The sequence below is a fragment of the Ursus arctos genome, unplaced genomic scaffold, assembly GCF_023065955.2.
Source record: "Ursus arctos isolate Adak ecotype North America unplaced genomic scaffold, UrsArc2.0 scaffold_31, whole genome shotgun sequence".
In the NCBI taxonomy this organism is placed as follows: domain Eukaryota; kingdom Metazoa; phylum Chordata; class Mammalia; order Carnivora; family Ursidae; genus Ursus; species Ursus arctos.
The window spans coordinates 12,152,405-12,440,762 of NW_026622997.1; the positions used below are offsets into that span (position 1 = coordinate 12,152,405).

A 288,358-nucleotide genomic window follows, 5' to 3' on the forward strand; every position below is an offset into this window, starting at 1 on the left:
TAAAGAGGATTTTTTTAGAGGCTGTGGATGAGGAGTTGGGGAATAGCAGGAGGGAAGGAAAAGAAAATTTAGCTGAAGGGGGAGTGAAGAAGAGGCCTTGGGATGGACAGGGACAGATTAAGGCTAATACAAGTTGGATGAGGTTGTGTCTGTTGCTTGGCGATGTAGTCTTTTTTTTCATTTCACAAAACCCACAAGAAAATCTTGCTAATGATTTTTTAAAAAAGATTTTATTTATTTATTTGACAGAGAGACAGCCAGCGAGAGAGGGAACACAAGCAGGGGGAGTGGGAGAGGAAGAAGCAGGCTCCCAGCGGAGGAGCCTGATGTGGGGCTCGATCCCAGAACGCGGGGATCACGCCCTGAGCTGAAGGCAGACGCTTAACGACTGCACTACCCAGGCGCCCCTTGCTAATGATTTTTGCTACTGTTTCAATGTGATGAGTGGTGGGTCAACTTCAAGGTTGCTGGATGAGTAGAGGCCACATAAACGGTCCAGCCACACATGAGTTACACTGATAGAAGGTTCTCCATGATATTTTCTCGCCAAATGTTATTGCCAGGAAACAGGAGGTCTTGCCAAATACAAGCGTATGCCTCCTTCTGCCTAATGAGGACTATATGATTCATCAGCTGCTTATTTGTTTAGCTTTGGCTAAACAAGGTTAGAACACGATTCAGGGCTGTACTGTATAATGTCACTAGTTTCCAGTGCATTGCTTTGTCTTTCTCTCTCTCTAATTCCTGAGCTCTCTTTTCTACATTTGTTTTAATTGTAGATCTTGTAGGTTTTAAAGGTATCTCAAATTAGTGTGTTTTAAGACACCCCAAATCATTTGTGGAAGCCTAGGAGGGTCTAAAGCAACACCATCCAACATAATGTTGTGCAATGACAGAAATGTTCTATATCTGTACTGAACCCCAGTGGTAGCCATTGGCCACATGTGGCTCTGGAGCATTTGAAATGTGGCTAGTGCAACTGAGGAACTGAATTTTTAATTTTATGTAATTTAAATTAACTCAAATTGAAGTTTAAGTGGCCACCTGTGGCTAGGAGCTGCCATACTGGACAGCACAAGCCTAACCATTTATAAATAAACAAATGCTTCCGAACATTTGAAAGGGGTCCTTCTCAAAATTAAATGTTCTTTTTTTGCATGGTGGATTAACTTGGAAAAATCTTTCTGTATAATAAGGAAAAAGTATTGCATTGTATTTGTATAGTATGGAATCATAAGGAAGTTTAAACCCCATTGATTTATAAAAATAACAAAATTAACCAAGTACTTTCTATTTCCTGGAGCTTTGGTACTTCCACTAATAATTTATATCCTACTTTTTAATAAATGACCGAATGTGATTGCCTAACTGTCAGAACTAACTGATAATTCTTATTTTAAATAGGAAGTTTGTGGGAGACAACTTAAAAAAATAAATTTCAGTCCCATTTCTTGACCTGGGTGGTGTTTACCCAGGGATTCCCTTCATAACTGTTTAAATGTTCTTACATATGTTATGCGCTTTTCTGTATCTATGTTAATTTTGGCAATAAAATTTTAAAAAATGAAGGTTGGTATCTTTCATGTTTAAAGGCATAATGTGATGAAATTGTACAAGTGTCCATTTCATACACCAATTAAGGAAAAACCACGGAGAGTCTAGAAATAAACTCAACAACAAATGGGAATTTATTATACGAGAAAAGTAGCATTTCAATTCAGTGGAGGGCAACTATGAATTGCTTAACAAATGGTAATGGGACTATTCTTATATATTTAGGATAAACTATGAGTTTGAATTTACATTTACTGGGATCAAACTATTGCATTGGAATCCACATTTTTCCCAATGGGGTTTTTATAATGAATGGTGTTGGGTCTACTATTTAGCTACTCCACGAGATCAGATTGTGTCCTTTAAATTTGCATTTATATTCCAAATATTTAATTAAAGAGCAGACCTCAATGCCACATTTCCCCAAGAAGTCCTGTTACGTTCAATTTTAAATAAAGCTGAAGAAAGTAAAAATCTCAAAAGTTTATAAAGCTGGAATGTGGCAGCAAATGAAAGTGACTAAAAAACCCTACATTAAAAAAAATTATTTTGGAAAAGAAGTTTATTAATCTTAAGAAAAATTTTTCCGCCTTTTACCTGACGATTTTAATTTCTTTTCCTTAATTTTAATCTCAGTAGGTTGAGATCGTTTCCTTAGTCATTCCCCCGAATTAATTCCAGGTAAGATCAATGTTTACACAGAAGAAAATGAAGTAAAAGAAAAAAAAATAGAAAACATTGATGAGAAGTTTTTATAATTTTTGAGTGGAATAGGGCTTTCTAATTATAATACCAAACTCAGGAAACACAAAGAAAAATAATCATAAATTTGACTATAAATTTAAGAAAATCTCTAGCAACTTCATGAAGTAAAAGCACCAACTTATTAGCAACATAATGGCAATCGACAGTCTGATTTCCATAAAACACAAAGAGCTCTTTCTTTCTTTCTTTTTTAAGATTTATTTATTTATTTTTGAGACAGAGAGTGAGTGCACAGGAGTGTGCCGGCTCAGGGCCAGGGGTGGGGCAAGGGAGAGAGGGAATCAAGCAGACTCCCCACTGAGCTCAGAGCCTGCCTCGGAGTTGAGGACCCCGACTCTGAGATCATGACCTGAGCCAAAATCAAGAGTTAGATGCTTAACCGACTGAGCCACCCAGCTACCCCACAAAGAGCTCTTTCAAGTTAGTTTTTAAAATACTAATAGAAAAGGAGCAAAGTATCTAAACAGGCAATTCACATAGAAAGGAACACAAATGGCCAGTGAATATAACCTAGTCAATATCAATTATTAAAGAGATTCAGATTGAAAAGAAAGTTCATCATTTTAAAGGAAGTAGAATCCTTTCCATCAGCCTGCAGAACTATATTGATGTATATATTTCTTCCTTAATTTTAAGCTTACTATGTGTACCATTAGCAGAACCTGGGGCAAATGTTCTCTGCAAACCCGACCTCTTCATCAATGAGAATGGCTTTTTAAAAAAGAGAGAATATTAAGTGCTTACAAGGACGTGGGGCAATTAGAATTCTTGGTCATTGCTGATGGGAATGAAATGTACAGCCACTCTGGAAAAAAAGTTGGCAGTTGTTTTTTTTTTTTTTTTTAATAAAGTTAAACACGTACCAACCATATAATCCAGCAACCCAACCCCTAGGTTTTTACCCAAGAGGACTGGAAACTTTTGTTCACATAAAAACTTGTACACAAATGCCAAAAACTGGAATCGATGCAAATGTCCTGCAACTGGTGAATGGATAAACTATAGCACATCCAGATACTGGGAGCTATTCAGAATGAAATAAAAGGGAACAAATTACTGGTTCGTGTAACAACATGGATGAATCTCAAATGTCTTGTGCAAAGTGAAAGAAGCCAGCCTCAAAGGACTACATTTTGTATGATTCTAATTATATGACATTCTGGAAAATGCAAGATTATAGGAACAGATCCGCGGTTGCTAGGGGTGAATGTGGGGGGGGGGGGGTCAACAGCAAAGGGGCAGCTCAAGGAAATCTCTGGGGATGAGAGCTCTGTTCTGTATCTTCCTAATGGTGGCCCGATTGCATGCATTTGTCTGACTCACAGAGGAAGGCACCCAAAACTGTGAATTTGACTGTATGTAAATGTAAAAGGTGAATGAAAAGCTAATGGGTTTCTAAATTAAATGTTGGATTGAGAAAAAAAATGACATCTTTTTTTTTTTTTTTTTTACTTAGATTTGGTTATCTATGCTCTTTGTGGGGGAAGTAAACTTCTAGATTGATGTATAACATACATATAAAAGTGCACAGATTATAGGGGCACCTAGGTGGCTCAGTCAGTTAAGCGTCTGCCTTCGGCTCAGGTCATGATCCCAAGGTCCTGGAATCGAGCCCCACATCAGGCTCCCTGCTCAGTGGGGAGCCTGCTTCTCCGTCTGCCTGCTGCTCCCCCTGCTTATACTCTCTCTCTCTGTGTCAAATAAATAAAAATCTTTAAAAAAGAAAGTGCACAGATTATAAATGTAAGCTTGATTATAAATGTCACAACTATCATCACGAAACTAACCATCACCTGGATCAAGAGATAAAACTTCACCAGAGACCCCTCCGCTATCTCCTTCCTCCTTCCCAGAAGGAGCCAATATTCTGATTTCTAACACCATAGACTAGTTTTGCCTGTTTTGGAATTTCATGTAAATAAAATCATATGGTGTTGAATACTGCACTCTTACTAGGCTTAGTTATATTTCAAACTAGTTTTCTATATAACTAAGTATAGATATGCCTAGTAACAATGAGGAGACGGGACTGGGTTATCACTATGATTTCTTCTAGTTCTCAAACCTGGAGTCTGTGAGTGGAGAACATTGTGAAATATTTTTTGTTTGAAATATGTTTTTGGCCAACCAAACAAACCATCTTTTTTTTTTTTTTTAAGCTAATCTAAAGGCATTTGGAAAATGCACACCATACTGTTTCTTTTCAATCTCCAGAATTATATTTTTCTTCAGTATTATATTCCCTAGTAGGGGTAGACGTCAGTCTTAAAATTGGCCTGATACACTGATCCTGTCATGTGATACATCCTTGGTACTTCACCAAATGATGATCTATGAACTTTTCCTGCTTTGTTCTTTTGAGATCATGCTTGACTTTCGCTCAGCTATATTTAAAGCTGTGGGGAGAAGAGACTTCTTGAAAACATGGTACTGAAGTCAGCTCTAAACTTGAATATTTGGAAACCTCCAGTAAAAGTAAACCCATATGGCGGGTCTAGTCCCAGCTTGATTCCTGCATGATTGGGTCCAAGATCCTTTATGAATTGGTGTGAGTGTGTGTGTGTGTGTGTGTGAGCAATCTTGTAGGTGCCCTTTGTGGTGTAAGTCAATTATGCTGGTCTTTGTTTTTGTTATTCTTTCCAGTGAGAGAACCTGGAGTATCAGTTCTGACTTTCTGGGTTGGGACGGGTTTTATTTTCTTAGCAGGAACCAAGCCACAAAAGGGAAAAACAAAACAATCTCTGACAATTAAAAAATGTCTTGAAAAATAATATCAATAACAAATACTAACTTTTAAGGGTTCAACGTGTTCTCTAACTAACTCAAAGCCTAAGTTAAATATTACATGCTTAGATCCTCTTTCACAAAGCCTGATGGACCAGCTGCTCTTTCCATTGTTGGAGTCAACCACAAGCACATAGCTCAAGTGAAGGGTGACCCCTGGCTGGGTGTGACCAGCAGGGCTACCAAAACCATGGATTCTTTGGTCATTATAACTCAAAAGTGCTCCAAGGACTGGCTTTTGTGAACAGTCCTGACCAGAGTCTTCAGTTGTGTTCCCTCGTTTCCCCTCTCCCACCTCTCTGTGTTAGAATTCTAACCCTGGGTTTCTTGCCTCACAGAGTTTTAATGCATATAAAATGTTTTGTTGTCGTTGTTGTTATTTTTGGAGTTCAAGAACATGGCGGAGTTCACATATATAATTATAAACTACCCCATAGGACTCAATAAAAGTTGGAGCTAAGGGTTGACAGTTACAATTAGGGAATGTTGGTGTTGGAAGTCTGGTTCTTTTCATTCAGCATATGAGTTGTTGGGCTCAAGAAGGTTCCTGGCTTGCCGAAGTCCCATTGCTAATTAGTGGCAGAGGAGGGGTAGTACCTAGGAAGTCTTTGAGTTTCTAGACAAGCACTCTTTTCTTATTTTACTTTTTATTCTCAAGAATATACATGTAGGATGGGATTACTGCTATGGACACGTGTACATTGGAGTAGTGTCTTGGAATTTTAGTTAAGATATTTGAAGGGATTTACTGGACCACGTAACTGGATAGTCTGAGAGAGGGTGGACTTTATTTTTTTTTTTTTAAAGATTTTATTCATTTATTTGACAGAGCTAGAGACAGCCAGCGAGAGAGGGAACACAAGCAGGGGGAGTGGGAGAGGAAGAAGCAGGCTCATAGCTGAAGAGCCTGATGTGGGGCTCGATCCCATAATGCCAGGATCACACCCTGAGCCGAAGGCAGGCACTTAACCGCTGTGCGACCCAGGCGCCCCTCGAGGGTGGACTTTAGAAATGGTTTAATTGCACAGCTCAATGATGTCTTCCAAGATGAGGCATTTCCCCCGTTTTTCCATTTTCCCATGTAGCCTTCCATGGTGTCATCTCTTTATGGTCATAAGATGGTTGCCATCAGCTCTTTGGTGTTCATGCCTCTTCATCAGGATCCAAGGTGTGAGTGACGGGTCATTCTGGAAGCTCCCAGGAGACCTCGTCAAACTGCTCCTCACATCCTGAACCTGCAGCTGTGGTCAGGGGACCAGGTTATGGTGACTAACTGAACCCCACGTCAGACGTATTGTTCTGAAATTACATTCCTCTAAAGCATGGCGTATGGCCGTGGTGGAAATGTGGACAACAGAATCGAGGTAGCTGCCCAGAAAGGGGAACTGCGGATAAGGAGGCAGCCCCAATGCTTACTAAGGTTGTAAATATCAGAAATTAACCTGAGCTAGCTTAAGTACAGGCTGGGAAGGAATTACACAGACACAGGTGTTCTACGGAACCCGAGGACGGGAAGAGTGTGGTTGGGGGAAGGGTCTGGAGTTCTCAGGTCTGGAGTACAGAGAAAGAAACACTGAGCAGGGTGGGGGAAAGTGCAGATGGCATGGGTGAGATGGGAGACTCCTGGCTTCCGAATAATTTCAGAAATCTGAGGAAATTAGACTTTGCCACCATAAATCCGAAAAGAGATATTTGCTGAATCACTGGCAAACTGTTCCAGTGTTTGAAGCTACCAACTGGCCGTGTGGATGACCGCTCGTCCACAGTGATCTTTTTCAAACCCCAGATCTCCGCAAGGCTGATCTCTGGGGGAGCCCGGCAGCTTCCTCCCCAGATAGTGCCTTCCCGGGGTTCTCAGACTTAGGTGTCCTGTTCTGTTTGCTTTCAGCAGCCCCACCCTTTCCTCCGGGAGGGTGAGTCACCAGGTGGGGTGGCGGTGTCTGAAGTCGGAGAGCAGAGTCAGATGTACCTCTTGTGGGGGCTTAAAACTATCAATTGCAGTGGGGGGTCGTTTTGACCTTACCGTGGAGGAGAAAGCTATCAGAGAGGGTTTGGTATTTTTTTTTTTCTGTTCTGTTTTACTGTTTTACAACTTCCTCCTAAACCTAGAACAAGAGCCTTATAAAAGGGCAGGAAATCTGATGTGTGTCTACTGCAGGGAAGGGGAAGTAAACAGACTGGTTGGTGCCTTTTACGTTATCTCATTGAATAAGGTCAGATGGCGGGGGGAGGGGGACTCAGGTTAGCTAAAGCCTAAGGGGTTAAGAACACAAAGAAACTCCAAGGTAGACCTCTTTAAGGAAGGAATGCTAAAAGCCAAAGGAGGGTGTCAGCGAAGGAGGAAAAAGATGGGAGGGGTGACCTGAAACAGGAGAGAAGGAGGAGATCCACCGCGCCATTGTGAAGCCTCAATGGTGAATTGATTGCTTTGGATACTTGTGACCCATAACACGAGCTGGCAGTGATCTTTTTTTTTTTTTTTAGTAGCACCTTGGACTTTACAAAGCTCTTTTTTTTTTTTTTTAACTTTCACAATATCATTTCATCCCAAAGCTACATTCTGTGGTAGCCATTGTCCCATTTTGTGAATGAAGAATGTGAGCCTCGGTAGTGTCCTGCCCACACACTTTGCAGCCGGGATAGATTGAGGTCTTCTGATGCATGACGCTGTCTGTCTTGGTATTCTCTCACTCCTTAGGTCTTTATTGTCTCCCTTAATTCTCACAGAGGCCCCGGGGAGCACAGATATATTCATTCCTATTGTGCAAATGAAGAGACTCAGGAGCGCTGACCTAATATCTGACATGTGCGGATTCCATGTTGTGTGGCTCTCCACTACGTTCCCCACACTGTTATGCTCCTTGACATTTACCCCAATTCCGGGACCCTCCATTTTTAAAGTGGGGAAGCCGAGGCTTGGAGAGGCAAGGAAACATGCCCAAAGCCCCACTGCCGGGAGGTGCTGCGGCCTGAGTTCCCACGCCGGCAGACCAACTCCGACCCTGCCTCCTTCAGCAATTTGACAAGGACTTCCACGCAGGGTCACGGCCGGGCCTCGAATGCAGGCCTACCGGCCTTCCAAGCCCAGCAAGTACAGCTGCATGACCTTCTCCACCACGCCCAGAGCCGGCTCATTCAATTTACTCAATTCACAAACACGTAGGGCATGCTAGGCACTTCACAAAGCGATAAGGAAGAAAACTTGCCCCAAATCTGCTTCTGTGCTCACAGAACTCAGGGACCAACAGGGACGTGGGACAGCGATTTTCACGCTAGGGTCAGTGCTGTGACAAGTGTGGACATGGGATCACCTGCACACACAGCCTGGGAAGCATTAATGTGTATGAAGGTATTTCTTGCCAAGCCACTGGGCATGGTGGGCTCAGGGCTGAGAGCCTACCATACTTTTAGGAGTTCATGAAAGTATCTGAATTTTTTTTAAGTCAAAAAAAAAATAACTTTCAGGTTGAAGATTTCGGCTTAATATATAACATTTGTCTTTAGACCAATGCAGTTTATATACATGTAATATATAATATAAATAATGGTCGTCTGTAAATATATATAGAATGGAGAAGGGACTAGATGGGTGGTGCCCATGAGTTACAACGTGTCCCTGCTTAGGCGAATTCGTGGTAAGGCAAAGCCCTTGCCTGGGTTTTGTACCAGGTTCCAGTATGAACTATGTGACATGTGACGTGTGCTCCTTCAGTCCAACTTCCAGGTCTGCTAAGAGCATTCTATTCATTATCTATTGAGGGCCTGCTCAGTGTTGTGTGGTTAGCTAGTTTCCATGGCTGAATTGGGCTACTCGGCAGGGACTGGCTGACATGTGCGAGGGGCCTGGGGAGTGAGGCCTTGCTGACACATTATCATCCTATCCTCCTCGTTCTTGAAAATATTTTTAGAAATCTTAAAAAGCACTTTTTCCCTTGTAAGAACTTTGCTTACAGTTTTTTTTCTCTTGATGCAGGATGTCTTAAGGGTAGAATCTAGTTAGGCCTTCACTAGGAGGAAGTAGGCAAGAAAGAGGAAGGCACTGGAAAGCTGACTTCCAAGGTGTGAGATGTGCAGTGGGGTGCTTGTGGGGGTCCCAGAGGAAGCCCACCTGGGAAGGTAGGACTTAGAGGTGCACCACAGTGGGACTGCTCTTCAGCTTTACAAAATCCGAGGCTCTCTTTCACACAAAGAAAACCAGAACACAGAAACACCTTCTGGAAGGATCACGCCAGCTAACGCTCTACCATCCTGATAAGCAGTCATCGCTTGGCCTCTTGAGATTCGCCCCTTGCCTTATTCGATGTTCTCTTTGGAGATACCCAGGACTGAGGCTACTTGGATTCACTGGCCTAGTGAGGGCATTGGACCCGTCTTACCAGAGTACCTCCCAGTGTTTTGAAAACAGGTGAGCTGGGTTAGCCAAAACTGACATGACTAATGGCAAAGGTTACCAGGGTTTGGGTCAACTTTCTATGACCATGAAGAGAAGAATCGTTGTCTGTCCTTGCTGGGAAACTGGTGTGTGCCAAGTTTATCCTTAATATGCGTTGCTAGGGGTATTCCTAACAATGATTAATAATTAAAGCAATAATTCATTTTTGGATCTCCTGGAGTTTTGTTTTTTTCTTTTACTCAACCATTTGCTTGCGTGACAAGAATAAAATTGAAATCTGACTAAGTCACCCACTACTTACTCATTATTACACCTTAATGGCTTCCTGCTGTTCTGGGGAGAAAGACTAAAATGTTTATTTAGTGGCTACAAGCCCCTTCATGGTCTCTGTGCTACCCAGCTCACTAGCCTCCTCCCTGACCCTCCAAGTCCCTCTGGGGCTCTGTCGTGCCCTCGGGTGACCCAGATCTGCTTCTAGTCCTTCAGATGCAGGGGCTTTGCACCAGGAAGCAGCATTCCACCTGGATGGCTCTTCGTTCACTCTTTACTTCCAGTGGACTCTGTCTCACCCTTTCGATATTGCTCAGCTACTGCTTACTTCAAGATGCCTTTTTTAAAAATTAATTAATTAACTTAGAGAGAGAATGCACGAGCATGAGTGGGGGGAGGGGCAGAGGGAGAGGGAATCTTAAGCTGACTCCACGCTGAGCATGGAGCTGGGGGCGGAACTCGATCTCACAACCCTGAGATCATGACCTGAGCCAAATCCACCGGCTATGCCACCAGGTGTCCCATTGCCTCGAGATGCCTTTCTTGACCTCTGTGATGAGATCCAACCCTCTCGACGTCGTGGTCTACCAAATGCGATGTTCTTCTGAGGAGTCCTTATCAGGCTTGCTTTGCCAAACTAGCTTGGTGATTCACATCAGTCTTTCCTACCAGATTCCCCACCCCAAGGGCTGATGCCCCTCACCTTTGTTATCTCGATGCCTGGAGCACAGTAGGTAATTAATGAATCTATATTGAATGAATGACAAAGATGAATACAGAAGAGATCAGGGCAAAACAAACCCTCCCTGAGAGATTCCAAAACAAAACATTACTATACAAATCATTTCTTTAAAGGAGAATAGACTTATCACCGGGATACCTACATTATTCATATAGCACACAGGTTTTTTGGCTTTTTTTTTTTTATTTTTTTAGAATCCCCTAACTAAACCTCACATACAAAATGATAGATGGCTATTATGTATTTTTTCCCTTTCTGTATTTTTCTTAATGGAAGCAAATGGAACTTTCCAAATATCACTGTATGATTGGAAAAAGTGAAGCAGTGTGTAGTGCCATGTTGAGGGGAGGAGGGGAAAGAAGGGGAAAAGGTCCTGAAAAGGGCTTATGTTTTCTAATCAAAGTCAGATGTAGAGCTGATTTTATGTTGCTTGAGTAACAAGCTTCATTTTCTCCGTTAGTGGTCTGGTCCAGCATAGGATGTTCAGAGGAAGATAGGTGTGTTCTTTTCATGCTGTAGATTTTATGCCCGAGCAGTCTGCTCACTCTGGCTCTCAGCAGAGCAGAAACAAACACTTTGGGCAGACCTCGGACAACTTTGAATAAGAACCTGCTTGAGAAAGATTTCCCTTACAAGCTAAATGTTACATTTCCACTCCACAGAAAGGTACTGCTGTGTGGCCATAAAAAGCTGGCCCAAACCCTGTAACCTTTGCAGCTAGCCATGTTATTTTTGGTTCATGCCAACAGGGATCACAGCAGTGACTCAACAGAGCCGCTGAAGCAAGAATTCAAAGAGTTTAAAGAACAGCAAACTCGAAAATGACTTTTTTCTCTTCTGGTGTCATTATGCAACATTTCTAGTAGTTTACCTTTTCAAATTTACCAACTCCATACAGATGAGCTCAGTTGTTGTTTGGCACATGAGATCCTGAGTTGCGTCAGCACACTTCCCCAAATCCCACTGCAGACTGGGGATGATGAAGCTTTCCTTTCTGGGGTGTTTGTTTTACGTAAGTAGTGACTTACTTTTCGGAGGTAAAAAAAAAAAAAAAAAAAAATCTGTGTTGATGTATTTCTGCCTCAAATAAACCAAAAATAGGATTGGGGTTTGATTTAAATGTTTGTAATTCCCTTTTGGAAGAGGACAGAGAGCCCCTATCAACGGGTCGTGTTTGGGGTTTTTCCTCAATCTGTATGAACTAAATGAAGCCATGAGCTCGGAGCTGGAAAGCAGGCGTGAACTCAGTAGACGATGCATTAGTATGTTTATCAATGTTCTGTAGAGTTTGAGCTTCGTTTTGTTAATTACTCCTCAAACTTGAAGCATATCCCAGTTCTCCCCTTCGAGAGCGTGTAGGAAGGGGGAACACAGAAGAAATGATGAAACTTGTCCCTTATCTACTAACTACAATTTTTTAAGCTTTGTGCTTAGACTTAAGCATTCTAAGGACTAAAGGAAATACTGAGGTGGTGTTATTTTTTGTTGTTATTTGCTAAATTAGGTCATTAATCAAATGTTTCATAGAGCCGAGGAAAAAGACAACACCTCTGATCACTTTTCTCTTGGGGAAAATAGATCCGGATCTGTGTTGTATGGTTAGGCTCGTTGCTTAGTCTCGCCACTTAGAAAATGCTGCCTGGGGTGCCTCGGTGGCTCAGTCAGTTGAACATCTGCCTTCAGCTCAGGTCATGGTCCTGGGGTCCTGGGATCGAGTCCCGCGTTAAGCTCCACGAGGAGTCTGCTTCTCCCTCTCCCTCTGCCCCTCCTCCCCGCTCATGCTCTCCCTCTCTCTCAAGTAAATAAATAAAATCTGAAAGAAAGAAAGAAGAAAGAAAGAAAGAAAGAAAGAAAGAAAGAAAGAAAGAAAGAAAGAAAGAAAGGAGAAAGAAAGAAAATGCTGTCTGTAGCAAATGCTGCCACTGAGACCAGATTCAGCTCTTCATGTGGGCAGTTAAATGTAAGTTTAAAATGTGGAGACACAATTTTGGAGCTTTCCTTCCAATAGCAGGGGCGTTTGCCTAAAAGGAATTACATTTCTGTGCTACCTACATTTTGGATGTGTCCACAAGGCAAGTATATGAACCCCCTCAGGCACTGTCTTTAGGGACCCTCCAGGCTCTGTATGGGGAAAACAGAAGATGTTCTAGTGAGTGAATGTCTCATCTTGGATGGTCCAGGACCAGTTCAGTACGTGGCAGCTGCTAGTCCTCTTTAAGTCAAACCAATGGAGCTTCTGCTTCCTTTGGCCTGGTTCTCTTGTTTCTAGCACGTTCTTGCCTACACTTGGAAACTAGAAAAATTCAACTGGTTTGGGGAATAGGCTTTATTTCTTACAAAGATTAATGGATTTTTGAGCTGGGAAAGACTACAGAAATCATGTAGTTTTACCACCTTATTTATAGACAGAAAGTAGCTCAGAGAGGTTGAGAAACTTGCCTAAAGTGCCACAGCTAATATGTGGCAAAATTGGGATTTGCAGCCCTGGTTCAGTGTGTCCTTGAGTCGTACCACCTGCTTTAGAGAACAAATTTGTCCAAGGAACTGACTGCTTCAAAGAATTTGGATTTAAAAATCTTATGACAAAATAAATTGTTGTATCACAAATGTCATGAAAGAAAACACTGATTATTGAGTAAACATTGAGACTGTTAAGTTGTGGCTATTTAAAGAAAAATAAAGTGTTGCCTGTATCCTTATGTGTATAATGATTTTTAAATTATTTTTTCAGTTGAATTCAGTTTGGCAAAGCAATTAGCTTTGACAGATGTGTTGGTAAACTAAAGTTTCATTTACTGACTATCTATAAACAAGCAAACCCTGAAACATTATTGCTAGAAATGAAGATTCATTGGTTCCTGGCAGACATTAGGAGGTCGACAAATATGTATTGAATGATCGATCGGTTAAGAACTACAGTGTTGTGGCCGTTGGCATTTGACTGTAGACACATGAATAAGGTGTATAGAGCACGGTGTTGAACAGAACAAGGCAGACACAAATCAGGACACTGCCTGATTGCATTTAGATGAAGGGTAAAAATAAGCAAAATTACTTAGACTGTCAGAAGTCAGGATGGTGGTTATCCTCGGGAAGAGTAGTTGCTGATAGGGGTCCGAAGGGCTGGGCACGTTTCTTTGACCTGGGTGCTGGTAATATACATGTGATCGGTTTGTAAAAATTCACCGAGTTGTGTGTTACGACATAAGCACCTTTCTGAATGTATGTTTTCTGAGTGTATATGCACTTTTCTGCATGTAGTGTATGTCTATAGGAATATGTATTCAATAAAAAGTTTAAAAATAAGCGTAGCATCTCATCTTAGAAACAGAGCAGCTTAATAAATGCTTAGCGCTTGGGAGAAATCCCCATAGCATGAGTTAAAAAAACACACAGAAGTTGGGGTGAGGGTTTTACTTTCCGTAATGCTGTAAAATTTGCAACTCTTACACTGTCACAGAAGAAATAGAACCTTGACTTTGCTTTCAAAATGTAGGCAGCTGCCTCCATGTGCTCTTGACAGTTTTATCACATTTGGGGCAGTTACAAAGCACGTTTTAGACATCAGGATGATGTCTAAGCTTGCAGATACTTGCAATACTTGCAGATATTGGTCGGGCTTATATATCCATGACCTTGTAAAACGGAAGAAATTTGCAGCAAACATAAAGCACTGTGCTGGTCTACTGAATTATTTTGTCAGCTTTATGAGAAAGCACTTTTAACATAATTGACTAACTACAGAGTGTTGAAGGATGATCTTTCTAAATTAATAAATCAGTGTTTGAAAAGTTCCATTTAAATAAATGCCACGTTAAGAAAGGCTGTGTTAAACATATTAATGTGTATCGAATGGAATTTTTAAAAGAAACAGTTGATGCCCCTCAAAGTTGACATGAGAGTAGAAATCTCAGTTTTGGCTTCCAAATGCCCCCCTTTGGTTCGAGCAAGAATGTCCTGTGAGGCATTGATGGGAAAGGAAGCAGGGATCATGGGTAAAGGTTGTGCATGACTGTCACATGGGAAACTTTCTTGGGGTTGTCAGTGGCTGAACTAAAAAAAATTACTTTTTTAAGGGTTTTTACACGCTCTTTTCCAAGAAAGGCTGATGTGTATCTATGCATCCATCTTTTAGCATGAAGACGTATACAGTGTCAAGACTCCTGCAAGGACACAGCCCTTCCTCTTTCCCCAACACACTGCACTTTGAGCTACATAGTCTTTCAGTTTGGCCATAACAGAAGAATCCTTTTGTTTAAGATGTTTGTTCCTTCAACTTTGAATGGCCCAGTTCCTTTCATTTATCAACGTATGTTACATTGTAGATGACTTGTCATTCCAACGTGTTGGTTTCAATATAGCTTTCTTTTCTTTTTTCTTTTCTTTTCTTTTCTTTTCTTTTCTTTCTTTCTTTCTTTCTCTTTCTTTCTTTCTTTCTTTCTTTCTCTTTCTTTCTTTCTTTCTTTCTCTTTCTTTCTCTCTCTCTCTCTCTCTTTCTTTTCTTTCTTTCTTTCTTTCTTTCTTTCTTTCTTTCTTTCTTTCTTTCTTTCTTTCTTTCTTTCTTTCTTTCTAAATAGAGACTTCCCACGATTTCTCCCTAACAGCAGGTACAGGTGTATTTCTGGTGAATTGAAAAATAAGTGCGAGCTAGATCCAGGGGACAGGTCTACATTTTTGTAATACTTAAGCAACTAATTGCCCTGTTTGTAAGGAAAATGAATAAGGAAATGTCTTCTCAAGCGAAGTAAATCTGGCAGCAGCAGCATATTAATAACTATGTTTATTTAGCACTTTGCAGTTTACAAAACACTTTTCCTATCTTTTTCCTTTATTCAATCCTCGCGATAATTCTATCAATACTAGTTAGGTATGATTTTACCCCTATTTTACAAATGAGAAAAATATGAGGGCAGAGCCAGAGCTGTCTCCGTGTCCCCAGCTGGGTTACATCCTTTCCACAGCACCGTACCATCTTGTGACCGGAGAGGGGAGGAATTGTTTTCTAATTTTTTTGTGTGTGTGCAAATGATATGTTATCATTGGTATACTGAGAATGTAATTTTCAAATTGTACAAAGTTATTTCAACATAGTAGTTTATTTTATTCAATAGATATTCATTGAGCATCTCCTGGGAGTCATAACAATGCTGGCTTCTGGGAGGAAAAGAAACATAGGCCCTGATCTCCTAGAGGTGATAGAGTTGTTGGTAAGACATGCATTAAGCAATGGGGCACAAATAGATAAATAGCTAAAACTAGGATAAATAGTACAAAGAAAATCTAAAGAGGGCTATGAGAGATTATTATAGGGAGCTAAATATAGACTGTGAAGGCCTCTGAGAAAGTGACATTTAAGCAATGAAGTAGGATTCACCTACGTGAAGAGTTGGGGTGAGGGAAAAAGAATATTCCAGACGGAGGTAACAAAATGTGACAAGATCCTGAGGCAGGAGATACAGCCATGTTCTTGGAAATGGAAGAAATGGTGACAGGAGGGCCATGAGCATTGGAGGGAGGGGCACGGTTTTGAGGCTGGAGAGCTCAGCAGCATTTTTGGAGGCCTTTGGGAGATTTGAGCAGGGGTACAGTTTACATTGAAGACCGTCATGGCTGTAGGAGAAGGGACTGGAGGAAGGGAAAAGACAAAGCCAAGAGAGGAGGGTTTCATAAAAACCAAGAGATGAAAGTATCTCAAGAATAAGGGAGAGATCAAGCTAATGGCGTTGAGACACTTCCAAAGTTGCTCTTGCCTTTGACAATGCAGAGACAGGTAGTGACCCTCCCTGCATAGTGGGGGTGGAAGCCAGATTGGGGTGCCTGAAGTGGAGGCAGCATCATCAAACCCCACTTTATAGGAACTTAGCCATCGAGGGAAGGGGAAAGATGGTGAGAGAACTAAAGATGGGGGCTGGGTGTCGGCTGGGAACTGAAAGGAAGGCCTAGCATGTGGAAGATACTAAAGCATTTGGGCCCAATAAGGAAAGTCATCTACCATGGAGGGGGAGATTGATGGTGATGAGGGTGTTTGGAAGAAGGAGAGGATGTCAGACAGACACATGCTGGTGGCTAGACAAAGGAGTGAAGTTTTTGGAAAGTCACAAGGGGACGTGACCACGTGCACGTGGTGCATTCTGCTCTATTTCACACCGCTCTTGGACTAAGAGGAGAGCCCCCTCCTTCACTGTGACAACGAAGGAAGAAGTAGAAGATGGGTTTAAGGATTTGATGTGGGAAGGTGACGACATTTTTTTTCCCATAGGTTCCACCCCCACCCTCTGGAAGGTGGGAAGCAAGGTCACAGTGAAGAGTGAAAGGGGCGCTGGGCTCACAGCGGGCTGAGCAGGTGTCACCCTCGGTTGCGTGGAGCTGGAGGGAAGGCTCCGTAGGCAGCGTCTGGGGGAACCACTGCGCATGATCCTGATGGCCAGTCCCCACATTGGGGCTTTTTCTCGAGCAGTGTTGGGGCTCATCCAGGTTTGGAGGATATTGGAGGAGTTATTGGTTGCCTCAGATGACTGATCATTTAGTTCACTATGCTTTCAAAGATGCTCGTGGTGTCTATCAAGAGGCCAGATGTGAATATTACACTGCAAGAGTAACTGAATTCACAGGTGTTCGGTGACACTGGCGTAGGATTCCTGGTTTCTATATTTCTTTTGTTGGGAGGAAAAGCAGAGATTTAAGCATAATTGAAATAAATAAATAAATAAATAAATAAATAAATAAATAAATAAATTTATTTTCACCTAATTCACCCATCCCCCACCCCACCTCCCCACTGGTCACCATCAGTTTGTTCTCCGTAGTTAAAAGTCTGTTTTTTTGTTTATCTTTTTCTTCTTTGTTCATTTGTTTTGTTTCTTAGATTCCACATATGACTGAAATCATATGGTAGTTGTCTTTCTCTGACTGACTTATTTCACTTAGCATTATACTCTCTTGTTCCATCCATGTCATTGCAAATGGCAAGATCTCATTTTTTTTTTTTTTTTGCCGAGTAATATTCTCGATGGACACTGGGGCTGTTTCCATAATTTGGCTAATGTAAAAAATGGAAATTTAGATGTTGGAAATTTGTGGCTACTAAATTCTACTGAAATAGTATACATTTCGTGAGACAAGTAAGTAAAATTTAGCAAGTTGCAGGCTAGTTTAAAAGTACGCACCTCCAGAATTCACCGTCATCTCAGCATGTGGAACTGTAAGAAGCCCCCAATGCCACTCTCCTGCCCATTCTCTGAATTAAAGTGGAACCCCCAGCACACACTCTTGCCCACACGCACCATCCTCTCTTGACTCCGCGTCCTCCTCCAGCTTTTATTGTCTCTTTCTCTTTTTTCCTTTCCGGTAGACCTTCTTCTCCTTCTGCCCTCTCTACTTCTTCACCTCCCATTAACTCTTCAGTGCCTTCCACACCAGCTTCCACCCCTCTGGTCTTCACTCCCCAAGATGTCAAATGACATTCTGGTGGTTGCATTCAGTGGAAACTCTGCAAATGCCATCTTACTTGACCTCTCCTATGGCATTTTCACTATGTAATCTCTTCCTTAGGGAATTCTATGGCACTAGTCTCTCCTACTTTCCCACCTACCTCAGGGGTAAATTCTTAGTGTGGTGTGTATGTGCATGTGTGTGTGTGTGTGTGTGTGTGTGTGTGTGTAGTTTCCTCCTCCTCTTTCCACTCCTAAGATGTCAGTGGTCCCTTGAACTCTATCCCAAGTCCTCTTATCACTCTATACTTACCCCACTCACGCTCATGCTCCAACTTCCAAATCAACATCTCCAGCCAGGCTGACACTGAGGGACATTCCTGCACATCTGACTAAGCAGGTCCACGTGAATGTCCCATGAAGACCCCAAACTCAGTATGTCCAAAGTAGAACTTACCGTCTTCTGCAGAGCTCTCTGTCTTTGCGAATATCATCCACCAGCTTCCTCAATTCAGAAACCAATGGACGACGGTAAATGTCCCCTCCTCCTTCTTCCCATGCATCTAATTACTCACAAAGATCTGTCTGGTGTATGTACCACATGTCTTTCACCTCCGTTCATGCTGCACATCACAGCCACAAATGCAAGCTCTCTCCCCTTTCCCTTGAGACAGGTTGTCCTGTTTCTAGATGCATTCCAGTAATCTCCCTGACACACTGCCACGGAGCCACCTTCCTAACATGCAAATTGGTCTTGTCAATTCTTCTGCAAAACGTTCTTCAGTGACTCTGTATCACTTCTATTACATAAGTTTTTCTCTTTAGAAAGACACATAAGTCTCGTCACAATTGGCTTTCTTTCTGGGCCTTCAGCCTCATCTTTTGACTCAGGTCTCAAAGTCCTTGCGAATCAATCATTTGGATCCGCTTCTCTGTACCCGTGGTCTTTCGTGCTATTGAAAGGCCTCTTGGCTTTTGTATATGCTATTCTCTTTCCCCAGAATATCCTCCAATGATTGTTTGCCACACAAAGTGAGACATTTACTATTTTCCTGGCTCAGGAGCTGGGGTTCCAAAGTAGAGGATAGAGAAGCAGTAAGTGCCAGCAGCTGCCCACATTTAGAGCCAGACACTCCGTCATGGATTATTAAGGAGGTTACAGAAGCTTCCCTACAATCCTCAGCCATGATTCTTATCCTGTCCCCATATTCCTAAGCAGGGCAGAGAGGGTGAATCTCTGGAGTTAGGAGTCACTGGCCTGGTGGGGGAATGCGTGCCTTTTCTGTTTCCTTTCCATGGAGGCGGGGGGCTTTTCCCCACAAAATCGAGTGTGTGCAGACAGCATTCAGAGAATCACTTGCAGAGGTGAGTGAATCGTAAGAAGAGAAGGCTGGTGTCTCACTCGTGGGCTTCATGCTTCTGAAGTGGAAACCTGTCATTGCACTCTGATGGCTGCCAAAGAACCCGAGAGGAGCAGGATGAAGGAATCTGTGGGAGATTCATGTCAACATGAGTCCCCTGGAGTTCAGGAGCGTACATGTCTATAGAAACAGTGTCTCCTCTGCCTGAAATTTCTAAGGTGAGAGGCTTTCTAACGCTTGCCAGCAGGGTGAGTAAGGACCGTGGTTTAACCTGCTTAGTGTGAAGAAGATGGATGTTGGGGAACCTCAGTGTAATTCCTTTGGCCTTCAGGGAACGTGGAAAAGGATTTCAGTGGCGTCTATGGCTCAACATAAAGGACCCAGAAGTTAGAAGAGAGGCAGGAAGGAGAGCTCTCCAGGAAGCCTCTGGGCCAGCAGGGGATGCCCAACTTGGGGAGGTGATGGAGGTTGTGGACAAAGAGACACTTGGTGCCCCTCTCTGAAGGGATCCTCAGTAATGGAGAAGATAGGGCTGAACCTGACATTAACCCGTAACCACACATACCGGGTATATGTAAGCCACCATATTAGCAGAGGGTACCAGCCTCAGATGAGCCAAAGTGGATCAGAGATGCTCCCCATCACCACCACCAGAAATATATCAGTTGCTTAGGATAACTTCTGCTTTCTTGTTTGTTTCTCCCAGTCCTCATCCCTGGAAGAGGCAGACTCAGAGAGAGAGGGGAAAGATGTGTTACAGAACTAGACCGCACCCTTCCGTCCAATTCAAGGTGCTGGCATGGGAGGAGGTTGGGGGAGCAGAATAGCTTTAAATTGCGCGCACACACACACACACACGTGCACATGTGCACACACAGTTTCAGTAGTCAAGAAAATATATTTGGAAATAAAAACATTCATTCCAGTGCTTGACATTTCTGTAGCTCAGCGTATCCCAGGCTTTCTTAGACACTGAATATATTTAAATTATAACATTGATACAATGCTAGCAGGAGCGCATGAGATATTTTGCAAACTTGGATGAAAGTAGTGAACAAATATTGTCTCACTGATAAATTAATCCCTCCAAAAAATCATTCCAAATGTATTCGTATCAGTTAAAACATTAGAGATATTAAAGAAAAAAAACAGTTTAAAAGGCATTGAATGTTGAACAAGAGATCTAATATGTATCGATGATCATCAAATCAAGACAAACATCAAGGCATTAATAAATTTAGAAATGTTCCTAGCCATCAGTCAGAAGATTAAAGCCATGCAGTCATACACAAAACAATCACACTAAAATATTCTCAACATTTACTGATCAGGCACACCATTTTTATTTTTTTTATTTATTTAATTTAAAAAAATTTTTTTTATTATATTATGTTAGTCACCATAAAGTACATCCCTGGTTTCTGATGTAAATTTCGATGATTCATTAGTTGCGCATAACACCCAGTGCACCATGCAATACAAAGCACACCATTTTTAAAGGTAGATTATCAAGGATGAAAAAACACAACTCTATAATGCAGTTAGACATTTTTCTTACAGTTATACTTTATTTTTTTTTAAGATTTTATTTATTTATTTGACAGAGATAGAGACAGCCAGTGAGAGAGGGAACACAAGCAGGGGGAGTGGGAGAGGAAGAAGCAGGCTCATAGTGGAGGAGCCTGACGTGGGGCTCGATCCCGTAACGCCGGGATCACGCCCTGAGCCGAAGGCAGACGCTCAACCGCTGTGCCACCCACGCGCCCCTACAGTTATACTTTAAATGAATTCTAGAGAAAATAAAAAACAGTACATGCTTTTGGTTTTGTTTTGGCAGAATTCTAAAGAATATGCGAAGGGGTCATTGTATTCTGTGGGATACCCTTGGTGAAAGGTTAGTATAAGGTTTAGAGCACTGGTTATCCAACCTGTAAATCACACAGAGGGTTTTGGGGTGCTCCTTCAAAATCTTAGTCAGACATTTTAATTATGGGCTTTTAAACTGAAAGCGAGTGGCAAGTTATGACATCTCCCTGAGCTGTGTGGAGGAATGGGCAATGAGGACTTGAGAGAGCAAAGCTGAATGCATAAATTGGAAAAAAATATAAAATATTTTACATCTTGACCCCATGGAGTTGAGACATTTTTCCCCAAAATTTTATTTTTAAGTAATCTCTACACCCAACATGGGGCTTGAACTCATAATCCCAAGATCAAAGGTTGCATGCTCTACTGACTGAGCCAGCCGGGTACCCCCTGAGTTGAGGCTTTTTTTTTTTCTTTTACGATTTTTATTTTATTTTTAGAGAGAGAGAGTGGAGGGAAGGGGGAGAGGGAGAGGGAGAGGGAGAGGGAGAGGGAGAGGGAGAGGGAGAGGGAGAGGGAGAGGGAGAGGGAGAGAATCCCAAGCAGACTCCATGCTTAGCATAGAGCCTGAGGTGGGGCCTGATCTTATGACCCTAAGATCATGACCTGAGTCAAAGTGAAGAGTCTGACGCCTAACCAACTGAGCCACCCAGGCACCCCCTGAGTTGAGACTTCGTAATAAATGGGTTATTTAATGCTGTCAATCCTAACCATAATTCTCCAGTTAACTGAATTTCTCATTGTTCAAGGTTTCTGTTCCTTATTTTCTTCTCTGTATTAGTTTTTTATTGCTATGTAAAAAATCACCCCAAATTCTAGCACCTTGAAACAACAAATATTTGTTGTCTCACAGTTTCTGTAGGTTAGCTAGCTAGGAGTCTCAGACTTGAGGGTCTCTCATGCAAACTGCCAGCCCGGGCTGCAGTCTCATCTGAATGATCAAGTGAAGGAGGAGCCCTTGAAAGCTCACTAGTGTAGCTGTTGGCAGGATTCAGATCCTCATAGGCCGTTGGGCTTAGGGCCACAGTTCCATGATGGCTGTTGGCCAGAGGCCCCCCTCTGTTCCTTGGCAGGTGGGCCTCCCCACAGGGCAGCTCACAACATGGCAGTTGACTTCCTTTGGAACAAGTGAGTGAGAGAGAGTGTCCAAGAGGGAACCATATTCTTGTCATAACCTAATCTCAGAAGGAACATTCCATCACTTCCCATCCCATCACTGCCATTCTGTATTCATTAAAGGTTAGTAAGTCCAGCTCACACGCAAGGGGATGAGATTACACAAGTTCACAAAAAGCAGGAGGTGAGGCTTATTGGGAACCATCTTAGTGGCTTCCTACTAAATTCTCTCTCCTCACAACACAAGGTATCTCTACTCTCTGCCTTTGATAATTCCCACTCTTACCTGACAACCTGGCCTCCTATTCTTTAAGAAAATAGATAATAAGTCATCTTTTATCTTCTTGCAACCAAGTCTCACCCTTCCTCATTTTTAGCTATTTTCTCCACCTTTCCTCTTGTTAACACTGACAAATTGTCCTTCCTCCTGCTTCCCTTGTCACACACACACACACACACACACACACACACACACACACACACAATGTCCCTAGGCTTCTTGTCCTCCTCAAGCTATCATCTTATTGTTCTACTTCCCTTTATAAAAAACTTTTTGAATAAGTTGCCTTTACATGGTCCCTCTACACCTCAATTCCTATTCACTCCTAGGCCCTAATCTGCCATGCTTCTGTCCCATCACTTCACTGAAATTATTTTCATCAAAGTCACCAATGATTTCCATATTGGTACATCCAAGGAGCACTCCCCTATTTTTGATTGCATTCAACATGGTTAACCATTCCTACCCTCCTCCTTTCTGGATGTCCACAACACTACATTTTCATCATGACATATTTTTTCTAATCATTCTGGTTACTCCTTTCGATCTCTTTTGTTGGTTTCTCTTATATCCCCGTCCTAAATGGTGGTGTTTCCCAGGGCTCAGTTCTGTGTCTTCCTTCTCTCCCTCTTCCCATAAGTGACCTCACTCACTCCTGGGGTTTTAAATATTATTTATATGTAGATGAACCTGAAATGAATTTGTTCAGCCAACGCTTCCTCTGAACTTTGGAATGGTTTCTCTAACTGCTTACTTGGTAATTCCACTTAGAAATCTCAAGGGGACCTCAAATGTAATGTCTATAACAGATCTTCTGTTTTCCAACTTCTCTCTCCCTATTTCTCTTCTGAGTTCCCCACTTCAGTAGATGGAGCCACCAAACACTCTGCTCAAGTATAAATCCTTAATTCCTCTTCTTCTTTAATCCCTCATTCCAATCTTTCACCAAGTCCTACACTTTTTGGACTTCCAAATATATGCCCGCTCTATCTGTTTCTCCTCCACTATCTCCACCTTAATCTAAGCCACCCTCTTGTCACCTCGCTTCCTACAGTCATCCCTTACTGGGCCTCCTGCTCTGCAAAGGAGCCAATTAAATAGTTTAGAAATACTGTCTCAGGCTGTTTCTCTTGGATAAAACCCTTTTGTCCTGCTCACTTATCCTTTGTAAAAGCTAAAGTTATCAAAAATTTTGTGATATATCTTTTGCTTGTCTTTTCAACCTTAGATCATCACATTTGCCCTGAACTTACTATTTGTCAGGTGCATTGGTTCTCATCATTTCTTAAGCACACTGATTTCTCTATTTCCAGGTCTTTGCACAGGGCATTCCTTCAGCTTCTAATGCCCCCTTCACTCACCCCCCCGCTCCCTTCCGGTGGGCTTAGACATTTGTCAGAACTCGTAATTATAGATTTAGACATTTCTTTATTTATTGCCTATTTTGTCATACTGTAAGCCCCATATGGACAAAGCCCATGTCTGCTTTGTTCACACTGGTATACCCAGCATGAAGCACTTTGTAAGTACTTAGTAAAGATGTGCATAAATGAACAATCTCCTCGTTGTGCTCCAGTCCCAACTGAGAAACTGTCTTCTTAACAACTTTCCCAGGCTGTGGAGTCATATTTAACAGGAGATCTACCCTCAGCAAATTTTTAAGTGCACAATAGAGTATATTTAACTGTAGGCATGACATTGTACAGCACACCTCTAGAACTTACTCATCTTGCATCACTAGAAGAAAACAGCCTTGACGAAAATATTTGAGTTGCTCTGCTAAAAAGCTGGAGAAAATGACATCGAGCAAGGTTATTATGGTAAAATGCTTTATATGGCACGCACACTTCCGTAAACTTGGTAAGTGATAATAACACCAGTTTCTTAGTTTAATAAGTAGCATTTTTACTTCCCTTCAGCTCACTTCTAATGACAGGGACAGGTCCCATTCTTTCCTTGGCAAACTGCTTGGCTGACAGGAACCCCATCCTACTGATGTCATCTGGAAGAGCTTCCTTTTACAGATTCTGGGGAGTCTGAATTTGAAACAGGTGGATGTATGCATTTGAAAGAATCTATTCCAGATGCCAGAAGATTCAGTTCTGGTGAGGGACGTGAAGGAAAATTATGAGAACAAGTATCCTATTCACATGCTAGGAAAATAAATGTTTTACTAATCCTTAAATAACATTTTACTCTGAGGTGTATTGGCAAATTTTAGTTTTATTTCTGTATGAAAGTCTCATTTTTATGGGTGTGATTTAAGTAGTAGAGGTGACTGCTAAAATTAGTTTCTGTTATCCCATGCTAATGTCTGTGTAGGAAGAGACTAATGCGCAAAGTTTTAAAGCCATAACATTTTAGTTACATTTAGTGAATATTTTAACATTTATTATCATTGGCTACAAGTTAATTTAACTATTATAAATGCACATACTTTTCTATGTTATGGGGTCTTCTCATGGTAGAGAAAGTATGTGATCAGGAAGGGGTCCTATGTGTTCTCTTTCCCAAGCCAAGGCCCTAACCAATGAAATGCTATCATTAAACTCATGCTTATTACTATGTGCCAGGCATTGTGCTAAGTGCTGAGATACAACAGGGCTTACCGTCTAGATTTCTTTTTTTTTTTTTAAAGATTTTATTTATTTATTTATTTGAGAGAGAGAGTGAGCGAGAGAGAGAGAGCACAAGCTGCAGGAGGGACAGAGGGAGAGAGAGAAGTAGGCTCCCCACTGGGCAGGAAGCACAATGCTGGGCTCCATCCCAGTACCTTGGGATCATGACTTGAGCCGATGGCAGACTCCTAACCAACTGAGCCACCCAGGCATCCCCCAAACAGCAGTTTCTACTTATTTCTGAGACATACCACACGATCCATACTGGAGGAGATTTGGCTTATTCAGGTAAAAGGAAAAATGAACGTGTACTCATCAACAGGGAGGAGTGAATGCATTATGCAGTCGTTGGAGGAAGATACCCTGGAACCAACATTTTATGGTAGATAATCAATATGTGGGTGTTTAAAAGTTGGCTCCAAGGTATTCTCCTCATCTTGAAGGCCTCCCTTCCCCCACCGAGAGCCACCTGATAGTCTGGACTGGGGAAGGCTCACCTGTCCCTTCAGGCAGTACCAGCAGGGACAATGGGAACCCCAACAGCATCAGATAAACATGCAGATAAAAATAACATCACCAATCTGACAACTAAATTGCCATTGGAACCATGGCTACAAAAGTAGGCCAGGACCTACAAGCTGAACCTATAAACAGGGCAACTGCCTGATAAAATAAAAGATTTAAATGGGACCTAGAGGGGCGCCTGGGTGGCACAGCGGTTGGGCGTCTGCCTTCGGCTCAGGGCGTGATCCTGGCGTTATGGGATCGAGCCCCACATCAGGCTCCTCCGCTATGAGCCTGCTTCTTCCTCTCCCACTCCCCCTGCTTGTGTTCCCTCTCTCGCTGGCTGTCTCTATCTCTGTCAAATAAACAAATAAAATCTTTAAAAAAATAAAATAAAATAAAATAAATAAATGGGACCTAGAGACTCCCAGTGTAACAGAACAAATGTCCAGGATACAATTTTAAAAAAATTTTAATTTAAATTCAGTTAGCCAACATAGAGTACACCATTAGTTTCAGATGTCGAATTCAGTGATTCATCAGTTGCATGCAACACCCAGTGCTCGTCCTTAATGCCCATCACCTGGTTACCCCATCCCCCCACCCTCCTCCCCTCCAGCAACCCTCAGTTTGCTTCCTATACTTATGGGTGTCTCATGGTTCTTCTCCCTCTTTGATGACTTCCCATTCAGTTTATTATTTTTTTTAAATCACCTGTCGTATGAAGAAGCAAGAAAAACCCTGACTTAAATGAGAAAGGACAATCAGCGGATTCCAGCATCAAGATCTATCAGATGCTGGGTTATCCCACATTATCCAAATCATCAAGGGTTGAAAAGCAGCTGTTGTAAAAAAAAAAAAAAATGCTTCAACAACCAATTATAAGTTCTCTGGAAACAAATGAAAAGTAGAAAGTCTCAGCAAAGAAACAGAAGTTATTAAAAAAACTAAATGGAAGTATTAGAACTGAAAGAATATACTTATAGATATAAAATGCTCACTGGATTGGAATGAAAAGACACCTTACTTTGAATAGTAAAAGAAATGGCCAAGCCTTAATGATTTCATCCTAAGATTAAAGCTATAGGAATAATATTTAAAATAAACTCTTTCAGTATAATTTAAAATTTACAGAAAATTTGCCAAGTTAGTACAGGGAGTTCCTATAAATCCCACACCCAGTGCTTTTGCTTATTAACCTCTTACATCATTATGGTGCCTTTGTCACAACTAATGAACCAATGATGATATATTATTATTAACTAAACTCCATATTTTATTCATATTCCATTAGCTTTTACCTAAGATCCTTTGTGTGTGTGTGTGCTCCAATATTCCATCCAGGATACAACATTTATAGGATTCCTTATAATATTAGTGTCATGGGCCAAACTTCTCATCTTATAAGAGATTTTATATTCAGAGGTAGAGCTGTTGTATTACTACAGAGGGAATCTTGTTGCAAGGCTGTTCGGGGACTTGCCTTGAAGCTGTTCTTGGGTACACCCTGTTTATTCTGATCTTTTGTAGCATGGGTGCTGATGGAGATGGGTTATTTAAAATCCCTCAGGCCGATCCTTATCAATCAGTATATTAACCCACAGTCACCAGAACACGAATGCTCTTCTCCTCCACCCACGGCAAATTCCCACTCCTGCCCCAGGCCTCATGCAATAGGGGAAGCCACGCTTTGCTGCTGCTATACAGGGGAAGAAGATGTCGGCATGACTTATTTTTACATGCAATTAGCGCACCCTCTTGACATTGGGGTCTGCCTTCAAAATATATCCAGAATCCAACCACTTTTCTCCATTGCTTCCATCTGAGGCCCCCTCTGAGCCACCATCATCTCTCACCTGAACATTCACGAGAATTTCTTCCCTGGTCCCCCTGATTCTGCCCTGGCAACTCTATAATATATTCTCAACACAGTGGCCTGAGAGGCTCTGTTAAAATTTAAGTCAGCACATGTCGTCTGCTGAAAAACATCCAATGAGCCTCCTTTCTTGTGCTTGTCCTTGTTGTTGTTGGTGGTGGTGGTGGCCCTTAACTGTTTTTTAGTCAAACCTTTTATTGTAATATAACAAAATACATACAGAAAAGTGTACAAATCATGAGTGCCTCTCAATGAATTGTCAAAATTGACCACTCCTGTGTAACCACCACCCAGGTAAAGAAATAGGCCAACTCTTGGGAACCCCCCTTTGGTTTCATTTAGTTATTATTCCTACTCTTCTCCCCAAAGGTAACCACTAACCTGGCTTCTAGATTAGTTTAGTCAGTATAGTTTGTTTCTGAATTTTATATAAGTAGAGTTACAGTATATATTCTTTTGTGTCTGGCATCTTCTCCTCAACATGATGTGTGTGATTTGTCCATCTTAGGTTTTGTTGAAATCTGAAACCTTTACGAGGATGATCACGGCCCTATGCCCCCTTGGCCTCCAATTCCTACCCTTCTTGGCATTCTGTCATAACTTCCTATTATTATCCCATCTCGTTTCCTCCGCCCTAGCCTTACTGGCTCCTTTCTCTTCCTCAGATTCACCATGCATGCCTCTGCCACAGGGCCTTTGCACTTACTGTTTTCAGTGCTGGGGAATCACTTTCTCCAGATACCATCATGACTGGCTCTCTTTACTGTGACACACCTCTGCTCGAGTGTTGCCTTCTCAGCGAAGGCTCTTCAGGAGACCACCCACATACTCCCTACCCCCTCTTCCTGGTTTGATTTTTTTTCCCCACAGCCCTGTATACATCTTAGTTTCCTGTGGTTGGGAAACAAAATACCAGAGATGTAGTGGTTTAAAACAATCAAATGTATCATCTCACAGTTGAATAGGTTGGAAGTCCATTAGGCTTGGCTACTTTCTCTGCCCTCCGTCCCACCAGGCCGAAATCAAGGTGTCAGCTGCCTGGGGGCTCTTGTCTGGGAGACTCCGGATGAGAATCCACTTCCAGGCTTGTTCAGGTTGTAGACAGAATTCAGAGTTAAGACTGAGGTCATTCTTTTCTAGCCGGCTGCTGGCTCAAGTTTGCGCTCAGCTCCTAGAGGCCACCCACATTCTGGAACTTGTGGCCCCTTCACCCTCAGAGCCAGCAAAGGCAGATTGAATCCCTCTCAGGCTACATCTCTTCTGCCTTTCTTCTCTGCTTTTAAGGATCCTTGTGATTACATTGGGACCACTTGGATAATCCAGGATAATCTTCCCAATGTAACATCACCTGTTTCACAATCTTAATCCCATCTGCAAAGTCCCCTTGGCGACATAAGGTCACATATTTGCAGGTGTAACACTACAGGTAAGAATCATGGAGACAACATCCTGCCTATGATAATATATTTTCTTAGTTGTCTCGTTGATTGTTCATCTCCCCCCTTCTAGAATCTGTGAGAGCAGGGATCTTTGGCTGCCTGACACATACTAGGCATTCAAATATTTGTTGAATGAATAAAAGAATGAATGAATGAATGCAGTCTGGGTGATTATTGTCAACATCTGCCCTCCCATTGGTCCACATCTTCTTAGACTCTCTTTTCTTCTTTCGGAGATGGTCTTGACTTTTATTTCAATCTGATTTTGCACAGTCAGTGTGGTTTTCCCTGATCCCCACACACCATTGCTTACAGCGCTGCTAGTTAAGGGGTGCGGCAGCATGATAATATCATATTTTCATGGAGCCTCCCAGCTGCCACAAGAGACGCATTCAGGACGTGGGGACAGAGGGGACCACAGAATGGAGTGCAGCTCAGAGGCCAGCACAGGCTGCGAATCCTCAGGCCCTCCCCAGTGGAGCCAAGTGTCCAATGATTTCTTGGAACAGAACTCTTCAGGGATAGTAGAACTAGTCATGGAAATGTCTTAAGCATTGTTTTGCTCAGTAAAAAAAAAAAAAAGTTTAAGACTTAGTCTGCACATGTCCATTATCCAGTGAAACATTTAAAAACCACTTAATCATTTAGATGTTTCTAAAGACTCTGTTGCTTAATATGATGAAGACAGCCTAAATCCTAGGACGATAAAGATCTGAGCTTGGCCACAAAGTTTGAAGCACACACAAGTAACAGATTTGCCATTTGGGTTACAGTGTGGAAAAAAATCTCTGGAAACAGATTTATGTATTAGTTTTTCACTTTGCCACCAGATGTCCTTCACGAGTAGGAAAATATGATGGCTCAAATGATATTTTGAAGTGTGAATGCCCAGCATTTTTGAATAGTTGACAGAGAAAGGAAAGTGTGAGTGAATGTAACTGTTAGCACAGACTTTTGGATGAGACACATATTTTGAAGGCTGCCCTACAGGTGTAGCTTTCAGAAGCAATATTTAAGTTTCAAATTTTCATCTCTCACACTCCGCAAACATTGACTCACCGTATTTCCTTTTCACTCAACTCCAAATCAATATTTTTGAAATCAGAGCATATTGTTCTGTTTGGAAGTTAATATTAAGAAAGAATCAAATCCTTACACAAATATTAGGCATTAAAATATAGTATTTTGAGTTTTCCAAGGATTCAAGGTGACTGGACCTCAGGCTTCACACAAGAGTAACGGGGGTTATGACACTTACTTTCTAGAAGCAGTCTACTTACATCTGCAAGACAGTTGAAATGTGTGATTTAGGACAAAATTAAAGACGGCATTGCAGTTTATTGCTAATAACATAATTCAAAGGGAAGTGTGGAGGATAGAATATTTGAATTAATAAATTACATCTTTTAAAAATAGTAATCGTTTGGCCATGTGTATTTTAAATGTGTAACAGAAATCCTCATAAAAGAAACAAGAACTGCTGTTTTAAAGAATTTGTTGTGTGAATTACCCTGTGCATTAATAACACCTGGGTACGGGCTTCTCACCCTCTCCCCAGCGTCACTGAAGTCAGGGAATAGACGTGTGCTTTATGGTGAGGGGTTCCTCATTCCTTCATTAAATGGGCGGGAGTGGGACAGGCAACCTATTTCCAGAAAACTGAAGGCCATCTGCATGAGATGTCAGCCAAGCAACCAGATGTTTGATGTGGATTGGCTCCCACATCCGGCTTCTTGACCGAATTCCTCCTCTTTCCACCCAGATGTTTTGGAGACACATACAGAGAGCTTAATGAAGGTTGTTCCGGCACAGAGGAAGGGGCGGTAATATTTTGGTGTCCTGCAGGGGGCGAAGTTACCTCTGATTTTCTCCAGTTGGTTCACACATTTCCAGCGGATTCCAAAGCCAAACCTGCTCCTTTCCCTTCATCCCATCCCTCCGGAATCACATCTGGACTTTGTCCAGCTCTCTGAGACTTCTCAGGGGGTGCTGGCGAGGGGTCAGAGAAGTGGGGAGCGGGGGTGGTGGTGGTTAGAAGTTCTTATCCACCCAGAATTCCAGCTGTCTTGAAAAAGCAGTGGTCCCAATTTTGAGGTTATTAAAATGTTAGAACTGCATCTCTTTATCCCCTTTTGCCCCAATATCCAGTCCAAGGGGGTTTCCTAGTGTTTTCCAGCAAACATGTGCACCTGCTGGGAGTGGGGGGACACCTTCTTTTGTGGCCCTCAGTTAAATGTCACTGCCTTTACGATCATTGTCATGTTTCATTACACATATTCTCCCTGTGGCTCTTACAAGACTTGTGTGCTCTTGTGTTCGTCATCTGGGGGCACCCTCAACACCTCATTTCTCCAGCACTAATCTGCAGGAACTGAGAGGCCTTCTTGATGGGAATGGGAGGCTCATGGCAGACCTGAATCAGGGCTGTTGCTCGGATGTTTGATAAAGGGTCATTAAGTGCCATGTCACAGGTCCATCTAATTCTAACCAAGCATTTAAGAAAAGGGGAAGATGGTATGTGTGTACGCCTGTGTGTGTTCTCCACTAGATCCTATGTGCATATCCAATAAGTGATTATCTAAGAGATGGCTCACAGCCTATTTTTGTGTTTTCAACGGCACAGCCCTATCTAGGTGCCCTTGCCTATGCTCAGGGGTTTTACAGTTTTCCAGTGCTTTCCCCCTGCCCTGATAGGTTGGAACTGCTTTTACTCTGCTTCTGTCTCACTAGAGGTCTTAAGACGAAGATGTGACTACGTTTGCAAAGGGAGAAGGATCTTGGCAGGAAGCCTACATATACTTGCTGAGATTTCAGATCTTTTGATCAGGGCTCTTGGCTGCTGTGATTTTATGCTCAAACAAGTCCCATACAGAAGAAGGAAGTGATGGAGACTTTTGAATTCTAAGGATCCTGGCATGCCAGACCAAGTAGTGATATATTTTCTTTTCACATGAAAAGAATCCCCACTAAAGACCAGTCTTCAGTGTTGCTGAAGCTGTGTTGCCTGAGGTCAATGGCTACGGACCTTTGTAGAACTAAAGACTTCACTCGTAGAATTAAATTTGAAAAAATTTAGATTCGTAGAATTAAAGACTAAAAGATCACTATGTCTGGGTCAAGAGAGAACCAGAAAGAGCAGTCCAGTGGGTGGGGGGAGATGAAGACCCTTCCCCATGAAAAACAGATCCTTTGAAATAAGAAGAAATGTTGATCAGATTTCGATCAGCAGAAACCCCATGATCTCATAAGTCCACCAATCCCACAGTTTTTATCTATTTGGTCTGGCTCAGAAATGCCTTGGACTATGTGAACTAATATAGTCAGTGAAGTTTTTGTTTTCTAATCTGTACACTTTTCACCAAGTAAAAGATCCTGGTGTTTTGAGTGAATTTGTTTGTATGATCTGTAGATTACTGGGCATTCTTGGATAGTGTGAGAGCAGGTGAATTTGTATCCTGAATGGCCCATGGTGGTGGTGGTGTCTGGGTAGAGGGATCCATCTCCGTGATTGAGAAGTGGCATGCTATGTAACCTGTGGCTTCTACATTGATCTTGTCTAATGCTCCCAGCAACCTGACTTTGAGCACCTGAATGGCAACATGCCACGCCCCTACCTGGGCTGGAATTTTCTGTACCACCTCTCAAGTTTTATCTACCCAGCCTCATGAAAGCTCTATTGTATTTCAATACATTAAAATGAAAAGTTAACAGAAAAACTGGAGAAGCACTGAAATATTTCCGAGAAAAGTAGAGGGTGGCTTTTCTCTTTTATTACCTAATTACCCCTTTTCTTTAAGGTGCTAGCTTAAGAAACCAAGCCAAGGCCGAACTGCAGAGATAAATCAAGATATTTGGTCCCAAATGCCCAGGACGCTGGCTCTGGTTTACATTTGGACCTCTCTGTGGCCCGTTTGTGAGCAGCCTCTTGGAGGGTGTGTCCCAACTTCCAGCAGCTGCCTTTGGAAGTCACGTGCCCGCTAAAAGCCTATGTTACATCCGCAAGAGACACTAATACACTATTCCTGTTGTTCCTCTGTGAATACAGGTGGCGTTGAATTAACAGCTGATTTTGCTTTTATTTAGTTAAATCAATTCAGGCCTTTTAATGTGATCGTTAAAGAGACACGTTTACGTGTTGATTGGATCATCCTTACTAGCGATGACCTCTTCGCCTTTGCTACCTCGCGCCTAGGGTGCCTCCAAGAATTCTCTGTACTTGAAACCTACGCGAAGCCGGGGCAACGCCTCCCTGGAGAGGGAGGGTGAAAGAAGGGGGCGGGCCTATTTAAATACAGGCGAGACGACTCTCTTCTATTGGCTGCCAGCCTGTCTGTTACCCAAGAGGGCAGGGACTCTCGGGGGCTGGAGTGCGGTACCTGAGCGAGACGCGCACCAGAAAGCCCACGTTGGCCTCTGCGGGGAGCGCAGCGCCGAGAGGCGGGAGACCGCGAATTCCCGCGCCGTCGCCGCGGTCACTGCTCGGCGCGCGGGTCCTGTCCCCTCCCGTACCCTCTGCGAGCGGTGTTTGCGGGGCAGCCAGGAGCCTCTAAACGGAAAGCAAGATCCTTGTCGCCTCCGCTTGGGGGTTAGAGCGGCGCGCGGAGATTCTGAGGGGGAGCGACAGTGCCCGAGCGCCGAGGCGCGCGGAGTTTGTGAGCGGGAAGGAAGTTAAGCCTCGCGGAGAAGATTGGCGTCTCGGGACGCCGTGTCGCCACAGCCTCGGCCCCACGGCGGAGTAAACTTCGCGGCGGCCGTGCGAGCCAAGGAGAGGCGTGCGCGGGGATGATGCCGGGCATCTCCCCCAGCTGGTGAGTCGCCCCGCCGCCGCGGCTCCCACTCAGCCGCCCGGGAGGGCGCGGGACAGCGCACGTGCGCGGGCAGCAAGGCCCGAGAGTGACCGGGCCGTGACCCGCCCAGGGGCAAGGGCGCCGGCTGCAGCGCAGCCCAGACTCGGACGCACCTGGCCTGGACCTTGCGCCTCTAGAGACCTGAGCCGGAGTGTGGGGCTCCCCTCCAAGTGGTTCTCCGGGTGATCTCCCCCTTCGCCTCCCCTCCAGCCTAGGCAACTAGGGCCGCCCCAGAGGACGATGAGAGATAAGGACTGAGGGCCAGGAAGGGGAAGCGAGCCCGCCGAGAGGTGGCGGGGGCTGCTCACGCCAAGGGCCACAGCGGCCGCGCTCCGGCCTCGCTCCGCCGCTCTACGCCTCGCGGGGCCCGCGGGGCCAGCCCGGCCGGGCGGGGATGCTGGGGCGGAGGGCGCAGTGGCTGTGCTGGTGGTGGGGGCTGCTGTGCAGCTGCTGCGGGCCCCCGCCGCTGCGGCCGTCCCTGCCCGCAGCCGCCGCTGCCGCGGGCGGGGGGACGCTGCTGGGGGACGGCGGGAGCCCGGGCCACGCGGAGCCGCCGCCGCCGCCGCCGCCGCAGTCCTCTTCCTCCGGCTTCCTCTACCGGCGGCTCAAGACGCACGAGAAGCGCGAGATGCAGAAGGAGATTCTCTCCGTGCTTGGGCTCCCGCACCGGCCCCGACCCCTGCACGGCCTCCAGCAGCCGCAGCCTGCTGCCCTCCCGCAGCAACAGCCTCGCGGGGAGCCTCCTCCCGGGCGGCTAAAATCTGCGCCCCTCTTCATGCTGGATCTGTATAACGCCCTGGCCTCCGACGACGACGAGGACTGGGCGTCGGATGAGGAGAGGCGGCAGCACGGGCCCCGCGAACGGGTCAGCTCGACCCAGCCCCGGCAGCCGCCCCCCGGCGCGGCGCCCCCGGTCAACAGCAAGAGCCTCCTGGCCGCGGGACCCGGCGGCGGCGCGTCCCCACTGACCAGCGCGCAGGACAGCGCCTTCCTCAACGACGCGGACATGGTCATGAGCTTTGTGAACCTGGGTAAGGATCTGGGGTAGCGTAACGACGAAAACACTCTCCCCTTAACGGTCTCCCGGGCCCCGGGGAGGGAGGCGAGAGGGTGCGGGAGCCCCTGGCACGCGGGGCCCGGCTGGAGCGGCGGGGACGCGAGGGCAGGCGGGCTGTGCTGCTGCCACCTGCGCGGCGGTGGGCTGCACGTGCCTTCCCCGCGCCGCGGGCGGGGCTGCGCGCTGGGGCTGCGGGAGGCTGCGGGCGGCCTGGGGCGCGCCAGGGCATGGGGCTCTCGGACTGCGGCGTCCAAGCGAACTCCGCGCTTTTTCCAGTAATGCCGGGGCCAGGTTAACTCGATTTTAGCAGAAAAGCCCCGCCCGAGTGTAGCCAGTTGGGAAGAAGAAGGCTCTTCAACACTCTTTCCCCTCCTGATTTCTTTTGCACCCTTAAAGCTCTGAATGCCAGTTTTTCCCACCGGGACTTTTATGGAATCTGATAGCAACTGAGAACTTTGGAAACTTGACGTGATGGTGCTAAGTGGTATCCACGGAATCGGGGGAGGAGGGTTGCAGAGGAAGGTGCCCAAAGGACCTCGGAAGGCATGCCAGACGGGGTTCGCGCGGGTTTGGGACGGGATCCCCAGCCCAGTTGGGGTAACCCATCCAGGATCCTAGTTCACATGCCTTTGGCGGGTGCCCCTAAAGGCTGAACTTCTGATCACTGCTGTCCGAGCCCTATGAGCAGAGAAAGGGTGCGGGTTAGGGGCCGGGGTTGGGCGCTGAGCTGGGCTGAACTGGTTGCCAGGCAACAGAATGGAAATTCAAGGGCGGCTAAATCGGGCTCCGCCACAAATGTTCTGTGGCAACCCGGACGGAGTCACATAGCCTTTTTTCCCCCGAGTTTTCTCATCTGTAAATAAGAACGGTGTAAGGAAGACTTTTTTTTTTTTTTCTCCAGGATCAGTGCCTCTGATTTGTGCTACTCTTCATTCATAAACTGACTCGGCTTAGCGTATACAAAGGGATGTAGGGGGTACTTTCTTTCTCCGCGGGGAGAAATGGGGGCGCCGTAGCCACGCCAGGGGTGGGTCTCCGCCGACTTCCTTTCCTGTGTGAGACGCGTGGCCCTGCCCAGGCCCCGAACTGGGTTACCAGACACTTGTCAAAGCCACGTCAAAGATGTCTGTCATTTGACATTACTTCAATGATTACCACGTATAGTAGTTAAGCGAGTTCTTTACAGATGTATCTATGAGATGATTCTCAACTCTTCTGGGCTTTGGGGGAGGGAAGGAGTGGGGGCCCAAGAGGGAGGTCCGATTGGCATCCAACTGGTGCAGAAATCCTCCTGGGAAATTCATGAAACAGAATCTCACAGGGAGTGGAGGCTCAAGGCCTGCCAATCTTGCTACTTGCAGTTCCAGGAGTTCTGATTGGATAAGAATTTGCACCATTTATTGGAACCAAATCCAAGCTTGAGGCACCTCCAGGAAGCATTCTAAGGACTCTCACTGCAGTCAATAAAGTTTGCGGGGGAGGGGCAGCGCAGAGGGCCAGCGCTCTTCCTCACTCTAGCTTCCTCGCACTGCTTCTGGCTTAGTGAATTCCACCTCTTGCCATCCCCGTCCCCTGTTTCCTGACAGCCTTGGGGAGATGTTTTATTGCCTCTTGTTGTAGTCCCAAGCTGGACAAAATGGAGGACGAATGGTGCTTCTGGCTCTTTCAAGGAGAGTCATTTACAGTCTCCAGAGAACAGTGCCTGGGCTTAGACCACGGTTCTAACCTTGGCTGTCCATTAGCATCACCTGGGGACACTTAAAGAACTAAGGGATGCTGGGGCTGCTCCTCAGAGCAATTAAGTCAGAGTCTTTGAGGGTGGGCTCTGGCATTTTTTTTAAGTGTCTTTGGTTTTTCTAATGTGCCACATGGTCAAGAAGCACTGGCATGATCCCGACATCTGAAAGAAATCAGATCATCCCAGTAAGAGATCAATGCTTCCTTATGTTCGTGGCTCCCAAACGTTGCTGCACATGAGACTCACCTGGTGGCTTTTAAAAACCCAGATGTGGAGGCGATAGCTCCGTATCAATGAAATCAGAATGTGTGGGGTGGAAGCCACGTATCCGTAGTTTTAGAGATTCATCAAGTGAATCCGGTGTTTGGGAACCCCTGCCTGAGGTGGTATTTGAAATTGTGAGAGTCGGCTTGAGGCAAAGTTTGTGAAAATGGTGACATTTACTGTGCTTAATGACCTCTAAATTCTCCACGTTCCTTGCTTGTCTGACCTTTCTTGGTCTGCAGGTACACATTGGTTCTGAGTCACGCTGCTTGAAGCTGGTTGTCCGCTAATCCTGGTAAGGTGATGGTTTCACTTACATTTTTCATGAGGGGAACTTCAAGGTGCAAAAAAACAACACCGACAAATTTCCAAGAGAATTCAACAGGAATGTCATCTTGGGCCTGGGACAGGCAGATGTGCAAGTGGAAGAGATTCCTGGGTAGGAAACTCTGCCCCAAGCCCCCCCCCCCGCCGTCATAGCACTGGGCTTTCTGACTATGAGCTGTCACTGACTGTGGGTCCAGCCCTGGACTCCACATGGGCAGTTAGGGGGGAAACCTTCAGGTAAGTAGAATCCAAGTCACAAGTCATGCCACCTGCCAGTCCAGCAATGCTCTTTAATCTTAATCCAGTTAGCAGGAGGAAAGAGGATTTCAGAATGAGAGGCTAAACTGTGTGATAAATCTGATTATCCTAGCTCTGAGCCTCAGGACAGTTCATTTGAAGAAAATAATTGCTTAGTTAGCAATGTGGATTGTCTAAAGGTGTGGGGAGAATTCTGCAGTTTCCACCTCCATGGCATGTTAGCGGCTTCATACCTGACTCATTTAAAAACCTGCAGAAAGATACATGTTTTCAAGTACTTTTACACCTAGTGAGTTAGATCAATAAACTGGAAGTATAAGAGAAAGGGATACGTAGTTGTAAACCTCTTTTTCTCCCCCCCCTGGAAAGGAGGAATAGTTTACTCATGAAATACATTTAAAACACGCTGAGCCCTCTCAGCCGGAGTGGCTATGAGGAAGTATGAATCAACAGAATTCAGTTTCTCCCACATATCCCAAATGCTGGTCATTCGACCAGCTCACTATTGTGGATGTTGACTGTTTGAAACTCTCTCTGGGTGAATAGGCTGGAGATGTGTAACCTTCTTTGAACTAACAGGCTGGTGCCCAGGGTGCCTGGCTGAGCCGGTGCATTCAACCAGGGCCCCAGATGCCATTTTCTACTTGTTTTCTAATGCTAAAAATGTCTTGGCAGTCTAATAAGCAGGCCTGCCAATTTGGTGACCTTGGAGGAGTATCCTGAAATATCCTTTAGGTCTTAAAATTCACCACCTTAGAAAAGCCTTCTCTCACGCCTCTATAGAAAAGACTGCTGTCCCCACCCACTTCTTTACCGTCACAGAATGGCGCTTATTCCCTTGGTTGTGCTTATTACAAAGAATATATATATATATATATATATATATATATATATATATATATATATAAATAATTTTTTTTCCTTTCTTTAAAATTTGCTTACTCACTTGTCACCCTGCTGGGAGGCACCCGTGGGTACCTCAAAAGGCAACCAGGCTTTATCCACCATTGAAACCTAAGTCTTAATATCCATGCTGAGCACATGGAAGATGCTTAATAAAGATTGAATTAATGAAAAGAAAGACCTATCCTTCATGTAAAATTCATATTTCCCTAGTCTGGAAGGCCTGATCACTTAGAAATGGCATACCTGATTTCTAGTAAGTCAAAGACATTTAGGACATAGAGGTTAATGGTATCCTAAGTATATCATAATGCTTTATTAATACACTTGGTTCTTTCTATTTGTTACCCATATGTATATTTCTAATGTGCATCACATTTGAGAGTAGTGCAAAGTTTTCTTTAAATCTCTGCATTTCAGACTTCATTTATTTTGAATTAATGAGGTGTTGATCTCTAGATGCTAGGGTAAAAAAAAATAAAAAACTCAAAATATGCTCAGAAAAGGGAATCAGTATGTATTAGTACAAGTAACAAGAAACTTATTGTACCAAAAATACTGGCAATCTTCTGAACAAAATTACCCTTGGGAAACATAAATTAGAAGAAAAATGGAATACTCCCCACTTGTATTTGTAACCAGATACACTGTACTGTCTTTTTCTCATAAACATAGGATCAGTGGTACTATTTTTCATGGAGGCTGCCTGTGCTATGAAGATTTTTGTTAGCAGAAAATAAATCCCTGCCTGTAAGCTACTCACAGCAAATATAATTTGGAGAATTTGGTTTCAAGAGTGTGGTTCAAAAGAGCAGTAGATGTTCTAAAGAAATTTCAAATAGTAAATGTGAAATTCAGTGGTATTTCAACAACAAAAAAAAATTGTACAAAGTGTTCTTAAACTCAGATCAAAGGGCAAGCAGATATCATTGTTTAGACCTCAGATGGTGTTTCCTCTGGTTGTCCTTCTAAGAATGGGTATAAATCCTTTTTAAATGTGCTGAATCATGCTTAGTTCCTCTACTTAAGAGCTTACCTCCGATTAGCATGGAGAGAGGATTCCTCTGATAGAAAAAAAAAAAAAAGTGTGGGGGGAAGGAAGCAGGACAACAAGGTTCCGCACTTTATTCAGCATGTCTTCGCTGTTTTCAGAGTTGAGCGACCTTAAATGTTGGATTTCAGAGTAACATTTTACTTGAATATGGGGGTGGGTGGGTGCATGCTGGGCGTCAGAAGTGGTTAGCAGACTCTGGAAGATGACAGCCCTGTCATCATGCCTCACCCTTTGTTGAAGGAACTGAGTTAGAAAAGGAACACGAAGAGGGTAACATTTCTTGGATGATTCACCAGCGTCCTCTAATTTTTTCACAACTCTGTCCTTCACTCTCTGCCTCCTGTCTTGTATTTGAAAATGAATTATTCCATAGAATGCTTTTTCCTTAATATAAAGCCAGTACAGCTTTCTCCGTTTTTCTTTTGTGAGCCGCTTCCTGGTTTTCCCCTCTCCTCTTGTTCGAATTTCAGTCACATCATATTCTTTGTTGCTTTCAGCAGTGGGAAGGAACGCAAGCAATAGAGAATTTAATCAGATGATTGTGTTCCTGACTAGAAGCTTCTATAAATACCCAAGTAAAAGGAGTAGAAATCAATATAGAAACTCTCTGAGAGATGAACAATCCAGAGTCCTCATGTATGCAAACAGCTATTACACATTAACCTCTCTGTCCTCACCCTCCTTGTGGCCATGGCCTAACCCAACCAAGCGCCAGGCAACATGGCTGCCTTGGCCTCAGGGTGTCACCCAGGGCCCGGTGTGGGGCACAGTTGCCAACTTGTGTTCCTCACAAAAAAGCTGATGCCTCCTTTCTCTGTCATCATGACAGCTCAGCTGCTTTTATTCAAGTGCATCTCTCCTCTTAAAACACCCTGGCTGGCTGTGCTCCCTTTAAACTCTTGCCCTCTGGAAACTGGTAAGCCAGAAAATGGCTCCATCTTACCTAGAACATAGGAAAGTGGTGACAATTATATCAAGAAGAAGGAAAACCATTCTCCCTGTCATGAAAACTAGACTCACTAGAGAACCTGGCCATCACCCTTCTCAAGTTTTTGGGAGTGCCAGAAACTCTCAGAACTCAGTTGTACCTGCTCGTCTTCCACTGGAAGCATCAGAAATAAGAAACTGTAGTTCACTGAAGTTGGCTGGATTTTTTGTTCAGTTACTAGTGTTTTGAAAATACTGTCCTCAGGCGCCTGGCTGGTTCAGTCAGTTAAGCATCTGCCTTTGGCTCAGGTCATGATCCCAGGGTCCTGGAACCAAGCCCTGCATTGGGCTCCCTGCTCAGCGGGGAGTCTGCTTCTCCCTCTACCCCTCCTCCCTGCTTATGGTCTCTCTCAAGTAAATAAAATCTTTAGAAAAAAAAAATTCTCTAATTTTGTTTCTACTGTAAATATATAGTATTTCAGGCCTTAATGTATGAAGTGAGACTCTGGAGCTGGCTGGAGACATGGCTCCCTTCTGTAACATTGTTTATCTGGGGAAACATGCCCAAGCAACCGATACTCCATTTTATTTATTTATTTTTTATTATTTTTTAAAGATTTTATTTATTTGACAGATAGAGACAGCAAGCGAGAGAGGGAACACAAGCAGGGGGAGTGGGAGAGGAAGAAGCAGGCTTATAGCAGAGGAGCCTGATGTGGGGCTCGATCCCAGAATGCGGGGATCCCGCCCTGAGCTGAAGGCAGACGCTTAACCGCTGTGCCACCCAGGTGCCCTGATACTCCATTTTAAAGCAGGGCTTTCACTATCATTAATAGGAAGTTTGGGAGTATTGGTAAATTTGTTATCCATAGATCATAGGATTTACAGCTTTAAAGGTTTTTGCATATCATCTAATCACTTATGTTTGTAGTTAAATTTGTTTGATTTATTCAGGACTGTTTCCTCTTCACTGCTGTTATATCTTAAGGCTGAGGGACGACCACAAAGAGGTCCTAATGTACCAGAGGAATAGGACCATAGAGCCATTGGTCAGGCAGGAGTGGATAATTAAGGAGAAATTACAAAAGCATGCAAGAGGACTGCCCTGGGCGAGAGGAAGCCCAGATCTGGAATTTTGTGGGTTTTCTCTTTGTGGGTAGCATTCTCTCCTAGAACTCTGCTTTTGGAAAAGAAAAAGCCGTGCATATCTAAAAATATCCCCTTGTTTGGCATGCCGAAGCACTGCAGACCCCAAAGGATTGTTCTCTGCTCTGAAAGTGAGTTGAAAACCAGGTTGCTGTGAGTGGCATTGTTTCACTGATGTCTGCAGGCACGGGTTCTCTTCCTGCCCTTCCCGTGTCCATTATTAAAATGATTGGGTCCATAATAGGAATGATATCTAAATGACATCAGGTAATTCCTTGATGGGTCCCCACGGTCTTGTTATCTCTAATCCAGTCCCCGATGACTGAGTAGAAGACTCCCCTTCAAACATTTTTGTAGAATGAGGTTCTGGTTCCGAGTGGGAGAGCCTTCCTGACTTTCAGGTTCCTGGGCATACGCCCTTGATTACTGATCCTGCTGGATAGGTTGGGATTGTCCTAGGCCTGAAATGTCCTTGCTTCGTATTGCTGATTTTATGTTCAGATTGTTTTCTCATCATCAGAGAGCTCAGTGGGGGTGGGGTGGGTGAGTGCAGTGGCCTTACTGCAGGCAGAAAACAGCGTCTCCAGAGCAGAGCCAAGCCCTGAGCCTTCTACACACTGAACTTTGATATCTGCCTCGATCCTTATTATGAGTCTCCTGCCATTTACCCTTTTCACCTTGTCCAGAATGTGACTTCCAGCCTCAGACATCTGTGTGTGTTGATTGTTGTTCCTGTGTTTACAGTCTTGTTGGTTTCCTGTACATGAACATGGGCTGGCAAAAAATTCTGATTCCGTCTATCAGCAGGGCATGAACTAACCATATCATTGGCGTGTGCTGTTTTATGTGCTGATTAGGTTGAGAGATTTTTATAATTGGGCTTGCTTAAATCCCTGAGACCAGTTATTTTCTCTCCCCTCTTTCGAATCTATGAATTACATTTAGATATTCTAAAGACAGAGCTTTGTAAACTTACAAACTTAGGGACTAAAAGTTTTACTTGACTTTTTTTCCAGATTTTATTTGAACACTCCCATGTCAGAGTAAGTTAACAGACAAGCTGTGCATTAAAAAAAAAAAAAAAAAAAAAAAAAAAAAAAAAAAAAAACCTTAAATTTTTTTTAGAGCACTTTTAGGTCTATAGCATAATTGAATGGAAAGTCCAAAGATTTCCCATATACTCCCTGCCCCCATAACCATAGCCTCGGTTGCTATCAACATCCCACCCCTGAGTGGTACATTTGTTATACTTGACAAACCTACCTTGATCCCTTGAGTTCATTGTTCACCTTAGGGTTCACTCTTGATGTCCTGTGTTCGGACTGATGTAGAGGGACGTAAATCCCATCATTACAGGATCACGCAGAGTCCTTTCACTGCCCTAAAACTCCTCTGTGGAGAAGCTGTTCATGTCACCAGAAAAACAAATCAATGGGAATATGAAAATTCAAAATAGGCAGAGTTTGTGGGGAGAAACATAAATGCCTTTGATGAATAACGTTTTGTTTCTGTGGTCTTACCGCATTGGTATATAAATAAGTAATTTCGATGGACTCTGTGGACCTGATTTTGTGCTTCTATGTATTGACCCCAAATCCATTAGAAATCCCTCCCCCACCTTTTTTTTTTTTTTTTTTAAGTCTGGGAGTTTAAAAATCTTTTTTCCTCCACATACTTTCATTGAGGTGTCTGTCACCATAGTACCTAGACAATCCCTTAGGCAGAGATATGAGCGATTAAATTTCTCCCTGGCTTGTGCCCTGTTTGATCCATGCTCTGCAGGATTTGGGGGAGTCAAAGAAGCCTGAAGAATGAACGAGAATTATAGGAATTCTGTGCTTGTAAATTATTGAAATTTGGGGGGTGGTTAGGGAAGGGATGAAATGTTTTTCCTTTCTTTCTGAAAACATAAGAACTTAGTGTGCCTTTGGATTGAGAAACTCACAAAAATATGTTTTACTAGCCCTAGAAGCAGGATCAGGGGACCTTAAAAGGTTTCCTCAGAAGAGACTGTTTAGATCAGATTAACACTAAATTAATAGAGACCTCATAAATCCAGAGGTCCTTGAAAGTGATGTATAGATTAGGCTTATTTGCTTTGAACTGTTTTCTATGAGATAGGGCTACACATATTAATGGTAAATAAAAAAATAACGTAACTCTAAAAGATTGCTATTGAACAAATAGCAATTCATTTGAGGTGTTTTGGGAACTTGGTAGGCATTTTATTTTATTTTTACAAGCATTGTATGGGTGAGACACTTCGTAAATTCTCAATTCTCCTCCTGCAACTCTTCATTTTAGTGGGGTGTTTTCTCTGAATTCTAGCTAAATCCCCCCCCCTCCTCTCCCTCCCACAAGGACACCTCTCAAAAAGAGGGGAGATTTTGGGGCCATGGTGGTATCAGTGGGCTTGAGAAATTTAGCTTTGGTGCATAACCTCTGACTTAGGATGTGCTGTGGTTTAAGTACCCCGCTGGTAAGACAGAAGCTTGCTTGAGCCCTAAGTGAAATGATACCACAGGGTAGGATCAAGACTCAGGGTAAGTAGTAGTGAAGAGGACATAGGTTCCTCAGCCAAAGACCTTTGGAGAGTTGCATTTCTCCCAGGGGGCCATGGAACAGGCCTTCGCGTTCTTATGGGGTCTGTGTAGGGTGGAATCTGCTAATACCAGCTTTGGGAACTGCTCCCACAAATCCGGCACCTTGGTTATTTCATTTGCTTAATTGAGGGTGTTTGACACCTGTTGTCACAGGTGCACATTTGTGTCCTCATTACAGGATGTGGACTCCAACATAGCTTCAGGGATGTAGGTGGTCCCTGGTGGAGGTTGGTTTCCCTCTTTCTCTTTTGCTTTTCTGTTTTCTTCCCATTAGTAAGTTTAGCAACTCCACTGCATTTATTTCCTTTCTTATCTGTTCTTTTCTCATAGTGTTGGTGCCTTTGGTTGGTCATTGGCCTAACACAGCCGACTGTACGCCATCTCCATGGTATCTGGTGGTTTTATGCCACCAAAATGACTCATTGGCCCCTAGAATGATTAAGTTGCTGGTTTTCTTGACGGTCCTAGATAGGTGCTTATGGCCAATTCAATATGGAATTGAGGAAAGAGTGCATGATTAAGATTTAGGAAGCTCGAATTGATGCTCTGGTCTTAGTGCTATCCCTTTTCATGATATCTTGGTCAAGTCACTTAAGTGACTTTCTTGGTCTCTTTCCTCGTAAAATATCATTCCTCATTTGTAAAATGTGAGCACATCAGCCAGATCAGCATTTCGCAAAGAGTGTTTCACGGAACACTACTTTTCTAAAATGTTCTGTAGAAGGAGATCATGGAGAAAATCTTTTCTATTCTCTTCCCCTCTGAGACACAAGTCAATCAGCGTATTAAAGCTCTGACAGGCCCAGCGGTGAAGTCTGCTGATTCGTTTTAAGAGAGTTTTCTTTGAATTTACTTTTGCTCTGTAATCACTTTTTACGTCAGCCTCAGGCGCCTCTGCACCCAGATCCACTCCTGACCCTTCCCCTGGTCATCTTGGTGGAGCCGGGGGGGACCCCAGGCGGCTGTTGCATTTCGAGCTGTCACTTGCTCTTCTGTGACTCCAGCTCTCTCTGGATGGGCTGACGTATTCCACCTGCCGCTGGTGGCCTGAGGGCTGTCCTTCCTGAGGGTAGAAGTGGCTTCCTGTTGCTGGGTTGTCTCACCATAATCTGGCTGCTTGGCTCTGTCACAGCTACCTACACCACCAGTTCGTGCATTATTTTTCCTCTGTTGTAAACGTTTTGCAGGGATTTCGCTTTCCCTACTTGGACCCTTGACTGCTATGACGTCTTAATTCAGTGGCATGCAGAGAGACTCCAAGCTAGAGAGAGTCAGAACTCAGTGCTGGGAGTGTTCCCTGTTGTGTTTCTCTGAGTGATTCTTTGTTTTCGTAAACAGCTTTCTTGAGGTATAATTGACAAAATGAGCTGCTAATTATCAAGTGTACAATTTCATGAGTGTTGACATAGACCTGTGTCTACGAAACCATCCCCACAGTCAAGATAGTGAACATATATCCTGAGCTATTCTTCTAGACAGTTGACTGTGCCAGGGAATGCAATAATCCTAACACACAGGAACTTCAGTGAAAATTCCCATTTTTCATGGATGACGTTGCTCTTCATGCATCCATCTCACAAGCCTTGAACATCCTTAAGAAAGGAATTTGCTGAAGATGTTTGGGAATGGTTATCTTGGAACCGAGAACCATGGGGTCAAGCCTTCCTGGGGTCAAGCTTGCTTTCTGCAGCTGTGATTGGCTTTTATCCTATATCTCACCTCCCATATTTATTTTAGGAGATAATAGTAAAAATAGGTAAATAATCTTTTCTAATTTTGAGACTGAGCATGTAGGGGTACTTTTGGGTTGTTAGTGAGCCTGATGACATCTTGTTTCTAAATACTCAAGTTTAAAAGATCTGATCCTTCTGGAAAACATCACAAAGATGCTTTCCTGTGTTTCTGTTTTAAATTCTGGAATTTAGGTAGGGCACAAGTCCAAGAAATTTATGAAAGTAGACTCCAATTTACCCCCAACTTTCCCCCCTATGCTCATCCTTCTCCAAATGTTCTGTAATCTTAAGTGGAAACTGCATTTTTTTTTTTTTTTTGCAAGAAAACATAAGTATTGTATTTCTTTGTGGTCTTTGCCTGGAAGAATGACTGATGTCACTTATTATCCTATTATCTCAACAAGGCAAAAACGGAGACTTTTATAGCTGCAAACTCATAGATTGTAAGATAGGGGAGAATTTATTGAGAGTTGCAATTATATTCCTTTTTTTATAATAATATTTTTTTATTATATTATGATATTCCTAATAGCTCCGGTCATGTAATGAAACAGCTTCATGAAGTTACCTGACCATGCCCTAACTCCAGGCCAGGGGGAGCTTCTCTTGCCTTTCCACCCACTTTCTCCTTTCCCTTGACTTCTATCCCTGGCACTCTGCTGTCCCAGGTCTTCATCTTGCTCTCCATAAGACTTTGTCACTTTGAGACCCCCCCCCCCCCAAAAGGACTGTACAACCAAAAGGTGAAAAAATTCTCTCCTTACCTTCTGGAATGCTGCTTGCTCCCTCTTGGCTTTTTTTCTATCCTTCCTACTCCTGCTGTATTGGGGGACATTTCCTGAAAAGCAGCAAAAGACTGAGAAGGGTTGGCATGTGGCACGAGAGCTACACACGGGGCTCAGATAGCCATGGGGTTTAGGGGGCCGGGAGCACACCAGGCACAAGACTCAGGAGATGACGTGTGGCCACTGGGCACGATGACAGGCAGGAGCCCAGCTTAAAAGTGCCCGGCCACAGAGGCGTGGTGGCCTGGCGGTTGAGTGCACCATGGTGACGGGGAGCCCAGCAGCTGGTGTAGTCAGAGGGCCAGAAGTCAGCCACGGGGATGTCTGTCCGTGCTGAGCACCTGTGCATGTGCTCCCTTCTCTTCCTCCGCCCTGTGTATTGGGAGTGTGGTCCAGGCGCGATATGGCTCTGGAACCGTTTGGGGCGTGCTGCTTAAGCTGCCTTTGCACAAGAACTGGTTTTGGTTTAGTTTTGCTTTGTTTTTAATTTCTGTGGACCTATACTTCTGTAAAATCCACCAGAAATGAGCTACTAGAAAAGCGAAATGAAAAAATAAAAAAAACCAAACCAAAACAAAAGCAAACCCAAATCCATACAAAATCAAGCCTTAATCTTTAGTTATTGGATTCCACTGGTGTGAAATAAATCGCTGTCAAAGTGAACAGCCTCCGCTTCTGTACTTGTTGTGGGCTGGTGACGGTGGATCAGTACAGACCTAGTGAGTTTCTTTTTCTTTCTTTTTCTCTTTTTAAAGATTTTATTTATTTATTCAAGAGAGTATGTGCGGTTGCACAATTGGGGGAGCAGTAGAGGCAGAAGGAGAAGCAGACTCCCCACTGAGCGGAGAGTCTGATGCCGGCTTGATCCCAGGACACTGGGATCATGACCTGAGCTGAAGGCAGATGCCTAACTGACTGAGCCACCCAGATGTCCCAGACCTATCCTGTTTCTAGCGAGCAGCTTCTTGGACCTCGCTGACCCCAGGCATTTGGTGTGGGAATCTACCAGGGTCTGCGGAGCCAGGGAGCTAGGCACCTGGGTGCGGCTTTAATCTCCACCCTCCTCCCACATCCAGCCAATTGCCAGGCTTGCTGTTTCTGCTTCTGAGATCTCTCACTCCCACCAGTTTTCTCCATTCTTTCCCCAAGTTCCCTGCATGAGGTCACTGTGATGTTGGCCTAGACTTCTGTGCCGTCTTCTCTGTGGCTAACCCACCCTTGCATCTCTGCCAGCTCGTCTTTCCGTAGCTCGTCTTTCTGTTCCCCCTCTTCCCTCCCTTCCCTGGGTCCTCACGTCGTGCTGAATAAAGCCCACCTGCCACTCTGATGCCTACCCTTTCCAGCTTTACCTGCTGCGCTCATCTCTGTATGGGCCATCCTTCCGCTAACCAACTGCTGTGTGATTTCCTCCTTCTCCTGGCCTTTTTCTCCGGATTTTTAGCTTTATGTTGTACAACTGCCCATTTCCACATTCTCAATTCTGTCCTTCAAACCCTGGTTCGAATGCCATCTTACCATGGTAGCCTTTCTGACATCAGCTGACCTGCATGCTGTGACTCTTTGGAAGAACGTTCGGTACCTTCCTTAGTGCCCAGAACCACAGAGCAGCTTGCTAACTTCAGATGCGTGTTTGTAGATGAACTCCGTATGGCTTATAGGAAGGATTTGGGAACCTTGAATTCCATTGTTGGCTCAGATTTGGGCAAATCACCTTCAGCACCAACTTCTGTGCTTCTTTATTGGGTAATATTTTATTCATCTTGACACCTCCGACCCCAACTAGCTAACTTGGTGCCTTGACATTCCTTGATCCTGGGTGCATGAAGGTCAGTTTGTTCAAAATAAAATTGGCATGTCTTCTTTCTTTCTCTCATCACTAATTACATCAAACATCTGATTGAGAGAATTATAAACTGTGAATGCTGTGCAGATAGGAGAAATGCTCTTTAACTTTTCACAAAAGTGGTTCTAAAAAGGGACCTTACCTTGCCGTCTCCTTTCAGGGTTTATGTTCTGTGACTTTCTAGATGGTTTAGGAAAAAAAAAAAAAACCCTCAGGAAGAAGAAATATTCTTTTCCTTCTTTCTGATGTCATTATGACTTTAATAAGTATTAATAGGAGTCAGAAGGAATGAGTCTAAATTTAAATTTCCTGGTTGTGCCACGCAGAAAGCTTGCATGCAAGGAGGCACGATTCCTGCAGGTGCCGACACAAAATACTTATCTTGTCAGCCTCTGCTTTAGGCTCGATGGCTCGGCTTACATCGGGAAGGTGTTAGACACTCTGTTTACGTAAGGGCTGAGGGGGTGACATAATGTCTATTGAAGCAAACTCACTTAGCTGCCCACGAGGCAACAGGGAACATTTAAAACCCAAAGACAGATCAAAGCCATGGGCAGGGTTGAGATACCCCTGCCCAGGAGCAGACAGGTCTGGCCAGGGAGAGGGTGGTCTCTTGGTTGGTTGCCCGAACAGACGTGCATTATTGCCTCACTGTATTTCCAGAGCATTGGTGAAATGAATCAGGCAGAATTCAACTCTGAGCAGTCGATCCAGAGAGACTGCCTAAGTGGGCACAAGTATGTCCAAATAGGTTGGAAAAAATGTCAAATTAGAGTCAGCACATACAAGATGTGATGTTTCTCTTTTTATAGACTGTTATAAAAGTTGTTTAAAATTAAACAGCTCTTCAGGACTTAAATTATGTGTAATGAGACAGGTAGGTCCTGGAACAGAAAACACCCCCCCTCCCCCGTCCACCATCCCACTTAAATTTTGCTCTCCCTACCAGAGTATGCAAGATATAAACACTTTCATTTCCAGGATATATATTAGCCTTAGGATGAGAGGAGATCTATTAGCCTGAGGGAGAAAGACAGAGTTGATACAGGCCATTAAAGTAGCAGATCCAGTTCTCCACCTTTTATTTGATGAACTGCAAGAGTGTAGCCAAGAGGAATATGAAATAACTTCAGGTTTCTATTTGTAAAGTGGTGAGCTTGTGTATTTTATAATTTTAAGATATAAACGTAGAGGAAGGTGTTATACAGTATATACTCTGTTTACCTGACTCCCACCCAATTAGGCTGTTTTTATTTTTTCTCAGCCTTAAAGAAGTAGTGATGACAAATAGAGATTGTATATATTTAAGGTATCAAATCATGATGATTTGACAAAAGTAAGTGTGAAATGATCACCACAATCAAGCTAATGAACCAACTGTTATGTTCTATAGTGACCATTTTCTGCGTGTGTGTGTGTGTGTGTGTGTGTGTTAAGAACACTTGATATCTACCTTTCTGGCACATTTCAGGTATACAGCACAGTATTAACCGTAGTCACCATGCTGTCCTTTAATCTCTAGAACTCACCATGTGTAACATATCTTGTACCCTTTGACCAACATCGTCCCATTTCCCTGCCCCCCCCCCCAAGCCCCTGCAACTACCACTCTCCTCTTGGCCTGAGTTTGACTTCTTTTATTTTTATTTAAATTCAATTAGCCAACTTATAGTAAGTACATCATTACTTTCAGGTGTAGTGTTCAATAATTATCAGTTGTGGGTAACACCCAGTGCTCATCACCCAATTACCGTATCCCCCCATCCTCCTGAGTTTGACTATTTTAGATTACATATATAAGTGGTATCCTGTAGTATTTGTCTTTCTGTGACTTCTTTCACTAGCATGATGTCCTCCAGGCTCATCTGTGGTGTGCCAGGGTTTCCTTTTTTAAGGCTGGATAATACCCTACTGCCTACACCACATTCCTTTTACTGGTCATCTGTCCACAGATACTTAGATTGTTTCCATATCTTGACTGGTCTTTTTTTTTGGGGGGGGAGGGCTCTGTTTAGGAATAAGTAATAGTGTAAAATGTTGCAGTATTCAGGGCTTAGAAGGTTAAGGTATCTTGGCTACTGTAATATCTGTCCTCTCACTTTTTTCCCATTTGGCCAGCTCTTGTTAGAGTCACAATTCATCTTGTGTTTGTAGCACGTCACCTAACTTGTATTCTCTCGGTGTGGGATGACATGAGACACTCTTTTCTGAAGCAAGTGGTCATCCCTTGGACTTTTTCTCCCCCACCTGTGTTTTCAGGGCGGTAGAAATGCTCATTCTCATGCACTTTAGATTTTTGTGACCCTTCTGGTGCTCGGGGCCTGGCTCAGAGGAAGCCGAACTCAGAATTGAAACGTCTCCTGAAGTTCCACCTTGCATCACTCAAACCACAGAGACAACTGGGATAGCCCTGTTAACACTACAAAAATAAAAGATGTCATTCGCTGGAGTGAGGGATTTATTTCCATGATTCTCTAAGGTCAGCTACGGTACATGCTTTTTCCTCCTGGGCAGCGAGCATGTTTTACCAAACTCTTACCTAAGTGCTTGTCATTTACAGTCCCACAGTGAATTCTCGGCCTCCTCCATGTTGATTTCAGCGAATATTTCGATTTGCTTCTACACCTTTTTTGAGCAAGCAAATTCCAAGTTGCAGTTCATCTTTTAATTTTTTTTTTTTTAAAGATTTTTATTTATTTATTTGACAGACAGCCAGCGAGAGAGGGAACACAGGCAGGGGGAGCGGGAGAGGAAGAAGCAGGCTCCCAGCGGGGGAGCCTGATGTGGGGCTTAATCCCAGAATGCAGGGATCACGCCCTGAGCCAAAGGCGGATGTTTAATGACTGAGCCACCCAGGCACCCCGCCATCTTTTAATTTTTGCCAATACTTTGTGAAAACGTTCAAACAGAAAAGTTGAAAGATTTTACAGTGACTATGTACCCCCCACAGGATGCAAAAAAGATCTGCTTATAAAAGGATCCCGTATAGCCCATGAAGACAAAGTATATAGGTTCTCTTGTCACATCCTTTCAAATTCTGGAAGACAGAGTGACAGTGTGCCTCTGAGGCACTGGGTCACCTACTCTGACGAAAGAGTTCCTTAAACCCAGGGGGAGTGTCTTCAGTGTAGAAGTGACAGATTTAGTTTGGTTGTCCAGTATGTTTATGGAGCTCTTTCAAGGCATCAGGCTAAGCACTGGCTCTACTAGGGAGAGGAGACGTGCACTTGCTGCCTCCAGAGAAAGAGGCAGACATATGGACACCTAACCCTGACCCCAAACAGAATATGGTGATGCCTGGGATAGAGCTAAAAGCAGAATATTATGGGTGTACCAAGGAGGATGTGATTACTTTATGGGGGAACATGACATTCAGGCTGAGTGTAGAGAGAAGAAGAGTTGGCTTTCTGCTGGTGGATGTGGAAGGCACGGGCATTCCTGCCTGAGGAAGCTATGGGGGTGATGGTGGCGGGGCGTATTTTGTGAGGTCTGAGGTGCTGGATCCGAGGGTAAGTGGGCCTGGAGGTGGTATGGGAGGACTCAAGTGGTAGAGGAGGTGGAAAAAGTAAGCTTAGACCCAACCGTGAGGAATACTGAAGCAAGTCTGAGGAGTTAGGACTTTATTTTGTAGGCAGTGAAGAGCTATTTACAACTTCTCAGTAAGGCTGTGGAATGGCTGATGTGTGCTTAGGAAGATATTTCTGGTAGCAGTGTGGAAGGGGCTGGAAATGGGGAGACCAGCTAGGACACTTTTGCCATTGTCTGGGTAGACCCCCCCCCCTCATTTAATCTGTATCTGCAGCATCTGAGGGGCTTTTTGAAATTTTAAAAGGATTTTGCATTTTTTCCTTCCTTCAGTTAAGTTTAGAATGTTTAATAAAGAAGGGAAATTAGGTGACAAATTCATGAATAGCACCTAAGAGATTATAACTTGTGGAAAAAGTGCTACTTCCAGTAACTAAAAACTGAAACGTGGTGATTTAAATAGACATTTAAATAGACTTAACCTGGTCTTCCTGGAACTCTTTCCCTCGTTTCTTCTTACAATTAAAAACAGCAGTTTGTGAGCTTAGAATTGTGGTCAAGCTGCAGAGAATGTTTCCATTTTTGAAACTAATTGGCTCAAGAGGAGACTTGAGAGTAGTGAACTAAGCGTTGTTCACAGGCTGCTCAGCCCAGCTGGACTGACCAGATTGAAATTCAGCTTCATTTCCCACCTGGTTGGTCTCCATTCCATTGGCCAACCCACCCCTGTAACAGGTAGCATGAAAGAGAGGTGTCTTCTGGGGCTGGGAATTAGCCAGTGTCAATTCAAGTAGATGACACGCTCTTCTTCTTTCTACTTCCCTAATTCATCACATGAGGACCTCCTCCTAAGAATTTTTATTCACAGTGCACAGTTGACAAATGACAAAACGTCATTACCTCCATACGCAAAACGCAGGACAACCATGTGCATGAGAGATGGGTTAGAGATGTGACCATGGCCGGCGTGGGTATTTGTGGTAGGTGAGATTCTGGCCACCGTAGCATTTGCCTTTGGTGTTTGCCTATGGATATGCTGTTACCTTGCCTGGCAGAAGGGAATGGAGGTTCCTGAATAGCTGACCTTCAACGAGGGAGATGGTCCTGGATGATTAGTCACAGGGGCCCTTAAAAACTGAAGAGGAAGGCAGCAGAGGCAGAGAGATGTAGTGGAAGAAGAGGCAGGTTCAGGATGCAGTAGGGACTCATCCCTCTGTTGCTGGCTTTGAAGATGGAGGAAGGAGCCTCAGGCCAAGGGCTGCAGTGTCCTGGGCCCTCAGCCCACAGCCAGCAAGGAAATGCGGACACCCGCTCTACGACTGCAAGGAACGGAATTCTGCCAACCTGAATGAGCGAAGAAACAGAGTCTCCCCTAGAGCTTCCAGAAAGAAAAGCACTTCTGCCGACACTTTGGTTTGAGTTGGGTGAGACCCATGTCGGACTTCTGACCTATACAACTATGGTGGTCTTAAGCTGCTAAGTTTGTGGTCATTTGTGAAGGCAACAATAAAGAATGAATATGGTGTTACGTGTATAGAGGGCTTTGATACCGTTCTTGTTCCCTTGGAAATCCCTTCAGTTGGCAATTGGATGGTGGCACTCTGGAGGATTGCACAGTAGTTGCTGGAATGGGCTTTTTTCCCTTAGTGGGGCAGCGTTAGGTCAGTGCCTTCTCTGTGCTCCAGTCTTGTCACCTGCAAAAACAGGGCATAACAATTGCATTTAGTTCTTAGGGTGGTTGTGAGGATTCATTGAGCTGCTACATGTAACAAGTGTAGCACAGTGCTTAGTACATTTTAAATGCTGTTATAAGCTATTGGATTTGTTTGCAATAAGGGACCATTACAGAAAGTCTTTATGTTCTTTACCTGTCATACAACTTAACACATCCTCTTATGTTAAGGATAGGAAACCATAAAAAAACAACAACAACACCCAACTGGGAGACTTCAGGCAGTAAATATTCTGGAATGAGCGTATATATGATGTGAACTTGAAGTAATATTTGAGAGAAATTTATAAAGCTAACTCACTATGCCAGTGCAGGGTGAAATAAAATGGGATTTTGGGGGCTATACCAATTCTGGGGACCACCAATACCTTATGAATTAGCTTAGTGCCTATGGTGAGCTTCTGAGTGGGTGGAGATGTTTGCCATTATTAAGCCTACCCAAACCGAATGATTAAGATTCCCCGTCGATGTCCGAATCATCAGCATGTACTGAGGAATGTTCCAGTTCTGTAGGCCTATAATTTTGAAATTCCGCAGTCTCATAATTTCCATAGTCTTAGAATTTTCTTGCACCCATTGATGGTCCTAGTCCCTGGGGTTGCAAGTGTGCTGCTGTGTTATGATGATGTCCTAATGCTGTATCCAGAGAATGAGCCTGTTGATGTAGGGGTTTCCATTTTTTTCATTGAGCCAAATCAGAAATCCTAGTAAAACAGGAAAAATCTCTAGTACCACCACTTTGAATTCCCACATTAATGCCACCGGTTTTCTGGCCTTCAGTGTAACAAGAGCTTACAACTTTCCTGTAGATACTCCTTGCCTACTGTGTGTTTCGTCTACCAGAGGCAACCACTAATGAGCCACTGTACTTCCACTGGGGAGCGGCAGGCATAGGGGTTTCATGTTGTTGATACGCTTTTCAGAATATGAAGCTATGCTTAGGTCAGATTGCCAGTATTAGGAAAATTCAGGGGTTTTTCCCCCCCAGTCTTGTGTTTTATGAATATAGAGGTGTTATAAATGATTGTGTTTTCATATTCTTTGGTCAGTAGGAATCTCAGAACTACTTCTATTTATTGTATGGTATTTATTTTCCTATATGAACCTCACTGTCTTGCCCTTTCCTCCTTTTATTCCTATTTCCATATCTGCTTGATGTTCATTCTGTCAAATCATTTTTCTGTAAATTGTCTCAGGTCTGTTTTTTAAGAGCTAGGGAGAAACAAATTACTGCTCAAGATCAGTAATAAATTGTCCAGGAAACCATTGCCTGTTGTCATGGGAGCCAGTAGTTCCTACTCCTATTCTGTGGCCGTGCCTTTGGGACTCTTCTCTAAAGAAATGGCTGACACCCTGTTATGTCACCGTGAGTGTAGGGCTGCAGTGTTTTGCCAAGCAGTTATGTGTCACACACAGTCCTCAGGGCAGATGGGACAACGGGACATTGCCTGGTTGATTAACTTTGAAGGCAGGGTTGACTTGACATTAAACTTTAAGTGTGGCAGGTGGATAAGGGACATCAGGATCGTTTGAGGAACTTACTTAAAATGCACAATCCTGGGCTTCCCTCTCGGAGGTTTTGATTTACTATGTCTGCTGTGGGACCAAGGAATCTGCATGTTAAGAAGCATCCTAGATTGTTTTTAATCAAGTGGTTCATGGACCAGACTTTGAGCAGCAGGGCCTCACAGGGTGGGTTGGATTTAAAGAGACGAGGGGTGCTGCCCCTCAGGTGATAGAACTAGCCGAAGGAAAGGCACAACTCATGGTCATAGGCCAGGGTGGGTGACAGGAGGGGTATTCACACGTGTGAATACCGTGAATGCTGAGGGCATTTTTCCTACTGTCCGTGCCACCTGTATATCCATCCATTTAAACACCAGAGTCCCTATTGTGTGGTGGCTGTTTCGCCAGGCGCCAAGGTTACTAAAATAGAGAGGCCGTGTTCTTCCAGCAGCAGCAGGTTGTTGAGAAGGGAGCGGCTGATACATGCACACACAGGACTTCTGGAGTAGACCTCGTATTCCGACAGATAGATTTGGAGTATATCAATTAGGGAATGTTAAGGGCAAGATGAGGAAGCAGAGGGATTCTGAAACACAGTTGTGCAGATATTTTTCTTTGAAGTTTCTGAAATTGTACAAGGTGGTGATTTAGCTTGAGATTCCCCACAATGACTTTTGCAATAACATTTAATTTTTATTGGGTGGTTTGCTTGTGTTCTATCTGCCTTTTTGCTGCTTAACTAAGTGAACTGTATAAATATAGGGACCTAGGTGTGTCTTGATTTTTCCAGGTGGTTCTGGAATTTGAAATTAAAAAAAAAAAAATAAAAATTTCTTCAATTTTTTGTTCTCTATTTTTTATATATGTATTTTATTTTAGAGAAAATGCAGTGGGGGGAGGGGCAGAGAGAGGGAGAGAGAATCTCCAGCAGACTCCACACTGAGCATGAAGCCTAACGCAGGGCTTGATCCCACAACTGGGAGACCATGACCTGAGCTGAAACCAAGAGTCCGGTGCTTAACCAACTGAGCCACCCAGGCGCCCTCTATTTTTTTTTTTTTAAAGTAGCCTCCGCACCCTGCATTGAGCCCAAAGCAGGGCTTGAACTCAGCACTCTGAGATCAGGACTGAGCTGAGATCAAGAGTCAGACACTTAACTGACTGAGCCCACCCAGGGACCCCTATTCTCTATTCATTGAAAACAAAGTGAACATTCTTTATTGGAAAGAAACTTAATAAATAGTAAGCTTTTCAATAACCTGGCTGCTATTTATTTTCTTGTAAATCTGATTTCCATGGTCATCAAGCACATTGAGACTAAATGTCAGGTAACCTCCTTACTCAACTCCTGCCCCCAATTCTGCCATCTCCGAGCTCTAATTCTCTCCACCTTGCATGTCTTCTCGAACTGCATCAAATACGATGGTGGATGGATCCATCTCAGGATGCTGCTTAATTTACTCTCAACTTAGAGCCAGAGCTAAAATGCCCAACCTACTTGTCCTTGCCTACAATCCAAAGCCTTGAATGTTGTTGGATTACTCTGTACTCAGCCACATTAAGCTCCGTGCCTTTGATGTAGCTTAAAGGCGGACTTGACCAAGTGGTATTGCCTCCCGCTGATAATTTAGGTGAAAGCCGACACCATAAAAATGAACGTTTTTGCTGAGAGTGCTCGCTCTACTACCTGCAAGCCCAGCCAATCATGCTGCCAAATTGGTCAAAGAATTGGCTTGAGAATTGCAAAGTGTGTTCCTCTGGCAGAGGAATGGAGCCCAGATCAATCTCCTGGGGCTCCCTAACTAAAATGTAGTAGACATGTCAAACTCGTTAATTCGGAAACTTAAAAAACCCTCTTAATTTGCTGTATTATGAAAGCAATTGGGTTAAGAAATGAAAAACGATGATGAATCTTTGACTTTTTAAGCCTTACCTTATTTCTCCACTAGCCCACCCACCTGGATTTCTAGGAAACAGTCCTCACTGTTGTTGTAAGGGATCCCAACAGTGCAGCAGATATTTCAAAGTATATAATTGTGTTGACACATACATTCTCTGCCCAAGAGTAAGATTGCGGAAAGATTTGGCAATCTGGATTACACAGAGACATCATTAAATTATATTTACAAATCTCTGTGGAGCAATCACAGCATGTTAAGAGCTATAATGACCACAGAATTAGACATGGCTTCTGTCCAGCAGAGGCACTTCTGTGGGCCTATTACAGACAAACTGGCCACCAGAAGATACCCAGGGCTCTCCTTTGCAAGATGCATGTTTTCTTTAGATTCTCCTAGGCATAATGTAAGATGTTTTTCTTTGTGAGTCAAGTGAGACTATTTTTCAAGAAATCTAATGTGGACTTCTGTGCAATGATAGCATAAAACAATGCAGAACCTCAGAAGTGACCTAAGAAACCATTTGAATGGTGCATGCATCTCTTTTATCACAGTTCTGAGATGGCGAGCATCCTCTAGGAGTGGCTTAAACCCTTCCGGGTACAGGAAACTCACTACTTCACAAATACACTTCATTTAAACTTTGCACTGTCCTAGTCAATAGCTGTCTCCTCAATGTACTAGTTTTTCCACCTCCTTGAAAATTCTTGATAGTTGCTAATTCTTGTAGAGCAGGGGTTGGAAAACATTTCCTGAAAGAACCAGATAGTAAATCTGTTTGGCTTTGCACACATGGTCTTTGTCACCCCTTTTCCACTCTTGCTGTAGTAATTCAAATGAGAGTGGCTATATTCCATTTAAACTATACTTAACCAAACGAGGTGGCTGGCCCATGGGCCATAGTTTTCTGGTTTCTGTTCTAGAGCTGTACAGAAGAATCTAGGTGAATTACTGTGAATGTGAGTTACTTAAACTTTAAATTCCAATCTGGTTTCCATCTGTCCTGCTTGATGAATTATTGGAATGTCCATCTAAAGTCTTTAAAGACTATAAGATAGTCTTCTCCTTTTCCAGAGGGGGTGATGTTAATACTACCTAATTTTTCATGTCAGGAAGTAGTAACTTCAAGAAGGTGCTTTTAGTGTTTGATCATTGAGCTTTTCCAGTTGAGAGCTGGCAATGTGGAGATGAGGAAGATGTAGCCGGACAAAAATCTCTGCCCCCAAAGTGCAGAATAGTTTTATGGTCCTGAATACAATCATCCTTTGAGAGCTGTGAATTAGAGTTTAGATGGATTCACAGGATAGCTACATGAAGCCTTGCTCACGTGGTTTTTCCCCTTTCCTGTTGCCCATTGGGTTTTCTTCTTTACTGATTAGCATCCTCTGTAGGGCCACGGTAGTGCCAGAGTATTATCTGCTGGGCATAATAAACACCTACACCTACAGCTCAGAGGATCAAGAAACAGGGTCAGCCAGGAGTCAGAGTCTATCACACTGCAAAAGCAGGTAATATTAAGCACAGAACTTGCTTCATTTTTAAGATTTTGCATTGTATATGGTAAGAGCACTGCTGTTGTTAAAAAAAGAAATACTGGTCTGAGTCCAAAGTAATTTAATAAAAGGTTTCAGAACATTTTAAGTAATGGTTATTAAGCCAGTCTTGACTTCAGTCATGCACCTGCTACTTAATTGATCAAATGGTCACTGGCAATCTCTGTCTCATCCATAGTAAGTGATTTTGCCCTAATCCCCTACTGGCCTTTTCTTGGCATTTTTCTCCAAAGAGGAAGAGTACAAAAGAGAAGGTGAAAACTCAGATTTGCTGGGAGAAATAGTTTCTGATTAAAATGAGCTTATGTATTTGGGGGGAGATGTTTCTTGTTCCCTGTTACTGAAAGGAGCTTGTCACTAAGGAGCTTATTATAAATGTGTCATCTCAGTCCCAACCCTGTATCTTTTGATTCAGAATCTCCTTTTTCATAAGACCCCTACATGATTTGCAGGCCCATTAAAGTTTGAGAGCCACTGATTTCATTTACAGCCTTCTTTGTAGAGGTGACATAGCCAGGTCATCTTTGTTTCAGAAATGCCCGTATTTACAGTGAGCCGGAGTTGTTCTTGGGGAGATAAGGTGGAGGAAAGAAGTCATACTTCCCATGGCACTGAGACTTTGCCTACAAATCTACAAAATACGATTGTTCTGAGTGCCAAAGTTACAAGTACTCTCATCACTCTGGAATGTGGACCTTTCTTCTTTTCTAAATAAGCATTAAATGGTATACATTTCCCTCTAACCACCAGTTTTTGTTATGTTGTATTTTCATGTGCATGCATTTCAGAATATTTTTTGAAATTTCCCTTGTGAGTTCTTCTTTGACCTGTTGATTACTTACAAGTATGCTGTTAAATTTTGAAATATTTGGGGATTTAACTGATTTCCAGTTTAATTCCACTGTAATCAGAGAACACTGTATGATCAGTAATTTTTTGAATTTGAATATTGTTTGGGGACCATAATATGGTCTGTCTTGGTGAATGTTTCCTGTGCATTTAAAAAGAATATACAGTCTGCTCTTGTTGGGTAGAGCATTCAGTAAATGGCAATTAGGTCAAGTTGGTTGATGGTGGTGTTCAAGCCTCTTTATCTTTACAGGTTTCTGTTTACTTGTTCTGCTGATTACTGATATTGAGCTCTCCAGCAATAATTATGAATTTGTCTACTTCTCTTTTCAGTTCTATCATTTTTTTTCTTGTATTATTTGAGAATACACACTTAGGATTGTTATGTGTCTTAATGAACTGGACTCTAGCATTTATAAAATGTCCTTTTTTTTTTTTAATCCCTGGTTGTATTGTTTGTTGTGAAGCCATCTTGTATGGAAATTAATATGGTCAGCCCAGCTTTCTTTTGATTAATGTGTGCATGGCATAATTTTCCAAACTTTTAACAGTTCTGTGTCTTTAGTATTTATATATAATTTGGGTTTCTCACAAATAATATAGAGTTATATCTTTTTGTTTTGTTTTGTTCTTAAGCAATCTGGCAATCTCTGCCTTTTAACTGGAGTGTTTATACCATTTGCATTTAATATGATTTATGTACTTGTTTGAATTTAAATCCACCACCTTGCTATTTATTTTCTATTTGTCCCATCTGTTCTTTGTTCTCCCCACCCCCTCGCCTTTCTTTGGCTTCTTTTGGACTGTGTTTTGTTTGTTTGTTTTTAAGATTTTATTTATTTATTTGACAGAGAGACAGCCAGCGAGAGAGGGAACACAGGCAGGGGGAGAGGGAGAGGAAGAAGCAGACTCCCAGCAGAGGAGCCTGATGTGGGGCTCGATCCCAGGACTTTGGGATCACGCCCTGAGCCGAAGGCAGACGCTTAATGACTGAGCCACTCAGGCACCCCTGGACTGTGTATTTTTTATAATTTTATTTCATCCCCATTACTGGCTTGTACCTTTATCATTATTATTTTTTTTTTTTAGTAATTCCTGTAGGATTTGCAGGATACATATCCCACTTATCACATTCTACATTTAAATAATGTTTTACCACTTCATATGTAGTGTAAGAACTTTACAGTGTAGACCACAATTTCCCCCTCCTGTCCTTTGTACTATTGTTGTCATTCATATTACATCTACATATGTTACAAATCCTTTAATATCCTATTTTTAAAATTTTAATCAGTTAGTTATGTTTTAAAGAAATTTTTAAAAAGTTTTGTATTTATCTGAATATTCTTTCTCATGTTCTTTATTTGTGTAGATCTAAATTTCCATTAGAAATATTTTCCTTCTATTTGAACTTTTTTTTTTTTTTAACATTTCATATAATAGATGTGTACTGGTGATAAATTCTTTTGGCTTCTATTTGTCAGAAAAAGTATCTCCATTTTTTAAAAAAAATTCTCTTTCAAAATCTAGTTCTATTTGACAGCATTTTTTTTTCTTCTGCACTTTGTAGATATTCTATTGACTTCTACCCTCAATAGCTTGATGAGAAGTTTATCGTTTTTATCTTTGTTTTTATAGTGATAGAAGCTACAAGTCTGAAATCAAGGTGTCAGGGAGGCCGAGCTCGCCCTCTCTCTGAAATGCTAGGAGAGAATCTGTTCCATGTCTTTTTCTTAGCTTCTGGTAGTTCTTGGCATTCCTTGGCTTGTACAAGTATCACCCCAGTTTCTGCCTCTGTCATCATGTAGCCTTCTGTCTGTTTTGCATCTCTTCACATCTTCTTACAAGGACGTTAGTCATATTGGACTAAGGGCCCACCCAGCTCCGGTATGAACTTGTCTTAACTAATTATAATTGCAAGGACCCTATTTCCAAATAAGATCCCATTCTGCAGTTCTGGGAAGGATATGAATTTTGGGGGGATACTATCCAGCCCACTACATTTGGCAACTGTGAGTTCCCAAAGTTCCTCTGATCCTTCCAAGCTATGAAATAGCTCAGAGGAAAAGAACTCGCATCAAGTATTACTCTTGATAAGGAAATTCTTTATGCCAAAACAAGACCAGTTTCAAAAATGCCACGTGCTTCATTTCCAGACTTCTCCTTTATGTGGGAGCCACGTACCCAGCAATCTATTGGTGGTGTTTTATACACAGTGCACCCAAAGCTTCATCTTCATAGCTATTTCTGCACTCATTCCCTTTGAAGGCTTACTGCCCTGCAGAACAGGGAGGAAATCTCATCTAGTATTTCTCTCCATTCTTTCCACAACCTTGGTCATAACTGCTGGTCAGTACTCCCGACTCTGCCACAATGGCCGTTCTCCGAAGGTTCACATATTTTAGAATCCCACTGGCAATTATCTTTGCAAATTTCTTTTGTGACCTATTTCCTTAGAAGTGGCTCCTTTTCCAGATCAGAGTTCCACAGACAGACAAGAAACAGAATCCTAGCAAATTACTCTTTCTGGTTAGAGAAGAATGCTCGTTCATGGGGAAGGCACCAACCAAATATCTAACATTTTTGACAGTTCACGTATCACCTTACAGAGTTATATAGCTCAGCTTCTTTTTCTGAATGACCATTGTCTGTGCAGGTTCCAGCATCTCTGTGAATTCACCTTGAGAACACGAAAGCCAGTAGAGTGGCCACCACCCTTACCTGAGTGCTATTCCCACTGCCATGCCAGGAGCTGAACAGAGGTGCAGTGATTCTCACTGAAGGCTAGAAATTACTGGCAGAATCAGGAATAGATTTAGTGAATTTTGGCTGAACACTCACCACCAGGCATTTTTGTAAAGACCAAGAAATTCATCTGCGTTTCTATGAGGTCCTTGCAGGACCTTACTAGATCTGCGTTTTGGAAAATGGCCATACCAACAGCTAGGGTTTGCAACCAAGCCTATTTAAAACAAGATCAACAAGACCCCTGTCTTCCCTCCTCTGCCTTGTGGTCTTTGTGTGTTAATTTTGACTTCTTTTGAATAGCTGTGGTGAGAGTGGCTAGAAGGTGAAGCTTTAGGACGCTTTAGAGGGGTTGCTCATGGGAGGCCAGTTGCCAAGCCTGACTCGTTAGGAAACCGCAGCCTTCGGGTCAGGTGGCGCCTAGCAGTTTTGTTCTCCAGTCTCGTCTTTGACCGAACCGCAAAGCCCCTCACCCTTTCTGCACCCGCGTCCCACGTGCTCACGTGCACGGAGGAGGTGGAGCCGCGCTCCCTTCTGTTGGCTCGCCTGGTCCACAGGTGCATCGGCGGTTTGAGGACAGGCCCTGTGGCAGCGGTGGGGTAAGAGGTGTCTCATGTCAGACCAACACAGGCTGTCTGTTTACCCATCAGTGCTTCCCACTGGACCGAGAGCTTTTAAGAGCAGACACTGTAATGTCTGTCTTTAAGCACATAGCCCGGCACATGATAGCCATTGAACTCTCTTCTGAATGGTTAAATGGTACAAAGACGGCTTCCCTTTTTCAGAATATCCTTTTCCCTGCTGGCTTTGAGACTCATTCAGTGACTCAGGAGGTATCCCCGGACGTGACATGTTTTTTAAGTCCCTCGTGGCCATGTAAGTGTCCTCAACACTAGCTAGCAATACCTTCCAACTTAACCAGAAGCCTGTGTCCCCAGGAAGGTTATACCTTGCCACAGAGTAATTTCACCAGATGAGTTTTGCCAAATGGTTCCTTGAGCAGCTGGAAGTAGAGGGGACCTGTCCGAGCATGAATGAAAAACTTTCAAGCTATATGCTGTAGACAGTTCAGATTCAGCCGCCGCTCAGCATGCTGATACCCAGAGCACTTTGTTTCTAGTTTGGGTTCTGCCAGTAACTCGCCGGTGACCTTAGACTTGACCTTTCTAGGTCCCAGTTGCCTCATCAATAAAACACATGCTCTTTAAGATTCTTCTTAACTCTGAACTCTAGGCTTGAATTTGCTTTGAAATTTAAAGACCCGTTATATGGGAGGAAACAAATCAGATTTTAAGAGTTTGAAGTATAAGAACAACGAAGTCCAGATTTAGATTAGATTTATTAGATAAATTTAGAATTTAGATGCCTGATGCCATTCTTGTTTTTAAGAAAGCAGAATTTCAAAATTTTTTATGCTGGCGTGATTAAACTGAGCCTAATGGAACTGCCACAGAAAAATGCCGAATTACAATTGATTTGGCCCTTTTCCTGAGTAGCTTTGTCAGCCCGCATATGGATTAAAGGAATCCAAGTAGAGTGAGGAATACCATTTTCCTACCCTGACTTTGCAGCTGGGTGACCTTGGGCAAGTCACTTAACTCTCCTGGGCCACAGTGTTTTCACACACAAAAATAGGATGCCCAATGAATACAATTTACAAATCAAAGTAAAAGTCTGGAATGGATCAAAAAAATTTTCTGTGAAATGAGCATTATCTTAATGGGGCCTCTCACATGTGTTTTCTTTGCCTAGTGCTGTAATTAGTGGGTGGAAAATCTCCAGCAGATTTTGTAAAATTTGTATTTACATGTATATTCTTTCTCCCTGGATCAGTAATGCCAGCGGATCTGAACAGCAATGGTACGTTTTGTTTGCGTGGTCAATTTGACCTCTGCCATCGAACACTAAAGTTACAGTGTAAAATGATATCCTCTTCAAGATTCAAACTTTCTCCTCTTATTTAAGGCTTTTCTCTGTAACATTTCTTAAGGACCATCTTTGGATTACTTATACACACAGCTGTTTTATGAGACTACGTTGGAGCTTATGACTCAGATTACTGTTACCAAAATGTTTGTGAAATCACTTCTTAAGTCATATATTTGCATCATGTACAACCTGTCTGACAATCAAAACATTATGCCCTTCAGCACTTGGCTGGTCATTATAGTAAGTTTTCCAGCAGAGTGTTCCAACCTAATATAATTGGGCAGTAGACAGAAGGAGCACATTATATTATTTTAACATAGACTTCCAAGTGCATTTCTGTCTTTGTAAGATTGAGAAGGACATATGATATTCTGTAATAAACTCAGTGTGATCAATTAATAGTACAGAAAATTCCAGTACTGCTGAGGGATCACCAAGCCCAGCCATGGTTGCTGTTTAGTGGAGACAAATGGTGGAAGAATGGATTGGGCCAGGGCACAGACCCAGCCAGCAAAGTGCTGGGCCACAGGTGCTGTCTCTCTCCATCTTAGACACCCACTGACACTCATTCTCCTTTGTATGCTCTTGGCCAACCCTCAGGGCCCATGCCAAATTGTACCCCTTTCATTAAGTCTTTTACTGGCGTCTTCTGAGTAGACTCAAACTCCCTTTCCTTGAATTTTTTTTTTTTAAGATTTTATTCACTTATTTGACAGAGAGAACACAAGTAGGGGCAGTAGCAGAGGGAGAGGGACAAGCAGGCTCCCCGCTAAGCAGGGAGCCTGATGTAGGGCTCGATCCCAGGACCCTGGGATCATGATCTGAAATGAAGGCAGACGCTTAACCAACTGAGCCACCCAGGTGCCCCTCCTTGAAGTCTTCATAGCATTTATTTATTTTCTTTCTTTCTTTCTTTCTTTCTTTCTTTCTTTCTTTCTTTCTTTCTTTCTTTCTTTCTTTCCCTTTCTTCCTTTCTTCTTTCCTTTCCTTTCCTTCCTTTCCTTTCTTCCTTTCTTAAGATTTTATTTATTTATTTGACAGAGATAGAGACAGCCAGCGAGAGAGGGAACACAAACAGGGGGAGTGGGAGAGGAAGAAGCAGGCTCATAGCGGAGGAGCCTGATGTGGGGCTCGATCCCATAACGCCGGGATCACGCCTTGAGCCGAAGGCAGACGCTTAACGACTGCACCACCCAGGCGCCCCTCTTCATAGCATTTTCTGACCACTCAGCTGTCATTTGTTCTTTGCTGCCCCTACTTGTCTATAACCTTCTTGAGGGTAAAAATAGTGTTTCCCTCACCTTGGATTCATTACAGGAAAGAAGATGTCCTTCATTAGGATTTGAGCAGCCATGTCTTTTTTTTTTTTTTATAATGATTTTTTATTATATTATGTTAGTCACCATACAGTACATCCCCGGTTTTCGATGTAAGTGAGCAGCCATGTCTTAATGAAATGTTCTGTTATTTTTCAAAGGACATGTCCAGGCCTAGCCAGTGATCTCCTGGGTCGACAGTTTAACTCAAAGTTCCAGGTTTGTTCAAATAAGTTGTCTCTCCCAGTGTTATGGGGCATCTCTTGCTAAGGTGCTGTGTGTGGGATTCAAACCCTTATGCAATAGTCCCTGCCCCTCAAGAGTTTACAACATGTCAGTGCACATAAGATAAATATACAATAAAAGGCAGGACATAAATATGTTCTAAAGGCTAGCTGAGTGAAACAGTCAATAGAGACTGTCGAAACGTCCATGTAATCGATGGCATACCAGTGTTCTTTCTAGTTCTAAACATTATAGTGTCTATAACAATTCTCATTGAATCAAAACGTCTAGCTCAGTGTGCCTGACTGAGTGTGTATCCATCCGTTTTAAATGTTTCTCCAGTGGCCATGACGTCCTAGCAAAACATTGTGCATCCATATTCTCATAGTTCCCCCTTAGGGGTTATGCTGTGAGATGACAGAGGGACTCTTGGTAGTCGGCTGGGTGGTGAAGCCGCCCGGCGACACAGTTGTGCGGCCAGCTGAGGTCTGCTGTGTGGTCGCGGCATCCTGGGAGCCCAGAAGAGAAGCCTTTGAACAACTGTGAGAATCAGCCACAGCCCATATAATGGGACCGAGTGCGACAGGTCCCCTTCCCGCCTGACCTCTAAAGTCCCAGGTGCGTTTGCGCCCCACGCTCTGCTTTGCAGATATTCCAAAAGTGTTGGATAAATAGGTCGGCTTTCAGAAACCTGTGTTGTGAAGTACAAAGCCTACATCTCAGAGGCAAATTTAGAACTTGGAAAAAGTTTGCTGGTATTTTCAGCTTCCACTCTCTACGGCCAACCCCAGGGGAGGAATAATATAAAAGAATCTCAAAGAAATGAAAGCACGAGACACCCCTTTACTTTGAAACAAGAGGACCATAACTATTCATTTTGAAAAATAATGATAAAGGTTCCATGTTTTTACAGATAATAATGATTCTCTTCTAGATGGTTTTATTTTCAAAAAGTTGCAAAGGGGGAAGGGCACTCTTATGGGAATAATAATAATAATAAAACCCACAAAAAAAACCCCCATCAAAACCAAAAAGTATTTTTTCTGAACAGGAGAAGTTTCAGGAAAACATCCACATTTTCTTTTGCGTTCCAGACTTTTTACCGTCATCCTTTGAAAACACTATGCAAAATGAAGGCTAGTGGGTTTCATGCAAAAAAGCCATTTGCTATGGGAGACACTTTGCCAGATAAGAAAGGGTGGTTTGTAGTCTTTGACAAGCACGTTGCCTCACTCATGCGCCAGCGCAAACTCTAATGGACTCAGAGGGCTATTTACGAGGCCCTTGTGTCTGAGAAGTGGGGACCCTGTCCCTCCGTTGTAAGAGAATGGCAGGTTCAGATGGATGTTCTTGGCCCTGCCCATTACTACAAGGCCCCCGCTACCTGGGGACCTTCTCTGGCCACCCTCTTGGCTCTCACCAATGGCCGATTACAACTGGACGGGAAGGCCAGGTTTCTATCGTGGAGTCTGGAGGGGGAGATGGCCGAAGAAAAACTGCTGGGTCGAGCGTGTGTGTCCTGCATTCAGTCCTAGTCCTGTAAACAAACACAGCTGTTGAGTGAAGGATCTGTCCTCAGAAACGATGAAAAAAAGAAAAAGGAAAAAAACAAAACAAAACAAAACAAAACCACTGCCCTGCCAGAGAGCCCGCAGCAGGGGACAGGCGTTCTGTGTCAGGGCACTGGAGGGGCAGGCGGCCCTCAGCAGGGCTGCGGTGGGGAGGGGGGGTGGGATCTGCTGTGTATTCCAGGATAAGCTGGGTGTGAGGAGAGACGGTTCTGTGTTTTCAGCTGAGGCAGTTAAAGTATTTAGAATGATTAGTGTGGGAAGGCTTTGGGGGAAAAGGGAGTTCTGAAATTTCATCTGCTTTCCTCAGATTTAACCTCTGTTTAATACACAAGCCCCGGCTGTCCTTTTCTGGAGGCGATGGAAGGGAAGTTTTATCTTTCTCCCCTTATTCTCAGTTTTTGTTTTGTTTTTGTTTTTTGAAGTTCCATGATTCATTACTTGCGTATAACACCCAGTGCACCATGCAATACGTGCCCTCCTTACTACCCATCACCTCATTTTTAAGATCATCTGCAGCTTCGGGGAAAAAGACGTTAGAAATTCATGGGCCCGGCAGCCTGTATTTATAAGTTATTCCCGCTAAGAAGAAGTCTTGGCCCACACTCCTGTTTCTTTGTTCCTCTCTACAGAACGCAGGCTTGCGGTGCTCTCTCACGCGCAGAGCGTGCCGCTGTGACGGGCCCACCGTTTGCGTGTCGGGTGTGTGCAGAGAGGTCAGATTTCTGCATCGGGGTGAGCTCGAGGTCTTGTCACCCAGCATGTCCCTACTGCTGGAGCTGGCGCAGTGGGAAGAGCCAAGCCCGGGGGGTTCGTTTTGGGCGTGGAGACCTTGCCACCTTGACCGTGGGCAGCCCGAGGGGCTCTATTCACGCCTGCACTTATTTAATAGACATTTATGAAATACTGTGTGCAGGTACTGAGCTGACTTCAAGACCAAGTCCTCTCTCAGCAGTGGGAGGCCTGTGAGACGTTTGAAGGTTGTCTCCTTCCCCACCGGTCTTGCCCTCCTCTTCCAACCTGCATTATGCTTTTCCACGAGTCCCTGTCCTCAGCTCTTGGTTTTAAAGAGGGAGCATGGGTCGCACTTCGAAAACATTTGACTGGAATAAGCCGAGACCTCCAGCATGTGTATCCAGTCTTATTCCTTAACGGTTCCCTGGAATTGTTCAGACAGATCCCTGGGTGTTTCGTGACTGGTTTTGTGGAGACCAGCACGGAGCACATGCTGCCGTGGTGAGAGGCACCGAAGGGGAAAGGCTGCGCTCTGGGGCTGTGGCGACTCTCTCACCCTGGGCTCCGCCTTCTCGATGGTTTGGTCGAACACGCAGACACACAGTAAATGCCCTGTTTCACTCTCACTGGTATGTAGCTCATTCCCTTTCATTATAAATCTGTCCTCCTAACCAATGGTGGCTGATAAAATGTTCCTGGAATGGGCCAGTCTTGAGACTTGAAAGCCTCTAATTTCCCCACGATTGTTTTCTGCACCACCCTCCTGACCGGTTAAGTCAGTTTGTTGGCACAGGGATGTCTGGGGGTTGGGGCTTTATCTCTTAAAAAGGCCACACTAGTTTATCCCCATGGGGAAACCCCATTATATTCAACCATATCATTTGTTTTAGCTCTTCTCAGAATCGTAGGAGGGACAGGGCATGACTACATCAACTCTCACCATTCCAGGTTAAGAGGGAAAAAAAAAAATCCCTCTCCTTTCCCAAAAAACAACCAACTTGGCTGGTCCATCCTTGCTCGGTTCGATCGAGTTAATTCTGTTGCACGATCGCACCTAATGGTAATAGTTATGTCTGTATAAGCCTGTCAGAAGCACACGTTCACCAAAGTACATTCCTCACCTTGTGAGCACCAGCACCTCCCAAGGTGACAGGTCCCGATTCCTGGTCTGCCATTGAGTCACTGACCCTTGCTCAGCACACACTGGCAGGTGGCAAGGGTGCTTCCTGTGGGTGCTGTAACGAATCATTACCAGCTCATTCTCTTATAGCTCTGTAGTAGATCAGAGGTGGCACGTGGGTCTCCCTGGGTTAATTTCAAGTTGTTAGCCTGGCAGTGTTTCTGCACGAGGCTATCAGGGAAAGTACATTTCTTTGCCTTTTCCAGCTTCTAGAGGCCTCCTTCATTCCTTGGTTTACAACCCCTTCCCTCCATGTTACACTACACCCAGGAGTAACCCTTGAGGTTCCTTTGGACCCAAGATTATCTCCTCGTCTCAAAACACTTAATCACACCCTTGAAATCCCTTTGGCCATAAAAAGTAACACATTCTCTGGTTCCAGTGGTTAGGACATGAGCATTTTTGGGGCGACACTATTGTGACTGCTGCAGTAAGTTTGTTACCTCTATGATGATTTTTTTAAGTGGGAGATTCTTTCTGCATGTAGTATGTGCTTCTGGTTGGTTTTTTTAAGCAGAAGGAAGGAAGATCCTATGGAGAGTTTTGATGATTATATCTCATTTGCAAGTTTTGAGTGGTTTTACAACCTACTTTAATCTAAATAAAGTAGATTATTAGAAATCATTAATTAGAAGGTATATAAAGACAGATTATTTCCTTGTGCCTAAATGTAGGCTTGCTGTTTTTAAAATAGTATACACAAATAAAACCAGTGTATATTTTGATGGCATATACTCTATGCAGGAGACTTTGCAGGGTGACATGTATAAAGATATTTTAGATACCACTCTATCCTATTGGTGATCTTGCTGTCCCATTTTGAAGACTTTTTTTTTTTAAGATTTTATTTATTTGTCAGAGAGCACAAGCAGGAGCTTGAGCAGCAGGTAGAGGGAGAAGCAGGCTTCCTGCTGAGCAAGGAGCCCAATACAGGACTTGATTCCAGGACCCTGGGATCATGACCTGAGCTGAAGGCAGATGCTTAACCGACTGAGCTACCCAGGTATCCCCCATTTTGAAGACTTTTAAAGTCAAACAGAGCAAAAAAGAATCAAATACCTTCAGACAGTAAAGAACAAACCAAAAGGGTACAAAACGAGCATAGTACAGTAGACCATTGAGCAATGTGGGAGTTAGGGGTGCCAATCCCTCTGTGCAGTCAAAAATCCATGTGTAACTTTTGATTCCCCCAAAGCATAATCAACTTAGTTGATTGGAAGCTTTACCAATAACATAAACAGTTGATTAACACATATTTTGTATGTTGTATGTGTTATATGCTATATTCTTACAATAAAGCAAGCTGGAGAAAAGAAAATGTTCAGGAAACCATAAGGAAAAGAAAATACATTTACAATACTGTATAAAAAAATTCCATGTGTAAGTGGACACATACAATTCAAACCTGTGTTTTTCAAGGGTCAGCTGTGTTTGGAAGATGTTTTATGTTTGTCGTGCTTATTAGAGAAAATAACAGTACACTTTGAGCCTCTTTTGAAACAGAGAAGTTATTTGTGAACTGCCTGATCATCAGGGTACCCAGGGGGCTTTGTGAAGTCTAGAGTTCTGAGTCCCACCCTGGAGAATCAGATTCAACAGGCTCGGGGGGGCAGGGTACTCAGAAAACTCAGTTCTCGGTTGTTTTTCTCCCAGATACAAAGCTAATTACAATATATATATATATTTTATTTGTTAGGGGAAAATTTAACAGTGTATGACAAATGTTTTGTACTTGACAGTCATAATTATTTTAATTTCCTGATCTCCTCATTCCAATATCCCAGCCCTATCTGAGTCTTATCCTGACACTTGCTCTGTCTCTTCAAACTGTGTTTTTTTTTTGTTTTGACCTTTTAGTATGCCTTGTAACTTTTTGTGGAAAGACAGACATGATGTACTGGATACAAGAAACTTGAGTCAACGGATCCTCAGTAATGCGGTGGTGAGGTGTCAGGGCAGGGACACCACATTCTATGGTCCTAAGACTGGGTCTCAGTCTTTTAATGAGACTGTGTCCCTGGGCTCTGAACTTCACCAGTGCTTCTCAGTTTTTTCCCTGCTTAGGTGGGATATGATGGCTAGAAGGGGCTGGAGTTGGTATTTCCTTTTCCCCAGGTTGGTTGGGCTCTTGTGAAATAATTTCTCATGAGCACAGGCCTTAAGAAGAGAGTGTTCTAGGGATGCCTGGGTGGCACAGTCAGTTAAGCATGGGACTCTTGGTTTTGGCTCAGGTTATGATCTCTGGGTCATGAGATGGAGGCCTGCGTTGGGTTCCATACTCAGTGGAGAGTCTGCTTGAGATTTCCTCTCTCTCTCTCTCTCTCTCTCTCTCCTCTTCCTCTGCCCCTCCTGCTCTCTCTCTCTCAAATGAATCTTAAAAAAAGCGGGGGGGAGGGAATGCTCTAGTACTTTGAAATGAGTACTTCCCCCTGCTCCTGTTGGAAGCACAAGGGGATTTTTCTCTGATCTTCACTGAGAGAACCCAGTCAAGTTCCTAAGGAAGGTAACACCCACAAAAGTATGGGGTTTCCCTGGAGTTGTAGATTCTCAGACTTGTCCACATGGAGCCCCTAGCAATCAGTCACAGCTCACGTTTTCCTGGGTCCTGGCTCCCCTGCGGGTTTCTGCTCCAGTAAGTTTTGATTCTCTGTATCTGTTCGTCTGTGTCTCCAGTTTCTGGGGCACCGGCTTGTTCTGTGACCTCACTTCTCTGATGCACCTAAGAAGAGCTGTTGATTTTCAGTTTGTTCAGCTTTTTCCTTGTTAGGATGGACTTCCAAGATCCTTATGTGCCAAACTGGGAACCAGAAGTGAAAATAACTCATTTCACTTGCATTCGGTGCCCTGCCTTGGTCGTAGCTGGGTTCTTCACATCTGCCTCCCGAGGCTGTCTTCTGGTCTGGTCACCTGCACTGAACCCAGGTCTTCAGCCTCTAAGAGGCCTTACCTCGGCATCCTCATCACCTGGGCTCACCATTCCCATTTTTCCTCCTGTTCTTGCTGATTGTGCTGGCTCCTCTGGAAAAGTGTCACTCCAATCCCTCTGGCAAAAACCTTGTCACACCTCTCCGTCCTGCTCAGGGGCTTGGCAGTTTCCTCTTTCATGTTTCTACAGCCCTTCCAGGCTTGGCTATTTTTTTCTGTCTCAGCATTTTGCGGTGCAAAGGAATATTTCTCCCTTGAACGCCTGCTCACTTTATTTGTGCCGCTCTTGTTGAACTCGTCACATTTCATTATGCTCTGTCATGTGTTATGGCCATTTGTGTCCTTTTCTCCACATTGTAAACCATGCACGTCGGGGGGCCTGAGATTGGGTCTCATTCATCGCTGTTACCCACCCCTTCCAGCACCGGCATGGCAGGCCATCAATAAATCTGATAGAAGCTTTGTTGTACTGACTAGATGAAACAGTTCTAAAGGGATACACATGTCCTCCCCAAACCAAATAGACTCTGTAAGTACATAATGAGTTAGTATGCTAATGCAGATAGGACAAACAAAACCAAAGGCAAACAGAGTACTCAAATGTCCCAGGTTATTTCTGAATTAGAAGAGAGAGTGGTTATAAGTAAAGGGAACCGAGCTCACTGTTGGAAAGGGCAAAGCAGAATTAAGCTGACCAGCTCTTCATAGCCTACGTTTGCCAAAAAGATGAGCATCCTGAGAACTGCTTGAGCCAGTGGTTCCCGAACTATGTCCTGCATTAGAACCACTTGGAGAGCTTAAAAAAAAAAAAAAAAAAAAAAAAAAAAAAAAAAAGCCTGATGCCCAGACTATACATCCTAAATCAGTCTTGGTGTCTGGGGCATCAGGCTCCGTTAGAGATACCCCAGCAGATTCCAGTGTGCGGCAGAGTGGGAGAGCCACGGGCTAATGCATTAGGTGTGTTGAGTTGGGGTCAAGTTCAGCACAGGTATATAATCTTCACATCCCTATTGGCATGACCTCCGCAGGGTTTTTGCTTTTCTGCATTTTCTGGCTTTCGAATTTAAAACCTGAAGGCTTATCTGGTGGGGTCACAGAGAGATCAAGCATGTGAAAATACTTAAGGTAGTTTCCATAAGAGTTATGGAATGTCAGGAAAACATATTTAGAAAGGATAATTTTTAAACTGTAATATATAATTACAATTATTTAAATCAAATGAGAAAAACAACGCAACGTGGTTGATTTTCTTGGATTTTTGAGGTAGACCACCATACCATTGGCAAATAAAGATAAATTTGTATTTTTCTTTCCAATATTGATACCTGTCTTTTCCTTGTCTTTCATTGTCTGGGACTTCTGAGAGATCCTAAAAATATTTTATTACAAAATATATAATAGCAACAATGGGCTCTTTCAAAGTAACAATTTATGCAAACAGATTTTCTACTGTTGAATCATTCTTACATCCTGGAATAAACCTTTATAATATAATTATTCTAATAAACTACTATTTTAGGATCTTTGGATATAGTCAAATGAGATTGCTATACATTTCCATTTCTTTCCTGTTGTCCAATTTTAGTATCACAGCTATATAGCCACTTACAGTGTAAACTTAAAGAATGAACTTGGAAGCGTTCTGCCCTTTTTTAAAAAAAAATGCATGGGACAGTTTAAATAATACAGTATAAAACATTTAAAATAAAAAAAAGAAGCCACATCCTGTTTTTAAGTGGTCGAACATACTTTCAAGTGAATTGATATCTAAGTGCATGTTCAGTGATGTGTATATAGCTTACATCATTGTTAAATGCTAGGTCCTGGTGATTTGGTTCAAATAATAGTGAAAAGAAATGATCCCTTAAGGGAAGACAGAAACCACATGTAACAATTGGTTCTCTTCTCTCTGGGCCTGTGGCCCACTAAGGATCGAGTATCTGCAGAACTGGGAATTTTTTTTCACGTCTTTGTATGTCATCTGAGGCCTGGACATAGATTGGGACTGGCACAAAACCTCAGAGGGAGAGACTAGATTTATGGATATAAATCGGTGTATACTTAGAGTCATTCTTCACTCCCCTGTTGATTTTCCAATATTGTCCACACCCTTTCTGGAAGGTTCCACCTTGTTTTCTGAACCTCCTTGGTTATGTACATCACCCAGGGGGGCTGGTAAGCATGCAGATTCCCGGGCCCCATCCTGAATTTACTGACTTGGAAATCCTAGGGAGGGGGGACCCAGGAGATCTGTATGTTCACCAGTTATCCCAGGTGATCTCTATTGTTAGGAAAGCTTGAGAAACAACCTATGTGGAAATAGATTAAAATTCATCATACCAGTGGTTCTCAGGCTTGACTGCACATTCGAATCAAGTGGGGGGCTTTAAAGATCTTGATGCCCAGGCCTCCCTCATCAAGTGACTGCATCTCTGGAAATGAGGCCCCGGGCGGTGGTATTTCTTCAGTGTTCTGTGCTAGCCCCAGAAGTCCTTGACCTTCAGCATTCTTGAGAACTGAGTGGAATTCTGGGAGATCATTGTTGATTCCTTGTCTCATTGGAATATCAGGAGGGCACGTATTGCATGGTGCACTGGGTGTTATATGCAAACAATGAATCATGGAACATGACATCAAAAACTAAGGATATACTGTATGGTGACTAACATAACATAATAAAAAAGTATTATAAAATAAAATGAGATACTGAAAAATAAAAGGAAATCAAGACTAGGTATCACTGAGTGGATTCTGTGTCCCTGCAAAACAAGAAGGAGATGGAGACCCCCTTTCGACTCCAATTCTTTTTTTTTTTTTTTTCCTTTTTCTTTCTCTTCAACATAAGTCTTTTTAAAAAATCATCCTGGTCAACCAAGTTAGAGCTCCGTGGAAAAACAGATGTGTACCCGACACACAGTAAATGTTTGATAAATGTTCGTTACTGTTGGTAGAATCCAGATGCTGCTGGGCTCCTCCAGCGCCTCACGCTTTGGACCTGACTGCACCCTGTCTCTGCTTGGCCCTTTCCAAGTGTCCTGCTGCCTCGGTGTTCGTGCAGTTCTGTTGGCGGCAGCCCCCGGGGGGCTGCTTCGGTGCCTAGAGGTTCTCTGCGCTGAGCTGACCCATCTGTGAAGTCGTCCCTCCCTCGTAAGTACGGTTGAAGTGTGGCATTGTTATGTAAGGTCGTTGCTATCATTATCCCCACTTCTGAGATGAGGACGCTGACGCAGAGAGCTTACGTGACTTATTCGGAGATCGTGCAGGAAGTAGGTGGTGGAACCAGACGTTGATCCCAGGCATTTCAGCCCCGGAGTCTGTCTGTGTTTTGATGCTTTTTATGGTCCTGCAACCTTGCCTCTCAGTAGATCTTATGGAAGCCTTCGGTCAGGGGATAGGGGGGCGGGGGTGTCACAGGGAATGGTGGCATCGCAGGCCACGCTGTGGAAGCCGGAAACTGCCCATCAGTCGGTGCTTTCTGAGCGGTCCATGTAGCTGTCGCTCAGAGGGGCTTGTCACTTGGTCTGCATCGCTGGCATTGCCAGCCTTAGTAACCCTCTCCCCGTCTTCCCTCCTCGGGATCTCCCCTGGGAACTCCATAGTTGTCTTCCTCTATTTGCTAGCGCACTTTCACTCTCCCCTTACATCACCAAACGCATCCAGGTCCCAAGCCAAGAGAAAGGCCTCGGGTTAACAGAGACACCCTCTCTTTGGTTGTCCTTATTCCTAGCAAAGGTGTGTTCCCATGTGTCCTTTTTCTTGCTGTCCTCACGGGCAGAATCCCACCTATCAGGGATTCTTTTCCTTGGTCAAGATAGAGCCTGTCCCATCGTTGTAAAGGCTCACAGCCGGTTCTGCTTAATAATGAATTTACGACCAGATCAGAACTCCTGGGAGGGCCAGAAGAATGTAGTCAGACAGTGAAGCATTGTATCCCTGTAGGTGGGGGCTGGAGCCGGCCTAATTTCACACATGATGCCAGTTTATTGATTCACAGTGAGGATAAGTACCAGGGGGACTAAGAACTTGGGTCTTCCTGCCAGTATGTTCTCTCCTGGAGGACTGATGCCATGAGAGTCAAATTAGAACCAGGAGGTGGTGAGGCACAACGGGAACTTGAACGCAAGAGTTAATTGGACTTCTAAAATTGGTATTCTTCCCTGAATTCCCAGGGACAGTGCTCCCCTAACTCTGGGCAGAGCTTGGGTAGAACCTGTGTGTTGTAATCTCTGGACGCCCTCATTTTCTAAGATCCAATGACCAACAGGTGACAGGCACCCCCTTCTGCCCACTCCTGATTAGCACATTCTTACATTCTTTCTTTAGGTATTTTAGAGAACATTTGATCTGATTACTCTCATGCCTTGCGAGCCTGGGAACCAATCTTTCTCTTTCTGGTGACTTAATTGGATTCATTATGGGTTCATTTTTAAAAAATTCATTTTCCAAGGGCAGTTTTTTCTCTCCCTCTCTCTCTCTCTTTTTTTTTTTTCCAGATGGTTGGAGGGGATTCCCCACTGTCAACCCTATCTGCTATTCACAGTTAGGAAAATGACAGAAGAAACCTAGTTAGAAGAACCTAGATTCTGTTTTTATAGAATTTTCCCCAACTAATGCCTGATACCGTCCAGTGGTTTCCGCTTGCACATGCTCTCGAGGGGTGCACAGTATGCCCCAGTATAAACCTTCCTCTGCCCTTCATCTCCATTTACACGCATGTATACAGCCCAACAGGCCCAGTTTTACTGTTGATTATGGTATTTTTGGCAAAGCCACATTACTTCCCGTATTCCAGAGGGAATTAGGGAAGGAACAGGAGAACAGAGAACATCTGCTATTAATCGTGTTCATTCATCACAAAGCATTTTCCTAGTGAGTGTGGTTGGGCAGGGTTCTAGGGAGGAACAGGAAAGCAGAGATCACTGGGGCGAGGAACAGGGAAAGGATGGGTAAGCCACACTTTGCCGCAGGCCTGCGTGCGTGGTGCCTAAACATAGGCTCACAAGGAATATGCACATTGTTCACGTGTATTTAGGATGTGTACTGTAAATCTAGTCCATGAATGCGTATGTGCATTTGTAGATGTTCAAAAGAGCGTCCTAAAACCAAAGCTTTAAAAAGGAAGAGGGATGAAGAGAAACGTGGACAGGGTTAAACTAAGCATATTCAGGTGACTTTCCTGAGGCCACAGAGGAGATCATGTGCAGTGGCCCATGTGTTTGCCATCCTGCTTCGGTCTTCACATTTGGCCGAGACTTAATGGGACAGATTCTTCCTGCTCCCCCTTCTCCCTCTTCATTCTCCTGGGAGAGACCCTTTTCGTGAGCCTATTTGGAATTCTGGGGGTAATGACCTCTTCACCAGTTGGTAATGATTTCTTAGGACTCTATGAAAGGGCCAGAAGCCATGAATGTCTTTAACCGTCACCCCTGTTATTTCCAGAGGGGCCTACATCATTCCAGCCTTGCTGGCCCAAGGGGAGGCTGGTTTTGAGCCAAGCCGGTGTGTGGATATCCATTCGTGGTGGAACCTGGATTTCCCCCAAAGGGTCTCACACATGGTGCCCAGTCCACCCCAGGATTTGGGTGGCTCCCTCAGGCCCATGGCAGAGAGGAGTCTCCGCATGCCAGCTCTCCCATTCAAGTAGGTGAGTGAGACTGGGGATAGCCTCGATTCATCCAATTTATGAAAAATGTGAATCTTTTGCAGACTCCAGTGTTTTATTACATCTGGTTATGACTCACTGTGGTTGAGAAACCACGAGGCTCAAAAGGGGCCCTGGAAGGGGCTGCAGGCTGGGATACTCCTTGGCAGCAGCAGGCAGAGGAAGAAGTCCAGCGAGGTGGGCAGCGGATGTCAGGTGTGCCCTGGGCCTCTCCAAGCACGTGCGGGCGGGACAGGTGAGGGGAGCGCGATGGGCGTGAGCACAGCCCAGTCAGAGAACGAGGGGTGGTGTGAGTCCTTCCGCAGACCTGGGTCACCAGGCACCTTCAGACATCTTGTCGCATTTCTTCTTTGAACACCCCTGGGTGGCTCTGGCTTCATCGTTCTGTGTATTAGAACACTAAAGCTCCGTGTGTTGCGGCCCCTTGTTCAGGTTCGCTCGGCTCTCCGTGCCACAGCCCGGATTTAAACCCGTTTCTTTCGTGGCCACCACGTTACAGCTGTCCGCTAACTTGGTGGAGGTGGCAGGAATCCAGCTCCAGTGCATGGGGTCAGGGAAGAACAGTCGTTCTCAGGATTTCTGGAAGGGGAGAGGAGGATCCCAGTCTCAAAAGCCATACTCGGGAGCTGTTGGTATCCAGGAGGGAGTTGGGCACAGAGGGCCTAACCGAGGGAAACTGCTGGCCCTGCTCGTCCGGCTTCTCCTGGGCAGCAGGTGGCTGAGGCAGAGGTGGACGGGCCTTCCAGGGTTCGGCCCACAGCTGCCTCCAGCAAGGCTGCTCGGTGCCTGCTGCTGTTTTGTTGGTTTAGTCACCTTGCTGTGCATTACGGCCTCAGGATTTATTTGTCTTATACCTGGAAGTCTATACCTTTAGGCCCCCTCCACCCTCGCTCCACCCGCCACCCCTTCCTGCCTCTGGCAACCACCAATTTGTTCTCTGTGTCTGTGAATTCAGTTTTGTTTTTGGTTTTGGATTCCTCACGTAAGTGACATCAGACAGTATTTGTCTTTGTCTGACTTATCTCACTTAGCGCTGTGCCCTCCAGGTCCGTCCATGTTGTCGCAAATGGCAGGATTGCATTCTTTTTGTGGCTAAGTAATATTCCCGTGTGTGTGTGTGTGTGTGTGTGTGTGTGTGTGTGATTTTCTTCATTCATTCATTCATTGATAGGTACTTAGGTTGTTTCCAGGTTTTGACTATTATAAGTAATGTCATCACAAAGCATTTGTGGGTGCAATTTTCTTTTTGAGTTCATGTTTTTGTTTCAGATAAATACCCAGAAGTGGGATCGCTGGGTCCTATGGTAGTTCTACTTTTAACTTTTGAAGCACCTCTATACTGTTTTCCAGAGTGGCTGCACCAGTTTGCATTCCCACCAACAGTGCACGAGGCTTCCCTCTTCACCTCCTCGCCAACCCTTGCTGTTTCTTGTCTTTCTGAATCATAGCCATTCTAAGAGGTGGGAGGTGGTATGGTGGTCTTGATTTGCATTTCCCTGAAGATTAGTGATGCTAAGCACCTTTCCGTGTGTCTGTTGGCCGTCTCTATCTTCTTCGGAACTTGTTCTTTGGGGCATATTGGTCTTGTGGAGGTTTGGCTAACTTGGAAGAGGGGTCAGACTTGAGCTCAGGGTCGTCTAGAAAGAGGCGACTCGGAGTGAAGACGAACTCGCCCTCCACCCCCAGTCTGCAGAGGCGTTTGCTGCATGGAAGGAGGGCTTTCTCTGGTGGGTGGGTGTGGGATGTACTGCTCTGTCCTCCTCCTGGTGAGCCTTGCTGTGCTGCAGAGCCCAGGGGACCCGATGCAGCCAGTTCCAGCTCTACATGTGACTTCGTTCCCCAGTCAGATGTCCTGGGGGGGGGGGGAATTGAAGCTGGAACCAACTTGAGACGGGGAGAGGCAGGTGCCTGAGGAACCCATCTGCTGGGTGGTGCAGATCCTGCAAGCCTGGTGTGCCCCTGGAGCAGCTTCCTGTTACCCTGGGGCGGCTGGGATTGCTGAGATGGTGTATGGTCTTGGAACCAGCCCGGGACCGTGGCTTTCTGACTGTCCTGCTGACAGCTCCCTGGCAGGCCAGTTCTGGGGTGTTATTCTGGGCCTCATTCTTAGAGGCCCAGCCCAAGGCCTGCGTCTCCAGGTCTTCCACAATTTTATAAGCACCTACTTGCCCGAGTTAAGATCCTTCCTGTTTCAAGTCACTCCATTGGTTTGTGTTACCTGCAACTGCACCCTGACTGTATGGACAAGTCCCTGCGTGGTGGGACCCTAATACTCTCCCTGCTTGGATTGCAAGTCAGGGAAGGCCTCATGCGCGTCTCCAGGTGCCGATTTCCACCTTTCCTCCTCCCCTCCTTTCTTCCTGTCATCTTTCATTCCTTTTTTTTTTTTTTTAACTTTTTACTTTGAAATAAGCTTAGACTTTCACAAAAGCTTGAAGTCCTGTCTGTTCCATGGTTTGAACTAATTGGATGAAAGAATTCATAACATTATGCGTGTTTTGCCCGCAGCAAAACCCGAAGCCTAGATCTTCCCTTTCCATCCCTCCAACCAAAAGAAAAACATTTCCAAAGTATTGGGAAAAGAAATAAAATCCATCTAAGGAACCTGGGTTTGGCATCTTGCTCCGTTTGTGCGTATGCTGTGTGGTGAGCACATAGGAGTAGCAAGGCCAGGCCTGCCCTTGGATGACATTCCTATTACCTGGCCTCCCCGAGACCCCACTAGCAGCACCGCTCTTAGTAACCACATGCTTTTGTGACAGTTTCATACGCAGCCGTGGGTGAGCGAGGTGCTGCTGTTATCATTGAGCAGCAGTGGCCCTGGCGTCCTGACGGAGACGACTGACGGCAACAGGACAGGAAGCGTCCGTCACCTTGTGGGCTGTGGCCGGGTGGATCGCACACGGGTTCTGCCGCTGTTGTGTTCTGGATGCTCCAACAGCTTGCAAGAATGTAAGCAGATGTTTCCAAGAACTTCTTAACACAATTTCAAAACATTTGTGTTAAAAGCTTTAGCGACAGGTTCAAGGCTTGAACGAGGCCCAAGCTGGGTGGTGCTGCAGGAAACATACTGGCCCGCGAACCAGAAGAGTTGGATTTAAGTCCTGGCTCCAAAGTCTTAAACTCTCAGTGAGTTATTTAACAACTCCTGGCCTTGGTTTTCTTGTTTATATGACGATCGGGATTGGATGGATAATTCTGGAGTCCTGGCTTCCAGGGTTTCAATCTGTAATTTATTACTGGCCCTTGGGGCTGCCACCCTGATGGCATTGGTTACCTGATTGCTTCTGGCAGAGCTGAGGGGAGATCATTGCCCACGATAGGTGGGACGCGCCCCTGTGCCCCCCGAGTTCAGATTGTTCTGATGCCCCCATTCCTGACTCTGAGGACAAAAAGAGGCCTCCCTTAGGGGTGTTTAAATTGGCCTAAATCCACCGCATCGCCCACACGGTATGCCGCACGGTGTGCCTTTGTGCGTTCCGCAGATCCTAGGAGACTGTTCTTCCTTCTTGTCAGGAGCCGAGGCTGAGTCAGAGTTCAGTTCATACTCAGGAGGGAATTTCCAGTAGTTCATGTGGGGCTTTGCTCCTTTATTCACTCATTTACATATTCTACAGATATTTATTAGGTTCTTTAAAAAGAAATCTGTTGCTAATGTTTCCTCCCATTTGCTCCTTGGCCATTATTTTAAATTTTCACTTATTTTTTTAAATTCCAGTATAATTTACAGTGTTCTCTGAGTTTCAGGGGTACAATGTAGTGATTTAACAATTCTGTACATTACTCAGTCCTCAACAAGATAAATGTACTCTTAATCCCCATCACCTATTTCACCCATCCCACCCACCTCCCTTCTGGTAACTACCAGTTTGTTCTCTAGAGTTAAGAGTCTGGTGTGCGTGTGTGTGCGTGCGTGCGTGTCTTTTTTCCTTTGTTCATTTTGTTGCTTAAATTCCGCATGTGAGTGAAATCATCTGTGCTTTTTATGTACTTAGGCACTATACTAGGGGATAAGGAATGGACAAAACCCCACCGAGGTAGAGGTTAAATATCAGCTCTGACCAGCAGGCATATCCTAATGGGGGTCAGGGATAACTTATCCTGGATCCTATAGGTGAGTTTAGATTCAGTTGAAAACCAAGGGCAGCTGGAGGGAATTAAAGTCAGGAGGAGTACGTTGAGCATTGTTACTGGTTTAGTACCAAAGAGAGGTGCCAGGGATAATTAGAGGGTGCCAAGTTCATACCGATGTCCTCAGTAAGAGTTGAGCCATATACTTCCTCCTTAGGGTCACTTGGGTGAATCATGACCGAGTCACCTGGTGTCTGCATTACCAGGATGGCAGGTAGAGAGATGCCAGTGTATGGGGCCTGAACAGTTATTCCAATTTGCTGTTTTTAAAAATGTGCTGAAGAGCCATTGTGGTGGTGTTAACAGACATCTTTCTTTTCTTTTCTTTTTTTTAAGATATATTTATTTTAGAGAGTGCGAGTGAGTGGCAGGGAGGGGCTGAGGGAGACAGAAAATCTCAAGCAGGCTCTACACCCAGCCCTGAGCCCAACATGGGGCTTGATCTTACGACCCTGAGATCATGACTTGAGCCAAAACCAAGAGTCAGATGCTCAACCAACCGTGCCACCCAGGCACCCCTGTATTTTCTTTTTAAAAAAGGGATTCCAAACAGTTTAAAAGACTTTCACTGCAAGACTTAGTCTTTTCACATTAAACTGTGATATGAAATTCTAAAACATGTAGTATTTTTCTTTTTAAAAAAAAATTGAGCCCCCCCTACCCCTGCCTCCCCAGTGACACTAGCTCTAGGACTATAAACACTAGAAGAAGGAAGGAGCCAAGTGTGTCCAATTACTCTTAGAATTTGGGTGGGGGAGAGAGGCAGTGAGAAACATTGAACATGTAATTCCAATTATAATATTTTGGAATGGTGGAGATTTAGAGTTTGTATTAGTCAGGGTTGTCTGGAGAAGCAGAGCCAATAGGGTGTGTGTGTGTGTGTGTGTGTGTGTGTGTGTGTGTGTATAGAAAGGGATTTATTATAAGGAGTTGGCTCATGCAGTTATGGAGGCTGGCAAGTCCAATATCTATGGAGCCAATGTCCCAATTTAAGGCCAATGGCTGGAAGCTGCTATAGAACCAGGAAGAGCCAGTGTTGATCAAGCAGGAAGCACTGATGTTCCTTTTTTTTTTTTTTTTTTAAGATTTTATTTGCAAGAGAATGTGGGAGAGAGCAAGTAGGGGAGGGGAGGGGTAGAGGGAGCGGGAGAAGCAGATTCCCCACTGAGCAGGGAGCTGGACTCATGGCTCAGTTCCAGGACTCTGGGATCATGACCTGAACTGAAGGTGGACACTTAACCGATTGAGCCACCCAGGCACCCCTGATGTTCCATTTTGCAGGCATCAAGTGGGAGAATTCTCCCTTACTCCACAGAGCGTCAGCCTTTTTTCTATTCAGGCCTTCAGCTGGTTAGATGAGGCCCACCCACATTAGGGAGAGTAATCTGCTTTACTCAGTCTACCAATTTAAACATTTACCTCATCCCAAAATTCTCTTGCAGAAACACCTGGAATAAAGTTGACCAAATATCTGGGCACCCCATGGCTTAATTAAATAGACACATCAAATAAACCATCATGGAACACAAGTAGTCCAAAGAGGTAGTGACTGACGTAAGGTCCCACAGCTGGTTAGGCTCAGGAACTTGAATAGAGCCCACATCTTCCAATCAAGGGTTCTTTCTCCCTACTCCTTCTACAGTAGGAGAACATATCCTCGGAGGTTTCCTAAGGTATAAAGGATCAGCACAGCATGTTTTCCCAGACCGTCAGTTTTCCTCAGTGATAAAGACCTTAAAACATTATTTCTTTATCAGAATAAACATGGATATATTGTGGACCATACTGGAAATTCACATGAATGTTTAAGGTAAGGCATGAACTGTGGACTTAGCTAAGAGGCTGGAGATACCTGCGTCATAAAACTCATCTCTCCTCCGCTCCAAGCATAAAATTGGTGGGAAATTTTGAGAATCATGGAACTGCTGCAGCAGATTTAATGACTGTGGAGACCCAATTTGTATTCTAGAAAGATCTGGAGCACCCACAGCCAGCACCAAGAGCTTGTGATATTTTTCAAATTTCTTGCATTCTCTCAAAAAATTATGTAAGTTTTTCTTTCTGCTCATAATACATCTGTTTATTTTTAATGTAAAATGATGTTTTAAATTATATCCTGATAGTGAAATTGACTCCTTGGCAAGATGAGCCATTTAGCCTATGAAACTGCTTACTTGTTGGCAGAAAGTCAAGGGACCTGGGGCTTATGTCCCCATTTAGAAGAATGAGGCAAGGTCAGCTCTCTGATTCTGTCACCTTCCCACTTCTTTGCTTCCCAATCAAGATGACTTTCTCTGCTTGGCATTCCAGGTTAGATTAGCTATTATTATTATTATTATTATTATTATTCAAGATAAGTTTGCTAATGTTCTTCATCAATTCCAGTGACTTAGTTCAGTATTGATAAATCTCTCTTCTGTGATTCTAAAACTAAACATTTGGAGGAGCAAAGAAGGCATCATTCTCCATTAACTCTTAAGAAATTATATATATTTTTAGTAATTTACTTCCACTCTTTCTCTTCATATTAGGATGAAATAGCACTTCAAATATGAAACTTTCAATATTTTTCTTTAGTTTTAAAAATATTAAAGCATTAATTCCCCTAATTTGTTATATAACCAAGGGCAGGAATAAATAATTTTGAGGAGTGGTTCCCACCTTGATTACATAAAATTCAGAGCTGAAATAAGTAATTTAGTCATTGAGATAGTTGCCTAATTTATATATGAAGACATTGACCGAACTGCTCACAGTGCTCCTTTTTTTTCCCCCCTACTTTGGCCCAAGAGCCTTAACTATCTGGAACTGGACAGAACATTTAAAAGAGACTTTTATAGAAATTTTAATATAATAAAAGAAATTCACAGAGAAAGTAACATAAAGCTTGGTTTTCTACTTTGCTTGTATAACCTGCTTTATTACATCCAGGAAAAATGATGGTTCCTGAAGAGCCTCTTCTTTTTTAGTCAGCCAGTGAGTCTCCTGTCCATTCCCAGACTTTCAGGAGGAAGAACCTCAGGGTCAAACATTTAGTCAGTAGGACTGTTTCCTCAGGCTGGTCTGTTTCCCCAAATTTGTTATTTTTCATTCTCCAACTTTACTATCGGTTTTTGTCAAACTCAAAGGGTATATGTACAATATAGTTAATGTAGTTTACATTATCATCTTTATTGATATGGGAAGCCCCTCAGGACTAAATCCTTGTTACTTTATGATGGAATGAAGAGAAAGGAGAAGATATAAATAGATAGATGGGTAGATATAGATATACATAGATAGATAGATAGATAGATAGATAGATAGATAGATAGATAGATAGATAGATAAAAGAAGATACGTAGTAAGATGATAATCAAGTCCTTGGGGTTTTAATCTGGTCACAACTTGAATGTCTAGTCTCAGAGTTTTTCTTAAAAGGTCAGACACCCATGTTACCACAGTAGGGGGTAGTCATAACCAGAAACTATTAATGCTATGGAGGTAGGAACGGCTCCTTAGTTTTCTAAATGACAGACTCCCCTGAGGGTCCTAGCAGGGGAGTGGAGCATTTCCTATGCCCCTGATCAAGGAAGGGTATCTTATACTGAGAAGATTGTCCTCAGAATGGCGGACATCTTCTGGGTCAGGGTATATGGCAATGTGAAGGAAGGACAAAGGTGCTGACCGGGTTGGCCAGATCAGCGATGGGTGCTGGCAGGTGGCCCCTGAGTGCACTGCAGCTTCAGACCATCAACACTTAACCCTGCTTGTGCGTTGCACAGGGACACAAACCCTATACATGGGTACTTCAGCTAGGCAGCCGTCAAGTTAGGAGAGCGTGAACTAGACACACTTTTACACATTGTGGTTTTAAAAAGTTATGCAAGTAATACATGAATACTTGCTTTATAAGAGTGTGTTCTTTAAAGCATGTTAAGGCTCCCCCAGAGTGACTCTGGGTCAAATGGAAGATACAGAGTCGATCAAGCTCCCCTGAGGCCAGTTGCATCAATAGGAAGTGCCTTGTTTCTTAGAAGACTTCTGGCATTTGCAGGTTTGGGAAGGGTTAGGTGGGAGAGAGAAGCCGGGAAAACAGGGAGGAACTTAGGCCAATATTAAAACAAAACAAACACATAAACCTAATGAAGACTGTATCTTTCTGGAATCTTCATTATTTTTTTTTAATAAACAGGGGAGTAAAAGCTGAAAGTAAAGCATAAAACCCTAGTAAACACATGAGAACTACCAAATTAGTACTCTGTGCAAACATACCTTTATATTTAGAGCTGGAACCACTCGGGCAGCGACCTTTCTCGGAGGTTGCTTGCCTGACTGCAAAGCAGTGAGTTCCAGCCTACCAACCCTCGTCAGGGCCCCCTCCGCCCGAGACACATCTGTATACGTTAGCGTTTTCTTTGGCTCACCAAACGAACGTTAGTGATAGCATTGCCTTCTGTTTTTCCTCCTTCCCAAAACGAGTGCTAATAACTTTTCTATGAGGAACATGACCTGTCAGTTCAAAAGTCTGGTTATGTGCTCCTGTTTGGAGGCGCGTCTGCTCAGAGTCAGCAACTGTGCCATTTGGAAATTATTTCCAATGACCGTTTACTGACTGTCAGCCGACCTTCAGAGCCCAGTACAAAACTTTGTCAGGAGAGGTGTGTTACAGGAGATGTGACTTATCTTTTGGGTGCCCTCGTCTCAAAGCAGTGGGGGTACATGGGGCAGATGCACATTATAGCAAAATGTCACCGTGAAACGTAAACATTATTAACAGCCAGCATGTATTGAGTATAATGCACCAAGTGTACTCTGTCCGTTAAATGTGCTATCTGATTTGATTTCCACGACAACCCTGGACATCGTTGATGTCATCCCCATTTTAGAGATAAGGAGACTGAGGCTTTCAAGAAGCTCAGCACCTGGCTCAGGGTTGCATAGCCAGCAACAGTGGAGTTTAGTAAGCAGTCAGGTATGTCTGACTCTGAACCCCATCCCTCGACCACTAGAAGTTTCTGCCTCCCTCAAAATGAGCAGAATGGAGCTGCTTCCTAGACATTGTTTCTGTGGCTGTACACAGGTAAGTGCCTGAAACTGAGTGACAGGGAAAACTTGAAAGATGTAGAGACATTGGAACTGACGTTTATAGCCTTAGGTTTCTAGAGCGAGGGAAGAGTTTGAGATGATTTTGATTTAACCTCCTCATCACCTCCCCCCCACTGTTTTCACTGGAGTCCCATTCTCTGAAGCGACTTCCCAGAGTCACGGAGTCAGGAGTGGAGCTTCTTCTGGGGTCTGGGATGCTGGACTCTTCCCCCTTATGCCATTTGGCCTCCATCCTGTCCCCTCCAGGAGGGCACTCTGTTATTTCTGGTATTCAGTCATCTTGCCTCATGGACCATCTTCTCTATTCATGTCTTGTTTCTCCAGCAAGATGATAAATGTTCGGAGGGCAGGTACTGTCTGCCTGTTTTGTTTTCCCCAAACGCATAGACCGGTGCCTCAAACATGTAGGCGTTCAAATATTTCTGATTTTCATGTACCGGTTAGGCGTGCCATACAGCTCTGCTTCTTGGGGAGTAGTAATTCCTGACCCTGGGGCTTGTGGGCGGATTATCTTGACAATTACTGGATCCCTGTGGGTCTCCCTGTGGAACTGAGCAGGAGGACCCAAGTGCTTGCCCTAAGACCCGGGTTACAGCCCTGCAGGTGTTTGTGGTCGTGGGCGCCCGAGAAACCCGACGCGGCACTCCAGGGTGGTGACCTTAGTGCCAAGTTCCCACGGGTGCCCTCTGGGGGTGCTCAGGTTACTGCCTCCACGCCTCACCTGGGTGGATTGCAACTCTAAGGAGTATTTATTTTATTTATTCGGCTATAGAAAATTATTGGGAGGATTTTATTTTATTTTTTTAATTTTTATTATGTTATGTTAGTCACCATACAGTACATCCTTAGTTTTTGATGTCGTGTTCCGTGATTCATTATTTGCATATAACACCCAGTGCACCATGCAATACGTGCCCTCCCTACCACCCATCACCAGCCTATCCCAATCCCCCACCCCCCTCCCCTCTGAAGCCCTCAGTTTGTTTCCCAGAGTCCATAGTTAAGGAGCTTTTAATTTGCAAATAGTGTACTTACTAACAATGATAACGAGAATGTTAATTACTCTTCCATCAAGCTCCCTATTCTCTGCAGGGTTCCCAGCTGCAGTATTTCACTTCACGGGCAGTGTGTTCTCTGGGAGGCCATCATCTCCATTTTAGAGATGGGGACATCAAAGTGGGGAAGGACACTTAAATAGCAAAGAGATGTCATCTGAGGTCAAGAAGGGATTGATGAGAAAACAGCCTTTTCTGGTAGCTCCTTGGTGCTCGCTGTGTCTTTTTGTGGTGTCTGGTGAGAGTGTTTGGGTGTGTATGGTCTTTCCGCCCCGAAACCACTGGCTGCCTTTGGGAAACCAATTAGCTGCTCTGGTTCACCTCATTCTACCTTACTTCATAGGCTGTATGTGGCTGAGTGTGAGTTTGAATTAAGTAGAATCTAGATAGTGCACACACCCAGTAATTTATTTCTATGCTGCTTCTACTTAACCGTAGTACTAATTTGTCATGACTTATTCTGGGGAATCGAGGTGTTCTCACCCTTGAGATTCTGTGACCGATTTAACTTCACATCTCCCGGTGTGTGTTGCTGGGACCAGACTGCTCACCCACCTCAATAGCATTTTTAATTCCTTTAAAAAGTAAGACCCTTCAAACTCTTAGTTTTCCTTAATCCTGAATTAATCTAAATCCTTCTTTTATATCCCAAACAGCTTCTACTTAGTAAGTGATCAATGGGTATTTGTTAAATGAGAGACTGTGTTTGTTAACCCGTACCTCTTAGCAACTTTGTAATCCAAACAGTATAATGCGCTATGTGACTGTCTTTATTTTCCCCAACATTATCATTAAAGCTCCTTCCACTGCTGCTTCTGGCCCCTTCTCATTGAATGCCTAGCATTCAGTATTCAAGAGACTGTTTGCATTCTATTTAATCCTCACCAAAGTCCTGTATTAGTTACCCTTATTGCTACTTTAGAGATGAGGAAACCAGGGCACAGAAAGAGTCATGTGCTGAAGTCCACATAGCCAGTAAGTGCCCACACCAAGGTTCCTTCATACCTGTCACATTGCTCTTTCTGCAAACTTCAGGGCATGCCCCTCAGTGATGTGGACCAAGACTCTGTGAATTAGCCCATTTTTAGTGTATTTGTCTGGATTCAGGCTCAACAAGCACATGGTGAGCATTTGCTGTGGGAGGCAGTATGGTGTATAGTGAATGACCTTTGTAGAGCATGACCTTTAGCATTGGGTAGGCCTGTCTCTGTATCAAACTTCTGTCACCTGCTGAATTAGCATGTTATTTAAATGAGTCTCTCATTCATTCATTTGTCCACTTAACAATTGTGTATTGAGTGCTAGGAACTGTGCGTGAGGATGCAATTAAATAAAAAACCAACATTAATTCTTTTTTTTTTTTTTAATTCTTTTGTTTCTCTTTGGAGACGTGTCATGAAAGAAGTTGCTGTGGCTGATGTCAAAGAGGTTACAGCCTATGTTCTCCTCTAGGATTTTGATGGATTCCTGTCTCACGTCGAGGTCTTTCATTCATTTGGAGTTTATCTTTGTGTACGGTGTGAGAGAGTGGTCAAGTTTCATTCTTTTGCATGTAGCTGTCCAATTTTCCCAGCACCATTTATTGAAGAGACTATCTTTTTTTCACTGGATGTTTTTTCCTGCTTTGTCAAAGATTAGTTGCCCAAAGAGCCAAGGGTCCATTTCTGGGTTCTCTATTCTGTTCCATTGGACTATGTGTCTGTTTTTGTGCGAGTACCATGCTGTCTTTGTGATCACAGCTTTGTAGTATAGCTTGGAATCCAGCAATGTGATGCCCCAGGTTTGTTTTTCCTTTTCAATAATTCCTTGGTGATTTGGGGCCTTTTCTGGTTCCACACAAATTTAAGGGCTGTTTGTTCCAGTTCTTTGAAAAATGTCATTGGTATTTTGATCGGGATGGCATTGTAAGTGTAGATTGCTCTGGGTAGCATAGACATTTTAACTGTATTAATTCTTCCGATCCATGAGCATGGAATATTTTTCCATCTTTTTGTGTCTTCTTCAATGTCTTTTAAGAGTGATTTGTAGTTTCTAGAATATAGATACTTTACGTCTCAAGCTAATTCCAAACTTATGGGACTTCATCAAGATAAAAGCTTCTGCACAGCCAAGGAAACAGTCAGAAAAACTAAGAGGCAGCCCACAGAATGGGAGAAGATATTTGCAAATGACAGTACAGATAAAAGAATGGTATCCAAGACCTGCAAAGAAGTTCTCAAACTCAATACACAAGAAACAAATAAACAAATCAAAAAATGGACAGAAGATATGAACAGACACTTTTCCAATGAAGACATACAAATGGCTAACAGGCACATGAAAAAATGTTCAACGTCATTAGCCGTCAGGGGAATTCAAATCAAAACCACACTGAGATACCACCGTACGCCAGTTAGAATGGCAAAAATTGACAAGGCAGGAAACAAATGTTGGAGAGGATGTGGAGAAAGGGGATCCCTCCTACATTGGTGGGAATGCAAGTTGGTACAGCCACTTTGGAAAACAGTGTGGAGGTCCCTTAAAAAGTTAAAAATTGAGCTACCCTAAGATCCAGCAATTGCAATACTGGGTATTTACCCCAAAGATACAGATGTAGTAAAGAGAAGGGCCATATGCACCCCAATGTTCATAGCAGCATTGTCCACAGTAGAGAAATTGTGGAAGGAGCCAAGATGCCCTTCAACAGATGACTGGATTAAGAAGATGTGGTCCATATATACAATGGAATATTACTCAGCCATCAAAAAGAACTATTTCTCAACATTTGCTGCAACATGGACGGGACTGGAGGAGATAATGCTAAGCGAAATAAGTCAAGCAGAGAAAGACAATTATCATATGGTTTCACTCATTTATGGAACATAAGAAGTAGGAAGATCAGTAGGAGAAGAAAGGGAAGAAGAAAGGGGGGGTAAACAGAAGGGGGAGTGAACCATGAGAGACTATGGACTCTGGGAAACAAACTGAGGGCTTCAGAGGGGAGGGGGATAGGGGAATGGGATAGGCTGATGATGGGTATTAAGGAGGGCACGTATTGCATGGTGCACTGGGTGTTATATGCAAGTAATGAATCATGGAACTTTACATCAAAAACTAGGGATGTACTGTATGGTGACTAATATAATTTAAAAATATTATTTAAAAAAAAGTAATTGGCAAAATACACCCTGAGCCAAGTACATCGAAAACAAAACAAAACAAAAACAAAAACACAAAAAACAAAAAAAAACCCAACATTAAGTATCAACTAAGTAATTTTAGTACTGAGTATAATGATAAACTGAGGTTAAGTGCTCCGAAGGAGTAAAAGCCATTAAGCAAGACTGGGAGTTCTGGGACGCTATCCTGGAATAAATGGTGCTTAGCCAAACGCTGTGTCAGAAGGGGGTGTGGATCTTTGGAAAAACTGAAAGGTGGGGTGGTAAATGCGTGGTCTTCCAGGCTGCATCTAGGACTTTAACCTTTATCCTAAGAGCAATGGGAAAGGTTTTGAGGGACTGGTGGTGGGGGGATGACTAGGTCAAATATGCATTTGATCACTGTGGTTTGGTGCAGAGAACAGACAGAATGGAGTGGGTGGAATAGATGGGGAGCCCACCGAGGAAGCAGTTTTAGTAACTGGGTTGAGAAATGGTAGCTTGAATGGTAGAGGAGATGGGGAGGAGTGGGTGCATTTGAGAGATTTAGGAGGTAAATGTATAGGACCTGGCGATAGATAAGGCATGGAGGAGTGAGTGGGAGGGAGGCATGGAGGGTGACGCACAGGTTTCTAGCTTGCAGACCTGGGTGGAGAGAGTGTCATTCATAGAGATAGGGAAATCCGGAACACTCGGTTGGTGGGTCATGATCATGTTGAGTTTTGAGGGGTCTTTGAGTTACCCAGGAGAACTTGTTGAGTACTCATTGGTTTCTAGAGATAGGAAGTCTGAAGGAGAGCTGTGGGGTGGGGATTGAACTTGGTGCCATGAGTGATGCAAGGTAACTGAAGAAGTGGGCACCATTGCACTTACCCAAGGAAAGAGTGCAGAGCGAGAGAGAAGAGGGCCCAGGATGGAACCTACAAAAGAAGCCCTGGAGGAGCAGCCTGGGAGGTAGGAGAGAAACCAGGAGCATTGAGAAGAGGGTGTATCGAAGAAGAGGAAGTGACCAATGGTTTCAAATAATGCTGAGAGATCTGTATGAGATCTTAAAATTGTCCATTGAACTTTGCAACATGGAGGTCATTGACTACTGAGATCCACTTTAAGAGATCAAGGCAAAAGTCAATTTGGGACGGGCCAGGGCAAGAATAAGAGGTTAGGAAAGGCACACCTAGAGTTGAGACAACTTCATGTAATCTGGCTTGTGAAGGAGAAGAGAGAGGATAGGTATGCACTAGAGAGGATGGGAGTGTGTGCTGCTATGCTGGGCAGAGATCTGATATGTTTAAATTGTCCCTGGGAAGGATCTGGTTGAGAGGGAGTGGTTGACACACCAAGAAAGAGAACAGAGGATTGAGCATCTGAAATGAAAATATCTTTCTCATAAGAGTATTGTGAAAATTAAATGAGATAACATGTGAAGTTCTCAAAACAGTTGATGTTCCCATCCTCTATGCTGTTGTATATTTTTATTGGATTCTTTTTAAGACTCCATCTTTCTGGTCTGAAAAGTTCCAATTTTCATTTGATTTCTCTTTGCCCTTTATTTCTTTTACATGGAAAAATGGTTCCTTTCAATTTTCATTCTTTCTAATCTTTTTTTTTTAATTCAGTATTTTTTATTATCTGGTGAGTGGACATGAATATCCTTTAACAATTTGGGTCAATCATTTTATATATTTAAAAATTGACAGTGCCATTATTTCTAACCTTCACATTCTGTATTGCACATAGAAACCTAAAGTGTTTTTCTTTCTTCAGTTTCCTTTTGTGATTATTGATACTTTTGCTTTTCATCACTAAATGCGTGACTCATCTTCTTGCATCTCCCCCTGCTTATTATCTAAATTCATCTTATTTTTTAAGAAATGTGAAAGTTAGTCATCTTTAGTGACAATTTCTTTTAAAACAAATTAATTGGCCGTCTTCAAGTTTAACTTGACAGATACAGCTCTGTCTGAGGGTATGTTCAAATCATGTGATAATAAAGTGGTCAGGGTATTATCACAGGTGTTACAAAATAAAGCTATTCTGTGTCAGGATAAATTTTTTTTTTTACATTCATCATGCGTCAGTGCAAATATTTTCTCCATAGTTCCTGGGTTGTTGCTTTTTTTTTAATTAACACATTTGGCAAAATTCACTTTTTCTTACAAAATCCTTTGAACTTTAGATGATAGTATTTGACACAAGCATGGGGGAAGATCAAACACAAAAGAGAAGGAAGTGTAGGAAGTTGATCTTGGAAGAAGTGTAAGAAATGCTCTTATTTCTCAGTAGGATGCTAACCCTGAGCATATAGAAGCAGCCGAGGGAAGGAGGGACCAGTTGTCTCCACAGAGATGGACTGCCTCCTGCCTTGGACTGCCAGTCCTACAGCCCCTTCCTCCTTCCCAGGGCTCCAGAGTGTAGTGAGAAAGTGAAGGAGGGTTTGAGTTTCTCACAGTCTGAGGTGACCTTTTCAGTCCTGGAATGGGAAGTCCCTAGAACCATCTGCCACCTACTTAGCAAGGGATAGCTAATACTGCACTGGTGAACCTAGAAGAGTAGTCATGGAGACAAGAAAGTTGAGATGAATTCCAGAGAGAACAGATTTCCTTCCTAGACACCTGTTCTAAGCAGCTAGAGGAAGACTGGTGGTTTAAGAGTATGATGGTATACCAGATAGCTTTCCATGACGGTCCACTTTTAGTATTTACAAAACAGTGCTTGTCTTCCACCACCAATGCTGCCAAAGGAGAACCCTGGATTAAGTGAGTTTGGCACTCTTCAAACAAATGGTATTTAAAAAATGCAAGGAATTATTGCTGTAATTAAAATATATGTGTGTGTATATATATATGTATATATGTGTGTATATATGTATATATATGTATACATATATATACACACACACACATATATATATGGCTTAAAGGATGATTAATTTACTTGTTTCTCTTCATTTCTTTTCATGTGTCACAACTTTGATTCCTGGTTACTAGCTTCCCTGGTAAATGAGAAAAAGGTTTCTTCCTGTTTGAAATTCAGAACTGTCGAACACTTAGTAAAATTGGTGTTTCTTATGATTTTACGTCAAGATTGCCTTTTAAGTGATGATGAGCCTGGAAAGGCCTCCCTAGCTGACACAGGAGAAGGAGCATCTTCTGTTTTCAACTCATTTCATCTTAAACAATTAAAGGAATAAATGGAGGTATGCAACATGACGATCATCTTAAACTCTTACTGCGTCTGCTGCTGGAAGAAGCATGAAGAGCAGCCTAGTGTTTTGTTGTGTCTCGCAGACTTCTTTTGCCTGAAAAAAATCTGTTTATGGAGGGGGAGGACGTGGCTGAAAAAACACTTGTACATAAAACAGCTGTTAAGCGAATCTCCACACACTGAGATCAAGAGAACGTGAAGAAATATGTCCTTCCAAGGACCCTTTTGCCAACTTGGAGCCTTCTTCAGAAAATAAATACAGCCACGCTACAAGTTTCTGGTAACTTAGTTACTGAAAAATAAATTGAGCTACTTAGACCCTTGAACCTTGATTTAAAAAAAAAGAAATCTCTGAATTCTATTGCAGTGGTGCACATGAAGCTAGAGAAACCATGTAGAAAGTTCTTTTGCTCTTTTGTTGACTAATGTACCCCCAAATCGTTCTGAAGATGTGTGAAGCAGAAGTTCAGGCTTCCCGGTAGAGGGAGAGCAGATGCCTTTGTGTTTGGTTGTTTGAACTCCATCCATGATAAGACGGTACTGTCCTAGAGCTAAGTTTTCTCTGAGTTGTCCCTTCTGTGTGGCCTGAGGCAGCAAAGGACAGTTATGGTCATTAGCTGCCAGGAAAGCTGGACTTTGCCCTCTGATAGCACATCGGAGCACACCTTTTTTCCTTCCTGCCAGGAGCACTTCAAAGGATTGGTTGCCTTTGGTGTGCAGTTGGTTTCGGTGCAGTTGGGGTATTGTTTCTGAAAGATGAGGTCCCTTTAAAAGTTCATGCTCATACTTAGAGAATTCTGGTCGTGTGCTACAGATGTTTTACAGTTTATTTCCAAACAGCTGCTTCTCCCTTCTTTAGTCTGTTTTTCCTCCTCCCCCTTTTATTATTATTTTTTTTTAAATAAAATCCCTCCGGAAGCCTTCAGCTCACATCCTTGGCAGTACTTCCTTAGTAAAGGCCCTCACATTCCATGCCATGACATTCTCCTAACCAGCACCTGTTACTATAGGCAGGTCACCGATTTAGCAGGTTGCTGTTCTGTGAGTTTGAAGTAATTTTGTGTATGTGTATCAAAACTATAGATTTAATCAGCCTTGACCAGACATCCCCCAGTGACAAGCCTGCTCTACCTAGCATTTCCTGAGACAACCCAGAAAGGAGAGAGAGAAACAGTGATTTATAGTTTATAATGCTCACTCAGAGCATCAGGTAGAAAACCCCATGCAGGTGACCCAGGTCAGGGGTCAAAGGGAAGGATTTCCTTGAGGGTCCGCCAATTTGACAGTCTGTCCCACATCGAAATTTACCAGCAGCCAGCTGTTAATTATCCCTGGCCTTCCAAAATAGGAAGAACAGGGATAATTAAGATCCACAAATAATCTCCAAATCTTAATCATGGTTTTCACCTCCTTCTCTCATGAGCCTTTCCCCCTGGAGCTGGCATATGGAGCTAAATTGATGGTTTGAATTCAGTTTCCTTTCCACTACTCTTCTGATAAAGATACGGGGGAGAAGCAAAAGCCCAGTGGAAGGGGGCAGCATCAGAGAGGAAACTAGAGTAAGGAGTTCGGGAAATCAGTCTTTGAATAGCTAAGAGTAAAAGGGAAATGTGTTTATTTGTCCTCTTGCCAGATGTACATATGCAAATACACCATCTGTGTTGAGAAATGTGCATGGATTTCTCTGGAAGAGCCCAAGCGAGTCAGTGTCTGAAATGGAGTTACACCTCTAAAACAGTTATCAAGTATTTAGGGATGAGGTGCTACAAAGCCAAGAGAGTGAAAACAATCCATAAAGGCGTGTTTGGCCAGCTCTCAAAAATCTTAGACACTTGCAACACAGTCCTTGGCTCAGATGCTGGATTTTTCCCATTCATGCACTTTTTTGACAGATGAATTGTTGCAGGCTGCGAAAAAGCTTTAAGAGGAATCTGTTAGACTCCTCACTCAGAACAGGGATCTGTTTGCTTGTATCCCTGTTAGCAAACCAAGGGGCCATTTGCTTTGTGTGGTGTTTCACTTGGCTACTTTTTCTCAGCCGAGGCTGCTCTGTCTAAAAGGGTCAAGGCCACGTTCAACTCTAGCATATTTGTGTTTAAGGTTGGAATGAAGACTCTCGATCTAGTAAATATTAGACAACTAGTGGAACTTCTCTGGAATTCCTATTTCCTAACTCCTATGGAATGTTTATTACTTTCATTATGGTAATAACAAGATTTCTTACCCAGAATCCCATAAATCATTTGATCTTGGCATTTCCCTTCTAGGGCTCTCCTTCCTTTTTACTGATTGGTGGGTTCACATTTATCTTTGGTATGGTTTGCCCACCTTCTGGATTGCTGACTATGGTAGACTGATTTTTTTTTTTTAATCAAAAGTCATTTCGATGCCATTGTCTGGCTGGGGTGCCTGTTGCAAGTATATTTTCACACCACATGCAATAATTGTGACCTATTAGAAATAATAGAACATGATGATCAATGTTTAGTTTTAAGAGTGGCTCAGCCCCTCATGTATGGGTGGTCCTTGTACAAGTCGGGAGTATGTTTCTTGAATCAGCGGAATAAGATGGAGTCCTTGGAAGTGTTTTGCCAGAGCTCAGTCAATTGAATTTAGACCTCCAAGTGTGCCTGGGCAGAGGCTCAGTAACTATTAGTTGAAGGCACTAGACAGAGAAGAGTCATCGTTTGCATCCAATATGGAAAGGACTCCCCAGTTCACACATTAGTCTCTCCAGCTAGCCTGTTTATAAACTCTGAGTAAGAAGCAACACAAGTGTGTCCTCCTGTATATACTGCTATACAATGGGGAAATGATTAGTCACGGGCTCTAAATACCGTCTGCCATGTATATGTTAAAGAACTATGGACCCCTTCACACGTTTTTGTGCCAACAATTGAAGATTTTTTATGAACTTGAATAGTTTTAAAGTTCCAGTCTTCTATGACTTGTAACATTGTGTATATGCTTTAAATATATTTTCATCGAAATGTTGAACTAATGGGGACACCTGGGTGGCTCAGTCCGTTAGGTGTCCAACTCTTGATCTCAGCTCAGATCTTGATCTCAGGGTTGTGATTTCAAGCCCTGCATTGGGCTCCACGCTGGGCAGGGAGCCTACTTTAAAAAATGTGGATGGTATAGATTTTCATATTTGGAAAACATCCACCATTATAAAACAAACGGTGGCAGATCCAGCCCTCATACTAAAACTAATCAAGCAAATGAGAAGTGGTCACTTTGGTTTTCAATTTAAAAAAAAGTGTTAACATGTGTCTTCAACCATCCATCTAACTTCTGGATTTATTTTATTTTTTGTGCTTTTTTTAAAATATTTTTTTATTATGTTAGTCACCATACAGTACATCCCTAGTTTTTGATGTAAAGTTCCTTGATTCATTACTGAGTATAACACCCAGTGCACCATGCAATACGTGCCCTCCTTAATACCCATCACCAGCCTATCCCAACCCCCCCCCCCCCCGCCAAAGCCCTCAGTTTGTTTCCCAGAGTCTATAGTCTCTCATGGTTCATCTCCCCCTCTCATTCCCCCTCTTCATTTTTTCCCTTCCTCCTCCTGATGTCCTCCATGCTATTCCTTATGTTCCACATATAAGTGAAACCATATGATAGTTGTCTTTCTCTGCTTGACTTATTTTACTTAGTATAATCTCCTCCAATTCCATCCATGTTGATGTAAATGGTGGGTATTCATCTTTTCTGATGGCTGAGTAATATTCCATTGTATATATGGACCACATCTTCTTTATCCATTCCTCTGTTGAAGGGCATCTCAGCTCCTTCCACGGTTTGGCTATTGTGGACATTGCTACTATGAACATTGGGGTGTAGGTGCCCTTCTTTTCACTACATTTGTATCTTTGGGGTAAATACCCAGTAGTGCAGTTGCTGGGTCGTAGGGTACCTCTATTTTTAACTTTTTGAGGAATCTCCACACTGTTTTTCAGAGTGGCTGTACCAACTTGCATTCCCACCAACAGTGTAAGAGGGTTCCCCTTTCTCCACATCCTCTCCAACATTTGTTGTTTCTTGCCTTGTCGATTTTTGCCATTCTAACTGGTGTAAGGTGGTATCTCAATTTGAATTTCCCTGATGGCTAATGATGTTGAACATTTTTTCCTGTGTTAGCCATTCATATGTCTTCTTTGGAGAAGTGTCTGTTCATGTCTTCTGCCCATTTTTTGACTTATTTGTTTCTTTGGGTGTTGAGTTTGAGAAGTTGTTTATAGATCTTGGATACCATTCTTTTATCTGTACTGTCATTTGCAATATTGTCTCCCATTCTGTGGGTTGCCTCTTGGTTTTGTTGATTGTTTCCTTTGCTGTCCAGAAGTTTTTATCTTGATATATTTATTATAAAGAAAAGTTTTCTGTGCTTTGCTCTTCAGGGCTCTCCCTTGGGAATGCATTCTCAAATTATTACTTTTATTTGACACCCCAAAGGCTTTTACACCCCTGTTAGTGTGCTTTAAGGTTCAGGAGAGGAGAGAAGGAAGGGGAGGTAGGAAGGGAGAACCAGCACAATCTCAGACTCATCAGCTTTAAGAAAGGATTAATATTGAAAAACGTTCTGGAAATGTAATCTACTTTTAGAAATCCTCCATGCTGATACCCCCTCCAGAAAAATCTTTGTCTTTCCCCAGGGATTTGTGGACCCCGTTTGGGAGATTACTGATTTAGAGCACATGACTCTTTGCTGGCATATATGTAGAGGGAAAAGTCAAGGGAAAGCGTCTCCAAAGACGCCATGAAAAATTAACCAAAGAGTAGACAGAAGTTTAAAAATAGGTAGAAGAATGCAAAGAAAAATGAGACCCACGAGACTAGTTCACATGGATCCTCGAACTGAAAATGTGTAGATAAAGTTAGAGTGGGAGACAGACAGGCAGACAGCCTGGCAAAGGCTCCATGAGTCTCATGGAGAATGGGTAACGTGCTCCTAAGTGGTCAGTTCCAAAATGTCTTGACAACTTCCTTTCTGGAAGTACTCTGGGCTGGTAATCCTTTCCCAGCTTGTAGGATTTCTTCGGAGACTTTCCTTGGCTGGACTTTTAAAAACGACCCTTCTATTTAAGATTTGGAAGATGCTTTAAGTAGCCTCTGATGACCGTGGCCAGGCTGCAGCGTGCCTTGCTGGACCTGGAGGCCACTGCTCTTCACACCCTCCAGTAGCCCCAGGAGCGGGGGCTGCTGAGCTGGCCTGCGTCCCTTGCCTGCTCAGGGTTGCCAGTGCTGGTCGTCATCGCTCAGTGTTTGTCAGGTTTTCACTTGGGGCCAATCCCTCTGTCACTTCTGAGCAATACCCTGTGTTCCAGAAGCTTCTTGTGTTTTACCAATTGCCACAGCCAGGTTTCTGAACCTGTGCCACTTGTTTTGAAACTGGCTCAAGATCGCACACACACAGCTGTTCTTACTGGGGTGTGTGTGTGTGTGTGTGTGTGTGTGTGTGTGTTCCAGTTTGTTTTCAAGTATTTTCTTCACATGGTCCCCTTCCTCCTTCCCCCTCCACTTTGGAATTTTTCTAGCATCTGGCAGAGAGACTATGGCAATAGTGCTGGTAGAGTTTGTCATTGTCCGTCAAGGTCCTGAGGCCTTTGTGGTAAAAACAACACAGAATAAAACCCAAACCATCAGGTTCCTCTCTCAAGACATGTCAGATGTCCCTGCATTGGGCACTGCCAGATGTCCAAATGTCCAAATACCGCTTCCTGAACGTTTTCCCACCACTACGCTTCCCAGCTTCTCCAAGGAACATCTTTCCTCCTTTCCTCTCGTCACATGGAGGGGCTCTAACTCCTGCCGCCCCAAGTTCACTTACCTTCCTTCTCCTGCACAGGTTCATGTTCACCCATCCTGCGGCTCCTGTCCTTGAGCTTTTAAACATGCTTCTGTCTGCCAGTCCCCCACAGGAGCCCTCCCTGACCCCCTCCCCTCCTCACACACACCCCGTCTTGCTCCTCCCCTGTATGCATAGAATTCCTGAAAGTGGTTGTCTGCACTCTTCCTCCCCCAACTGGCTTCCCCCTCATCAGAGGGTAGAGGGGGAGTGGTTATTGACAGGAGAGGGTGGCAAAGCTTTATTTTCTCTTTGTTAAAGTTCTGACATTTTTACAATTCCCTGGGCACACTTCTGAAGTATTTCCAGCAGACGCATTAGCCATCCCCTCGTGTGTTTGCATTCACTCCCAGCACTTTGGGGAGACTGCGCCATGAAGTTCTGCTCCGTCTCTTCTCCTTTGGGGAGCATCGTCATCTTTTGGCTTCTGTGCTGCCCCACTCTTGGTTTTCCCTCTGTTCTTTCTGGCTCCTGCTTTGCTCTGTCCTCTTTATAAACCACTTAAATATTAGAGTTTTGGGGCCCTGACTTCTCTGCACTCTTCAGTTTGTCATTGAGCTGATGTCTGTGAAGTCTGCATATCTATATCTAACCTGGAAGTTCCTCCCTCCCTCTTTTTGTCTCCAGACCCTTCATACTGCCCTCTGAACACTGGTGTTTGAATGTCCCAGGGGCCCTTCAAATGCAGCATGTAGGAAGTGTAATTCATCCTGTACCCAAGGCTGCCACCGTTTGTGTGTCCCCTGTCCAGAGAATGGCATTGCCATATACCCAGCTTTCTAAGCCAGCAAAAAAGGCATTCTCTTAGATTCTTCTTTCCTTCCTCTTGCCACCCCCCACCTAACTATTTCAATTGCCAAATCGTATCAATTCTACCTCCTTAACGTTTCACATCTGTCTTCTTGTTTTCATCCTTCTCCACACTTCATCTCTTACTTAAAAGTCAATTTCCTGGAAGGCTTCCTTGTCCTCACAAAAACAGGTTGGGTTTTTGCATTGGTCAGAGAAGCATAACCAGTAGGATGGATGGATGGATGGATGGTTGGATAGATAGGTGCATAGGAATTTATTTTAAGGAATTGTGTCATGCAGTTGTGAGTGCCAACAATCCCAAAGTCTAGAGCAGGCCAGTAGGCTGCAAACTCAGGCAGGAGTTGATGTTGAAGTCTTGAAGCAGAATTTCGTCTTACCTGGAGAAACATCTGTCTTTGCTCTAAAGGCCTTCAACTGATCAAGCCCCACCCACCCACCTTATCAAGGGAAATCTCCTTTACTTAAACTTAACTGATTGTAGATGCTAGCCACATCTACAAAATACCTTTACTGAAACACCTAGACTCGTGTTCGATTAATAACTGGATACTATTAACTAGCTAAGTTGACATGTAAAACCAGCCATCATAGTTCTCCTCCTCGATGGATGTTCCCAGAGCACACATCTCGGAACCTATATTTCACTATATGGAAATGGGCTGAGTACTCATTTGTATCTTCACTGGACTATGGGCAGGGATTATATGTTGTCTACCCAATGCCTGCAAAATAGGAACACACAGACAGACATATGCTCATACACACATGCACTCATACATATGTGGGAATAAAATGAATGGATGAATGTTTATTTTCTTGATCTGTGTTTTCATGGATTATCTGTAGGAAGCAGACAGTGGTCCCAACAATGTAGAACCAGTGACAAATGACTTTTATTTATTTATTTTTTTAAGAAAGAGACTGCACACATGCAAGTGGGGGAGGGGCAAAGGGAGAGGGAGACCGAGAATCTTAAGCAGGCTCCATGCCCAGCGCAGAGCCCAATGCAGGGCTTGATCTCACAACCCTGAGATCATGACCTGAGCTGAAATCAAGAGTCGGATGCTGAACGGACTGAGCTACCCAGGCACCCCAACAAATGACATTTAACGTCAGTGGGCAGTTGCCAGGTCACGAACAGCATTTCAGGGTTTACCATAGCCTAGCCCTGGATCCAATGGTAGCAGATAAACTGCAACAGAGAAAGAAAAGATGGGTCACTTTGCAGCTAAATATTTCATTCTTAAGAGACTAGTAACAATAACTACTAATTATCTGTACCATATCAAGTGTTCGAAAATGGTCACATGATTTTTCATTATGTACCAATTATGCATTTCTAGGTCATTCATTTTGGGGTTCAAGAATTATAATTTCTTTAGTTTTCTATAAATGAGTTTGTCTCTCATCCCCATGTGCGCCCGATGGCAGAAACTTAATAGAGTCAGTGCCGGGAAAACTTAGTCAGTTCAAAGTTTTCTCAGTTAAATGTTAGTAGTCCTTCTCTGTGGGTTCGCATCTCATTTGTGGGGCATTCACAAAACTTCAAAGAGGTGAGGGAGGACATCTGTCATCAGCTGCCATCTTTCCAGGAATATCCCCTGGGATGTTGATGTTCTCATCTTGTCCCCAAGCACTGTCCTCCGTCTACCTTGATGTCTGCTGATTGGGTCTGTGATTGTACCTGAACCCCAGCCATCTAGCCCAGGCCAGAATCTGCTGCTCTCACACTGCAAAGCCTTTTGAGAGCTGCCAGCTACATCTCCACTAATTCCATTCTCAAGCACATGGGGAAGGTATCCTTCTCCCATCCCCTCTGGGATCTCTAGGAAGTTCTCTGTGACTCTCCCATTCACCTATGCAGCTACTTCTAGTAGTCTGCGCTCTCTGTCCCCTGGTGCTCTGGGAGACACTATATCCCCTAGGGCTTCCGATGGAAACAAAGGTCTGCATCCCCAGACCCATCTGAAAGTTCTGCTGTTCTCATCCCTGAGCTCTGCCTATGGGTAAGGTCTATCCTCAGAGACCCACATTGGTGTCTGTCCTTTTGGTATTCCCTCTTGCTCCTTACTGTCCCATGACCTGGAAATTTCCTTTCAGGTGTCTGGGAAAGAGTAGAGAGAGATACACCTGTTTCAGCACATGTTCTGTCCAGACCTGTTTGTGGAAGGATCTTGACTTTTGAAACAGAAAAGGCAAACATTGGGTTGTTTTGTTCTCTTGTTGATTTCTCTGTGAAATAATGGGTTGACATATGTCAATCTATGCCTAGTATCCCAGGTGGAAAAGGGTTGAAGGATAGGAAGGAAAATGGGAAAATAATACAACTAATACATTAGTTGAAACCTTACAATAAATTCTGCCACATTTACAACAACCACAGGTGATAGCACTTTCACCCCCAAGTTAAAGTGAGGAAACGCGGAGAGTTTGAGGAGCTGTGACTTGCCCAGGTTCTTAAGTGGTTGGGCAAGGGTTTCCACGCAGGTTGGTCTTACTTCACTATGCCATACTGTTTGTAAGGAGAGACCATGGAGGAATCATTTTCCGGGGGACACTTGCCACAGTGTGAAAAGAACCGTGAGAGTGAGCTGTCCTTATACTCCTAGGGAATAGTTTCTAGACCTCAGAATCCCAGTACGGTGCAGGAAACAGAGTCATTTAAACAATTATGTTTTCTTAGTGTTTACTACACTGCAAAATAGCATCACTGCTGTCCAATGAAAAAAATAAGCATACTTGCTAAACAGTAGAGGGAAAGCACCTTCTGCGTGCTTGCTTTCGTGGACACAGTGGGAATGAGGCATAGTCTCTGTCTAGAACTTTTCATGGAGAAAAACACAGAGGCAGGACATTTTCATTTACACACAATCTGGGATTTTGAAAGAAACTCGCACCAGGAGCACAGAAGCCCCAGGGAAGGACCCTGGCTCCTTCTGAAGTGCAGGGTGCAGGTTCCCCAAGGATGGAGTCAAGTCCCAAGGAAAGAAGAGTTGGCCTGGGAAGATGATCTGGAAGGTGTGACTGGGGCAGAGGGTGGATGGTGGTCCAGGCTGAGAAGAGGGGAGCAGGTTATGGAGTTGTAAAACAGCCCTGTTAGTTCAGGGATTTCCAACACAGAGCATTATGGTTGGACAAGGAAGTAGGGTCCTGGTCACAAAGGACCAGTGTCATGAAGCTACTTAGATTCAACCCTGTAGGTGATGATAAGCCATTGAAGGAAATTAATCAGGAGTCCTATGACCGGATTTGTGTTTTTAGGTGCACTGCTGGGTGGCTGTGAGGAGGGGGTATGGGATAGAACTTGAAGATGGGATGCTCTCATACTGTCCAGCAGAGAGATGCAGGCCTGTGCTGAGGTAGTGACAGTGTGGATGGAGAGCAGGAGCCAAAAGGCACTGGGGACATCCATCTGGTGGCACTTATCATGGATTGGAAAGGGGAAAGGATGGTAGGGAGTGGGTGTTGGAGAGGACTCCCAGACACCTGTCTTGGGTGCACAGCTGGAGAGTGATACCTCTAAATGAGTTAGAGAACGGAGGGGTATGTTCGGGTTCTCCAGAGAAACAGAACAGTAGGACATATATATACACATTTGTATATAAAATATATATTTGCAAATATACACATTTATATATAAAATACATATATGTGTATATATAACATTAATTTTAGTATATAGTTATGTATTTTAATATATTTAATATAAATCTATAAAATATACATAATATACATAAATGTATAATTTTTTAAATATATTTGTAAGATATAGCCCAGGTTTATATATATATTACAATGATCATAACTATATAAAATATGTATTATAAATTTATATTATGTAAGTGGAAAAGGAGATTTATTATGAGGAACTGGCTCATGCAATTATGGAGGCTGGGAAATCCCAAGCTGGAGACCCTACAAAGCTGGTGGAGTAATTCAGTCAGAGTCTAAAGGCCTGAGAGCCAATGATGTCAATCCCAGTCTGCGGTCAGGAGAAGATGAGATATCCAGCTCAAGCAATGAGGGAGAAAAAAAGGGGTGAATTTCTCCTCCTTCCACCTTTTGTTCTATTGAGGCCCTCACAGACTGGATGAGGCCCGCCCATGTTGTGGAGGGCAGTCTGCTTTCCTGCACCTGCCCATTCAAATGCAGGTCTCATCCAGAAACCCCCTCCAAGAATCCAGACCCAATGTTTGATCTGGGCACTGGTGGCCAACTTGGCCCATAAAATTAACCATCATGAGGAGGAACAACAGTAGGTTTAGGGGAAAGATTGAGTTCAGTTTGAGATATGTTGAGTTTGAGATACTTTCGGGAAACAGCAAGTAGGCAGTTGGAATCAAGTGTGTAACTTGTAAGAAAGGTCAAAGGTAGAGGTTTGGAATTTACAGTCTACAGCATGGAGTGATAGTTGTCACTGTAGAATGGATGTGATTGCCCAGGGAGAGTCCCCACGGTGAAGGTAAAGTAGCTCCTGGGGTAGACTAAGATGAAAGTGGAAGAAGAGGATCCCGGGAAGGAGGCTGAACAGAATCAGAAATGCATGGGATCCGAAAAGCAAAGGAGGCAAGCATTCAAGAAGAGTAATGTCCCATCCTGCAGAGAAATCTTGAAAGAAAAGGAAGAGTGCCATCTTTGTTGGCATGGGGGAGCTCACTGGTGACTAGAGGAAGGAATACTTTGGCAGACATATGGAGGATGAAGCCCAACTTAGCCATTGTGGCCCTGAAGGTCTTGGTTCAGTTGCAGGAAAGTCCTTTCAGTGTTTGGTGGAAAAATGTTTTTTTTCACCCTGTTCTCCACATTGTTGCATGAAGGAACTATGAAAAACTATGGACTCTGGGAAACAAACTGAGGGCTTCAGAGGGGAGGGGGGTGGTGGGAATGGGATGGGCTGGTGATGGGTGTTGAGGAGGGCATGTATTGCATGGTGCACTGGGTGTTGTACGCAAATAATGAATCATGGAACTTTACATCAAAAACTAGGGATGTACTGTATGGTGACTAACATAATATAATAAAAATATTATAAAATTGAAAAAAAAGGCATTTTAACAGTATTTCTCCCTCATGTGTAGGAGTATTCGCTCCGGACTTTGTCTTGGTGCCAGAATATCTTAGCTAATTTTTCCTAAATTCTTGTCAGTTGTATTATGGACATTCTGTTAGAGAAGAAAAATTGTATATGTCGAATGTTTTAACTTCCACGGGGCCTAGAATTCATGGTGAAGTAGTTTCTATTTTGCCAGAAAAGGTAATACTTACACAATAATGTTTTCTCTTTTATTACCTAACTCTGTGTATAATCAATACATAATGGAATTTTAGGTTCGTTTCATTTAATATTTACTCTGTAAGCAAATTAGTAGCAGACTTCTTTTTAAGAAGAGAAAGCTGCTGGGTTCACAATTAAATCACATGTTTAGATTTGGTGAATTAGTGAAATAATTCCCTGAAATAATCTTCTTCTTCTCAATTCACAGCCATCCAAATCTTTCTGGATGATTGGTTCTGTTTTCCAGATATCAGCACAGTCTTAGGCTCCCAAACAGAAGTTCAAGTCGTTTCATTTTCGGGGAGGGGATGAGGCTTATTTTTATTAATTCATCAATTTAAATCATAAAACTCTGGACCTGTAAAGTATCTTCTTTAAAGAATACTTGATAAAGTACTGCCTATTCATAATAAGCTTCAATGCAGATTCACAAATCCAATAATGAGGATTTGGTAAAGCAATAGGAAACTTTGCAGTAAGTACAACAAATATACATCATCATACTCTTTGTGGAGATGACACACTGGAAATTTCAGGTGGTGCTTATTTTTAAATGTATGCTCTATTTAATGTGTCCCTAAGTTCACAGACTCCAAAATAAATCCAGCGCAGGCAGCACCCCCCCTTTCATCCACTACACAAAACATGGGCTGTCACCAGTCCCAAGCAGGGAAGTGTACAGTTGCTTCAACTTTCTCTTGGCATACAAAGCTACGGAACTAACCTTCTAAGAGGTGATGTATTTTAATCCTAATAAGCACCTAAGGATTCATTGAGTGAAAAGTTAAGGTTAGCAATCGACCTTGGCCAATTGATGCTTATAAATTATTTCAATGTGAAATTGTGTTTTAGATGAGAAACAAGAGTGGGTGTTGAGAGGGAGTAATAAACCATCAAACTTCAAATGATGACATGTCATCACACCACTGTTCTTACTGGACATCATTCACAAGTGTACCTTTGATTTATTTTTCTCACTGGGTCTGTAAATCTCTCTCTTGGAGTACAAATTGCATGAGTAGTAAGTTCCATGTGCCAGGAGATTGCTTGGTTCATCTCTTAGACTTCAACTTCATTAATAACAGCAACAAAAAAAGTGGATTGACGCAAGCTTGAGAGAACCCCAAAGTGAAAAAAAATTATTTTAGACTCCTTGTTTGATTTATGTGTATTTTTTACTAAGTGAACTCCTCTATGATCATTTGTTCCATCATGGATGCTTTGAGAAATGTAGAAACTAGCAATTGAAAAGGTCAGACATGTTGATTGGTCCGTCCTCTCCTGGGATAGAGTGACTTCTGCTTGCCATTATGTTGTGGGCCTTGTGCTTCTCTAACATTATTTCCCTTAAGCGAAATTTGCCTCTAGAAACTGTCTAGCATTTTAATATTGGTTTCTTAATTCGTTGACTTGTTTGGTTGAGTAAAGTACTAAGGAGACCATCTTAGATTAAATATAAAACTCCGATTTCACACATGCATGGAAATGTACCAAGTGCATTCATCTCCGTAGAGTCCATTAACCTTATATTTTAAGGCCATAAGCTACACTTTCAGGCCAAATCAGCCAGTTCCTTGCCATGAGTCATGAGGTAGAACTGGATGCAAGACCAGAGAGCTAAGGACTCTGGGCTCAGCAGGAACCATGGAGATTGTCTTAGTCTGTTAGGGTAGCTATAATAGAGTGCCGTAGACTGGGGGGGTTTGTAAACAACAGACATTTATTTCTCACAGTTTTGGAGGCTGGGGAGTCTAAGGTCAAGGCACCAGCAGATTTGGTGTCTGGTGAGAGTTCATTTCCTGACCAGGCTGAGCCAGCCATCTGCTCACCGTGTCCTCACCTGGCAAAGGGGTGAGGGAGCTCTCTGGGGTCTTTATAAGGGTGGCGACTCCATTCAAGAGGGTTCCACCCTTGTGACCCTAAGCACCTCCCAAAGGCCCACCTCCTAATGCCATCACATTGGGTTGGGATTCAAGATTTCAACATACAAATTTTGGGAAACACATTCAGTCTGTAGCAGAGATGATCTGGGTCATTTTCTTCACCTTACAGGTGGAGACCTAAGACCCAAGGATGTCAAGTCCATGTTCACAGTCACACCAGCTCTCAGAGCTGGTGCTGGATGACCACCTTCCATCCAGTTCTCCTCTGGTATAGGGTGCACAGACATCTCAGCAAATTTCCCGTATCATTGTTGGAAGCAAGCAAAAACACACCTGTTCCCATGTTCTCAACAATCTATTTTCCTACTCCCAAAGACAGTGACATTTTGTCATTCCCATTCATCATGAGGGTAAGGACTCCAATATCCCTTCCACGGTCCTGCACTGAAGACTGCTGCATGCCACACACTGGGCCAAGGGTGGGAGTTCAAGGACAAATCAGACACCTGTCAATATGAAGTATTTCTAACTAGTCCTTGATACCCACACCACACATAGCCTGAGGAAGATGATCTCCAAAGTAGTTCCCTTAGATTCAGACTCTGCAACAACTGGCCTTGGCTCGGGAACCAGAGAAACCCCAGTTAGGATTAGAAGTAGCTTTATTTCCCAGATTCTCCGGCTGGATGCCAGAGTGATACAGGGAAACCAGGACCATGGTCACCAATGGGCCTTCTGGCAGGCCTAGGGAGATTGGATCATCTCATTACATCATTCTTAATTATTACCTCTTGACCTCACTCACTCACTTTCTCTCGCCACATCATGTACTGATTTTAATTGGTCAGTAGCCTAAGAGTAACAAGCTTACTCGAACTTTCCAACATAGAGCATGAAAACTTCGGCTACTGCGAATTCCAGGGTTTTGGATGGTAAAATCTGGCAAGGACTCCAAAGGAGGCAGAGAGGAGAGAACAGCTTATTCAACAGAATAACCTCATTTTAAGGCCGGAGTGCCAAGCAATTTGTTAAAATTACTGTACTCACTTCTCAATTATCCATTTCAAGGATTATTTACATTGTGGATTTTCAGTGGTCACTGGGTTTCAGCCAATCAAAGCAGGGGGTCAGGGTCAGATGCCGAATCAGTAATTGTGTGTAAAGTAGAATTCAGAAAACTGCCAGTAACTTGGATTAATTCAGGAAAGACCTGATGAAATTATTGAAGAAATTAAAATTATGATTTTTTTTCCCCCAAAGAAAGGCTATTTGATTCTAACTGTCATTATCCAAGTTACTTAACTCTTCTGGGCCTCAGATTTTCCCTGTAAATAAGGAGAATGAATGAATGAACAAATCCTCTGGCCATCCACTCATTCATTCACCAAAATGAATATTCAGGTCTCTTCCAGTGCCAACACCTTGTAAGTATAGGACCATTACTTTAAAATAACTGGTAATGAGTTAGTCCAGCATCCCAACCAGTTAGCTTACTTTAATAAATTTAGTCATTTATAGTTGATAACAGCACCAGCCAAACCTACTGTCCCTGAATTATAGTGTTGGTGAAAAAAATGTGTACAGAGCTTCCAAGCATATAATCTTAGAATCTTTGAAAGGAGGTAGAATCTTTTTAGTGATTTTAGTCCACACCCTCACTAACAGTTGTTTCTTCCCTTAATGTATGTCATTTCCATTTGCTTAAGGTCCCATTGTTTATTGGTAAGTTCAAATGGTGAAGGGTCAGGTTCCATCTAGAAAGCAGACATTCCAGGGGCACCTGGGTGGCTCAGTTGGTCAGTCATCTGCCTTTGGCTCAGGTCAGGATTCCAGGGTGCTGGGATCGAGCCCCACATCAGGCTCCCTCCTCAGTCTCTGTCCCTCTGTCCCTCCCATCTGCTCCTGCTCTCTCTCTCTCTCTCTCTCATAAATAAATGAAATCTAAAAAAAAAAAAGAAAGAAAGCAGACATTCCAAGTTAATGAAGTCCCGAATTGATGAGGTCCTAGTGTGTGATGCTTTTTGAGTTTTTCTATTGTTTGTGTTATCTTTATGTATATTACTAAGCAATCAAGGAAGGTGTGTGTGTTTTATCTAAGGATAGCCAACTTGACGCAGGATTTCCTCCTCCACACCTGACCACCTCCAAACCTCACACTGATTGCTGTTCTCTAGCTCCTGTAAAGACTATAAAATGGGTTATAATCCTTCTCTTCCCGACTTCACAGTAAGTCATAGAGACAAACGAGATAGTCAACATGAACATTCTTTGAACTCTTGAGGAAGATTTTAAATACTTCAAAAATTATCTCATAAAATCAAGTAATTCCAGGGGAAAACTTTATAGATAACCAGTATCCATAAAACAGTGCATTCACTCTCCCCTTCCGCCTTTGTTCCCGGGGCCCAAATGTCTCACAAAATCTGTGAATATTCCTATCCTGAAGAAGTTCTTCCTCCGCCCGTCCCCTTGGCCCTACAGTTCTGGGAAGTCAGGTCTTGAACCGTATCTGGATGGCAGGATCTCTTGCCTCTGTGCTTATTAAGCTCAGGACTCTAAGTAGCTCTCCCTACCGACCGAAGAACTTTTTCTTTCCTTTGGGGCTTGAGGTGAGTTTCGGTAGTTACTTCATTGCGTGATTCTGGGGTTCCTTTTGTCGTTGCATTTTGTTTCCACGTTCAGGAGCAACGAGGCCATATTGATTGGAGCAGCTTTATTTTGCAAACCAACTGCTTAAATTGATTCAATAAAACATCTTTAGTTTAAAAAATTCAACCCATATTTTCTGGTCCCCATGATTCTTTGCCCCAACGGATTTTTCTTTACCTAAACTGGACAGGGCTGTGGCCATAAAAAGAAGCAAATCAAAGGTGGGCCACAAAACCTTGACCTTGATTGCAATCACTTGAGCTGGGCATTGACAGCCACGTCTGTTTCGGTTTCAGGGAAAAGGGTCAGCTTGCCTCAGGTTGGAGGAAGCTGGACATAATAAGCTTTTTGAGGGGAGGGAGGTGGGGGATGGGGTAACTGGGTGATAGACATGAAGGAGGGCACGTGATGTCATGAGCGCTGGGTGTTATATAAGACTGATGATTCACTGACCTCTACCTCTGAAACCAATCATACATTATATGTTAATTAAAAAATTTTTTTTTAATTTAAAGAACAACAACAAAAAAGAAACTGAGATTGCTCTCCTTTGGTCACTTAATTTGGAAGAAGAAATGTGTCTCTGTTTTGGGATTTAGCAATGAAGGCTAAGATGGTGAAGCAAAATATTTCTAAATTGATGACCCCTCCCATGCAAATGAATGGCATTCCTTCATTCTGGTAGCTTGGCATTAACGTTTTAATAGCGCGCTTATTAACTCGAACCGTATCCTCTGAAGAACTTTCCTGCAGAATTTTCAAACTGCTTTGTTTATTGTTTTCTTGAAGACCAGTCCTCTTATTTTTGGCATTGCCTGATATGGCTGGACTTAAAGCCAGCTCTTCATCGTGGGGCAGTGACGCACTGAGAAACTCGAGAGAGAGGCACCTGCAGGGACTGACGCTCGGGCTGGACTCTGCCAGGCTGGATCTGAATGCATTCTTAAGAGCAAACCCAGGTGAACAGGAAATCATTTCCTTCTGGTCAACAGTGAGCTCTGAGATCCACAGCGATCAAATACTGGGGCCCGGGACAATCGGATGCTGCCAAGTCATGCTTCGCCCACAGGCCTGGCATCCCCCGTGATCTCAGGTGGTTTCTTGAAATAGTTCAGGGCCTGGAAAGGTCTGTCCAGATAATAGGGTAGTGTCAGAGGAAATATTTTTCCTCCACGTTTCCCTCTCGGTTTGGAAGATGTGTGCGAAACTGGGGTGGGTGGGAAGCTCAGGAGGCTTACAGAACGCCACGTGAATACAGATGACCTCTGTATCGCTGCGAGGCTTATGGAGAACTTAGACGTGAGGTTGCCTCTTGTGACGTCGTGGGCCCCGGAGCCATGGCAGACGTAGGTCTATTGGCAGAAGCAGCAGCCTCCCAGACATCTAGCAAGATGGGGTACAGATGCTTCTGCAGTAGAATTTGATCTAGGTCAGGGAGACAAATGTGCTACCCAGAAATCTGCTGAAAGCCCTTTCTATCAGGGACATAGGGAATACCTTTAACTAGATAGAGGTCCAGGGGGTCAATTCCTAACCAGTTTCCTGAACACAGAGAACCTGCCAATAGGCCATTTGGAAGGCACAGGGAGGAATGCTCAAGAGATTTTCAGCTTGAAGAAGAGCCATATGTGAGCCAGTGAATTTACTACCTAATTCAACTCATCTCTTATTAACATCCATTATTAAGGGAAAAGGTCTATTGTTTATAGATATTTTAGATTTAAAAGAAAATTGTGATTAAGCCCAATGGGAAGAATTTCTTATTGGAAGTTTTCATTCACTTAATCAGTAAATACTAGTTGAGTGCCTGTGTGTTCTTGGTACTAGCTCTATGTGGTAAACTAAACAGCTATGTCCCTGTCTTCTGTGCAGTTTGTTGATTCATATGATGGCTCATCATTCAGAGACTGTGGATAGCTCTCACGGTTAATCTTTCTTGAACCCTTGTTTCCAGGGGTTGTAATATTTACAAGTAATGGGCTTTTTCGATTGTAGTCAGAATTGATGGAATAAGCAGAGTCTTCAGCAGACCCTGGGTTTGCAGCATGGCTGAGTTAGCCGAACACTTTTTGATGAGCTTGCGTTAGGCCTCCCGTCGGGGAGAGGGAAGGATGGGACACTCTCTGGACCAGCAGAGAAGGTGCAGCCATCGACAATGTGTGCTTCTTTGGAACAGGTTTCGAAAAGGAGGCATGAAAAGGAGGCACGAAAAGGTGGCAATGCCCTTGAGTGTCCTGAGAGCCCTCCTTTGGATTGTCCTCTGACATTGTAGCATCTTCATGGTTTTTATTTTTTTTTTTATCCCAGAGAGGTAGTTTTAGGCAGTGCCCTCTTTCCAGCGGTGAGATTGAGTGGACCTGGCTTAGAATGCATATGCGCTAGGGGAGGAGGGGGGTAGGTATTCATGTAGCCACTTGGCAGAGACTCACTGAGCACCTGCTCCATGCTAGACACTGCTAGTGCTGGGACAGCAGAAGATAAGGGAGACCTGGTCCCTGTAATGATGAACCTTTTTCATTCTAGGGAGGAAAGCAAACTGAACAAGTAAACGGTATAAAGAAAACCACCTCAAGGTGTGAAGGGTGCTAGAAAAGAAGCATATAAAAAGCTGAATAGGAAAATAACAGACTTTGGTTGGGGTTGGCCAGGGCAGGTCCCCGCATCAGAGAAGGTGAGTAGGGAACTGAAGGATGGGAAGGACCTGCTTTGTGTAGACCCAAAGAAAAGCCCCCAGGCAAAGGGAGCAGCAGGCACAAATGCCCCAAAGCAGGCGACCCCGGCTGGCCGAAGTGTGGCTGGATCCGTGGTGGAGGGGGAGAGGTGGGTTAAGCTGCAGAGAGAAGCAGTGGCCAGGTCATTCAGGGCTTTGGATTTCTTGAAAAAGAGTTTGGATGTGTTCTAACTAGGATCCATTGAAGTATTTGAATGCAGTTGTGATGTAATCCTGGATACAGCTACCAGATTAACGGTCTCTGTGGGTGACTACACTACACAAAAATCCCCTGGGATGCCCCACCGACTTCCAAGTGGCATTCAGTGTCCTTCAGCTTGTCTTGTCTTTCATTTCTTGCCTGCATGCAAACTAACTTCCAGCCCAGTACCCACCTCCACTGCCTCTGCTCTCCCAACTCAAGTCTTTGGCCGAACCATTATCTGTGTCCAGGAAGCTCACCACCTTCCAGGCCCAGCTCACATGGCATCCCCATCACAATGCCCTCTTTCATAGTTTTCTCAGCCTGCATGTGCTGTCCCTTCTCCACAAGCCTTTTGTAATTCATGAGTACCACTGTGTTTCAGTAATTTCAAGGTGCATATTTTTTTCTACATTCAACTTCTGAACTTAGGTTGTGCAAAACAATTGATGCCAATGTAATTTGGTTGGAAGTGCTTTTACCTTCATCGGTTGTGTAAATGAAGACTATTTTACAATCAGTGGCATCTTAGATCGGATGAAACATACCGATACCATATACTATTGTAATCAATATAATTGCATTTTCCCGTCCTGAAATAAGGGCTCTGAGCCCAGGGACCACATGGTATCTACCCCTTTCATATCCCAAGGTAAGCACACTTTCTGACATCAAAAGTTGCTTCTCCAGAATGAATTGAAAATGATGAGAGAAAAATGTGTAGGACATAATAAGGAATTTACTCCAGCTGGATCTGAGGGACTGAATTGGAGCATAAGAGATGGAAATGCCTAAAATGGGGTGCGTGACCCATTTAGTAGAGAGCCCAAATGCCAGGCTAAAGAATTCTGATCTCTTGAGGAATCTCAGGCAAGTTCAATGCAAAGTCACTGTTGTTGACCAAGTGCTTGTGTCCACATGAAATTCTTTGGTTGAAAACCTGATGTGATGATATTAAGGGCGGGGTCTTTGGGAGGTTACTAGGATTAGATTAGGTAATCTGGGTGGAGCCCTCATGAATGGGATTAGTGCCCTTACAGAAGTCCCAAGAGCTCTTGCTTCCTCCTTCCACCTCTGACCAGGAAGCGGGCTCTCACCAGACACTAAATCTGCTGGCATCTTGACCTTGGGCTTCCCAGCCTTCAGAAATGGGAGAAATAAATCTCTGTTGTCCATAAGCCCACAGGCTGTGGTATTTTTTGTTAGAGCAGCCTGAACTAAAACAGCCCCTGAGATAGGACAGTAAAGCACAGGTTTAAGTAAGAAGTAGAAAGCTCAAGGAGGTTATTATTAACTCCCTTTCTTCTGGTTTTAACCCTCATTTCTGATCATTCTTCTTTTCATGATTCTCCCCACTCAAAACATTGTAGATTTTTTTTGAAAACCTACCTCCTTTTGCCACCAGCCATCTTGCCATGTCAACTGGATTTTCAACATTTCCTTTGCTTTTTTCCTTTGCTTTTTTCTTCCTTATCCAGTAGGGGTCCTGGTCTTATACATAGTGAATGTCAAGGCAAAGTTTTCAGGCAGCTCTATGACTGTCAGGACCAATTATCCAAGTCCTTTATTTAAATTATTAATTTCACATCCAACCTGAACTTCAGTGGGGATAAAGATTTTAGAGCCCAGAGACACGTGGATAATGCTGGAAGTCTTCTCTCCCCCTGTCTTTGGAAAATTCATTCACTCATTCAGAAAATATCTGGTGTTTTCTGCATTCCAGTTACTGTGCTGGGTTTAGAAAGACAAATGAAGATGTGCTTCCTTCAAGCGGCTTCTATTCTAAACACAAAGAGAGTTGGCTAGTAGGTCGTTTATGCAGTGTGAGGGAGAGAGTGTGCTCAGGACTGTTAGTAATCATGTATGGACAACTTTCTGAACTAGGTGGGTTTAAATTTCCATCACAGGACTGGGTGGTTTAAAAATATCTTCTTTTTCCATGACCAAGTTTTAGTGTATAAAAAACATCCATTGCCCAGAAATACTGTCCCCTCTTCTTCACCAACTTGATGCTTGTAAACTCTCGGGTCACACTGGAGTGATACAATGTTTCATAGAAGGCAAGCTATGATTCAAAATGTAACCCTATTTACATAATACCAATGCCAATCTGCTATAAGCGTTCTTTGCTAGTTTCAGTTTTTCATCCCTCCCCTAGAGATTCAGTTTGATCCAGTAGACAAAGAGCCGTGCAAAGGAGTCCACCTAAGTCTTCCCCATAAAAGAGCTTTGTTGGCCATGCCATCTGTCACCCTTCCAACAGAGCCAGGATAATCCTGAGCTCATTGTCAATACATAAATGTTATCTTTTGGATTACAGAGCTACACACTGACATACAGGTATGTGAAGTGATCTGTATCTATTCAACACATACAAGATGGTTATCTTGGCTGCAGTCATCTTAAAAAGCAGAATGAAATTTGTGTCTTTTTAATGTGAAACACCGAGATGTTACTACTCATTGTGGTTCCCTGTTAGGTTCATTTAAAGAGCCAAGTCTATCCTGCTGTCCTCTTTTAATGGTTTAGGATGGATGGAATTTTAATTGTATAGATGCATCAGATACTCTGGAAGGAAACCAGATCTACCCCATTAGAGTTTTGTAGAGGTTTCAAGTAACAAGAATGAATGTGAATCAATTGGGCACATATTTCATTGTGACTGGGGAAAACGGTGTCGATATTTGGATCGAGAGCTCGTCACTTTTAGAAGAGCACTTGTAGTACCATGTAAGGCAAAATAAAACCCCACCAAGAGCGTTTTGAGGGTAGTAGAGATCATAAAATATTCTAGCACAGAAGTCAAAAGGCCATTAAAATCTTAACTGCTCCACAATGTGAAAAATGTCTCAGTGAGGCTTCCCACACTAAGCAAGGTCACCATGGAAGGCACATTTGAGTCTGTTTATCTCCAGTTGGAATGACACATGACTACAGTCACATTGAGTCTCATTACTGCTGAAGTGTGAAGTGTCCACTTGGAAAGAATGCGTGCAGTCTTCTACACAGAAGGATTGCTGCGTTCTGAGATGTGGGGTCAGCAATGTGGTTGGACGCTTTTTAGGAGATTAACATCGAACACATTTTCTACAAAGCCTGCTCAACACATCAAGTTCACCACTTGGTGCCAGCCTCCAGAGGCCCAGGGAACATGAGACAAGTGCTGCTCTCCTGGATTTCCAGGACCCTGATGAATTTCCCCTCTCTTTCTCACTTGGTGGTAGGCGGGGGTGGGAGGGGCAGGATCTTCAGATGAGAATGATACAAACATTGCTATCCGACCCAGCTTGATGAAATTGATTTCTATTGTAGTGGTCACTTCTTAGCATAAATAGACAGCCTGTAAGTTACAGTCCCTATGATCCATTTCTAGGACTGCTAACCAGCTAATTTCTTTTTGTACAAACATCTTTATAATCCTTCACATTCTCATTGTGAAAATTTATGCAGCTTTTTTCACGTGTAAATCATAACTTCTTTGCTTTCCCCTCTCCAGATTTTTGACTTGCAACTGTATGGCTTTTATGGTTGTGTAAATGAATTTCTTGGCTCTTGATATTTCCTCTGATTCTAAGGAACATGTACTTCTGGTCCTGACAAGTAAGGAAGAAAGAGATTCAAATAAGGGGAGTATATCAAAGTAGTCTAGAGAATTTTTAGCATGATCTTTCCTTAGTTACCTTGTTCTTTCTCTGGGTTGGGCAATTCTAAAAACTTTACATCTTAGTGAAATTAGTATTTTCCATTTAAGAGTCCATCTTCTTAAACTGTGATTGGATTACTAAATTTTTAGAAGAAAAATGTAGCTTAGAATGAAAGTTTCATGCTTTATCAAGAGACTGATTAATCTTGGGTAGCTAGGTGAGTGGGAAAGGAAAAACTTCATCTATCACAGGAGGGAATGGATGGGTTAACGGCCCCTATCTTCAGTTTAAATCTGACCATGGAATTAAGGGTTACCCCTAGTCTTGTTAACTTCCTGACTAGAGGATTCCACAATCCCTCTGTCATCCACAGCAATGGTTAACTGTCTAAACAACCAATCCCAACATACTTTGCTTCAGTTTGTCAGGTCGCCATTCACTCTCATAAGTATGGAACAGTGGGTCACCCTCGGTAATGCTCTCCTTATGATTATAGTTTGGGGAGAGAACAGCGTCCTGCAGGAATCTTATATCTCCTGTCCCATCTCCGCCTTTTTTGACACGCACGTAGCTGTGGCTTTCCAAGTGTGGGCCACAAATCGGCTGCATCAGCATCTACTGGGAACTTGTTAGACAAGCAGATTTTGGGGACTCCAGCCCCACCCCCAGATCCATTAAGTCAGAATTCCAGGGGTGGGCCCAGCAATTGATGTTTTAATTGACCCTCCAGATAATTTTGCTGCATGCAAGGTTTGGGAACACTGGCTATATAGAAAGGTGGGGAAAAGCTATCATAAAGGAGAGAGTACACCTCAGACCACCCGGGAAGAGCAGACCCTCTGCGTCCTCCATCACGCTTCAAGTGAATCTGGAAGACAACCATGGGATGCGACCATACTCTACCTCAACCCTGTGGACGATCCCAGTTCTTTTATGTGTTACTAACCCAAAGTCTTGAAATGTTAAAGTGGAAAAACTTATTCATATAAAGAATTGCACTTATAACTAAAGTCAGCTCATACTTTTGGTTGGTAGAAGACAAACCTCTATAAAATCTGAATAGTGATGGATGGAGAAGCTTTTCTCAAATAGACCTATTAACCACGTGCATTTCATTGACCAGAAACTGCTCAGTGCCCCTTGGGGTGGGAGGAGTGCATTGCAATCTTACCCAAACCAATTGCCTGGGATTTCTGTGCTACGGTTCACTTTTTAAGGCTGCAATTTCTGAATCATCAGTTTTAAATTTTGCATTTTTTCTTAGGACATGGGAGGTCTAAGGAAAATTTGGATAGTCCCTGAAACAGCTTCCCTCTTCCTTTCCAAAAGACCCCAGACATGTGAGATTTTATTTACCTTGAAAGAGCAAGCCAGGCAAATGTTTAACTTCTGTGATCAGAAGCCTCCGCTTCCCATTAGCACTCCTGGTCCTTGAGACTCCTGAGAACTTATGCCCATAAGGAAAATCAAGAGCTAGTTAAAAAAATTTTTTTTAAATTTAAATTCAAGTTAGTTAACATATAATGTATCATTAGCTTCAGAGGTAGAGTTTAGTGGTTCATCAGTTGCATATAACACCCAGTGCCCTTCACCTAATTACCCCATAGAGCTAGTTTTTTAAAATAAAAGGCTTTGGCAGGGGCTCTGTTTCTTCTAATGGGTGTACAGTACAAAAATACACTCTCTTTAAAATGTCTGTATTGATAAAGATTGAAGAAGCTGTGGCTTGAACATTCATCCTTAAATCCTGTAAACTTTTGGCTTGAGTTTATTTAAATGGAACTCTCTGGTAGCTTTTTGCAACCTGTAATAAACTCATCAGAATGAGTGGGAAATAGATATCATATGTTTCCTGGACCTTTCCTGGGTCAGTGGCCAGGAAAAAGCTGTTGTTCAAGGGGTTAATGGTGTCCAAACCTCATTTATGTTTGTGTGATTAGGGATGTGCAAGATGTGCCTCTTGCACTCAATCCAGGTTTGGGGAAGATTAGCTGTTCTAAACAGAAATGGAAGAACAGCCCAGAAGAATTGGAAAAAGAATGCGTAGCATGAGCAACAGGGTTGTTGTTGTTGTTTTTTTTTTTCCTGTGTGTGGCTGTGTAGAGGCGGAAAGGGGATGAAATGCGGTTTAAAAATTAAATGCAGACTAACTGCTCTCCTCTGAGAAATGCCAGAAAACATTTAATCCAGGAGATACTCCCGACCACTGACCGCATTCCACCCACCACCATTCAGTGGAAATCTTCAGAGTCTGTAAGATAGGCTGCCACGGTTATTACTGCAAATGCTATTTGTTGTTTTTTAGGGCTTACAGCCCAATGGGTGAACAGTGTGTGATTGTGTTTGAATTTATACTACACTCAGCTTGAGAAAAAGACTGTGTGCAAACTTGCCTAACTGGGTTGAATGCTCAGGAAGTTTCTAGGGAATAAAACATTATCAAAGACAGCAAAATTAAAGGAAACTGAATCTGAACGTGAAAATAGGTTGCATTCTCCAAAATCTCCTACACCGTGAGGTCACTTATTTATACATTGGTTGACTACTTAGTATGTACAAAGCTAGATATTGTTAGCCTAAGGTTTTAAAGCCATTTAAAAGTGTATGTATATAAATATGTTTATGTGTCTTGCTCTACAAATTCCAAAGTTGGGTCTAACTTTCTTCATTAATATATATATATATTGATAGAAAAAAAAACAAAAATACACATTTATTTGGTTCACTGAAGAATACGGAATAAACATTTGCTCTCTGCTGAGTTGTTCGTCTTACCCATAAATAGCAAAATGGTTCCATTCAAGTTGTGTGATCCTCAAAGTTTAAGGAAACAGCTACATAGCATCATGGAATCTTAAAGCTCCAAGGGATATTCGAGAACATCCAGTTCACTCTCCTAAATTCACAGATGAGCACACTGAGCTTAGCTCAAGTGGTTGTCCCAAGACTGCAGAGGCAGCTGGTGGACTAGCCACGCACAGGGGCCATGTTGCTTCCCTCAGGGTAGATGCTCCATGCTCACCAAACTCTTACGGAGACTCCGACTTGGCTCCAGCCCCTGTGCCGGATCCAGTGACTAAAAGAAATCAAAAGTCTTAGTCCTTGAGCTCACACACAGCATTGTATTTTTCTTAGATCTTTCTTCCTCAAATGTGACAAAGTGGAAGCTTATGAAGTGTGAAAATTAACCAGAGGATCTATCAAGATTAGTTTCTGAAGTGGTGCCTGGGCCGCTCAGTCAGTTAAGCACCTGCCTTCGGGCTCAGGTCATGATCCCAGGGTCCTGGATTGAGTCCTGCATTGGGCTCCTGCTCAGTGGGGAGTCTGCTTCTCCCTCTTCCTCTGCCTGCTACTCCCCCACCTCTCTCTCTCTCTCTCTCTCTCTTTCTCTCAAATAATTAAAACCTTTAAAAAAAAAAGATTATTTTCTGAAGGATTATACTTAATAGTTGCATTTGTATTTTACCAGAAGTGTTTATAAGGTGTTAAAACCCATCCCTTCTTGAGAGAAGGGAATTCTCAAAGTATGTGGGAGATGCTTTCCTGCTCCCTAAACCAACTCTGGATCTCGGGGGCAGGGGTTTTGAGATGAAACGTGCTTCCTGTGTGTTCTCACGGGGACAGCAGCAATACGGAGCCTGACTGCCCACACTGGGATTCTAACCAAGCCGCAGCCATACTTGGAAACCTGGGGTCTGATGGAGGCCTCCTGATGCTGCCTTTCCCTTAGTTGGAAAATGCCACATCAAGGGCCCAGAAAGTATGCCGTTACCTCAGTACTGCTCCCACTTTGGGACCAGAGCCCTATCTAGCTCTTGCTAGATGGTGTCAAAGGTCAGTATGTAAACCATGACTGCTCTCCTCTTGAGAAGGCACCTGCCTGTCCCTGTATCATGGGCTCTTGACGACTTCTCGGGCCTCAGTGTCTGTAGCGATGATTCCTGGGTGAACAGTTCTACACACCTACCCCACTGGATCCTGTCCCTAGAAACCCGGGACATCCCCTCCTAGATGCTCAGCATTCCTGGCTCCTGGAGGCCTGCATGGGGTGGTCCTGAGGGCTGGGTTCCAGGAGCAAGAGTCAGACGGGCGTGGAGGTTGGCGGAGGCGAAAATTCCGGAGTAGGAAATGCTTGCTTGAGGGATAAAATGATGGGAGGAAGAAATCAGTGGTGGAAGAGGAAACGGGAAAACGTTTAGGAAGAAGGTCTGGCTTGGAGGGATAACGGTTGGCCTGGTAGCTAGTTGCCATTGGGATGGGCCCCCTGTTAGGACCAATGTATGCCCCCTAGAGAAAAGCCTTTCAGCTGGCAGTTTCTGACCCGCTCTAACTGAAACAGCTTGATTAAGGAGACTTGGTTTATAAAGCACTCCTCGTTCAGGAATAGGGTCTAAGTTCAGGGTAGTCGTCTTTTCTGCTCTTGCATCTGACTCTAACAGGAGTTGTGTTGCACATGTAATACAGGGTATGATTTGACCTAATTGATTCCAGGCCTCATCATCGTCTCCCTAACATCCGTCCCCACCCTCCTGCCCTTGGTTAAACTCTTCCTGTTAAACTCCGGCAGAGGTGAGAACTCTCTAGAGGTAGCTTCTGTGAGGGGAGCACCTCATTTTCCCTTGGGGCAGTAAAAGCCTCTGGTGATGAAAATTCTTAATGTCTTTGTTTTTCGAATTGGGCTGCTTAACTCAATGAAAAATACATATAAATGAAATGACTGCTGCGCACATGGCCTAAGAGAACAGGGTAGTGTCTCTGCTCAGAGCTTTGCGTCAACATAGGCAGGTGTTCAAATGGAGAAAACAGGGTGGGGGTTGCAAGCCAGGACTGAGATTCCAAACTCAACATGGATTTAGTTGTTTTGAGTTAGGGATGAGTTAGATCAGGGCTTGGTACGTTTTATATACTTCGATAGAACTGTGTTATAATTGGGTTGAGGAAATGGAAGGATTTTAGGGAAAGGAAATAAGGCCTGCTTGTTCTCAGGACTGATAGTGAATTCATTCCGGATAACAAGTATCTATTTTAAACTTTCAGTCTTAGGGGAAAAAATCTCCTTTTTATTTGCATGGAGAACAGGACCCATTCCAGTTCTGACGAACACTGGCCCAAGCCTCAGGTACGTTTTGAAATTCAGTATGCTTTAGATAACAAAGAGATCTCCAAAATTAAACCATTAACAACCTGGAAGGAAATGAAGGCGACTGTTTTATTTTATTTTAGGGGTGGGGGGCAGAGGGAGAGGGAGAGAGAATCTTAAGCAGGCTCCACGCTGAGTGCAGGGACTGATGATGCAGGGCTCAATCTCACGACCCTGAGATCCAGACCTGAGCTGAAATCAAGAGTCAGACGCATAACTGACTGAGCCACCCACTTGCCCCAAGGTGACTACCTTGTCTCTAGATGGAGAAATGCTTTCTAGCTGTAAAGTAATATGAGCTTGTATGATGTATTGTACATATATATCTATTCCTTACACATAGTCAACAAATATATACCTATACATTAGACTAGATAAGCTTTTAAAATCTCACTTATGTCAAACTATAAACAAAGTAAATACATTTTGATATTAACCCTTTGGTATATTTGCCCATATGATAGACAACAAATACGACAGGAAGCTATTCTTGTATAATGAACGCATACAAATCATGAAGAAAAATACTAAAATTGATTTTAAAATATGCAAAAGACACAAAAAGAGATTGAGAAAGAACTATGACTATCCCTGGTATACTTTCAGACACTCTTTCACAATATGGTGTGCTGTCCTGCTTCTAAGGACCCACACGAGGACCCCACCCCCACCCCCACCCCAGGACTAGGCTTTTTCCTGAGCAGCTTTTCTCTGTGAATTGGGCCATGTCTCCTTGTTTTCAGTGATTGCTAGGAAGGTCAAACACCATCCTTAGCATGGGTAAAAGATCTTAATGTCACACAGTTTGTACACATCTGGCTTTTCTCTTTCCCTATTTTCTCACTTAATTTTTAACTGGTTGTAGGGTTTTATTTTGTAAACCACCTCAAACACTTTAAAAAATGACAGAGGTTTTAAGTAAATCATTGCACAGAATGTCTTTTAACCCGTGTATTCTACAGAGGCTCTCTACAGTCGATCTTTGGATTCCCTTGTTCTGTACACCTGACTTGTAAAACGTCGTATGTGTGAGTAGCTAGCTGTGCGATGACCCCCCACCCCCACCCCAGCCCTGCCAGGGGTTGGGAGTGAAAACCCAGCTGTTTTTGTGTAGTGGACCACCTGGTGGCCAATTTGGGGGGGGGGAATCCAGCTATTTGGATTCTTCTTCACAGGTAACAGGTGTTAGCTTCTAGGTGCCAGGACCAGCACAGCTAATTAAGTCCTCCCACCAACTTTCTGGAGCTTCGAATAATTCTCTCCATTTACAGATGGGGAAACACAGAGATTAAGTAACTTGACCAAACAAACTGATGAAAAGATAGAGCTAAGATTTGAATCCAAGCCAGGCAGCGTATTAGTTTTCTTCTGCTACATAACACATTATCACAAACTGAGGGGCTCAGGACAGCATCCATCTGGTAGCTCACTGTTCTGTAGGTCAGAAATCTGGGGGGCATGGCTGGGTACTCTGCTTAGGGTCCCACAAGTCTGAAGGCAAGGTACTGGCCAAGCTGGCCTCTGATCTGAAAGCTCCAGAGATGAATCTACCTCAAAGTTTATACAGGGTTTTTGGGAAGCATTCAGTTCCTTGTGGTCGTAGGACTGAGGTCCCTATTTTCTTGTTGGCTGCCAGCCAGGGCTGCCCTGAGATTCTAGAACCATCCCTCTTCCTCAACAGGTGGTCCCCTCCATCTTCAGAACCAAGGTAACACATCATGCCTGGACTCTCTCTGATTTCCACTTCTGCCACCAGCTGGAGAAAACTCTGCCTTTATGGGGCACCTGGAAAAACCTTAGGCCCTCACCAATAATCTCCCCCTTGATTAACTCCAAGTTAACTGACTAGTAACCTTCATGACATCTGCAAAATCCCTTTTGCCAAGTAATCTAACATAATCAGGGCGTGATCTCTCATCATTTTACCGTCCCGGGGATTAGGGCAGGAAGTGCCAGGGATCCATTTTAGGAATTTGCCCACCACAGCCAAATGCCAAAAACTCTATACTTTTCTTGATCCTTAAGATGGTATTTACTGGGTTCTCCGTGTCTGTATTTCTGTCGTGCACTAGCCTCTGCTGTTCTTTAGTTTTATTGCAGGATTTTTAATTCCTCCGCATGAAGTGCACTCTTAGTCCTTTCGTGCCATCCCTGAATCTTCACTCGCAACTGCAGGGAGTCTCTCTCCACCTTTGTCTTTCTCTCTGCATCTGTCTCCTTTTTCCGGCCGGGCCGTTGGGAGGAGAAATGTAGTCATCTGAGAGTCCCTTGTCCCTAAGGCAAGTATATGGCTCAATCCCTTTGTGCCTTAGCTTTTTCAGTTGGCAGTAACTAACGTGCCTCTGTTAACCTGTTTGAGGTATAAAATGTGATCGTTTAAATGGGATTTTTCCTTAAAAAAAAAAATTCAAATTATGTGATGCCAGGCTCCCAAGTCACCTATTGTGAGACATTCTCCCCTTTCTGGGGTCCCTTGTCTCATGGTAAGCACGAGACCTCCTAAGATATAATCACGGGATCAGCCTCCCCAAGCAATTAGAGCCTTTACTCAAAGTGCTTCCTGGAAGCCGTGCATTTCAGACCTCCACCAAGTGCTGTGGAAGCAAAACATTGATGAACCGACGAGCGTGGAAATGATTCTGATGTGTGGCAAGTACCTCTATGCATGCAGAGGAGCTCAAACTTCACATTAAAAATACCTGGCCTGGGATCGTTGCTCTGATGCTGATAAGCTTTAGGAATGAGGGCAAATTTCTCATTGGTTGCTTAATATCAGGAGTTGCAAAAAAAAAAAAAAAAAAAAAAAAAAGGAGATTAGACATTTGTAGAGAGCCTATCACTGCTTGGTACATAATAAGAACTTAGTAAATAGTGGCTATTATTATTTCGCTAAGAATTAATGGTGACAGTAATAATGCCATAGTCTTGGTTGATATTACATTATTAATGGAACATTTTAAAGGTTAAAATGATCAGGAACCATATCATGAGTCATGAGTTAATACTAAATTTTCAAAAATTCAGAATGCACACTATAATAAGGTCTTTCAGGATGGAGGAAAATGGCTTCGTTCATTCCAACTATAATAATAAGCATTTAACAGCAAAGATGTGCTTAGTATTAACATTTTCCTTTGTCTCCAGTTGCTGGACTTCCTAATAACAGCCCGTTTATCCAAAAATAGGACCAGAGGAAATAGAACATAGCATAGAAATAGTAGTTCTGGCTGGAAACCAAATGGTTGGCAGGAGATGTCGCTAATCATTCGTGTATTGGTATGGCTTAAGCTGAGCTTGCCGGCAGAATGGTTACAGTCTGACTTTGGGACACTTCAGGGTGGGGTTGGGCTTTTATGTTAGGACATTTCCGACAGGCCCTCAGGAAGTCCTGACCTCTGGGGTTGCAGAGCCATCCATTAGTAAGATGGAAAACTGCTAGGGAGACTTGGGTGTATGTTTTCCTGACAAATCTATTAGCAAAGGAAGAGGGAAGAGTGAGAAAAGAGAAAGTAGAGGAGGTGGGGACAGACCACGGCGTTCACATTTGCCTAATGCCCGGGTCCTTTTACTTTGGACCCTCTCAACAAGGCACAGAACGATGCGCTCCCCATTTTAAAGGTAAGCAAGCAGCTCAGAGGTCAAGCAGCTCTTAAAGGTCACGTGAACTGATGAGTAGAGAGAGCTGAATTTAAACAGAGATCGGACCACAAAACCTGCGCGTTTTCCACGGATACGACTTTGGATTCTGGCCCAAAGTAAAATTCATAATTAAGGAGACGTCAATGTATTTCACCATGGTAACTCTGGAGGGGGAGATGGGGTTGAAATAGTATTTGAGAGACTCCCTCCCCGTAGAATGTCTCTCAGAGTCTTATCCGTAATTACATCTCCTGTCCTTGCTGACCCTTATTTTAGACGAGCTAATTAAACTGTGAGGACCTCTGCAGCCTGATGCAATTTATTAGCCCAGCAGAATACATAGCTTGCTTTGGTTGTGGTGGGTTTGGGTTTTACTTTTCTCTGTTAATGTCCGATTTCCCTGGAGGGGCTACAGATTAGGTTAGAAAAAGACAACCCACTATGACATTAGGGGAAAATCCTGCAGCGCGCTCTTTGAGCAAGAAATTATTGCTGCCCTGTGTCTGACAGTTATTAGCTGATGGGTCTTTTCATTATGGTGATACTTCGGTTTCTACCATCAGATCCTTCAGTTCACCAGGCCTGACTATTCCTGGAACTGTGCTCGGAGAAGACAGACACACTCGAAAACAAAAGGCAAGCCGAGATTTAGGCCCCTTCCACGCCCACCACCGCTTTCACTTGACAAAACCGACTTTTAGGCAGGTCCTTGGCCAACCAAGTATTCTGTCAAATTTAAAAAGAATATCTTGCCTTTGATCTTCACCACTTGCAAAGTGCTTTTACACATGTCGGTGAGCTCATTTGATTCTTGCATTTTATTTTGGTTAGAGAGCTGAGCATATGCTCTGGTCTTCTGATCTCTGGGGTTCTTTCAACCAAACGACCTTGTTTCCATCTTTCTTAGTAGATACTAACGTGGACGTTCTGTAGGGTCCTCAGTCGTTGAAGAATGATGCATTCTATGTTTATTGAGGCAGAAAACTGCCTTCAGTTTGAAGGCTGGATTAAGAGTGTCTTTTTAGAAGTTTTATTTAAGTTTTATTTTACTAAGTTCCCTTCAGCTGAGTATTAGCTGAGTCTAATGTGGAATATTAGGTGATCCCAAACACCTCCTGTAATGATAGCAATGTAGTGTTGGGACGAATGGGCCTTGCGAGTCCTCCTGGACAGCCACCTCACGTAGCAAAGTCAGGAGGCGGAGGTCCTGAATGTCAGGCCGTTTGCCCGACGTTGCTCAGCCAGCTGGTCCCCATCTGTTACTGGTAATCACGTTATGGGTCCAACAGGTGAATAAATGGAGATCATGTCTCCATGCCCACACATTGTTTTTTTAGCACATTTGTAATTGGACTGTTTCCTCGAAAATTTTTTAAAAAGCATAAAATAGACTAAGTCCATGGCTTAGACTGTTTTGTTCTGCTGATTTTTCTCAGAATTTACAAAATACAAAGAATCACAGTAGATCAAAAATAAGCAAGTAGGAACAAATTAGAGCCAGGATAGCTTTCCAGATTTCCTAATCTCACTGCCATAGAAGTATAAAAAAAATGGTTCCTAAACATTTCTTTTTTGTGTAAGACAAGAGTGGCAACGTCGTATTTGTTTTATACTTTTGGGACATTTTATATTCTGCTGAAGGAGATTTGGGGAAAAAATAGAAGAGATTTTGGAATCTTTAATACTCCCTGTAGAATCATATTATTTAACTTACTACCACCACTTGTGGAATATTTCAGCACTTCTAATTCTGATTTGGAGAGTTTCCCCCAAAAACTTGCTAGCAGCTGTAGGCAATAATGAGTATCTTCATATAACTTGTGCTTTGTGGACGTGCACAACGAGAGCAGGTTCCTTATTGTGGCCTGGTGTTTTCAGAGGATTCAGTTTTACATAGACAAGCGCTGTCTGCAGTTAAACACTAATGACAAAGCAGCCACCAAAGGGCAATGCTTCTAGCCGGCTTGAGCACTGGCTCTCTTCTCGAATGAGGAGGCCCCATTCTGGGCTTGGGCTTCTGGATCCCTGCTCCGCGTCCTGTGTTTTCTGAGTGAACGGGGGATGCGGCTCCTCGTGATTCTCAGGACCCTATCACATATGACCGCCAGGGTCAGAGGTCCTACTACCTGGATCAGAGGTCATTTGTAGACATGCTGATAATATCAAAACAGGAAAAGGCCATCCCTCTCTGGGGGGAAAGGAGAGCCTTTTATTGAGCTGATGATTGCATTGTGTAAAAACATAAACACATGAAATCGGCAGGATGCTCTTTTCAGATTTCAGAGAGGAATATCCCCTGTCCAACCAGGGAAAGTTGTGAGAACACAAGCACTCAGACGGAGAAAATTCACTCATGATGACGAGGTGAACTGTAAGAATTGGCCGGAAAACAGAACAAGGGAAAGAGAGGGACCAGCTATGACGAGGCACACGTGCAGCTGTGTGTGTGTGTGTGTGTGTGTGTGTGTGTGTGTGTGTGTGTGAGAGAGAGAGAGAGAGAGAGAGATAGCCTGTGTGTGAGTACATGTGACTATTTGTGAGTCTCTGTGTGTGTGTGTGCTTGTGCTTGTGTACCCATGTGATCTCCAATCTGGGCATCTTCTAGAATCTGAGGTTTTATTGAAGGTAGATATCCAAAGGCGTAGGGTAACCAACTTACCCTAGTTTGCCTGGGACCATCCTGGTTTTAGCACTCAAAGGCCTGTGTCCTGGCAGATCCCACCATCTGGGGCACACCAGCATGGATGGCCTCTGTACCTCTTATTTATCAACTCATCCTGAGATCCAGCTGGTGAAAATGGTCCAGAGGAAATGCAGACCGGGTAGAATTGCCTCCTTCTTTCATTGTCGGTCCCACTGCCTACAGTTCGCCGGCCGGAGTTCATCCAGGTCAGTTTCTGCGCTAAAGATTTAGGGATGGTATGCCTGACAACAGTCTTCACTGTCAGACCTGGAGATCTAGCAGTTGTTTAGACTTGAATTTGGCAGAAGAAGCTTAAATAGGCCAAAGAGTGAAAAAGGGAAAGTAAGAGGGGAGAAAGGAAGTCAGAGAAGGAGACAGGGAGGGCGTAGGCCCCTGTGCCACGTGGAGAAGGTCCCAGCGGTGTTACCAGACCAAAGGAGGGCCAACCATGGGAACCAAGAGTCTGTTCTGGAAATCATTTTTAGTTGTATTTAATTTTTTTTTCCAATTACAATATTCTTCCAAAACTCAGCATGTAAATGAAGATGGTCTTTCAATCCTAAATGTTGTTTTTCCATCGTCCAGCTGGAGTTGAGGTAATACTGTGATTTTCACCAAGAAACAGAAGCTACATTTCTGTTTTTTCTTTTTTTTTGGTAGCAGAGTTAACATAAATTGGACTACAGTGAGTAATCTTTTTATCAGATGGAAAGAGGCATTCCAACTATGCTTCTAGTCATCTGAGAGTATTTAACTTTGGGAAATAAAGTGAAAAACTGGTGAAATTGGGGGCATTTGTGGTCCGCTTAATGTTTTTGTTTCGAATAATGGATTTTTATGATAAATAGCATATATTTATTGTGAATGATTTATAAAATATAGGTAATGAAAAATAAGGAAATAGAAATTATCCATAATCCTATCATCCCAGCTAACTACTTTGGCATATACCCTTTCAGTCTTTTCAAATTATATGTACATGTGTACATTTTAATATATGTGCATGCATACAAATGGTATCATATGTATACAGTTTTATAAATAGATACTTTTTAAGGTTTGTTCTTTTTAAAAAAATTTTTTTGGGATGTAATTATGTTAGTTTCAGGTGTACAACATAAGAATTCATATCCGTCTGTATTACAAAGTGATCACAAGGAGTCTAGTTAATTAACATCCATCAGCTCACATAGTTACAAAGTTGGGTTTTTTTTTTTTTCCTGTGATGAGAACTTTCAAGATGTACTTTCTTAGCAACTTCCAAATATACAATGCAAGTTTGTTCTTTTTTGTTATGAAGATTGCTTTGAGTATTGTTGTGCTCACTCACCCGGGACTGAAGCTCTTACTGGTAGATGACAGAGTCAAACCCAGCTGGGTTTGCGGTGGGTTGGGAAGTTCAGAAGACCTTGGGTCTCAGGACTTGCTGATGATTAGATGCCCTTTTTGCGTCATGTGGGCCCTCCTTTCCCCACCCAGAGAAGGTTGTATCTGGGAGCTTTTCTAGCCCTGTGGTTGTTTTGTGGCCAGGATGCCGTAAACATGTGTGGTCCCTGTGTTCCTAAAGGGAGTCCGGTGGAGGACAGACAGCCAGAAACGGACCTGTCTGCTCATTCCTTGAGGTAGATGAACTTGTTCGAGGGAGAAGGCCCATTCGCTTGTCATTAAATTACTCCTTCACCTTTTACTTTTCCCCAGGCGCCTTTGCCCTACTGGATGTAATTTGGCTGTCGTGGGTTGTTTCCCCCATGTGTTCCTTTCTTCCACGGTAACCTCAACCATCTAGAGCTGAAGAGGAAGCCCAGGCTTCTTGGCATTCTCTGCCTTACTCTTCCATCTGGGTCTGGCTCTTGGAGCCAAGATTTGTGAGGTTTGGGGTCCTGGGCTCTGACTTTCCCGTCCCCACCTGAGGGCTGGCTTCTCCTGCTCCCAGTGGGAGAACTCAGGGATGCTTCTAGAGTTTTTGCATTGTGCCCATTGAGACTGCCAAGCCTGGGGTCACCTCTGGTGCCATCTGTGTCCTCAGAATCTCTCCTGTAGCTGCCTGGAGGCATGGTGACATGATGAGACTGCCTGGGCTTGGGGTCAGGTCCCTGTGGTGCCCTTATCCATCACATGACCTCAAGCAGGTGTCTTCCCTCTTTGAGAGTCAGCTTCCCCAAATGTGCAGTGGTGTGGTGATGGCGACGACTAGGTGCAGGCATTAGGAAGAGTAGGTTCCGAGGGTAGGGTTGTGAATTTCACCCCCCTCTCCCTGTGCAAACGAGGACTGCCTGCAGGTCATCCTGGATGGTGGAAAGGACTTTCGAAGGGGACTGTGGCGTTTGGCATGGGAGGCAGGCTGCAGGGACAGGTGGTGTCTTCTTATCTCTGTCATCTTTGGCATGTTTGATCAGATTCCTGAAGTTTTCCTGCTGAGCACATCACTTCGTAATGCTTGGAGCCCTGCTCCTGCCACCTCACCTCCACCCCATCACAGCCTGAAGCCCTGCTGTTTCACAGTCCTATTTCTATGGGTTTTATTTTCCTCCTGGGAGGTTGTGTGGAAACCTGCTCCTCCCACCCCTCGGGCTCACCCCAGTTCTGAGGTCTCCGGTCCGTCCCCTCCCTCTTCTTACCATTTCTCTCCTTTTTCTCCCTCCTAATTGTTACCACTCCTCTGGGAGCCGCGGTGCAAAATGAAGCAAAATGGGACAAATCACCAAAAGAGCAGTGTGGCTTTCAAACGCCCGGGTACAGAAGTCACCCGTGCCAGCACTGAGAAGGGTCTGACGTGCTGGAATCTTAAGCCATAGCAACTGGTTCCTCTGTGCCATTTAGTTATGGAAACCACCGCAGGCCCTCGGCGCTGCCGTGGGATCGGGGCTGGAGCATTTGGGATCGGGGCTGGAGCATTTGTTCGAATGAGTGTGCTTCCTCCCATTTCTCTGGCGTTGATTCACTGTGACCTTCCCGAGTACGGAATTTGCCAATGACAGCAAGGCCTGCCTGACATTCTCCACAACAATCCCCACCCCAAATTTTTCTACCTTTTCTACCTTTCTCCGTTCACCCCAATTTCCTTTCTTCGTGGAAAAAGTTTTAAGTCGAGGGATTGCAGTTACCAGGACATGTTGGCTCTGTTTCCTCGAGCATCCATGCATCTCACTTGTAGAAAGTGGTGCTGATGGAGTTACTGACTGCTTCCTTCGAAGGCAAGTGGGCAAAAAGAAGTGAGTAGTACCTTTCACTTAGAGGATTGCATTTTATACTTTCCAAGATGCTTCCACATATTTATCTCACTTAAGCACTGAACAGCTCTATGAGACAGATGAATTATTACCTCCCTTTTGCCAACAAAGAAATTAAAATCAAGACAGTTACTCATTCACTCAAAAGAATATAGAGCATCATCCATGTACCACACACAGTTTTAGGTGCATGGGATATAAAAGTGCACAACACAAAATTTTTATGTTCATGGAGCATGCATTCTAGTGAAGGAGACAGACAATAAATTCAGTATAATGCCAGGTTGGTGACAAATGCAGTGGAGGTCAATAAAACAGGCATTTCAAGGAGACAGAGAGTAACTAGATGTGCTGTTATTGTGGTCAGAGAAGGCCTGTCCAAGAAGGTGGCATGTAAGCAGACAGACATGAGAAGTGAGAGAGTGAGCTGTATGGCTATCAGAGTCAGAGTGTTCCTGCTGAAGCTGTATCATGTGCAAAGGTCCTGTGGCAGGAGTGTGCTTGGTGTGTTCATGGAATTGCTCTATTGAAAAGCTTCTTCAGTGGTATGAAATGAGGTCAGAGAGCAAGCCAGGGACTAAAGCAGGGCTTGGTACACCACCCTGAGGATTTTGAATTCTATTCTGAAGAGGTTTTTGCTCTGAGAGAGGAGGGTACCAATGACTTATGTGTAGGGACACATGTGATTTATATTCTAAAGGAATCACTGTGGCTGCTGTGTAGACAATAGGCGGTAGAGTCAGGCAGTCAGGTGGCTGCCACAACCATTTTGGTAACAGATGGTGGCTGCGGAGATGGTGAGCAGATTGGATTCTGATGGACTTTGAAGGTAGAGTGGGCAGGCTGTTCTGGTGTCTTGGAGGCAGGTATGAGACAAAGAGAGGAGCCCAGGGAGGCTCTAAGCTCAGAGGAAGAATTCAAGAAGTGATATAATAATGATGTTGTTTGGCTGAAGGCAGGTCCATACCCCTCCTGATTACCCTGGATGTCCCTGTGCTTTTTCCGGAACACTCTGAGCATCGGTCAGAGAGTAGCAGGGGTCTTCCTCTGGCTTGGCTCCTTCTCCCTGTGGCCATTGTGAGTTTTCTCAGAATGGATGCAGCTGCGATCTTTCTCTCTCTGTCAATCCCACTTTGGACCACAAACATTTATTGACTCTTCCTGATTGGTACATAATAGAGGGAGGACGTTAGTAAGTTATTGCTGTGTAATCTTCTAATTGATTTCAAGGTCATGGTTGGGGAGGGTGGCCTTAACCGAATATCCAATTAAATAACAGTATACCATTTAGTGTATTTGTCGTATCTTTAAACACCCACTGATGACCTTACCAATTACTTCATGTGCAGGTGTGAACTATATAGATGATCCGATAATCCCAAAGGTTTATCTGCATGCCTCATAGATGTTCAGTAAGTATCTGTTGAACTTAGTGATTTTTAAAGTCGAATATGGAATGTTGGCTTTTTTCTGAAGCATGTCTATTTCGATTCTCTTTCCAATATTGGCAGTTAGTGCCACACCTCACTTTCAGATGGGATTACTGTTTCCAGCACTTTGCCAGGGAGGACCTGAGATGGTAGGAGGTGAGAAATGAAGGAATTGGTCTAGGTGATGCCATTAGCTCCTCATTCCTAGAGCCGGGAACATGCAGGAGAATCTCCCAGCTGAATCCCAGGCATCTGCTCTGGGGATCCACACACCTGTTGCACCACTGAAAATGTACAGACTTCAACCCATGCTCACCCTCTAGGATCTTCTTTTGCTGGACTGGACTTTGTTGACATTGTCAGGTCATGATAAAATCTCATTTCTGGTAACTTTTAGAATTTTAGTGGTTTTAAGGGACAACGTGTTTTCCCAAGGTTTAATTTGAAGTACACATTGCTTCTTCAACCACATGGCTATCAAAGACTCTGTCAGCCACAATCCAATGGTAGCCTGTTGGAGAATGTTCACCAGTCATCTTATTCTTTCCCATCGGCATTTTGGTTGAGGCAGGCCACAGATAAGGCAGGTTACCCCATGCTGCAGTTGTGGCTTTCCCTTTCCCGTCTTGGCTTTACTGGGTCACACTCCAGCCAAGAGTGGGACTGGGAGGATCCCAGAGACAGAGGGGACTCTTGGGTGTCCTGTGAGTGGAGCCCCCACATCACAGGGGCTCTGGATCCTTCCAGACTACTCAGGGAGGGTGGGGCTGGTTGACAGGGCTGTGCTGTTACATGTCGTTCTCTCTCTATTTCCAAGGCCCATTGGGTGGGCTTCCTTCTTGATTCCTAAGGGCTGTAAGGCAGCTGCTTCCTTTTTGTTACTCGAGAGGTCTCTTCCAGCCAGGTCAAATCCTTTCTGTTGGAGGTTTCACATTCCCTTTCTCTTGTTCTTACTGTCCGATGTGGTATGTGTATCTCCCAGGAAGTCCAGAGGGCCGGCCTGATCCCACAGTGGGAAGGGCCTATGGAAATGCCCTTTGTCAGCCTGGGTTTGAATTGCTCGAGGCTTCCTTGTTTCATTCGTGGTTTATTTTGGCCTCGGCTCCTTACTGCCAACTTCTGGGCATTTGAAAGCTGTGAAAAGAGAAAGATTGGCTTTCAGACCATCAGTTGCACTGATTACCAATTGCTTTGGTGGAAGGCTTTTGTGGGAAAGGCACTACTGAACAAAGATAGTTTGAATAATTGCCCTGACTTTCTCTTCTTCCTACTCTCTTCTTAATTTGGTTTGCCCAGTTATTGCCAAAACCAGGTGGGAAGAGAATATCCTAGCAAGAGCCTGATGTGGGTGAACTGAGACGCAGCACGAGATAGTACCGCATACCCATGAGCCACACAGCCACGTGAGTCGGGAGTGCACTGGGACTTAGGGCAGTTGCCCGTGGAATGGGACTCCACTGTCTCTCCACGGCTGCACGGTCGATTCCTTTGTTAACAGGTGCTTCCTGACTTATGTGGGGTGCTCCTCGGGACCCCTAGGCAGCACTCCCATCCACTCATTTCCTCTCATCTGTCTTCTTTTTCTTTTCTTTTCTTTTTTTTTTTGTTTTTTGTTTTTTTTGTTTTTTGTCCTGTGAACCATGACTTTTGATCCCTTCACTCCACCCTAACGAGGCCAGAATATCGGTCCAAATAAATCACAGCCCCGTGTCGATCTGAAAACCAACGGCAAAAGTCCTTGGCGATTTTTCTATCGTCTTTACAGGGCTCCTCAGCTCTTTCCCAAGCCCATGCGTGCCAAGGCTGTTTGCTGGTCTCATCAATCTGTGATTTGAGCTCCCGAAAGAATCAAGATCTTGTGACTTGGCGGCAGGAGCCACCCGCCATGCAGACGCACCCGCCATGCGGGCCTGCTGTGCTTCAGGGGAAACAAAATGTTAAGTGAGCAGTTGAGCTTGGACTTAATCTGGAGGCAAATCAGTAACTTTACACTGAGAGACTCTCTCCATTGTGTTCTCAGGAAAATGAAGTGAATCACCGGAGCAAAGAATGTGCTCTCTGGTGCTGCACCAATAAAAAAGTATAATGTTTTGAATTAGAAGGGAGAGCGAGTAACTGAGAAACCTTTGGCTGCTTACTTTGTTGCTCCTTCTGCCTCTCCCCCGCCTTCCTTCCCTCAGATATAGGCTTGGATAAGAGCGTTCTTCTCCAGCCTGGCTTTTCCTAAACTCAATCCTGCAGTGAAATGACTAGGCCACGTTAGACATGGAAATTATCACAGAGCAGCAAATCCAAGATGATTCTCTCCCTGAAGGCTCCAGGAAGTGGCGATGCCGAGCTGTGAAAGCAGACGCTTCCAACTCGGCCCAAAGATGTTTTTCTTGCTCCGTTCGTTAATTAGTAAATCAGAACCAAATGAAAAACGCAAAGAAGCGCATGCCGCACATCTGTCACCCTTGAGTGTCTCCCAGCTTCGTCCTGTCTTTCTGATTTCATATCGTCCGTTGTTGTCCTCATCCAGGAGTAAAGGCGCCCGGAAGTACCTCGCGGACGGGGCTCCATTTTAGCCTTAGAAGTGAAACTGCGTCAGAAGTGACGTTGTGGAGGTCAGGATTATTTGGTTAACTGAGGAGTTACATGGCGTTCTTTGGGAGCAGGAAGGTGGGGGCCATAGGCATTTCTAACCCCTTTTCCCATGTCTTTAAAGCCCGTTGTAGGGGTTGGCTGTTGTGTTTTGTTGTTTTTTGGGTTTTTGTGTTTTTTTTCAAACCATACATTCAAGTGCTGAATCTTGCTGACTTCCTTGGGTTTTTGTTTTTTTACTTAGGAAGTGTCACCTATCAACACTTAGCATCAAACAGGGCTAGACAGACCAGCACAGCTATGGCTCAAAAGGAACCAGGAGGGCTTATTGTCCCAGAAAAGGCAAGATATTCCCTGAGAACGGTTCTGAGAGAAGCATTTGTTGTGTTTTTGTAAGGATGTGGGGATCCAAGTTTTGTCTATTAAAGGAAAGGAACGGCCGTTTTCTTTGTTTGTGTGTTCACGTCGCACGGCTGTGCTACAGAGGCAGTCTTGGACCCCATGGCGGTATTTTTCCATTCTTTTGCTTAGAACCCCTGGGCACAAGCTCACGTCCCCCACACAGCCCGCCAGCCATGGTCACATCTGGGTTTGGAGCTGCTGGTCCTCGCTTGACCAGGAAAGAGTTGAGGGTCTGTCCCAGGCCAGCCTGTCCAGTGCTTGAGAAGTACGGCTCCACTGGCTCGAGATGGGTCGTTCATTCAGTCAGCACATATGTACTGGCCACCTGCCTTGGGCTAGGCGCTGCTGTAGGCACCCAGGACACACAAAGGAACAAAACAAAATTCCCTGCCCTTGCAGGCCATACTTTTGAGGGGAGTTCTAGCCCTCAGCAGTAATATGCCTGCATTTTCTTCTTCTGTAGGTTTGGGTGCTGTTAAGGTGAAGAGGGAGGCCCATCCAGATGCCTCCAAGTAGGGATGCATGCTGGCCCTGACTTCCTGGGGTCAGGCCACTCTGGACCAATCACGGGGAGGAGAGGTCGGAAGGGATCATGAGAAAGGACTCTCCCCACGTCCCCGTGTTGGCACGCTTAACGCTGTGCTTTGAATAATAACAGGTCATCTGATGCAGTGTAACTTGATAGGACTATGAAACCCTGGTAACCCTGGGAACCAAAGCAAGCAATTGGCCTGTCAGTTACTTTTAACTTTTAGAGCTCGAACGTTTCATTAAACCAAATAGCTCCATTGTCATGGTCAGAAGTCCACTGTGGAGAAAGGCAGGGTTTTGTGGTTATGTAAGCAAGCTGCCACCCAATGAGAGAGACTCTTGCCCAATATAGTTCAGTTCTCAATAATTTGAGGATGGATTTTTCATTTTGTGTATTTTCCACGTGCTCATTTGCACACACTCTTTCTCTGCAAAATTTTGATGGGAAGCAGTACAATTTATTGGCCCATTAAGGGTTGAAGATGAAGAAAAATCCTGATGGTAGTGATCCTGATAAAAGGAATGCATCGTCTAGCACTTTATAGCCCTGTTGGGTAGTTACGGAGCATTGTGGCGTGTTTTGCCTCTCATGCTCCCTCGTGGGTAGATGTTCCCACTGCACACGTAGAGGGTTGTCAGCAAATCTGTAAGCACAGGCAAATCCATCATAAAGGAAGTATGAATATTACATCCTAATACATGATAAAATAATACTACTTTTGTTTCCAGATTTTATGGCCACTGTGTAGCTACTGCAAGAGCTGAAACGTTAGGTCACCTGACACAGAGACATTGTGACATCTTGAACTCACCTCAAGGCTGATGTGTTCCTTCCCTGCATACTAGACCCCTGGCTCTCAAAAAAATAAGCGAGCCATTTGATTAGGGCCCCTCTCTCTTTCACCATTTCCTTCTGGCAAGATGCTTTCTCACCAGTGTGGTCTTTAGTCTCTCTTATTGCCCATTTTGCCATGTTGACCTCTGATCTGTCTTTTTCTTTGTTTGGCTGTTGGTCTCCAACATCTACTTCTCCTCTTCATCTCCTCTGTAAACCTTCTGGAGTAACCTTGTTTATAGTCAGACTCCGCAAACATTTATTGTGAACCTACTGTGTGCCAGAGCCTGTGCTGGGCATGTTCACTCGACGCCCATTCATTCCCTGGCCTCTTCCCAAATGTCCTGAATAGCTTAGCTCTGGGGAGGAGGATGCCTATCTCACCCCCCTTGCGTTTGGGACCGGCTATGAGTTCACTCTGATGGATAATCATCAACCCATCCAGCATTCATTCTAGGGAATTAGTGGCTGAGAAGGAAAACTGAAGAGGAAAAGCAAAAGAGAAACATAATAGAATTGACGGCAGGCACACAAATACCTGTATATGCACGTTCACAGAGACACTATTCACAACTGCCAAAAGGTAGGAACAGCCCAAGTGTCCGTCAGTGTATGAGCAGATAAAATGTATGTGCGTACAAAGGACTATTCTGTGACCATAGAAAGGAATGAAGTTCTGATACATGATACCACAATTGATAAACCTTGGAAACATTATGCTAAGTGAGAGAAACCAGTCACAAAGGATTGTATGATTGCATTCATGTGAAATATCCACACTATGTAAATCCATAGAGATAAAACATAGGTTGGTGATTGCCAGGAGCTTGGATGGGGCGTTGCTGCTTAATGGGTAGGGGGCTTGCTTTTGGAATGATTAAAATGTTTTAGAAGCAGACAAAGGTAGTGATTGCACAACCTCATGAATGTATTAAATGCCCCCGAATGGTTCACGTTAAAGTGATTAGCTTCATGTTATGTAAATTTCACTTCATTTTTTAAAAACAAAGGGAATGTGTGCATGTGTCAGAGGTCTGTTTCTCTGAATTGAGGATGTGATTTTAAAATTCATTCCGTCTTGTGCATGATGACCTTGTGATATGGCTTGAGTATAATTGAAGTAATTTGAACAGATTAATTTCTTTCTTTAGCTTTTTAGAATTTCACATGCTTGGAGTCTGCGTCCTGAACTCAGAGTGCAGAGCCATATGCTAATTGGTATTCTGGGCTTATAGTGCTACTCCTTCAAAAAACAAACCCGGACAGATGTGTTGAGTTGGTCCCTTAGTTTAGCTGTTTATGTTCTGGAGAATGCCCTTGGGTCTTGAAGAAAGATCGTTGGGGCTGGAATCCAAAGCCTGAGTTCTGTTCTGGCTCCTTTTGCCCACTGGGGATACCACGGTGCCCAGGAAAGAACATGGAGCAGACCTCAGTCCTGGCTTATGCATTCATTCAAAAAATATTCTCGAAGCTTCTATTGGAGGTATTAAAGTGAACATGACATGGACCCTATCTTTGAGGGGCTTGCAGTCCAGTGGGGGAGGTAGACACATGAACAATGATCACCTTAATATAAGGTGGGGCGCATTGCTGAAAATTTGTGTGGGACATTATAGAAACCTAGAGTCGAGGTCCCCAAACCAACCGGGGATACAGAAGGTTGAGGGAGGCTTCCTAGAATTCAATCTTAAGGTAAGATTTAAAGTATTGCTGCATTACCCATTAAGTATGGCAAGTAATGGTGAGAGTTTTACAAAAGAGGAACATTTAACCCTGAGTGGAGACATATACTTCAAAAAGAGTTTCAGTTTGATGTTTTTCACCAAAGCACTCATAATTATGGGGGAAACAAGAACTTTAATAGTCGGTATGCCTTTAATAAATTGTTTCTATTTAGAATTCCATAGAAGCATCAAAGCATCTTCAAAATTTGGAGCCTATAAAAGTCTGTATCCTGGAGGGGAAGGTCTTGGAAAGTACAAGGAGATTGTATAAGTAAGGGAGAGGCATGAGGTCCTGGGGAGGGTGTTCAGAAAAATAAAGCAGTTTAATATCTCCTAAGAGTAAAGTTTGAGGCAGGGAAAGGTGAGGAGTGAGCCTGGAATTGTCAGGAGAATAGATCGAAGGCTCTTAAACAGGTAATTTACAAGTTTGGGTTTAGGACTGTGGTACTAGCTACAGTGTGGAGAGAGGGTAGGCAAGGGTAACAACTTGAGGAAGCGGGATGGCTCTGAACAAGAGCAGTGGTCATGGAGGGAGCAGGACAGGTGGTTTAGAGAAATTTCCAGAACAGTGCCATCCAATAGACCTTTCTGCGATGATGGAAGTGTTCTATGATGTACTTGCCAATACAGTGTCCACCAGCCACATGTGTCATTGAACCCTTTACATGTGGCTAGTGTGACTGTGGAACTGAATCTTACATTTTAATTCATTTGCATTTAAATAGTAGCATGTGGCTAGTGCACATGACTACTGTATTTGATGGTGCAGTTCTAGAAGTTAAAATCAACACGAGTTGGTGATTAATTGGCCAGTTCGAAGTGACAGTTGACAGAGGTAAAGCTACAGGGGCACAATGGTGGGGGAGAAGATGAGTTTCGTTTTGTGCATGTTGGCTTCACATGCATCCAGGGCAACTGGATGAAGTGTACCAGGTAGTAAGATAAACACATTCCTTAAGGGAGAGCACTGAGCTGAAGATGGAAATGTGGAAGGCATTAGCATAAAGTAATAATTGAAATAATAAAAGTGAGTGCCATAGGGAAGCCCCTTAACTGCCTTTGACCTCAGATTCACATTGCTGTGTTGGTGATAATATTTTCTCTGCCTACCTTCTGGGACTGTTCTGAGAAACAGATGAGCTAATATATATGAAAACACTTGTTAACTCTTCAAACATTAGGCGTGTTTTATAATATCTTTAGGAGTTGAGAGAAATGTGTCCCAAATGTTGTTTTCCAAACATAACAGATAAAGACTTCAAATTCTGGAAATATTGCAGACTAGATAATTTGTAAGGCCCTCCTGCTAAAATCTGACTAGATCCAGGATAAACAAAAGCAAATATTGTCTACAGCATGGATTTCAGGGACTCGGGGACATATTTAAGGGCTCCCCTGAGTGTGTGAGCAAACAAACATGAAAGCTGGGTTTCTGTGAATGCAAATACCAACACTCCTGCAGATCATGAGACCAGCTCAGATGCGGGCCAAGCTGGAAGAACTGTCCCAGGGATTCCCACATAACACCCTCAAAGGGGAGATAACTGGGTCCAGGTCAACAATGTTTTTCACAAAAGCAAATGTACATGTTTTTGTTTTTTTTTGGAGAAAAGCAAACAATTTAGACATTGAGGATGAATTTCAATCAAAAATTACCTAAAAATCTGCAAACACACAAGGGCATAAACCACCAAAATGAAAGTCATCAGAGGGATGGGACGGCAATGCAGATTTAGGTTCACCAAGGATTTCACAGAAAACAGACACCAAGTGAGAAATTATTAAGACCACTATCTAGGAAATACACAAAGAATAAAGAATAGTACAATACATAATGGTGATATAGAACAACTGATGATTGAAAATGACAGACCACATAGTAACGACGATAACAGATGGAATGAGTAGAAAATTTTAAAACTCATTAAAATGACAGACGAATAGATGGCTTAAACTATACAGTAAACATGGGTGAAGAGAGAATTGGTGAACTTGTAGATAAATCTAAAGAAATTTTCCAGCCAAGAGACAAGGAGATGAATGACTTAAGGAAAAAAAAAAAAAAACAAAAAAACAGGAGCAGTGGAAATTAGGATGAAATTGTAGTACACATCTAGTTATCACTCTTGAAGGAGACACTAAAGAGAATGGAGGAGAGCCCTAATCAATGATCTAAAGGCTAAGAATTTTCCAGAACTAATGGAAGATAGGAATCCACAGATACATGAAGTGCAATTAAATTTAAGTGGAATAAATAAAAAGAAACATACAGCTGGGCACGTTATAGTGAAGCTGCAGCATACCAGGGACAATGACACTGTAAAAGCAACTAGAGAAACAAGGTCATCTAAAAAAAAAAAAAAAAGTCTGATATAATGAATTACAGACATAAATTTCTTCTCTCAATCAGAGTGAAGACATTTTTCCCATTAGTGCTCTGCAGTTGAAATTGGAAGTATGAATCTTCAGAAATCTCCCTGAAGAGCACAGATGCAAAAATCCTCAACAGAATATTAGCAAACTGAATTCAACAACACATTAAAAGGATCATATACCAATGTAAATTGGTATGACCACTGTAGAAAACAATATGGAGGGTCTTCAAAAAATTAAAAGTAGAAATACCCTATGATCTAGTAATTCCACTATTGGGTATTCACCCAAAGAAAATAAAAATACTAACTTGAAAAGATAGATGCACCTCTGTTTATTGCATCATTATTTACAATAGCGAAGATACGGAAACAGCCTAGGTGTCTATAGACAGACATTGATATTGTATATATACACAACAGAACATTACTTGGTCCATCCAAAAGTGGATGGACCCAGAGGGTATTATGCTAAGCAAAATAAGCCAGAGAAAGATAAATACTATAGAATTTCACTTAAGTGTGAAATCTAAAAAGCAAATGAGCAAACAGAAACAAAAAAACTGGTGGCTGCCAGAGCAGACTGGAGGGGGTTGGAGGATGGGCAAAATAGGTGAAAGGGGTAAGAGGTGAAAAAAATAATCCTATATCACTATCAAATGAGATTCATTCCAAGGATGCAAGGATGATTCAACATCTGCAAATCTGTCAATGTGATTAACAAAGGTTAAAAATCATATCATCTAGGGCACCTGGGTGGCTCAGTCAGTTAAGCAGCTAGCTCTTGATTTAGGCTCAGGCCATGATCTCAGGGTCTCGAGATCAAGCCCCATGTTGGGCTCCGTGTTGGGCATGGAGCCTACTTAAAATTCTCTCTCTCACTCTCCTCCTCCCCCACTCACATTTGTGCACTCTCTCTCTCTCTCTCTCTTCTCACTCTCAAATCTTTTTTAAAAATTATATGATCATCTCAATAGAAGCAAAAAAAGCATTTGGCAAAATCCAGCATCTATTTATGATAAAAATTCTCAACAAAGCAAATATGGAGGAAATGTACCTCAACATAATACAGGCCATATATGACAAGCCCACAGCTAACACCACTCTCAGTGGTAAAAACCTGAAAGCTTTTCCTCTAAGATCAGGAATAAGATGAGAATGTCCATGCTTGCCACTTTTATTCAACGTACTATTGGAAATGCTAGCCAGAGCAATTAGATGAGAAAAAAAGACATCTAAAAGGAAGAATTAGAACTGTCACTGTTGGCAATAGACATGATGTCATATATTTAAAAAACCCTAAAAACTTCATTGAAAACCATTAGAATAAACAAGTTTAATATAGTTGCAGGATGCAAAATCGATACACAAAAATCTGTTGCATTTCTTAACACTAATGAATTACCAGATAGATTGAGAAAACAATCCCATTTACAATTACATTAAAAAGGATAAAATATAGCATAACACATAAATCTCTATTGTTATGAATGAATCCCTGTGTTATACACCTGAAACTAATGTAACATCGTGTGTAAATTATACTAAGAGAAACCACACTAATTTTGACAAAAATTAAAATTTTGGTAACAAGAGAAGAAAGTATATAATACCTAGGAATAAATTTAATCAAGGAGCTCAGAGACCTGAAAATTATCAGACACTAATGAAAGAAATTGAAGAATATGCAAATAAATGGAAAGATATTCCATGCTCATGGATTAGAAAAATTATTAAAATGTCCATACAATCCAAAGTAATGTAAAGATTCAGTACAATCCCTGTGAAAATTCCAGTGGTATTTTCCATAGAAACAGAACAAATAATCCTAAAATTTGTATGAAACTACAAAAGACCTGAAAAGCCAAAGCAATCTTGAGAAAGAAGAATGTAGTGGTATCACACTCTCTGATTTTCAAAGTACAATACAAAGCTATAGTAATAAAAACAGTATGGTATTGCCATAAAAACAGATACATATATCAAACAGAATAGAGAGCCCAGAAATAAACTTGCACATACATAGTCAGTTTATGACAAAAGAGCCAAGAATATACAATGGGGAAAGGACAGTCTCTTCAATAAATGGTAAAACCGGACCACTGTCTTACACTGTACACAAAAATTAACTCAAAATGGATTAAAGACTTAATTGTGAGACTTGAAACCATTAAACTCCTAGAGGAAAACATAGGCAGTAAGCTCCTTGACATAGGACTTGGCGATGATTTTTAGAATCTTGACAGCAAAAGCAAAAAACAAGAAAAGCAAAAATAAGTGGGACTACATTAAACTAAAAAACTTTGTGCACAGCAAAGGAAACCATCAACAGAATGAAAAGGCAACCTACTGAATGGGAGCATATTTGCAAATCATATGCCTGATAAGGAGCTAATATCCAAAATATACAGAGAACTCATACAACTCAATAGCAAAAAAAAAAAAAAAAAAAAAAAAGAAAGAAAAAAGAAAAAAATCTGATTAAAAAATGGGCAGAAGATCTGAATAGACATGTTTTCCAAACAACATGACAGATAGCCAACAGGCATATGAAAAGATGTTCAACATTACTAATCATCAGGGAAATGCAAATAAGAACCACAATGACATACTACCTCACCTTTTAGAATGACTAGTATCAAATAGGCAAGAAATAACAAGTGCTGGCGAGGATGTGGAGAAAAGGGAACCCTTGTGCACCATTGGTGGGAATGGAAATTGGTGCGGCCACTGTGGAAAACCATATGGAGGCTCCTCAGAAAATTAGAAATAGAACCTATGACCCAGCGATTCCAGTTCTGGGTGTCCAAAGAAAATGAAAACACTAAATGAAAGAAATATATACACCCCCATGTTTGTTGCAGCATTATTTTTAAGAACCAAAGCACGGAAGCAATCTAAATGTCCATCAGTGGGTAAAGAAATTGTAGTACATAGAGATATACGTATATACATATATCTATATATATATGCAATATTACCGAGCCTTAAGAGGGAATGAAGTCTTGCCATTTGCGACAACATGGGTGGGTCTCAACGTGAAATAAGCTGGAGAAAGACAAATACCATATGATCTGTCTTCTATGTGGAATCTAAAACAAAACAAAAAAACCCAAGCTCATAAATACAGTGAACAGGTTGGTGGTTGCAAGAGGCCTGGGTGGAGGGTGGGAGAAATGGGAGAACTCCATTTTTTTTTAAATGAATTATTTTTTTAAAAAATCAAAGGTGTGGGAGACCATTCTTTTTAGGCTGTCCCATTTATGGTTAAAAATGTTAAATTTTTCTTGAAAGTGAAAAAAATGCATGTCGTGTATATTGATTTTTACTAAATGATTGCTTCTTTATAAATGGTAGTCCTTATAAGTGGGCAAAAATGTGGTTGTTTGATATTAATGGAATTCTGTCAAGGCTGCAATTATTCACTTCAAGTCTTTCCTCCTGACACAAGATTATTGACTTAAGTGCTTGAGTATATTCTCCCATGTTAGCTGGAGTCTGCAACTTTTCCACTGTAAGGAGGTGTATAGTTGTGGCTACTGAGCATCTTCCCAATCTAGAGTGATGGTAACATCTGTATTAGGGTATGAAAGTGGTTCTAAAATATTTTTAAAAATAGAAAATGACTTGGTTAACCCTTTCTACTAACAATGATATGGAGGCACTTAGTGTTGGTCCTAAAGCTCTTTATAATATATGGGCTGGGTCTACTCTTAAAAAGTCATTTGAATTAAAAGGGTAGCTCAAAGGATTTCCTTTGTAGGGATGGACTAGTTCTGTATCTGGATTATGGTGGTGGTTATAGGAATCTGTACGTATCATAAAATGTCACAGATTTATGTATGCACACACACCAGAAAAGGCAGGTAAAAATGGGTGAACTCAAAGTAGGGTCTGTAGTCTAGTTAAGGTATTATATCAACATCCATTTACTGGTTTTGTTATTGTTACTCGGTTATGGAAGATGTTGCATGTGATCTCTACTGTTTTTTTTAACCCTTTCTTCTGTTTTTGCAACTACTTGTGAGTCTATCATTGTTTAAAATGAAAGTTTAGAAAAGTCAGTTTGGAAGAAAAAAACATGGCAGCCAGGAAAATAGATTCTTCTTGATATTTGTGATTCTAATAGAACATTAATGAAAACAAATATTTGGAAATATTCGGTGCTCCCCAGAGGGTAAAGTCTGTTATCACATTGTGTTTAGCAAGTGAGCTGGAGAGTCCAGCTTCGCGTCTCTATTACTATTTCAGGTTGAATGCTTGCAACATAAAAGTCAGAAGGCCACTGTTGTTACAAGCCTTGAAATACCAGCCAGAACTGTCCTTGTTGCCTAAAATTAAATAAACTTGTGCCATAGTATAAAAAATTGTTTACAGTAGTCAAGGGAATGGCAGGGTTTTTGTTGTTGTTGTTTTTTGCCTTTTTAAAAAGTTTCAAGCTTTTCAAGTTTGGTGTATGACTGTAAGTGGAGGCATGAAACATTGGGAAAATGTAGAATTTATAGTCAATGAATGTAATTTTGCCTTAACTAAGCCGTGCTGAATTAACCATTGAGTGAGTCCAGTTAATGAGAAAGTAATGAATATGGGACTAAACATATTAAATAGGGAGATTGTACTATGCTTTTCCCACTCAGTCTCCCCTCTTTCTTTTCTCTCTTATATTTTCACTTACAACAGGTTGTATCTTTATTTTTCTCTAGACAACTTCAGTTGAAATGGTTCAGACTTAGCAGGACACTATTCAGGAAATATATTAAAATATCAGTATTACAGATAGTGTCTTGAGAGCTATCTCCCTGTCTCCTTATTTGTAACAAGTAATAAAAAGTTCTTTGCTTTCAACATTTCAAAAAAGAAAAATATCAATATTACAATAAAATTAAGCAATTATGAGAAAAAAATTGACCTCTGATAAGATGAATCAAGGAAAAGGGAATTCACAAATAATATTACAATAAAAAAGCTGTAGTTAGAGCAGAGATTAAATAATAAGAGAATACTTTGAAAAATTTCATGGCAATGAATTGGATAAATTCTGCCCCAATTGACAAACCTTTAAAAATTGCATAATGACTTAAAAAAAAAGTAGATAACTTGAATATTTCTCTACATTGAAGAAAAAATGAAGAAATAATTAAAAATTTTCCCCAAAGGAAAACACCAGAATCAGATGACTTTACAGATAAGTTTGCCAGACTTCGAAGGAAGAGATCATTGCCTGAAAAGAACAAGAGGGAGCATCCCTCAACTTATTCCAAGAGCAAGTAGAACTTGACATCGAACAGCACTGTATGAGGTGACTCCATCACCAGTGTCACTTATGAAACAAATGCAAAAATTCCAAACCACAAATTCGAAAGGTAACAGAATAATTAGACCTTTAAGGTCAGTGTTACAGACTGTGTGTCCCCTAAAATTCATATGGATAAAACCCTAATCCCTAACGAGACGGTATTAGGAGGTAGGGTCTTGGGAGGTAATTAGGTCTAGATGAGATCATGCGGGTGGAGCCCCCATGATGGGATTAGCGTCCTTACAGGAAGAGGAAGAGACTGGAGTTCACACCATCTCTCTCTGCACACACATACCAAGGAAGGCTAGGTGAGGAGCTAGCCAGGAAGAGGGCCCTCAGCAGGAGCCCAACCATGCTGGCACCCTGATCTCAGACTTCAAGCCACTAGAACTGTGAGAAATAAGTGTTTGTTGTTTCAGCCCCCAGTCTATAGTATTTTGTTATAGCAGCTCGAACTCACCGAGACAGTCAAGAAAGCAGTCTGCTAAATTTTTTTTATTAGGTTCTACGATTTGGAATAGATTTCTTCCTTTACTATTATTTAATCTTAGTAATACTGAACTGGACTCCAAGACTGAAAATGAGCATCTTTGTCTTCTTCCTGATTTTAAAGGAAATGGTTTGCGTGTGTCGCCATTAAGAATGTTGTTAGCTGCAGGTTTGTTTAGATGGACTCCTGATTGGATTAGTGGAGTTCTTTCTGTTCCTGGTTTGCTCGTTTGGAAGAGACTCAGGAGACAGAACAACCAAGTGTAATGAGTGAATCCTGTTTGGCTCCTGATTCCAATAAACCCAAAACAGAAGACAGTTTTTTTGAGGTGTCCGAGGAAATTCGATTATGGATTGGGTATTAGAGAACAACAACAAATTATTTTAACTTAGGTGTGGTCGTGCATTGTGATTGTGTAAGAAAATGTCTTTTTTTTAGGGTTTTTTGTGGCAAAATTATGCATAATATAAAATTTCCCACTTTAGCCATTTTTGAGTGTACAAGTTCTCCAGCGTTAAGCAAATTCACACTGTTGTGCAACCACCAGCACCATCCACCTCCAGAACGTTTTCATCTTCCCAAGCTGAAACTCTGTCCCCGTTGAACGCTAACTCCGCACCCCTCCCGCCCCAGCCCCTGGAAACTACCCTCTACTTTCTGTCTCTAGGAGTTTGCCTCCTCTAGGTACCGCATATAAGTGCCTACAATATTTGTCTTTTCCTGACTGGCTTATTTCACTCTGCAAAATGTCCTCAAGGTTTATCCATGTTGTATGTAGCCTGTGTCAGCACCTCCTTCCTTTTTGAAGCTGACTAATATTCCATTCTGTACATCTACCACATTGTTTATCCCTTCATCCGTCGGTGGACTCTTGGGTGGCTTCTACTTTTTGGCTACTGGGAATGCTGCTGGGAATGTGGGCGTACAAATACCTGTTCAAGTCCCTGTTTTCACACCTTTCGGATACCCATGTATACTTTCAGGTGGGCTTGCTGGGTCATGGCGATTCTGTTTGTCCGAGGAATTGCCAAACTGTTTTGTACAGCAGCTGCACCATTTCATATTCCCACCAGCAATGCTCAAGTGTTCCACTTTCTCCACATCCTTGCCAATGCTTGTTAAGAAAAGTGTCCGTGTTTTTAATGGATTTATATGAGGTAGAGCTGGAGGAGAAGAATTATTAGTCACCCATTGCCTACAGAGCAGCCATGCCCCACCCATGGGACTTCAGGTCCCCACCAGCTGACAGGCAGTGCGGCCATCTGCTTGGGCTGGCTGCCTTGGCTCTGAGCTGTGACCATGCCTGTATTTGCCATGTGTGCCTATAAAATTTCCATTATGTCTCTGAAAGACTTTAAGGGAAAAAAAAAAAAGGAAAACACTCTGATTTAGTGGTACATATGTATGTAGTAAAACAGTTTTTAAGAGGCAAGAAAATGCTAGATATTATTCATGATTCTAGATACCTCTCGGGCAGGAGTGGAGGATGGCACCATAGTATTGGTCATGTTCTGGTCATATTCTGGTTTTTAAGTTGGGTGCTGGTTTCCTTAGTTCCTTATTATGATGCCTCATTACCTCCATAAATTGCATATATCCTTTTGTATATTTAGTATTTATATAACTTACATTTTTCATCCTCAACTAGTAACTTTTATTCCTTAGGGCTATGGTTGCTATGTGTTGGTCAAAGGTCCTGTGCTGATCTGAAATTTCAGCTGGTATAGTCTAAGGCAGAAAGCGAGAATAGAGTGAGTTTTATAAAGCTAAATTTATTCGATTTCAAGGACGTATATGTTCCTCAATTACGTCCTCTGTATTTTATTTGGTTTTAAGAGAAGCTTCAGAAATGATCATAGAGTTTAAAAGGATGCAGTTTGTTGTCTCGTTCATTTTATTGTCTTTACAAATGGCAAACAGAAAAAGTAGATGACCTTGTATAAGGTCATTACCATTGAAAAATATTTTCGCTGCTCCTTGAAATGAAAAATTCTGGGAATTATTGCCTCAGAGAACACAGAACTGTATTCATCAGCCGAACACCAAGGCTGATGACATTCAATGTAGTGATTTTACTTACTACATTTTAACAGAATCCATCTCCTCAACTTACACCAAACAGGTAATTTAGAGGAACCAGTGACTGACCCTATCTAAAGGCTCCTGAATAAATTTGAATTACTCAGCGGAGACATACTCTAAGTCAGTAGAGCTAGATTCTCAAATATCAGCTGATGATGATCACAGCTAACAGTTGAGTACATACTCTACCATTGACTATTTTGTAGACATTGTCCCACTTAATCCTCAGAATTGTGATTATTGCCATTTAACTGGTCACTGAAACTTTGGCTGATGTCTTGTTCAGCATCAAATAAGCCAGAAAAAGGGGAGCTAGAATTCAGAACCAGTTTGGCAGTATGACCCTTCATCAACACTCATAGCTACTACTTAATTGGGTACCACGTGTGGCACCACCAGTGAAAAGCTAAAAGGCTAAGGGCTGCAAAATAGGTCCTGAGTGCTGAATTCAGAACTCAGCCCGGTCCCTTTCAGTACCTCTCCTATTTTGAATTGTCTGATATTTAAAGAGTTCTCAGAATCCTAGAGCTCGGAGGTGGGGGATGCAAAGCTCACTGGAAACATTAAGTTTTACCACCGAGGTCTTCAAATGCACACGTAGGCAGTGACCTAACTGCATTTCTTTCTTGTGTCCCTATGAGACATCAGCAAACACGTTATGTAAATTCAGTTGGAAGCAAAAGACTAGGGGAGAAAGTAGCTCCAGGCAAACTCCAGTGCCTGGTAGCTGAGGTATCATGGGAAGAGGGAAGAAAATGGTACAGCTTCCAGCTAAGAGGCATAAAGAGAGGTTTGGAAGACATTGGAGTGAAGTTGTTGAGTGAGAGAGTTTAAAATGAGGTGGGGGGCAATCAGATTCCTGAATCTCCTCAGACAAAGGAGAGGCAAAAGAAAGTTCAGAGTGCTTCAAGATAATGTTGTCTCAGTCGGGGAGAAGTGGGAAAAGGTTCCTGTAGGGCAGCGCCTTCTAATTCATACTGAAATAAAGTGAGGGCTTTGAACTATGCCCCTGTTTTCTCATTTTTGGATTCTTTATCTCTTCACATTTGTCTGTGAGCATTTGCCAGGACTCCTGCATCATACATACTGCCTCCCAGCATCTCAAAATCCTTAAGAATTGCATGCGGTTTCCCCCCTTCCCAGCAAGGTCAGCCTCCCCTTCTCCTTCTTTCATCCTCTCCTGTCCTCCCTTTTCTTCTTGTGCCAGGTGCCTATTACTGTGTAACAAATCACCCCAAATCACAGTGGCTTAAAACAGTGTGCTGTCATCTCCCACAGTCTTGGGAAATGACCCCGTTCGACTGGGTGATCCTTAGGCAGGGTCTCTCGTGCAGTTGCAGTCAGATGCTGGCTGGGGTTGGAGTCCTCCAGCGTCTCCGCTGGGTTGGGCGTCCAAGATGCCATCTTGATAACAGGTGTGGTGCCTCAGCTGAAGTGGTCGGAGGCTGACTGGACTCTTCCCTCTCTCCCTCCATCTGTCTCTTCATGTACCGTATAGCCTTGCTTCTGCTTAGCTTGGGCTTCCCCACAGCATGGAGGTTCAGAGTAATCCGACTTCTTAGGTGGTAACCGTATTTCCCCCAGAGAAGCATTCCAAGAAACCTAAGTGCAAGGAAGTTCAAAGCGTGGGAGTCACTCAGCAGTGCTGCATTTTATCGGTGCAGAGAAGGTCACAGAGCCCACCCCAGGGGAGGGAGGACCACCCAGTGGTATGAACACAGGGAGGTGTGGGCTTCATGCACTTCTCCAAAACTAGCTACTACATTTCCGACTTATTGAAATTTCTATTTACTCTTTATGACCGAAATGTCTTAAGTTACTGTCTTATCTCTTGCGTCACATCCATGATTTATGATTTCTTCTTTCTAGTTATTGTTTATATTAATAGCAATTGAAAGACTTCTTTGAGGAATTCTTATGCATTCTTTCAAATGAATCTTAACAATGTATTTTTGTTTATTGATATTAAAATTTAAGTACCCAAAAGGCCCTATAAAAAAGCTATGTGATTGTTTTTGTTTTTATTTTTTATTTTTTTTTACAAAGTCTCTTTGGGAAATCAGATTTGATTCACTTTTTAACCACTGATGATAACATATCACACTTAAAAGGCAGATCAGTTTTAGGGAAAAGTGATACACCCTCATGTATGGGTGTCCTTTGGTGAACTCACCAACAAGATTGCTTTTCATGCTTAGCCAGTAATTAGGAAACCTGTTCTCCTGTTGGGACTGAACCATGGTTTACTTTCTGGTTAGACCTTCTTTTTTTTTCTTTTATATCAAGTTCCTACACAAGTCAAAGCTTTTTTTTTTTTTTTTTTTTTACAACCCTCCTGCCAAAAAGAGATAACTTGAATCTAAAAGATTTAGCATGGTCCCATGGCAGTTTCAGAAATTCTTTTTTTAAAACCACTTACCTATAGATGGCTTAACTTTCCTTAGCTTCCACAAATGCCGTTGAGGCCTTAGGTTCTTGTAAAGAGTTATTGGCTTTTTTTTTTTTTTTTAAAGAAGCTAAATCTCCGAAGCTTTTCTCTGGTGATTATGGAGAGCAACGTATGTGGGAGAAAATGGGCCGTTGGAGGTGGCAAATCATTTGATTTTTTTTCCCCTACCCACAGCCCTAGGAACACTCTGCCATAAAGGATTAATTTGCTCATGAGATTTCACTGCAGTTGCCATTAAGAAAAAAACTAACAGAAACAGTACGGCAGAAGCATTTCCAAACCCTGGAGAGAAGAGTCAAGGATTTATGGTGGGAAACAGAGCAGTCCTTTTTCTCTTTTACAGTGTTCATGAGTTAAGCATCTGAGGTTGATACCACTTGTCTCACACAGGACTTTACATAGACAACTGGAAGCTGACTCTGAGACATGATTATCAGTGGTTGTAGTTTCCCATAGTTTGTCTTCGTGCAGAGAAAAGATTTCATAAAAAAAAAAAAATTCAGACTCCAGGCTTTCCCAGTTTTTAGAAAAGCATTAGAAAAAAATAGCAAGGTATACTATTGGTCATTGCGTCCACGTGTCTGTCCTCACACTTGGGTTCTGCATGCAGATTGAGGGGCCCTTGCCGCAGAGTCCTGCAGCCTTCCCTTTGCTCCGGGAGAAGGGAGGGCGGTGTACTTGGGGTAGAGTGGCATTTTTTCTGAAGCTTTTCCCTAACCCCCTCCACAAACTTTCCACTGAACAGCAGGCAAAATACGAGGACCCTTGGATCTTCCAGGCTGAGGTCGAATGCGCTGCTCACTCCCCTCCCACCCTGAGGACCCCTCCCAGAGCTCAGCGCAGGGCTACCCTTGGTTGTGCCAACTGCTTGATGATGGGAGATGACCCAACCTGAGGGGGCCAGGCAGCAGGAAGGAAAGGGAGCCGGGAAGGGGTGACCGGGGCCAGGATCACCAGGGACATTCTCATTCATCGTCTTCTTCATTCTCACAACGTCCTTGGGAAGCCCTGTTAACTCAGGCCTTCGTAGGTGTGGAAAACCGAAGCCAATAATTTAAATAACTTGCTTTCACGCAACTTACTTCAACCGAATATGTAAAGTATTTAAACCAAATAAAATCTAGGAATTCTATTTAATCCTTGGGTAAAATGAGGGATTTTAATCTCAGCCTGTCTGACAGCCCAGCCACTGTTGGTTTGTGCCACTCCCCACCCCAATCCCTCTCCTATGCCATTGGTAACCGGTAATCCACTTATGAATGAAAACGGGGCAGCTTTCTTGAGGTGAGCCTGTGGCACTTAGTCAAGTAACAATAGTTGTCACTCTCTCTTGTTTAATCTTATAGTGGAGTACGAGAAGGAGTTCTCCCCTGGCCAGCGACACCACAAAGAGTTCAAGTTCAACTTATCCCAGATTCCTGAGGGTGAGGCGGTGACGGCTGCAGAATTCCGAATCTACAAGGACTGTGTTGTGGGGAGTTTTAAAAACCAAACTTTTCTTATCAGCATTTATCAAGTCTTGCAGGAGCATCAGCACAGGTATGAAGGCTCAAGGAACCCCAACGGGTGGGGCCGGCCCCCATTTCTCACCCTGCCATCATCTAACCCTGAGTATGTCTGTGGAAGGTGATTTGGAGGTCAGGGGCAGGACATGAGCATGATGAGGGATGTGTTCTGAATGGTAGTGTTTAGCCAGCAAGACGATTTTTTGTTATTAGAAATGAAGATTTTCCAAATAGTTTTCTTTTCCTGGGCAAGCTAATGGACAGTATTAACTAAGCATCCTTTGTGATCAGAGAACATATGCCTTATTGGGGATAAAACATTCGCCACCGTTGTTCAGTGCCTACTTTAAATGATGGGTGAGGGCAGCTAAAATAAATCCATACATTAAAGTTATGTAAGGATGCTTACAATTGATACTAATTCAAGTTAGTGGAAAGCTGTGTGTTTGCATGTAATATATACATATATATGATAAAATATATCTTTGCGTGTGTGTGCGTGTGTGTGTGTCTTGAACGTATCTTTTCTCATTTGGATACAAGGGAACAATAGGGGCGCCTGGGTGGCACAGCGGTTAAGCGCCTGCCTTCGGCTCAGGGCGTGATCTCGGCGTTATGGGATCGAGCCCCACATCAGGCTCTTCTGCTAGGAGCCTGCTTCTTCCTCTCCCACTCCCCCTGCTTGTGTTCCCTCTCTCGCTGGCTGTCTCTGTCAAATAAATAAATAAAATCTTAAAAAAAAAAAAAAAAGGGAACAATAGACTATCCCCCCCCACCCCTGCACCCATGTCTATGATATTCTTGTTTTGAAATGAGACCAGACCATTTTTACAAAAGCACTTTAACAGAGTACATTCTGGGGGCTGTCTACCAATGAAGAAAAACTTCCATGGCGGGATTCCTGGAGGATTAGAAGGGCCAAGAGAAGAAATACTGCAGCAGCTAGTTCAATTCTGTAGCACACAGAAGGCAAGCCAGTGACCTTGATTTGTGCTTAGTATTTGGGGGTCAGTCAGTTTAGTAGTTGGGTGGGAATGTTGGGCCTGTTGCAAAGATTAGCACCACTGCATACTTAGTGTGCATGACGTAGAAACACAGCACGTGGTGGGACAGCCTAGCAATTATATAGGAAACAGGCAGATAACAATTAAAGGAAGAGAGTGCAGAGAGGGAGGGAACCCCACATTTACGAATTCTGCGGGGGATTTGCCAGCTTTGGTTTCATACACCAAGTCAAGATTCTTGCTTTACTCTTAGAAGTCTATTGACTTCCCAAGAATGCCCAAAGGATTAGGAATGACTTGGGTTTCTCCTGGACCTATGGATCTGTGGGTGGTTCTGCCGCTAATATGCACACTAAAATAATGACGAACATTAACTTGCCCCATAAAAGGCTTTTTTTGAGAACACTGCCAACATTTGGCCCTTCTGCATATTCAAGCGTGTAATGAGGGAAACAGAAGAAGGAAAGACACGTATCAGGCTTTGGGGACACGTCATGGTGTTGAATATATGTGCTGATGGTTATGAGTTCTTAGTAGGGGTAGTTATAAGTAAAATATAGCCACTGTGGTATCTATAACAGACCAACATTTCAGAATGAAGGGAAGGTTTCCTGATATCTGATTTTCACCCCTAAATAAAAGTATCATCAATGACCATTAAGGGCCTCTTTTGAAATAATAAATTAATCCCTGGTAGATTTTTGTCTTTTGATATTTCAGAGAGAATCGATACTCAGTGGTGATTCTTTGGACCTGCTTTAGCCATTGATTTGCAATCTGCCTAATTATCTGTCCACTGTATTTATCTGGTAGAAATAACCTACTGGTTTATTTCTGGCTCAGACATTTGTTTGGAATACATGGTTTTCTCTGTTCTGCAGGAAAGGCTTTATAGTGAAAACACCTAATTGGGATTCTTGTAACTATGGGATTTTTCAAAATTATTATTATTTAAAAAATAGAGCTAGCAGACCATTTGTAACGTTTATATTGAACTCCAGCCAAAAATGAACAGCTGCCTTGTGCTTAAGATGGTGGTGTCATACTTTCTCGAGGCCAGTAGTGAGTTTGGAAAACAAAATCCCAAACAGTCCCAACCTTTGATGACTCTGTCAAAGCAAAGTTGTAATTCTCTGCCTTCTAGGATAGGAGTATTTGGTGATTGAATATGTTTAACTTTTATGCGTAGGAAAGGGCAAATACGGGGAGAATTGGGAGAATTTCATGCTTTCGAAGGGCTCCAGGTTGGCCAACAGGAGATTTGCTTTTCTTATCGGTGGGCCAGGAGCCGAGGCCTCCTGCTGTCTCCTGATGTTCTTCCAGAGGCCTCCAGATTTAACTGCAGGACTCCTTCTGGGGAAGGTTTGATCTCCCCATCTGTACCGTCTTGGGGTGTCCTGGCTAAAAATGATCCTCCAGGCTTGTGAAGAAACTTATTTGTCTAATCTGTGTAAGTGAAATTTGTAGTATTTGATGGATTAACTTACCAAATGTTTGTTTTGCAAAAATAGTTGGCCTCCTTGAAAAAGAAAAACACAAAAAGGCAGGTTTTTCAATGCTGAGTCATACCTCAGCTAAAGCAGAAGAAGTTATTTGTTGGGCCTCTTGATATAAAAGGCAGCTAAGAAGCCTAACCCAGGGGAGGGTCAGAAAAGATTTTTGAAAGATGGGCCATTGCTCTGAATTCTGCAGAAACATATTCCTCTTACTGATAAGAAATCACTGGACCAGGTAAGTTCAAAAAAGGGACTACTCGAATAGACGGTGCTTTGAGTAAGAACAGGGAAACATTAGATTTATTCAAAACCTGAGAATAAGCCCCTGCAATAGAATCTAAGTCCTGGAAAGATCTGGAGCACCCCATAGAGCACAGTTGGATCAGCAACCCACCAGCGTGTACGGTTAGATCAGAGTAGCACGGGGTGTTAATATCTGATGTTATAAATCATTATGTTTTTATGATGACACTGGTAAAAATTGGCATTTGCATAGCACTTAGGGTTTGGAAAGAGTCTTCTCACATCTTCCCTCACTCGGATTTAACCACTGACCCCATCAGATAAGCAGGGCAGGCATGTTACCTTTTAGAGAATGAAGCATGGCACGAACGAATTTTGCCAAGTCCAAATTAGGCCTTCATTCTTGTCTGCTGTTTCCCAAAAGTCACCCCGATGACATGGGGACAGTCCCAAGATAAAGGTGAAATGCCAGAAAGAGGTCAGCAGTCCCCTGAGGACAAGTCCCTCATCTCCATCTGCTTTGCTGTGATGCAAACATCCCAAGGATGCTTCTGGGTGGATGTCCAATGAGATGGCTCTATTGGGGGTGTAAATGTGTCTGTCAGAATTCAGGCCCTGGTTCTTTGACTTACTAGGCTTTTCTACTGTTGATCTATTGAGCAACCATTCACCTGTTAGCAACTTTTCTAGAGGAAGTGTGTGGATGAGAAAAAAGACTAGAATAAATTTTATACAAAAGTATTTGTACTTATTCCAAGTGTTATCTATTTGTCCATTGACTTGACCGTGTTCTCCCACAACTCAGACACACTAAGCTGTCTTCATGCTTGGTGTGTAAAGGCTGCTCTGAATACCTTAGACCTATATTTGTGGTGGTAGCGTGTTGCTTTTCAGAACATATACTTAGGATCTTTACTGTTATAGTAGCTTTAGATTAATAGTACAATTTTGAGAACTTTGAAGAATATACTTTTCATCTACATTTCGTACTTGGTTAAAGACACTCTTTTACTGTTCTTAATTGAATTTCATATAATTAGAAGGCAAAGTCAAACAGCATCTCTTGAAAGCCAGCCAGAAATGTTTTCAGTGTCTGAAAGATGGCCCTATTCAGTACATGAATTTAGCCCACTTGCTTCTGCTAGTTTTGAAATTCCATATTCTAATCTGTATGTTTTGGTATTTGCATTGCTGGCAGTGATAGTCTGTCTTCTGTGTATATGATAACTTTTCTGCATTCTATCGTGATGCAGTCTCTGAAAGACATGTAGAGCAAGAATTGATTCCCAAGTTTAAAATTCAGTTCCTCCTGGTGTAAGCAGTATCACAACCTACTCCTCTGTTTGCAAACAAAGTTTTTTCTTTTTTTCCTTTTTTAGTTCACGTGTTTTAACCTCATTAGCCTTAGGATGTGAAGAAAGGCATCTTTGAATCAAGGGAACAGGGCAATGCTGCCTTAGAGTTGGATTTTGAAACTGAGAAAGATTTCCTTAGGTCACCCAGAAGCTGTGCTAGTAGAGTCCCTGGGGAAAATCCCAGACTGAATTATTGTTTAAGCTAAATTTTTGATAAAGTTCACCATTTCTAACCTATTTTACAGAGAGAACATAATTGTTTCTGGAGAGAAAATAACTGTCAAAGGGCAAAAACACATTTTTCCGGAACTTTTAGTTTGATAATGCTTCTCTGAACCATTCACACAGATAGAGAACACAGAAATAAGTGTGGGAAGGGGAATGAGGATGAGTTCAGGTTTGGACAAGTTCAAGACACGAGTAGATGCCCAAAAGGCAGTGGGATATATGAAGGTTTTTAGCTCAGCAGAATGAGCTAACTAGAGTAGTAGATATTGAGATCTTAAGTGAACTAGTGAAGTAGACTAAATAGCCTAGTTGTGTAAGAATAAAAATACTTAGGGGTGCCTGGGTGGTGCAGTCGTTAAGCGTCTGCCTTCGGCTCAGGGCGTGATCCCAGCATTCTGGGATCGAGTCCCACATCAGGCTCCTCCGCTAGGAGCCTGCTTCTTCCTCTCCCACTCCCCCTGCTTGTGTCCCCTCTCTCACTGGCTGTCTCTGTCAAATAAATAAAATCTTAAAAAAAAATAAAAATACATAATTGACCTAGTATCATTTATTGAAAATACTATCCTTTTTGCATGCACCTCAGTGGCCTCTTTGTCATAAATCATGTGACCACATATGTGTGGGTCTGGTTCTAAGACCTTTATTCTGTTCCTTTGGTTGACTTTTTCTTGTACCAATCTTATACTCTTTGTTCTCTTAGTTTTATAAGAAGGCTTGATAACTGGTGTATAAATTCTTCAAATTTTGAGACTTTCTTGCTATTTATGGCTGTTTTCATTCCCACATAAATTGTAAAATCAGCATTTTAATTTCTGCAAAGAAACTTGCTGGGCTTCTGATTGGAATTACATTAAATCTAGAGATCAATTTGGGAAGAAGTGACTCTACTAATATTGAATGTCCCAATCTAAGAATATTGTATTTATTTAAGCTTTCTTTCACTTTTCTCAGTAATATTTTATAATTTTTTGTTTTGAATATTTTTACTAGATTATTCTTATTTACAGATCACTAGAATATTCCAGGTTTTGAAGATTTTTTATGCTCTTGTAAATAGTATTATTAGCTTTTAAATTTTTCAGTGTCTAATTGTTTTTGCTCACATATAGAAATACAATGGATTTTTGTATATTGATCTTATATCCAGCAACCTTGCAAATTCACATAGTCACTCTAAAATTTTTTTTGTGCAAAATTTTGGAATTTCTATAAATATAATCATGTCATCTATAAATATCAGTTTTAGTTCATCTTTTATAATTCTTATATTTTTCTTCCTCTATCTTTCTTGTTTTATTGTGCTGACTGGACACCCAGTACAATTTTGAATTTGAGTCAGATTTCTGTCTCAGAAATCCCCCTAAATGTTGAATCTAATAGGGGAAAGCTTTAATAATATTTTACCATTAAGGATGTTGTTTGCTAAAAATGTTTTTGTAGATACTCTTTATTAGAATAAAGAGCTTCTCTATTTCTAGCTTGCTAAGAGTTTTTTAATATTAGAAATTGGTGTGGAATTTTATTTAAAAATTTCTGATCTTTTTCTCTAAGTGTTAATGTGATATACTATTTTAAATGATTTCCAAATGTTAAACCAACCTACCGTCCCTGGAACAAGCCCAACTTGTGATTTATTAACCTTTTCATATAAGGCTAGATTGAAGGATCATGTCTGATAACTCTATTATCTGGATCACCTATGGGTCTGTTCCCATTATCTATTTGTTCCCTTGATTTTTCCTCATTTGGTTTTACTTCTTTGCATGCCTGATAATTTTTTTAAATAAATTCTGGCCATTATCTATGGAAAATATTTATAGATACTGTTATCTCTTTCCAGAGTGGATTTCATTTTCTTCTGGAAGGCAGACAAAATACAGAGTGATCGCCTCAGTCTTTTGTTCCAGTTGGGGTATTTAAGGATCTGTTAAGGATTATCTGTTTCTGTTTTTTCCCTTTCTCCTAGAGTTTAGCCCTTTAGGGGTCTGAAGGTCTAGGATGTTTACCAGAGCTCCTCTTCCTTGGTGGGCTCTGAACTCTAATTTTTAACTCCCCAGCATTGAGAAACTGCCAAAAACTCTGCTTGGCTTTTTGTCCTCTAAGCAGTTTCTTTCTGCTTGTTTTCTCAGCTTCCTACTCTGTGCATGCACAGCCTAACATTTGGCAAATCTCTCAGATGGAAATGTTGGAGTTCAAGGCAGCCAGGACTTCAAGAGCCAAGGGCCTATAGGAAGTGAACCCAAACTCTTATGAGCTTACTTTTATGCAGCCCCTTTCCCCTGGGACCTTAGCCTTTCAGGTCCAAGCTTCCTGAAGCTCCAATTTTTGTTCCTATCCAGTGATCTTACTCCAAGTGTTAGGCTGCTGCTCCTTTCTGTTTGATACTCATGCATCACGCCAAGAAGGATCAAATCCCCTGAAATGAAAAGGCAATAGAAAGACAATACAAATGCAGGGCTCAGCTCCATGTATTTTTCTTCTCCCTGTGATCTTGACCCATCAAGTGTTGACTGGCTTGGTTGCTCTGAGATGACTACAAAAAGTTTATTTTTTTAGTTGTCCTGAGTGGGAGTGTTAGTTTGATACATCATAACCAGAAGCATATGTCTTCAAAACATAGGATTTTTATTTTTTCATTTTGAAATTTTCTAATGAAGCCCCACAAATGTTGATATGTGATTCATTAACCAAATGGTGTAGTTTGGGAAACAAGACTCGAACCTGGCAGTTGATCACATTCCAGGATCTAGGAGAGTAATTTCCTTAGAACAGCATTTCTTATGGATTGATTGCTCTATGAATGCTGTCGTATTTTCAGTGCTGCTTGCTGAAGTGAAGCGACCTGAACCTTCATCTTCACTGAGGTGTAAGTGGGATACCTGCGACTGTGCTCCTTGTTGAAGAGAAGGGCAAATTTGAGAAAGCCAGGATGGGAGAACCTTATTGTAGCTGAGGCAGAGGGAAATCAGAGCCTTTTATCTCTGTGCCCAGCCACACCTGTTTCTCTTTCTCTATCTGGCTTTCACAAGTACGGTCCTCAGGGACTCCTGAAATCTTACTTGCTGATTTGATCATCTCTGGCATGCTCAGTGTGGGCCTCAGGCAAGCATTGAGCTTTTCAGTATTTGTTCCTTTGCCCTTGAAAAAAGGGATAATACCACTGACCCACAGCTCAGGTTATGTAACTAGTTAGTTTTGTCTTTTTAGTCGAGTCCTATAATACCTAGAATGATCTACCTGAAATTAAAACAAAAAATGCAAGCAGCTACCAAACCCTTATTCCTTAGCCTAAGTTCTGTTCTTTGCAAAGGCACAGCGTGGAAGAGAATATTGTAGAGAGGAATTAAAGTTATCATAAAGAGGTTTATACACTCAAAAGAATGCTGCATTTGGGGGAGAGGGAGAGTCAGGGTGTGGTGGGGCAAGAGAAACTGTTGTTTGGGGACTGTTTACCCATTTGGTAAACATGCAAGAGAAAAGGAAATCAGTCTTTATTTCTGGAAACTATGCCTTCTGTAGTATTCATTTCCAGAAACAGATTGCTTTAGTCACTTGCATCTTCTTACCAGGATGTCCAGCCTTGCGGGAGGCCGGCCACGGTAGTGGCTAAGATTATCTTCCGAGACATCTTTTTTTTTTTTTAAGTCCCAAATGAACGGCATTTTTCCTGTTTTGTTTCCCCATATTGTACAGGTTATGGAAATGTAGGATTGGTGATGAAAATAAGACATAACGTTTGCACATAACATCTTGAAAATGTGGCAGAAGTTCTCAATCTGTGCTTGATCACTAGGGCATGTTAGAGTATATCCCAGTGAAGGAGAGCACTGTTTTGTTTATGTGGCCGAAGAGGTCAGGTTAGGTAGCCGTGAATTTATATAAAGTAACCTGCTCTCCCCCTCCCTCCCTGTCTTGGACACAAGAAGCAGGCCTTCCAATAATACTGCTGCTTTGGACTTGATCTTTCTTGTGATTCTGATTATTAGTCTAACTTGATAACTCCCTGAGGGTAAGGCCATTCCATAAGACAATCAAACATTTACTTGTGGAACAGTCTACATTTGCTTTGTACTATTTGAGAGAGAGGAGCAAGAAATCTTGAACAGGCAGCTTTGAACTTGAAGTCTAAACACCAGGTGAGGGTAATACTAGTCCTATTTAAGGGAGCAGGGCTGTGCTGTAAGTCAGTGGCTCTCGCAATGTGGTTCCCAGACCAGCGGCAGCTGCAGCATCACCTGGGAACCCATTGACAGAAATGCAAATTCTCAGGCCCCACCCCAGAAACTCTGGGGGCGGGCGCAGTGGTCAGTGCGTTAACAAGTCCGCCAGGGGATTCCAACATAGGCTGAACTGGAGAACCACTGCTATGATGATGAAAGCGTGGGCAACACTGGAGCCGAGGTGCTTGGGTTCAAATCTCTGCTCTGCACTTACTTGCTCTAGGACTGTGAGCAAGCTACTTAACCTCTTTGTGCCTTGGTTTCCCTATCTGTAAACCCGTGATGGCATGAATAGTATGTACCTCTTATGATGGTTGTGAGGAGTTAGCATAATTAAAAGCACCCATGTAGGAAACACTATGTAAGGGCTAGCTAGGTTCATATTCTGTCAGCAAAGTGATTTGTATTTGTTTGTGAAGATGAAATATTTCATAGAGCTAAGGTGCCCTTGATATTTGAGACATCTCTTTATACCATGCTAATGCTTGAGGTGAAAATTTGTTAATATCAAGTGGCATAAAATCAACAAGAGCTTAGCTAATTATATAATAATGTGCATTTGCCCTTTTACTCAAATCCACGTGTGGGTAGCAGCTTACCCTGGTTTGTGCTCTATTTTCAAATAGCCTATTCTTTCCTATCCTTTTAGTGGTAGATGTTTAAACATAATCCTCTATATATGATACATTACCTAAGAAGAAAGTAAAAACGCTTGCTTTACTGTCTAATTTTACAAGATGATTGGCTTTTGACTTCCATTGTCTTTGAAATTTCAGTTTGCCTCATTGCATAAAGTTGGTTTATGAGTGTTTTTTTTTTAATATCTTAGTGTACCATTAAGTCTAGACATAAATGGCAAAGGAATGTTCTGAAGAAATAAAAGAACAAAACCACAGGCTCACCTTATCAAATATCTCATAAATCTGCTTGCTTCAAACATATAAATTTCACTTTATCAAGAGCACTTCTTTCCAAGAAAGTGGTTAGTAGTAAGCAGAGTTGCACTTTGTCGAGGACAGTGTGACCTTCATGGGTGCCATTTGTCAAGAAAGACCAAATCTGACCACTTGGAGCTCAGATACTGCTCTTCTCCAAGGGTGAAAAAGAAAAAGGCCCACTGTGTTTGTCATGGTGCTTTCTACCTCTCAGCCTGATGGGAGTATCATCTACAAGGGCAGGTGCTTTGGAGGCTTGTATTGGAAGAGACCACATGGGGTGACTTTGCCCACACACAGTTCTACAGGTGTTGTGAGTGACTTGCTGGTCAGTCAACTCTAGCCCCAGGGTGAATTGGTGAAATTTGATAGAAATTTCTAGATTTTCTAGAAATCTCTTGTTAGACTTATTAACAGTTTAATTTTCCCAGGAAGATCACAGTAGGAGGAATCTCATGCCCTCAAAGTGGGATAATGCCGAAAATGAAATTGTATTCTTGAAGATAGAATGCATATCCATCATGAAACGTGGGGTTCTGTGAGTTGGTAGAGAATAAAATGAATGGTAAATTCTTTCAAAATTCTCCCTCTGGTTTCAGAATTTTCTTTCGTGGTATGTTAACTTGAGCATGTCAGTCATCCCAATAGGAAGATCCAAAGAATCCAGTTGTGGTGGTCACTTTGGCCAGACCCTAGGATTCTTTATCGACTGGTGACACATGGTTTAGATAAGAGCCACAGAACCTTCACTGTGCTGAAGTGAGATTTAGAAGGGAACCCTGGGTTTGTTACATGATAAAAGCAGGTGCATCTTACTGGAGGCTACACCATCACAGTCAGGAGACTGTACAGGCTGTATGTCATTGACACAAAGTAAATAGATGTGGGTCAGACCCGACCCTTTTCAGTGGCTTGCCATGAATAGTGTCTCTTAAATACCTGTGCTATTTGAAGGAAGCACTGAGGTGAGCCAATGAGGTTGTTCTTTCAAGCTGTAATTTTGTCCATTCTTTTTTTTTTTTAAGTTCCTCAGGCTGTGTGAATGTGTGTCGGTGGTGTTCTCAGGCTAGAGAGAGAATCTTCTGCGTGGGAGAAAGAGTAGAGCAAGACTGGGAAGGTCACGGGAGTTCCAGCAGCAGGCGGCAGCCATCTTTGGTCCCTTCTTGCACATACCTTTCACCCCTTCCTACCCTGGCCTTGATAGGAGAACCTGCTCGTGATTTCCGATCATGTGCCAGCTCAAGTCTCTTAACGTGGTTCTGTGTCCAGCTGATGTGGGCATCTGTGCACAGTGGATTTGATCCCTTAGCTTATTCTGAGCCCTCGTTCAGGATTTTCATCCTGTGCCCTGTGCTCCTCTGGACTCTGCTTTTTAGATAGGTGGTGGCTAAGAGTGTGGGCTCTGATGGTAAGTTCTGGTCACCCCACTTCATACCTGTGTGACCTCCCTACACCTAAGCTCTGTTGGCTCCATGCCCTCAGCTGTAGAAAAGACAGTAATAAGACCTGCCTCTTTGGGGTCCCCAAGGAATAAAGGAGAGGCTCTTGGTGCATCCCACATATTGAAGGCACACGGTAAATATTTGCTGCTCCTCTTCCATTTAGTCCAGTTATTTGAAGGGCGTGCTCTACCGCTCCTTCCTTCCGTCGACCCGAGCATCCTAGATCTAATAAACATCAAAATTTGAGGCTGCCTCACTGCTGGCGAGCTACAGAGTTTCGTTTCATCTTTCCCGGCTCAGCCGTCAGCCTGCGTTTGTGTAGCCCCTGGTCTCTTAGCGGTGAGGACCAGCGTTCTCCTTGTTGCACAGCCGCGGAAGGTGGTGGACAAACAACACATGCCTGGGGACGCAGCGTGACTCTGGAGCAGGCTGGAGAGAAAGCCAGGCTGCCCGCGTCCACGGTCCCCCCTCACCTGTGGATCTCACTCCCTCCACCTCATGACTGTTCATCCTCCTTAGTGCCTTCCGGCTTTACCCCAAGTTTAGTTTGGGATTCATGTTTTCCCCTTCAATTCATGCCCTTCTCCTTCTCTCTGTTTCTCTCCTTTTTTGGACGATGGACTTCTGTCCCACCCTGCACTTTCTCTTGTCATAGACTCCCATTTCCTTTTTCGTAAACCCTACTTTTTTCAAATAAAAGTTCATTCTAGCTCTTTGTACCAGCTCTGCCACACTCCCAACTGGGACTGTACTTTCCTGCATCCTCGTGATACGTGTTCAAGAATCGTTTGCCAGGTGCGTCACCCAAGCTCTGTAAACAGTGACAAGTGACCCCCCCCCCCCCCCGGCTCAGCTTGGAGCCCTGGAATTCTCACTGCGTCTTCATTCCAGAGGGTGCCGTTCAGACGCGGACATGCCTGTGCTGCCTTTGGGACGAGGGCCACTTTTCCCACAGTGTCTGTGTTATTCCTGGATGAGGGTCTTCTCCGAACTTCCAGAACAGAATTTATGTCTTTTTATATCTTCACTTCAAAGCTTTGGACTTGCAGTCCCCTCTTGCTGTTTTCCATGAACACCCCCTGCCTCCCTGCTCATGGTTACCTCGGTGCCGGGGGGTAATTTGTCAACAGGAGGCATGACACACGCACGTCGTCGGAGAGCGCTTTAAAGATGGCAGGCCTCAGTGTGGCCCCCCACGGACTCTGGTCAGCAGCTGAGTAAACTCCTTTTCTCTGTACCTACTGTTTTAAGCTTGGAAAAGACAGCAGTAGAGCTGCCTTCTAACTCTAAGGCATGTAAACAGGAAAAAATTGTTTCCACCCAGCCATCAGAGACGTTTAACTCGGACGTTTCACTGGCCTCACAAATATTTGGTGGGGTAGAGAGAAGTTGTATTCACTTGCCACCGGTTGTCTTTCTTAATAATCTCAAATGGCAGCATGATGGTATGGAAAACTGAATTGGCTGGCTTTTCCTCGCTAGCTAGTTCTCTCACTAGCTTTTCGATCTTAGTTGCATGGCTGTAACCTCAAGTCTGAGTCTGATTCCCCAGCCGTACAATGGGGGTCATAATATTCTGCCAGCTCTCAGGGTTGTTATAAGGCAAGCAAAGTGCATGAAAGCCCTTTATAACCATTTTTTTTTTTAAGATTTTATTCATTTATTCATGAGAGAGAGAGAAAGGCAGAGGGAGAAGCAGACTCCCCACTGAGCAGGGAGCCCGATGTGGGACTCGATCCCAGGACCCTGGGACCATGACCTGAGCTGAAGGCAGACGCTTAACCGACTGAGCCACCCAGGCATCCCTATAACCGATTTCAATGTACAGTGTTCGTATTGCAATGTTCATCCTAAATGCAGTGTTCTAGTAATTTTTCTATCCTGTAAAAGATGGCGCCAGGGGATTTGAATCTTTCCATGGCCAAAATGGTGCCCTGCCCTGTCCTGGGAATTCCCGGCCATTTCATGTCAGTGACCCTGGGATGTCAAGTCGGATTCCGAGTGTCCCTGAGACACATAAAGGGGACCATCCCCTAACACTGCTCTATTACGACGTGTGCAGGAGCGGGAAGAAACCCTCACTCCATCTCACAACTGCTAGGATTATGTTAGTTGAAAACTGTAAAAAATTAAAATAAAATAAATAAAAATATATGTATATAACTACTCCCTGTTGAGCCCAATGGAAGGAATGGATTCCGAGTTTGCCTACAAGAAGCCCAACCAGGGCTCATATCTGTGCTAACATGAACTTTTTTTTTAAGTTCCACGTGTGCTAACACTGCACATTTTTTATTTTTTAAAAAAGATTTATTTATTTGAGAGAGAGAAAGCACAAGCGGGGTGAGGGACAGAGGGAGAAGCAGGCTCCCCACTGAGCAGGGAACCTGAGGCGAGGCTCCGTCCCAGGACCCTGGGATCATGACCTGAGCTGAAGGCAGATGCTCAACCAACTGAGCCACCAGGTGCCCCTGGGATGAACTTGAAAATCACTCAACGTCCACCCACGGCTACCCCATCCACATGAGCAGGGGCCCACGCTCAGCGTGGACCGCTCAAAGGCCTTAATTAAAAGCAAGGAACTGATGATTACTCACAAATACGATGTGGCTTCTTGTTTCTCCTTATTTCACAGGAACTAACATACGAAGATTGTCGGGTCCTCATTTTACAAAAAGAAAAAGTGAACAAAGCCACAACTTTTTTTTTTCTCATATGAATCCTGATTTTAATATTTTCCTAATCCTTTTCCTCATGCCCCTCTCCGCTCTCTTTTTAGAGTTTGCCATTAAGTAAGCAACAATATGACTTTCTTCCTCCTGCCCTCCCTTCCCTCCTTCCTTATTTCCCAGAAAGACTCAGCATGAACAGCCATAGCACGGCCTTTGATGAAGTTGAGGGACCCCCTGTGCTTGGGAGACAACTCATTTCTCGGAGACTCTCTGGCACAGATGCCTCTCCAGACCGTGTCATGCATGTGTCCCGGGTGTCCCACGAGCCAGAGCCACGGCTGGGCACCGTACATGGCGCCTACGGGGTAGACCCCATCTGACACTGGCGTTTTCATTCTAACGCCAGGGCAGGACAGAGGCAATGGGCCGAGAGAGTGGTGTGCGACTCACCACACCATGTTTTCTTTCTTTCAGAGACTCTGACTTATTTTTGCTGGACACCCGTGTGGTGTGGGCCTCAGAAGAAGGCTGGCTGGAATTTGATATCACAGCCACTAGCAATCTGTGGGTCGTGACCCCACAGCACAACATGGGGCTTCAGCTGAGTGTGGTGACTCGGGATGGTAAGTTTGCCAAAGTCGGTGAACAGCGTTCATCCGTTTCGTTTGCAACAGTTATGGTAGAACCATGGTTTCCGGTGGAGACCATGGCTCCAGGATGACCTCACTTACTGTTGTTCCCTCATAACTGCTACCAAAAAGCAAAATCCCTCCCGGGGGTCTCCAGGAAGGACTTGGCAATAAGTAGGTGGCCTGAGTTCCAGGGACAACCACGGAAAACAGGTCACAGAGGCAGGGGAGCCCAGTCTATGTTCTGACTGTTGGGTTGAAAGTAGGTCTGCAGGAGAACCCTTCCAGCACCCCCTCCTCCTGCAGCACCAAAGCTCCACCGCTCAGGGTCCCCACACCAGTCCTCAGATGGGGCGCACTCTGCTGGTGAAGTCCGTTCCCTTGCTGGTTGGGAGGCATATAAGCAGAAAGAATGCTTGTGTAGGGAGAAGTCTATTGGGAATGGGAGGGCCTGGGAGTTCACGCCTTGCTTTGATTCACAGAACTTCGGAAGGAGTGTTTTGATTTTGCTCTGAGCATGCATCCTGCTTGTCCCTCACGCTCCCTCTGTGTGACGGGCACCTGGGTGGTGAGGGGGGTCAGCCGGGCAGCTGCAGGAACCAGTGTTCATGCGATAAAGACAGCTGTGCTGTGGTTTGCATTCAAGGACTCACCATCAACCCTCGAGCGGCAGGCCTGGTAGGCAGAGACGGCCCTTACGACAAGCAGCCCTTCATGGTGGCCTTCTTCAAGGTCAGCGAGGTCCACGTGCGCACCACGAGGTCGGCCCCCGGGCGGCGGCGACAGCAGAGCCGCAATCGCTCCACCCAGTCCCAGGACGTGTCACGGGTCTCCAGCGCTTCGGGTAGGTTCGGGTGGGGCTCGTGTGTTCGGGAAGCCTGGTTGGGGTTGGGCCTCAGTGAGAACAAGGACATGCTGATGGTGTCGGCTGTTGCACAGCTTCTGCCCAGAAAGACAAAGACTCACAGGTGCCTCATCACAGCCACCAATTATCTAGAAGGGTTCCTACGGCCATCAGAGGGGACCTTTGTTCTCCAGGGGCTGAGTCCAGAGACTGAAGACATCCCAAGTGTTTGGTTTTCCGGAAGCGCATCCTTCCATTTGATAAGATTTCTCCAACTCCTCTTTCATTCACGTAAAGATCCTGAGAACACCTGGATTTGCTTCTAGTTGTGCTACGCCTGGGAGGTGGTGTTGTACAAACAACCTCGTGTATTTGCATAGGATGGACTTGTATTTGTCAGTGCTCTTGGCTGAAAGTGATGGGAAGTCAGCTCAAACAACCGTCTCTGATAGATTTCGTTGGTTCATTGAACTGGGAAGTCGAGGGTTCTAGCTTTAGGCCTGGCTAGATTCATGGGCTCACATGGTGTTAGGAATCTTGCTTTTTCTTCTTTTTTGCCTTCTTGGTGGCGTTCTCAGCAAGACCATCTCTGCATGGTGGTAAGGAAGGCAACTGGTAGGCCCAGGATCTTATCCCCCTTGGTAAGCATGGCACAGTGTGGGTGTTTCTGTGTTTACCACTAGAAAGCTTCAGAAGAGAACATCTCTTTCGTGGTTGTAGCTTCAGTAGGAAGCCCAGCTGAGGGCAAGCGCTCACCCCTGGAGCTAGGGAATGGGCAGGTTCCAAGGGCGGGAGAGACGCAGCTCCTGCTTGAGTGTCGATTCAGTGGTCCTTCAGAGATGTCTCCCCCCATGCTGTACCTTTTTAGGAAGCAGTACAGGAGTCCTCATCAAAACACGAAAGAGAGGGGAGCAGGTGTTCCCTCCTGATATGAGTGCACACAGCTAGTAAGTACTGCATACAAACAGAGAGGCATCTTACTGTAAAGCCGAGGCTTGCAAGTCCGGGGTCTCCGCGAGCTGTTGAAAGAGCCCAGGATTCAAGCATGAAGTTGAAGATTTGCGGTGGGATTTGCAGTCAGAGATGTGGCTTCCCTTGTTACTACTCCTTGACTTTGGGCAAATCCATTTCAGCTCCCAGTTTACTCATCCATTAAGTGGGGATGGTTAGCAGTTGGGTAGATTTGCGGGAATTAAAGGAGAAGCATTTGATCCGGTCCCTACTAACACTCGAAGAGTAGTTGCGTCCAGTTGTGGGAAGCAGGGGCTGAGGTGTATGTTAGGACCTTGGAAAGGATGTACAATCCTTCTGGAAGATGTGTCATTTCTTCCAGGTGCCTGTTTAAAAGTATCGTCAGTGGCCAGGAAGACTTCACGCAACTTCCCAGAGTACTCAACTTCTCTTTGGGAGGAAGTCTCTCCAGTTTAGGTTCTGACTTAATAAACCATTTCTCTTACGAGTAATTTAGCTGTGGGGCTGGAGGACCTACCACCCAGTATGAGGTGACATTTTGCTGCTTTTGTCATCCTGGTGTTTCTTGGAAGCATGGCACAGTGTGGGTGTTTCTGTGTTTACCACTAGAAAGAGGCGGACTTTAAAAAAAAAAAAAAGAAAGGAGGAAAAAGAAGAAGAAATGATTGCTTTTCTTTATTCTCCTCAGAGGAAGCCTGCTTCAGGGCATGAGGACGCTTCGATTCATTAATGAACTGTGGTCACTTTGGTGCTGGGGCCCCAGACATAAAGGCAGCTCTTGGAACGTGGATTGCTTTTTAAAATTGAAATTTCACTTGATTTATTCAACACCCCCTCCCCGAAGTACACACACCAGATTTTGTAATTGGGAAAACATGTCTCTGATTTTAGTTTTACCCGTGTCATCCAATTATTCTCTTCCAAGTCCCTTTCCCCTTTTTTCTTTCAATTCAATAAGTTTCCATTAAATATGAGCATTAAAGTTGATCGAATGTGTAATGAGAGGCAAGTGTATCTGCTTTTTCTTGGTCTTCCCACCCCCACCTCCCAACCTGGTGCTTGCACACGTGCTTTGCTCCTTCCAGTGGTACTAGGACAAAAGAGTTCATGACAAATACCTCTAGCCTCACCTGTTCAAAGGCCAGAACCACCCACCACCACCACCACGACCACCAAGAGGGTATTTACCAAGAAGGATCCTCCTTCCTTCTTATTAGCTTCAAAGACCCTCTCAGGCAGTCCGCGAAATTGGTCGGGTTAGGCCCACTTAAGTGCTTCTTTATATATTTGGCATTTTCTTCCTTATTTATCCTTGCTATTAACGGGAGCAGACAGACAATGGCAGAGGTTGCTCCTGCAGAAGGGAATTCCAGAGAGACGGCCCGCTGCCCAGAGAAATGGGTCGCCCGGTTTGTGCTTTCCATCCAGGCCACTGTAGGACCAGATGGTGCCAGGCCTTCGTGGACCAGGTGGACGCAGCTGAAACAGAACGTCGTGGTCTCTGGTGTGACTCCAGGCAGGACTTTCCCTTTGTAAACCTTCTGGAAGTTTGAAGGAAGAGACTACTTAGCCTCTGCTGCCCCCCTTCTTCCACAGAGGGCTCCCAGGGAATTAGTATTTCTCCGTTGAAACCACCACCACCGGAAGCCCATCAGAGACCATCCTGCATCTGGGCAAAGAAGTGAATGTAATCCATCAAGTTGCCTGTCATCAGGGTGAAACATGGCAGGGAAATACAGGGCTATTTTTGGAACCGAGCTGCAGATGCCTGGGCCGGCAGGGCAAGTCCACCACGAGGGAGAGGCCAAGAGCTCCCCCCCACCCCACCGCCCACCAGAATCTGCTCTCACATCTGTACTTGGCCTTCAAGCCGGACTTTGCAAACACATGCACCGAAGTGTGGGTTTGGATCGAAGGCACCCTGGATGGTTTTCAGTTGCCCTCGCTTCTCTGCAGCTGTCTGCTCCCAGTGAATGATGGATGTTGGCTGTGTCACCTTCTCCAGTGGGCTCGGAGATCATCTGGACAGCATTGTTTATCACTTTTGCACATGCTTTATGAGTCACGGTCCAAGCCGTGCTGTGCAGCCCCGTTGGGGATTCCAGTGAATCTGGCCGTTCTTTCTCAGCCTCCGTTTCTACCAGCCTACTGCCCTGGGACAGTCTGCCCTCGGGTCTGTTAGCTCTCAAGTGCTGGTCTTTCTGGTTGCTTCCAATCACCCTCTTCTAGAGTAGCTTTCTCTCGGGGTTCATTGCTTCATCTTCTGGGGGCCTGTGACACCACCTGGCCTGTTCATTACCAGGGCTGGGCACAAATGGCCTTGAGGGATGGTTCCGTGGGGGGGCTCGAGATACCAATCGAGCTCATTTCCCAGGATCTTCCCAAGACCTTGCTGCAGAGGGAGTCGTTAATGCCATGTCAAGTCAGTTGGTGAGTCTGAGGTTCTCTGCCAGGTCAACCTGCTGGCTGCCAGCACTGTGACTTGGAATTGCTCTTTGTTTTGGCAGATGACAGTTTGGGAGATTTTCTGCCACTTTTTAACAATTCGTGTAAAATTAGACGACCTTCAGGCCTCTTACATCCTTGATGTTTTTGTTGCCACCACACACCTCTGCCAGCCATCGGCGAACCAGCAAGTTCCCAAGACCCTGTCTGTCCTTTGGAATGAGTCCTTTGTTGCTTCCAATGCTGTGTGCCCTTTTTCCTTCTAGCTCTTTCCAACTCACCCAAACATGTGTCTTTAAGGATCTTGGGCCAGGGAGGGAATTGCGGGTCTGGTATATTTAGATGCTATTGACCTTGTTGATAGTTCAGATCTTGTAGCTCTTGAGCTTCCGATTGGGACCACTCAGTACGCTCCCAGCATAAGAAAGGTAACCGGACTTCATCACTTGCCAAACAGCGGTTTGGGAATTTTATGATGACTATGGAACCTTGCTGTAGATTTCAGGGAACTCCAGTCAGTAAGCTGGGGACCTCACCCTGACAGATCAATGTTTATTTGGCCTTTTAGTTCCTGACAGGTGTCCCCACTAGGTCATCATGTGCGTCCATGCGTTGGTATGCCAACGCCGAGTGGGCTGACCCTCCATGCACCTCCAGAGCTTGAGAGAATGGATCCAGGTCAGTGCTTTGAGGTAGCTGTTTATGGTTCTTCAAAGGAATTGGGAGTTGTCATTTGTAGTTTTGATCTTAAATGAAAATTTTAGGGCCTGCAACTAGGCTTCCAGATGTCTTGGCCAAGAGGTAGAGGCTTGTTCAGGGCTTTCTAAATGAACTCAAATCTTAATTCTCCACAGCTATGGCAGACAGGCATGGCATTAGTGATTCAAAAGTTAAAATTGTTTCAAACTCCATATTTATAATATTTGACTCTCATTTGCCATTCAGCTCCTTTGGGATAAAAGTTATCAAGGAGTGATAGGTTCCCTTCTACCCCATCCCTAGGTTTACCCCTTATGAACGTACTAATGGCCAGTGGTACCGAAAGGCAGTAATAGAGAGGCATAAACAGAGCTGTAAGAGGCCTGAATAATTCCCCAACTACCACCAACTCCCGAGAGGGTGCTGGGGGCCAGGAGACTCGGTCTAGGGGGAACAGCGAGAGCAGAGGTGCTTCAAGTACAGGAAGTCTTAGTGCTCAGTCTCTGAGAGAAGCCTTTGTCTATTTTCAAGATACTTAATCTCTGTATTCTTTGATAATCAAGATAAAGGCTGAGAAGACGCCAAAGTCCATCCAACTTACGTGAAGCAGGAGATCTTGAAATCCTGGCCCCACAAACGAACAGGACCTCGCTTTTGCTTCTCAGTCTAACCATCCAGGGTGTAAACAAAATCTAGATTCTGAAAATCAAGCTCCCCACACCCCAACACTTGATGAGATTGACACCAGAACGCAGAATCTCAGCGTGGTTCCACAGTGTCCAGGGCACGAGGAGCCAGGCTTTCTCTAGCATGTGCTCAGCGGCCCTGTTGGTTCCACAGGCTAAGGGGGAGCCAGAGACGGGCTGAGACGGGCTGAGAAGGCCGGGAGATGTGGAGAGATCAGTGGAGATGGAGGTACCCTTTCAATAGCTGGGTGTTGTACTTGGCCCCGTCATTCCTGGAGAGACAGGAAACCAGGGCAGTGAATTGTTTCCTCTGGGCAAACGCTGTAGCCTGGGCTCAGAAAAACTGGGAGCCCAGCGTGGCGCATGCCTCTCCGTCCCCAGCTGCTGCCCGCTATGCGGCCTGCTAGGCAGGGTCACCAGCCTGCAGGGGTGGAAGCGTGGCCGCGAAGCCCCTCTGTGGAGGCCTGGCTGGGGAGGCGGCCACCGGCCCGCTTCCCTCCTTCCCTCTCACCTGGTCTCTTGTGCCCGCCTTGACTTTGTCCTTCGTCTGCCTTTCTCCCCTTGATGGTCCCCCTCGAGCCGGCCATGTAGCCTTCCCGCCGGCTGCCTGCCCTGCGAATCAGCATCATTGCTCTGCCCGTCCCTTCTCCAGAGACTCTGAGACCCTCTCGGCCCCTGGTGCCCGGGAAGCCCGGGTTTTGTTCCCCGTAGCCATCTGGCTGCAGAAGTAAGCCGGGCTGGGGCCGAGCCCTCCTAGCCCATGGCTCCTTGGTGCTTGGCTGCGTGTGTGGCATTTCAGGAGGGGACTGCAAGGACTGCTGATGTCCTCCTCAGGGCCGTGGGATGTGCCCCACGGAACAGATGTGTGGAGCACGTGGCCGCTGCCTGGGGGCACGGAGGCAGAGAGGCGGTGAGAGGCCCTGGAAGGTGGAGCGGGCACCTCGAGGAGCAGGAAGAAGGGCCCGAGCACCAGCAAGCGGGGCAGTGAAGAGCTGGTGCGGTGGGCCCCGCAGCCTCGGCCTCCAGTGGCCCGCCCACACGGGAATGCTGCCCCCCTCCCCTCGAGCAGGACTCTCAGCTGTGGGAATGAGGGTGCGTCGGAAGTGCAAGGACGGGACGCGTGCGCACCCTCCTCTCCTGCCCCTCCGCTGGACTCCAGGAAAACCTGCCTCCGTACAGCTCGTTATGCATTGGTTCGCCGCACGGGTGTGGGGCCCTGCTCCGACAGACAGGATGTCAGATACGAGACACGCGGGGGCCTTGGGACAGCGACGCCGGAGCCATCGGTGGAGCCGATGCCGCGCTCCCAGCCGGATGACTGACGGCACCACCGCGGTACCCCGTGTCAGCAGCCACAGTGCAAAGTGGGTGGCACTGGCCCCCAGTCTGGCCAGTGGGAATGGACGTCATACTTTCTGTACTGCTGCTTTAAGGGTCCAGAAGGCCTGGGCCAGATACAAACGTGTGTGTGTGTCCGTGTGTGTGTCCCCCGCTGAGCGCTGGAAGAAGCGCAGCTTACAGAGAACACACGGTGCTGCAGCCTGGCCCTCCTCCCCGACCCTGCCTACTCGCCCTCACGTCTGCGGGGCCCTGCCTTTCCTAGGACAGAGCCTGGAGGATTTTGCCGAAGGATCTTCACTTAGAGGCAAACAGGCAGGGCCATCTTGGGGCTTTAAAGGTGCTCCCCTTCCCCTAGCCTAGGGCCTCTGAAGATTTCAAAGCCTGAAAATCCATGGCGAGGGAAAATGTGTCCCTCCTGTTTGCAAGCAGACGAGGGAGCTGCCCTTTCTGGTTGTGGAAGACATGAATCCTGGGGGCTTTTATGATTTTTGATTTTGTCACCTGATAACTTTTTTTTTTTTCCGTGCTCCTGCTCAGGGTACTCAGGACGGCTCCTGCGGCCTGGTCTGGCTGGGCCAGCATCCCTGCCGGGTGGCTGGGCACTTGCCCTGCCCTCTGCTCTTGGCCAAATAATCCCATGGAATGAGCGGAAGCCAGATTGCACTTTCTGTGTTCAACTGTGAAAAAGTCAGATTCTTTGAAAGCGTGTCTCGGGTCCCAGACCAGCCTTCATGACGTCTGCATCCAGGGGTGCTCAGGCGGCCCCGGTGTCCGAAGGCAGGCTTCGTGTGTGTGAAGAGGGTGATGCCGTCCCCTGCGTGTGCGCCTCTCCTGTGTGTCTCAAGTTCGAGAGTCTACAGACTCGGCTGGGCGGCACGGGACCCGTTTGCAGGGACTCTGGCCCGAGGGTCTGAGACGGGGCTCACACTCCCTGGTGGGTCTCCTGGTGCGGCCCCGGCCTCTTGTGAGTCAGAGGACGGTTGCCCTCGGGGATGTTTGCGTCAGCCTCCAGCCTGTTGCTCTGGTGGGTTCGTTGGCTGGTTGGCTCTGTCCAGCAATATGGCTGCTTTTACTGCCTTCCCCTTGACTGGTGAACCCATTTGGACAAAGCTGTGTTGCCTGCCTTTATCCCACTGAAGCGGATGTGTTCCTATCGCTGGCCCTATCCAGACCATTCATCTAAACCAATATCAAGGAGCCGGGGCGGGAGAACATTTTTCTGCAATGTCAGTCCTTAAAAAAACCAAACAAACCAGAGCATGGCAGTGTAATTCCACTGTAGAACCCAGGCCACTGACCCCTGAGTGACAGACACAGGTATTTTGAGGAGCACGGACCTTCACGAATATTTATACAGTCTCTGCCAGCACTTAACATGGAGTCATAAGGAAACCCAAGTGTGGCTTGGAAGTGTTGGTAGGAGGAAAAACAGAGTTGAATCCCTCCCTTTCCTCTCTCTGCCCCAATCTCTACTTAACAACGAAAATGCCAATGTCTAGCTCTAGAAGAAATAGCTGTTCTTATGGAGAAAGTTCTCTTTGTTGAGCATTGAGAGAGTCTGGTTCGCAGGAGGCTCATAGACAGAACTGCTGGTGAAGGTAGAAGCAGAGTCCTTCGCTGGGCCATCCTGGTTGGTCTTCCTGGTGGCCAGCCCCCATCCCGAACCTGGGGAGGGAGCCGCGAGTTGCAAGTGTCAAGCAATTTCATGGTTGTCCTAGCTCTCCCAGGACATAATGTTCCCTAGTATGTCACACTGCTCGTGTCCCCCGACCTGGGAAGGAAATGTATCCCAGAATCCCTGCCTTTCACATGGCTAACGATTCCAAGCTGGACTTTGGGGAGATCATGGCTCCCCAGCACAGAGAAGGCATTTGGGGGGATGTTTACTTTGTGGGGACCCAAGCCAACTGAGGTCGGGCAGGAAAATTCCAGACGGAGACTCTAGGGGATTGTAGAACTTATCATCTAACCCAGGACAACTTCAAGAGGGCAAGGAACCGGGGCCATGGACTCTTTAGACTTGCAGCTGGCAGAAGAGGAAGAGGGGCAAGGACGGAGGGCTACAGGTGAGGTCAGCAGGGCCAGGCGGGGAGCAATCACCTCCCTTCTCCCCAAGGGTGTGAACGGGGCTGAGGCCGCACCCAACTGTGGTGGGAGATGCCCACCAGCCGTGCGCCCAGAAGGTAGATGGAAGATGGGGCTTTTTAAGGAACACAGAGTGGCCTTCACGAGGCTGTTCTACAAGCAGCCACCCGGGGTTCCCGCCATGAAGATTCTTCCTCCCCAGAGAGCCTCCTGCCTCACTCCCAACGTTCCTGCAGGCCTCTGCTTAGAAGACACCTTACCAGAGAGACAGGCCCCCAAGCCCTGTAGATGGTGACCCCTCCCCTTGCACCCTATGCTCCCTTTCCCCTAACTACTGAATGATCATTAGCCAGTGAGGAAGGCCCTTCTTGACTCCATGGAAGAGAAGCAGACTCAAATTAATATGAAAAATAAACATCTCGGGAACCCATCCAACCAGCAAGAAGGCTCGAGAACCACACTAGGGAATCAAGTGATCCAGCTCAGAGCTGGTCACAAGGACAATGTGGTTTGGATGCCATCACCCGGGACACTTGCTGCCATGCCACCCATTCTTGGTTTCCCCTAGGGGTCACTCCCTCAAAGTGGGGGGGGGATCTGCATGGCTTTAATGAAGTCAAGAGCCTGTACTCAGTGGCCAGGGGACAAAGGCAGGAGCCCTCTGATGGGAGACGGGGTCTTGATTCCCACTGCCCAGGAGTTCCTCACGTGAGAGGTGTTCCTGGAAGCTGGGTAGCCCACACGAGAAAATATCCTCCATAGCCGGGCATGGAATTCTGGGTTGATGGCATCATTCTTATGGTATTAAACTTCATATGTTGTAGATTTTTGTTGCAAAGAAGTTGGCTGTCCATCTGCCTTGTGTTCTTTTGTGGCGAATTTTCTTTTTATCTTCTGATCGCGTTTAAGAATTCCTCTGGGTGTAATATATTATAGTTTCACCATGTGTGGCTAGATAAGAGTTTATTTACTCTGCTTAGGACTCACTGTGCCTTTCTAATATAAAGATGTTTGCTTTTCTTCACTTCTAGAAAATTCCCACACATCCCTATGTTCAATTATTAGTCCCCCAATATTCTCTTCAGAAATTCATTGGCCTTTTCATTCTGTCTTCCATTATCTTTTTACATAGTTCTGTTTTCGAGCCTCTGCACTCTAGGCTACATTTAGGGATGTTTCTTCAAATTCGTTGTTCAGTTCTTTAATCCTCTTGTCATTTGTGTCTAATCTGATGTTTATCCCATCCATTAATTTTTACCTTCAGTAGAACTTTATAAAGTTCCATTTTGTTCCCTTCATGTCTGCCTGTTCTTTTACCATGTTTTTCTCTCCCTAGGGTTTTTTTTTTTTATGGTTTCTGTTTCTTATTTTATCTCCTGTATTATTTTATGTATTCTTTTTTTAATCCCACTCAGAGACTACTCTTGCCTGTGGTCCCTGTGTTTTTTCTTATATTCTAACTTTCCTTTTGGGATAGTTTCTTTGTGTCCTTGATGTTTTCATGAGGGATTATTTTCAGCAGGAGTTTTTGTCTTGCTTTGTGGTGGTGGCGGTTTGTGGGTTCTTTTTGTTTTTTTACCAAGAGTCTTCGGTGCCCTCCATTGTGAAAATTTCCCTCCAGTGTGGCTTTTCTGTCATTTCTTGGGTACTTGGAATTATAGCTCGGGTTGTTCTGCAAGCTGAAGGGAGAATGAATAAGTTTAGAATGAGCAAATCACCTTAAAAAGGTAGGCTGTCTCTCCTCCCGGGGCAGGTGACTGGGCTGAGTCAGTACTGTGGGTCTCTCTGCGTCACAAACTCGTGAGATCCACATGTCCTGTCTTACTTCAGTGCCAAGAGGCCCAGGAGTACAAGTAATAGGAAACCTAGTGCAAAAAGGCTTTAAACAATTAGGTAATTTGCTGGCTCATATGATTAAAAAGGGCAGAGGTCACATGTGACCTCAGGCTCACGTATCCGTCAAAGTCCATTGTAGATCGAGAACCTTTCTCTGCAGTCTTCCTTTTCATCTCTCTGAAACACCACTACCAGGTTGATCCCTTGGAATCATAGTTCTGGGCATGTCCCTCTGTGACTCAAACCGCTCCGCAGGCTGACTCTACTGCCTTTAGTAGAAAGTCCACATCATTTTGGTTGGCATTCTAGGCCATTCGTTTCCCCAGCTTTATCTCACCTGATTGATTCGTCTTCACATATCCTTGAATCCATTCCACCAGAACCACTTGCTTTTCCTCCCGCTCCCGCCCTTAACTGACCCCTCTCCGAGCTCCCAGGGGGACTTCCCCACAACACTTGCCCGTGGCGTCCGCATTGTTGTGTATTGGCCTTGGTTTTGTCCATGCCTCACACCACCCCTTCAATTCTCTGAGTTCCGGGAGGATGCAAGCCTCATGTCTCTTGTGTTCCTATTTCCTGTGGTGCCTCTCAGAGGACACCTCACAGAAGAGCTGCTCCAGTTGGCCTAACCGAATCTGGGCCCTCCCACTCCTCTAGGTTGGACCAGGCTGGCGGCTCCTGCCTCGCACATCTTCAGCAAGGTCTCACAGGACACCGCTGTCCTAGGAGTCGTTGCTTTGGTACAGGGCAAAGGGCCCAACCCTGGAAGTGAGCCTGGGGACCAATGCCAGAGAGAGCAGTCTCTGCTGCAGTATGTCCCCCTCTCTCTGACTCCCTGAGGCGCCACTCTGTTACCCCTCCTGCAGGATGCTCTCCTGACCCAGCTATCCTCACAGACCCTGTGCAGCTTCCAGACTGTCCTGTGTGAATTATAGCAAATCCCGCCTCCTCGAGTTGTCTTACACCGTGAATAGGATGTCTTCCAAGTCAGGAGCCCAAGGGGTGTTTTAGGGCCTCTTGGTGTGCCCTCTCCACAGGCCCTGCGTACGACAAGGACTCACAACGCACACCTGTTGCTCGAGTCCATTCAAGTCAATACTGACAAAGCGTGTGCCAGTCTGCCCGGCATGCACCCCAGAGTGAACAAGACGGCGCGAGTGAGGGCCTGGGAGCCACAGGGAACCTGACGGAGCTGTTTGGTGCCCCCATTTGTGTTGAGCAGGGGCCTCGTTCACTGCTGTCATGAGCCTTGCACAGTGCCTGGCCCACTGCAAAGCCTCCCATGTAAGTATTTAAATGAAAGAACGAGTTAATGGGCGCATCTTATCTCCTCCGACAGATTACAACAGCAGTGAGTTGAAAACGGCCTGCAGGAAGCATGAGCTTTATGTGAGCTTCCAAGACCTGGGATGGCAGGTGAGTTCTCTGAACAACACGGGGACAAGGGTCCTTTCCCATCTCCGTGGCTGTGGCTGTCTTCGAAGAGCCTGAGCTTTAGGGCTGGGATGATTCCTCACGTGAAGGTACTTGGGAGCTCTTCCGGATGCCTGGGCTTCCGGAGGAAGGCAAGGAAGGGCCAGCCTGCTTGTGCACCAGCACCCCCACCCTGACACCTTCCCTGGGAGCCAGGTTCCCAAGTTCCATGTACCTCAGACTCAGTCCCACAGCTCCCGGTGTTCTTCCTCCGTTCTTTCAAAAATCCATGAAGCATGGACTTTGGCGTTTGTGTTTTGAGAAAGGGATGGAGACACTGTTCTAACAGTTATCCAATGGCTATAAATCCCCCCCCCCAATTATCCAGAAGAGCACAAATGGTTAGCCCCACACCTGAGAGCCACCACTCGTTTATAAGAAGAGAAATCTAGGTGACAAGTGATAGGAAATGCAGTTTCTGTATGCGGATGGCGTTATGATGACAGGGCTCCTCGAGGCTCCTTTGGGCCCGGGTGCATAAAGCCAACCCCCTGTGCTTCCAGACCTAGTGGGTGGGTAGCAGCTAAAGGCTTTGTGGGCCTGTGAAGGGGGAGAGCGCTGTGGAGCCAGACGAACTAGGCTCACACCCTAGCTTTGCCACTGGAACGTGAAGCTGGCCTCCCTCGGCTGGTCTGCCCTGCTGTCCTCTGTGAGGAGGACCTTCTCACAGGATTCCCGAGAGCGCGGATGACGTAAGGCGTGCATGCTGACCGCATGTGGCGTCCTTTTGCTTTCACCTAAGGACTGGATCATCGCACCCAAGGGCTACGCCGCCAACTACTGTGACGGAGAGTGCTCCTTCCCACTCAACGCGCACATGAACGCGACCAACCACGCGATCGTGCAGACGCTGGTGAGCTCCCGGGGACCCCTTTCGCTTTAGAGGGAGGAGTAAGCCGAGACCAGGTATGGCTTCTAACGGTGCCTTTCCCCTTCTGTTTTGCGACAGGTTCACCTTATGAATCCCGAGTACGTCCCCAAACCATGCTGCGCACCAACCAAACTAAACGCCATCTCAGTTCTTTACTTTGATGACAACTCCAATGTCATCTTGAAAAAATACAGGAATATGGTTGTCAGGGCTTGTGGGTGCCACTAACTCGAAACCAGTCGCTGGGGACACAAATACTGCCTTGAGTGCCCGGATGACATCTGCCTTAAAAAACAAAAAGCATTCAGAAGCCCGGCGAAGGGGGAGGCAAGGCTTTGAAGCTGCCCCGGGCTGGTTGGCGCCTTACTGCCCGAGGAGGATTGTAAAGGGCCTTGTTAAGAACTGGCTCACACCGTAAATAACGTGGGTAGTCGCTGGTCTGCAGGAAGTGGGGTTTGGATGTCCCGGCATGAAGTCTGGGAACCACAGAAACATACCTTTGAAGGCCCCCGCCCCCAAAAAGAGCCCACCAAATTTAGTTTTAGCTTTAGATCAAGCTATTTGTGGTGTTAGTGAGTCAACGGGGAAAGTCATCTCCGAGGAGAAGAGTATTCTTGGCGGAAGTCTCAGCCCGTTCTGTAGTGTCCGTCCAAGGTAGACCCACGTAGGTAACTGGAGCGGGGGGTGCCTCTCTTCCCAGACCGCCTCTGCGCAGGCCGGTCGACGCAGGGTCAGCAGCCCGGCCGTCCCCGGGGCCGCGCCAAGTGCCTTTTCTCTGCGCCCCCGCCCCGAGCGTTTGTGCTGGAGGTCCCCGTGTGGAAATACTTATTTCGGTCAAACCGACCGTGTCATTTCCACACCTCGGTCCCTGCCCCATTAGCTGTTCCCCTCGCCAGCCCCCGAAGTGGCAGGGCGGGCGTCGCGGGGAGGCCGTGGGGGGCGAGGAGCGCGGTGGGGAGCCCGCGCTGGCCGCGTACCGCGGGAAACCGGTGCTGCGCCTCTTCTCTTTCCGAATGGCTCTTGGAAAAGCACATTAACTCCAGGAATGTCGGCTCGAATATTTCACCTGTTTCAGTGAAATGGTTCTTTGCCTTTTCCTCGACAGCATGCCAGGTGGCGGGGTTAGAACCGACAAGGAAACACAGTGGGGAAGGACCCCCCCCCCCCCACCGGCCACCAGGAGAGGGTCTGGACGGGCATGCCCTTACGAACCCAAATCCCAGTTTTCTCTTGTAGAAAGGAAGACTCAGATGAAATCGTAGACTATTTTTAAAGTGTCTTTTTTTCACAATCATGTACTAGGAAGCCAATTTCATACTAAACTGATTAAATAATACATTTATGATCTAAAACTGCACTTACAGCTTTTTTGTAAATATAAACTATAATTTATTGTCTATTTTATATCTGTTTTGCTGTAACATTTAAGAAAAGACCAGACTTCTTTTTTAAAAAAAAGAGTTTATTTAGAAAGTATCATAGTGTAAACAAATTGTACCACTTGGATTTTCTTTTAATACAAGACTCATGATGCAAAGCTGAAGCTACTCATGAGGACTGTGCTTCTCTAGAAAGTTGGGGTTTTTAAAAGAACATCTGTGAACCATACAGAATTAATAAAGATTTCCTTTAAGGCAGAGTCTGGCCGGGATCCTGCTCTGTTGTCTTCTGCCGCAGACAGCAGAAGTGGTCTTATGTCTCAGATTGCCACCACCAGGGACCATGTGTCCACTGACCGCACCCACCCTGAGCACGGGAAGTGGGGCAACAGAGTTGCAAACGGAGGGATAATGAGGAGAAGTGACTTGATGGCAAAGAACACACAGGTACATATCTCAGGGGAGCCTAGTCCGATGGGTGCTTATTTTCAAGTGAGACAGAACTGGTTAACAGCTAGGATGGCATGGCTTACGAGGGCGCTGGCATGGGTAGTAACATGGCCCGTGTCAGCCCTGCCCCGGCCCCGCCTACCTCAGTCTTTGGTCTTGAGGCCAACTGAATCCCACTCTTCACACACACACACACACACAGTTGACCTCTTCCGAGGCAAAGTACGGGAAGCCTGTAAACTACCTAGAAGCAGAACCGGAAGCTGCTTCCAGCTGGGCCCCTGTGGTGGGGCTGGTGGGCCTGCCTGGTTCCCATACCCAGGCCTGGGAAGGCTCACCTAAGCCCTCTTGCCCCAGGTGACAACAACCAGAATTGTTCTAGGAGTTAATAGTCAGGACAAGCCTTGTGGAACTTTCCATGCCTGCATTTTCTGTGGGAAATATCAAGTCTCCATGATGACCTAACTAAAGAAATCTTCCACCCAGGGGAGAACCAACACACACACGAGATTATGGCACCAGCATTCTCTTACTCAGGCACATGTCAGAAGTACCATTGCTCTCAATATGGCTGACCTCTCGCGACGAGAGGAGTATTAACAGAAACAGCAAAGCCCGGGGCGGACATAGAGGTATCTTCCAGAGGTGTGGGGTTTCTGTTTTTAGATCTGCTCCAAGCTACTGACCAACCACATTATGCAGAAGTCAGTTCTGACCTTCAGATCAGAGGAGTATCACTACTGCCACCTTTCCAGAACTCGTGGGCAGCTCACAAACGATGCTTCAGATGACGCGTTCACCAGAATCACTCAGGAGCCAAAAACAGTTCAGCAGTTGGATTTTCCTCAACTCTATTTTAGTCTCAAAGGAAACCATTTCGATTCATCAAGAGAAGGGTGAAGGGGACGACAGATCGCCACTGAAAATATTTAGTTTGCGAAGGGATCGTGAGTTACGTGTTTACTTAGAGAAACAGTAAAGAATCTGCAGTGTGTGTTGGCTTAGAAAACACACACACACAAAGAAGATGCCACCAGTTTAGTACACCCAGCTCTCCGAAACACCACCACGGCAGACTCCACAACACCTGCATGGTTCGGCGCCAACACCCGGGGCGCGGGGGGCACCGGGCGCCCGGCCAGCGGTTCTACAGCTCGTCTCTGGCCTGCCGTAGGACGAAGTGGTGCAGCGAGTCAAGGTCTCTGCTTCCGCTGTGCTCGCTGACTTTCTGCCCTCCGCGGAAAAGCAACAATGTGGGGTAGCCTCGTACCTTAGGGGGAAAAAAAAAGTATGAAGACCAGTGGTCCAGGTGACATACACACACTGCTTCTTTTTTTTTTTTTTTTTTTTTTTTTAAAGGATTTTTTTTTTTTTTTTTTATTTGACAGAGATAGAGACAGCCAGCGAGAGAGGGAACACAAGCAGGGGGAGTGGGAGAGGAAGAAGCAGGCTCATAGCGGAAGAGCCTGATGTGGGGCTCGATCCCATAACGCCGGGATCACGCCCTGAGCCGAAGGCAGACGCTTAACCGCTGTGCCACCCAGGTGCCCCACACACACTGCTTCTTAAATAAAACCAGAAAAACGCCTAAAGTTGTGACCAGGAAAGTTTGTGGTTAAATTTTTAAAAGGTACAGACCATTTAAAAAGTACACACAAGCAAAGTCTTGGGGCGCTTCACTTTCCCATTCAAAAATACATCCGAGATTAGTGTCAAAGGAGGAACGTGACCCGAAAGGAGAGCTCCTGGACCCTTCGTGCACAGGCCATCACCTGGGGCCCCGGTGAACAGGCACGTCTGAGGCAGCGGGTCCGGCTGAGGCCTAAGACTCTGCATTTCTGACAAGCCCCCTGGTGCCAGCCAGCCACTCTGCGGGCCGCACTGCATGGCAGCAACATCTCGAGAATGCACATTTTCCCGCTGCAATGCACTTCTTTTCTAAGATATTAAGGAACCAAAAAAATGGCATCTTCTAATGAGAAGTAAATGTCTATGCGACATCTACCCTTTTTTTCCCTAAAGATTTTATTTAGAGAACATGTGCTCCCAAGCTGGGGAGGGGCACAGGGAGAGGGAGAAGGAGAGACTCTTAAGCAGACTCCCCGCTGAGTGCAGAGCCCAACATGGGGCTCGATCTCATGACCGTGAGATCACGACCTGAGCCAAAATCGACTGAGCCACCCGGGTGCCCTAAGTCTATTCTCAAACGAATGAGGTAAAAAGCTCCAGAGCCTCAAAGTGCGTTAAGAACACAGCGAAAACGTAAATTGCACATCTTCTGGGTGCTCAGACTGTGCTGACAGCTCAGAGCGCGGGCAGAGGTTCCACAGAACACCCACGCACGGACTAGCTTGCTGGGACGGCCCTTTCAGGGGAAGTTCCGCTGTCTCCCTTAGGCAACCATCGTGCCTTAGAACACAGGCTTGTGTCTGAAAAAGAAGCCACCTAGGGGTCTGAGACGAAGGCTACAGATCAGCTGATTGCTGAGCCAGCCAGAGAGGCTGTGGAGGTGGCCCCCGTTCTCAGGCCTGGACTCTCGTTACTGCCCAGACTTCTACGCGGACTCCGGCAAGACCTAAAATCCCCCAATGAAAGGTGGATCGCTAGTGGAAGAAGAAAGCCTTTCCTTTGACAGAGCATCTCTTTTGCTTTTCAAAACGAAAACAAAGTAAGAGCCTCAAAAGGACACGAGCAAAGCTTGGTCAAGAAGATGCGGGCAGTGCGGGTCGCCGGGGGGAGCCCAGCACGCCAGAGGACGGCTCCGTGTGGGTGCGCTCCCGGCACTCAGTGCCCCCAGGTACCCACCGAGTACTTGCTGCAAACACTCCGCTCTGCGGTACAGTCCACTTCAGCGATCTTGACCTCTGCCAAACCAGGGAATTCCTTTTTAGAGAGTTCCTCCCACGTCGGAGCCAGATTCTTACAATGACCACACCTGGGAAGAGAACAATGACAGCTCTGTGGAAGTCCTGGGTCACGCGCCCTCACCTACAGTTCGCTGCCACGCCCAGCCCTGTTTCTTCTGTATGAGGCAGTCAGCGATTGCCTAGAAATCTATAAAACATCAAATTCTCCCACTGGGTGCACTAACATTTCCTCCTCCTCCGTCCCAAACACGGAGTTCAAAGTCAACCCCACGTAGACTCCTGGATAACCTAGTGGAAGCAAGCCGGTCCGGAAGCAAGGTTAGATTCGAGACCCTTTCCAGGACGTGGTGACCGGAGCTAACTGGCCTATGAACGAATCAGATGCACCACGAGCACGAGGTGATGGACCAACTCCACACTTTAAAAAAAAAAAAAAAAAAAAAAAGCTTCATTTTCGATTCGATCACTATGGTTGTAAAATTTCAAGACAACGTTAAAGCTTCCCTGAGCACCTGCCCTCCTACCCGTTACGACCCACATAGCTTCAGCGTTTTTTAAAAAAATAGAAAATAATAGATTTAAGGCATCATTGACTAGTGTTTCTTTTTTTTAAAGATTGATTTATTTTAGAGCGAGCAGGGGGAGGGGCAGGGGGAGAGAGCGAGGATCCCAAGCAGACTCCCCGCCGAGTGTGGAGCCCAACATGGGACTCGATCTCACGACCCTGAGATCATGACCTGAGTTGAATGCAAGAGTTGGCTGCGTTATTAACCGACCGCGCCAGCCAGGCGCCCCTCATGTTTCTGTGCTATAAGGATAAACACTGCACAACGCATGGGAGTCATGTGCTCACTGACTTCTCTCTGCCATTGTGGTTTCTCCTGAACACCCAGAAAGGCACCAGCTAAAGGGGGGCTTACGTGTGCCTGTTTAGAAACAATCTCACGTTCTCCTTGAGACTCCACTTTTCTAAATGGATTGTTTGCGAAGACAAAGCATTCTTCCCATTTTACAGCTGAGAAAACTGAGGTTCAAAGGCAAGAAAGGGCATGCAGAGTGACAGCTGTGCAGCTAAGTCTTGGCACCGGCCATCTGCCCCACGTCAGGTAGCCCTGGTCACAAACTGGGTGTCCTCCCTCTGTGCCCGTCCCTGAGGTCCACGGGGCAGAAGGTTCTGGTAACTGGGTAACACACAGCACGGCCCCACCAGAGCTCTGCTGGACTAGTGGACAACGTCCAAGAGACTAAGGAGCAAAAGCTACATCTTGATATTCATGGTTTAGTTAACCAAAAAATCAATCTATTTGGGAAAAGATACCACAAAACTGAAGTTTTATATGGCCATCCTAACTCTCCATTTTCATGTTTTCCCCAAAACAGACTGACCTTTAAAATAACTGCCCTCCTTCTCCATGAATAACTGTTTATGAATACCACCAAACCAACTTCAACGCAGCTGAGCAGGGGCGCAAACAACCCCCTTTGCTTACTTCCTACGACACAACTTATGTGTAAGCGCGGCATCTGCCCAGCGCTGAGCCTGGAGCTCGGGCTGATGAGTGGCCAACGATGACGGGAGCCGAGCGCACTGGGACAGGGCGGTATCGAATTAAACAGCCACTCACCATGGAGCATAAAACTTGATGAAGGTTATTCCTTCCGCTACGGTGTCCTCGAAGTTCTTTTCCGTCAGTGCCAACACTGTGCCCTGCAGGGGAGGGAAAAGCCTCGGTTCAAATGCATCACCTAGAGCGGAGCAGGGCCAGCTCTGGGGTTGCAGAAATACGAATCGATCATCTTTGTGCTGTCGTGCAAGGTCACACACAAATTCGCAACTCGCGTGTCACAAGCCACACGAGAAGGGCCCACGATTCACCGCAGGTTCCCCGGGTCCTGGGTCCAGGAGATGCTCTGAGGAGGTGGTGGGCCCTGCGCTACGCCGCCCTCAGCCAGCCGAGCGGGTTCCGGTGCAGCTGCTGCCGTCCGGGGCCCTGTGGTGGGGACCAGTGGGCACTGCGCGGCCCGAGCTCCCGCCTGCAGCTCCCGGGCTCAGAGCCTCCCACGCTGACAGGAGGAGTCCAAGCCCCCACGGACCGGCCCGTCCGACGTGGGCGCGCTCCGTCTCCCCGGCCATCTCCCTCCCGCTCCCCCAGGGCGTGAGTTTGTAGCGGTCACCTTCCCTGTGAGCTGCCCTTACCGCTGACAGTCGCCCAGCCACAGGCAAGGCCGTGTGTCCCTATCACAGGCTGCCTTCCACCTTTAAATTCAAAGGGAACGTGCAAACTGCCCGTGTCAGCTCTGGCTGGAGGATGTCGCGGGAAGGTGCCACAGGGCGGTCTGCCCTAGAGCAGTTCGCTCTCGCCAGTTCTTTACAGAATCACGTCCATGTGGTTCTCCAACAGCGGACCTGCGCTGGTCTCACAGAGCAAGACCGTGATGACTTATCACGTGGCTAAACGTACCAGGGCTGCTCCCCTCGAGTCCGGCATCGAGCAACGCGTGTTCGCAACTGGGAGGCGAAGCCGCCGAGGCCCGGGGCAGAGCGCCACCATCTCGCTTTATGTCCCGAAACACGACGCCACGCTCACTGAAACCTACTTAATGCTGGAAAACTGGCTTATCAGTAGAACCCGGCCTGTGTCTGAGGGCCACCTCCACGGCAGGTAATGACGTTCAACGCGGGATGACCTTCAGAGCCACCAGGACACACGCGCTCGCAGCTACCACAAAATCACGCCTGCTTCTTACGCCAAAACTTCAACTCTGAGCTAACACCCAGGCCGTCCCCCACCTAGGAACCCCGCGAAGGGAGGGGCTGTGGGGGCGAGGCGGCCCGTTCCCGTCCCCACTCCAGGAGGATGGGGTAGATGACTCTGTTTTCTCCAATTCCAAACAACCCGGGCTCAGGGAACCACGGTCCCGGCAAGTCAGGATCTGTTAAGTACGGGGGGCTGGTTTGCACACACCCGCACACTCACTGCCCCGGCCCTGTGGCACCAGGGCACGCCGCCCCTTCCTGTGCCCACCCTGCCGGGGCGCCCCAGCTAAGAACTCTGCGGGCAGAGTCTGAAGGAGCAACCTGAGTATCCTGTTCTGGAAATAATGCTGATGCACAGACCTATGGCTCTCAGGCCATCGAGCATGGTTTTCCCGGGAAGACGTTATTTGGACTGTCTTTGAAGAGTGTCCTTTTCACCCACGGCTTCAGCCTTGGCCTCGACCTGCCCAACACTGCAGACACACAAGCCTGCAGGTGTCAGCCCCAGACCCCCATTTCACTGTCCAGTGGCCCTCTCCATCTGATCACCACCACGGCCCGGAAAACCAACAGCCCCAAACCTGAACTCCCCACCTTCCTTCCCCCTCCCCCCAGTGCTTCTCACACTTGGTTCCATCGCCCACCAGGTTTGCCAGCGCTCCAGTTGTCCCCTTCCCGACTGCACTCCGTAGAGTGGGGCTCCTATGCTTCCTGCCTCCGACCCCTGCCACAGCCTTTGTTCGGGGGGTCTCCTTCTCCCGTTGGCCCAATACACTGGTTTTCCATCTCTTTCCGCCAGGCTCCTAAAATTCACATCTGCTCAAAACCCTCCACTGGCTCCCAATAAACGCAGGGCGAAGCTCAAAGTCCTTGGCGGGCCGACAAAGCCCTCTACGACCCAGCTCCTCCGTCTCCTCCTCTCTGGCACGCTGCACCGCACCCCTTGTCCTACCTCCCCCACCCCCAGTTCCTTCCAGCCGACTGCTGGCCCTGCCCCAAACGTGCTGACCGATTCATAGCCACGTGCTTCTGCTCACGCTCTCCCCGGCATCGGACAAGCCGTGTCTCTCCAGCAAATACCAATTCACCTTTCAGCTCTCTGTGACACTCCCTGCCCACCTGCCCCCAGCTCTCTCAACCCCCCGTGACCGGCCGGGCACACACACTTGGGTCACCCCGGCTTGTGTGTTCTCTGTCTGCCCCACCAGACTTGGTCCCCTTCACAGGGAGGAAGGTGGTCCTATTTGCTTCTGTTTGCTGGTGGCCTGGGACAGTGCCTGAAATGTGCTCAGTAAATGCACAAGTGCATCTAGAACCTTCCGTTCTCTGAATGCAGACAGTAGGGCAGGGAGTCAGAGACTGCGGCCTCAGCAAAGGAAAGGCGCCAGGCCGAGCTGCCTCTCGGTTCCAGTGCGTCTGTCACTGCCGCTGCAGACCTTCAGGGCCTCACCCCGGGCTTCGAGCCCCATCACGGCAGCAGGTGCGGGAGATGAACAGGAGCGGGGGTGGGGGGCTACCCGGCAGCAGCCAATTTGCCTAGCAAATGCCCTCAGGTATAGTGATGACCGAATCAAAGGGATGAGTTTTCCAGAGCTTTCGCCACCAAATGCTCCGAGGACTGGTCTCACACCTATCTCAGAGAAGCTCCTAGGTTGACATGTTACAAGCATGCGTGTAAAAGTGGCAAGAAAACCTTTCACGTGGAAGAGTCAGCCGCAGCCGACCGTCTGAAGTCCTCTGACCTGACCCCCAGTGGTCATGTCGCCCGAAGCACGGGAGGACAGTGCCTCCGGGGGCCACCGCCGGCCCTGCCGACCGCAGCAGGCACCCACCTGGGCCGCGGGCTCGGTGGCCGGTGCTGGGGCCTCTGGAGGCTGGACGGTGTCCGGGGCCTCGGGCTCCACGCTCTGCAGCTGGGACTCCACGTACTCTCGCAGGGACTCCAGATCCCGCTTGCCTTTGTACTGGTCGATCTGTGCGAGGGGAGGGCCACACAAAAACGCGGTCAGCGAGTGCACTGCGGGGCTCTCGAGAGCTCAAACCTCATCCCGACCCCACTGGCCTCGTGAGGCCGCGTCGGAGGTCTCCCCTGGGGTGCCAGCTGTGCAGTGTCTGCACGCTCAGACCTCCCCGGGCGGGCGCAGCTTCCAGAGTGAACGCCTCGGCTTTGCCGACGGGACCCGACGGTGCCCGCCTCCTGCAGGGATCTGGGCACGAAGGCCGGGGCCCACACCGGCATTCTGAGAAGCGACCATCGGCCAGGGCCGCGCTCCCTTCCCAGCAACCAGCATTAACCCCCTTCTCGAAGGTAGTTCTGGGTTATTCTGGTGCTAACTTGAGCCAACTGAAATGTTTCAAAATAGGAGGACGACTGACGGTGTTTGTCAACTACCCAGATCTTATCAAGTAAGGGCAAGACACTTCTGTTCCATTATTACGTAAGCCTTTAAACCAGTCCCGAACAATCCGCACTGGCGACCCACCACCCCCTGTGGCAGCACCGGACCGCAGCCCAGCGGGGTTACGAGAAACGCTTGCTCTCCACGCCATGACCTGAAGACGTACCTTTTGTCCATCTCGGAACCACAGAAGAGTAGGATAGCCACGAACCTGGTTTCCCGAACAGAGTTCATAGTGCTGTGTACAATCAACCTAAATATAAAGGAAGACCAGACTCACAGTTCGTTTCTTCAGGAAGCTTCCCGACACCTGGATTACCGGACATGCCACACCTCACGTGTCTGGTCTGCAGCATCTCTGACAGCAAGCTACAGCCTGGGGACAGACTTCCTAAAAGCCACCCCAGATTACACCTGAGCTAAGGGAGCAGGTGACGAAATGTCCTTTAGAGAAATGACGTACCCGGCTCACCTAAAAATGCCACCATTTAGGAAGTAACATTTTACTTGGAGCTGGTCAGCAGCGAGGAGAGGAGCCCCGCCTGATGTCCGGGGAGCGGAGGCCTGGCTGTCGGCGACAGAGGCCCAGGCCAGTGCCAGCCTGCGTACCGACTCTCCCACTCTGACTTGGGGAGTTTGGGAGTCAAGGAGGAGCAAGGAGTCAATTTTAAAAAGGAGTATCTAGTATAAAGACGACTAAAAAGATGTCAAATTAAGGTTATAATATGTTCTTAATTCTGTAAACTCAATTTACCATCACAGCTTTTTAAATTAATTTCACTTAAATCTTATCAAGACTCTCCCTGTTCAACATTTTCATGAAATGTCACTAAGTCACTTCTTTTTGATTTTCCACTGGCATTAAAATCAGCTACGTGGGGGGCGCCTGGGGGGCGCAGTCCTTGGGCGTCTGCCTTCGGCTCAGGGTGTGATCCCGGCGTTGTGGGATCGAGCCCCACATCAGGCTCCTCCGCTATGAGCCTGCTTCTTCCTCTCCCACTCCCCCTGCTTGTGTTTCCTCTCTCGCTGGCTGTCTCTATCTCTGTCGAATAAATAAATAAAATCTTTAAAAAAAAAAATCAGCTACGTGGGACACTAAGGTGTTCTTCACCATGTCAGCAAAGTAGGATAAAATATCACTTTCACACGTAAGACTGAAGTCAGCAGTTAATGTATTAAACGGAAGCCTCGGGGCGCCTGGGTGGCACAGCGGTTAAGCGTCTGCCTTCGGCTCAGGGCGTGATCCCGGCGTTATGGGATCGAGCCCCACATCAGGCTCCTCCACTATGAGCCTGCTTCTTCCTCTCCCATTCCCCCTGCTTGTGTTCCCTCTCTCGTTGGCTGTCTCTATCTCTGTCAAATAAATAAATAAAATCTTTAAAAAAAAAAAAAAAAAAACGGAAGCCTCAAGTCTGGATGGGGGGCATTACAGGGTCCAGTCCAACCCGGCCACATGCGTGTCCAGAGATGAAGGGCCACAGCCTGGATGGGTAGACTGTGTTCGCTCATGCCTGGTTCTACTAGAAACCCCTACCAACGTAAACGGGAAATAATCTCCCATAAAAATTCAAAATTTAAAATAACGATGTAAGTAATTTGGGAAGACAGAAGACAAAATTATGCCTACTTCCGGGAAATGTTCGATCAATATAAAAGCATAACCCATATAACTAGAGTATAAAATTGGAAGTACTTAACAGGCAACAGTGAAAAGCCATTGAACTCACAACAACTATTACAATTTACCAGGCATTTGCTTTGTGCCAAGTGTCTACTAAGCACCCGACTTTCATCTACTCATCGTGATTTTGCAAAAGGAAGAGGCTGAGGTGTGGAGAAGTCGCCAAAGGCTTGCCGGCCAGGTCTGCGTGGCTCCTGAGCTCACACTCCTGACCATCTCACTGTACTGAGCAGAACATCTCATTGACCGCAGTTCCTGGACACGCAGCATTACTTCTGTATACAAATCAGCCCGTTGGCAAAGTAAAAAAAAAAAAAAAAAAGATTTTTTTTTTTTTAAATAAAAGGAAACCCATGCCTGGATGTCTGGTGGGTGCCAAAGGCTGGGTGAGATTAAAAGTGTTTGATGGCCCAGGAGCTGCTCTGGATATTTCCAGAAAATCCACTTACACAGAAGTTGTTAGACACCACTTCTGGCTTCTCTCCGCAAAGTGGAGAGAGCTGGAAAAACTCCCAGGCAGCAGTGAAAGCTGGGGCTCACCGGAGGGGGCCTTCTGCATGCCTCTGTGAGCACGGAGCTGAGGCTCCTCCAGGTGACAGCTCTGGGGTGAGGTCAAACGTGGATGGCCTCCAAGTCCGGCCAGTGAACATTCACGAAGGCTGTGCCCCATATCTTTGCAGAAAGGGCTCTGGGGCTGCCAATTCAGAATTGGCCATTGCTTCAAAATAAACAAAGGAGCCAAAGCCATAATTTATCTTTAGGCTGTGGAAAAGCCAGCGCATTTGAAACCGGGCTGCCATCTGTGAAGGTGAAATGAATTATCAAGTGGCACACTAAATGGAATTAATAAATCAAGTTTGCGACTCTGCACACGGAATGAATAATGGGCTGCTCTGCTAATTAATCCAGCCAAAGGCGGTCTATTTCCAGTTTAATAAGGGCTTTCACTTACCTTGCCAATCTTGACAGTTTCAGAATGTTCAAGGCCCAGAGCCAGCTGCTCCCAGGTTGGAGCCAGAGCTTTGCAGTGACCGCACCACGGAGCGAAGAACTTGATGAAGTGGTCGCCTTCCGTGCAGAGCGAAGGCAGAGAAGGGAGAAGGAGCATAACTGACATCGTCCCTTACTAGAGACTGAATGCAAGTATCCGAACTTTGTCCCCCTGCTAGCTTCAGTGTGAACCCTTTAACTGGTGAAAAGTGCCTCCATCGAATAACCAGATCTGTGAGTTCACAGGGATCCTCAAAACAAAATCTAATTTGTCCTCTCTGGAGGGAAACAGGGAACCGACTCATTGTTTGCAGAACTGGCAATAGAGGGAAGGAACAACCAGGCAATTGTCCTGTCTGTCTTGTATGAACCGCACCACTGGATAACCAGGTGATAAATGAGGCCAAGTTTCTCTCCTTAAAACAAGGAAGAAAGGACGATTGCAGTAGAACATCAGCATTTGGCAACCCTAATAAATGAATGGATTTTAGGGAAACGGGTTTAACCGCACCACCGGGGCACAACTGGCAAAGTCCAGACTAGAGAATTCCACAGGTGCAATAACCTATGTGCTCAGTCACCAGAACGCAAGATAGAGAAAGAGACACTGGGGGAACCCGCAGACTGAGACTCAAGAGAGACGTACGTAAGAGAAAGAACAAACTGAACGTAGTGTTAGGAATGCACACTCGGGTGCTGAACGATACGGTAAGGAGTGGTTTCCATCCAGGTCAGGACACCACCTCCGTGAGGGCAGGCGGGCTGGGACCTGGACAGGGGAGGGGAGGCTGGCGGTTGTATTTGGTGAACTGGACAGTGCTTACAGAGTGGCCCCTCCATCACAATTCACTAAGCTCTACGTTTGTTTTCTGTATCTGTGTTTTATTTGACAATAAAATAGAAGGTTTTTAAAACCTGAGTAACACTCCCTTGGCTCGGAGAAAAAAAACAAACCCACACATCATTATTTGGATATTGAAGATTTTTTTCTAGGCTGTTCTACCTTGATGAGCTGAAGGCCTAAAAGATGTCAGGCTGTGACCAGACCAAAATCAGGCTGTGCCTAGGAAGGGAACAAACCAACAGGCACCAAAACGTGACCTACGCTCACAGGACACTGCCACGCCACACGCTCGTGCCAGCGCTCGGTCACCGCAGCGAAGACACGCTGAAGGGAAATGGTGAAAAACTTGATTCAAAAAATTAGCAACTGAGCTGCAAGACTGAGCCATGTCTCTCCAGAGAGGTACGGCACTAACCCTGCGCTGTGAGGTAGGGACGGGATGTCCGGGAAGGAACCTACTAGAGTACCAGAGGCAGCTGTGAGGGCAGGAGGCGACTGTGGCTTTCTGAGGACAGAGCCTCATGAGAGCAGCCCAAGGTGGCGCCTCCACGATTCTGCCCTTTCAGCGTGACTTGCTCAGGGAGGGACTCAGCTGGGCTCGTGGGAACTGAAGTGCATCCCCTGTTGGGGAAAACACCCTGCAATCCCACCGTCCGCGCCCTGGTCCACATAACCACCTTTAACGCACAGGGAAAACAGCGGAGGGCATCACACCGAGTTCTTTCAGACGTTCAGCGTGGCGGGGTTTCGACTCGCGGCGGGCATGAAGTTACAAGGCCAGCCACGATTTTAGGCCCTTTTCACGATGTTTCCAGGCCAGTCTTCCGGGAGGGTTTCTCTCCAGGGCAGCATTTGCAAGTGCAGATCAGCAAGGGGGCTGAACGCGCCTTCAAGTCATTCGATGCTGAGCCAACTGTGCAGACGCGTGTGACTGAAGGACTTACGGGTCATTTACATTAAGATTGCGTACAGATCATTTTGACATTTAGGAGACCATTTCCCAAAAAGAGATGTGATACAGAAAAATTAAGCATAAAGAACACCTACTCTGATTCATACATTATAATGGTCCCGCTAAATTCTGGTTTAAACACGGAAGAGAAACTTTTGTTTCTGCCTCAGGTCAGTAAGTGTATGATTCATATTAATATAAATAAATCATTTCTTATCCAAGGAGGCAAACTGTCCAGCTAGTGTACAAATTAAGTGGGCCGTTCATGACTTGTGCACTTTTCACAACCTCAGGCTTCAGCTAACATTAAAACTGGCATTTCTAGAAGGATAGAGACGAAAACAGAAATCCTTTCCAAGAGGAAGAGGACTGCACAAGGATGTTCACGGGTCTTGAAGAAAGAAACCACGGCTCAGCGCCACAGATATCATCGGTGAGCCCTCGAGTGCCGAGAAGGAAAAGCCCAGCAAATCGAGGAGCGACAACGAATGGTCAGTGGTTCTGAGACGTGTGCAGCCTGCTGGGAACAGCCTCGAGATTCACCCAACATACCTTGTGCGACATGCAGCTCAAAGTTGCTCGCTGAGAGCTCATACAGTCCCTGCTTGCGCTCAGGGGCTCTTGGTGGTTCTGCTTCTGGCTCTGGTGTCTAATGGGAAGAAATAAAACAACAGTCACTAGGTTTGCATGCGAAGGCATAGTGAAACCCATTGAGGAGGTGACCTGTGTCTGTCTAGAACCCTCTACAGATCTCCTCCCTCACGTGGCTATGCTGCTTGTGTCCAAGGCAAGAATCGACTCTCAGGGCTCTGGACCCTTCAGCAGGAAGCCCCTTGTCAGCCTCAGCCTAGGATTGGCTCTCAAGGCAGCCAGTGACAGCTGTCCCCACCCCAACCTGCCCTCTGCTGCCCCAAACCCAACTGAACAGAGCAGGCAAACTGAAAGGACAGACCCACCCCAAATGGGCACACTGCCCCACTGTTTGCAGTGTGACCCCAGATTCCGTGTGGAATGCAGAATGAAATCCCTGAGCACCTGCTGATATGAAGGCAGCAGAATGGACGGAGCAGAGAAGGAGAAGCCATCAGAGAACAGGAGGGCCTGGCCCTCCTCTATGCACACAGCTGGTGATAAAGACCATGAAGGGCTGGTAAAGGGACAGAGGGGGCGGAGAGAAGAACAAGGCAGGGGACCGACAGGTGGTGGCAAGAGAAGCATAGGGCTTCGCTCTTTAACTCACACCACGGAGCCTGGGACAGAAACACGCAATGCGGGAGCAAGAAGTGGCTTTTTAAAGGACACTTCTGCCAGTATGTAAGCGGGTACCGTCGTGTGCAACCGGACAGTTACCACAGTACCACACGCCTCTCCATCTCTCAGTTCCGCAGCTGTGGCCTCCAGCCGAAGCAACGAGAGGTGACAAAAAGATCACAGAACCACCATTTTGCTACAGACACGTATTTTGCATACAGGATATGTATTACTCAATTTTTATCTGGCAGCTTGTATTTCTTGGAAAAAGAATATCAGGGCGCCTGGGTGTCTCAGTCGGCTAAGCATCTGCCTTCGGCTCAGGTCATGATCCCAGGGTCCTGGGATCGAGCCCCGCATCCAGCTCCCTGCTCAGCGGGGAGCCTGCTTCTCCCTCTCCTCCCCACTTGTGCTCTCTCTCGCTGTCTCTGTCTAATAAATAAAATCTTTAAAAAAAAAAAATCCAAACTAAGTCATTAAAAGTCTAAATGTGCCGACAGCTCAAAGCTGTGCAGGCTGTAATCAGAAAGCACCATGAAGGTGTCCGTGCGGCCGTGGGCCTGGCCAGGCTTTCAAAGGGCTGAGTAGCCACACAAGAAGGTGCTCGGCGGAAAGGTGGCTGGGTGAGCGGCCGGGGAGCTGCCAGAAGGTAAGACCCCCTATGGTACTTCATAAGACGTTCAAAGGCTTTCAGTGTTAAAACGCTCATGTACGGCACATAGGGGGCACTGTCACTTCCTGGGCCCCGTGGCAGGGACCAGGGCTGTCCCCACCGCTGTGGCAATGACCTGGTACAGCACAGACGCGGACACACTCTCACGCTGCTGCAGACAACGCGAGCTTACGGATTCTGACGAAAGTCATCTGGCAACAGTCACCAAGAGCCATGAAAGTAGTCTTTTTTTTTTCCTTTTGCCTTGCAATTTCAGGTCCAGTAATAGATTCTAAAAACATCACTCAAAAGTAGGAAAAAAAAGTGTTTTACAAAGATGAACATGTTCCTTACGCATTTCTGATAGAAAAATTATTAAATAACCTACATACCCATTGACAGAGAAGAGCTGAATTATGGTAAATCCATATGATGAATAAAATATCAATATAAAGACAGAACTACATAAAATTATCACTCGTGAAATGAACCGTGTTTGTATGAGTGTAACTGTTTAAGACAAAAAAATACAGAAGCAAATAGGGAAATCCAAGAGTTGGAAGTAGCGGGTTTTCTTTTGAGTTTCTTTTCTTTTTTTTTAAAGATTTTATTTTATTTATTTGACAGAGAGAGAGACAGCCAGCGAGAGAGGGAACACAAGCAGGGGGAGTGGGAGAGGAAGAAGCAGGCTCCCAGCGTATGAGCCTGATGCGGGGCTCGATCCCAGGACCCTGGGATCACGCCCTGAGCCGAAGGCAGACGCTTAATGACTATGCCACCCAGCGCCCCTCTTTTGAGTTTCTTTAATATTGCCACAACACTGGGGGAAATCTAAATTTAGCCTGTTTCAACATACAAGTGTATACACCAAGTTACTTAGATATAAATACAGATGAAGAACTTTTTAGAAAGTTTTCATGTACAATAAAAAACAAGTTTAAATGGGAAAGAATTTTCAGTTTGCAACATCAGGTTGAACTTTCCTCCAATCGGGCGCATTGTCACCGTTTCCAGCCATTATGGGAGATTGCTACTGCTGACACGGGGCTCCCACGCAGCCATGCCCCTTCCAGCTGGAGGGGACACGACCCTTCCCCTCAGGATGTCTCGCAGCGGGGAGGCCTGACTTCCCAGCCTGCACTGGGGCTGCCGCCACCAGAAAGGGGAGCTTGGGGCACAAGCTGAATTCCTTCTGCCGTCCTGATGCTGGCTACTGGTTTCTTGAATAAAGTCATCACAGAAGACTGGCTTTTTGGTGGAAAAAATATTGGCAAAAAAATAAATGTATCTTGAGAGGTTTCTCTGAGACTATTAACCCCTCTTTAAAATCGGCTTCCTCCAGTAGAGAACATTTTCACAGAGGAAACGATCTGAAGTTTAAATCTATATGAAAGTTCCACCTGCTTATGTAACCCCTCCCATGACAAAGATGCAAATGGACTCTCTGAGAGGTTTGTGGTTTTCCCTGTTACCTAAAATGAGCTAAGTCTCTGCTCAACACTCATTCAGTACTTTGCAGTTGCAGACTTTGTAAAACAGGAGGGGAAATGGCACCCGGGTCACAGGTGGGTTTCCGATGAGCTGTGACATCTACACAGAATGTGGGGGGAGCCGAAGGCCACACAGTCACCCTGGGAAAGGACTCCAGGAGCAGCAGAGCCCCCCAGAGCCTGCGGGACCCGCACACGGGCACGGACCACCGTCAAGGCAGTGAGTGCCTGCCTCACATAGTCAGTCAGTCTTACCGAATTGCTCCACCGACGTTACATGGAGAGACGGGGGACGCTCTTCTTATTCATCAGAATCACCCAGCACGGGACAGACCCTCACCCCCACACAGCCACGCACCGCCAAATCCAGCCCGGCCGGGGCCAGGGCCCTCTGCATTAGCAGAAGTTCACACCACACCCGCAGGGACACTTAAGGAAAGGTTTACGACAAAACTAAGACTCCCAACATCAGTTGGAGGGGGAGGATTATAAGATTTTCTCGGTAACCTTCTACATACAGCCCCATCTTGAAACGATATCTCAGAAATCATACAGCGTCCACAAGTTCCTGATATTCTGACCCTCAGTGCAGGGAGGGCCACGAAGCCTCTGAGAGCAGGAAGGGTATCTACTTGGTGACGTCCCTGGCAAACCAGTGAGCACCTCGGGGACTGAGAGCCCAGAGGAGAAGGAGGGGGTCACGCCGCAGTACGGCTCACGGTGGCAAGACAGGGCCGAGGCTGGCCTGGACTGAAGGTTCGGGCTTAGGCCTGGCCCTGACCCCACGTCCACCTGTGATGCTAAGAATCAGTGTCAACTGTACACACGAGAGAGCGGCACAGAGGGGAACGTTCACAATATAAGTGCGTATCTGTGAGACGTGCACCGGAATATTCACAAACGACAGTCTCCCAGGGCTGACCCTGCCGCCCCACGAGGGCCAGGAAGGCCGGTAAGACAGCACAAGGTCGGCAAGACAGGGAGAACCGCTGACGTCGGGGGAGTGGCACATGGGACCACCTTCATGACCCTCTTCCTCCTCGTCCATGCACCGCTCGTTACCCTTCTTTCTACCTTTGTGCATGGTTGACTATTTCCATCATGAAAAGCTTTGTAAAAGTTCACCTTTTTCCACTAAGGTACGCAGAGCAGTGGAAACAGAGACCAAAAGTAGACGGGGTGGTTGCGGGGGGCTGGGGGGATGGGGGGGCCGGCATTCGGTGGGGACAGGGTTTCAGTTCTACGAGGTGAAGAGAGTCCTGGGGATGGCTGCTCGACAGGGTGAACGCACTCAAAGCCACTGAATTTCATGCTTAAAAACGGCTACGATGGTATATTTTGTGTCGTGTGTAGTTTAGCACAATAAACGAAAATCGGGAAGGAAAAAAGTTCATTTGATCTACAAATGTCATTCGTTCTAAGAGTATGAAGGTGCTCTGAAATGGGAGCCTAATTTTTCACCTGCACTGGCCTCTTCTTCGGCCCGAAGTGTGGAAGTGTCGAAGGGAGAGGGGGAGGCGGGGGGCCCCAGTGCACTCACCGCAGGCTCCTCGTTCAGCGTCTGCAGCATCCAGTTTTCCAGCGCCTGGAAGTCCCGAGGCCCCTGGTACTTCACAGCTTCTTGGCCAGGCTTGAAAAGCTTCAAGCTGAAAGCGCGAAAGAGGACAAGACAGAAGAGATTTTTCAACCCATCAGATGGCTCCGCGTAGACAGCGCCGCCCCACCGGGACGCGGTCAGTGGGCTGCAGCCAGGCACGGACCTGCCACCTTCCGTTAGAACTTGGGGAAAAAAAGAAAATAATGTCCTAGGAGAACACATATCCACTTAATCCCATGCTTTTAAAAAGTTTCTTCATTTTTTCAAGAAAAATAAGACTGAGCGGAACACATCAAGTCTCCAAGGCTGTGAACGAAACCCCGAACGCATTCGGGGGACAGGCCTTTCAAGCTTCTCCCTGTGGGGTGTCTGTCGTCCTTCCTAGGCTCTAGCAGTGCTTACGGTCTGCATTTGCTGAAAAAACAAAACTGTACTAGAAATGGCACCGTCGTACAATAAACGTATTCCCAGGCTGCCCTGTCGGCTCTTCGACCCTCATAAAGCATGAATACCCAGATCCTGTGAGAATATATGTTTCCAGCTATGAGAACAGCCTTGACATTGGTTGGGATGGTCTGTGCCCTTCCGCACAGAGAAGGAATCTTCTACATGTATTAGCCCTTCTTTAGCTGGTGAGCACAACTGCACTTCCAGATCCTGTATCATCCCGCTGGTAACGGAAAAACCCGCTCTCGATCGAACTTACTAGAAGGTGTCAAGGATGGAGGGGGAATATATGGCCACTGACAGAAGAAACGAAACATGACTAGCATTTTTTGGCCAGCCTACGCAGCCAAGTCACCCCTCCACTTGTACGGCACGTGCGTGGACTTCGGCCGTGGACACTCGGTGTGCGGTAGCCAAGTGTCAGAAGTCAAGATATGTAGAGACCAGAACTGTGGGCTTGAAGAGCTAAGTCCCCGAAGGCCTTAAAACGAAGGTTCGCAGCCGTACGAGAAAACCAGCACGTTGGCCGGAATAAATCACTGCAGGCCTCCAGGCCTCACCCACCCTGAGATCCTGTGACAGACGTAGGGGACGTCCCTAATGTGCCTCCAGTACAGAACAGACGCCCTGCCTTCCCAGTACCTTTGACCTGTACGAGCCGAACAAAACGCCAAACTCTACCCAGTCCAACTAGTATAGCCGTTACTCCGCGAACTTTAACGCTTCGAGCGACTCCAAAGTACGATCTCACAATTACGAATGCCCGCGCCCACCCTGGGACCTCAGGAAGCTCCGGGAACGTGCTGTGCCCACAGCGAGCTAGAAGATGCTTCACGTACTCCTTCACCCCCCACCTCTCTTCCAGCGGGCGCCTCCCCGACCGCGCTCTTCAGGGTGGAACGGGCGTGGAGCCTCACAATGCTGGGAAGGACCAGCACCGGCAAACTCAGTCCCCTTTTCTTTGCTGGCATTTAAATGCAGGAAAACCTAGCCTGTGACTTCCTCTCATTTGGTGTGTACTGGGCAACACACAATTTCTAAAGATCTCTTCTTGTTGGACTGGAAATCTTTGCAGCCTGCCCAAGCCTGAGGTTCCTCCTTAAGTTCACGGAGCGTAGGGGCAGATTTAGGGCTTCCCTGACAGACCTTCCTGCCTGGCCAGGGCATCTGGCCCCAGTCCTCACTGCGGATGGGCTGAAGGAGGTGATGGGGAGATGGCCACACGCACAGTACAAGCCCAAAGGACAGCCCCAAACTTCCACATGGGGGTTTGCTTTTCCTGGTGATCTGTTTCTTTTTCAAGGACACTGCAGGGAGAAAATCTCCGGGCGTGGGTCACTCTGGAAATCTGCGATCAAAGTCCTAGCACGACAAAAGAGGTGGTGTTACTGGCTGACCTGTGTCCCAGCCTCTGAGCCTCAGAGTGTAGCCTTATTTGGAAATAGGACCCTACAGAGTAAGCAAGCGCCGAGGAGGCTATGAGGGTGGGCCCTATAATCCAGGCTGGCTAAGGTCCTTATATAAAGGGGGAAATTTGGACACAGCGAGAGACACGCACTGAGGAAAAAGGCCATGTGGGGGTGGAGGACGGGTGCAGCCGCCCCCGGATGCCGGGAGAGGCAAGAGAGACTTCCCCTCTGGGCTTCGCAGGGATCGTGGCCCTGCGGATGCCTCGGTGCTAGGCTTCTGGCGTCCTGAACCGTGAGACGATAAATTTCTGTTCCCTTCAGCCACCTCGTGTGTGGCGCCTGTGTCGGCGGCCCTAGCGAACCTTCTCCAGCCCTGCCTGGCTCAGTTTCCCCAGAGGATGTGGATGCCTTACTGGCTCAACAGCATGACCTCAAAACGCTTTTCTAAGCACACTGAACCATCCCGAGGAGCATGGGAACCCCAGCTCCCTCCCCGGGCAATCCTTTACTTCAGGTGAAGGTGCCAGGGTTAGGAGGACGTACAGGCCGCGCACCGACCCACACGGCGTGCTCCGACTTGTGCGTTCGTCCCCTGGTGCGTCTCCCGGAGCCCGGCACCGTGTCGGAGCAGTAAAAGCTCACACGGGTCAACACCCGAACGCCCTCGTGGGAGTGTTTTAACGCAGCACGCCCTGCCTCCTGCGTTCTAGGAGAAAAACCTGTCCTGGGCACTTGTGCGTGGCTGTGAGGGTCACAGAGGTTCCTTCCCAAACAATGTTCCGTGCAGCGTGAGCTCACTTCAGTTCTTTTTAAGGACACAAAACCAGTGCATGGTGTTCTTGGAGAGACCATATCTTCTCAATCAGGACACATGATTCAATGTGGCTCTTTTAAAATCTGTGCACAACAGGGCGCCTGGGCGGCTCAGTCAGTTGAGCGTCCCACCCTTGATTTCCACTCAGGTCATGATCTCAGGGTCTTGAGATCGAGCCCCACGTCAGGCTCTGTGCTCAGCACAGTCTGTCTGCTTGTCCGTCTCCTCTGCCCCTCCCCCTGCACGTGCTCTCTCTCTCTCTCAAATAAAGAAATAAAATCTTGAACACCCATGGATAACCTCTAACGGGGTAAGTGCCGTTGCAGCCAGGCAGCTCCTATGACCAGGTGCACGTGGAACCCTGTACTGCCCCCCAACACTTGCCCTTCTAGGCCTCTCACGAACCCAGTCTTACTTCCAGTGGTGTGGCTGGTGGTGTGCAGCCCCACGGCCACATGCGGCCGGCTGTTTAAGCACCACAGCCAACCATCTCGGTTGCCCCTGAGCCTTGAAAGCAACAGGCTCTCAACAGGTGAACCCCTAGCTCCTCACCTGGTGCCACCCTCACTGACGGCTTCTTCGCGATGCTGTTCGTCTAAGCTGCATCTCCTTTAGAGGCGATGCTAGAACGATGCAGAGGACAATGATGCCTCTAGGGAAGGACACCTAGTAGGAAACTTTCTCTCCGGTGATCTAATCTGAATGATGGCACTTATATTAGCAGCAGTCACCAAGGACCAAGAATTCCAGTGTCCTTTACAAAAATGCCAAATTTCCAAATGTTAGGGAAAACCTTAACATTTCTTGGGTATGCTCAGATCAGTGTTTGCAAACATGTTATTTCATGTAACAATGTTGGGGGGGCGGTATCAACATCCTACTTCAGACTCAGAGGTTCAACTGTGTGGCCAGGGCTGCATGATAAGTAAATGGTAGAGCCGGGATTCAGACATGGCTTCTAGGTTCCAGCCCAGAGTTCCTTCCCCTCTTCCATGCAGCCTCTCGGATTTGAAGGCAGGCCGGGGTTTTATGAGAATTTACTTCATTCATCAATTTGAACAAAAAGTTTGGGAGTTGCAGTGGCCAACCCCCCACTCCCTAACCTTTTGGAAACAGCGTCTTCCCTTTTCTGGAGGAGGGCCCTTCACTTTAACACTCGCCACGTGGTCGGAGTGGGGCTGCCGCCCTCCTACAATATTCTGCCTCTCTGGCCACAAGGACTGTTCCTGGAATGCACACTCCATCCAAGCAGGGCCGGTCAGGACAGCAAAGAGATGGAGAGCTGGAGAGTTATGTCACCTTAAGGGAAGTACAGTAAAGACAGGCCCCCAAGCCCTGGGAGCTGAGTCTCAGAGCTTCTTCCACGGCCTTCTAATTAATTCCCCCTTTTGCTTATTAAGCCAGTTTCCACTTCTATCTCTTAAAACTAAAACATTTAACTGTCAAGGGAGTAAGAAGCACCGCTTGTCAGAACTCCTGGATCCTATTTGGTTACCTTTCTTTCCAACAGAAACGGCCCTTGTGCTTATCGCACGGGAAAGTTCTCCAGGATGGGTGCTCAAGAGTCGGAGTGACCCAAACCTCAGAACTGGTGACAAAGTACGCCCATCGCGTCAAGGTTCTTGTGAACATCGCACCCGACAGGACCCCGAGGAGACCACCGTTTCTGTCACACAAACACATTCTCTTATAAATAAAAAACCTAACTAATGAAAGGCTTTTTCCAAACAAAGCACAAGGAGGCATCTGAAAGAGACGGAACACAGCGTTAAAGACGCTCTTTCCCTAACAACAGGGACATTTATCATCTCCTCACTCCTCGGAACTACAAAAAAAGTTACCAAAAGTTTAGCGCGAACTTTCTTTGGCCAAGTGCAGGTGGCAAACAGCTGTGGAAAGCCCGGAGCGATACTTACGTGGGGTATCCTCGCACCCCCTGCGCGGAGCACACGTCTGAGTCGGCTGTGCAGTCCACTTTGGCCACGTAGACCTTGGCATCCTCCATGCTGTTGTACTTGTCTCCCAGGTCATTCCAAGTAGGCTGCAGCCGCTGGCAGTGTCCGCACCTGGGACAGGGGAGGGGCACAAGCACGCGGAGCCCCGGGTCAGAGGGCGCCACACCCCCCTCTTCAGCCACTTGCATAAGGCGGGAACCTCTCCGATCCTTTCCTTCCACTGCCGCGGGGAAGGACGGCTCGCCCTTAGGGCACACCATCACTCCCCTGCCTCAGCCTCTCCAGAGAGTCCCTGCACTGTTCTCAGCATGAAACTGAAGCTCAGCAAGGCTGTGCCCACCATCCGCCTCGCTCTGGCCCCTACTGCCCTCCCGTTTGCGCTCGGTACACCTGCACCCTCATGCCCTGGCAGTCTGCCCAGAGCCAAATGGTACCACCTGCGGCTTTCTGGAAGGGCCACCGCGTGGCCTGCCCCCAGGAATCGGTACGTGCTCTGACACTCGCCCCCTAGACCCACCTGGCAAATTCCTGCTTGCCCTTCAGACCTGGTTTGGGTGTCACTGCTCCAAGAAGTCAGCTCTGACTCCCCAGGCTGTGTGGTGCCCTTCTCTGCTTCTTCTGGAAAACTCCCTGGCTCCCCCTCTACTGCAGCAACGCCGCCCTGCTCACCATGATCTCTCCTTTTCAGTCAGGACTCTCTACTAAATAACTAAGTATCTGCAAATGGAAGGCGACCTCAAAGTTCGTTCAGTTCTGCGTTTTCTCTAATGAGAAGCTTTATTGAGAAAAGTCTGTGGCCACCCAAACTTCAAAGTTTGATCTCACCAAATGTGCACTTATGATACTGACTGCATGAATTTAGCAGAACATTTTTTAATCGCCTACCATTTAAAATACGTTAACTTAGAATTCTTGCTTCTTTTTTTTTTAATATTTTTTTATTATATTATGCTAGTCACCATACAGTACATCCCTGGAGAATTCTGGCTTCTTGCTACTTTGCCCATTTCTTGGCAGCATCGGCAGCTCTCCATCACTAAATTCACTTTTTCAGTCATATAACTGATCATCTGCTCTAATTACCCGCTGTCTGCAATGCCCTACTTGAAGTCTGTGTGAGCCAGCACTGGACACTTTGTCTCAAGCTTCAAGTTCGGGCACACAGAATTATGGCACATGGGTTTTTTTTTTTTCTTTTGTTTTTGTTTTTTTCATTCACCTGGTGTATATTCATGATGTCTACAAAGTAACAAAGTTGCCCCTATTGCTTTTCAAAGTGATCTTTGAAATGTTTGCTTCTAAGAACACCCAACAGTTAAAATTGTCACTTTGTCCTCAGAGTAACTTAACAAAATCAATGTTAAATTTCTTTGCCTCTTTTCTTTTTCTTTTTTTCTTTGCCTCTCTTCTTTTCTGACAGTGGACCTCCATGAGCAGCACTGAAAGGGAGCACTCAATACGTCTGCTTAGAGCTCACGTGTCTTCCCTGTGCAGCACTTTCCTGGCCGGCCAGGAGAATCCCTGCTTTATAAGAAACTCAAACACAGTATGAGTCCCTCTTTCCTGGAAGATAACTGTGAGGGAGAATCAGTGTTCCATGTAAGTTATATTGTTCTATATTAAGTCATATAACTTATATGGTGCCAGTGCCATGAAGACCAGCATTGTTCTTACAGCTGTAGTCCCAGTACCTAGCACATGCTTGGCAGGGACTCAGTCTGGCTATTTCTTAGTGAGGGATCGATCCCCAGGTGCCATGTAGTCAGCACTTCTGGTTGGGACCCTTGTGGCTACAGTCTGCTCCTCTGAGACAGTAGCTGAATTCAGAAGGCATTTCGTGGCCACATATTAGAGCAAAGCCACCTGGTCCTCCCAAAGAGGTGGCCCCAGCCTTGACCTCATTGTCACCAGATTCAGCGTGACCCGCAACTGGCCATAGAGAAGCTGTGGCCTGACGTTAGCACAAAATCCACAGCAGTAGGACAACCTTACATCTACCGGGTTCACAGAAGAAATATACAGGGCGTTTTTTCGTTACATGCCACCCCTGCCCCCAAGTCACATGTGGACTTCTAATATTCCAGAGACGGAAGCTGGAAAGAGATGGGGGAAAAGGGGTAGCCCACAGCGTATTCTGTCTGAGCTCCAATCTGTTCTTAAGTTTAACTTTTAGTGGCTCCTGGGTGGCTCAGCCAGTTAAGTGTCTGCCTGCAGCTCAGGTCATGATTCCAGAGTCCTGGGATCAAGCCCCACATCCGGCTCCCTGCTTCTCCCTCTTCCTCTGCTGCTCTCTCTCGAGCACGCTCTCTCTCTCTCAAATGAGTAAATAAAATCTTTTTTAAAATGTCTAATTTTTAAATGCCATCAGAGAAATCCATACACCTCTATTTAAGTATTTTGTAGTAGATTATTAAGAAGCAAACAAAAATTTTAAAAGTAACTTTTCTGGGAGCATCCATCTAAAAAGGAATTTACTTAATACCAAGTGCCCAGATTTGCCGGTCTTGTCCCTCCATCAGTCTAGGACTAGCTGGTACTATGGAGACTCCAAAATTGAAACTCGGTTGGCACTGCATGGACTTTATATGTCTACAGGTCAGTTTTTCTTTAAAAAATAAAGAAGAAAAAAGTCATGGACTTATTTCACTGAAATAGGCTCCAATTAAGTAATGCATTTTATTGGAATAGTTACTCTGAGAATATCCCTTCACAGAATAACTATTAATAATGAACCATTATTTTATGCTACAAAGCATTTTCTAGACCACTGGTAGCTCTAAAACTTCGAGTCGGGCTGGTTCTTGGGAAATGGAAACACAATGAATCCCACAGATACACTGTTAATAAATGATAGCTCTGACCCAGACCTGCCCCCCCAAAGATAACTCCAAGCGAACTGAAATTAAATTAACAGCCTCAATATGGAAAGAGAAAAAAAGTTTCCTCCAACTTCCACCTGCACATTTTCTGAACAAGCCATTTTTCTTGGGCATCTTCTCTCTCTTCCTTCTACATCCCTTTCCCACATCTCCGTTAGCCTCTCTCCGGCCCTGGGGAAGAATGCCAAATGCTGCAATAAGCCTGCAAACTGCCCTGTGCCCTGAAACTGGCTTTCTGCTGGGCCCCAGGAGAACTCCCTTCCCCGGAACATCTAGGCCCTGTTAGGAACGCACCACCTGTGCTTATGTGAATGTCAGGAAGTTCGGTAGGACAACTCCCAGGGAAGGGGGCTCTGGTATTGGCACGGAGGCCCACACCAACGCCTCCACCGAAGAACCAAGGCAGGAGGAACCGTCTGTTCAGCTCACACTTTCCAGAAGACCAGGCCCCAAGAGAGCAAAGGGGTAGAGGTGCCCGAGGGCAGCCTTGAGTGGAGGGCCCGAGAGCACACCTCCCCATCCACTCGGAGCTGCGAAGGGGTCCCCAGCATTTGCTCTCTGCTATCCGGGGCAGCACAGGACCCTCTGCCTGGGCCACCCCTTCCCACCTCGTGAACACACAAAGTGGGAAATCCCACCTTTGCGAGTTCTTATTTTTTCAACTAATCCCTCCTGCAGGGGATCTGCCCTGCAGCGAGTGCACGGAATCCGACCTCCGAGCGTCCCCGGCCGGACCCCGGTGGCCGCCGCACGTGGCCCACGGGTCCCGGCCGCACCGGCAGGCCACCGCCTCCAGCCGGAGCACAATTTGGGGAGCGGGAGGGGGCTGGGGACCGGCGGGGTGGCCCCACAGGACGATGCCGCCACCTGCCCCTCCCCCGGTCCGGGGATTCGGGGGCGGGGGGACCGGGAGCGGGGGCGGGACGGCCTTTTCCCGGCTGTCCCCTCGGGGCCCGCCCCCTCCTGCACCGCCCCGGCCGCCGTGCGCCACGTCAGCCGCGAGTGCCCACGCCCCCGGCCGGAGCCCGCGCCCACCCAGCGCCCCGGCCCTGCGGCCCCTGGCCCGCCGCGGCCCCCACCTCCCTCCCCGGCCCGGTCGGGCCGCCCCCGGCGCGCAGGGTACGGAGCCCCAAGGAGCGCGGCGCGGCCAGTTACCAGGGCGCGAAGAACATGACGAAGTGCGCGGCGCTCTGGATCCCGTGCGTGAACATGTCGGCCGTGTACAGGTGCTTGGCGTGCGGGTCCTGCCCGTCCCCGCCGTCGGCCGCAGGGGGCCCGTCCGCCGCCGCCGCCCCCGGCTCCTGGGCCCAGGCGCCCGCGCGCCCGCCGCCGCCGCCATCGCCCAGCAGCAGGAGCAGCGGCAGCACGGCCAGGGCCAGCGGCCGGGGCAGCAGCGGGAGGAGGCGTCCGGGGCGCGCGGGCATCACGGCGGGGCTGGCGCGCTCTCGCCGCGGCGGCGGGTCCCCCTCGGCGGCGCCCGCCCGCTGCCGCCCGCCCCGCGCCCCGCCCCGCGGAGGCCGCGCCCCTTCCTCGCCCCGCCCCGCCCCGCGCCCCGCGCCCCGCGCGCGTCCAATGCCCGGCGGAGGCCGAGTCGGCGCGCGCCCGCTGCCCGGCTGCCCAGCGCGGGAGGGCGAGTGGTCCCGGCCGCCAGCACGCCCCAGGGCCAGCTCAGCCCAGAGTAAGGTGACCCGCGGAGGGCCGGAGAGGCCAGGCCGGGAAGGCACAGACGGCGTCGGTTAATCTCGGCCACACACACAAAGACCCTGGGGATTTCGGGCGAAAGGAAGAAGAGAGCTGGCGTCAGCAGGATGGAGGCGCTAGAGCAAAAGTGGGTGGGGTTTGCACCTGAATGAGTCAAAGGCTTGGGCAGACCTCAACTCTGATTCTGGGCCTGTGCTCACAGGTGTGATGAAACCCGCTTTCCGAGTGAAACCCTGGCCTGTTATCCCCGCCCTGTCTTAACTTGGGGGCGAGAAGGAAAGAAGGTCAAAGTGCCCTCTTTTCAGCAAGTTCTGCAGGGCTCACCCTCCAAGACTGGCTGGTGTCCTCCTGCACACCCCATGCATTAAGGTAATAAGGACGAGTGACGACGCCCCTACTCTGGCGGACCCCCCTTGTGGAATGACTGAGAGAGGGTAGCCCCTGGGCTTGGGCGCCTCACAGCCCACACCTGCACACTTGCCTTATTGCATATGGTGACAAGTTTCAGGCTCTGCCCTGGGGATTTGAAGCTGAACTAGGGAGAATCACTGGCTTGCTTCCTGGGATTTTGATTATCCTCAATCTAGGAAACTCCAGGCAGTTACACTTGGCCTGGCGACAGCGGAAGCGCCCAGTGACTCACCTGTCATTACGCAGCTCCAGACTTGGGGTCAGCCACTACTAAACCTTTAACCACAGTTTGCCAAATCCCAAACCGTCAATTTCCCTTCAAAACCTTTCTCCCAACCACTTAAGCTTGAAAAATGGGGCTCACCTTTCACTTGCTGCATTTCCTTTATCTCCTGCAATTCAAACTCCATGACTCCTTCCCGAAGGGAAACCCTAGAACTTGTTATAACCTGAAACGGCACTGTCTCCAAAATCCGAATTAAAGGGTCCCACTCTGCCCAACACCTCTTGTACTTAGAGTCCACTTGTTCAATGTCCCCTCCTCATGACCTCTGAGCTCCTGATCCCAACTGCTCACTACCGTCCAGATTGCTGTGTGCTCCCTTGTCCTCTGACCAGACTGGATCCCATGAATTCTCATACCCGATACCTTGCCATGTTCTCTTGCAGGGAGGCTGGCAAGGCCCGAGAGAGAGTCTGGTTTCCCACTCTGCGCTGTGCTTCCATACCTCTACCAATAACCCCCCTCCACTCTCCTCTTCACCCTCCCCGTTGAACCTGACTTCACACTGCTCTCAGGAAACTGAAGCCAAAAGCATTCTTTTGTGTTTGCACCACCACATCTCCACAAACCTGCACGGTCCCCTTCCCCTTCTTCCTTCTGGTTAAAAGAGTGAAGTGCGGCACCTGGGTGTCTCAGTCGGTTAAGTGTCTGCCTTCAGCTCAGGTCATGATCCCAGGGTCCTGGGTTCAAGCCCCACAACAGGCTCTCTTTTCAGTGGGAGTCTGCTTCTCCCTCTCCCTCTGCCTGCCACTCCCCTGCTTGTGTTCTCATTCTCTCTCTCTCTCTGTCAAATAAATAAAATCTTAAAAAGTGAAGGAAGTCCTAGCAAAGGCCAGTCCTCTATAGTGGCCTCTATATCCACTGTTGGCTGAATAATGCACCCCCTCCCCTGCCCCAGATACCCAGGTTCTAATCCCTGGGACCTCTGACTGTTCCCTTATAGGACAAATGAGACTTTGTGGATGTAATTAGATTAAGGATCTCGAGGTGGGGAGATTATTCTGGAATATCTACGTAGGCCTGAAATGCAATCACAAGTATTTTTGTAAGGGAAAGGCAGAGGGAAATTTGACTACAGGAGGAGTACAGGAGGCAAGCAGAGCAGAGAGAGATTTGAAGATGCTCCACAGGGGCTTTGAAGATGGACGAAGGGACAATGAGCCGAGGAATGCAGCTCTAAAAACGAAAAAGCAAAGAAACGGCTTCTCCCCTAGGGCTCCAAGAGGGATCTTTGGCCCTACTGACAATGTGACTTTGGTCCAGTGAAACTAATTTTGGACTTCTGACCTCCAGAACTGTAAGAGAATAAATGTGTGTTGTGTAAGCCTCCAAGTTCACGGTGGTTTGTCAGAACAGCCAGAAGAAACTGACATGATCTCAGCTCACCTCTCAAGGGCTTTGCTCCTTCCAGATCTCGCGCTCTCTCTGGCGTGGATTATGAACGGCTCTGTCTCTCCTAGACATTTTCATTCATGTACAACATACTTTAGGTCTCCTAACTTAAAGGTAAAAAACATCCCTTAATCTCACAGTCTCCCAGCTACTATCCCAATTCCTCGCTTTTCTTTCATAGCAAAATCTTTCAAGAAGTATCTGCACTCGGGGCGCCTGGGTGGCACAGTCGTTAGGCATCTGCCTTCAGCTCAGGGCGTGATCCCGGCGTTCTGGGATCGAGCCCCATATCAGGCTCTTCTGCTGTGAGCCTGCTTCTTCCTCTCCCACTCCCCCTGCTTGTGTTCCTTCTCTCACTGGCTGTCTCTCTCTCTGTCAAATAAATAAATAAAATCTTTAAAAAAAAAAAAAAAGAAGAAGAAGTATCTGCACTTGGGGTGCCTACATGGCTCAGTGGGTTAAATGTCTGACTTTGGCTCAGGTCATGATCTGAGGGTCCTTGGGGTCAAGCCCTGTGGTGGGATCCCCACTCAGCAGGGAGTCTGCTTATCTTTCTCCCTCTGCCCCTCCCCCTGCTCATGCTCTCTCTCTCTCTCAATAAATAAATAAAATCTTAAAAAAAAAAAAAGAATTACCTGCATTTCCTGTTCTACTCATTCTTGAGCCTATGCCACTGTGGCTCCCACACCCACCAGACACCCAAGTCACCAAAGGCGTCCACATTGGCAAGTCAGAGCACTTTGCTCTCCTCATCTCACTGGGCTTCCTACAAGCAACACTGGCTGCATCTGGGTCCACGCATGGTCAAGATTGGTGGCAGCTTCTCTGATCTACCTCCTACCTTACTTGGGACTCCTCAAACCCCTCATCTCAACCCCTAACATGTTCGTTTCTTAGGGCTTAGCCTCCAACTCAGTTTTCCTTTTGCTACACCCCCCCCCCAGGTGACCTCACTCAGAGCCATGGCTTTAGACACATTTCCATGATGACGACTCCATAGTGTATATACCGGCTGACCTTCCTCCAAGCTCTGGCTATCTATATGACATCGCCACTTGTTTATCTTACCAGCATGGCCAAAACCAAACTCAGGACTCCCCACAGCTTGTCCTTCGGTGTCTCCACCTTGGTAAGTGCTGCTTCCCGGGGGCTTTGCTCACAGGCTGCACACCCTCCTTTCCCTTTTCCTTATTGCTGTGTCTCACCTCCCCCCCCCCCCGCAGCCCCCACCTCACATGAGCAGGCTCAGTCACTTCCATTTCTGAAACACATCTCCAACAACTTACTCCCTTCCACCATCTTGTCTGCTACGACAGCCTCCTGATGTAACTTGCCCATGCGTCCCTCCAGTCTGGTTTCTATACAGCAGCTAGAATTCAACCATAACACTGTCACTTAACTTCCTGTGGGTGGCTTCCTTTTCTCTTAGGATGTAGTCCCAACTCCTTGCCTTGGCTTCCAAGGGCCTTCGGGAAAGATGTGGTCTCATCCCATACCACTGTGCCCTCTGCTCCCCTAGATTCCAGCCCTTCTGGATGATTCTTAACACCCTCCACTTACAGTGCCCCAGGCTTGCTTCCTCTCTCTTCCTGTGACTAGCCTCTTGCCCCCTCAGCTCTCTCAGCCCCCACATCACCTCCTTGGGGATACATTCCCCATGCACCCCTCCAGAGCAGACTTCCTCTGCTGCACTCATCCAGGTGAGTGCAATCAGAGCTGAAGTGGGAGGAGTTGCTGCTGAGGGAAACTACAGCTTGCATTTTCCACCTTCTGAGAGTAAAATGAAACCTCAGTGTGTTATCACTTTGGGAAGAGGACCCCACAGAACATTCTGTTAATACAGAAATGAAAATGCCACCACTGGAACCACTTTAACAGGTGCATCCTGAGTTATTATTGGGCTGAAAATGCTACTTTTAGGCAGGTACTCTAAGCGTTTACATCCTGTTGTTCTGTCAGAACATTCTGGAAGGTGCATCTAAGGAGGAGAAACCATTTTTCTCAATGAGCCTTTGGGACTGTGCAAATGTGATGGCTGGGGAAGAGAGCAGAGCTCGAGGACTGTTCTCATCAGGGAAAGTCTACAGAAGCAGTCTAAAGACTGAAGCAATGTCCCAGGCTGGACTCACTCGGAGAAGAACTATTTTCAGTGCTTGCAAATGGTTAATGGAGATGTGATATTTACTCGCTGCCCACATAACCTCCTTGGGCCACACTGCCCACCTCCTCCTGGACAATGAATGAGCATGGAGAAACACACTGTAACATAATAGGTTCAGATCAAATCCGTGTGGGATCCACGCTGGGGGAACACTGTGAAAGTTCTTCTCGAACGGACTGTGACCCCTAAGCGGAAACAACTGTTCTGTGGCTCCAAGTCCGTTCTGGCCCTGCTTCTCCACCATGGCTCACTTCAGCCCTTGCACATGCTGCTTCTTCTGCTCCTCCTCCCCGCTGGCACGCTCCCAGCTCCTCATTCGCTGGGTGTGACGGTGGCAGCTCTCCTGCCGATCTCCCACAGACTCCCGGGGTGCAAGGCCAACAGGCTGATGCGGAGCCTTGCCCGTCAGCACCTGGGTTTGAGAGCAGGAGAGCGGTCTTCTCACCGAGGATGAAGGCCGCTCACTAAACAGTCCCACTGTTCTCTTGGCTGGGCTAGCTGGCGGTGGTGGCCGTGGCCGTGGCCTGCGATGTTTCATATGAGCAGGGAGTCATACTACACTCATGGTGCTTAGAAACCAGCTCTTTGAGGCTGCCTGAATCCAGAACATGATTCCAGAGTCAGAATCCAGGGAAATGGTTCACCGAAACTAGTGGTTCTCAACTCTGGCTGCATCTGGTCTTGAAAAGAGTGCCGATAGCCTGGCCCAGCACCCAGCATTGAGAAGCACTGGGATTAGATGAGGCACAGTCGGGCTCCCTGGCCCTGGTGCTCCTGGAGGGGGTACTGCTGGGCCCTGAGAATACAGACGGGGAACAGACCACCAAAGGGATTCTGGTATTCCCTGGAAGTTAATAGGGGGTTTCTTGAGAAAAGGATTCTCGAGGCACCTGGGTGGCTCAGTGGGTTAAGCATCCAACTCCTGATTTCGGCTCAGACCATGATCTCAGGGTCCTGGGATCGAGCCCTGCATCGTCAGGCTCCGCACTCAGTGTGGACTCTGCTTGTCCCTCTTCCTCTGCTCCTCCCCTGCTCGCGCTCTCTGTCTCTGACCCCAAAATGTTTGCAGAACACTGGGTTTCAACAGAGACCAAGAGCCCCAAACAATGCCCAGTTCACACCATGGTACTGCTCAGATGGAGCTGCTCCTGCTACCACCTCTGGGTGCAAACTCTGCTTGTCCCACCTGGGGCTCAGGACACTGGATTCCACCTCTACAGCTGCCCTCCGGCCAGCACCGCTGCAGGACTGGCCTCTGCATGACACCTGCTTCTTCACAACACTAGCTTCCAACGGAAGTCTCACTGCGTTACGGCCGAGCGGCCTGCACTCCTGCTCAAACTTGGGGATGTGACCTTGGAAGCCCCACAAACAGGGAAAGCATGCCAAGAATCTGGGAAGAGTAAAAGAATGGCTGGATGAAGTGGGGATGGGGAAGAAAGGAGAAGATACAAGGGTGCTCACCACAGGATTTCTCAGAGATCTGAGCAGTAGGTAAACGCGTCCTGTGACTCCCCAACAGTATCCAGTGCAGTGCTTCCCCAACTTTTTACTCACAGACCGCTTTTTATCTGTGGTATATCTTGAGCCATTAACGCTTTGCAGAAGGCTTCGTGAACAGCTTTATTAGGGTTTAGCAGTATTTCACGGTCAAAGACAAATGTCGGGTGTCCTTGACTTGCTAAACTGCGGCACGTCCTCCTGGACCACGTTGGGTACCCAGCTGCAGGAAAATTCACTCGAACACGCATCGGTGTGCAGTTTGTGTCAGGCACACTTCTAGGTGCTGGGGACTCGGCAACGGCTAAAATAGACAAAAAACCCTGCCTTCCTAGAACTTGCAGATCAGGGAGATACAGACTCTGTTAGTCAGGGGTAAATGGCAAGGAGCAAACAGAAGGCAGGGAAGGGGGATGTGAAGTGTTAAGGGTTTGGCTGGGGCTGATGGTTTAAGAAGGGCTCACCAGGGAGGTGGTTTTTGAGTAAAGACATAGGGCGGTGAGGGAGTGACACGAGTGACCATTTGGAGGAAGAGCATCCCGCAGTGGGGGACTCAGGGCGCAAGGGCTGAAGGGGAGAGTCTCGGCAGAGGCAGTCGGGGAGGTGACAGCCCCAGAGTCAGGCAGCTCAGAACGAGAAGGCTGGCTTTTATGAATAGGAGGGGAAGTCACTGGAGGGTTTTCAGCAGAAACCATGCCCCGCCTTGACTTCCTGCCGGCATCGTGCAGAGAACTGTGTTGAGGAACAGGAAAGGGGGTGACCAGTTTAGGGCACGGGTTACGGGCATCCCAGCTGGTGAGCCACACTTTTTGATGTAAACCCCAATAGGATTTGCTGCTTGAGCGGATGAGGGTTGTGTGACAGAGACAGGAGTTAAGGACGACGTGGAGGTTTGTAGCCCAAGGAACGGGGGGGGGGGGGGCGTCCAGAGTCATTCACTTTGATGGGAAACAGGTTTGGGGGGAGATAGTCACTCAAATGTGAACCTATGGAATTGGAGATGTTTGTAGAGACACGGAATAGGCAGCTGGGTATTCGAGCTCAGGGAGAGATGGGGCCAGGTAGGGATTGGAGGATCGTTAGCATGTAGATGAAATCTAAAACCACGAGACAGGACGAGACCCTGCAGGCGAGACTCTAGACAAGAGAAGAGGTTCAAGGGCTAAGCCCTGCGACCCCTCACTGTCGAGAAGACCAGCAGATGAGGATGATGGTAAAAAAAAGACCGACAGGGAGCAGCCAACACGGTAGGAGGACAGCTGATAACTGTTGCCCTGAAGGGCAAGAGTAGAAATGTTTCAAAGGGGAGGGAGTGCACAGTCGTTGCAAATCTGCTAAAATGTCTTCACTTGCCCTGGACAATCCCCGTTTGCACCTGGGGACCAGGTGTAATCATCCCGAGTCCCCCATTCCCTCTCAGATACGTGCCAGCGTGGACAGCACATTCACAGGTCATCCGACTGCAGGTCAGGTGTGATGGGCATGGACGCTTGGCTCTGAATGGGGCAATGTTTAGGTCCCAGGGACCTTGATCGTGGTAAGTCTGGGTGGAGAGGTGGCAGCAAAAATCAGATTGGAGTGGCTTCAAGAGGTGCAGGAAGAGAGGAATCAGAGAAATGAGTATAAAAACACATTTAAGAACTTCTCTTGTAAAAAAAAAAAAAAAAAAAAGGAGGGAGGGAGGGAAGGAAAGGAACAGGAAGGGAGAGTGTGGCCAAGAGCGTGTTGTTTCTTCAACATGGAAGAAAAGCCAGCATGTTTGTAGGTTGATCCAGAAAAGAAGGAAGCAGTGATGGTGTGGGAGAGAGAGAGAAGGGAGGATTTGTGGGGCACTCTTCCCGGGTGGGTGTGGGGGGATGTCACGAGCTGCACAGGGGAGAGGTGGGCTGGCCCAAGAGGCGCAGCCAGTCACCTGTGATAAGAGGAGGCAAGCACAGGGGCGAGCAATGGTCCAGAGAGGTGGGGAGCTGTGGTTGTGGTGGGAACCTGCATCCATCCTCTTCTGGTTGCTTCTCCTTTGCTATGGTAACGGGAAGCAATGTCCTAAGCCGAGACCGAAGACGGGGGAAGAAGTGATGCAGGTTTGGGGAGGGCAGAGAGGTCTGAAACAGAGGTCTAGAAGAGGGTGGGAAAGTGAGAGACCAGGGCAGGGTAGACCTAGCGGCCTTGAGGACCCATCTGAAGTCCATGTGACATGCCGGAATATTCACCGGTCGCAGCTCCGAAGTGAAGCTGCTGGGTAGCCACGGGGTAGACAAGGTGTTGGATTTGGCCAGGCTGGTGGTTTTAGTCAAGTGAGGGAGCAAAGGCAGAGAGGGGCATGGAGTCAAAGTAGGGAGGAAAAGATAGCACTGGACTATGGAATTGAAGCTGGATACATGAAGAGAACGATTATCTTAAGTTGTCATGCTCAGCCATGTATCCATTCAGTAGGCAAGTTCATTACATCTTTGATATGTTGATACTTTCCAGTAAGTCACCTGTCTCATTCCACACGTCCTCCTCTAGTTTTCCTACCACTCTTCAGCTCTGGCCTTCACCACTCCCTGCCTGGATTCTCTCCCCAGGATCTCGGCTATTACTACCAGGACCGTGCGCAACAATTTTGCCTACAGTAATCTAATTAATGATTAATGGCCAATAAATTAATAAGTAATAATTAAATAATAAACAGATTATTAAAGATAGTCTAAAAGAATCTAAAAAGCAGTTTCATCATGTCACTGCTTTGCCCCCAAATAAAGAACAGCTCAATATTTCCTATGACATGACGCCACACATCCTTGGCCTGGGGTTCACAGCTCCCTCTGCTTTTGCAAACTTACGTCTTGCATTGTGTAACTCTGCTCCAGACAGGCTGGTCTCCTTATCGCCCCTGCCAGATGTTGCTCATGCTAGGCTTTCTGCGTGAAATGCTCTGCTTTTCGAAATCCTATATGTTATACATACCAAACTGTGATCATGGCTGACACAAGGAGAGGGGTGGGGTTGGAGAGGGCCGTGTGTGCATGTGTGTGTGTGCGTGAGTGTGCATATACATACACAGTTAACAGTGGTCATTTGAATTTTTTGCAATAAGCCTGTCTTCATATCACTTTTGTAATTTCATAATTGGAAACAGTTTAAATTTAATTTTAAAATATGCTTCTTAGTTGCAATTTGGCAATAGGTAGTTTAAATTTAAATAAATATACCCTTTAACCGAGCAATTGGTTGAGGACCTTATCTTTGGGAGAAAACTTCCCAAGTTCATTGCAGCATTGTTAATAATAGCAAACAACCCGATGTCCCTTGGGAGGGGACTGAGTTAAAAAAAAAAGAAGGTATATTCGGACCATTTACAATGTGCATGACAGTACATTTTAGTGGTTAATGGTGCAGCCACTGCACAAGACAACTTAAATTTGAATTTCAGCTCTCACCCTTGTGGCTACGTGACTTTGGGTAATTGAAATTTTCTGTGCGCAAGTTCCTTCATCTGCTAAATGGGGATTGTAATAGTATCTGCCTTAGTGATCTGCCAACAGGAAGCAGCGAGTTGTTACGTGTAAAGCATTCCAAACCATGCCTGGTTCCACCTAGGGTGTAAAAAGCGGGAAAAAGTATTTCCCCATCCTAACAGCAAAAGAAAACCAGATAAACTGTAACAGTGTAACTTTGCATGAACTTATCAGAGAGCTGAGGACACAGGCAAACAAGTATACTTCAATCCAACTCAAGTCAGGCTCCTCCAAGGAAAGCTGGGACACAAGCGCGGACTCAGCTCTGGCAGAGCGCAGGAGGGAGAAACGCTGGGAGCGCATGTGTGGGTACGAAGAATTCAGCTAGGTTTTAAAATAAATCGCAAAGGCCAAGCGTGGGCCAGCACGAGCATACAAACCCAGGAGCAGAAACGCGAAGGGGATTTGCACTCACACATGGGATCTTTCGCCTCACCTCCACTGGGTGCTCATGAGAAAGTGCTTGGTTGGGGGCAGAGCAGGAGACCAAGAGAACCTCCCTTGGTGGTGTAGACCCGGGACACGCGCGGCTGCTATTGCAGGAAAGGCACAAAACCCTGATTGGACCCTTCTCCCCTATTAAAAAAACGTTTCAATCTGCTGACGCACTGGGAAACTGGAGCAGCTGGGGGAAAGATAAAAGGAAAGCAACATCCTCTAGGCTTGAAGAAGGAGCAGGAAGCAATTCTGGGTCCAGGATCACATACCTGTATGAATAGATGTTTCCCACATCCAGAGGAGAAGCAGGGAACTGGCCCATACGAGACTCACCACAGATACAGGGAAGTTGGGCTCTCCTGGGGAAGAGAAGCAGAGTCACTGAGAAAGCCCCACCCCTGAGACCCAGGCAGACGGGGCCAGCCTAAGACGGATGCTGGTCCAGCACAACAGAGAGCTGCTCCTTCCCTCTCTCTAGCACCAGGCTAGCAAGCACCACGTAATAAGCAAGAACTTCTGGGGAGGGCACAAGAGCATGGTGAGAGCAGGCAAACAAGGAAGACTGAAAGTTGAGGGTGGAGGAGGAACACTGAGAAAAACCCTCTGGAACCCCAGCTCCACCTAAGCACAAGGTAATCCTAGAGGAACTGAAGCCAGTGTTGCATAGGAGGTAATCAACCATAACAACAATACAAGTCAAAGCTCCCTGAACTCCTGAGCACATTTCCTCAACACTAATGGTCTAACGGAAGAGGTGTGCCCATTGACAGGTATAAATACTATTTGCCTCAATGTTAACTATTCTATACATGATATTCAAACAAAATGAATTCAATTCAATTCAATTCAACATTTAACCAAAAATTAAAAGATACATGCACAAGATCAAATAATAATAATAAAGTTAAAAAACTAAAGTCAAGAGACAAAGCAATAAATATAACCAGATTCAGAGGCAGCACATATAGTGAAACTTTCAGAAAAGGAATTTACAATAACTCTAATTCATATGTTAGATGGTCTAGGGGAAAAAGTATACGAAATGCATATAGAGATGGGAAATTTCAGCAGATAGATAAGGGAAAGTCAAATAGAAATACCAGGGGGAAGAAAACCATATTAATTTAGATGAAAAGTACCTTCAAAGAGAAGAGAAAGATAACTGTGCAGAAAAAAATATTTAAAACAAAATTCTCAAAATTAATGAAGTACCCCAAACCACAGATCTAAGGGAATCTAACCGTGAAAATACCAAATAACAATAAGAAATATACTTACACACATCATGTCCAATGGGTAGGTTTAAAAACTACATGCATGGTATTGTCCCATTTGTAAAAATTGAATTGTTTTCTAGAAAGATATCATCAGAACATTTATAATGATTATTTGTGTATAATGGCACCTCAGGAGAGTTTTGTGTCTGCTTTGTACAAACTTCCCATTTTCTTGGAATTGAAGATAAGCAATAAAACTATTTTCATTGACAAAATCTGACTAATTCTTTCAATAAGGGAGCTAATCCCATTTACCTTTACTTTCACCAAGAATGGGATGTATTCTGGTTCCTTCTTCAATTTTTACATTTTTTCTTTTTCTTTTATATTCTGAATTATGATTTTTTCCCCTCTCAAATAGTTTGTTACATAGTTACTTTATAATTTGGTCATCATTTATCTTTAAGAGTTTCAAGAACATATTTGAAGACGTACTTGTCTACCAATTCAAGGATAAAACATCCCAAATTAAGAATTCTATTGAATATCTTTGAACCATAAGACTCAATAGGCTCATTTTATTTCCTGTCATATACTCTTTTTCCCTATTTGTGTTAAATTTTAGACACTATTTTTCAGGTTATTATCTTATGTTATATAAATATATACGTAGACTTTCAATATACATTTATTAAGATTTGATCCTACAGTATTTAATTTAAATGTTCACTGTAGTCCTCAGCTGTGACTTTATTATTTGTGTGGGGGGTTACATTTCGATTAATTACTGGGTTTATTAGAGGCGTACTTCTCGAACTTTAATGCGCATATAAATTACATGGAGAGCTTGTCAAAATGCAGATTCTGGTTCAGTAGCTCTGAGGTGGAGCCTGGTTCTGAGATCCTGCATTCCCAACAAGGTCTCAGGTGATTTGATGCTGCCAGACTGTGGACAGCGTCTGAGTGGTTCCCCCATGAAAAATGCTTAGATTATATATTTTGAGCCCTTGAATCTCTGAAAATGTTTTCATCTTCTTGAGAGTGAGAGACAACTTGGCTATATAAAGAATTTGGGGTCACAAAATTTCTCCCTCAGAACTCTGTAGACATGGATTACATCATTGATTTTAGCATCTATATTATTTTTTTAGGATGGGAATTCTGGGGCACGTGGGTGCTCAGTCTGACTGAGTGTCTGACTCTTTTGGCTCAGGTCATGATCTCATCGGTCTTGACTGAGATAGAGCCCCATGTCCAGTCTCCATGCTCGATGGGGAGTCTGCTTGTCCCTCTCCGTCTTCTCCTCCCCCCACTCTGTTTCTCTCTCATAAATAAATAAAATCTTTAAAAAGGGGGGGGGCGAATTCTGAGGCCAGTTTGCATTTCTTTTTTTTTTTTTTAACGTAATCTTCTTTCAGGGCATTAATAGAGTTCTTAATTTTACATACATTTTGGAACTTTCACCAGGGTATATTAAGAGTTTGAACCTCTTTGTTTTGCCTAGTACCCAGTGAGCTATTTTAATTGGGAGATTGAGGTCTTTAGGAAGTTTTATACATGTTTGAATATTGCTTTGGTCTATTTGTTCTGGTAACTTCTTCAGAAATAGTTATCCACATATTGGATTTCCATTGTATATCTATGAAATATCGCATTTTCTTTTTCCTTTTTTCATTATTTTTTGCATTATACATATATATATTTCCTAGCTTGTCTTCTGTATCACTGAAATAATTTTTGGCATTTTTGGCATAATTCTGCTCTTCATTGCTTTGAATGCATTACGACACTCTGATATTATCTGCTTGGCTCTAAAACATTTATTCAAAGCCCCATTTATTTCTCTCTATGGTTCTGCCTATATCTCAACATAATCTTCCACTGTCACCTCATTTTACAGTTCATCTAATTTTATGGAGAGCATATTTTTTTAATGTTGACAGTAAAGAGTAGATGCTATCTGAAATTCGTATTTTTTGTCTCAAAAATATACGCTTTCTCTGAATCTTACTGGTCAGGTTTCATGAGAAAGAGTCTTTCCATGAACAGCATATTAGTTTTATTCTTGCTTGCTGCTTGTTGCTAATCAGTGAGCCAGCCTGAGGGTAGCAGGGAGAGCAGAAGAGCCACAGGCTCTGCGGACAAGGGGGTTTGGTCTCTGTCTATAGTGAAGCCACTCTGCCTGGCACTGGGATGACCGGGAGGCCTCCGATCTGCCTCTGAGTATCTGTCTCTTCGGCTCCATCTCTCTCTATAGACTGACCACCATCCAGGGCTGCTCCCACCGCTCCCAGCAGCCTCTTGTTCAGCTTCTCCAGGCTGCTTACCACAGTCACAATCACCTTCACACTTATGTTCCGTCCCAAGCTAGAAACCACAGCTCTTCACTCATCACAGCAGCCTGGGTCTCTGAGTCCTGCGCTGGCTCTGTGGGAGGGGATCTGCCCAGCCAGACTTCACAGGGCACCTTGCAGGCTAGTCTCACAGCCCACTCTTGCCTCCAGAACTCAGCCCTCCCAGCCCAGACACACCACCACGGGGGGACCAGGACTTGACCATTTACTTCCCAAGAGCCATGCCATGCATCTGGGGACATGTTTATTTCCGCCATGTTGATGATTTGTTTCCTCAGCTTTCTGTGTAAATGGGTGCTTTTCCCAATTTTATATTTTTTTAGGTTATTTATTTAGGAATTGGTGAGTGATGAGTGTTGAGAAGTGAAACGTGTCCAAAAGCCAAGGCTCTTTAGCCAAAAGTGCCTGTCTTGTCCATTCAAGCCGCTCCGACAGAACACCACAGGTTGGATGGCTTATAACTGACCGACGTTTATTTCGAAGTTCTGAAGGCCAGGAGGTCCCAGATCAAGACGTAGTACACCTGGGGTGAGGTGAGGAGGCCCCACTTCCTGGTTCATAGATGGCCATCCTCTTGCTGTGTCCCCACAGGGCAGAACGGGCCAGGATGCTCTCTGGGGGGGCACCCCTCCCATCCACGAGGGCTCCACCCTCATGACCTCATCACCTCCCAACACCATCACATTGGGGGTTAGGATTGCAACAGATGAAATCTGGGGGGATATAAATATTCAGTGTATAGCAGTCTCAGAACATTTTTTTAAATAAGAGCAGAATTATCTCAGGCACAGTGATTACAGCAGGGTTTTCTTCCTCTTCCTTTGCTTTGAAACAACATGGCTTTCCCAAAATTCCACATTCTAAACTTGAAAAATTAGAACTTGCATTCCCTTTTTGCATTGTAGATTAAATAGACTGTAAGTGAGACACTGGCTTCATGATTAAAGAGAGCCTGTTCATGACTCAGTTTGCCTTGAGCTGAGAAGTTCTACTGAAAGCGAATGCCCTCACTCTGCAACAGAAGACTCCTCATCCCCTATGGTATTTTATTTTATAAACAGCTAATTTAGAAATATCATAACACTTAACTCTATGTACACCATCGCAGAGTGAATTAGCATTCATCTCTGAACAAAAAAAAAAAAACCCTAGTGCTGGTATACTCAAGCAATTAAGAATGCATCAGTGTATTCCTCCTCAATTCCATAGAACGATGCTTCACTCAGTGTCCATTTCATTTAATGAGCATATCCAGATGTCTCTTGTTTGAGTCTAAATTCTCAGCACCTAAGGCAATGAAATTAATTTTAAAGTTGTTTATCAACAGAGACCTTTATGGAAACTTTGAGAAACTGTTTCAGAAAGAGCCCTTACACCATACATTTTCATCTCTTTTTTAATTGTTAGTAAACGTATGTCTCCATAGAAATAAAAATATCTGTTTCAGGAGTTTCAGTCCAAATCTGTTTTTTTTCTGTATATGTCATTACCTTCTATTTTTCCCTCTTTAAAAAAAAAATCCCATGAGCATAAAGAAGTCCAAAGTTGAAAACACGTTAATAACTGATTGCACAAAGGCAACAAAATCAGATATTCAGTCTTCATGCTTCAAAATACTGAGACAACTGTGAAGGCGTGTACCTTCTGACCAACATTAAAAATCAAGTTTTGAATATCTGGTATTTATTCAGTTGTGCCTTTTTGCTCAGTGTTTTACTAAACATGGAAGAATCGACAGCCTCACACACATAGGTCAGACATAATATAAAATAAACCAAATGCATTTAATGATGGACAAGCCCCAGTGACGTAACTAGAACTTTCTGCTCCATTAAAAATCTCTTTGCATTTTTCAAAATACAGTGGTCCTATTCCTGTTGTTCCAGCCCGACCCCTACATGTGCAGTGGTGTCCTCCATCTCCCATCACAGGAAGCAGCCCAGGGCCTTCTTAGGTGCGTCGTGTCCCTACGTGCCGTCAGGCCGTGCACGTGGGCACTGGTAACCGCTTACATCTGTGTCACTGAGGCTTGAGGAGTCTGGAATTTCTGAGCTACAGGGCTGCCTCTGCCAAAGACTTCCTGGCAAAGTGTTTTGTCTGCAAAACAGACACAATAATGAGGACCTCATATGGATTTTCAGAAATGCCCTACACCCTGGAAACTTCTTTTGGAAGAAGTAAAGGAAGAAATCCACTCTTTCCCTAGAAAAAAAAAAATTTCCACAGCAGCTTGAAACTTTGTCCCTTGTAGAAGACATTAAGAGCTGTTTTGAAATGCAAAAAAAAAAAAAAAAAAAAAAAAAAAAAGGAATAGTGACAGAATTTTACACTAGAGCTCTGAAGCCAGGTCCAAATGGTCCAGTGCTCGAGGTTCTTGAGTGGCCCCCTAGTTACACACCTGCAATCCTGTCTAGTCAGCCCAGTAAGTACGCCTGAGTTCAGCTGGTGGCAGGCACAGACTCTGAGAGTGCTGTTATGGATGGGCTGAACTGTGTGCCCCCCAAATCCATCTGTTGAAGTTGTAACCCCCGGTGCCTCAAAATGTGACTGTATTTAAGTTCACCAGAACTCCACAGAGCTAATTAAGTTAAATGAGATCATAGAGGGTGGGCCCTAATCTAATAGGATGGATGTCCTTAAGAGGAGATTAGGACACAGACGGTGCACAGAGGAAAGACCACGTGAGGACCCAGGGAGAACACAGCCATCTACAAGCCAAGGAGAGAAGCTTCAGAAGAAACCAGTCCTGCTGACACCTTGATCTTGGACTCCCAGATTCCAGAACTGTCAGAACGTAAATTTCTGGTGTTGAAGCTACCCAGTCTGTGGTGCTTGTCCCACAGCCCCAACAAAGTGAAACACCAGGCATGTCTTTCCTTTGCTTGGTGAGAATGAGCCTCAGAATAGCCTTCCATTTTGGAAGGAGAGATGCATCCTGGGAAGAGATGACCACCAACCAGACGGCTGCCTCCTGTCCACACACAGCTCTTTGAAGGAGGCACTCTTGTCTGACATCATGGTGACCTTTCTTTTCTCATTTTCCTCTCTGCACATTTTGCCACAGCAAACGACAGGACCAAAGAGCCAGCGACCAAGCGCAGTTGCTAGGAGAGCTCCAGCCACGCTGCCAGCTCCCCGAGAAGCAGGACGGCCTGCAGCTCCACGCTGCACACACCCCACCCCATCTGCAGCTGTCCAGGCGTGCGGCCCAGGTTCTCAGAAGGGGCACTTCGCGCAGACAGTACGGATGAAGTCATTGCTGGTAGCCCCAAAGTACGCATCTCTGCGAGTTCGACGGTGTTTGCCGTTTGTGCAACAAAGGCCGCGAACCTTGCTTTTGTTGATGTTTTGACCCACATTTAGTCATTTCTCATCCTCTCCTGTCCATCAACACAACATCCTGTCAGCTGAAGCTTATTTCCAGCACCAGGAACCTTCTTTGGCTTTGCCCCGCCAGCTGACAGTATCCGATCCCTGTACGTTTGTTCTATTTATTTGTTGGTGCTTCTCCAGATGGGGGATCCCCAGTTGTAGCACGGACTCCACCTTTCAGATCTTGAGAGCGGTAAGGTCAATGCTGTGTCCAGAATATGATAGCATCACTTGATCCCCCTTTGGTCATCATCTGGTGATAACCTGGTTATATAAGCGGCCCCCCACGGCCCCCCATCCTGTGGTCTGAGCGTGACTCAGCAAGGCAGAGAGGCAGTTTCTCCCGGCGCTGTTCAGGGCCACGTTTCCCAAAGCTGCAGTGGTGACCACACTTTCATGCACTAGGGAGGCGCACGACAGGAGCCCAGCGGCCAGGCAGGGCCCTCACTGCCTCCTGACCTCCTGAATCCTGCTCTTGACTCACTCGCAGCGGCCACGCCTCTGCCATCACATTTTTGACATTACTTTAAAAAGGCAAACTCATTAATATGGGCCTTGAGGATTTACAAAGCTCACGGTGACATCGGTTTTATTTTCACAGCTGCACTCACACGCTCAGATGAGGCCATTTCAAGGGAGACAGTCTGACATAATGTTGGTGACAGCACAATTGTCATCCCGTGAAAGGGGACAGTATTGGGATCTCAATGGAAAAGAAAAGTGAGGCTTTCATCTGTAAGCTCAGATCCCATTTACTGCAATAATCTCAACCTCTGAGCAGGGCCAGGAGTGGAAATTACTACAAGCTGCTGAATACAGATGACATCATCTTGCCACCCACAAATCTTACGAGTTTGACAGCCCAGAGGATGGCCGAGGGCTAGAAGGAATACAAGTCCAACTCAGTCAACAGGTTTTGTGTGCTTGAGAAGAAATATTTTCATGAAAGTTATTCTCTTCTTCATTTTCTGTTTTGGTTTGGCAACTGCCACCACAGTAAAACGATGACCATGACAACAGCCATGAGGGTTCCCAGAGCCATGACCAACAGCTCCCTCTGCGTGGAATGACACGAGTCTAGAGCCCTTTTCCAGAGAGCTTTCACAACACGGGGCTCCGGAGGCTGACGTTTCAGGGCTGGAGGTTCTGGGGTGCACTGAGTCGTGGTGCAGTTTCCCCGCCACTAACGCTGGTACCCGAACCTTCCAGCTGGGCTGCCAGCGCTGGTACACGGAAGTTGTCCTCGGTCCCCAAGCGAGTGTTTCCCACCTGCTCCGTCTGCAGCTGCTCTCGTGGGTTTGCTGGAAGGCTGGGCACATACGCACCTATGCTCCGGTTCTCTTCCATTAAAGCACACACACCTTCTTTGCAACACCTGGTGATGCTTCTACCTGCATTATCCCCGGCACCGTCAGTTTGGATATGGTAAACCCCATTATGAAATGATAGATGCTGGTAATCATGAAAATGGAAATAAATAAAAGCAAGCAATTTCAAAGAAACAAACGGCACTAAAGTCATAAGGTATCCTTGACACAAATGAGGCTTTTGGGGGAGGAAAAATCCATAAGTTTCTCATTTGCTCACTCTCGGGTTTGGTGTTGTCACTTTAGGCTTCAGTGGAAAACTGTTTATAATCGTGTTTTCATCATCAGTTTCTTTCTTCATTAGCCACTACTCTTTTGGTGGCTTTACAACCAATGTGTTTTGATATCAACCACCAAAAATGTGAGGCTTTAGCCTTACCTTTTCAGGGACAACTGGAATTCCTGGACCTGGGTGAGATGGCCCCTGTGTAACAGCGCCCCCTCTGGTTGGGAAGACTCTTGACTCCAGCTCCCCAGAATTCTGTGTTTACCCTTTCAACGGTTTTCATAACTCTGGGGACGTTTTGGGAATACTGATTCCATAGGGCCTCTTAGATCTTACCGAAAGGATGTCAACAACACGTGTTACTTAGAAAGAAAAAAAGGAATTAAGTTATCAAACTTTTAAACTGTCTTTTCTCAATGTCCCCCGGTCTAGACCTGTCGTCTTCCCCCAGGAGTCCCGGGTTCTCACCCATTTTGCTTTCTGATTATAGTCCTGTTACAGCATTGATTTTGATATAATTTATATTAAATTTAAGTGGAAGTGCACTCCTCATGATAATTCAAATTCCTTGGGGACAACAATCACCTCTTGTTTTCTGGGTTTTTTTTAGGGGGGAGGGGCAGAGGGAAAGAGAGAGAGAGAGAATCTTAAGCAGGCTCCTCCCCCAGTCCAGAGTCCCATGCGGGCATGGCTCTCACAACCCTGAGATCAGGATCTGAGCCAAAATTAACAGTCAGTTGCTCAACCAACCGAGCCATTCAGGGGCCCCACTAATCGCCTCTTGTTAATGTTGATATTCCCCTCAAAGTATCAACTCAGTAAATGTTTGTTGTACTGCATTACGCCCTCAGGAAAGCTACCAGATCCGAGGCACCTGGATTCTCCTGACTAAATCTCTGGAAGGAGCGCCACTGGAGTACTTGTTTTATTCGTGAATTTAATACTCAGGGACACCATTCCTCATATGAAACCTTCAGGGTCAAGATACATCGGAATTTTTTGGATTGTCACAAGTTAAAATGGCTCACGTATTATTTATTGCGTAGCACGATTTCAGTGTATACATTTACAAAAAGTATAAGAAAAGGAACAAAGACTAACCTTAGTTCAGGTTATGTTTCACCATCAAATAAGTTTGCTGACAACTTCTGTTAAAACTCTTTGTCTCCAAAAGTTTTTTGGATTTCAGAACAATGAAGGACCAAAGACCTATATTCAAAGAGAAAAACAACTGAATTACTTCTTTTACATTAAATTTCTAAAACTGACAAAATATTTCTTTTAAAAAATGCCATAGTCTTATTTCTATTAACTCTCAGTTTTAAAACTTTTACAATAATCTACTAATACATGTTCTCTACTTAAGATGCCAATGAGAGAGATAAAGCAAAAGCCTGATCTCAGTTTTCCTTTCACAGGACTCCCCGGCTTTGGGAAGCTCCTCACACACACGCCAAAGCAAAGAGCAGCCCCTTATCGTTATAAAGTCCGCTGCCAACGTACTCTCATTTCCGGCTTTTCCCTTGACCCTTCCTTGCCATATTTTTGGTGATACATAAGCAATGCTGTATTGTCCCCATGCCTAAAGATGAGAAAAATCAGAGTGAAAGACATTAAGATATTTGCTGTGTGTGACAAAGAGCCTATGAGTGGAAACGATGGTACTAGAACCCAAATGTTCTCACTCTTTTTTTTTTCTTGAGATTGTATTCATTTATTTGAGAGAGAGGCAGAGATAGCAAGAGAGAACACGAGCAGGGAGGAGAGGGAGAAGCATGCTTCCCAGTGAGCAGGGAACCCAACATGGGGCTCAATCCCAGGACCCTGGGATCATGACCTGAACCAAAGGCAGGTGCTTAATAGACTGAGCCACCCAGGCACCCCCAAACGTTCTCACTCTCAATGTTCTTTGTGTTTTCTGCCATCATAACACAGATTCCACTGTCTTGTGGATTCCTAATACCATGTCTATAGTCAGAGGTCATTGTGCAGAGACATGCTTTCATCTAAAAGGGGAGTCTCCTTGGATCAAGGTAGGCCATCTCCCAGGTTGCTGGGGACCCCACCCTCATGCCCCCAACTTCTGAACCAGTTTAGCCTGGGAGCTTCACACAGTCCTGGAAGTTCTCAGGTACTTCACTGATGGAAATGTGCCAGATTTTCAATAATATTCCATCCTCTACCCACGGCAGTGCCTTAACGGGACATTTCATTTGCTTTAAAAAATCACTGCTATATTCTCACAGATGTATGCAATTCATCAATTTTGGTCTTCTAAAATCACCATTTTTATGATCGTAATTGTATCATGACCTTCAACAAAGAGTGTAAATTCATATATTGTCTGTTTGTCTTTAAGCCGAATTCTAAGAAGAAATAGGCATTCTTCTTCTTCTTCTATGAATGGCTTCTATGGCTTATCGTCTATGCCTTCCCATTCCAGAAACACGTTTTTCTCAGCAATATAGAAAGCCTTTCCCATTCAAGGAGGAAGTATTCCAGATATATTCTGGAGCATAAAAGTCTTCCAACATAAAGTCCTCAAGGCAAATATTGAAAGTTCTCAGGAACAAAATGTCATCATGAGAGATGAGAGTTTATTTTATTTTATTTTTCAAGGATTTTATTTATTTATTTATTTGAGGGAGAGAAAGAGAGCACATGAGTTGGGGAGGGGGAGAAGGAGAGGGAGAGGATCTCAAGCAGACTCCCCTCTGAGGGCAGAATCCAATGCATGGCTCGATCTCACAACCCTGAGATCGTGACCTGAGCCAAAACCAAGAATGGGGCACTTAAACAGCTGTGCCATCCATGCACCCTGACGTGAGAGTTTATTTTACGAATCTGATATTGAGTGCAATCTATTAAAGATTTTAGTTATTTATTTGAGAGAGAGAGAGTGAGCATGAGAGAGAGAGAGAGAGCATGAGCAGGGGGAGAAGCTAAGGTAGAGAGAGGGAGAGGCAGGCTCCCCGCTGAGCAAGGAGCCTGAATGTGGGGCTCGATCCCAGGACCCTGGGATCATGACCTGAGCCAAAGGCAGACACTTAACAGACTGAGCCACCCAGGCCCCCAAATGCATCAGCCACTTTCTTCTTAGGGGGGTGTTTCTCATCACCTTTGTTTCAGAAAAAATAAAATGGTGTAGAATATTTGAACTAGATATTTGCAATCCTAGTAATCCCTTGCAATCATTTTGGGTTTTTTTCATAATGTATCATCACTTTCTGATACAATAGGGGTGAATTTTTTAAAATCTTTTGTCCTTCATTGAAATATGTTAGCTTTCTTTTGGTGAAAAGGAGACAGGAAGGGACAGGTAGTTTCTTCATTAATAATTTTAGAAAAAGACCTACTGTTTATATAATTCATTGTCTTTTAGGAAAAAAGTTGTACTGAATTATGCCCTCAGGATATGCCTTCTTTTATTCGATCAACTTCTATAGAACTGAAAAGGTAGAATAAATTGTGTTAAAAAAAAAACAACAACCAAAAAACTTCCCCCAAATGTCATTAGCCCTCTGCTTAAATCTTCCAGAAATTGAAATTGGCTAAGTGGCATGAGTTTTAATTTCCTTGCCTCTCGGATCGTTCTTCCTGCTAATTGGTGCTGACAAGGGTTTCAGTGGCAGAGGGCAGGAAGCAGGGAGGGATGAAGAAGCAGAGGGAAGCCTCACTCCCAGCAGCAGCAGCAGCAGGGGCTTGAGAGGAGCCAGACTGGGAAACTCTGTCGCATCCATAAAGTCTGGTGACTAGGAGGGGGAGGGGGCAGCACGAGAGGGAGAAGGTAAGTGGGAATCTGAAGTTTCTAGATTGCAAGCCACTCTGAGAGAATACCTTGGCTTTACTCTGGGAGATGAGGAGAAGGAGAAGGGGCAAGAGGGAAGGGGAGTGGTGAGGCTGAGCTGTGGTGCTGAGGGAGGGAGGGAGGGCTGGCGGGGGGGCACCCGTACAGCAGTGAGCCCTGCTCCACCCTTGCACTTTCGGTCCAGAGCAGATGACCCTCAAGTCATCACAGTCTGTCCGAGGTCAGTAGTAGCCTGATACTGAGTCACAAAGCCGACATCCTTCCCCTTGCTTCCTCTCATCCTGTAGGCATTTTTCACCTCACATCATCACAAGAAGGTGAGTAGGGTCCAGTAAGATATTTTGGGAGACACGGAGAGACTACATTCACATAACTTCTATTACAGTCTATTGGTATAATTGATCTATTTTAGTATTATTATTATTACTCTTACCTAATTTATACATTAAGCTTGATCATAGGTACCTGTGTATGGGAAAAACATCGTATCTACAGGGCTCAGTGCTATCCGTGGTTTCGGGCATCCACTGGGGGGTCTTAGCACACCCCCTGCCAATCAGGGGGGCCACTATTTCGCACAGAGAACACAGTGAACCCGTCTGGCCCAATCAGCTCCAAGCTCCCCCACCTGACCTCCTCCTCTCTACTTCTCAGTGCGCTTGCTCTTCTCTTCAGCCCTTTGGCCCATTACCTCAGTCGGACCCTTCAGCCTCTGGGGCCTGCTCTTGCCAGCTGCTTGCTTCCCCTCACCAGTGTGCCACCATTTTGTCTTGCCCATGGCCAATCCTTTAAATCAAGTACATGTTATAGTGCCTCCCGGCCTTGCTGCAAACTGATGATGGCTAAGATAGGATCCACATTCCTGATCTCCAGCCTCTGCCTCGTGCATTTCTTACCGTTCCTAGCCTCCCAGCCTCACTCCCGAGACACCGAGGCTCTCAGTCCGTGAGGGTACAAGGATTCTCTCTCTCCTGTCTGTTCTTAGCCCAGGCTGTGTGCTGTGTCTATAATCCCCCCTTCTGTAAGGCCAGCTCCTTCTGTGAGACTCAGGCGTTGACTCCCTCCAGGAACATTCCCTGATTTTCTGACCCCCCAACTCAAGCAGACACTTCTCTGTCCTCTAATTCCACCTCTTCACCCCTCTTGGGGAGTGTCCCTCCATCATTATCTGTGGACTGTGTATACTGGACTGCTTTCTTTAATCCTGTTTCCCCAAGGCCTAACCCCATTCTGGCACCCTCAAGAAAGATATGGGAATTAATGACAAAGGTGGCATTTCTTCCATTCCAAAGGAGAAAAGGGCTTTTTTGCTTGAGGGTGGAAAGGCTGCTTCTAATTTACTGCTTTTCCTTTTCCTTGTGAAGAACGGCAGGGAGGGGGCAGGCAGGATGCCCTCCCATCTCTCCTGCTTGTGGAATATCACATGAGAGGCAAGCAGCTTTTATGCGAATGTGCTACAAGCAAGGGTACCTCGGGGGAGAACCGGGGGCCAGGAAGCTAGTCACCCCAGCTCCATTTTAAGTTCCTTCTTCTTTCAATTACCCAAATGTTTCTTGTTAGTCCTAGTTTTAATATAGGCAAGCACAAGCATCTTTTAAGGAGAGAACTTAAAAGGAAAATCCATCTGAGAAGGGAGAATTGTCACAAAGAGGTAGCTTGCAACACCACTGGGTGTATCAAAGGCATATAATTTCTCATAATCCAAACACACAACGGGAACTTGGGGGAGAATGATGGAGCCGAAGGAATGACAACACACACACACACACACACACACGCACACGCATGAGCAGGCAGCCACAATAATAATCATAAGAGGACATCATCAACAATTTGGAAATCCTATATTAAGCATTTCCATGTATCTCAAAAACTGTTAGTAAAGATGTCTTTAAAAATAGAAGCATCCCTAAATAACTAAAGCAGCTCTACGTGCTATTTTAAAGTCGAATGCTCAATTGCCCTTGAAAAGGGCATGATGAAGACTTCTCACAGTTACTCTCATTCTAACCAGAAATTATTTGTAAGGACTTGGCATACAATCCGTGTTTGATACACGACTAATAAATGTTCTTGTTGAATATATGAGTCATGGTTTCTTTAAAAGTATTATTTCCAATTTAAGAAGAATTACATATATACATTTATATGTATATTCACACACACACACATATGCCATAAACAACAGTAGAAATAAATTTAGGAGTACTGAATACAGTAAAAGATGTTGCTAAATACTAAACATAATCATTTAATCTACATTACAAGTTGAGACATTTCACACCAGCCAAGTCATACATCACCTTATGGAATAGAGATCTTTTGTCAAAGTAAATTTATGCTCATTTTATCATCATTAGCTTTCCGTACTAAATTGAAGGTATATTCCAACATGTGATACATTCAAGCAATAAAAATCACGGTGAAGGAGTAGGCAAATTTTTAAAAGTCATGCTTTTAGAGGAAAAACCTGTTTAAAAAGCAACATCAACATTTATAACTCAATGTATAATATTGAGACTTAAAATATTATACCTGGAATTATATTCCCTGGGGCCTCGCTAAATCTACAGAAGCCAGAAAAGTGTCCTACTTGAAACTAAATCCATGATTTTATTTCCACCTCAAGGCAAAAAGTTCATTTTTTAAACCACAAGCTTATCAAAGGACATTTGTAGAATGTACCATGGATGGTACAAGAAGCTTTTTTTAGCCTTAAAAATGCGATTACCTTAGAAACTATTCCAGACTGACTCTAAGCGCTTCTCTGAAATGTGTAGGTAGAGTATGAACTCAGAAAGCCCATTATGGATGACTTGTCAGCAATATAACGAGGGACACAATGAGCTGCTAGAACTCAAAACTAGCGCCCACCGCGAACCAAAGTAAATAGGCGACTGCTTCCCCACCTTCTAAGCTAACACAGGAAATACGATTGAATGTTTCAAAGTACTGATAAGCCCACCGATATGCAGGTAGTACTTAACCTCCTTTTACAGTTGGGTTCTGCACAGAAGAAAAAGCTGCTTTTACCATTTACCTCCTTTCCTGTAGAATCCATACCCGAGACTTGCTCAAGCATGGCTGCAGTTGAGGAGACTCAAATAATTGGTTAGGGTTTTGTTTTAACTTATGTGCTTCGTATTTTTTGTGAGAAAATATTTTTTAAGTTTCCAGTAACATTACACCACTTTCTCTAAGGGGCAAAACAAACTCACAAATACAGGACCAAATGATTCCAGAAAGAGAATTTTAGAATAAAATCCAAAGCAATGAGGGAATTGGAAAGATTATGAGTAAGGGAGAGGTTTGAGGTCAAATTTGCCTTGACCACTATTATTATTATTATTATTATTATTTTATTTTGTCTCCCTAGAGGGAATCTTTACAGTGCTCCAAGTTAGCCAAGACAGGCATTTTCTTTGGTCTTAAATAACAAATAGAACCTCCTTTTGGGTTATGGGTATTTTATTTTTTTATTTTATTTTTTTAATGTTTTTTTATTATATTATGTTAGTCACCATACAGTACATCCCCGGTTTCTGATGTAAAGTTCGATGATTCATTAGTTGCGTATAACACCCAGTACACCATGTGTTATGGGTACTTTAGAGTTGACTTCTTAATGTCCTCACTATTTGACAAGCACATTACATATGATCTTTGTATTTATTTTATCAATAGCTGCAGGACACTGGAAAGGACATATAGATTTAAGTGATCTCCTTGGTGCCAATGCTGAGAGCTTCCAAAACTATCCAGGGACTTTTCCAGGGCCGATGGTAAACGCTGTATGTCTCAAGATGCCCAAGCCCAGAAGGCTGTAAGATCCTCAGATGTGATCTCCAAGTTTAAATATCCCCCCATTGCTGGACTAGACTTATTCCTCCTTCTAATCTTTCTTGATAATTCCTCAGTCATATGTCTTAGAACCTGGATGTTATGGCAATAGGAGAGGGCTATGGAAAAAAAAAGTTGCAGGGTAGGTTTTAACCTATAAAAACCTTCTTTTGGCATTTAAACTTCTACAAACTTATTTGAATTCATTTCTTTGAGCTGAAAGAAATGCATCACCTCCCCCAGTGCTATAAGTAGGTACCATGAGCCCAATAAAGTGTTCCAGGGTTTTGCCGGTCGGGTGAGTTCCTGGCAGCTCAAAAGCTGCAGCTGCTAGAAGGACAACCCAAGAGAAGTAACATAGTTCACTTTGTGTACTAAATGAATGGATTGTAATGGGAAAATATCAGATCATCATTATGTCCATCATGTTCTGGAAATTTAGACACTGAACACAAAAAGGATACGCTCTCGGCATTTCTATTAAAAGTCACAAAATTGTTCAAGCACTTGTTTTCAAAACTATTTCTAAGAATTTATCCTAAGGAAATAAACTTGGAGGTTACAAGATATTTTCTTGCTTGTTGGGTTTTGTTTTATGTGCTATTATAAACAACATATGGTCATCATTAGCACTTATTATAATAACAGGAAAAAGTCCAAAAAATTTAAAAATTTGATTAAATGCACCTATGGTTAAAACACAGCACATCGGGGTGCCTAGGTGGCACAGTCGGTTAAGCATCTGACTCTTGGTTTTGACTCAGGTCCTGTTCTCAGAGTCATGAGGTCAAGTCCTGCCTTGGGCTCTGCATGCAGCACAGAGTCTGCTTGACTCTCTCTGCCCCTCCCTCCACACGCACGCACACACTTTCTCTTTCAAATAAATAAATAAGTCTTTTTTAAAAACAAAATAAATAAATAAAACATCACATAGCCACTTAAAATGATGCCTCGGTAGAATATTTAATGAAAAGGAAAATATCACACAATATATTAAATTAAAAACTGCCATAAAACACATACAGAAGAAGAGGACACCAACAAATGGAAAGGTATACCATGTTCATAGACTGCAAGAATTAATATTGTTCAAATGTCCACATTACCGAAAGCAATCTACAGATTCAATGCAATCCCTATCAAAATACCAGTAGTATTTTTTCACAAAACTGGAACAAATAATCTTAAAATTGATATGGAACCACAAAACAGCCAAAGCAATCTTGAGAAAGAAGAACAAAGCTGGAGGTGTCACAGTTCCAGATTTTATGAGACACTACAAAGCTATAGTAATCAAAACAATATGGTACTGGCACAAAACAGACATATAGACAATGAAAATAGACATATAGATCAATGAAATTGAATAGAGATCCCAGAAATAAACAGCTACATGGTCTATTAATCTACGACAGAGGAGGTAAAAATTATACGATGGGGAAAAGACAGTCTTTTCAATAAATGATGTTTGGAAAACTAGACAGCTACATGAAAAGACTGAACCTAGACCACTTTATTACATCATACACAAAAATAAATCCAAAATGGATTAAAGACCTAAATGTGAGATTTGAAACCATAAAACTCCTAAAAGAAAACATAGGCAATAATCTCTTGAACATTGCCCTTAGCAACATATTTATATCTACACACACACACACACACACAAAAGCAAAAATTAACTATTGGGAGTATACCAAAATAAAGGCACAGTGAAGGAAACCAAAACCAAAATAAAAAGAAAACCTAATGAATGGGAGAATACATCTGTAAATGGTACCTGATAAGGGGTTAATATCCAAAAAATATAAAGAACTTATACAACTCAACATTAAAAAACAAACAAACAATACAATTTAAAAATGGGCACAGGAAATGAACAGACATTTTTCTAAAAAAAGACATCCAGAGGGCCAACAGACACATGAAAAGATGCTCAACATCACTCATCATCTCAGGGAAATACAAACCAAAACCACAATGAGATATCATCTCATACCAGTCAGAATGGCTAGTACCAAAAAGACAAAATATCAAGTGCTGGTGAGGATGTGAAGAAAAGGAAACCCTTGCGCACTGCTGGTGGGAATGTAAACTGAGGCAACCACCGTGAAACACAGTACGGAGGCTCATAAAAATTAAAAATAGAACCACCGTATGATCCAGTAATTCCAATACTGGATATTGACTGAAGAAAACAAAAACAGTAATTCAAAGATACACGCACCCCTGTGTTTGCTGCAGCAGTATTTACAACAGCCAGGATATGAAAGCAACCCAAGTGTCCATCAAGAGATGAATAAAGAAGATGTGGTGTATATAGATATATAATGTAATATTACTCAGCCATAAAAAAGAATGATATCTTGCCATTTGTGACAACATGGATGGAGCTGGAGAGTATTTTGCTAAGTGAAATATCAGACAGAGAAAGACAAATACCATATGATTTTTCTTCGATGTGGAATCCAAAAAATAAAACAAATAGACTCTTTAATACAGAGAAAAACTTGTGGTTGCCAGAGGGGAGTTGGGGGGTGGATGGGCAAAATAGATAAAGGGGATTAAGAAGTATAAACTTCCAGGGACTTCATCAAGATTAAAAGTTTCTGCACAGCCAAGGAAACAGTCAGAAAAACTAAGAGGCAGCCCACGGAATGGGAGAAGATATTTGCAAATGACACTACAGATAAAGGACTGGTATCCAAGATCTACAAAGAACTTCTCAAACTCAATACACGAGAAACAAATAAACAAATCAAAAAATGGGCAGAAGATATGAACAGACACTTTTCCAATGAAGACATACAAATGGCTAACAGACACATGAAAAAGTGTTCAAAATCATTAGCCATCAGGGAAATTCAAATCAAAACCACACTGAGATACCACCTTACACCAGTTAGAATGGCAAAAATAGACAAGGCAAGAAACAACAATTGTTGGAGAGGATGTGGAGAAAGGGGATCCCTCCTACATTGTTGGTGGGAATGCAAGTTGGTACAGCCACTCTGGAAAACAGTGTGGAGGTCCCTTAAAAAGTTAAAAATTGAGCTACCCTATGATCCAGCCATTGCACTACTGGGCATTTACCCCAAAGATACAGACGTAGTGAAGAGAAGGGCCATATGCACCCCAATGTTCATAGCAGCAATGTCCACAATAGCTAAATCGTGGAAGGAGCCGAGATGCCCTTCAACAGATGACTGGATTAAGAAGTTGTGGTCCATATATACAATGGAATATTACTCAGCTATCAGAAAGAACGAGTTCTCAACATTTGCTACAACATGGACGGCACTGGAGGAGATAATGCTAAGTGAAATAAGTCAAGCAGAGAAAGACAACTATCATATGATTTCTCTCATCTATGGAACATAAGAACTAGGATGATCGGTAGGGGAAGAAAGGGATAAAGAAAGGGGGGGTAATCAGAAGGGGGAATGAAACATGAGAGACTATGGACTATGAGAAACAAACTGAGGACTTCAGAGGGGAGGGGGGTGGGGGAATGGGATAGGCTGGTGATGGGTAGTAAGGAGGGCACGTATTGCATGGTGCACTGGGTGTTATACACAACTAATGAATCATCGAGCCTTACATCGGAAACCGGGGATGTACTGTATGGTGACTAACATAATATAATAAAAAATCATTAAAATTAAAAAAAAAAGAAGTATAAACTTCCAGTTATGAAATAACTAAGTCACAGAGATTAAAAGTACAGCATAAGAAATATAGTCAATAATATTGTAATAATGGTGTATGATGACTATACTTACCATGGTGAGCATTGAGTAATGTATAGAATTATTGAATCGATATGTTGTACACCTAAAACTAATATAACACTGTTATGTTAATTATACTTCAACTTAAAAAATCAAAAGAAAAAAAAAACCATGCAGAACCTGAGGCTATTTATTACATGAGATACTGCATGTGGTAAGATTAGCAGCATGCCAAGATTTTAATTATTGATATATACACAGTAAGTGATAATTATCATTATATACATAATAAAAGGCTAGAAAACATACTATGAAACATACATCTGAATGGCATCTGGTTGTATCCAAGTGATAGGAGTATGGATGATTTTATTTTCTTCTTTTTGACTTATGCATTCTAAATTTCCTACAATAAATGTGTAAGGGGGAAAAAAAACTATAAAAATTACTACTCCCCAGAACTGTATTCTTTTTTTTTAAAGATTTTTTAAAAATTCCAGTTAGTGAACATACAGTGTAATATTAGTTTCAGCTGTACAGTATAAGGATTCAACACTTCCATACAACACCTGGTGATCATCACAAGTGCCCTCCTCAATCCCCATCACCTATTTCACCCATCCTCCCACCCACTTCCCCTCTGGTGACCATCAACTTGTTCTCCAGAGTTAAGAGTCTGTTTCTTGGTTTGCTTCTTTCTCTCTCTCTTCTTTTCCCCACTTTTTTCATATGTTTTGTTTCTTAAATTCCACATATGAGTGAAATCATATGGTATTTGTCTTCTCTGACTTATTTCACTTAGCATAATACTCTCTAACTCCACCTGTGTCATTGCAAATAGTAAGATATCATACTTTTATGGCTGAGTAATATTCCATTGTCTATATATATACCACATCTTCTGTATCTACTCATCAGTCGATGGACACTTGGGCTGTTTCCATGATCTGGCTATTGTGGATGATGCTGGTATAAACATAGGGGTGCATGTATCTCTTTGAATTAGTATTTTTATATTCTTTGGGTAAATACCTAGTAGTGCAATCGCTGGAACATAGGGTGGTTCTATTTGTAACTTTTTGAGGAACCTCCATACTGTTTTCCACAGTGGCTGCACCAGTTTGCATTCCCACCAACAGTGCATGAAGGTTCCCTTTTCTTCACATCCTTGCCAACACCTGTTGTTTCTTTTGTTGCTGATTTTATCCATCCCAGAACTATATTCTTAAATAGAATACTCAATTTAAATTCCTTTTTTTAAAGCACTTGGAATATATATTTATATATTATGTTTATCAGAAATACATTTATTAAAAATATTAACCATTTATTTTGCAACATCAGGAGAAATAGATTGGATATTTTTAACAAGAGGGAAAAAATAAAAAAGCTTGCTTATAGAACCCTGTGAGAATATCTGACTTTCATGTACCCTCATATTATTGTTTTCCTCCCCAAAAGTTTGTATATTTCAAATAATCAAAACTGGGTATTAATTATATTGTAAGGGTTTTGGGTTTTTTTTAGATTTTATTTATTTATTTGAGAGTGAGAAAGAAAGAGAGAATGCACGAGTGGGGGAAGGGGCCGAGGGAGAAGCAGACTCCCCACTGAGCAGGGAGCCCAGCCCTGGGATCATGACCTGAGCCAAAGGCAGACGCTTAACCAATTGAGCCACCCAGGAACCCCTATTATAAGTTTTTTGACAGCAGGAATTTTTTCTTACTAGCTTTGTGTTCTTAGACCCTTGTCCTAAACACACACTCTATATTGGTTAAATGAATAGGCTAACAAATGTCTAGATATGTTTTGCACAATCTATATAATTCTCCCCTATGTAGCTACTCATTCACATTAAGAAACATTTCTCTCTAGAAATAAACTTGGAACACGGACAAACCAAGAGGATAGCATTTAGAAAGTGACTTCTACAGGCTGTTTACCATTATCTCCTATAGAACCAAGATCATAATTGTGTAACAGAACTTTAAATGGCTTGAGGGGCACCTGAGTGGCTCAGTCGTTAAGTGTCTGCCTTTGTTACAGGGCGTGATCCTGGAGTTCTGGGATCGAGCCCCATGTTGGGCTCTTCCACTGGGAGCCTGCTTCTTCCTCTCCCACTCCCCCTGCTTGTGTTCCCTCTCTCGCTGGCTGTCTCTCTCTCTGTCAAATAAATAAATAAAATCTTAAAAATAAAAAAAAAAAGAGTTTTCAATGGCTTGGGTTTAGGTGGATAACCAAGGGTTAGACTCTTTTCCCCTGAGCCAAGCAAACTGACCTGAAAGGAATCAGAGAGGGGGTCCTTGGACCCTGCTAGTACCATGCTGTAACCTACCGAACCAACCAAGCATGCGTGCTAGTGCCTCTCAGCCTAGTGCGTGCTGAATCAGTGAGATATCTGCAACTCATCTACAATGGAAGGACTTTGGGGATCACATGTTCCTTGAAGGAACCTTTTCTTATAACCTGCCTGTGCCATTCACCACCACGTGGCTCTGGTTTCCAGCCTCCTTCCATGCGTACAGGCTACTCTCTGCCTCTAGGAGTAGATACCTCAGTGGAATCCACCCAGGTACAATCCTGATAAGGTTCAAAAGCTTCTCTCAAAGCAGGAAATTATTAACTCCTGAATTTCCCAGGCTAATTTGATGTACTAACCATCAAACGGAAACTTTTGATATTGACAAGTGCTCACGTTGTTTTCTCACTGAAAACCTAGTGTTGGGGCGCCTGGGTGGCTCAGTCATTAAGCATCTGCCTTCAGCTCAGGTCATGATCCCAGGGTCCTGGGATCGAGCCCTGCATCGGGCTCCCTGCTCAGTGGGAAGACTTCTTCTCCCTCTCTGACTCCCCCTGCCTGTGTTCCCTCTCTCGCTGTCTCTCTGTCAAATAAATAAAATCTTAAAAAAAGAAAGAAAGAAAGAAAGAAAACCTAGTGTTTAGTAAATAATCCCAACTACAAAGTAAAGAAGAAAAGTGGCACTTCAAAATAAACTCAGATGATTCAAAAATTTAACTATTGCTTTTAGGAGTTAATCACGCAACGACATATTTCCTTTCCTAAATAAACATTGACTTTTTGACATCTGGTGCTGGATCTCTTACATTTATGGATACGGCTCAGTTCCTGGATAGAGTGGAGTTAGTTACACAGAATGAGTCATCACACCACACCTCAGTGTGCTCAACGCGAGGACACTAATAAAGGTCTCCCAATAATTTCATAGATTTCATCCCTGCAAGGAATGCCATAAGAGAAAAAATGGCTCTTAGACATAAGAGTGTCAGGGGAACGATGGAAAATGTTCTTATAGCAAATACAGATTTGGTTTGTTTACTCTGTGGAAATAACGTAGCACTAAGCATATTATGTGATAGCATGAAGAATAGATTTGTCTGCTGAAGAGCCTAACTTACAACTAAAACATCTTACCCTCTACAGGTTATTATAGTTCAATTTCCTTTCAGATCTATGGTCTCTCACTTTAGGGACTGAAATTCTTCAGAATTTCCTGTGATTTTTTTTTTTTTTCTAGTGTTAAGGGAAGGAAGGGCTATATAACATATGAAGCTGAATTCTAAAATCAACAGAGGTCTTAAGATATGAAGCCAGGAGTGAAAAGAGGTTAAGAATGTAGACTGGGCATAACTAATACAGATTATAACTAGTTTCACAAAACAATTGTAAAACTAACTGTCTTTAAAGAGAAAGTTTATTAACTACACCTTAACAGGTAGAACACAGATTTGAGAAATTTTAGGGGAGAAAAACAAAGTTCTCACCCTCTTCATGAACTGGAGTGGGTCTCTTTTGGGGGTCTGTGAAACTACGAACTTAGCTTTTAATTCATTCAACAATGAGTATCTAATTATATGCCCAAAAAACACTCTAAACGATGAAGATGTGGCAGAGAAGAAAATAGACAAAGCCTTTGCTCTTACAGGGTTTACAGTCTCGTGAGGGAGAGCTCACATACAATAAAGAAATAAAGAACATGACCTTTTCAGGTAGTGCTAGATGTTACAAATAAAATAAACCAGGGAAATCTGATAAAGGTGGGGGAAGGCATAGCCTCTGTGAGGAGGCGTCAATGAGCTGAGACATGAGTGACCAGAAGGAAACGGCCTGGTATATTTAAGGAACAGAAAGAAGGAGAGAGGCTGTAGAGTGAGAGGAACAGAGCAATAGGCAGAAGGGCAGCAGGGGCAGACTAACAGGCCCTGCTAAGGGACTGGGATTTGAACCATAAAGAGTAGCCTTTGACAATTTAAGGATGCAGTGATACAATCTGATTTTTTAAAAAGATTTTATTTATTCATTTGATAGAGAGAGAGAGAGAGATAGCATAAGCAGAGGGAGAGAGAGAAGCAGGCTTCCCACTGAGTAGGGAGCCCAACATGGGGCTCAATCCCAGGACCCTGGGATCACGACCTGAGCCAAAGGCAGACGTGATTAAAGATTTTTGAAAGGGTGACATGGGTGGAAATGGTCAAGTAAAAACCTCTGAAAATCATCTCCCTCCATAAAAGCAAAGAGAACACTCAATATTTGTCCAAATCAACTTTTTTCAAACTCTGGAAATTAACTAAAGACTTGCAACAATCTGGGGAGCCTTAAAAAAAAAAAAAAGCCTGAATTCTAGTCATAAGAGCAACTTTGAGGTGTTTTAACTTGCTTTGTACCCATCTCTCTCTACCAGCCTCTGGGGTAGCCTTGTAACCAACAAGTCCCACAATCTCAGTGAATATCAGAAGGCTAGAAGCCACCGGAGGGGGCACATGAGGATGGAGTACCTCCAAATTCCCATACCTAAAGAGTGGTCATTATGTGACCTACTTGGAAGTTCTCTGGAAAACCTCACTCAGAGAACTTGTCTTCAGTTGATCTGACTCAGAGACCACTGAATACAAACAGCTTTTCCTCTAAGGGTATTTGTTGAAAAAAAATAAATAAATCAGTGACTATTGTTTAATATTGCAGCTGTCTGAGGTGGAAATAACAGTTGGGGACAAAAACACTTAGGAAAGAACAGATGGGAATGAGATGTCCATTGGGGGGGGGGTTGAAAATCTCTAACAAATTCCTGGGACTCTAGAAGACTGTGTGCATGCTCCGAAAAGACCTGGGAAGGTCCTAGGCTCTCACCTCTTAATCTTGAAGCCCTGTGGAAGCACGAATTGAAGGCTAAGGGAGTTGTCAACTGCCTGACAGTGTTGAAGGCATGTCCAACATGCACACAGAGATTCTCAGCAAAGACTGAGAGACTTATTTTTCAGATGTTTTAGGTGTTTAAGGAAATATTTCTCCAATCATTAGTTGATCACTAAAATAACTGAAAAGAAACCTCAGTGACCACACATAAGAATCACTTTGCAGAATCACTTCAGAAAAGTCACTAAGACAACAACAACCACCACAACAACAAACATCAAAAACAACAAACCCTGGGGAGGAGAAGAATTTCCTTTCCAGATTTGCAATATTATATTACTTAAAATTCCTGATATTCAACAAAAATGATAAACCATAAAGAGGAAAAAGAAAATGGCCTATATATAGGGGAAAAGGCAATCCAAAAGAAACTGTCCTTGAAGAAGCCTAGATATTGGACTTGCCAGAAAAGGACTTTAAGTCAGCTATTTTGAATATATCAAAGAAAAGAAACTAAGCAAAAGTATGAGAATGATGTCTCACTGTCTTACCAAATAGAGAATATCAATAAAGAGACAGAGATTATTAAAAGAACCAAATAGAAATTCTGAAACTTAGAAGTACACCAAATGAAAATTTTAAAAGTCTAGATTGTTCAACAGGTGATTTGAGGAGGCATAAGAAAGAATTCATGAGGTCATGAGAATTCTGTCAGTTGAGTTCAATTGAGATTATCCAGTCTGATGAGTAGAAAAAAAATAAAAGAATGAAGAAAAATGAACAGAGTCTCAGATATCCCTAGGGCACCATCAAGTACATCAACACATGCATAATGGGAATCTGAGAAGGAAAGAGGGGGGCAGAAAAATAATTGAAGAAATAATGGCCCCAAACTTTCCCAATTCGATGAAAGACATTAATACACACATCCAAAAAGTTCAACCAACACTAAACATAATGAACACTTACATATTTCAAAATTGAACTGTTGAAATTAAAGCCATAAAGAGACTTGAAAGTACAAAGAAAGAAATAACTCATCATGTACAAGTGATCCTCAGTAAGATTAAGAGATGATTTCTTATCAGAAACCATGGAAGCAAGAAGGCAGTAGGATGCCATATTCAAGGCACTGAAAGAAAAAGACAGTCAACAAAGAATTCTATCTCTAGCAAAACTATCATTCAAAAGGAAGAACTTAAGACATTCAGATAAACAAAAACAGAATTGTCACTAGGAGAACTGCTCTACAAGAAATTCATTAGAAATTGAGAGTCTTACTCAGCCATCAGAAAGAACGATTACCCAGCATTTGCAGCAACATGGACAGGACTGGAGGAGATTATGCTAAGTGAAATAAGTCAAGCAGAGAAAGACAATTATCATATGGTTTCACTCATTTATGGAACATAAGAAATAGCAGGGAGATTGGTAGGAGAAGGAAGGGAAGAATGAAGGGGGGTAAACAGAAGGGGGAATGAACCAAGAGAGACTACAGACTCTGGGAAACAAACTGAGGGCTTCAGAGGGGAGGGAGGTGGGGGACTGGGATAGGCTGGTGATGGGCGTTAAGGAGGGCACATATTGCATGGAGCACTGGGTGTTATACGCAAACAATGAATCATGGAACACTACATCAAAAACTAATGATGTACTGTATGGTGACTAACAACATAATAATAAAAAAGAAGAAGATGTAATACTTATAAACATGTATGTACCTAATAACAGAGCCCCAAAATACACAAAACAAAAACTAACAGAGCCAAAGAAAGAGACATTTCAACAATTAGTAGTTGAAGACTTTGATACCCCACTTTAAATAATGAATAAAAGAAAAGATTAACTAGGAAATAGAAGACTTGAACAACACTATAAACCAACTAGACCTAACAGACAGCCATACACAATAACAGCAGAATACACTTTCTTTGCAAGTGCACAGGGAATATTATTCAAGATAAATATTATTATTCAGGATAAATAACACATCAGGTCATAAAACAAGTCTCAATAAATTTAAAAGAAGTGATATCAAAGTATGTTCTCTGACCATAGTGGAATAAAATTAGAAATCATAACAAAATAAATTAGAAAACTCACAAATATGTGAAAATTAAACATCACACGTCTAAATAAGGAATGAGCCAAAGAAGAAATTACAAAGGAATTTAAGGGATACTTTGATATAAATGAAAATGAAGACATACCATTATGGGATATAGCTAAAGCCATGTGTAGAGGGAAATTTATAGCTGTAAATGTCTGCATTAAAAAAGAAGAACGATCTCAAATCGATAACTTAAATTTCAACTTTAAGTGACTAGAAAAAGAAGAGCAAACTAAATTTAAGGGAAACAGAAAAAAAGGAGCTAATAATAATGAGAGCAGAAATTAGTGAAATAGAGAATAGGAAACATCAGAGAAGACTTTTAAAGCCAAAAGTCGTTTCATTGGAAAGATCAACTAAATTGTGAAGCCTTTAAAAAGATTAACCAAAAAAAAAAAAAAAATGAGTAGATTCAAATTATTAAATCAGAAATGAAAGAAGAGATATTACTATTGACCTTAGTAATAAAAAGGATTATAAGGGAATGCTATAAACAATTGTATGCTGAGATGAAATACACAAATTCCTAGAAAGATACAAACTATTGAAACCAACTCAAGAAGAAATAGAAAATCTGAATAGCTTGATAACAAGTAAAGAGATTGAATTAGTAATCAAAAACTACCATCAAAGAAAAGCTCAGGATAAGATGTCTTCACAGGTGAATTCTGCCAAATGTTTAAATGATTAACACCAATCCTTCACAAATACTTCAAAAAATAGATGAGAATTCTCAATTCATGGTAAAATCACAGGAAAAGAAAACTACAGACCAATATCTCCTATGACTATGGACAGAAAAATACTCAAAACACGAGCACACCAAATCCGGCAATACATAAATCATAATATATACCATAATAAGGTGGGATTTATCCCAGTGATGAAAGATTGTTTCAACATATAAATATCAATCAATGCAGTACACCATATTAACAGAATAAAGAACAAAACCATATGATCATCTCGGCTGATCCAGAATGGGCACTTGACAAATTCCAACACCTTTTAGTGATAATAATGCTCAACCACCTAGGAACAGATGGAAACTTCTGAAATCTAATAAAGGGCATCTGTGAAAAACCCACAGCAAACATCACACTTAATAGTAAAAGATTGAAAGCTTCCCCCTAAATGTCAGGAACAAAACAAGGATGTCTACTTTTGCACTTGTATTCAGTATTGAACTAAAGGTTCTAGACAGGGCAACTAGGCAAGAAAAAGGAATAATAGTCATTTAGACAAAAAGGAAGGAGTAAAACTAACTCTATTTACAGATGGCATGATCTCCCATATAGGAAATCCTAAATAATATTTTTTAAAAATAGAATAAAGAAGTTCAGCAAGGTTGCAGGATACACAATTGATATACAAAAACCTACTGTATTTCTATACACTAGCAATGAACAAACTGAAAATAAAATTAAGTAAAAGATTACATTTACAATAGCATAAAAAAAGACTAAAATACGGAATAAATTTAGCAAAAGAAGTACAAGACTTGTACACTGAAAACCAGAAAACAGGGGGGTGCCTGGGTGGCTCAGTCATTAAGCGTCTGCCTTTGACTCAGGGCGTGATCCCAGTGTTCTGGGATCGAGCCCTGCATCAGGCTCCTCTGCTGGGAGCCTGCTTCTTCCTCTCCCACTCCCCCTGCTTGTGTTCCCTCTCTCACTGGCTGTCTCTCTCTCTGTCAAATAAATAAATAAAATCTTTTTTAAAAAAATGAAAACCACAAAACATTGCTGGAAGAAATACCTAAATGTAGGGAAAGACATATGCACTCATAGATTGGAAAAATTAAATTGGTAAAATGGCAATACTCCTTAAATTACCTACAAACTCAACGCAATCCCCATTAAAACTGCAGTTGGCTTTTCTGCAGAAATAGACAAGCTGGTTCTAAAATTCATTTGAAATTGGAAGGGACTGCAAATAGCCAGAACAATCTTAAAAAAGAAGAATAAACTTAGTAGACTAACACTTTGTGATTTCAAAAATTACATAGCTACAGGTGTGCCTGGGTGGCTCAGTCGGTTAAGCGTCTATCTTCAGCTCAGGTCATGATCTCAGGGTCCTGGAATCAAACCCCATGTTGGGCTCCCTGCTCAGCAGGGAGTCTACTTGTCCCTCTCCCTCTGACCCTCACCCCTCCTCATGCTCTCTCTCACTCTCTCTGTCTCGCTCTGCTCTGTCTCAAATAAATAAATAAAATCTTTAAAAATAAATAAAATGTGCAAAATAGAAAAATCTATAGACATAGAAAGTAGATTAGTGGTTGCTTAGGGATAGAAGGGATGAATGTGGTAGCTAAGCGGCATTGGCTTTCTTTCTGAGGTGATGAAAATGTTCTAAAATTGACTGTGATGGACTTCACACATATCTGTGACTATACAACAGGCCACTGAATTATACACTTTGAAAGTGTGAGTCATGGGGTATGTGAATTATACGTCAATAAAACTGTTACTTAAAAAATAGGCTGATTTTGCTAGAAATTCTAAGTCTAGTGGGACTAGACTGAGAAAAACAGGCCATGCTTCTTACAAATTATGGCAGCTCTACCGTATTTGGAAAAAGATAGGCCAAGATATCATCCCTACCTAAGTGTCTGAAACCTGGCACCAAAACCTGGACTCAAATTGGCTATCTACACTTTGGTTATTCTACCTCAGACAACCAGAATAAAGCCCTCCATCCACATCCCAGCCCACAGATCTCTTTCTACCATTATTCACAGACAAGAACAACTGCAAGAAAATACCCAGAACAGGAACTGGTTGGGGCGGGGGCATACTCTAGCAAAATTTTTGAATTCTAAGAATTAAAAGAGACCTCACATGAATTCCAGATAGGATATTTCCTAGAAAGACTTAAAAATCTGATTTAAAAAAAAAAGGATTTTATTTATTTATTTGAGAGAACAAGAGAGAGAGAGCAAGAGAGGGCATGAGCTGGGGTGGGGGATGCAGTGGGCAGAGGGAGAGAGACAAACAGACTCCTTGCTGAGCAGGGAGCCAACGCAGGGCTCGATCCCAGGATCCTGTGATCATGACCTGAGGTGAAGGCAGACGCTTAACACACTGAGCCACCCAGGCACCCCTAAAAATCTGATTGGTTTTTAACTTTAGCCCAACAAATCTTTCCCATGTGAAAGTAACAGATGCAAATATTCAGAGGTTAATGAAAAAGAATCAAAGGCAGATCCAGCCTTTGAGGATTCTAAAACTAATACAATTTGGGGAACTTCTTTAAAAATATATAGCATTACAAAAAGAAATCTGTACCATTACAAATGCAACTTTAGGGACAGGCCAGGGACTGCGGCATGACAAGGAAGAAGACCTGTGGCTTACCCTTCAGGAGCACATGGTAAAGCTACCTCTGATCTGAATTACATTCATTCCCTCTTGAAAAAATAACTTGAGGGGCACCTGGGTGGCTCAGTGGTTGGGCATCTGCCTTTGGCTCAGGTCATGATCCCAGGGTCCCAGGATCAAGCCCCACATTGGGTTCCCTGCTTGGTGGGAAGCCTGCTTCTCCCTCTCCCATTCCCCCTGCTTGTGTTCCCTCTCTTGCTATCTCTCTCTCTGTCACATAAATGAATAAAATCTTAAAAAAAAAAAAAAGTAAAAAATTCCTTGAAGGTATAGTTTACGTATTTGACTAAGATAGCAAATCAACAAGAGGCTAAAAAGTCGGGACTAAAAGCATTAGCTATGAGCACTAGAGGCAGTTAAACATAGGGCTGTAGAAAAAACACAAATACGGTTGCTAAACTCAAGGAAATGTGAGACATAACATTTGAAAATTAACATGTATATATTTACAAAGTATAAAATAATAACAACACCTGAGTTTCAAACTCCTGATTACGTTAATGAAGGCTGGGATTAGTGCACAGTAATAATGAAGATGCAGAAACAATTTAAATTTCAGACCTTCCATGGGAGTTGTGGGTAGGAGGGTAGGTCAAAAAGCATCTTTATAACTCTTGAGTCAGAAAATGGAGATTGGAGAATATTTTTGAAAAACATTAAAAGCAAACTCTAATAAAAGACTGGTATCATTAAGATCGAAGACAGTTTAGGGTTAAAAGTAAAGCTGAGTGGGGCGCCTGGGTGGCACAGCGGTTAAGCGTCTGCCTTCGGCTCAGGGCGTGATCCTGGCGTTCCAGGATCGAGCCCCACATCAGGCTCCTCTGCTATGAGCCTGCTTCTTCCTCTCCCACTCCCCCTGCTTGTGTTCCCTCTCTCGCTGGCTGTCTCTATCTCTGTCGAATAAATAAATAAAATCTTAAAAAAAAAAAAAAAAAAGTAAAGCTGAGTGACCTCACCAAGACAGTGACACGGGTTGTTCCTGAATTCAGACTCCCTCAAAAGAACAACTAACAACTATCCAAGAACAAGACAGCACTGAGGGAATCCTACAGCATGGGTATGTGGCTGAAGCATGCCCATATGCAGAGACCAAGAAGACTGAGTTAGACGGCTAAGAGAGGCGGCTACACATTGACCACATTGCCCCTCCTCCAGGAGAGTGCAGCACCATGTGGAGAGGTCTCCCCTGAGCCTCTGGTTCCTCCAGTGGGAAAAGTCAGCCAGGGCCACCCCCAACCCCAGCACTGTGGGTTTCTCTGTGGGAGGTCCTACTCTGATCTTGCACTAGAAGGACTGCAGGGGAATCTGGGGAGTTCAGTCATTGGAAATCTGATGGTGATAGAAAAGTGGGGGGGGGTGGCTGGCAAGAACCAGCACATGAATCTTGGCAGACTGAGTTCGCACCTGTAGTGTCCAAATAGTAATCACAACCAGCAGCTTTGCTCATCTTAGAACCAAGTCAGCGGTACTCTGACCAGGGAACTCAGTGGGGTCCGGATCCGCTTGATTTTGATCCTCAAACAAGGAGTTTTGTCTGCCCTAGAGCCTGATTTGTCCACACCCAGGTAAGGAGCTGAATCTTTCCCCACTCACTATGGAGACTGTTTTCCAGCCCCATCTGAGCAAAAGGGCTGGCAAAAACTCCAGGAGGCTGTGTGGCCCATGGTGCTTGAACCTAGAGGTGGGCAGGCAGCACTAATTGCCCCCAGAGCAAAGCCAATACCAAATGTGCAGCATTCCCATGCTACACACAGGCAGGGGGATTCATTCATAGACAAGGCCAAGGGTAGCTCCTGGCTCCTCCAAACTGGAGATCCCATTTGGGAAACAGAGAGTAGCCGGAAATGGCCCTTACCCTTCCACCCAGGCCATGGAGCTGAAACACAGCCCCACCCACTGTGCAGAGTGTCTTCAGGCCTCATCTGACCAGAAGGGCCGGAGACAACTCCTAGAAGCTACACAGCCCAGTGGTATTCAAGTTGAGGGATGATAGGCAAAGCTGATGGTTTGCAGAAAAAAGCCAGTGGCCCTGTTTGGTCAGGAAATTTGTGCTGCAGGTTGGCTTGAGTTAAGACAATGAACAAACAGCCTTAACTGGCTTTGGAGCTGCTTTCCCCACTGTGCCCAGATAGGGAATTTTATTCACCAGACTGTTCCTTGTAGAACATAGCGTTCAACCCATCCAACCAGGGGACATAACCAGAGCACATGAAAAGTTCTGTAGCCCGTTCAACATCCCTATGACCGGTGGCACTGGAACAGAGAGTACAGCCCACGGCTTCTCCCATCTGCAGAGTGAAACTGATTGCCTCACCTAACCAGGGAATTCAGTGCACACTGGCTTGATTCAGATCTCCAAAGCTATATGGGCCCAGGCTCCTATCCTGCTGCCCTGCCAGGGCAGGAAAGCTAATTCATAGCCCCAACTACTGTAGAATATAGTACCCAGTCCTGACCATCTAGTAAGCGGGACCAGAAAATCCAAGCCACTGCTGAGCCCATCCTATAGCCTCACCTGGGTAGGGAACCAAGCCAGTAGTTCTACCCAACTATTCTCAGCCAGTGGCACACTCCCCTATCCCTATCCTCAGAGTTCAAACGGTTGTCCTGCCCCCAAACAGACCATATTAGTAGGTCCCATCTGCCCAAGAACATTACTAGCAGACCCACCCAGAAATCCAAACGGAGCTGACTAGTGAAGAACTACGTCTGCCCAAACAAACCTGTAAAGTCTGGCAGAGGAGCCCTGTTACTCAAATTTGCACATACTACCAATGTAAGGAATCAAGGGTCATAAAAAGTCCAGTAAATAGGAGACCACCAAAGGAGACTAATAAAGCTGCAATAACTGATCTTAAAGAAACAGAGATCTATGAACTCTCAGAAAAAGAATTCGTAACAATCCTCTTAAGGAATTTTAATGAACTACAAGAAAACACAGACAACTAAATGAAATTAGGAAAACACATGAACAAAATGAGAAGTTTGACAAATAAATAGGAACCAACAAAAACCCAAGAGAAATCCTTGAGTTGAAAAAGACAATAACTGAACTGAAGAATTCAAGAGTTTCAAAAGTAGACTTGATCATGCAGACAAAAGAATCAGTGCCATGGAGGACAAGATGTTGAAAATTAGTCAGAGGAACAAAATGAAAAAAAGAATGAAAGAGAGTGAAGAAAGCCTACAGGAATTACAGGACACAATGAAAAGAAGTAACATTCACATTATGAGAATTCCAGAGGGAGAAGAGAAAGAGAAAGGGACAGAAAGTATGTTTAAAATAATAATGGCTGAAAACTTTCCAAACCTGGGAAGAGAAATGGATGACCAGGTTCATGATGCCCCCAGTGCTCCCATTAGATTGAACCTGAACAGGGCTACACGGAGACACACTATAGTTAAATTGTCGAAAGTCAAAGACAAAGACAAAGAATTTTAAGGGCAGCAAGAGAAAAAAGAAGTTGCACACGAGGGAACTAGTGACAGATTTCTCAACAGAAACTTTTCAGGCCGGGAGAGAATGGGATGACATACTCAAAAGAGTAAGAGAAAATGACTGTCAACCAAGGCTTCTATCCTCAGTGAAGCCATCCTTCAGGGAAAAAATGGGGAGGTGGGGTGGAAATAAAGACTTTCCTGAACAAACAAAAGCTGAGGGATTTCATTACCAAGAACCTATCTAACAGGAAATGCTAAAGGGAATTCTTTGAGTGGAAGTGAAAGAACGCTAATTAACATCATAAAAACAGAAAAAGTTCTCAGCCATTCTCCTGAGATTATTTGACTCATGCATCATTTCGGTGTTGGTCCTCTAGAGACATCGCAGGTGAATGAGAAACCAATGAAGATCCAACACCCTGGGAAAATATTTATAAATATGACTTCTGATTTCCAGTCTGACAGGGAAAGAGCTCGGAAGTCATCACTTCCATACTCGTTACAAGAAAAAAAAAAAACTGAACAAACTGAAAATCAACAACTTTTCTTAGATCCATCAGAATTGAGGTCACAGGGCAAACTGCCCTGAACACTCGTCCGACAGATGGATACAGATAATCACAACATACCAGGAGCAAAACGAGGCAGAAGCCCACAGCTGGAGACAATATCAGTAGGAACATTTTAAACTACAACTGAGTGATGGCTGGAGGCTCCCTGTAGACGCAAGAGAGAGTTAAAATCTCCAAGGGGACCCAATCTTTGAAGAGCTCCCACATTTCGCCCTACTAGTTCTTGCTGTGAAGATAATAGAATAATCCCCTAGTGCTTCCAGCAGAAAGTGGGGAAATAGAACCATTTTGAAATACGCCTAGAGCTTTCTGGATTTTTTTTTTTTAAAGATTTTATTTATTTATTCGACAGAGACAGAGACAGCCAGCGAGAGAGGGAACACAAGCAGGGGGAGTGGGAGAGGAAGAAGCAGGCTCACAGTGGAGGAGCCTGATGTGGGGCTCGATCCCATAACGCCGGGATCACGCCCTGAGCCGAAGGCAGACGCTTAACCGCTGTGCCACCCAGGCGCCCCCAGAGCTTTCTGTTTTTTAACAAGGCCTGCCTTGAAAGGAAATTGTTTTACCAGAGCCTAACCCACTGGGGTCATACCAAAGCCAGACTGTCCTGAGGGATAGGAAACACCCAACTTCAGCCCCCTCTAGCCTTCCATGTGGGGGAGGAGGGATACATGTTCACTAAAAGACAGAGAGACCTAATCATAGGACTATAAATGCTTCCCTTCCCTCCTCATCTTACCACCACATCAATAGAGTTCCTGTAAAAAAAAAAAAAAAAGGCATTACAGCTTAAAAACAAACAAGCAAACAAACAAAAACAAAACTGTGAGCTTTGGATCTGACTTGAGAAGTTTTAGGGACACCCCAAAACAACAAAAGAGACCAAAATGAGGATATGAGAGAGAAGGCTTGCCTCCAAGACTAAGGCTACAGCAGAGTAAAAAGAATTGAAAATGCATCAAACAGAATAAAAAATGCCATTGATAAAATGCATAAAACACAAAGAACATACAATAACTACTACTAAATGTGCACCTTCCCTTGTGCAAATTATTTCATTTAATCCTCTAATAAATACTACAGAAAAGTAAGTCTTACCACCCTAGTTTACAAAAGAGAGAATGGAAGCTCAGAAAATTTAAGCAACTTGCCATGGTCACATAGGTAGAAAACAGTAGAGTGAACTTTTTTTTTTTAAGTTCTTATTTTTAAGTGATCTCTACACACAACATGGGGCTCGAACTCACAACCCAAGATCAAGAATCGCACGCTCTATCAACTGAGCCAGCCAGGCACCCCCTAGAGTGAACTTTTAATACAGGAATAACATGGTATCAAAACATATATAGGAAACTTTGTTTTAAAAAACACACAGAACATTTTATAAAACCAATCACCATAAGACCATTTTAACCTTCACTGCTCAATGTGTAAAATAGACTAAGTACATATGAAATGAATAAAATATAAAAATGAATCATATGTTAAAAGTACACAATATTTGATAATATAATAAAATTTAAAAGTAATAAGAAAAGCTTGGTTAAAAAACTTACTACTGAGAAATTCCAAAAAAATGTCTCCCAAATAACAAATGGTTAAACAGAATATAACATCATAGTTACAATTATTTGGAATAAATTGGAAAAAATGTAAGTAAATATTAATTAAGATGCACCAAATTTCCACTGCAACTGTCAGCCAGGTATAAACATGCTTCAGTTTTGCTCCTGATCATACGGAAAGTCCAATGGCTGAATTCTATTTCATTTTCAGTCTTTCTTAAGAATGATCGTTGACCATGTCACCAAAATTTCTAAGCAGCATGACATCGGTTTACAATAAGACATGCCAGTCTAATTTATTGTTAAAATCTGAATGCTCACTTAAGGAAATTTAGATGCAACTTTTATATACTTTATAGGTTGAAATTCTATCGTCAGTTAAAATATAGATGTATATTTGTGATGCAAGAACAAAATGACGTCTGCAAAAACAATTTATGTACAAAAACAACAGAACTCTCTACAGCTAAATAGTGAACAAGACTGACAACTGAAACAACCGTGTAAGAGAGTGTATTAGGTAGATAATTTTAGGAAAAGTGTTAATTCTTGTTTGGCTAACTCATTTTCTAAAATTTTCAGTAACAGTATAAGGCAGAGTAATGGAGATTATATCATAAACCTATTTTTTGTAGAATTGTTTGTTTTACTAGTATTTATGATATTAAACTCACAGAGACAGAAAGTAGAATATATATATTTCATTCAGTTTGGGTCATAAGTTGAGAGAAAAATCCTATTTGGCAATTCTTCACATCTTGTGAAGAGGAATTCAAAGCAGAATGTCCACTTCGCCACCTTGAAATTTCACAAGGAGGTAAGACACCTAAATCCTGTAAAATACCATCCATGATAAATCATATTTGAACCAGGCATTAAAGAACATAAAAAATGAAAAGAAGAAGAAAGTATTAGACCAAAATGAAGCAACCCCTAACTCTCCCTTTTCTGGCCTCATTTGAAAGTGAGTGTCCATTTTGTATCTAAAATGCGCATTACAATGACTCAGGAGTAAACCTGTGGCTGACAAGGCTGAGAAGAAATTCTGCTTCCACTATAATGTCAACATTAAAATTTGTCAACAGTAAAATATGTAACAATAAAGTTGTACTAAATGAAAATCTTAAAATAAAATGGGCAATTCAGGTATTCTTATTCCCCCGCAATTGATTACTTGCACACTCCTTCCACAGCCCCTTCCCCTACCCCCATGACACGGGTCCCTTTCTATGGCTGGTCATCTCTTTTCTTATTTTCTCCTCTATCTTTTCTCCGATGTGGCAATTGAGCAGGAAACTCCTGGTTTACCAGAAATGTCCTAGGACAATGCTAGCTATGGGGCCAAATCCTGTGTCTTCTGGATCATTGGAGTGGGAGGATGAGATACCTGCTCTCAATTACCCAGAAGACCTGGCTGTGCAACAGACCCAACACAGCCTACTGCCATTCAACTTGGCAGCGCAGAGGCAGAGCCCCAGCTGAAACTCAACTTTGCTTTCCTTTGTATCACTTTGCTATTGTTCCCTGTTCTTTTATTTCTCTTGGAGTCCCTTCAGAAAAGAGGACTGGCTGGGCCAAGACCGGATTTGGAGATTTCTGAATTTCCTGGCCAAATAACATATTAAAACAATCAGAAAAACCAACGCCTTGGTCTTTTCTCAATTTCTAAAAATAACCAGAAAATTCACTAAATTTATAAGAGGAGTCTATATAAGTGCATGCTTACAGGTTCAATAAACTTGTTGAGATAGAAAAGAATTCTTTTTTTAAAAAAAATTTTTATTTATTTATTTTAGAGAGAGAGAGCTTGAGCGGGGGGGGGGGGGTGAGTGGCAAGAGGAGAGGGAGAAACAGGGTCCCCTCTGAGCAGGGAGCCCTTTGTAGGGCTTGATCCCAAGACCCTGAGATCATGACCTGAGCTGAAGTCAAGAGTCGGATGCTTAACCAACTGAGCCACGCAGGCACCCCAGAGATAGAAAAAATTTCTGGGAAAAAAAGTGATCAAAATTGATGAAATTCTGAATAGACTAGATATCAAGAAAAAATATAGAAAGTCATCAAATAATCTTTCCAATAGGTTCTGACATTTCTACCAGTGGATTTCATCCAACTGATAAAAAAATTCTGTAGTATAGAAATATTCTCAAATATGGAAGGCAGAAAGTTATTTCTTCATGTCTATAAAGCAAATTTAAAATTATTGTTATTATAGGAAAATAGGTAGTAAAGAAACAGACTGATCTGTCTATTGCTAATAGAATTAACTTCAATTTCCATAAGTTTAGTCCTAAGTAGTAGTTAAGTCATGCACTCTTTCCTAGGTGGTTGTGTTTGCCCGTATAAAGGCTGGTGGTCTTAAGGTACAAAAGAAGGTATCACGGTCCTTAGAATAAGGGCAGGAGCTGGCGAGCATTGCTTATAAGTAGTAAGGACCCACCTTTGAAGCACTAGAAAGGCAAGATCTCTCAGCAGGCAGAGGTTTTGACCAGTCATTCTTTTGAGGGAGAAGTCACACTTTTAAGAAAGTTTAAGTTTCAGTATCAGAGTCTATATTCAGAATGTCATATTTAGAGCAATTCTAAGATGCAAGATACTCCAATCCTTTGTAGAATGCTCATGTAAATAAGAAAGTCATGCAACCAAGAAAGGAATCATCTCCTCTTAGACAAAAGAGCAAGGAAAAATTAGGGCACATTAAAATGGAATGCAAACAGAAGAAGTCCCCAGAAAATGAAAGCCTGATGTTCAGATGTCAGACATCTAATCTCTAGCAAAGGAAACCAGTCATTGCAGAATGCTTGAAGCAATGGAAAATGTAGTGTGGGAGTGCCTTAGAACCTGGAGCACCGGGAGTCCTACAGAAGTCACAGTGGCCAGGTTCTCAGGTGACCTGTCAGAGCAAAGAACCACCAGGCCCAAGATCATGAATTAAGATATCAAATGAGCCAAGAACATAAAAGTGAAAAGTCATGAAAGGTCCCACTCCAGAGTGCCATGGAGTCTGGCCTATGGGATACCAGCATTACCCCTGCTTCCTAAAGAAAGGTTGAAGGGCAGGAGCTGGGCTTGAAAGACTGTAATTTACTTCTAATTTGGCACACTAAGATAGGTTAATAAAGCTGATTATTTTAAGCAGTGAAACACTAAAACACATGTCTTAAGTTAAAGTACATATTAATGGTATTACATTAGTCATTCTGCAAATATTTATTAAGGACCTTCTGGGTATTTATTCTTCTAGAGACAAATAAGAAAAAGTTGCTGTCCACAAGTGGAAGGGGCAGAAACAAGATGAACAGGCAAGTCTAATTTGCTATGCTGAGTGCTAGGATAGGAGTAAACATAGAGAAGAAAAAACAGGAGCCTGTGATCCAGCCATACGGGTCAGAATAAATTCTGAAGGAAAAACATAAGTTAGGTGGGAGAAGGGGAAGGAAACATTTAAGGCAAAACAGGCAGCATATACCAACCACCCAAGAATCCAGAGCAACAACCGCATCATACCAGCCTCATTGGTGCATATGTGTGGCAAAGAGTTATGCTAAGTAGCACAGTTTTTTCTGAAGCATAGAGTGCTCGGCAGTGTAGCAACAGAAAAGATTAGATGGATAGGTAGGGTAGACAAGCTAGGTCACAAGAGGCCACATAGTTTACATATAGAAGTTTGGACTTCCTCACTAATAATTTTTGTTTTTATAAATACAAAAAGTGATTTCTATTTGTAGCCATAATAGAATGCCTAGTACCAGACTAGCCTCCTCATTATAAACAATTGTAAAATTGGACAAACTGTATGAAGCAGATGTTTTCTGGTATTGGACACAAGGTAGTACAAGACTGTGAGCCCTGAAAGAAGGAAAACTCATGGAGTGTGTCTTTTGATTGCTCTGGCTGTTTTCCAAGGACAATTTCCTGATCATGGGGCAGGGAGCTGAAGCCCCAACAGTGCACGTCAGTCCCTTGAGCTGAGGGGGCAGAGATCAGAGTTTAGAGATGTTAAAGTTGCTGGAATATACAGGGAACGAGTACTAGAGAAGAGGGAGCTGCTTAGGAGTTGAGGGATGGATGTGGGCAAAAATCTGCATGAAAGTTCCCTTCAAGTCCTTTGCCAAATGCTGGGATGCACATGTATAGGGTCATACTACATAGGACTTAGCAGAGAATAGCTGTTATACGGTTGAACAACACAATTTACCAAAACTGACTCAAGGAAAAATAGAAACCCTAAATAGTCCTATTCCTGTCAAAGAAATTTAATCATCACCACCATCACCATCCCATAAAAACAACCTGAGGCCTAGATGTATCACTGGTGGATTCTAGCAAAGAATTAAAGGAGAAATAATTATAATTTTAATCAAATTCTTCCAGGAAATACAAAAAAGGGAAAAATTTCCTAATACATACAAAGATAATACACACTATCTCTCATAAACAGATGCAAACATTCTCTCAAAAAATTAACAAATAGGGGCGCCTGGGTAGCGCAGTAGGGGCGCCTGGGTAGCGCAGTCGTTAAGCGTCTGCCTTCGGCTCAGGGCGTGATCCTGGCGTTCCGGGATCGAGTCCCACATCGGGCTCCTCCGCTGGGAGCCTGCTTCTTCCTCTCCCACTTCCCCTGCTTGTGTTCCCTCTCTCGCTGGCTGTCTCTCTGTCACATAAATAAATAAAATCTTTAAAAAAAAAAAAAAATTAACAAATAAAATCCAGAAATATATAAAAAAGGTAATGCATCATGATGAAGTGAGGGTTTTTCTAAACCAAAAGGGATGCAAAAATTTACATCCAAAAAATCAGTCAATGAAATTCAACATATTATAAAATAAAGGGGAAAAATCATATGATCTCAAGATACACAGAAAAGTTATTTACAAAAGTCAACATCCATTAATCATTAAAACAACACACACAAACTCTAAGCAAACAATGAATTGAGAAAACTTCCTCATTTTTATAAAGGGTATTGGGGAGAAACCTATAGCAAGCATCATATTTAATGGTGAAATATTGAATACATTTCTCCAAATATCAGTTACTCAGCAAGGATGCCTAATATCACCACTTCTTCTCAATATTGTGTAGGAGGTTCTATCCAGTAGAAAGCTAAATAAATAAATAAATAGGAAGCATACAGATTGGACAGGAATAAGTAAAACTATCTGTATTTGCAGAAGATAAAATTTTTAAAATCCTAACAAATCTAAAAAAAATAATAATAAGTAAATAATAATAAGTAAATAATAAGTAAATTTAGCAAGGTCACAGGATACAAGGTCAATATATAAACATGAATTATCTTTCTACACACTAGCAAAAAATAATTAGAAACTGACTTTTTAAACTACCATTTAAAATTGCATGAAAACCACAAAAATAGTTAGGAATAAATTTAACAAAAGGTATGCAAGGCCTCTGAAATCCAAAAAACACTACTAAGAGAAATAAAAGATTTAAATAAATAAATGAGAAAGTTTAAGTAAATCTACCGTGCTCATAAGTTGTTGTTAAGATGTCGATCTTTCCCATATTTATCTATAGAGTCAAGATAATACCAAACAAAATTCTGGCAGACTGTTTTTTTTTTGCAAAATTGATGGGCTAATTCTAAAATTTATGTAGAAATGAAAGAACGAAGAGCTAAAATAATTTTGAAAAAGTTGGAGAATTGACACTATCTGATCTCAAGACTTACTATAAAGCTACCATAGTTAGGACAGTGTGGTATTGTTATAAGAGTAGACGTGTAGATCAATGGAATAAAATAGAGAGTCCAGAAATATATCCACACATATATGGTCAACTTTGACAAAGTCACAAAGATAGTTCAATGGGGGAAAAGATAGCATTTTCAACAAATGGGTGTATTTGAACCATTAGATATCCACACAGGGAAAAATGAACCTTGGGTCCTACTTCTCTATTAACAAAAATTAATTTAAGGTGGTTCTTTGACCTAAGTGTATGGGCTAAAAATACAAATTTCTAGAAGAAACCATGGGATAGAACTTCTTTTCTCTTAGGCTAAAATTTTCGCAGATTTCCTAAAATAAAATTTAAACATAAAAATAAAAGTCACTATAAAAGAAATATTTGATAAACTGAAGTACAAAATTAAATTTTTTGTTCTTCAAAAGAAACTGTGCTTTTAGAGGCTGATGGAAATATTCACTATTTTGATTGTGATGATGGTTTCAATGATGTATATATGTCAAAACTCATCAAATTGTACAGTTTAAACATATATGGTTTATTTAACATCAATTATACTCCAATCCCTATCTTATATCACTCATAAAAATGAACTCAAAATGGATTAAAGTCTTAAGTTTAGGACCTGAAACTGTATAACTTTATAATATTTGCAAATCATATATCTGGTAGGGGATTAATATCCAAAAAAGAAAAAGAATTCATACAACTCAGTAGCAAACAAGCTAATGATTCTTTTTATTCTTTTAATTTCTAAAAATATTTATTTAAGAGAGAGAGAGTGCACAAGCGAGTGAGCATGAGTAGAGGGAGAGGCAGAGGGAGAGAATCTCAAGCAGACCCCCCCTCCCTGAGCAAAGAGCCAGACACAGTGGGGCTTGATCCCATGAGTCATGAGATCATGACCTGAGCTAAAACCAAGAGTCAGAGGTTTAACTGACTGAGCCACCCAGGGGCCCCTAACAATTCTTTTTAAAAGTGGGCAGAGGAACTGAATAGAGTTTCACAAAGAAGATACAGAAGACCATCAGGCACATGAAAAGATGTTCAACATCACCAGTCATCAGGAAAATGCAAATCAAAACCACAATGAGACATCATCTCACACCTGTCAGAATGGCTATGACCAAAAAAACAAAAACAAAACCCAAAAAACAAAAAAACAAACAAACAAAAAAACCCAAGAGATAACAAGTGATGGCAAAGATGTAGAGAAATGCACTGTTCACGCACGTTGGTAAATGTAAATTGGTGCAGCCACTATGGAAAACAGCATGGGGGTCCCTCAAAAACAATTAAAAATAAAACTACCATATGGTCCAGCAGTCCCACTCTTTGGTATATATTCAAAGGAAGTGAAATCATGATCTCATAGAGATTCCTGCACTCCCATGTTTATTGTAACATTACTCACAATAGCCAAGATATGGAAACAACCTAAGTGCCTATCAACACATGGCTGGATAATGAAGATATACTATATATATATATATATATATATATATATACACACACACACACAATGGAATATTATTCAGCCATGAGAAAGAAGGGAATCCTGCAGTTTGCAACAACTTGGATAGAACTTGGGGACATCATGCTAAGTGAAGTAAGTCAGACAGAAAAAGACAAATACTGTTGCTAAGACAGAAAATCTTAAATGTTCTCATTGCCCTCCAAAAATGGTTAATTATTATGTGACAGGACAGAATAATACTATAGTGATAATCATTTTACAATTTATAAATGTACCAAATCAGCACGCTGTCCACCTTAAACTTATATATATTATGTGTTAATTATATCCTAAAGCTGGAAAAAAAAAAACCCTCTTAAGCTGCTGATTTAAGTTCATTGAATTTATGGAAAATGCCCACTATATAATCCAATCAACAGAATCAGTTCTATTTATTTAAAAAAAAAAAAAAAAGGATTGCCAATGAGGCTTACTTTGTTTTTAAAAGTCTGACTTTGCTATTGTGGACAATGCTGGTATGAACATTGGGTGCATACGGCCCTTCTCTTCACTATGTCTGTATCTTTGGGGTAAATACCCAGTAGTGCAATTGCTGGATCATAGGGTAGCTCAGTTTTTAACTTTTTAAGGGACTTCCACATTGTTTTCCAAAGTGGCTGTACCAACTTGGATTCCCACCAATGATGTAGGAGGGATCCCCTTTCTCCACATCCTCTCCAACATTTGTTGTTTCCTGTCTTGTCAATTTTTGCCCACAATAGCTAAATTGTGGAAGGAGCCGAGATGCCCTTCAACAGATGACTGAATTAAGAAGATGTGGTCCATATATACAATGGAATATTACTCAGCCGTCAAAAAGAACAATTTCTCAACATTTGCTGCAACATGGATGGTACTGGAGGAGATAATGCTAAGCAAAATAAGTCAAGCAGAGAAAGACAACTATCGTATGGTTTCACTCATTTATGGAACATAAGGAGTAGGAAGATCGGTAGGAGAAGAAAGGGAAGAAGAAAGGGGAGGGTAAACAGAAGGGGGGATGAACCATGAGAGACTATGGACTCTGGGAAACAAACTGAGGGCTTCAGAGGGGAGCGGGGTGGGGGAATGGGATAGGCCGGTGATGGGTATTAAGGAGAGCACATATTGCATGGTGCACTGGCTGTTATACGCAAGTAATGAATCATGGAATTTTACATCAAAAACTAGGGATGTACTGTATGGTGACTAACATAATATAATAAAAAATATTATTAAAAAAATAAAAGTCTGACTTTGTTTTTCAATTCAAATAAAAATATGTTAATGCAAAAATTAAATTAAAAATAAAACATGCTGTTGAGAAGATAAAAAAGCAAGCCAGGTACTTGTCATGTTGAGCACTGGGTGTTATATGTAAGTGATGAATTGCTAAATTCTACTCCTGAAACTAATATTACATTATATGATAATTATCTAGAATTTGAATAAAAATTTGAAATGAGCAAAAAAAGGCAAGCCACAAACTAAGAGAAAATAATTGTAATAAATGAATCTGACAAAGGACTTGTATCTAGGATATGTAAAGATCTCTTATTACTCACTAATAAGATAAACTCCACCCAAAAAACAAGCTAAAACTAAAGGAACAGGTACTTCCCAAAAAAGATGTACAAAAATAACCAAAAATGACCAAAAATAACCAGATGGTCAAAAATAACATGAAAAGATAACTCATCTTATTTAGTCATCTGGGAAATGCAACTTAAACCACAGAGACATACCACTACTTACCCCCTCCAAAGGCTAAAAATAAAAAAAACCTCTACCAACACCAAGAGTTGGCAACCACGGGGAACAACTGAAACTCTCGTACCCTGCCGGTGAGAATGTAAAATGATACAACCATTCTGGAGTTAAGCATACATGTCACTTACAACCTAGGTTTTTACAAAAGCGTAATGAAATTATATGCCCACATGAGAGCTGTCGACGTTTGTAGCGGCTTTATTCATCTCAGCCACAAAGTAGAAACAATTCAAATGAGCAAATGGATGAACACAGCGGGGTGTCCATAGAATGCACAAAGCCACTCACCAATACAAAGGAACGAACTATCACACGTAGAACAACAAAGCGGTTCTCAAAACTTCAGAGTGAAAGAGGCCAGAAATAACAGATCCCTTCTAGGTATGCATGATTGTACTTTGTGATGGTGCAGTGACAGAAATCAGACCTAGTGATGAGATGAGATGACTGGTTGCCTTTTGGTGGGTGGAGGGAAGACCAATTGCACAGGGCAACTTTCTGGATTAACGGAAACGTTCTGTACCTTGATTTGGGTGGTATCACGTGGATTTATGTATTTGTCAATACTCATCGAACTGTTAAGCGTACACATTTTATTGTATGTAAGTACACCTCAATAAAAACACAAAAAAGCAGTCGTTTGGTTACAGTTGACCTAATAGGAAAGACATCATTTCGATGCGTTTGTGATAGGATTGTGCTGGAAACCTTCTTAAGAGAACAAACATGAGGAAATAAACCCATGTCCTAAAAGAGCCCAATCTTCCCATCATTATCCAGGGAATGGACTTCAAAAATACTGTATTTTTTGTGACGCCCGGGTGGCTCAGTTGGTTAAGCATCTGACTTTGGCTCAGGTCAGGATCCCAGGATCCTGGGATAGAGTACCGCACCCAGCTCCCTGCTCAGTGGGGAGCCTGATTCTCCCTCTGCCTCTGTTGCTTCTCCTGCTTGTGCTCTCTCTCTCTCTCTCTCTCTCTCTCTCGGACAAATAAATAAAATCTTAAAAAAATATATTCTGAGTGTTTCTTAAAACTATTCAGATGAACACTCCAGATGGGCAAAATTGGAAGACAAGGTTAGGTTTTGATCCACTCGATCATGAGTAAATCAACAAGTATTTATAGGAGACACTCTGACAAAGACCACAGACGTGGCTGCAGGATATCACACTGGTTGTGAAGACGGGTTATAATCCTGACCCACTAAGAATATATATCCCTATTCGCACACATCATCTAAGTTTTTAAGTGGTTGTTTTTATAAAAGGGGTAGAGCCATAAAAACAAACGTCAAAGGTGCACCACATTAGCTGCAGAGCCACGTGCAAGCCACGAAACCCTTCTAAGCCTTACCTTCGTCTACCTTATGATTTTGTGAGAATTAAATTATATGAGAATACCAATGGAAAGCTCTCAGAACAGTGGTTGTTATCAAACAGCCTGCAATACAAAAGAAAGTGCTATTTTCAGTATCCTAGGCCATTCGGATGAGTTCTATCTGGAAAGACAGATTCTCCTATAGTCTGCCTCTCCCAGGCCTAACAAACACAGAGAGAAATACATCTGAACTACCCATCCCACTAAGAATATATATCCCTATTCGCACACATCATCTAAGTTTTTAAGTGGTTGTTTTTATAAAAGGGGTAGAGCCATAAAAACAAACGTCAAAGGTGGGGGTAGCGGCAGCGGATACCATCCCCGTGTTTCATCAGAGGAAAAGGAGGCCAAAAAGGTGAAGTGAGAGGTCACTGAAAGAAGAGGCTTACAACACGACAGTCTAAGAGGGAGAGAGACTAATTAGAAAGAATTCGGGAGAAAAAGCAGCCTGTTGAGGGGACTTGAAAAAACATCATATGGGGGCACCTGGGTGGCTCAGTCATTAAGCGTCTGCCTTCGGCTCAGGGCGTGATCCCGGCGTTATGGGATCGAGCCCCACATCAGGCTCCTCTGCTGGGAGCCTGCTTCTTCCTCTCCCACTCCCCCTGCTTGTGTTCCCTCTCTCACTGGCAGTCTCTATCTCTGTCGAATAAATAAATAAAATCTTAAAAAAAAAAAAGAAAAAACATCATATGAAAATTATTCACTTAAATCAAATGTGTTTAACCTAGAGATAAAGACAAGACGGCGTTCTCAACCAAAAGAAAAACTGGCCCTATTCTGTATGCCGCCCCCCGCCCCCCACCCCCCAAACAGACACAGAGCTATTTCCAGGGAGTAGAGAGAAATTTCAGCTCAATAATAGTCTAATAGTCAGAGCTGGCCAATACTGGAACAGAGCGTCAGGAGCTAATGAACCCCAGAGGCCCCCAGGTTCTCCGGGGCTTGAGGCAGTGTGGATGGAGAGGTCTTGCTTCTCCTTCTAGCATTGCCACGACTTATTCTCTTAAATGTAATCTGCTCTCTATGGGCAACTTTTAATGCAATTCTCCATGAGCCGCCTATGCCTGACATTTAATGTAGTCTTTACACAATCAGCTGCAGTATAGCTAGGGCTGGTGTTCTACTTTGGATTTGATTCCTCTCTTGACTTTCTCTTTCTCTGTGGATTCACACTGGGTGCAAGCATCATTTAGCAGGAAGTAGAGCAGGGAAGACCCCTGAAAAGAGATCCAGCTTATCCCTAGGAAACACCAGTGAGAAAGCTCTTTGAATTTGTTTCTTTCCATTTGTTTCTCCAAGAAGAGAATGAGATAGGGAGAAAGGGAGAGGGATTCCCACCAGGCCATAGAGGGTGATGGTCCACTGTGGTGTGGAAGTGGAGTCAGCATGAGCTGGGTAGAGGGAAAGGAATAGGAAGCCAGAATGAATTTCCAGACCTTCGAGCCACACGCATGTACAAAAAGTATTTTATAATCTGTTACGTACATTTGATTACACATAGTGTTTCTGGATGCATTCAAGCAGATGCAAATCGATGTGCCTGTATTTCAAATGAGTTACAATTCAGGACTGTGAAAAAAGCATTATCTTTTAGCCCCATCTTATATTGACTTGAAGCATGAAACAGAGGTCCTTATAAAATATTTGGAGAAAGTTGCCTTTGGTGTTGAAAGTTCCCATATTGGTTTCAGTCCAAAAGTGACTTTCTTCCCCCCTCTGCATGACTTAATAATAAGGCATTCAGTCACCTCAGGGCTGCCGGCCTCTGAAAAAGCCCCATATACCTGCAGAGTGCTCCCCACCCCCCAAACATTCTTCACATTTCACTGTCACTGCCCTGCCTGTTCCTATTAATCCCCAGAGGTGTGCCCCCCCAAGATTCCTGAATGCAGCATACCTCAAGGAGGGCCCTGAGGCTGACTGTGACCTTGTGTGCCATGGACTTAGAGACTCGCTCACCACCCTAAATAAACAGAAGGAAGGTTTATTTATGGAGAGAGGAGCGGGGAGTGGGAGAGGGAGAGCCAGGGAATCTAAAAGAGCAGAAGCAGAGCGCAGCATTCCTGAGCTCTGGCTTCAGTAGGAAACCCATATGCACCCCTCGAGGCTCTTTTGGGGACACTAAGGGAAGCAGTGTAGGAGGACGCAGCAGCTTGATCTTGTGGCTTTATCACACGGAGCTTCCAGGAAAGAATGCTGGGGCTCTCTCAGAGCACAGAGTTTCCCAGACGTGAACTAAGACCAAACTCAAGCTAAACAAATTTGGGCCCAATTTCTCTAATTTCTGAGTTAAGATCAAAAAGCCCGTTGTGATCCTAAGGCAGGTCTGTTGGTCTCCAAAATCCACGTTCTCAACCACCACAGACCCTGGTTCCCATGCAGCAGGATCCTAGAATGCTCCTTCCCCTCCCCTTTACATAGGGCTGCCTCTGGGAAACAGGGGCCAAGAGACAAGATCTAGGTCATTCAGGTTTTGGCTCAGATGCTGCTCCCTCCGAAAAGCCTTCTCTGAATACCCAGCATAAGTTACACACCAACCCCCCATCAATCTCTATCATCCTAGCCTATTTTAATATTGTTCTCATAGCACTTATTACATTCTGAAGTTATTCTGTATATCTGTCTACCCCCCTGTTCTCCCTTGCCAGGAGACTGAGATCTCCCGGAGGCCGGGGGCTGGGGGTTGTTAAACACTGCTCTACCCTGATACTAGAACAGTGCCCGGCCTGGAGGTGCTCAAGAGATATCAAATGAATGAATAAATGAAGGATCAAATGGGTGAATGGATGCACCAAAAAAGTGGGTCAGGAAATTTTGATTTGTGGGATGTATAACCTAGAATAACAGGAAGAGGAAAGAAAATGAAAAATGAGATTAGTTTCTTTGCAATCTGCAACCACCCACTGTCTGCCACTCATCCAGCCACTCTCAAGCTACCCAGCCCTACCCTTATTTAAACCCAAAAAAGTGCTCTGTATGATGGCATGTACTGTTTATGTCTGTTCTGTCCATCTCGCCCGACGGGCATTCAAAGACATTGTCTCCTTACTGATTTTTCTGCCTGGATGACCTATCTATTGAGCAGTGCAATGTTAAAGTCCCCTACTATTATTGTACTACTATCAGTTGATATCTAGTGGCAGTGTGTTCAAGGGTGCAGGGAGCCACGTTCCCTTGAAACGTTCCTGATGATATTTGATTTGGAAGGGCTGAAAATGACGAAAGTCTATTTGTGATGCAACTTTCATCCAGCCCGGAAACTCTCAACCAGAGTGGACGTGCCAGAATCTCTGGGATAAAGGACGCAGTGGAGAGTGTGGAATTTAATAATGCATTGTTTGCCTTTGGATTTTTAACACTTACTATCAGGGGGCCAAGGTTCAAAAAGGTTGGAAGTGATCCAGATAATGTGATCAGAGAAGATTTGCAGGAAATCTTAATAACAGGAGAGAGTCAAGGATGAATCTGAAATCTGGAGATTTAAAATCCAGGGGGAAAGTGGTTTGTATTAACCATTATGGGGAATCTGGAACAAGCTGGTCCCCATGAAAGACCAACCATGTCACTGGAGAGTTGGAATTTGGACCAGCCCAGCCCCCAGGAAGAGGGACTTGAGATTAAGTTCAATCATGTAGCCAATGATTTAATTAACCCTGCCTACGTAATGAAACCCCAGTAAAGACTCTGGACGCAGGTTGAGTGGAGCTTCCTGGTTGGTGAACCCATTGATGTGCCAGGAGGGTGGTGCACTCAGATTCCACAAGGAGAGGCAGGGACGCTTGGGACCCTCCCAGACCTTGCATGGGCATGTCTGCATTTGGCTCATCATGATTTGTGTCCATGGAGATAAAACTATAATCATACGTGTAGTGCTTTCTGAGTTCTATGTTATCCCAGTGAGTTACTGAACCTGATGGGATCATGGGAACCTCTTACATTTATAGCTGGTCAGTCAGAAGCATGAGTGGCCCTGAGACTGTCAGCTGGGAGTCTGAAGTGAGGGCATTCTTGTAGGACAGAAACCCTAAGCCTGTGCAGTGTGATGCTAACCGGGTAGCTGAAATGGGAACTGTGTTGTAGGACACCCACTCGCGGTGGAAACAGCATTTACATGTCTCAATGCCTGTAGTGTGCACACGTGTGTCATACAACAATTGCTGAGGTACGCAGGGATTTTTAGAGGGCTAGCTCCAAGTGGAAACATTTTGAAGGAATGTAATATTTTATTTCTCACTAGTCTTAGTTGCTAACTGCCAATAATTAAAGAATTCTAAGTGCTATGATGGGTGATGATTTTTATCAAAGAAATACAGCGTAGATGGATCACCCTCATTTGGGACCCTCCTTTAAGGACACCCACTTAATCAAATAGGAAAATACTTCATCTTTAAACTTTAATATGTAAAATTACAGCCTCTGCAGAAATGTAGGAAAATTTATCTCTGCTTAATTCTTGGCTTCTTTATTTTTTAAAGAACTCTAAGATGCCACTGATTTTTAAGAGGATGAGTTGATGACAGATTTTGAGGGGAGAAGGGGAAGGAAAGTAAAACTACCACATTAAGTATGGATATCCACTGTAAGATATTATCCACTGCAGGATTAGTAACATGTAAAAATAATAAAGTACATCTTAGATTTGAGAAAATATGATATCATCAAGATCTCCTTTGCTTCTCTTTAACTATCAGATGATCTGCCCTGTACGTGTTCAATGTAATCGCTTTATCCGTAATCAATTTTCTATTCTAAAATATTACTGTCTCAAAGCATAATTGTTTTAATAAAATGTCTAGATTGGGGGTGATGTGGCTAAGACAGGGGTCTACTGCTTTCCATGATAAGCATTCTGAAAATAAAAAAATTATTTTCCATATTAACTGAATTTTGGAAAATAATTCTTCACTACTCACATAATACATTGTACACTGACGGAAACGAGCTTGGTCTCATACATACGTACCAATTGCAGGCCTTCCATGGAGCGGGCAGGTATTCTCCCCATCTAGGTCCTGCTTTTCTATATGGAGAAGATGATTCAGAAGTCAACCCTAGGGCTTCTGGATCGCTATATCATTTCCCACCTGCCCTCCAGATGGCCAGCCCAAGGGAGGCAGATAACACAAAATCCAGAATTCTATTTTTAGGGTCTGTGCCTTAAAATCCCTTCATAACAAGTAAGTCAATTTTATGCCTTCTTGACCTTGAAATCTGAGTTATCTATATTAAATTAATGAACCACCCAGTGTAAGAAACTAGCTACTACTGAGATCAGATGGCTAATCACAATCTTAATCAGACCAAGAGACTAAGGATAAAATGCTGCCAACACTGTGTGGTCCTTATCCTCCCCTCAGCTATCTATAGCTAAATCTAGCCTTCACCTGCCAAAATCTTACTGAAAATATGTTGTATGACAGCCAATAAAAAAGATGGCTTTTATTGAGGTAAGACTCACACTGATGAGCTTCCTCTCTTCAAAGGATTTAAATAACCAACATATAAAAACAAACCTATCCATATACTAAAAGAAAGGAGTGCTATAAAATCTGGAGGGATTTTTTTTTTAGGTAATCTAGCACAATACCACGTTAGATGCCTGTTAAATACTCCTGAAGATGGTGCTGATTAGTTTATAATAACTGGACTAAGAGGAGTTGGTGCTAGGCAGTGGGAGGCCAGGGGAAAGAATATACTGTATTTATACACAATGTAATTAAGTTACTTAGCATTGACATGGGAGCTTTCATGCCGGAATCTTAAATCACTATGTAAATATCAATTATGCATCAAAATTCCAATAACTCAGCAGGCTCTGACATTTGCTTTGAGTCACTGTTGAAGAACAAGTTCTGTGGCTTTGAATACTGATGAAACAGAACCTCAGACTCCGTGCTCTCCACTGCCCTCAAATTAATAATGGTTATTAGTACTGACACACTGCCCGGGACTTGGGTAGCCCTTTGTAGCTTGATTGTACTAGAGCACTGAACTATCATTCCTTTATTGCTGTTTTTGTTTTTTGTTATTACCCTAAAAGGTTCTGTGAGACAATGAAGGAAATTTCCATCACAAATTGCCAGCAGAAACTGTGAAGGGCGATGCCTACCTGGGGCATTTAATGACTTGAGCCGAAGCCTGCAGAGCATTACACATCGTCCCTGTGTATGAAGGCATGTTTGGTGAGTGGAGCAGTTAATACTAGTTTCAGATGCTCTTGGGACAGCTCAGAACAAGCAGGTCCAAGCTCTGAGCTATCTTCAACTGCCTCTCTAGGTTATCAGAACTGTGCCTTAAGAATGAAGGATGTGTCTGTTGGTGCAAGCTGGTGCAGCCACTCTGGGAAACAGTATGGAGGTTCCTTAACAAGTTGAAAATAGAGCTACCCTACAACCCAGCAATTGTACTACTGGGTATTTACCCCAAAGACACAGGTGTAGTGATCCGAAGGGGCACCTGCACCCCAATGTTTATAGCAGCAATGTCCACAATAGGCAAACTATGGAAAGAGCCCAGATGTCCGTCGACATATGAATGGATAAAGAAGATGTGACACACACACACACACACACACACACACACACACACACACACACACAATGGAATATTACTCAGCCATCAGAAAGGATGAATAGTTACCATTTACATTGACCTGAATGTAACTGGAGAGTATTATGCTGAGAAAAATAACTCAATCAGGGAAAGACAATTATCATGTGGTTTCACTCATATGTGGAATATAAGAAACAGTGCAAAGGATCATAAGGGAAGGGAGGGAAAACTGAATGGGAAGAAATCAGAGAGGGAGACAAACCATGAGAGACTCTTAACTATGGGAAACAAACTGAGGGTTGCTGGAGGGGAGGGGAGTGGGGGGATGGGGTCACTGGGTGATAGGCATTAAAGAGGGCACATGATGGGATGAGCACTGGGTGCTATAAGTAACTGAGGAATCACTGAACACTACATCTGAAACTAACGCTGTACTAGGTGTTGGCTAATTGAATTTAAATAAATAAAAAGAATGAAGGATGGGTCACTCATTGAGAGGGCGATTTATAAGACAACCGAACCCTCACCTTGCCACACAATCATGTGTTTTTTAACCAGAGCAGCTGCCAATGAACAGATTCTCTCTCCAAGATGAATTGCTTGCATTATTATTATTTTTTTAATCACATCTCTGGAAATTCCTCCTTGCAACATAACCCATTAAATTTTTTTTTTTTTTTTTTTTAGCCCGGCTCAGCAATCAAGTCAGTCCTTTGGGCTAACCTGAGACCGTTGGCTGGTGTTGACAGCCAGGACCAGGCAACCAGGAAACCATGTGCTCACTGGCTGCTTTTCCTTTTCAGCGGCTGCCAGGTGTAGCCCTGACTTCCCAAGTGCCTCTGGCTCTCCGTCGCATCCTGCCTGTTATCTCTGTCTGGCAAACAACCACGCCGGGCTTCCAGAACTTCAGAGCTTTCGGGGCACTGATGATAAGTTATTCTCAGCCCCCGGTGCCAAAAGTGCTCTTGGCCGGCGCACTGAGGAAGACTATTGTTGTCGCTGGCTGTTATCTCCCGCCCCGACAGCACTTGGCAGGTGTGCGAGCCCATCTCTGGGCCGGGGAAGCGGGGCGCTGGCCTCGAGATGAGTCAGCGCGTCAATAAACAAGCGTCGCGGAGGAAATAGCAACCAGTCTTGAAAACAAAAAAAGAAACATTTTGAGGTTTGTTGGATGCTGAGCTGTTTGTCCTCGTAGCGCACCCCTGCTTTATCTCCCTTCGCAGCCTTCCTATCAAAGAAACGGGGAAGTTAGTAGTTTATCAAATGTTCATCGGCTGTAATGTTTACGGACTCCTTACATAGCCTGGAAAGTATTTTTGGTGCTGGGGGGAGTGGGGTACTGTTTTCCTTGATTGCAAACTTATATCGTTGTCATTCATCTCCCCTTCCGTCAGACTCCGTATTCTAGGAAATCCCAAGGCTCCCGAGACTGGTGTTGTCTCCTGAACGTACTCCCCGGCCACCAGGGATACCGTCCAGATGGTGGGTGGCCTTGCAGGTGCCTGCAGGGGGAGGAGAATGGCGAGCTTTCTCCCCAGCGCTGCAACCCTGCTCCGGGGAGGCTCTGTCTCTGCGGCAGTAGTGCAGGGCAGAGGAAGAGCGGGGAACAGCTCTCACCCCAGGCTTGCCCAGCAAACAGGGCCTGATGCCGGCAACTCAGCGCGGGCCGCGGGGCCCAAGTACCCCCCTCAGTGTCTGCCTGCATCATGTGTGGGCCAAACACCAGGCTTCGGTGATTCAGCAGGAACCCAGAGGGCCCACAGGAGACAGGAAGGAAACCTTAAAAGTGTGGTGTGTTCCCACTGGGACTGTTGAGGACACATGGGCAGAGCAGGGCTGCTCCAGTCCCCAGGACCACCTTCCTCTCAGAGATCTAGAACGGACAAGAGTGGTGCTTTCTGTACCAGACTCTCTAAGGTCCCCTGGGGTTGGGACCACAGGTGAGATGGGAGTCCCTGGGGTGACACAGGCACACCTTGCAATAATCCTGTGGTAAGAGAGTCCTAAGAAGGGTGACCGTATCTCTTGATTTCCTCCAGAGATCCTGGGTTTACCCTGGCATATATATTGTTTTTAAATTGAAATTATTTGTTTATTTATTTGAGAGAGAGAGAACACAAGCCAGGAGAGGGGAGCAGCAGAGGCAGAGGGAAAAGGAGAGTCCCCGCTGAGCAGGGAGCCTGATGTGGGGCTCGATCCCAGGACCCTGAGATCACGACCTGAGCTGAAGGCAGACCCTTAACCGACGGAGCCACCAGGCGTCCCTCCCCTGGCACATGTATTAATAACACCCCTTTTCAAGGTGAAGTAGAAAGTTACCAGCTTTCTACAAGAAGTAGAAAATGACCAGCACCTCACTTTTTTCACACTCAAAAGTGTCTTCATTGGCATGATAACAGGTCCCCTTGTCAGTCCACACCCTCATGGGGCTAAGATAAGCACTCCCCATGCCACAGCTGCACTATGAGTGGCACTCACCACCTGGGCTTTTATTTAACGTGGTTTCAGCAAACATTTGCTCAGCACCCCAGCCACTGTGGTAGGCAAAGGGGACAACAGCATGCATACGAGAGACAGACTCATGGGTAGATGACTACAGGGCCCTGTGTTAAATGCACAGCAGATGCACATACAAAATAGGACGGCAGAGTGTCTTTGAAATGTCCATTTAGCGAAGAGCTGCCTGCCCACTTAGAAAAGTATCTAGAGGGGCGCCTGCGTGGCACAGCGGTTAAGCGTCTGCCTTCGGCTCAGGGCGTGATCCCGGCGTTACGGGATCGAGCCCCACATCAGGCTCCTCCGCTATGAGCCTGCTTCTTCCTCTCCCACTCCCCCTGCTTGTGTTCCCTCTCTCGCTGGCTGTCTCTATCTCTGTCGAATAAATAAATAAAATCTTTAAAAAAAAAAAAAAAGAAAAGTATCTAGGGTACGTACTGGCTTGCAAGTGGGGATGGCAGTGGTGGCATGAGCAGTGTGAGCAGACAGAAAACCAGAAGCCCATGGAGCAGACATGTTCTTGCTGTGCTTCTGGAAGCACTGTCAGCATCTGGAGAGCAGAGTGCAAACAGGAGCACAAAAGCACTCACATTTTCCCTAAAGACACGCAAAATTTTTAACTTCAATATTTACTCCTATCAATGCTTGGCTACCACCAAATATGTAAAATAAATCTGCTCTACAGAAGCTAAGATCCATGCATGGAGTTTTACACTAACAAAGAAGAATTCTCCTTCGATTCTATTTTTACTCAGGCCTCCTGGCAGCAGACCATTCTCTCTTTTATTATCAGCCTTCAGCACTAATGCAAAATTTAATAAGTACTGGTTTTTCTAATCACTTTTTTTTCTAGTGGCTCAGTGAACATGGCTGCACTTTTAAACTTCGTCTGTGTTCATGAATTTTCTACTGAACATCCCTAGCCACTTCTTCATTTGTTCTGAGGCCAATCATACTTTAAGACCCAATTCACATGTTGACTCCTTAGGAAACCAATCCTGATTCCATGAGGCAAGACTGGTCTTATTCTGTATATTGATTCTTGATGGTATTTAGGACATTATTATGTCACAGCAATTTGTCTCTAAGTCATTGTCCACAGTGATACTGAATTCCTGGAAGCCAGACATTACCTCTGATTCACCTTTCCAATTCTGGTATTTAGCCCCGGGTTCAGTTAAATAATATATCCTATTTTGAATAAACATCATCATAGGTTTGTATCTTTAAAAAAGAGTGTACAACTGAAGGAATCATCCAGAGAATATTCCTGGGGGACTGTCACCTAGGTCAAGAAGGAGAAAGTTACCAGCACCAAGAAGTCCCTCCTTGAGCCCCCTCCCAATCACTACATTCTCCCACCTCTCCAAGGATAACCAGATACTGGTTGTACTATTTTGAATATTATATACATGGAATCATATAGTATATATAACTTTGCATCTGGCTGATTTCACTCAACATTACATTCGTGAGATTCATGCATAATACGGTCTGTAGCTGGATTGGTTCATTTCAGGCATCTGTAGAGTATTGCATTGTATGAACATACCACACTTTATTTATCCATTCTGCTGCCGATAGATATTTGGGTTCTTTGCAACTTGGGACTCTTACAAATCAAGCTCTTATAACTGGGTTTGCATCATTTCTTTAGTCTTGTCAAATACACAACTTTTAGTTCTGCAGGTCTTCTCTATTCCTATTTTCCATTTTATTAATTCTTCTCATCTACTTATTCCTTATTTCTACTTTTTTTTAAAGATTTATTTTTCTTTTTTGAGAGCGAGAATGAGAAAGAGCCAAATAGAGGCAGAGGGAGAGGGAGACAAGCAGACTCCCCACTGAGCAGGGAGCCTGATCCAGGACTCACCCCAGGACCCTGAGATCATGACCTGGGCCAAAATCTAGAGCCGGCCACCTAACCGGCTGAGCCACCTAGGCACTCCCCCCTTATTTCTACTTTCTTTAGGTTTAATTTGCTGTTTTTCTCAAAGTTCTAGAGATAAGTGATTAGAAAACTGATTAATATTTCCTTCCCATATATTATTTTTCTGTAAATTTAAATTTTTTGTAAATCTAATATTTTGTAATTTTTTTGTAAATTTTAATTCACAGTTTAAAAATTTTAAACTATATTGGGGCACCTGGGTGGCTCAGTTGTTAAGCATCTGCCTTCGGCTCAGGGCGTGATCCCAGCGTTCTGGGATCGAGCCCCACATCAGGCTCCTCCGCTGAGAGCCTGCTTCTTCCTCTCCCACTCCCCCTGCTTGTGTTCCCTCTCTCGCTGGCTGTCTCTCTTTCTGTCAAATAAATAAAAATCTTAAAAAAAAATTTTTTTTAAACTATGACTTTTCCTTTAAGCGTGGCTTCAGTTGCATCCCCAAACCTTCAATGTCACAAATTCTCTTTCAGTTTATAATATATTAAAAGATTTTATTTATTTATTTATTTATTTGACAGAGAGAGAGCAGGAGAGCACTGGCAGGGGGAGCAGCAGAGGGAGAGAAAGAAGCAGGCTCCCCGCTGAGCAGGGAGCCTGATGTGGGGCTCCATCCCAGGACCCTGAGATCATGCCCTGAGCCGAAGGCAGATGCTTAACCGACTGAGCCACCCAGATGCCCCTCACTTTACAATATTTTCTGACTTCCACTGTGATTTCCCCTTTGACCCAGGGCTTATTTAGACATAATATTTATTTCTAGTAATATTTTCATTATTAATTTGTAGCTTAATTCTAAGTTGTCAGAACACAGTGTGTATGATCTTCGTATTCTGAAATCTGTTGAAACTTGTTTTATGGCCCAGCAGGGGGCCACTTTTCATAGATGCTCCTGTGTACTTAAGAATAATATATATTCTGCATATTGTGCGGCAATAGGTACCCTGTTCTATGGATGCCAATTTGATCAAGCTTGTTAATTGTCCTGTTCAACTTTTCTACTGTTTTACTGATTTTTCAGTGCCTTTTGCTCAATCATTAAGACAGTTACATTATTTGCTGCAAATTTAGAATTTTTATACTTTGTTGGTGAATTAAATATTTTATCATTCCAAAGTATTTCTCCCTTATCTCTTGGACTGTATTTTGCTCAGTATCCTTTCTCTGATATTACTATAGTTACTAGTTTTCTTTTGGTTAGTGTTTCCACAATATACCTTTTCTTGTCTTTTTCTATCTATATCTCTACATATTTGTTTGCCTTCAATCTTTTCTGTGTTCTCATAATTTGTCTCTTGTAAAAGCACCATTTTAAAAAAATAAACTCAGCTATCAATGTTTACATTTTAAGAAAAGCCTTTTGTCACTATATACATTTAATGTATTTCTTAAGATATATTTGTTTTGAAATCTACAGTCTTCCTATCAGCTTTATGCTCATCTTGCCTATTCTAGGTCATTTTTTTTCCCCTCTTCTTTTTTTGCCTTCTTTAGAATTGACTCAATATTTTAAGATAATTTTCTTCCCTTAACTTGGCAGTTTTCAATCATTTACTATTTTAGTAGGAAAGACTACCAAACACGTATTATTGAATGTCCAAAGCTAGTATTACAGTGCCTGACTGGCTCATTGACAGAGCATGAGACTCTTAACCTCAGAGTTGTGAGTTTGAGCCCCACACTGGGAGAAGAGTTTACATTAATAAATAAATAAATAAATAAATAAATAAATAAATAAATAAATAAAATCTTAAAAAGAAAAGCTAATATCGTTAACATTTTTACTTCTAAATGCAAGGGACTTTGGAATAATTTCATTTATACCCCTCCTGATTGTTGCTGAGAGTCTAAAAAAAAAATCTTTCTGTATTTTTTTTAAAATTTTTTCAAATATTTTATTTATTCATTTGAGAGAGAGAGAGAGAGAGACAGAGACAGAGAACACAAGCAGAGGCAGAGGTAGAGAGATAAGCAGACTCCCTGCTGAGTAGGGAGCCCACTGCGAGGCTCCCTCCTAGGACTCTGAGATCATGACCTGAGCCAAGGGCAGATGCTTAACTGAGCCAGCCAGGTGCCCCTCTATATTTCTTTTAACATCAGTTGGTATTTTATTTTATTTTATTTTATTTGTTTTTACTTTTTTAAAAAATTAAAGTATAGTTGATCATACAACTAGCTAGTGACGCAAGTAAATTCTTAAATCAGTTATTCACACTTCTTAGAGCTCTGGGCTCTTTCTTCCATAACACACCAGTTTTGCTGTTTGAGAAAACTTCTATATATAAATTGTGGTTCCTTTTTTTTAAAAGATTTTATTTATTTATTTGAGAGAGAGAAAGAGAGAGCACAATCAGGGGGCAGGGTAGGAGACAGAGGGAGAGAAGTAGACCCCTGCCCCATCTTAGGACTCTGGGATCATGACCCAAGCCGAAGGCAGACACTTAACCAGCTGAGCCACCCAGAGGCCTCAGGAGCTGAGGTTGATACAAAGAAGATGAGGCTAGAGCTATTGAGACGGTAGGACATACAAGTCACCAGATACAACTTAAAAAAAAAAAAAAAAGCCTTAACAGCAGGAATGAATTATCAAAGAAAGAAACTGATGGATTGGGGCACCTGGGTGGCTCAGTCGTTAAGTGCCTGCCTTCAGCTCAGGGCGTGATCCTGGAGTCCTGCGATCGAGCCCCACATAGGGCTCCCTGCTCTGCTGGGAGTCTGCTTCTTCCTCCCCCACTCCCCCTACTTGTGTTTTCTCTCTCTGTAGCTGTCTCTCTGACAAATAAATAAATAAAATCTTAAAAAAAATTTTTTTTTAAATTTAAAAAAATTTTTTTAAAAAGAAACTGATGGGTTGTCTTCATGAGAACAATGAAGAGAGCAGACAGGGGACTAGGAAAAGTTGAGGTTATCCTATGAAAGCATCTTAAAGTAGAAAAGTGAGGCTCTTGCTCTCTTTAGTGCTTTAGTTTACAAAGTATTTTCACACACTGGATGGTGATGGTGGTAAAATGGGGCAGGAGTCAGGGAGGGGAGGCAGCTGACTGGGCTGCGTCTGTCAGTGCAAGGATGGAAAGCAAGTCAAGATGGAAAGAAATGGCCAGGAGGGGATAAAGGCCATCGTACAAACTAAATCCGTACAGAAGTAAAAATGCTGTGGAAACTGGAAATTTTTTTCTGGATTCACAGATTTTATAAATGTAGTATACCATTTATTCTGTACAGAACTCACACTAGTCATAGATGCGTTTGCAGTGTCTTTACATTAGTTTTTCCCTAAGTCCAGATTATTAGTAGTCCTGGGTGTTTCCATAACCCATCTGCTAATACAGATACCGTCTTCAATGTCCTGTTACCAGCATCGCTTCTGAGCCACATTGATTTATCCCTTCATACACTACTTCACTCATGTGAGAAACACTTATTAAAATTTATGCTAGGAACTAAGGAAACAGATAAAAGACACAGTCCCTGCTGCCAAGAAGTTGCTTGGCTTACTGATGGAATTTCCTAGTACCCCATGTTGCTCTTGGTTATGCAAACATTAGATTCCTAGATTTTTCACTCATGGTTATTCCATTTAGAAAAAGAGGCCCCACTGAGGTTGTTCACTGAGATCGCCATTAGGCATAAGGGCAGGCCTCATGACGGACTCTGAGTCCTGGAGCCTTCCCACAGTGACCAGACCGTATCGCTTTGGCTAAAACTGTGTGAAAACAGCAAAATGACAACTTAGTATTGCTTTTAAATCCTAATGACAGAAAAGGGAGCCAACGCTTTACCCAGGAAGGAAGAAAATGCTATGTCACTTGCTGGGACACTAATGTCAAAATGGGAGGGGGACGTAAGGAGTGCTAACATTCAGATGGCGTTATTGTTCACAAGTTAATTAAAGTCGAATTGTATTAAACATTCAGTTCCTTGGTCCCACTAGCCACATCCTAAGTGCTCAAGAGTCCTGTGTAGCTAATGGCCACCCCACTGGATAGCAGAGATAATAGCACGTTTCCATCACCTCGGAAAGTAAATGCAATGGGTCTCCTGAAAAGGTTGCAAATGGATCTGGATAGCAAAAAAAAAAAAAAAGAATTATAATTATATGTAATGAGAGGTTTTATTTTCTTTTAAAGTTCAGTTAGAACTTTCTAGTGTGTAATTAAATCACACAATAATGATGGAGACACACTTTCTCCTGGCTTTGGATGTTTGGATGACCCACTGTTCGAAGCTTGTCTGGGATATTCAAGACACTGCGCCCGTGGGTCCAGCTACCAGGTGGGCCAGGGGTCACTAACTCTGTTGTCTCCAGCTCAACCAGCTGCTGGTTCATGGAAAAGTCCTGTCAAAGCAAAGCACTGAAATAAGGATGCACATTCGTCCTGAACATTTAACAAACACCCTGTCTGCCGAGTACTGGGTTCCATAATAGGAGCGAAATCCCATTTAATAAGCGGGTCCTCTTATTCATGTGATTAGACACTTAAAGGTTTGCCCTTGACCTGCTCACATGAGAGGGACAGAATGGAGTCATTCTGCAATGGATCTTGTTAAGTGTAACTTCTCTTGCTCCCACTGACATACTATGCGTTTCTACGCTCCATTTACTTGCTCAAAACCAAGTCCATTGGATCCATTCTACTCTTCATCTTAAAACGTCAGACAGAAGTACACGGAAGGGTGCAGTGTCTGTTGAGTCACGTGGATAAACATGAGCAGTAACAATGTCAGACCTGGAGCTGGGGCGAAAGGAGATTGGAAAACGCTAGTTTATGTCTTCTGTCTACCCCCTGGTGGAGGGATTCATTACAAGTTGTAGCCAAAGAAGGAAAGAGAAAGAGAAAAAAAGCATGAATTCTTTCCTGAGTATCTATTCAGTCCCTCCCTCAGTAATCTAGTGTTTTTGTTTATAGGAGATTGCTAGCTCCACCGGAGAAGAACCCAAACCCCTTCTTTCCCTTTGAACATGCTCTTTCCTGGGAATGGCAGGAGCAGCACAGCAGGGGGCGGGGGGGGGGCTGCCCTGCCAAAATGCTTACTTACCTCTGAACTTAAGGGGCCATCACTCTGGGTGCAAAAAAAAAAAGAGTTATGAGCTTTGCTGCTCTGACAGGTCTGGAATCCTTCCCTTGGCCATGGATAATACCTAGTGATTCAGAGGAAGTACTGTCAATTCTTCAAAGTGAACCTAGCTAATTGTGTAATGTTATTCTGAGGCATTGGGAGAAGCCAAAAAAGAAGGGAGGATGGGGAGAAATTCCTTCCTTTCCAACGATCAGCTTACATCCTGCACCATCAGATTTGATTATCCTTATCTTTTCTTGCATAACTACAAATGTTATGACTGGCCAGAAGTGACCAGACTTCCAAAAAAAAAAAAAAAAAAAAAGCTCCAGCCACAATATTTGACTCCATGACTGCCTGTGGGGGTGAATTCCTTAGCCCGGCCACACGCTGTGTGAACAGCTATTTCTTTGATTTATTCATTGACCAGTTCTTAATGCTATCAGGTGCCCCCTGTTCCCACATTAGAGGATGTGACCAAAAGAAAAGTCTGTTTATTTTGCATCATCCCTTTTCTTTTTCTTTCTTTTCTTTTTTTTTTAAGATTGACATCTGTATTTGAGAGGGAGAACACATGGGTGGGGGGAGGGGCAGAGGGAGAGACTCTCCAGCAGACTCCCTGCTAGCGTGGAGCATGACGCAATGATGCAACGTGGGGCTCAATGTCACCACCCTGGGATGAGATCGTGACCCGAGCCAAAACCAAGAGTTGGACGCTTACCCAACTGAGCCACCCAGGCACCCCTCAACCCTTTTCATTTAGGCAATTTAACCTAAATATACTCTAACCTGTTTTTCTCATACTGCTTAGTAATTTTAAAAATTAATTCAAATTTTTAAAGGTACCTTAAAAGAAGGAATTAATTTTTTAAGCTACCTTTAAAAAAAACGAGTAATACAAGGACATAATTAAAATCATTTAGGCAGAGAAAAATAAAAAAAATAAAAAATAAACAATAAAATCATTTAGGCACTGCAATAAATGAAAAAAGCAAGTATCTCTCCCAATGCAGACCCTTGGCTTCCCAGTCCCCACTTCCAAGGCAGTATTATCACCAGCTGCTACAGTATACTCCAGAGATACCCAAACTCACAGACGTGTGCTTTTCCTTTTTTTAAAAATGCATTTTCACATTTCTTGGGGAGCATTCCATTTTGTCATAGTGCCACTTCATCGTTTTTCATGGCTGCATAGTACACTAATATGACTACACCATAATTTCTTTAACTAGTTCCAAATTGATGGATATTTATGTTTCCAATAATGTGCTCATATATGAAAAGCCCCAACAAAGATCTCTGTAGACATGCCTTAACATACAAAGACAAGTATCTGTATTTTAAATGTTGATAGATATTCCCAGACTGTCCTCCAAAGATGTAATTTTAATTTCTATTCTTACCAACCCTACGTAAGAGTCCTTGTTTCCCACAATCTTCCATCAAATGCTAGCTCTACCTGAAGAACCACACACAGTGTAAGCCTCCAAATAAACACTAAGTCCTCACACTGAACCTTCTACCCTTGTAAAACCAGTCCCACCCGCGCAAGCCCTAATACCTGACAGAGAAAAGGAAAGAAGATGAAACCAACAAACAAAATGGGTTGTATGAACAAACAACTAGAGCCACCTAGAGGTTCCTGGGCTTCAGTACCACCAAGTTCGTCAACTGCTCAATTTGTACCAGTAATTGTGTATGTGCTTTTTAGGGGTGGAGGTGGAGAGAGGAATCCATAATTTTCAATAGATTCCCAAAATGCCCAACTTCTGCCGAAAAGGCTAACAATCAGTTACCTAGACACTAAAAAAAAGAGAAAGACCTATATAGAAGTAAAACGGCATAGAAATCCAAGGGCCTGATTTCACGGCCTAATGTGGATATACGAATTAACACTGTACACTTAAAACTATTAAGATATAAAATAATGAAATCACATTAGAGTTAGAATCACTTCTCAAATTTTGGATTAGTTTTTTTAAATTTTTATTTAAATTCGATTTAGTTAACATATAGTGTATTATTGGTTTCAGGTGTAGAATTCAGTGATTCATTGGTTGCATATATTAACACCCAGTGCTCATTCCATCACGTGCCCTCCTTAATGCCCATCACCAGTTACCCCACCTCCTCACCCACTTCCCCCCCAGCAGCCCTCAGTGTTTCCTAGAACTAAGAGTCTCTCACAGTTTGTCTCCCTCTCTGTTTTTATTTTATTTTTCCTTCCCTTCTCCTATGTTCATCTGTTTTGTTTCTTAAATTCCACATACTAGAAAACATTTCAAAAACAAAATTTGTGGCCCAAGGTGGTTTTGTCTAAATTCTGTGACATCAGGCAGAGAGGTTAACAAAAAAATTAACTCACATTCTGCCATCATTTTGTAAGAATATTTTAACATCAAAAAGCAGGAAAGATGTAGCCTTAGAGTAAAAGGCAGAGGCCTTTAAGTTGAATACAGTTGACTCTATTTAAAACTCCCTCCATTAAGAAGTTGTGGTCCATATATACAATGGAATATTACTCAGTTATCAGAAAGAACGAGTTCTCAACATTTGCTGCAACATGGACGGCACTGGAGGAGATAATGCTAAGTGAAATAAGTCAAGCAGAGAAAGACAATTATCATATGGTTTCTCTCATCTATGGAACATAAGAACTAGGATGATCGGTAGGGGAAGAAAGGGATAAAGAAAGGGGGGTAATCAGAAGGGGGAATGAAGCATGAGAGACTATGGACTATGAGAAACAAACTGAGGGCCTCAGAGGGGAGGGGGGTGGGGGAATGGGATAGACCATTCCCATGGGTAGTAAGGAGGGCACGTATTGCATGGTGCACTGGGTGTTATACGCAAGTAATGAATCATCGAACTTTACATCGGAAACCGGGGATGTACTGTATGGTGACTAACATAATATAACAAAAAATCATTAAAAAAAAAAAAAAACTCCCTCCATTGACCCTCATTTTCTCATTTCAATCATCTGGCCCAGGAATCTGAATGGTGCGGACAGGAAAACTCTGTCACGTGTTCTCACTGTCCTTGGACTGGCACTTGGAAACTGCTGCTATCAGGGACTGGCTCTTAAATCCGTGAAGGCCAGGGCTCCTTGCACAGCTGAAAACCCAGAGGAGTGAGCACCAAAATCCGAGTCCCGGGTTTGCCGTGAATGAACTTTAGTTACTTCACCTCTCTTTGAATTTCAGTTCCTGACATCCCATGAGAATAGCAACACCTTGCCAGCCACTGCATAGGACTGACAGGTTCAAATAAAATAAATAGGTGAGCAAGGTTTCTTCTGTAAAGTATAATGTGGGATCCACTTTAAGTACCAACATTTACTGAGCAAAAACAAAACAAAACAAAATAAACAAAAAAACAAAGAAACATTTACCGAGTATTGTTAAAGTGCCAGATATTGGTTTTTGTTTTTTAAGATTTATTTTATTATTTATTTGGGGGGGGGACAGGCAGGGGGAGAGGATCTCAAGCAGACTCTGTGCTCAGCACAGAGCGTGATGCAGGGCTTGATCCCACGACCCTGAGATCATGACCTGAGCTGAAACCAAGAGTCAGACGCTAATTAACCAACTGAGCTGCCCAGGCGCCCCTGATGGGCCAGATATTGTTTTGTACGAATATTACCCCATCTAGCCCTCGTAGGCACCAGATGAGGGAAGCCGAGGCTGAGAGGAAAAAGTAACGTGTGAGGTTTGTTCAGCTGGTGAGGAGTAAGGTCAGGACTTGACCCCCGGGCTGCCTGGTTCTAATTCCATATTCTTAATCATTACTACACACTCTCTTCTAACTAATCATATCCTTCTTCTTATTATTATTATTACAATTCTTGTAGGTTTTAATTCCAGCTTCTGGCTGAATACCGCTAATTATTAATCGTTTGCCAGACTCAGGCTCCTCTGGTGAGTCTGCAACAGCTACAGATGACAGCTTTTAGTTTCACGACAAAGGACTGGCTCAGGGAACCATTCAGCTAATACACGTCCCTCTTATTTTAATCTTCAGATATCAACCTTCATAGCTAGCTGTAAGACCGAGCCAGTGTAACCACCGGCCTATACTGCTGAGAAAGAAGATTGGGCATTATTACATTGGACATATGTCCCTGGATAGGAATTAAAAAACAGGGAGTACGGGATATGAAATTCAAACTGTGAAGTCAGCTTGAGAAGTTGGATTCCATTTATTGAATCTTTAGTAAATGATAGGTAGGCACTAAAATAGTATGTGAGGCTTGCTGAAGCCAAAGAACCATTAAGAAACTCTGTAGTAAAGTGTTTTTCTCGTTTTATTTACTTATTTATTTAGAGTGCGAGCACGAGCTGGAGGAGGGGCAGAGGGAGAGAGAGAATACCAAGTAGACAAGCTCAGAGCCCCACATGGGGCTCCATCCCAGGACCCTGAGATCGTGACCTGAGACAAAATCAGGAGTCAGATGCTTAACCAACTAAGCCACCTAGGGGCGCCTCTCATTCATTTTATTTTGTGATTTATCTAGAATAAAACATCATTGATTTTTCTCTTTTGCTCAAGACAGGATCATCTTTGGTTAAAGTTGACCGCAGCTTTGGTAGTTTAAAGTCTAGAGCCGGGAAACCCTGGCAGGGTAGCATGAGTAATGGGCGGGGCCAACAAGCAGCAAGGACCGCACTGAGAGCCCAGCAGTCCTGCTGTCACCTGAGCCAGGTGGTGTCACCAGGACCAGCAGCTCCCATAGGTATCCTTTCCCCCCAAGCAGGACCACATTACCTCATACTTTACTTGGCAGCTTCCCAAGCAGACTTCCAGCACTGCCCCCCACACACCATACACTGTTTAAAGCAACACTTTCACCATGCCGCTCTCCCTCCGTAAACAAGCTGGCTCTTCTGGTCCCTATGGCATCTAATTCACTTCCATATGATTTATCCAATCACTTTTTCATTCCTTCAATGCCCCAACCCTGCTTCAGGTATGAAGGGAACTTCACTTTTCTCTAGCAGATAAAATGCTTGCTCTTATTCTGTGTGGCATTTTCTACCTGCTTCGTCTGCAAGGTGATATGAGGGTAGACGTCGGAATCAGACAAGATGGAGGTGAGACTCTCAAACTCTCCCTCAGAAATGGGTAAATTCTTTGTCTCGTTAAATAGTTTATTCATCACATTAAACCTATGAGGCAACTATTCTTATTGCCCCCCCCCCCCCGGCTTATAGGTGAAAAAACTGAAGCACAAAGAAATTAAGCACAGCCAGTTAGGAGAGGACCTGGGATTCAAATCCCAAAGTGCCTGGAACTCAGAGCCCCTGGTCTTCACTAGCTCTACAAGCCCGAGCAGGTTCCTTAACCTGCCCGATCCTTAATACTCTCCCTACAAACAGGGAGAGAAATGTCTACCCCGCTGGATTAATGAGATTATGTATATGAAGCCTGACAGAGAGCCTGACATTCAAGAGGCCACAAAATGTTTCTGTCCCTTTTCATTTCTGTCCAATTCTATTCCACTCATCTTTCACATTCTGCCTCTTCCATGAAGCTTCCTTGGAAGAAAGAATGAACTATTTCAGCGTACAGTGATTTCTTCCTCCTGTACAATCCAAGAGTTCTAAAATTTAGTTTTAAATTGTGTTTCAACTATTTCATTTAGGTTAGCCTTCGCTTCTCCACCTAAAATATTATATAGGCAGTAGCTACATATTAACCTTCATTTACATCCCCTGTACTTTGCAAAATACACCATAAGAACCAGATAAATGTTGGCCGGATTAGCAATGCAGCCCCCAGGATACAGTTTAGGACAACTGCATTTTATCTTAGCAAATGCTTATAAAAGGGTATTACGGTAAACACAGATTCATAATTTATCATTTATCCAGCCTGGATAACAATGAGTTGAAAATGAGGAACAAACTCTAATTTAACTTTCCTTCTTTGCTTACAGCCTGTTCTGTACCTGGTTGTTAAAGGCTAAGCAACTCTTGGTATCTGAAAAGCTGTACTCTACCTTACTGAATCGCTGTATTACCGAGGACACAATGTTGGTGCTAGGAAACATTGATAGCACCCATCCTTAAATATGTATGCAGCAATTAGGATTTAAGTGCTTCACAGACGTGTTAATTATTCATAGCTGGTGATTTCCCTCTGAGGTCATTATAAAGACTATTAAAGTAACTGGAATTTGCAGAACTGGCTAGCTATTGTGTTAAGCCAATCCTGGGAGTGAGCCAAGATAAGAAGCCAAAAATGATTCCACTGATACATACCACAGCC

General features: G+C 44.2%; 2 protein-coding genes across 2 annotated transcripts; one reads left to right on the forward strand and one right to left on the reverse strand.

The window, feature by feature from the left end:
- The first annotated feature begins 33,380 nt into the window (after positions 1 to 33,380).
- Positions 33,381 to 182,885, forward strand: BMP6 (bone morphogenetic protein 6). The gene is made up of 7 exons (XM_026511455.4): positions 33,381 to 34,876; positions 153,712 to 153,904; positions 167,940 to 168,088; positions 168,741 to 168,938; positions 180,342 to 180,418; positions 181,218 to 181,328; positions 181,425 to 182,885. Exons 1-7 carry the CDS (start codon positions 34,240 to 34,242, stop codon positions 181,572 to 181,574), a joined length of 1,515 nt encoding a protein of 504 aa, XP_026367240.2. The 5' UTR covers positions 33,381 to 34,239; the 3' UTR covers positions 181,575 to 182,885.
- A 1,125-nt stretch (positions 182,886 to 184,010) lies between these two features.
- On the reverse strand, positions 184,011 to 209,612 carry TXNDC5 (thioredoxin domain containing 5). Its single transcript, XM_026511456.4, has 10 exons — positions 209,316 to 209,612; positions 205,243 to 205,392; positions 200,600 to 200,705; positions 196,219 to 196,315; positions 193,833 to 193,948; positions 191,366 to 191,452; positions 190,633 to 190,773; positions 187,668 to 187,750; positions 185,981 to 186,110; positions 184,011 to 184,445 (listed from the first exon to the last, which is right to left on the reverse strand). The coding sequence occupies exons 1-10, from the start codon at positions 209,582 to 209,584 to the stop codon at positions 184,323 to 184,325; spliced, it is 1,302 nt and encodes a 433-aa protein (XP_026367241.2). The 5' UTR covers positions 209,585 to 209,612; the 3' UTR covers positions 184,011 to 184,322.
- Positions 209,613 to 288,358: the final 78,746 nt, after the last annotated feature.

Bases quoted from the DNA above. Each gene is read 5' to 3' on its own strand.
- BMP6 (XM_026511455.4), top strand. From the start codon at position 34,240: ATGCTGGGGCGGAGGGCGCAGTGGCTGTGCTGGTGGTGGGGGCTGCTG. The intron at 168,089-168,740 runs GTAAGTTTGCCA...TTTGCATTCAAG, and splicing joins GAGTGTGGTGACTCGGGATG to GACTCACCATCAACCCTCGA. The intron at 181,329-181,424 runs GTGAGCTCCCGG...GTTTTGCGACAG, and splicing joins ACGCGATCGTGCAGACGCTG to GTTCACCTTATGAATCCCGA.
- TXNDC5 (XM_026511456.4), bottom strand. From the start codon at position 209,584: ATGCCCGCGCGCCCCGGACGCCTCCTCCCGCTGCTGCCCCGGCCGCTG. The intron at 186,111-187,667 runs GTGAGTGGCTGT...TTCTCTTCCCAG, and splicing joins ATCAAGTTTTATGCTCCATG to GTGTGGTCATTGTAAGAATC. The intron at 184,446-185,980 runs GTGGGTACCTGG...TTTCCCCCTAAG, and splicing joins GTGTTTGCAGCAAGTACTCG to GTACGAGGCTACCCCACATT.